Below are 242,299 nucleotides of genomic sequence, written 5' to 3'. Positions count from 1 at the left end.
ATGTGGTCTGGAAAACCCTTTCAGTTTTACTCCTTTTACTGTTGATGTTGTTCGTGAAGCTTTAACCAAGTTAGATCCTAAGAAACCGGCCGGCCCGGACAACGTGGAACCTTTCTTTTTAAAGATAGCTGCTGAGTTTATTGCTCCACCTCTCACTACTCTTTTTAACCTCTCCCTCAGCACAAACACAATTCCAAAACTGTGGAAGTCAGCGTATGTCCTGCCTTTGCTGAAAGGAGGGGAGGCAACTGTTTTAAATAATTATAGGCCAATCTCTAAATTATCAGTTCTGGCTAAGGTTCTTGAACGCCTAGTGAGTGAACAGGTAAAGGTGTTTTTATGTACAAATGACATCCTGTCTAAACATCAGTCAGGCTTCAGAAAGCAACATAGCACCATCACTGCCACAATGAAAGTGGTGAATGATGTGGCGAGTATTTTAGATAATAAGCAGAGCTGTGCAGCTCTATTTATTGACCTTTCCAAAGCGTTTGATACCGTCGATCATCGCATCTTAAAGCAGAGGCTACTCAGTATTGGCATATCCAGTCATGCAGTGGGGTGGTTTGTGAACTACCTCTCTGAAAGGTCCCAATGTGTTCATTTTGATGGGCTGTCTTCAGAGTGGTTAAACATTACTAATGGTGTTCCTCAAGGTTCTGTTTTAGGTCCACTTTTATTCTCCATCTACATCAATAGTTTAGGTGAAAATGTCAATGGAGCAACCTTACATTTTTATGCGGACGATACCGTTATGTACTGTGCATGTCCCTCCATTAAGGAGGCTGTTGTTGAATTGCAAGCTGCTTTTAACATTATTCAGACTCAGCTCTCTGAACTAAAGCTTCTTTTAAATGTTGATAAAACCAAGGTAATGCTCTTTTCAAAAGCCAAAAAGACACCAGAGCCTGTTTTAGATATTTTAACTACGCAAGGAATAAAACTTGAAGTGGTTGCCTGTTACAAATACCTTGGTATCTGGCTTGATGATTGTCTCACTTTTAAACGTCATGTCAATAACCTGCTAAAAAAACTGAGGGTTAGGCTAGGTTTCTTCTACAGGAACAAGTCCTGTTTCTCGCTCGAGGCCAGAAAAAGGCTAGTCTCTGTGACCTTTTTACCTGTGCTGGACTATGGTGATCTGATTTATATGAATGCACCTGCCAATTGCCTGGTCAAGTTAGATGCTGCGTATCACAGTGCACTGAGATTTGTGACAAACTGTAAAGCATTAACTCATCACTGTACCCTGTATGCAAGGGCTGGTCTGCCTTCACTAACTGTACGGAGGCTCAGCCACTGGTACATTTTTATATATAAAGCCATGTTAGGGAAACTTCCATCCTACATCTGCTCCCTGATCTCACGGCGAATTGTAAGTGGCTACTGCCTGAGATCGCATGCTGTGGTTTTATTAAATGTGCCAACTGCTAGGACTGTCTTAGGGAAAATAGCATTTAGATGCGCAGCTCCACTGTCCTGGAATAGTCTGCAATTAAAATGGAAACTGAGCAATCTGGTGCCACTAAATGTTTTTAAAGCTCGGTTGGATGCTACTGAATCGGAAGCTGTTGGTACCTGTGCATGTGGATAGTATGTAAATTGTAATCCCTGTAATGCTACTGTATGATGTCCTTCTGTTGTTCTGTTTATGTTTTTAATGTTTCATGTGGAACCTACTTGAGCAGGTCTCCCTTGAAAAAGAGATCAATGATCTCAATGGGATACAACCTGGATAAATAAAGGTGTGAAATGAAATGAAATTATTGGAGCAGGAACTCATGAGACAATCAATACAAAGAACACACAATAATCAGTTTGAGCAAATAGTTAGCCTACTTCATTGTTATCGATTTATTTTCAGAGGTCCTCGAGGGCTTTTCTGCAGCCACATGTATGACCTAAAATCGTGTCTTTGTGGTAAAGAGATTCATCAGAAGACCTGAAAACAATGTGTCCATCAAGCATTTTCTGAACATTTTTGTGTTGCTTAGTGAGAACAGAGAACATTGGTTCAGCTAAAGCAGCACTCTGACTTGTAGATTTGTAGCTACTGTCTTTTTTGGGAGCACCAGAGGGGAGTACATCACAATAATCTACTGCCTGTTGGTGATGACAGCGTCCATTAGTCTTTCACAGTTCTCTGGAGAGAGACATTACCTGACCTTGGTGTATTTCAAATGTGAGAGAAAGCAGTTTGGCAACGTCTGTATTGCTCTGACCTCAGATCAATAACCCAGTTTTTTACGATACCAAGCATCAGCAGATTTAAACTTCACTGTTGGACAAAGTAATACACCTTCTAGTAAGTAGGCTAGCTAATAACAATAATATTAATGATAATGATTACTTAAACAACACATATCAGGATGTGAAATGATGGAAGATGCTCTGTCAGGTGAAACCACAGGTAGTGCTGAAATGCTCCCTAACCGTGTAGACTTTTCATTGGGTGTAATTAGAGAGTTGTTGCACGCCACATTAGAGGCTTTGGTGACAAATGACTTAACGAGCTACACAGGGAGTCCTAATTATTCTCCAATTAGAAAAGTAATTGTGGGTTACTCCAATGGCTGGCTTGCTAGTTGGCTAGCAGTGCGAGGGTGCAGAGACAAAGTAAGCATCACAATTAGATGGCAGCTAATCTGTCACACATGGAGTTGCAAAGACCTCTGATCACAGCCTCACTTCTAGTTTAAGGGCCGGGCTGGATGGAGTTAAGGCTCTGAGTCTCTAATCCATCACTGTGTACCTAAAACAAATTACAACCAGTGTCCAGACTTCTGCTGTTCTTAAACACCAGATAGAGTTGTCCGGCAGGTAATGGTTTATAATTGTAATCCCCTCAGCCCCTTAAGAGAAATATACCTTATTAAGTTGCTGCACAAATGTACATTAGGCACTATAAGATCAGCTCATTGAGGTATAGAGAAGGTAAGAATGAGAGGATACCATGGCCTTTTATTTAACATCAAACCAATATTATCATGTAAGAGAAGTGAAGTCAGAGGGGGTGTTAATCTGTCCTGCAGCAACAGTTCCTTCAAAAGTCATTTATCAATATTGTTGCTGTTTGTAACCCTACAATAAACCTGTGGATTTTCCTTAAGACAGGACCCAAGTCAATATTTTCATCATTCATTTTGTGTGATTACCCGTAGATTAATTTCAGATTTGGCATGTTCCCCCGACTTACTGTGTACTGACTGAAAGAATCAATTAAATGCTCTCTTTTCATTTATTGGATTTAATGAGTTGGAAGTGTCATGTCTGAACTCTGTCTTTCTTTACCAATAAGATACAAATTACAATAATTTCCCTGACAATCCAGTACAGTACAGTATACAGCCTTAAAGTGGATGCAGTTAAACAAAAATGTTGTAACGTTAATTTATTACTCAATTGTGCCTTTTATTTTGTAAGTTTTGATATTTATAATTTTAAAACATCCTGCCTTTTCACTAGTGATGTTACTGATGATGTCAACATCAACGTTTTCAGAATCTTTGGGGAATACAAATCAAAGCCTGTAGTGTGGTTCCAATGCTTCTGTGTAGATCATTGTTGACCAGCTTTGAGTAAAATATATAAAAAACTTCAAATTATTAAACCACCCCTAGGTCCTCGACTGTTTTTGGACATACACTTTGGCTTTATCATATTTTCTAGTTTTAGGGTGAACATTTCAACAGATTTGGTCCAAACTATCCAGGTTATGGGTATGCTGTATGTGTGTGATGCAATATTGACCCCTGAGGCATGTAAATCATCGCTTCAGCCAGAGTTAGTGTAGGGTCAGCTTGATAGCACCATATTATTGGTATGTTTCTATATTTACAAAATATATTTGTTCTTAAAAAATAGTTTATATGCATATCAACACCTTGAACAGTTTTTATGATGAAGATCCCCCTGGTCTCACTTGAACATTTTACTGCCTCAGAAGAAAACAATCTACAAAATAATAAAGCCTTTTGTTTATGGGTCAGTGTGCGTAGGTGTGTGTGTGCCGTGCTTACAGACAGTGTAGGGCCCCATGCACTATAGTGCTATGTTTTAGTAATGAGGCTCTCGTGCCAGGGAGAGGGCGTAGTAACTATCCCCTCCCTGAGCTCGATATGACCCCCAGCCTACTCTGCCTTTAACCATTCATTTTGAATTTTAAAATTGGTATCCATATACTCACCAGAGTTTAGAAACACTCTGCATGCATGATATGACTCTCAAAAGGAGATTTGCAACAGATCTTTATATTTTCATGAGCCAGGTCGCAAGTTGAGGCATTAAACCATCAATATCTAAAATGAAGAGCTCTTGGCAATGTCTTCCCTTACCATCTTATTTAAGTTAATATTTGTAGGTGTAGGTGTGTGGCAGTATATAAGTATGTCAATGCATTTGTGTGAGTATATACTGTCCGCAAACCTTTAAAAATAGTTATATTTCCTAATGTGTTAGCAATTACAAAAAACGACATAAAAAAGAGAAGTAAAGCAACACAGCTGACATAAAAACAATTGGGACTCCAACACATTTGGGATCAGACTTTTAATTGGACTTAAATTCACATAAATAACATTGGTTCATATATATTTTGTATATTATACAACTTTATATAATATATATTTCCCCCTATGATTTACATTCCTCTCTGGCTAAAAGTATCTCTCATATCTACGGAAACAGACAGCTTTGCTTAAATGCAACGCTGCTCTTTTTGTGCTGTTTATCAAGGTCCAAGGGCCAAAAGGAGAGGAGCGTGTTTCTCATGAGTTGTAAAAAATAATTTCCCAAGTTACACAGACAAAAAGCAAAAAGGAGAATCTATTGTATTGTCTCTAGGGTATTACACTGCACTACAAGGAGTGGGTAGCTATTGAAAATCATTCACCGTATATATATTTTACTGTATTGACTTGTGACACAAAGAAAGAAAGAGCACTGCAAAATATCTGATATGCATGGTAATGAACATTTCGTTTTTGAGTGTTCTTGTTATGGTTTATTTTTTAACGTATGCTGTACGCAAGATAAGAAACCCCATCATGAAGATAAGGAAAGATTGATGAACCAGCAGCAAGGTCACATAATCATGCAGTGACCCAGCCAAACACGCTTGCACAGATGAGTTGAGCTTGTCTGGATCACAAATCAGCATTTGGCCGCTTCGAGTCTGTGACCGACATTATTCAACACAATGGGTGGATATTTGGAAGTCAGGTAACATCTACTAATCTCCTTGACAGAAAAAAAGAACTCTCTTTTCATACTGGAGCTCTTCCTGCCTTTGACCAGTGGATTATCTCTGTTGCCTGTAGCATCTTATAACATCAATACCTCCATCACACAGTAACCTTAAATGACCACTGCAGAATAAAAGCTGCACTGGCGGCTATGACATGTCAGATTTTCACTACTTTTCTATTGCTTTGAGTTTTACATCACTTGGTCTTTTGCTTGAACGTATCATATGGTAACTAGCATATGATTGAAATCAGTGTTTGCCTGTTTTTTCAAGTCGAGCAAATCATATTCTGTCAACACAAATGTTACATTACTTTAGACAGCATGTATGTAGTGATGCATAACAGAGTGGAAATGGCCAGTAGGTGTCAAATCTTTGAGACGCTGGTACAATATGTAAAACACCTGCTTTTTGTCAACCCAACCTCAATTGTCTCAATCCTGTTTCATGCTACACAATCACTTACATCTGCATTAACTGTGGTACACATTTGATTGTCTGAATCAAAGACACTACCTGAATGCCAAGCCAGAAAGAAACCACACTGTGCCTTTGAATCCAAATAAAAAGTAAGTTCCAACTTCAGCTGCTATCTGAAAAGTGAACAATAACCAAAAGAGGTCAAGTCTATTGTAAGCGACAAGTCATGACTGATGAAAAACAAGATTTAGTGGACTTTAAGCTCCTTAAGTTACCCAGTGAAGCGGTGTAGGATCCTACAATGTTTCATGCATTTATCACAATAAAGCCAACCTAAACGAAACATGATGTGTAGGTTTGTGTGTGTATGTGCGTGTGTGTGTGTTAACAAATCACAGAGGAAAACACAATCATGCCATGACATTGCGACAGACAGCAAGTTAAGTGTTAACCCCATCCTTCCCTGAATAGTCAAAAACAAAGTGAAGTTTTTTTTTTGAACAGTTATTAGTTTATCATTTCATCATGATAAAAAAGCATAAACATCACCATAATCATATCCCTTTTCTAAACAAGATAAAGTTAGTATATGCTATCCAAAAGAGCCATGGGGAGGGAAAGTCACGGGTTGTGTTTAAAGTGTTCAAAGCACAGTGAAAAAACATTTAAGGGGCTTCTGTTTAAGGACATCAAGGTTAATATAATATTTTGAAAAGTGCTTTATTAGAATACACTTATTTATGGGTAATATTCAATAACCATCAATAACTCTTGATCATAAATATATATATTTTTTAAATATGATATTAAATGAAAAAAATGGATGATGTTGATTTTTTCAGAGTGAACACAACCAGCAGATGTGAAAGTTGTTTCTTTCCCTCCCCATTACATCCCTGTCACGCAGCTCCATCTACTTTAACACTCATAGAGGGGAAATAGTGTCAATGAAAAAGTGCATCATTAATATGTTGAGATTAATTATAAAGTAAACCATATTTTTTTCATAAATAACACTTTTTTCCTCTAATATTCAATAAACCTCTTATTTTACAAGATGAGTAGTCACATGATGCAAATCTGCCCCCTACGATCATATCAATATCTGGGAACAAAGTTAATACTTCCTGAAACTTAGGAAGCTACAGCCGGCAACACAAACCAGACTGCGGTGTCAAATATAGGAGGAAGATCAAGGAAAAGACTTAAGCAATGACCACTTAAAGCTACTAAGGGTACAACACATAAACAGTGATGCGGTGCATCTCAAAACGTGCCCTGCTAGCTTGTAGTTGTGTTAGCATGATGGTAGCATGTACTTCACACAATAAAGCTGACTCAAAAAGGCACATCAACATCTAAAGGAAGAAATGTTTCAGAAAAATGCTTGTAAGCTTTCTTGTTGAAAGTTAGATAATACCACTCATGTTTCATTATGCTAAATATGAAGCTAAGGCCAACGAGCTGTTAGCTTAGCCTAGAACAAAGATGGAATAACATGTAGCTTAGCTCTGTCCAAAGGCAAAAACCCCCGTACTGCAGCACGTGCAAGGCTTGGGAATGAATATGTTCTATGACGTTTTTTTAACTTTTGTAAACTTTTCACTGTAGTTTTACACAAAGCTATGTGCTGGAATTACTAGACAGGAACAGCCTTTATGCTACGCTAAACTAAGAAAACTGCTAGGTCTAGCCTCATATTTAGTATACACAGATGAGTGGTTGTGATCTTTTAGATCTAACTCTTGAGCAAGAAAACTTCAAACGACTCCTAAAGCCACTCATTTGTTTAAAATTAAATATATCTGTTTGTCAAATTTAGTTCACATGACATGTCACATCGCCTTGTTAAGAAACAAAAATTGAAATTTTGGAATAAAGATTTAATATCTGTAGTCAGAGGAAGAATCACTAGATTTGTTTACCTCTGCATTGTTGAGCATCCTTTTTTGTAATTGAATGCATAGGAGACATTATTTCACTATTCACATGTTGTAACTTTAAACTCTAAATGGCTGATGTGAACCGTCCCTCCTTGATCATCTGCCTAGGGTCGCATCGGGAGGAAGATAGATCAAAAAGGGAGACCTTAAATGGTCATAAACCCAGATGTCCATCCCTGCCCTCACCTATTCCAGGGCATCTTGTGAATTGTAGTTCTACTGACATTTGTAGTCAAGAGACCTTGTTCCTATTCACTGATGGATTTGCAAAGCTTTGGATAGCCACAAACTAACAGGACTGACATTTTTCCAGACTGGTGTGCATATCTCCAACACTTTCTAAACTCATAAGAAAGTAACTGGTCCTCTCTTAATGCAGAGGATACAGCAGAACACTGTCAATGTCCCTAGGCCTGAGTGGACTCTCTGCTCGGCCATTCATGGGCTTTTCTCAGTGGCAGCTCTTCAGCCCAGTCAAGTATGGTGACTCTTGTCGGCACAGGCCCATCTGCTGCTGTTGCTGCTCTTGAAGATCGGAGGCCAAACCATCGACAAAGTCGGGGACGGGTAGCCCTGAGAGAATCATGACTGACTTGTTCCAGATCATGAAACTGGGAACAACGGGCAGGAGGAAGGAGACCTCAAAGGTGTGAATGTGCTGGGAGTTCATGGCATCATGGAAGGACAGTGAATTGTTGTCGTAGTCCAGCAGGACACCCAGCCGCCTCAGCTGCAGGCTTGCCTCCACCAGCATCTCCTTGCCATCGTGGCGCACCATAAAGTTGTTGTTGCAGCGCGAGAACACCCATGAGGATGAGTTCTTGCCGCTCCACTCGTTTTTCGGGGCTGATTTGTAAGCTACGCCGATGGCATACCTGCAGGGAAGGAACATTTTGGAATGCATTAGTGATCTGAAACTAGTGTCCTCCTTAATGACTCTACTTGCACAGTCAAGCTACCTCATGCTGAGGACACACAACATCGGCACAGGCCCTTTGGGTGTTTCCTGCATGAAGAGGTCTACTTCAGAGCCAATTAGTGAAAGAACACAAATAGGCTAAGAGTATACACTGTGTGTGGTGAGTGTGTCTGTTGAGAGTGGGTTTGCATAACAGCCTAGATTTAAACTCCCCTAAGAAAAATATTTCGGTTTATTGAGTTTCATTGCAGGCTTTTTTTCTTACCATGTGGACGCTCCAAGCAGCACCTCCCAGTAGTGGCACCCGCTGTCAATGAAGACATTACCAGCTGCCCCATAGGAGCCTGTGCTGCTGAAGCGCTCCGGGGTGTGGCTCTTCTTCAGCGAGCTCTCGTCCTTCTCCATGGTCAGACAGTCGTTGGACAGACGCAGCTTCTTGTGGGCAGTCTTTGGGTCCAACTTGAAGGGTTGACCTGTGAAAAGACAAGCATTTTGAGCTTTAAATTGTCTATTATTAGTGTGTGTGGGCGTTTAATGTCGCCTGTTATAATGATAGTGATCACATTAACATGATTACCTAAGATCCTAAATGTAATTATTTTTGGGCAAAATGGCAACCGACATCTAGAGTCAGAGTTCATGAACATGAACATACATGGAGACCAAAAGTGACAATCACTACATTAAGAATAATATATCAAAAGGAAATGAGTTACTTAGATCCAGGCTAATACAACTCCATGCCTTCGCTTAGACACAAGTAGTTTCCATTCTTTTGAATCGCGTAATGGGATATCCCAGTACAGAAGAAGTTAGCAACTGGCATTGTTATGCAAGTTTAAGTTTTAAGTTGCCTTGGCTCTAGACATATTTTTAGCTACAAAACTTTTAAAATTATTGATCAAAAACCCAATGCAAAAATGTGAAATCTAACATGATTAAAAGATGTTGTTCCCCGCCAATATCGTCAAGATACAACGAGATCAAAAGGTGAGCAGAAAGAAAGAATACAAATTAGAACAGCATATTAACTGAGAGAGACAGCAAAAGACCAAAATAAATAGAAAGTAGGAAAGTGCTTGCAGAGAACTCACAGAGAGAGAGACAGAAGAAGAGAATGTTTGAAATACAACGGCGAGAATCTAAACTTCAAAGCCTATTGCAGCCTTTGGTGAAAACATTTCATAACAGCAGAGGAAGCCACCCGGCATTCTCCTTTGTGCCTACCATCACACAGACTTGGAAATTAGCTGAAGGAAATAGCCTTCACTTCCACTGCAGTAAGGAGCCGTCGTGGCTACTCAGCGGAAATGCTGATAACTGGTTGCAACTATTCAATTTGCACTGACACCAGTAATTTGGGTGTAATGGGTGGAAAATTGAGAGGGCAAAAGTAGGTGAGTGGCAGAGGGAGAGAGAGGAGTTAGGGAGTGAGAAGGAGAGGAGAAGTTGAGGGGATAATATGAGGCCAAAGATTGGGCACAGGATCCCCTCTCCTCCTCTCCATGTCCGTAATCTGTGTGAGTGTGGGCTTCATGGAGGTCAGCCACGTCCCATCCAGGCCTGACATTTAACTGTGACACCTCTCATCTCATCTCTCAGCCCCCCCGAGCCTCCCACAGCTTAATGAGCGACACAATGAGGACCCCGACTCCTCCTCCCTTCCCTCTATCTGTCCTTCCCTTCATCTCTTCCCCCATTCTCTCATTTCATCCTCTCTATCCTCTCTCCTCTCTCACACACTCTCCTCCAATAATCTGTGTGGTGAGTGTGTGTTACCGCGTGTGGATATGAGGCGACGAGGCCAATGTGCTGCTGGCAGCCAATTACATTAATGCGCTCTCTTCTTTGAACTGCTTATCGCTGCCAGCGCAGCCATTTCCAAACACTGGGGCTCTGTCATGCCTTTCCAGGGGATGACTCCTGAGAGCCGGGGCCGGGCCCGAGGTTGGGGAAGGGGGGACACACGTGACGGTATAGAGGACAAGGAGACACACACACAGAGCATCAACTCCGACCTACACACAAGCAGAAATACAGTAAGAGTCCAAGTGGAAATGTTTTGAATGCCAACAGGAAGCTCGGATTTAAAATATTAATTTTCCGTATGACAGAATACATTTGTTGGTACGAGGCTGGTAGGGTGCTCAAAAAGGAAACTGAATTTGGAGGTTTGCACAGGGAAAATGGCAAGTGGACTGCTAAAAGAACTCTTGCACTCGGTTTAAATTGCCATAGTGTTGGAAAGATGGAAAATGACCTTTTTTCAAACTTTCTTACAACCTTGAATGCATAATTGTCTGCAACTGCACATATATACATGCTCAATCCCGTACTGTCAGATTGTAGACTACGGACAATAAAGACACAACAAGATAACAAAAGAATATATCCCACAGAATGGATTCCTTGGCAGTGACTGTCTTTAGTCTGTTCAGACTCTGCAATAAAGTAGCAATTAGATGTATCCAAATGTCTGCTGAGGTGATAAGTGCTCCCTGTTTAACTGCCTTGAAGCTGGGCATTGTCACCAAATGGGAAGTCTTTAATGGAAACTTGTAAAACACAAAAAAATAAAGAAAAGAAGAGGGGGGAAATAAAAGGAACTACTGTCTGGAGGACATTGATATAAAGCAATTTCATTCCAACTTCATTTCGCAGAGTCCTTGTTGGAATACTTGCAGTGGGATAGCATCTGGCTAATCGACTTTATTTCAATTCAGTCAATTTCACTGCTTTTCTTTTTTCCCTGGCTCACACATTTTAGCTGGGAGAGATTGAGCTGCCTCTGTAATGAGGGAGATAGAAAAAAGGGATCCCATTTGACTGCATAACTAAACAATTACTGCAGTAGAAGCAGCAGCATCAGGGACTTCTCTAAAGCTCTAACACAACCGTATAACTTTTCACAGGTCTCAACATCTCTGTTGAACTTACAGATCCTTCCCTGGCATTAAAATGCATGGCTGCACGTCACTTGGCTTCTAACTGACTGAACCATATGTAATGTGGTATTTAATCCTACAGTGCTGACTACTGTACAAAAAAACACAGATTTACACTGGTGAGATTACAAATGAATCCACCATGTAACATGGCTATAGCACAGCAGGCATTCATGACAGTGTGTTTTACTTGGTTTAACACAACCATAACAACTGAAATTGTCTTTGTGTAGTAAAGAGCAAAGACAAACAATCACTGATCTTCTCCGACTTCACCCTTTAATGAACTCGGCAGAGTCTTAAGAGACCAGTGCTAGAAAAAAAAAAAGTTCAGTAAGGCTTCTGGGTCTGCCAAGAAATTCACTCTGTGATTAAGGAGCCGTTTTTGGAAGGAAAGTTTATGTTATGGTTCGTTAGAGTAAAAGTATGTGAAAGATTTCCCCCCCCCCAGAGTGAGCGTCAGAGTATTAACGACTGTGTGTGTGTTAAGTGCAATCATCCACTAAAACTCTGCTTGTTTTTTAATGACACATGTCTTATGCACTCCTTTATCATTACACGTGTTCTTACTGTATTGCAGATAAAAAGGGCTTTAATGCATTATAAAATAATATCAAGGGTAGCTTGGTGAGGTGCACTGCACACAATCTGTCTTGGAGAAAAATGAACAAATGAAAAATATTGAATGAAAACAACAACAACCCGCCAACTGGCATTTCACCCCGCTCAGTAGATGAAGGAAGGCACTTTGGGCCATTGAACAAATCAGAAAATCCAAGAGTTCCTACATTATTGAGATTATGAAACCAAAAGGAGCTGTGCTAACTGTTTCTTTGTTAATTAGTACAGCAGGACCTATCTATGCTTGACTTCTCCACTCTTGCTCCTTTTGAAATACAGTTTGTCAACATCAATAGCCTCCATTTGACAGCAAACAAAGTCAGGAAACACAAGAAGACAGCAAAGGGAGTGACATGCCTTGTGATGACACAGTGTGCATCATATACCACTATTTCATGAGACACCCCTCTCCTCTTCCTTTCTTTCATCTACCTTCGTCTCGTCTCCACCTCCTAATATTTGCTTTAGGGCTGTGTGGCAGCTTGAGGACTGTCATCAGAGGTGCGTGCTGGGTAAATATTATTGCAGGTTCTTTAACAGGAAGTAAAGAGGTACACAAACCCCTGGGGCACCTTGACAAGTGATGTTCTCGGTCTGGATTTTAGCTGCCTACACAATGCAGGGACTCATTTTCACACACGCACAAACACACTCCAGGGTGTTTGCCGACTCCCTGTTTCGTACACACAATATGGACGCCCAGAATAGTTATCCAACAGGATGACGACCGTTATAAAGTCAACAGTCCAGTGTTTGACTGTCAGCATCGTACATTTTCAGATTAGCCTTTTGTTTTGACACTCACAATATGTTCACTCAAAATACTTCTCTTGTAAACAAAAGAGCTGCTAAAAAAAAAAGACACATTTAAGCCTGGATTTATGTGGTTGGTACTCCTACTTCACACCATCCTGCAGCTTTGTACAACAACATGACAAAACTAGATGTTGATGTTGGCAGGCTTTACACTGTGGGACAGGTGCTACGAGGAGGCAGCTGGTCCTAGTGAAAGCACACAATCATACCTCAGCCGAGCCCGATTTGGCCCCTTTTTTTAATGTATCATTCACATTTTAGGTAGATTAATCGAGGTTTTACCTTGCTGTTAAATGACATTTGAAAACCAAACAGCAGTGCATATAATCAACAAGTAAAAACAACCTTTCACAGGCTTTACAGCAACTCCAAAACATCTATAATAACAGTTGTTCCTGGCCTGGATACATGTGCTGAATTTATAATTAAGGAAAACACATCTTGAAGTTAAACTTCCACCTGTGCACGCAATCATTTCAGACACTATGAACAGTACAGACTGCTTCCTCTGACCAGACCTGTCACTGGCCTGCAGTCAGAATACTAAACACCAGAGGAGAGACACCACAGACGGACACCTCCTGCGTGCTAATACTGACAAACAACTGTAGCAGTCTAAAAGCTGCCGATATGACAACGTTTAAGTTTGAACCCTTTCCCCCGTCAAACTGCTTTTCTCTCCTACTGCATATTTGTTTCTTGATGGTATAAATGAATTACTGAGACAGACAGCCAATTAAAAAGCACAAACGGGGCACTGTCTAATAAGAGCCGTCTTTATTAACGTGGGTCTATTGTTCTGTCAGCCACCACTCTAATGAATTGTAACCAAACTCGGATGCAACCCTAATTCAATTTGATGCTTATGAAAGCCTAGAATAAGTTGCTTTGGACAAAAATATAATGATTATTATGCTATCAACCAGAAGATGCAGCATTCACTTTTTAATGTTAAATAACTGGATCCTTGGATTTGAATTAATTAGAAAGGCCTCATTCATTTTGTTTTCATAAAAAAAAATCATATATAGTTATGCAAGTTTTAAAAAGGGTAAATGAGAGAAAAACATTTAAAAACCTAAACTTTATGACCAAAATTAAATGTTTTTATCCGTGTTTTAATACCATCACGCTTTGACTGTTGACTTAAGGTACAGAAGCTGTTACTGGACTGGCATAGTGTTATTCTGCTGTGTGCATCACTAAAGCATGGACTGCATTAATGGGTAAAAAACAGTAGATTGAGGGCACTCATGTCTGCAGACACTCATATCTGCAAAGAGCTATTTGGTGTCTTCTATTCGCTGAACGCTCTCCTTCTCTCACTCTCAATCTGTCACTTTTACTCCACTTTTATACACTCAGTCTCTTTTTAGGTTTCTCCCTTCACTTTATAGGACAGGCGTGTAGAAACCTGGTCACAGTTCGCTCTGAGGTAAATGCAGAAGTATGGTCACACACAAGCGCACACACACTAATAGATACACACACCCACTCTTCTTAACTGCCATCTTTTTCATCATACTTAATTCATAGGTGTTTCAAGGAGCTGTGGGTTACTTCACACGTGAGAAACTACCGGCACGGTGAATACTACAGCATCAGTGCCACTGTTCGCTGGGAGCCACTCAGCGTTTGATGAACGGTTTCACTGGAGCGACGTTAGAGTGACCTTAAAAGCCTTTGGAAGCGTTAAGACTTCACAACATGATTTGAAATGTTGTCTCCATTAAGCCGAATGAATTGCATGAGACACAGCAAAAGGAGGAAGCCATTAAAAAAACACTCCTCAGTTTTATCATCCCACTCCTGTTACATTGCCGGAGTCGGAGTGGAGAGTTAAACAAAAGGATACAAAAAAAGCAGAGCCAAAGACATTTCCTTTTATTCCTTTTCTTTGTGCCGCTCTCTCTGAAGCCACAAAATAATTGTATAACTTTTTTCACACAGAAGTGCTCCACATGACTTGGAACAGACTTCCCCTGTTTGTGGCTGCCATGAGATATTCTACTTTGTTATCCTTTACCTTCATTTGTTCATGATTTCTTAAATCCACTTTATTTTGGACATCATTTAAAAGGCTTTTTAAAAATTGTTTAAAGGTCCAATGTTGGAAAAAGTTGGATGTTCATGTCTTTTTTTATATAGCTACAAGTAAAGATACTCCAGGTGTCTTCATAGTGATGCTGAGTTTGCTCTTCGGACACATTGTCTTGTTTCTCCTCTTCCTCTTCCTCTGTCTCTCTGCCTCTCCAACAGACACACACACACACATTTACATACCCACAAATCTGTACACAAACCCTGGGTTTGTGTGCGATTACAGGAAAGCATAATTGGCCTTTCCTCGCCATGAGACCAAAAGCTGGGACATCTTTGGATGAAAAGATTTACCTCTGGGACCAATTGACAGATGGCAAGATTGAAGAGAGGTCACCAGAAGAAGGGATCATATGCCATAGCCAGGGGTAAGGGAGGACAGAGTGCCAAGAGAGGGGTTGGACATGGAATGGGAACACAGAGAGTTTGAGGCCAAGGAAACTGAAACAACAGACTTTAACAAAGCCTCTTCAAAATCATCTCTTCTTAAGCATGGAGTGCTTTGATTATGTCCTCTGAGGTTAAAGTAGAACAAGTATTCTCTTGCAACATCTTTGATTACAGAGAAAAGAGTTCAGATTTCTACTGTTTACTTTAATTCGCATTATTCAGTTAAAACAATTCTGGCAGTTCACCCTTGTGCTTGCCTTCTGCGTACCATATTGGCACAGTTCGCTGCATTCAGATTTGTTTTACACACATACAGTGCAGCTTTAATGAGTGTACTGATGCACGACTTTCCAGTATCTGTGCAACTTGTCACTGCCTGCTTTGCTTAGCAAGCCTCTGCCTGAAATATATGATGAGCTTAGGCTAAAAGCCTCCAGAGCCTATCATCTTAAAATATGTGAAAGCTAAACCATCCAATCTAGGCACAGACAGAGAGAGAGACTTCAAGTGCCATGGAAAGAACTTGCGGTTCTCAGTTCAAAAGCTCGCTACTCCAACTCGTTCACCAACAGACTCGAGAGACAAACCTAATTAGCCTGTCAAACGGAGATATTTGTGATCAGTTTCATTGTGACCCATTTTTTTTATCCAAAAAACACTGCTCGGCTTCACCAGAACAGATGAGTGAGGCACTTTCATCTGAATACCAATTCCTCTGTGAGTAGAGAGTGGGAGAAAAGAGAAAGAAATGAACAGACTGAAGCTAAAACACATGATGCAGGTGACACGATGAACACCACAAAACCTCAATAATGAGTACTAATATTGAATGTTTTGTTTGCTATTTTGATGGCTTGTCAAAGTCATTATAGCAAAGAGAAATGCCGGGTGCCAATCGCAGCTCGAAATCTAAAACCAAACTTCAGTGGGTGGACAAGTTTCCCCCGATACATGCGGATGTCAGAGAAGAAGATGACAGACAGTGGGAGTCTCAGAGGAGGGGGGGGGGGGGGGGGGGGGGCTATTTAATAGCAGTGTATAGCACTAAAACTTAACTACTAAACTTAACTGCACTAAAGAAAACGTCATGTTGCTGCTGTTAAATAGATTCCTACAGAATACATTTATGTATATTGCTAACAGGCAGAGAGATGTTGGGTCAAACTGGTGCTTAATTTTTCATGGTTTCAATGATATTCAACCTCTAACAAACTCAACTTCATGGTCTCTGTGCTTTGTACAAATATGATACAGATTTTGTTTTGTGTGATGTGAAAATCAAATATACTTGGAGCTTCTGACATGAATTTAATGAGAGCTAAGAAAGAAAAAATATTTCTTTGTCCACTTTTCATAATTACTTTTTATTCAACCCTTAATATAACCCTAATTGTTTCAGCCCTGCAATCAATTTGTTCTTTCTCTATATGCTTTGGAAACACACATTCTATTGTCTTGCTAATAAAGCCAATTATAATTGAAAAGTGTAAAAAAAGGAGAGCAAGATAATATCTAATTTCAATTTCCAAAAGAAGAGATTATTCAGATTCTCTTTGGTGGAACTTTAACGTGGCATAACTCTCACAGTGTTCATTGTGTGTCACTTTATATCACTGAAGTGAGAGACACATAACAGATGTGATATTAACAATGGAAAAAAACATCTATACGCGCTCATCGCTTATCTGTGTCAAGGGAGCACATGATATATTGAAATGCTTCTTAGTGTTATTTATATCGTGCCCAGTAAGAGCCATGAGCCTCGGTGACAGCGAGCTCCAGATACCCTGCACTTCACCTCTAAACCCTCTCAGGGTACACGTCGTGCCCACATCACACGGAGGCAGTAATCCACTTTAATGCCATAAGAAAAGAGTTACAGTTCTGACACGCTCCATGTCCCGCAGGCAGGGTGTGTCTGGAAGATTCTGACTTGGGGGGGGGGCAGAGATTCAGATGGGAGGGCTTGGGTTTATTTGATGGACCGCTGCAGTGGGACGAGGCCATGTGGAGCATTTGCTTGTTGGAAACAGAGCGATTGGAGTTCACTTTAAAGTGCCAGATGGCAGTATCAAATACAGGACAGGTGTAGTGGTGGAGCTCTCATTAGAGGACCCTTATCGCTCCTAACTATAAAGTATTTTTAATTGGGAATATGAACGTAAAAAGGGTAGACAATTAAAAGTGTTCCGATGTGTCCTATTAGCCTGGAACCAACTTCTGCCTTAAGTTATACGAAGAGAGAACATTCCCACAATAATGGTCCTTTTTATAAGGGCAGCATACAATAAAGTAAGTATAGTTTATTTCTGGAGCACATTTAAACACAGCTTGAGCTTATCAGAGTGCTGTATGAATGAACATTAAAGTAAAAAGTGGAAAAAACAAAGAGAACATACCAAGTACAATATAAAAAGCTACATATAAGAAAACTGTAGAAATGACAATAGACTGAAGGATGGCCATAAATGTGTTTTAGCCTAGATCTCAAATCTCTGGAAGTTACCATTTGGACACACACAACATGTTTGTGATCAGCTGATTGATTCACATCCTTCACCTTTATATTTTTTGGATCTCAGAACCACTGAAAGACATGTCTGGCTCTTTAGCTGCTGATGGTTCCACTTTGTTCACCGACTACTGTCACTTTCTGTGTCTGTCTGCCCTCTGATCCTGAGCAGGTTATGTACATTGGGTTCAAAGAGCTTTTTAACCAATAAGCAGCTGCCTGTCGAGGCCAAAAATGACCCTTTGAGAGCGGTAAGAGGGAACAGTAAAGTTGCGATATGGAGAGCCAATTAGCTGAAGCTGCCTATAAAGCTTTATGAAGCTAAGAGGAGCTGCGGATTCAGGCACATGGCAGTTTTCCCAAAACATATATGTAGCTGAGACATTACCAAAGTATGGTTTCTCTTATCTCTTTAATCAAAAAAGGCACCATTTTTTAAGGTAATGTCAAGCAAAATAAACTCTGATTTCTTTTTGTCTGTTCTTAGTCATTAGTGTTGACGCTGGCAGGTTGGATTATTTGTGACCTCTGGACTGATTAGAGGGCAAGAGTGAGTAACAGCAAAGTGTGAGAGAGAGAGAGTTGGTGTTTGTGTCGGTGGCTGAGAGAGAGAGAGAGAGAGAGAGAGAGAGAGAGAGAGAGAGAGAGAGGGATCATCCTCTGACTACTGCAGTTTCTCACACACCTATGTTACCCACACAGTGAATCCAGATTACAGTTAATCCTAAATGCCACAGCCAGACTCCTGACAGCTGGCATATCAACTCCTCTTTACAGTAGCTTCACTGCAGTTCCAATTTAGGACTGAAGTTAACATTTCATTTCATTTCACACCTTTATTTATCCAGGTTGTATCCCATTGAGATTATTGATCTCTTTTTCAAGGGAGACCTGCTCAAGTAGGTTCCACATGAAACATTTCATTGAGCTCCCTTGAGGCAAATCCTAAATGAGCTTTTTGCTGAGGTTTTAACCTTTTATATGCTTCAGTTGAGCCGGAGATTGGGGTGTGGAATATTTAGTAAGTAATGTGACTTCACTTGAGATCTGTTGGTTATGCTTTACTAAGCACTTTTTAGAATATGTGCTTAGTGTACTAGCTTTAATAATTTATTGCATATTTTCATTTTATTTACTGACAATTTGGTAACGTTTGCTTAAAGGTAGGGTAGCTAAGAATGGAGAAACCAGCTCGAGTGCGCTAGAATTTGAAAGTACGCAGCCGAAAAAAATCTGCCCCTTCCTTCAGACTTCCTTACAGAGCCCCTCCTCCAACACACACGAACGCGCACATGACCAATGAGGGCACGAGATAAGTTTGTGCACAGATGGAAGGCTGACAGGCAGGTCCAGTTATTTTAGCCGGGCCGGCTCAGATGATTGGTCGTGCTTTTTACAGCGCCACGGCTTCCACAGATGAAATGTTTTTATGTATTTATTGTCAAAGCATTTAATGTATTGATTGCTATCGGGATGTTAAGAGCATTCCATGGAATACAACAAAAAGTGTTTCTGAAGTGAATTACCTACCCTACCTTTAATTGTCTTTCTTATTTATATTCATCTACTGTGTACTGTTAAGGGAAAGGAAAATTCAATAAGAGGGAGTTCAAGTGCAGGACAAGTTTCCACAGCAGAGAATAAACAAAACAAAAAGAGACAGAAACAGCAATGTGCAAGAGACAAGGAGTGTACGACTGAGAGGCAGAGAAGGTGTCAAAAACACAAGTTAAGAAACTCTCTGCTAAACATGAAACTGAGAAACGTCCCTGAGAGACAGAGAGAGAGATAGTTGTATAGTCCCCCAAAAAACAAACTGAAAAATGAAAGTAGTATATAAAGGGGTATATATTGCTAGCTTTTAACTTTCTCCACTTGTTCATACTTGAAAATGTGAGTCTGGTGAGTATAATATAAGCATTTGAACAACTACAAGTCGACAGGATTTTAGGAGAGATGATAAAAAAAGAAGCACTTAAAAGCTCCGTTTTTTTAACTCTCCTATAAAAACATAATGAATGCATCCAAAATTAAAGCACTAACACATTTTCATTATGTGTGATCTATGCCAAACCCAAAGACATGTTGATGACTTTTATGTAAGATGGAACTCCTTTGCTAAGAAAATGTCTGAACTCAAACCCCCTCTTAATATAGAAGCAAAAGGTGTGTTTTCATGCAGGTTGTCTCATTTTGGGCACATCACACATTGGGCAATGAGACATTACTTTCATGACTAAAAATAAGTGTTTCATATATATCCTGTTACATTCAGGCTGAAAACCAAAAGCAAGCCATACATATTGATACAAATCGAATCTAAGTTAGGTCTGATTCTGCTACTTGTTTTTTCATCATTTATAAGTAAAAGAAAAACCTTGATTAGGGACAGTCTGTATGTTATGTTTCACAAATGATGCAGACGGTAAAAAGTGTGTACTAAATATCAAAAAAACAAATTAACAAGGCTTGTAAATATTCAGAGGCAGAGCAGCCTTCACTTACTGTTGGTTTTCAGGCGGGCTGGCTCACTGTTGCGGCTTCCTGCCTGGTTGATAGCCTTGACAAAGAAGATGTAACGGGTGCCACTCTGCAGGCCGTGCACCGTGTAGTGGTTCTGCTTGATGTTAGGTACGATCATCCAGCTGTCTGCAGAGTTGTACAAACCTGGCAGAAACACACACAACAACACACACAGAGCATGAGTAACCATGTTCTGCTTATGTCTTTAGGGGTAAGCACCGTCCTACTGAAAACGATACGTTGATGTTCAAAAGAGAAAAACACTATTCTCTACATCCAACCAAATGTTATCTTTTCTCCAAACACATAGTGAGCCATCACACAGTAGGAAGCTCAGAGACCATACAATCTGCAATGTTATGCAACATTTATGTGAACATACTGATCCACCCCATTACCTTTCCATCACGATTACCTTGGCTTTCTCCCCTGAGGCCATATTGTGTGTTCACTAAGCTGAATCCCCATTGAGAACAAGGTACTTCCATGACAGACTATGTGTAGTAAGCGCCTTAGGGCAAACGACTGCGATACCTTTAATGTTCAAATGTAAGGAAATGTGAGTCAAACCTACATGACCCCAGTAGATGGGCTCTTTGATTTAGAGCAGCTTGCAGTTGAGGCTTAGCAATGGCTGAGTTAGCTCTGCAGTCACCTGCTTTAAAACAAAGTCTTTACAGTCTGTCAGCTGCAGCCGACTGTGAAGGATACAGCAGATTCTCAGCTCAGGTGAGGAAACCCGCGTCTACAAAAGAGAGCTTTTTCTGTCCTTTAGTGTTTCATAACGTTGAGTAATTTACACTTACAGTGACTGAATCACACCCCTTCCCTAACCCACAACATATGATTTCATAAAGTAGTGTTTGTCTGATTTTAAATATGAACCTTCAATGTGAGAGGTGTGCATTTAATATGGTAGTAGTTGCAGAGGGCAGATGTTGTTGGCATCATATTTAACACTTTTGGAATGAGTGACAGTTGCTACTTTACTACTGAAATACAATTATTTGTTTTATTAATTTCAGTGCTATTAAAAGTGTTTAGCTTCAGCAACAATTTGACAAAAAATTCCTTCATGAACAGACAAGGCTCCTGGACCTGATGGCATCCCTGGCCGTGTTCTCAGGGTGTGTGCCGTTCAGCTGGCAGAGGTGTTCACAGACATCTTCAACAGGTCCCTGTTGCAGTCTGTAGTCCCCACATGCTTCAAACACTCCACTATCGTTCCTGTCCCGAAAAAGACAATAATCACCTGCCCCAACGACTACCGCCCAGTAGCACTCACCTTCATCATAATGAAGTGCTTTGAGCGGTTAGTCAAATCATTCATCACCTCCTCCCTCCCTGACCCCCTGCAGTTTGCCTACAGAGCAAACAGGTCCACAGACGACGCCATAGCCCACACCATCCACACTGCCCTCTCACACCTGGACCCGAAGAACAGGAACACATATGTGAGAATGCTGTTCATTGACTACAGTTCAGCATTCAATACCATTGTGCCCTCCAAGCTGGCCATCAAGCTCAGAGACCTCGGGCTCAACAGCGCCCTCTGTGACTGGATCCTGAACTTCTTGACGGGCAGACCCCAGGCAGTGCGGGTGGGAAACATCACATCCTCCACCCTGATCCTCAACACCGGAGCCCCTCAAGGCTGCGTGCTCAGCCCTCTCCTCTACTCCCTGTTCACTCACGATTGTGTGGCCACACACAGCTCCAACACCATCGTGAAGTTTGCTGATGACACGACCGTCATCGGCCAGATCATAGACGATGACGAGACGGCGTACAGAGAGGAGTTCGAAAACCTGACATCTTGGTGCCAGGATAACAACCTCCATCTCAACATCAGCAAAACTAAGGAGCTGATTGTGGACTACAGGAAGCAGCAGAGAGAGGGACACGCCCCCATCGCCATCAATGGGACTACGGTGGAGAGAGTCAAAAGCTTCAGGTTCCTTGGGGTCCACATCACTGAGGACCTGACATGGTCTCTTCACACCACCACCATCACCAAGAAAGCTCGACAGCGGCTCTTCTTCCTCCACAGGCTGAGGAGGTTCAACATGGACTCCAGGATACTCTGCAACTTCTACAGGTGCACGATAGAGAGTATCCTGACTGGCAGCATGACGGCCTGGTACGGCAGCTGCACCGACCTCGATCGTAAGGCTTTACAGAGGGTGTTGAAAACTGCACAGCACATCACCAGGACGGAGCTGCCATCCATGGAGGACCTTTACTCCCAGCGGCTCAGGAAGAAATCACTACGGATTATCAAAGACCCCCATCACCCCAGCCACAAACTGTTCTTTCTGTTGCCGTCTGGCAGACGTTACCGCAGCATCCTGGCAAGGACAAGAAGATTCGGAGACAGTTGCTTCCCGCGGGCAGTGAGACTGTTAAACAATTGAACTGCTGAAACAACTGCAAAACATTCATCTGCTACTCAGTAATATGTATCTAATATCTAATATATATCATTCCAATAACTTGTATATAGACTCGTACTGCACTATTCCACATGCTCACTTTATTTTATAACTTTCTTTCTTTCTTTCTTTTACCTTTATTTATCCAGGTTGTATCCCATTGAGATCATTGATCTCTTTTTCAAGGGAGACCTGCAACTATTTTTCTTTTTGTATTGCTCTTGCTATCTGTATTGTTATTATGTTGCATTGTTGGAGAAGCCTGTGACATAAGATTTTCAACAACATAATTACTCTGTAACTATGTCAGTTTGACAATAAAGAACCTTGAACCTTGAACACACAATATATACCTTATAAGCAAACTGTAAGAGCTAGGGTTAACATTTCTTTCAGCCATCAAATATATCAAATATACGAATGCATTCAATTAATAATAATAACTAGCGCAGCATCTAGTTTAGAGGCACTACAGCTGCAGTTAATATTTCAGAGTTGAAGGTAGAATAACAATCCTTCTCTTTGTCTTATCTTTCCTCGCCCCTGCAGATTTGCAGGGAAATAAAAATCCTGAAAGGGAGAGAGCTCTCAGGGCCATGCATGCCTTGTCCCTTCTAGTGAGGCTTGTGAATTATTGAACAAGATGGCAACAGCATGCATAAGTAATAGCCAAGAGTCTGCTTGTAAATATAAATACTTCACAGGACGCAAATAAGGCCTTTAAAAGTGAGGAGGCTTTACGAATAAATGAGAGGAGGGGACTGTTAGAGTGAAGGCTGCATCTTTACACATCTGCCGACTTCCACCAGATTCTCTCTGACAAAGAAATCACTGCAGAGGACTTTGATCTTCCTTTAAAAGGAGGGAGTAGAACAAGTGACACCTTGCACGTACACCATCCATTTGGTATCTCGGGATTGGCAGTAATATCTGCATTTCTTTCAGCTTGCTCTCACCAATATACACCTGTCAATAAGATCCCTGCAAAAAGCAATTATGTTGTTCTACTAGGACAGCTGTCCCTACTGCGAAATGATCCCACCTGTCAGTTTAGCCGTTCCTGTCGGAATTAGGTAGGCTCCAATGTTATGTGAGCTGCCGAAAAGAGATACAGGGGAGAGACGAGCGAGAACGACTTCATGCTGCTTTCCATTTTTAAAGCTTTTGATCTCCGTAGCACCTCTCCCTTTTTGCAAAATCAAATTAGGTCAGTACACAGCAATACTGCTATTTCTACTTTTACCACTGAAAAGAGGCTTTCTGATACTAGCAGAGTGCTGCTGCCTTTGGAGAGCATTGTGACTTCAAAGTGTGGGGGGCAGTAACTGAATGCGCCATTGTAAAAAGAGACTGAAACGAAACAGGGGGATATAGATCGACTTGTGTCTCGCATTCAGACATCAAGTGTGTGTGTGTGTGTGTGTGTGTGTGTGTGTGTGTGTGTGTGTACAGTATGTGCAGCATATGTGTGTGTCTGTTTGTGTCGGAGGAAATATGAGGAGTAAACAGACTGCAGCTGTTTTTGTCTTTGATGATGCAATATAAGGTTGATGGAGACTGTGTGTGTGTGTGTGTGTGTGTGTGTGTGTGTGTGTGTGTGTGTGTGTGTGTTTCTGTGAGTAGCTGTGCATCAATAAAAGCAATAAAATGCCTCACCTGCATCTATCTCTTGGTGCCTCCACATAACTTTAACACGCATACCCTCACTAGTTTCCTGCAGTCTGAACCCTCATCAACATTTCATCACACTCTGCCACACAGATGGATCCTGCTGATACTCTGAAAGATGCCCTGTTGAGATACAAAGGGTTTAACCAAACTCTGAGCTCTCCTAACGCCCACTGTGACACAGCTTTTTACCTGTGATAACCATATTAATACATCACCACAGGTTGGTGCTTATGAATACACATGAAAGCTGATCAAACCAGCAGGTACAGGTATTGCTGGTTTCGTTAACATGCAGGCTTCCCAGGAAAGTGTACACATTAGCAGAAACTGGGAAAAAGTCATGCGGCGGTGGGAACAGAGGTATCGACTTCTATCAGCTACAGTAAAATCAACTAATGGGCTTATTCTTTGACAGCTGTAGGTATCACTTAATTGTGTTTGCATCACTGTACGACATAAAGGAACAACATCAAGTAAGTAAATCAACACTATGGCTCAAAGGGAATTAGTTTCACTCTTGTTCTCTTAAACCCTGACATCTTCATGGATTTTCATTGTAGGAATTAACATAATTCTCATCGCTGATGCACATTATTAGTGGATAATTGGCGATGTCAGTTGGCATGTAAACGACTGAGACTGACAATGTAAAACTTGCAAAGGGCCGGAGGATGCAGCTACACTATGACAGTGCAGACATCTTTACTTGCAGTCATGTTTGGCTTTCTGACACTGCTTACTTTTCTCCATGGTATTTGATTTCAGTTGCTGATTCTATTTTCTGCTGCTGTGCTTGGATGATCCTGCAGAGGCAGGGTTCACAAGACCCTGCTCCTCATGGGAGGGCCAAGGCTGAGGATGAGGCCAGGAGAAAACGAGAGGGGAAAGGATGGCACTCAAGTGGGAGCATTTAACCACTAGGAAAGTTTGAGCAAACTGCTATGGTAAAAATTCAAGTGGCAGGCTAAATGGATTTCTCTCTTTCTCCATTTCTCCTGTGAATCTCTGAGGACTCTGTGGCAGCACACTGCTGAATATCTGAGCCACTCGCTCTTTCACAGCTGAAATGTATCCTGAGTCTCAAATGGCAGGGGCACTTGAGTTGTCTGGTTGGACGGGGAGATGTCAGGTTACACAGAGAGGACGAGAGAAGATGAGACGGTGAAAGAATCAAAGAGGGGAGAGAAAGTGGAGCTGCAAAGATGTGTGTGTGCACATGCACTGTTATGTACAATAATCCTACTCATATCAGCAAGTGGTAATTTCCACCTCCCCTATGTAACCATTATCCACTCACCTGTTCTCCTGCTGTCCTCCTCCACCGTGCTCTTTCTTTCCCTTCAATTATTGTGATAGACATTCACAAACTAATGGGGGCTGTCCAGGATTATAAGGACTTCGTATAGGGATTTCAAGAGAGTAAGACTCACAACTACTTTGTAAAGCTATGATATGCTATAAAAGCACACATTGTACATGGCATATTCTGTTCTGACAAGTCAAATATGGGAAGGATGGAATAACATTTTCAAGGGGTGAAAAAAGGTCCAAAAGGCAACAATCTAAGTAGGCACAACTATTTGTGACCATTGTGGTGGATTCAACTATACTTTAACAAATGAATTAAGGACATGCTCCTAGTGTCATGATTTGGAATTATGAGTTTAACATTAAGGGCTTCATAGAGACCACCATAGGGGGGAAACTGGATGAAAAAACAAATGACTTGCTCTTGATAACTACATTATGATTGCAGCTCTACATGATGAAACTTTCCTAATTACACTGGTAACAAGATAAGCACTGATTAAAATAACTTTGCAATGGCCAAAAAAGAGACGGTGTAGTGAGGGAAATTATACAATGTAAGGAAACATTTGAGAGACTTAAACTCTGCTGCCGAAATGCTTGCATAATATCCCAAATATAAATCATGAAATTTTACAAGCCTGAATCAAAAATAAGCTTCTGTATAGGGAGAAATGTGAGAGGACAAAAGAGGGCAGCAGGGGTTCTGCATTCTCATCTTTTTTTCCCACACACAGCTTAAACCAAAACCAGATACTAAATAGTGAATCTATTTGAAGCATCCCCTTGTGATATGTACTGCACGTCCTGTTTTTATAACAAAAATACTTGATAATTCAGCTCTATATCCCTATTAAAACGAGCATGGAGGACAACAAAGAGTAAAGTTGGACCGAAAAACTAGGTTATGCAACACAGTTGGTAGAAAATATTGAACATATGAAAATAAGACTGAGCAATGCTGAAAGTATTGTGGTGCTCCAGTTTATTTATCTTTGTAGCAGCAGAGAGGTCAGTGTGAACTGTGGGTTTCCTTTGGGCTTGTGCATGAGTGTGGGTGTAGATACGTATCCTATGCGTCTTATAAATGTGTTTGTGCTTAAACTGTATTTGTATAGGATACTGTAAACTGAAACACAAATAAGGAAAAGGAAGTCAGATAAATTAACCCAGCAATGTCCGTTATAAAGCAACACCTTACTCAAATTAGCTTACCTTAGTCAGTTAAACTGAAGCAGTAAGAAAAGTGTTTACAGGGAAAATGTAGTATTATCTATTTTAAGAGGAATATTTGTGTTATTTCTTCTTTCAAAAGTTAAATTGTCTTACTTAAAAAGCTCTTTCAATTTGAAAGCATTCGATAAAAATGATTAAAACTCGATTGATGCACTATCGGAGAGTCCATTGATCTTTATATCGAGGAACCATGCAGTCATTCTGCTCTTATCATATACAAGGAGCCTCCATGTTAGCAGAGTGCACTCACTTGAAATGTTTTGGCTCTATGAAACCTGATGTACTTATATGATTCTGTTTTCTTCAAGTTTGTATCTTCTTGGTCGAATGCACTTATTGTAAGTCGCTTTGGAGAAAAGCGTCAGCTAAATGCAATGTCATGTAACGTAATGAGTGCATTTTGAATCATGTATTTCCAACCATTTTTAGGCAACTTAAGGGCGGCTCTTTCTTCAAAAGCTCTAAATAGCCAGTTTGATATTTAAAGGAACTTCTTACTTTGAAAACGACATGAAAAGAAAATCTAATATTTCAGTTTCCCATTTCCCTGACAAATTAAATTGGTATGGTATTTAAACACAGGTCAACAAAGTATCTGATCCCTCTTGGCCAAACCTTGATTAAAACAATCCCAGAGTAATCCCCTGGCTGTTCCTGAAACCCAATTAAACATGAAATTCCTTACATGCTCAGATAATGAGTGCATGTGATCTGCAGTACTGATTAAATGTTCTGTGTGTCTGAGTGTGCAAAGACTCACTGATGAAATTTGTCTGGCCGGTGTAAATGGTGTACTGCAGCTCGTAGGAGGTGACGCTGAACTCGTCCTCGGACGTCCAGTGAACAGTGATGGTGTCGTGAGAGGCGGTGCACAGCTCGTCTCTGATGGATGGAGGGGTGGGAGCTAGGCATGGAAACAACAACATGATTTATAGTAAAAACAAGTTAAAATGGTGTCAATAAACTGGTTTAAATGATAGGGTTAGGGTTAGTAGTATTCACTAGGAGAGAAATGGGTCCTGTGTCAAGATAAGCATACAGTAAAGTCCACATTTAAATGCACTGGAGAATCAACAACTGACAACATATAGTTATATAAAAAGTAAAAGGAACAGTGTTGCAAGTTTGGATGAAAACTGAATATTTAGTTTGACTCTTCAAGATAACAAACCCTACATTTTGTAATTAAATCTAATAAAATGAAATGTTTTGACCACTGCAACTGTATTTTTGGTGTCTTTTAAAACCTATAATGGTTGGGCCTGAGATGAAATATATAAATAAATCATTTGTTTAAAAACGTTTTAAACTAAGTGATGGAAAGGCTGCTTACTGTAAACACACAGCTCCTACCTGTTAGGTAATCCAGCCCTTCCAGGATCTTCTTCTCTCGGGAAAAGTCCAGGGCAAAGTTGTCAAACGCCTCGTTCAGGTTGACGTCAGGGATGAGTACCTGGGAGGAGGCCGTCGCCATGGCAACCCTATAGAGCGGGACATGGGAGCGAGGCAATAGAAATGTCAGGGGAGAGTTAGAGCGAAGAGGGAGGGGGGGGGAGGGGGGAGGAGGGCCGAGACGTCAGTTGAGGTGAAGAGAGTGGGGTAGTCAAATATGAAAGGTGATGAAGAAGTGGACAAATGTAAGGAGAGAGGGGGAGGAAGTGTTGTGATAAAAGGAAGAGAGGAGGAAGATAGTGAGAAAATTATAAGGGAGAGAGAGAGAAGGCGGAACGGAAATTTAAAGCAATAAAATATATAATAAAAAAACAAGTCTGCAACATGCCCTATAAACAATCACTACCTCAGAGTTTTGTGTTAACCAAGAGAGCCATCAAAACTCAAACGGAGACACACACTGACTACACAGTCTGTGCTGCTCTGACGAGACTTGTGCCTACTTCTGCTCTGAGCCTCAGTCTGAGGCAGGAGCCAGTCTGAGGCTCGGAGCTGGCAGGGTTACAGAGCGGGCCGGAGACTCTGCTTTCTCTCCCCCTGAGGAACAAGGCGCTCAATAAAGCACCCAGCCAGGTAATGGGAAAAAGCAGAGTGTAGGCCAAATAAAAAGATGCTATGCTAGCAGCAGATTTTGCAGAGACCTTTGTCTGTGAGAGAAAGCTGTGGTGGTAGGAAGATATTAGAGAAGTACGCAGGTGGAAAGTGAAACCGCAGAGCTCGGCACTTAGAGGCGTTTTTTACCACAGGCCTGGTATTGACTGGAGGAGTTAAAGAAATTTTATATAATGCATATTTCATTACTTTTTTTCCAAGATCATATTTCCAGAAGAGAGGAAAATTGCAGGATAGGGTTTTTAATATCTATCTGTCTTACCACATGTTGTGCATTTAACCACGGGTCGGGTATTTTGTGTCTTTTTTCTTCTGAATAGCCTATTGATGTGCTGCTGATGTCTCTCACCACTGATGTACATTGTCAAATATTACAAAAAAACTACAATATCACCTCCAAACAAACACTGATAACAGCAAAGTTTAATCACACACCTTTCTGCTACATTGCGAGCGGTCTGGAGGAAGCGGGCATGGTCGTTCTCCTTCAGGCTCTGTTCGGCTTGTGTGATCAGGGAGCTGGAGCGCTCCAGACACTGGCGACAGTTTGCAATCTGCTGGGCCAATTTACGCAGTTTCATCACCTGGAACAAACACAAATACAGACGTGTGGTTATGCTGTGAAACGCTTATATTTTTCCATTAGCTCAGAAAAAGCCTTATGAAATACATCAGTTTTGCTCCTGGTCCCTCAGTATGAGACATTCATCATTGTGACAGTCGCTAATCCAAACATATGTTGAACACTTAGAAAATATAATTAAGCTTTGCTGCCAAACTGCTAAATACTGATAGACAGCATTCCTATCACACCATGTGTTTGAAGCCAATAAGTTGTCATATTGCAGACTTTCAATATAGCTGAAGTTTTATTACAATACTAATACAAAAAAACCCTCGATGGGAACACTATCTTGCCAGAGGAATCTTTACATAAAATGTAATTTGTTTAACTTGTTAAAGCAGTGAGTACAGGGCATTATTGAAAGCTTATGTGTAGAGCTGATGAACGAAAGAAAACAGTCAGCATTAGGAGGCCATTCTACACTATAACCCATCCCAAAAACTTAAAAAATCCCTTTATTCTACAAAATGTTCACGGATGGCTGTCATACACTACCAAAAACCCTCTATATTCCACATAAGCATGCTTATAGACGCAGTGATGTGGACATATGAAACAAGAATGGAGGAGAAAGGACAGAGCCCTGGTTATGAGTTGAGAGTTGAAGCGAGGCCATTGGCTCTTCATGCTCACATCGACCTCATTAACATGTTTGCAGGTCACAGCTGAAATTGTGATATAATAACATTAAGAAAACCCTACAGGATTATAATTTGTATGTGTCCTTGTTTGTCTATAAACTACCAAAGTCCTTGCAAAATTGACAGGAACATTTTTAAACTATAGGGGCGTTCACACCAAGTTCTTTTCCCACAATAGTTCATGAGAACTCTTTTAGTTCTGATGAACTAAAGCAGATCGCGTTCACACCGCAATGAGTTCCTGGGGAAGGATTAGGCAAATTAAGCCGCTGACGTCACTTCTTCTTCTTCTGCTTTGGGTTTACTGGCAGGCCGCAAACCACTTCACGGCGTATACTGCCACCCGGAGTCCCCGGCTGGAAGTCCCCGGAGTTGGGGACTGGCTTCAGTAGAAGCTGCTGGGACTCCCAGCAGCTTCTACTGAAGCCTTCCGAGTAAATCGCCAGAACGCCGACACCTCCTCATCTCCACCGCTCCCATGTTTTATTTTGTGTTGCCATAAGTTAGTCTCTCTGCGTTGGTGCGCTGGGCTAATGCTAATAATGCTAATGCGAGGATAATAAAATGGCGGCTTCACAAAACTTTTTGGGAGTTTTACGGGGCGTGTGAACGCGCCATATTAGTACTCTTGTACTCAAGTACAGTACCACTTGTACATGGACTCCCTCTTGTACATGTTGTGCATGTTAAAAATGTTCCAGCACAGGCAGCTGCAGGAAATGTCATGCTCTGAAAACCAGACAACAAATGGGGATTTCGGCCCACAGATGCTCATATTGACTTGCTTCATCTTCACCATAAACAAGCAAGCTGCGCACATCAAGAGACAGGTCATCAGTCAGGTCTGGGGTCAGACGTTAGACCAACACACAAACAGGCTCCTGCCATTCATTCTGTTTATACTGTAATGTTCAGTGGCTGTACTGTAACTCAATTTCCGACTCAGCATAAGGAAACCATTCTATGGTTATTTCACATTAATGTAATCCATTTATCTTCATCTCGGGTCATATCCCAATTCCTCAAATGAACTTAGTTTGATGTAACTCTCCACAGGAAACAACAGTGGCTGCTAGTGAGCCCAGAGAAAGTCAACAAAAACTGAGCTGTAGAAATAAATACCAGCTTCAGTATGTGGAGCCTGTCTGCAATGATGATTAAATGAAACCTCTGTGAACTTTAAATGCCAGTTGGTCATTAAAGTTGCTTTATTGTCTGAAAAAAGCATATTTTCAGTAACAGCTAACAACTTGAATCCATAAACACAAAAGAAATAAACAAAAACATTTAAAATGATGAGTACCCTGAAAGGCTTTGTCATTTATATTTTCAGCAGCAAATGCTTTGCTTGAAGGGCTTGAATTATGCAAACAACAACTCAGAAAAATGACTGGGTGGCATTTGGTTAAAAGCTTGTCATCAAAAGCTCTTAAAGAATCAAAACAGTATCTAATGTGCACTCGCTTTCTACCGCTGGAGCTGGTGTGCTCAGAAGCCTCTCTACGTTGGTGTCTTAATGCATATGATGTTTGAGCTGCTCTTCAAACAAGTCCACTGTTATCTGTTGTCACTATAAAACACATTTGAGCAGAATGATGTCTGAACAAAGAGAGGCGAGACAGGTTTAATGGACGCGTTATTATTTGGTAACATGTGCTGCAACAAACAATTTTAGAGATGATTACTCCCTCTCTCTAAGAATAATGGCCAATATGACATGGTGTTTGTGTGTGTGTGTGTGTGTGTGTGTGTGTGTGTGTGTGTGTGTGAGCGTTTCATGTTGTATAAAGACAATCTTGTCTGAAGCTGAAATATAAATAATCATAACTAATATGTTCAGGATAATGGGACATTTTGAGCACATATATTTTTAATATATTTTATAAGTACATCAATTACATTTTGTACAATGTAATTATTGTTGCACAAAAAACAAGTTATTTTGAGCAAACAAAGATCTGTTCTGTGCTCAATATTTATTTGCATCTCATTTTGGACAGATAAGCAGTAACTTATTAAGCTAGTTGGTTAACTTGGTTAGCCGTGCTTTCTATCTCTCTCTCTTTCCACTCTTTCTAAACTCTATGCTTATTTGATGTGATGCAAATCCAACCAGCTGCTAGCTCCAGCTATAATGTATATTGTATTGTATAGACAGTGAGAGTGGTATCTTCTCATCCTAGAGCAGTGCTTTAGAGCGCTGATCATCAGATCGGGGGACCGGGGAAGAACAGGTTCAATCCCACCTTCCCCACCACTGCAGTCAACATGCCGTTGTGTCCTTGGGCAAGACACTTCACCCTAAATTGCTCCTGTGTGTATTGTATCTCTAATATATGTAATCTAAAGCACTCTGAGCCCTTGGAAAAGCGCTAAAATAAATACCATAAATTATTATTATACTTCTGACTGGAAAGAAAACAATTGCCCTTCCCAAATTGTCTATTATATTAACTATTCATTTTTGCCATTTTCTTGAAAGATACTTATAAGTAGAAACCAACTTGGGCTGTGCGCAGGAAGCTGGATGCGAACAGAAGTCACATGCTTTGTACACCAAACAATCCAGTGTGACCTTCACATTAAGAGGATTTCGGTGCTGAGACAATACACACTACTTCTGCATTTTTCTTTTGAGACACAGCAGTCACAATTGGCATGGCAATGAGAGATTATTGTTAGGTAAATGTAATCAGACAGGTTTTTACTTAAAGGGGACCTATCATGCAAAATGCACTTTTGTACGTCTTTTATACATGAATATGTGTCCCCGGTGTTCCAGGGAACTCACCAAGTGTCAGAAAACACAACCCTCTCTATTTTCCTCCATACCCAAATCTCTAAAAAAGGGGCTGCAACGGATCTGATAAAAACTGATCCTGATTTGAACACTTTACTGACGTCAGGACAGTGGCGCTACGGCTATTGGGCCAACTCCACCAATCAGGAGGAGACAGCCACGGCCATTGCCGTTCGAAAGCGCTGGAGACGCTGTAGTACATATGCCAGGCCTGTAGGTGGTGCTGTTCTCACTGAATCTGCCCAGAGCTAGAAATTGTCAAATTGAGCAAAATGAGGCATGGCTAAAATGCATGATCTGTTTGGTATTTTGAAAAAAAAAAAGTATAAATATGCCTTATATAGGTATGGTCCTACACTATATTATTCAAATATAGCATGATAGGTCCACTTTAAATAAACGTATAATGCTGTTGTTTTTTACATCTACTAGCCATAAACCTGTAAACTGAAGGTTAAAACGACTCTGCCAATAACGGCTGTTTTTAGAAATCAAGTGATTTGTCTAAACACCCTAAACAGATTTGAGTTGTTAATCCTCAAGGCTCCAGAAGAGTTAAATAGTTAACAGAGAGAAGCCAAGCACAGTCACATGATAAATACGCTCTTACTGTACACACACCAGAAGTTGGGAAAAGTGTGTGTTTTGTTTGGGCAGGGAGAGATTAGGCATGTCTGCTGAGTCTCCTTAGGGAGAAAATAGGAGCAGCGTGCTCAGCTAGCCATCATCACACCTTCATAATCCTGTTATCCTGCTGCGTCTCACCTCTCAACATTTCCTTTGCAACACTTTGAGCTAAAATGCCTTAAACAACCTTCCCTTACGTGACCTGCTGTAGTGTTCTACTTTTTTCTCCTCTCCTCTCAAATATCTATTTCAACACACTTCTGATTAATTGAAATACTCACGGTGCATTTCATTCATCTTTCCTGACCCTTAAAAAGACTCAAATAGTACCCTGCAGGCTGGCATCAATCAAGCGCTCCTCTGGTGTTTCCTGTGCACTTCCTTCCTTCCTGTGACTCCTGCATCTCCCTCCTCTACCAGACAGCCTTTTTACAGAGCAAGACTCTCAGGAGAACAAGCCTCGCTCCTTTTGTCTGCAATCACTGCGGACACACTCTGACACACTTGTTCTCTCTCTCACCCGTACACACACTCACACACCTACTGCGGTCCTTGGGTTCAGTGTTTGGAAATCTTTCATCTCTCGACAAAGCTCTTTTGCTGCCTCAGAGGATCTTCCACAAGCACTTAAAACTTCACCTCTGGGAGGGTGAGATTTAGAGTTTGCCTCTGTCTTGAAGCCCTTAAACGTCAACGAACCACTCATAAAGTGTATGTCCACACACACACACACACGTACTGTAAATGTCTGGACAGTATTTCCTGCAGCAACTTCAAAACAGTCTTTGCTGCCATCATCTGCCATGAAGGCTTTTACAGACATTCAGATGGTCTGTTTACATAGAAGAGGTCGTTACGGCTCTCTTTTTCCTCGCCTGCATGTGATGTTTGTTTGGGATAACAAGTGGAGAACTACAGAGACAGCCAACAAATAACAGATATTATAATGAATATATTCTGCCCACAGTGCTGCTGCTGTCATATTTATTGTCTGGTACAAAAACACTGATTCTGCACAAGTGGAGGATGACCTCGAGTTGAGTTCCTTAAATATGTACTGGCCAATTTGGCTGCTTCAACTGTCAGTGTGACGTAATTGTTGGAATAGCTATACTTATAAAACGATAGGAATTTAATAAAAACAGTCTGTAATATAACTCAAATGTACATACTATGAGCTGAAAACTGAAAAGGGTCTGAAGGCTTCCTGGTTAGACTTTACCTTGGATTCTTTGATCTTCACGGCAATGACCTGTTTCCTCTGGCGGATGATCTCCACCAGCTCATCACACTCCTCCACCAGCTTGGCCTCATGCATGGCTGTGTTCACCTGGAAACAGAAGCAAGTACACATGTGAACATGAGGTTTATTTGCTTACACGCATGCTAAATCCCAATAAACTGCCATTTTGTTCCTGTTTTTAAATCAAGAAATAAGATTTGCCACTTTTTCTTCCTCTCTGTTTGCAGGGAGTTTAACAAGATTTCTAGATTGGCAGACACGACGAGTCATATCGTTACTTACATGCAGAGCACATCATTTGTTTTTCCATTTCATTATACACACAAAGAAAAACGGCAGGATGTGCTCCTGGATTAGAATCGACTTGTAATGAAATGAGAAACAATTTAATTGTCACTGGGAAGACAAGAGCATCCATTGATCCAGGAATCCTTGTAATGCATACAGTGGATACAGATCGGTACAAATTAATGCCGGCATTGAACATGACATGAAATAACATTTTACGTTCTCTAAAATGTTCTGTTTCTTGCTGTAGGAAACTCCCAACTCCTAAAAAAGACTACATTAGTGCTGGATTCAAAGCACAACTTGTTCTTATACGTAACACTAGCATCTTGTTAAATTATCTCATTACGTACAAGAACATATTTTAAGGATTGTTAAAATATTCCACTCTACATAAAAAAAGCTCCCGAATAAAAGTGTCTGTGTAGACCCTCATTAAGTCACTGACAAAATGTGCTTACTTAAAAAAAGTAATTTAACAAAGTTTTGTGCATTCCCTAACTCCTACAGTATAAAGCTAATGTCATCCACTCAGTGATCTATCTCCTTTTGATTAGTTCCCCGTCTTTACGTTGGACAGGGTTGTGACTTTATGTCGTGCTGCAGCCTATCGAACGACTTACTCAACAACAAAGTTCCACTCATCACTTCACAAAGCTCATTACAAGCGCAAATCCACTTAAGCCTCATTATTCACAAATACATACACATACACACTCAAACACAATTAATTCTGCAAAGAGCAATCTTATGACTGGAGCTTAGTAATTAAGCAGGATGAATGCAGTCCAGGATCACTTTGAATGAACAACTGAGCTACTTGGCAGAGACAGGGTTACGGAAACAATCATCATCTCTGTCCTCCTCCTCTTTCACCTCACTCTCAACTTCCACCTCCTCTTCCTCTGCCAGCTCATGACCTTATCTACTCCCTGATACACAAACTCTGTCACCGACTGGGCTTATCCTCTTCATAATGCAGGGTCCTCTGAAATCGTAATGCCCACTCCACGGTAGGGTATAGCTCTATAATTGGAATAGGTGAAGAACAAACAAAGCAAGTCTTTCCAGCTGCCCCTGCTAGCAAAAAGGTTGTGAAAATCTGTGAAAACACTTCCGAGTGGGACTGAAGGCTAAAAACAGACTGTGTGCTTATTTGAAATCGTTTTACAAAAGTAAAATATAGTGAGCTTATTCTTTGAGAATGTTTATTATATTTTTGCAAACTAATGGTGATTACCTTTAAATTTATGGTATTACTGTACTTTATTTAAAGGTGGGGTAGGTAAGTTTGAGAAACCGGCTCGAGATACACTTTTTGTTATATTCCATGGAATGCTCTTAACATCCCGATAGCAATGAATATCTTAAGTGCTTTGACAAAAAATCCATAAAAAAATGTCATCTGTGGAAGCCGTAGTACTGTAAAAAGCACGACCAATCATTTTAGCCGGCCCGGCTAAAATAACTGGATGGCCTACCTGCCTGTCAGCCTTCCATCTGTGCACAAACTTATCTCGTGCCCTCATTGGCCATGTGCGCATTCGTGTGTGTTGGAGGAGGGGCTCTGTAAGGAAGTGGCAGATTTTTTCCGGCTGTGTATTTTCAAATTCTAGCGCACTCGAGCTGGTTTCTCCTAAATTACCTACCCCACCTTTAAGCACACAAGATTTTTAATATGTAGTTATTCATCCTTTTATTCACAAATATCCACATTTCGCTGCTCATTGCAGCTGAAATGTAAAATTCAGTGCCATCCATCTATTATCACATAAGGCCAAACTAATTTAATGGAGTAAATACAAAAATATCACAGTAAGTATCTGCAGCTATAATTAATCTATACAAGGAGACACAGACATAATCAGCAACATATTAATATTAAATATACCCATGCAGATCATTATGATCCCCAAGTAGCTCACAGAGTGCAATCTGAAGAATCATTAAATGAAAAGAGTTGTCTATTAAAACCTACATTGGGAAGAATAACTTCACCACAGGAGGGTTACATTGAGAACATATGCTGCCATACATCATTAGGTTGAGCTGCCACCACATTATGTCAAGATTACATTTATCATCCATATTTTTACACTGTGGAAATGAGTCATGTATTACTTACTATTCAGCAACACTTTCTGTTCTGGCTTGTGACAGCCATTATTTAACACCCACTAAGTGTTGTTTCAGCAAATAATGCCATGACTGATGTGTTTCGGCCAAGCAGGCATTCAGCTGCTGTCAATCACACTGAGGTGGCAGCAATCTAAATGACGAGGCAAGTCTTAAACTCCCGATATTGTGATTTAACATCGCAAGCTTTCACTACTTAGTTTGAGAAAATCTGTTGACTCTAGACAAATGAACTGAATTGTAAATGTGAGTTTTACTGATTTTGCAATTCTCATTCAGTCTTGAGAAGGCTTTGTTTATTTCTCACAGCTGCAACACCATAATAACATCACAAACCCTGGCAAACAATGCTTACCAACCCACCCACCCTGACAAGACAAATCCCTTTTCAGAAACTGTGAATCAATTTACAAACTCATTCCATGTTTACAAGTGTTGTTTAAACTCTCACAACTTTATTTTGTGGAAATCCCAACGTTTCTTAAGTTTTCTAAATGTGTAAAACTATTTACAAGAAACCGTCATGACATATACATCTGCAAGCAAGAACTTAAACATCGACTTTGAATATTTACATTAAGTGTTTACGTAATGAAGGTGCAAGACCATGTTGGAATAGGAAGGAACCAAAATACAGTTTGTAATATTTTGATACATTTTCTAAAATGAAGGAATTTTAAGCGAGGTTGGCCCCTTAACCTCGAGACTACCAGAGTGCCCAAGGTACAGTAGAGAACTTTATTAACTAGCAATCCATGATGGAGCTGGGTCTAGGAGATAACTCCAGTTAACTGTAGCAGTTACTGGCTAGTGAAAGTGTGTCATTATGACATACCATATAGTGTTTTACCAAAGATTGTTATACTGGCCAATTTATGATTATAAGCAAACTGTTAAGCTTTTAATGCACTAAACATAATTTATTCAAATGGGATTTTGCATATAAAATATATTCCCCTGCCTTACAAGACATCCAGGGTTATCTATTAGCAAAAAGCACTAACAACTGAACAATATATGGCTGCCAGAATAACCTTTTCAAGCCACCAGGTTTGGAGCAGCTGTTAGCCTCTTGCTGACACCAAAACCTTCACATCTTGAATCAATGCTGTGCTCTTTCCCCTCCTATCATCCTCAACTGCTTCCCATCCCACTTCACTTGTTTCCACGTCTTCCTATAATGCTTCTGGCCACCATTCTGTCTGCTCCTCAATGACATTACATTATTACATTACATGTCACTTGTTAGACGCTTTTATCCAAAGCGACTTACATACTCAATGCTGTGGGCAATCCCCACAGGAGCAATTTGGGGTCAAGTGTCTTGCCCAGGGACACAACGACATGCTGACTGCAGTGGGGTTTGAACCTGTTTGGACCCCCTGATTCGAACATTAACGCACAACCCACTGCACCACACGCCTCCCTGACAACTTCAATATCTCTCTTAGTCCCCCTCCCTACCTCTGTCTCAAGAAGATATTCTCAAATAGATTCAAGGATTTAGTCTGACAGCTTTATCTCTGAGGCTGTCCACAGATTCTGGGACAGTTCCCCGAGATGTATGACACCAGAGTGGCACCTAGCCCTAGAACAGGAAAGAGTGGCTATATACTATTTAATAACTGTAGGACATATATCGTGCATATTAGATCAGAAAGAGATCATTAGAAAATGCACCACTGGCAATGAATCTGAAGTACGAGTTTTTAAACCCACACAGTGTTCATGTGAACTTTTATGTGTTAACCACATTCACTTGGATTTATGATTCATTATGATTGATATTCCAATAGATGATACAATATATGTGTTTGTAGATAAGCCCAGGCAGTTCTGGGAAATTGATTCTGTTTCAATCTTGGTTGCCACTCTATCTGATGGCAATGCATGTCTGCAGTCGGTCAATCCACCTCTTTCGTCCAGACTGAAATATCACAATCATGTTAGCATGCTGACGTTAGCATCAGCCTTGAAGAACTGCTGCCTTTTCAATACATTGAAAGGACTGGATGGATAGACGAATGAACACTGACATAAATCCTTTACACAAAATCTGAGAAAATGTATAGATTTACAATCGAGTACACTGTGTGGTCATCTGTTAAAAGCACCAACATGCAATAACAGCTCTATTAAGGCGAACACCTTATTCCATTATATTTGATGTCCTCATACTTTGCTGCAAGTGGAACCACAAATGGCTTTAGAAACATACAAAAGACAAACAACAGCATCAAACTTTATCGATCTTACTGATGCTCTGCTCTGAGACTAAGACGGGCGAGACGAGACCTGATACAAAGGATTAGGGAGCATTACAGTCATCTCAACCCAGCTGATTCATATTCTGCACACAGTGGCATCAGCTTCAGTGTACATAAACCTAGACAGGTCTGGCTTATTACCTACAGCTCAATGTTTAATCAGTACACATACATGTCTGGGCATTATAACCCACTGGGCTTCTGTTTGATCCAATGATTTCCTTTTTCCATCAGTCCTAATACGCACACACTTACAACCTTATCAAGGAGCTCATTTAGCTTCGTCCCAGCTGGCTAAACAATTTCAGGGGTTGGAAAAAATGGCTGCTGCTTTGACTGCTTCCTCAAACATTGCTTACTCCACATTAGTTCCCTACCATTAGATACAGCATGAGTATGGCACTGTGCGCTTATTAGGGACAGCCCTCATTAAAAAGCTGCCAAAGAACACGCTGCGTCACAATACATTCTGTGTTTCAGGAGGATGTGCTGAACAACTAACACAGGGCATAAGAGTAAGAACAAGTGGGACAGACTAGAACATGCTGCAGTACAGATGTGGATAAATAAACGTTTAACTGCTGCTCGAAAATGCTCGAAAAGCGGACTTGCTAACTGCTGGGCTTACCCTTTGCACTTTAGCAGCTGGCAGGTAGGAATAAACAAAGCTTGTGTTGTAGCTTTTATTCATTGAGAAAGAAGCTGTACACGCACTGCATTGATACGTTCACAGTGCTGCTAAACTTATATTGTTACTCAACAACAACACTCACGGCAGGCCACCAGGCTAGCAATACATGGCAGAAACTCTGACTGAGTATGCCAGGCAGACAACTGAATACCTCGCAGCTTAACAAATTACTGCTTCTGTTCTGGATGTGTCCACAACAATGCACATTCAATTGTGGCTCCCAGCTCTCCTGGACAGGTTAACTGGAGTCTCAGTGTCCTGTTTTGCAAATAAACTGCATTGGGGTAAATGATGGATTTAAGCATCAGGTTAGCCTTTCAGCTAGGGGCCATTTTAGCTACTTCTACAACAGAACCTCGTCGGTCAACTTGGGTTGGCTATCAGACAGAAAAAACATATCTAAATCAGCATCCCAATGCAATAAGAATTCATTGGAGAAATATGATTAGGCACTTCACAACACTATCAAAGTTTCATGTATAAAGTTTGCCAGTCTCTAAGGAGGTATAATGTAAGTATAAAAGAGTAGGAAAATTAAAATCTGCTCTAAAAGTGTACAATGGAAACACACAAAAAGTGCATCTTTCCAGATGTCCATTGGAACAAGAAGGGGAAAATAAAATCAACTTTAAAACTAATTTAAACTTACAGTAGCTATGTTACTGCTTACAAAGTGGTAACATACTTTTAAAAATAAAAGCAGTGAGGCAATGAACACAAGGCAACAGATGCACACAAAAAAAGGATAGCTGAGCAGACATATTTTGGCCTATTAAAACAGCTTAAAACAAATGTTTTGTAAAGTAAAACCATGTGCAGGTAACATGCCATACATTTGCATGACTGTGAGAATCATCTCAGCTTTTGCATTGCTTTGACTCTAAACTTAGAAACAGTGGCCATTGCAACAACATGTATTCATTAACAAAGTGGTTTTGGGGGGAAATGCTCCGTGCCAAACAGCCTCACTGAGTGTCTCTTCCCTGCTGCCTATTAATATCCAGCCAGCTATCTGGTATTGAATAGATAAGAGTCAGTTTTAGTTGAATACACAGTCTTAGAAAATACTCAAGAATCATGCAATTCTCTCAATGTTTTCAAGAATGTGGAACATTATTATGGATGTCATTAAGCACAGTTACAGATTTAACCACACCACACCAAATATTGCGACAAGGGGAGATGCCTCCTACACATCATCAAGTCATCTTTCCTGAGACTGAAGGGAAGATAACTCCCCGAAGACAGCCCCAGGAGAGCAGGGCTGCATCGCTTCTGTGTGCACTGAAACTCTGAAAGCTGACTCACACTGTGTTTGATCATATCTTTGGCACCAACACAATATGATGCAAACATGGAGGAGACGAAACCAGGTCATGTTCAAAGCCCTTCAGAGATGTCTTACTTGGTGCACACACTCCCCTCACTCCACCAAATCTCCTCTTTTTCCGCTGTAAATTCCCTGTCTTTGTTGTATTGCATTATTGCCGAGCGTTTTTTCTTCCAAGCAGTGCCTGTAACTGTTTTGGTCAAAGAGATCATTTGATGTCATGCTAACACTCCTCGTTCCCACTTCCCCTGCCTGCACTGCAGTTTTCTTCCTTTTTTCTCCGTCTACCATTTCCCTCTTCTCTACTTTCTCAACATTTCTCCATCTTCTTTCCTCATTTGTCCTCTTTTCCCCTCTCTTCTCCTCTTCTCTAAAGAGCCACATTAATGTGAACTCACCTGAAAAAATTACTTCCCCTTCATTCCTCACGTCCTTAATTAAACTAGCCTCATGACATTGACATGACACAGGAGAATAGCTCGGTACGGGTACAAACAGGGCGTGAAAACACATAGTTCCTTTTCATAATTTGATTAAGAGTCATTGGAGCATGTTTCCCCCCCATGCTTTTGCTTTTCATTTCTTTGTTGATGAATAAGTGATGAGACGCTGCTGTTGTTATTGGCCTTGCCGCAGCATTTGTATGCAGACTGAGACAATATGTAGACCAACTTTTTGCGTTGCTGATGAACAGTTCGTCTGCACTTAATAAATCACGCAGTGATCATTTCATTTTGATTGGGTGAGCGGCTGCATGAGTTGTTGCTTATGGGCCTCGGAGTGACTTCGAGAAAATTGAGTCAGGCCCGGCTAATAAGAAATGAACCACATGCAGACTGATGGCGGCACCAAAGTGCATTTGTCCTCTGTGGCCATTAATGTCAATTCTCACAGAGAAATTATGGCATTTATTAAGAGTGAGTGTGTTAAGACGGAAAGTATGCTCTTGAGTGTGTGTGTGTGTGTGTGTGTGTGTGTGTGTGTGTGTGTGTGTGTGTCCATGCATGTGGAAGCACTGCAGTGCAGACAACACTCAGTAGCTAGGCATTAGTAATCTCCGGCTGGATTTACATTCCACCTCGTTTAAAACACAGCACAAATGGAAGAGGTCAGCAGTGATCAGACTGGCTGAGGAATAATATTTCTGCAGCAGGTATGGGTTCACACCAGGACTTGAGAGGGACACATTCTCCAATGTTGTCACCAAATTGAAGCGTGATACACTTTAAAACATTTCAAGCATGTGACAAGTCAAAGAGAGTTTTATTCTTGGAAGACATATGCTATTTGAGAGATAATCTTATCTGATTTTAAATGGAGAGTTTACATTTCCTGTATGAGTGGCTCCAGCTGGACTGTTCATGAGTGTTCATAAAAAAAATCATATTCAGCACAGTAAGATGTAAGAGAACCAGACCCTATAGCAGGGGTAGCCAACACGGTGCCCGCGGGCACTTAGTCGCCCGCAGGGGCAACGTGAGTCGCCCGCGGGGCATGTTCTAAATAATAGCTCGCCATGCAAATCCAAAATGTAAAAAATACACAAAACAAAAAAGGAAATGTAATTAAAAGAATCTACCCTATGCATAAACGAAACCTCAATCATAGCGAACTCTATCTACTTAATACAACTCTATATCTATCTAACACCCCTCCTCCCCCCGCCCCACAATGAATATCGACCAATCACGTTCTTGCTTGATTTGCGGGACCAGCGTTGCAGTCGGGAAGAAAAGCAATGTGGAGCGGCAGCCCTCCGCTTCATAAGGACCGTGATTTTCCTTCTGGCAGAATCTACAACACATCAGCCCCATTGAACAGCTAGTCGTGCCAGCCTATACAGCACATGAGGGCCAGAGTTTTACTGTGTGTGTGTTGCAACTTGCATATATATTTATTGCACTTGGCGCACACACACGCATGGCGTAATTTCCACTGGGGACAGGGGGGGCATGTCCCCCCCACTTTTCTAAATCTCGTTTGTGTCCCCCCACTTTACAAATATGTTTATTATTATTTTTTAACGCAAGCCGTCATCGCCACGGAGGAGCACACAGCCTCTGTGAGCGAGCGAGACAGAGAGCTACAGTAGGGAGAGCACACCTTTATCTATTTAATATAGATAAAGTAAGACATCATTCCAATGTGTACTATAGGACAGTAAAAACTAAAAACAGTTTAAAAGGGGAGTGATTAGTAAAATATGCATAAATAGAAAGAAAGAATACTAACTAGGTAACATAAGACAAGTTTAAATGATTTGTTATTGGTTGTGATCATATTCTAAAGATGTTTGGATTATTGAAAAGTATACAGCTCCCTTTCATATGAGTGTTGAGAGCTGTATCCATCAATTCATGTTGTGCTCAAAGTGCACCAGATTGATGCATTTCACTTCAACATTTAAAAAAAAATCTTCCCGGGGTTGTATGCCCCCGGACCCCCCTAGAGGAGGTGAGGTCCACCCCCAAATAAAGCAGGTTAAAATAATTAAATTGCATACATTTTATTTTAGTAAACACTGAAAACAGGTCCCACAGACCCAAACAGCACACAGAGGTTAAAGGTGGGGTAGGTAAGTTTGAGAAACCGGCTCGAGATACACTTTTTGTTATATTCCATGGAATGCTCTTAACATCCCGATAGCAATGAATATCTTAAGTGCTTTGACAAAAAATACATAAAAAAATGTCATCTGTGGAAGCTGTAGTACTGTAAAAAGCACGACCAATCATTTTAGCCGGCCCGGCTAAAATAACTGGATGGCCTACCTGCCTGTCAGCCTTCCATCTGTGCACAAACTTATCTCGTGCCCTCATTGGTCATGTGCGCGTTCCTGTGTGTTGGAGGAGGGGCTCTGTAAGGAAGTGGCAGATTTTCTCCGGGTTGTGTATTTTCAAATTCTAGCGATCTCGAGCCGGTTTCTCAAACTTACCTACCCTACCTTTAAAGGTCAGCATAGAATAATGTTAAAATGTGCTAAATATATACACTGCAAAAAACAAAGAAAAGAGGAGTAAAAGTAGCCCCTGACTTGTTTTATTTTTTTAAAGTAGCTCTCATCCTAAAAAAGGTTGGTGACCCCTGCCCTATAGCAATAGATAACAACATTGAAAGTATGACCTTGAAGAGACACACACATTAAAAGCATTACATTAGGTTATTGGCATTTTGAAAGTAGAGAATATTGCTTTCGGTAGTATCTTTGACCACAATGAAGTGGTGATTCACGTGCTGGAAGTTGTCTGAATTATATAACAGCCCCTGTCAACAGCTTGAGGGTGGATGTTTGCTGAGAGCTACTCCAGCTCATCCTTTGTTCTTGAGTCACGGTTTGAGTCAAGTTGTTGGGAGAGCTACCATTGGCAAAGTACAGAAGGTCACAGAGAGTGTGACTGGTGTTCATTTGTAATGACAAAAAACATAGGTAAAATATTAAAGAGTTCAAATGACATTTAGGTCATTACTCTGCTATGTTTCTTGGGTAGTTTTCTCTAGTCCATGGCTTCCAATTTTTCACTATAATCACTTTTAAAACAGTGTTGCAATGCTGACCTTATATGACACCATGAAAGAGAACTGAAATGCACTCTAAGTCTTGACACAAATCAATATCTGATCAGAAGCAAGCTAGTGGAGGGAACTGAAGAATAGGGCACTGATTGTATTGCCAGCACAACCACTACCACGATCGAGGAGGAGGAGGGATAGAAAAGAAAGTCCCATTTCCACCCCTGTACTTCTTCAATCAGAAACGTTCCAGAGTAATAGACAAAGTGTAAAGAGCGTGGCAAGAGAGCAGTCACCAATAGCAAAGGCTGTAAACTGTATATAATCAATAACAGTGACAGGCTTGGGGGTGTTTATGGTTGGTCTGTTCAAAAGAGAGGGAAGAAGGTTAAAGCCTCAATCCTCAAAACTTTTTGGCACGGGTCAGCTACCATAAAACTGAAACCCTGGCTTGTGTTGTGATTGTTTTTGAAGCTTGACACATTGAAAAGTGCTGGATGAAGGCTTTAGGACAGAAAGTCTGACAACGTGCACATCAAATGCAGGGTAGCTCTTGTGGGGTTGCAGGGAGCCAAGTGATTCCAAGTGACCCACTTACATTTAAAACTAAGATTTTAGTATTGCTCAAATATCCATCCAACTACCCCCTAAAAAATCTCGCTATGGTTTAAATTACTGTCACAATAACTAAGCGTACTACTAACTTCCACACACAAACATATAGATGTTTGCATACCTCAACCTGTTGACAGATCTGGATGAGCTTTGCCATTTGGTTCTCCAGCTCGCTGTTCCTCTTCACCAGGTTGGTCAGGTTGTTCTCCAGGGTTTGCTGTTGGGAGGGAGGAGGAGGAGGAGGAAGCAGGGACAGGGAGATAAAGCCACACATTAACACATGTACAGGGTGCAGAAGGTGCATCCACAGGACAACACAGGTTGTTGAAGCCAAAACGTGATTGTGTTTTATTATTCAGTTAAAAACCTGATATTATTATAATTTCTAAAATGATATATATGTGTGATCTTTTCATTAAAAACCAAAACTAAAGACGACTAAATTGTTCTCTATTATAAATATATATCTTGCTGCAGAATGCCCCAGTATGTGATGTTTGATTATTTCTATTGAAAATCAAAAGGCATTTGTTTAAGTCCTGCACTGTTAGGTTGTGCTTAAGCCTATGTGTTACTTTAATACTGCACTAATATGATCTGACAGATATAGAGCAATTGAAGGCTATCAATACACACATATCTTGGAGTTGGCCCCAACACAGTGATTATGTAAAATACAGTGATACTAAATACATTGTTAATATAAAGACATGCTTTCGGTGACAACGGGAAATATTTCTGTACTAATTTTGCCTTATGTTGTTCAGTTATTTTGTTTTTGATTATGGCATGAGGGTTGCTTAATAACATATGAAATCCATGCAAATACAGAGAAGGGAGCTATACATTAAAATGAATTCTAAAGCTGAGACATATCAGGTTACACTGACAGGTTAATACCTACAAATGTAAAGCAAAATAAACTATACATTTCTGCAAACGTAGATGACAACATATACAATCCCATAATTGCTTTTTAACAGCTACAAATGCTCATATTAGCTAACATATGGCCTGTAATGTAATAGTTTAACTGCCTGCTCTTGTCATACTTTACTTAAAAGCCAGAAAAAAACCCATTTGATCCCAAAAGAATAAAAACAAACAGAAACAAACACCTCCACTAGTGATCTAAATGATCAAACACTCAATTACTATCCCTTTACTGTGTCTGTTTATCAAATGCAAAACAAAAGACACACACACACATAAATAAACGCACTCAAACACATATACAGTACAAAAGATGAAAATGGAAACGAGCAGATAGTAAGTCAGAAATAGAACTGCCGTTGAAAAGGAAGCAAATCCTCGATGGCGGTGACGACGGTGAACATCAACACAACAAAAACAACAACCACAGCTGCAAAGAGAACAGGCGAACAAAGCAGCAGACAAGCGGCGGGTGTTTGAAGTAGCTCTATGCATGCAAGTGAAGGGGGGGGAGGGTGTGGGGGGGGGGGGGGGCTGGGCAAGCACCTGGATTGTCTGACTGTCTGACTGTCCGTCTGTCTGTCTTGTTTGTCAGGCAGCTTCCCTGCTTCCCAATATCTTCTTTGCCTGATTTACTCTGCCTGGATGTTGTGTATTTGACTTTGCACCCACTTAAGTATTCATCTCTCTGCTGCTTATCTTCTTCCCTGCCTCCACTCTTTATCCATCTACCTGTGTGTCTCTATGGAGGGATAGGGGAGGATGGGGAGGGTTTGAAAAAGGCAACCAGGGAACTCACCGCAGCGCTTGTCTTTGAAGCCTCCATTACCGCATCTGACACTCTGCCCGGGCTCACCTGATAAGCCTACGAACACACACACACACACCCACATAAGTGCACACATAAACACACACGCAGGCAAACCCAAACGCACAATGTCTGCCATCTAAACACCACTGAAGAAGAGAACAACTCCCTGGTAAATTTGCCACAAACACTCTTCTTTTGGTCTTCTACATGAAAGCAGATGAGAGAGAGTGGCTCACAGTGTCTGGGAATATTTCCCTGTAACTGGAGCTGGAGTTTCATCACTGGAACTTGCATTCAGTTGTTGTGTTGCAGCCCTGCGAGTGTGTGTTTGTGTATGAGGGAGTTTGAAGTGGAACATCAGTGAGAGGGGACAGATGGGTCATTAATTAGCAAGCTGGAGACGAAGATGATTAATACATCAGAACACAGCTGCCGCCCTCGAGACAGAATTGAAACAAACTCCTCTGTCCTCTACATACATGCATGTGTGTGTGTGTGTGTGTGTGTGTGTGTGTGTGTGTGTGTGTGTGTTTCTGCCTGTCTTTATGTGTGTGTGGATCAGTAGACATATCTGCATTTGTACAGTTACATCACATGATTGTGTGGCTGTGTATGCGTATGACATCTGCTTGTACCTGTTATTGAAAAAAAGCACTACACTTTGTCTGTGTTCATCTGCTCTATAAATGGCCACAAAAAAGCGACTTTTTTGAGTGTGTGTGTGTAGATAGGTTTGTGCTTGACTTGTGTTAGCACTCCTGTGGCTTCAGCCCAGCAGGCAGGATGAGTGGCAGAGAGAGAGAGAGAGAGGGAGGCACAGCAACCGTCAACAACAAACTCATTAAAACACACAACAGACATCAAAGACGGCTAGAACCACTCCGATAGCGAGAGAGGGAGTGGAGGAAAACATGGATTGAGAGAGGAATGGGGGCACAGAAGGGTGTGATGGGTGGCAAAAGGTGCCTGCCAGAGTTGGATAGATGGCGACATGAAGGCGGTGGCAAAATTAAACGTCAAGCCAAACAAGGAATTTTTTTAATAAATTGCTATGACGGCTTATTCTGTCAAAAATGTTTTAGAACAGCTATGTCAACAGTTAGGAACTTGAAAATATATACAGATTAGTTTGCACCAGCTAGATGTATAACTTGTAGCACCTTGGGATTGCTGTTAGCAATGAAAGGTGCTTTATAAATTTAATTTATTAACTTACTTTGTTAGCTAGTCTCAAACCAGTGATTTTCTGAATCAGGCTGGGTCGTTAAAACTGATTGTGAAAGTGTTTTAGAAAAGAATCGTAAAAAAAACACCAACAGTAATGTGTAAACAGAAAGTCATTGTGGCAAAATAAACATAACTTCCAAAAAGAACATGTTTAGGAAATGATAACACCTCCACCTTCACAACACTAATTGAAGTGTTTTTGGCTACTGTTGTTCAACCTACACAGATAAATACAAAAGCGGCACACAACGACAGAGAAAGAGAAAGTTTGAATGCAAGAACGTAAGGTCGAGGAAGACACGAATGGAGGGAGGAGGAAAATAAAAGCCACGCAGAATTTAGTGACAAATTGCATTTCAGTTGCTTGAGGCACATGATGAGGCATGGTGGGGTAGGCCGGCCCATAGCGTAAGGTAATATCATTCATTCACTGACTCAGCTTTGGACATGGCATGTCATGAGAGGGAACAGAGAGTGTGACAGAGATGGAGGGGGATGATGGGATGGAAATAGGCATGAGTCCCGTGCTGAGACGGGCAGCTTGGCAGAGTCTGGCCAGCCCTCTAATTCAGTCTTGTGTTGCTCTTTCCCCTCGTTATCTGTCACTCTCTACCTTTCTCTCTCTCTATATATAGAAGGTCTTCTCTTGCCCTAACCTAGCTTTCTGTCTCCCCCCTCCCCCTCTACGTGTCTCCCTTCTTCAGTCCTTATTCTGTCCGTCTTGGCACAGTTACAACCGCAGCTGCTGACAGCTCATCATCTTGGGTTAGATCACCACCCCCTCATATGACTTCATTGTGTTGAGGGGCTCTGGGGTCTCATGCCTTTATAGATGATCCCATTTCTCTTTGAAACAAATAAAGGACATAACCCTATTTGTAATACAGTAGCTAAGGAGACTGGAGAAATGGATTGTGGGGGAAAAAATGATCATATGTATGATAAAGGGTTTACTGAACACACGTTTCAATCAAGTTTGAGACAGCCGTCACAGTTTAATCTCCAGCCATCACTGTTCACAGTCTGTATATCAATTCACATTTCTAAACCATGACATTACACAGAATTACATCATGGAGTAACAGAATAAAAAAATTCAATTATTTTTCTCTATCAGGCAACTATTTTTTCTGTGAAATTAACCAGCCGGAGACTCTCACTCGATTCTCACTGTAACTCTCTGCTACAGATTATTAAAAGGACGTTTATCTGAGATCAAATTCAAAGGTAGAAAAACTAAGAAGGAGTATAAAAAAGTAAGAGATGTTCGACATATCAGGAAAATACTGCCTTCTAAATATTTAGAAGTGCTTGGTTATAGGAAGAAAATAAAAAACACAGGATTTGTATGCATCACTGCATTGCTTCGCTCACAAAATGACAAATGACCTTCGGTGGAACCACGGGGCCATCAACGTAACAACACCAATTCACACATTCGTGCTCTGAGGCTAAGTATCCAACTTCAAAGTCTTTTGATTTTAATTAATTCAAGATCCTTCCCTATGAACATTGAGAAAGTAAGAGTAACAGAAATGAAAGTGGGAGAGTAGAAACTCCAGAAAGAGCAATATAATAGAACAAGCTCACTTTACAGCTGTTGTTAACAAGAGGCTTTTCAAAGTCTGGATGTGTAAGTAACACAATCCTTCTGGGAAGCAGGCTTTTTGTCTGAGGATAATATTCCATAGGGCAGAGCTCCTGGGACCAACCAATTGTAGCAGGGTATAACAAACTGAGAGTCATGCTTGTCTCATAACCTGCTGGCTGAAGCCCAATTAATGAGGCCTATAGGGATGCTTAAAACTAAAATGTTAACACTTTTTTGTTTGTATCTCACTGCCAAAATCTGTTCATTTGTGTGTTTTTGCTTTGCCTGTTTTGCAAGGTAAAATAGTTCACCTACCAATTGAATAAATAGCTATAAATCATACATGTCAAGTTTAATAGTGGTTGTACGGTATTTGCTCTCAAAGTGTTAGCTCAATAAACTGCTACACATGAACTCCTGTGACCTTCAAGCTATAAGCGACCGCTCAAATCTTCAAGGGATCCAGACACAGTGGGGGTGCAGCGTTAAATGGGAGCAGACAGCTACAAGATGCTTACTTTCATTTATAAGGCTGGTGGGGGAATTTAAAACAAGTTGCAGGAAAAGGAAGCAGGGAAGGGTACGGAAGGACACTTCTGTACTGCTATAGTTAACTTATTTCAGTGCTCAGCAATATGAATCCCAATAGCTTTTACCCCTTAAGGCTTATTATGAGAAAAAGCCATCTTAAATGGACACAAATCCAATAGTAATTTAGGTTTTTAGCCACACGAGGGGATTAGGATCAAAACATTTCTCTGTAGGTTTCAAAGCAAATAATGAATCGTCATGACTACCAAATAGCAGCAAGGAGTTCAGGCACAAGTTGGCATTTGATTTTGTTTATAAGACTGTCGGATATCCCAAAGGCCCCAGTGTGCTTTTGGCTTCCCAATTATTTGTTTGGGTGAGGAACAGGCTGACCCAGGACTACTACAAGTAGAAGAAAGCTAGAGATAGTAAGATTAACAAACTAAAACACAGGAAGGGATGCTACATGAGGAAAAACCTTATCCTTATGTCTATTTCAATTACATGGTTGAATGGGCTTAAAATATATTAATGTATCGTTAAAATAAACCTACACTGTTTGAAATTCCTCAAAGATTTATGTTTTTTTATGTCCAGGTTTTTTACTGTTTGACACACATGGTTGATGTAACTAATGACCCCCATAGCGCGCGTGCAGTGCAAAACTCAATGACCCAGTGTTTTATTACGGTTTAAGAGGACGTTCAAATGGTCTCAGGAATGTTTTGGACGACCAGGGTAACAGAATAAAAAAAAAGATGACTGAGGGAATTTATTTGGCTCTGAAATGTTCTAAAAATATTAAGCAGATGGAAAGCACTGAGGCCATTTGAACACCTGACTGGGAAATGACCTATTTTGTGATTTAGTGTAGAAAAGCACCACTATTTTACCAATGGTCCCCAAGATGACATAATATATTTAAGTATATTTACAGGTCGTTAACAAAATGGAATTAGAAGCTTGTCAGACATTTACAAAGAATATGTCCAAGTCTAAAGTGCAGTCTTCCTGATGTAAAGTATACTGAATCTTTCTGAAGCTGTTGCTACTCTTATTTAAGCTCAGCGTCAGTATACAGTCCTAATATGTTCATTGATTTGTGCATCACTTGCATCCCACAGACACCAGAGCGTACAGTATTATAAGCAGGCATGAGTGGATCTTTAAGTAGTTTCATCATCTGAGTTGTACGCTGTGCAGCTCATAACACATCCTTGTTATCCACGTCCAGCCTTATCCATAGTAGATGATATCATAGTGCTGCTGCTAGCTGTTTGCTGCATAAGGAATATTACTGTCCTCTCTAACAACCCACTGTGACTCCTGACCAAAGACATTACTATCAATGGGGCTCGGTTTGGCTGCTTTGTGAAGACAAAGGAGAATAAAGCAGAGGTCATATAGAGTGGTAACTGGCTTCTGGATAAAACATCATTTTTAAAAAAAAGTAATTTATAGTGTGTACAAGCTTATATTCAATATTGGTAGTAAAGTCCAGAGAAACAGCGAGTACAGCTTTGTAGCCAACTGATCAGATACGGCAAGGTCATGTTCATCTGTAACTGACATCTAAAGTGCATAGCCTGTAGCCCTGAAAAAGGCCTAGATTTCAAGATACAAGTCAAATGAAAACACCTGCTCAGGACGTGCCATGCATATACAGATATGATTTGCTGCTTGGTATGCCTTAACCACAGATAACCATCCAAACAATGTTAAACCATATCAAGATACTTAGGAGGGTCACAACATCTGTATACACACCCACAGACCAAAGCTCTGTAGCTAAAACGGCAAATTTGTTTAGTTAAATACATTTTTTTAACATTTTGAGAATCATTTTACGGAAGAAAAAGGGCTACAACAGTGATTCACATCTTAGGCTTTAATAGGCCACTTTTATAGCAACCATTTTGACATGTAACCTCAGGGTAAACACAGGTAAAATTGAAACAATTTATGATTTTCTATGATATTTTCTTTTTCTATTTAGTGAGCCATTCCAGTGAGCCAGCAGGCACAGTACCAGGGCCCTGGCCCACCTCAATGGTACAGGACCATAATGAATGTTATCAATTACACCTGTGTTTCCCTGTAATGACATGTCAAAATGGCTCCTGGGAAAAAGGCATATTGGAGAGCGTCCTGATCAGCAGGGAGGCTGCCCTCCAATCAAATAATCCAGGTTAAATCACTGGACTCAATGAGCGTCTCCGCTGAAGTGTCCTTCAGCAATGCAATGAATTCCTGCTGATTCCAAGAACACGGTGCTCTAGCTGATTTGAACCTCTTACATCTCTGTGACACAGAAAGAGAGATGGTCCTTTGGTGGTTCTTTGTGTTTTTCTTACTTTCTTTCATTCTTTCTTTCTTAAAAAACAACAAGACAAATCAACAGTCTGGCACCATGTGCACAGTTCTGCTCCCAGAGCATCTACACAAGTCTGGCTTGTTATTTTTTCGACTGTCCAATTGCCAAATTGGTTCTATGATATACAACAGGACATTGTTGTGTCTAATTTAACCCACACATTTCTGATATTTAATCAGCAGACTTTCCTTTTTTTAGGATTTAAGAGGATATAGAAACAAGCCAATGGGAATATTTTTATAACTGTAATTGTTGTTCTACTAATGTGCACAGTCATTATAAAATAAACCAATAAATATAGTGGCCATAAACTGTAGATATTTTGGTGTATGGACTTTAAAAAGATGCAATCCTTGTGTGGCAGTCAGGACAGGACCCATTTCATTATGTAGTATTTCCATGGCTTATTACTAACCGCCTGTCCTCTACGTTCACCTCCCTCAGCACCAGCTCTAAGTGGCAGGGTGCAGCATGACGGGCCTCACTGTCCTCTGCTCCTACCAATTGGTTGTCATTGCAAATAGATTTGATATACACAAACACATTTAGTGAAAGCGCGTTTATTCATTTTGCCTTATTTTCTAAAATGAGCCAAATGGGAGAGAGTAGTGTCCTGGGTCTGAGTCATCCTGGCTGATGGGACTCCAGAGGCCGTTGTTTGGCTCTGTGTCATTAAAACCTTGTGACTCACTGCTACACAGAAAAACAAAATACCAATGTCTTTTTGAAAATAACTGCTATGAAATCCTAAAATGATGTCCACAGAAGAGCGAAAAGAATGGCTTCATATGTTCACTTAGTTAAGTCCAAGGTCTGTGTAGACAATTTGTATAAAGCGTTCCTTTGTCACATATGTTCAACTGTGCACACACGGTACTAAGAAGAAATTAGAATATATAGTACCAATCAGCAAAATGGTGCGTGGAAGCAAGACTACATTTGACTGGGACATTAATCAAGGTTTGATGGTTAAAAAGTGAAAATGGTTATATTTCAGTGGAGGCGCAGAGCTGCAGTCAGTCAACAGGAGGTCACAGAAACGTGCCGTTTACACCCTCACAAATATAACAGCGTAATGAGGACCACCGCTGACACACATCAACACGACGGTGCTGCAGAAGATGTTTTCCAAGAGAAAAAACAAGCAACCTGATTGGCTAGCTGGGTGCAGAGAGTGCAGAAAATCCCAAGATGAGGTGGGGTAGCTTTGTATGTTTTGTATTAGTAAATAATATGGATGCGTGCACAAGCATAAAACTATCTCATGTTGTCTTTCGCTCACTGGAGCCGGAGGTTTTAGAGGCAATTTCCTATCAGCTATGCAATTCTACACACTGCATGAATCTCATACAGACATATTTCACTTTAATAACTACATGGATGTGGATGTGCTTCTGATTAAGTACCATAATCCCATGTGATTTCTACCGCACCCAGCGTTGTGCAAAAGTTTTCACAGAAGTGAGATAAGCACAGCTGTCTGTGGCGCCTGGTTAGCTGAAGAATGCTTGTTGAAACCAAGGTGTTGTTCTCAGTTAATCTCCCCTTAAGCCTTTAAGCACCAAGACATCCACACAAAGTAAGGGGGAAAGTAAAGGTTGTACAGACGTCAGGGAAGTCACATATATTTTGAGGTGACAAATGGCGACGTTAGGCTCTATTTGTATACTGTACGTACAATGCTGATATTAATCTGTGGCAAATGTTGAAAACAGTGACCTTATAGAGGCATCGTGATGATATGTACACTCTTAACACAAAATGTGTTGTATTGTGTTTAACTATGAACTATTTCATTATCACCCTTTCAGTTGTTAATATAACAAAGGATAGTACTTGATGTCATAAAAACTAGTTGAGACATTTCCAGATTTTGGGTTATCAGAACTTAAATACTTTCCATTAAAACTGTAATATACCAAGTGGAACCTTTTATTAGGTCTTAATATATGCCTTGTCACCTCCACATTATGCGTGCTGTCTCTCATTACATTTAATTACTAAAAGCCATTGGTAAAGACTGACAGAGAACAGTTGGTGTTGTATTCCCTAAAGAAGCTGCGTTCAGAGCTGTATGCCTGCGACAACGCAATGACTAACTGAGATGACAGTTGTGAAGTTTTCATCACGGCCCCACAGCTTTCAGAGTCCTTGAAGGTGTTTTACTTTACCACTCGTGGCAAAATGACACACCAGATGATCCCTCTTCCAACACATAGACCACAGCACATTTGCGCTTGTGGAAAATGAATGTGCACTTCACAGACCCGTGATAAGCAGAGCTTTCCGGTTGAGCTAGTGCATACACCTCAAACCCATTTTCCCATTTGGAGAAGAAGGCTGCCTGGAAAAGGCAACTGCTTCAGGCAGATGAAGTGATTTTCTAGGAAAGATATCACTATCATCATCTTCTATTGCATCATTCTAATCTCTATCTCTGTGCACCTGGATTCATGCATCAACATGTACACCTTGACTGCCAGCTCCCCTCTCTGTTTCCCTTCTCCTCAAATATAATGCTATTTAGTTAGAGAACTTTACTTATAGCTCTTTTGAGACTCATAACACTTGGCTATATCCCATAATCCTGTAAAACATTTGATGGGGACAAGAACTTAATGCCTGTCATCCCAGTAAGATATTTTTTGCTAATTTGGGATAAAAAGAGTGACAATTACATTACAAAACTGGGTATTGGAAATAAAAAAAATGTATTCCATAAAACAGCTTATTCCACTTCTGCAGACATTTTGCTGTTTATAGCAATAGTGTCACATTCAGGGGGAATATTCTTATTTACTTTCTCGAGGAGAGTCAGTAAAGAGGATCAATACCTACATATAGAGATGTCCCGATCCGATCACGTGATTTTCAAAAGATCGGAACCGGGAGAAAAAGATCGGGGATCGGGAATTCTTTTTTTAAATTAATTTTTTATAAAATATTTGTATTATTTTATTTAATGTTACAAAACAAAAATTACCATGTTCACGTCGCAAAGTCATCCTGAGGCCTTAGTTTGTTTAAAATTCCACAACATCATGTATGTGTTGCTTCTTTTGGGCTTGTTTTCATAGACCTGGTTGCTTATTTCTCTCAAATCTGTGAACTTGTGAAGCTAGTCAAGCTACCTCTTTCCAGTAGAGTTATTTTTGTTTTGTTACTGCACTATCTGCACTCAATTTGTTTACATGGTTATTTTGTGGTGGACCACTGATAAGCTTTATTTTGTTTTGATCCAATGCTGCACAACTGAACTGATCAAATGCTGCTGTGAAAAAAAGAAGCTATATCCATGTTGGATAGAATGGGTAGTTGGGTACTGTCATTTAAATAAAAAAAATAACCTTAAGGGACAACTTGAATGCTTTTTTCCTTTTTTTTCTCTTAATGCATTGCATAAAGATCGTATCGGGAAAAACCGGTATCAGCAGATTGTCAAAATCAAATGATCGGAATCGGATCGGGAGCAAAAAAAGGTGATCGGGACATCCCTACCTACATATATATATGTAGCTGTAGCCGGCAACAGATGAGCTTAGCTCAGCATTTATAGAAGCAGGAGGAAACTAGCCTGGCTCTGAATAAGAAGAAATACATTCACCAAACCGCAACTCTTACACTCATTAATTAACACAATTAATCTCAATATTTAATACATGCATAAAACTGCAGCGTAAAAACGATCATACACCTTTTTATGGGGCGTTCACCAGACTATTTATTGGCCATTAGTATCTTTCAGTTTTTGAATGGATACACAAACATAAAAACAATGGTATTTGTGAACTTTCGAGGTACTTCTGACCGGCTGCTGGCTCCACAGACGTGAGAGTGCTATTGATTTTTTCTCATCTAGTTCTCAGCGAAAAAGAGAATGAGCATATTTCCCTTAAATGTCAGACTATTACTTTAACTAGAAATTCTTAACATTTGTTAGTTCAGTTGTTTACTATTACCTGTTAAATGTTTGTCAACAGCTAAAGCCTTACTTGTATGTTTGCTGGAGGCAGGTTGTGGAAGTGAGGGCTTGTCATTTCAAACTTGAGCGATGAGTGAAACACACTAAACGTCAAACATCATGGACCCCCTGCAGCTCCTCTCTCCCGCCCCACTATTTGCTCCTGCTTCCCTGACACTTCTGATGTTTCATCTTCGCTCTTCTAGATGTCATCCTGATACCTGACCTTCCTCTTCATTCTGTCTTTTTTAACTGGCAAACTAAAAAACGTTGGCAATAAGAGTCCTCTCTCTAAGATTGGGTGCTGTCCCTGCATCTTGGTTTAATATATACGTGTTTTATCGGCCCAGTTGTCTGAAGATACAGAGCAGACATAACAGTAAAACTTTGCCTACCATTGCAAGTAGCAACCCAACTGGAACAGACACGTTTTTATCTGATCTTAAATAATTGAAGTTCTACAATTGAATCTACTCTCCCTCTCTGGACTCTTTTTGTCCTCACTGCCTGACGCTGCTGTACCCGTCCTCTTTTAACCGTTCAGCCACATAACAGGAACAGAAATCTGGTGTGAATGACACTTCCCAAGCTAAAAGCTTTACACTTGTCAGCTTCAAGTAAAACCTCCAAAAGAGTTCATCTGAGCTCATGGACTACAAAAACGGGGGCTGGTTCTGCGAGAGTGTGATAAGGTTTTCAGCAACACATTTAGTTAATTTCTTTTGAGGTGACGGGGTTCAGAGGCAGTTCACGCTTCGTTTCTGAATATAGCACTAATGCAACCAACAGGAGGGTTGACACACTCATTTAACACACAGAGGAGCACATGTCATGATACGTGTTGGAATTTAACCTGATGTTGTGCTGCCTGCTCAAGGGCATCTTCATGCAAAATATAGTATCATAACAAACACAGTCAAAAAGGAAGCACAGAAAGATCTGAAGTAAAGCAACAGTGTTTTCAAGCCTCTTTCACTGCAGACTCAATTTTAGCTTCCAAAAAAAATAAAGCATCTCCAAGACTTTTGCTTATCCAGACAGATCTCCGCACGGATTTAACTCAATATGCCACAAATATACTTCTCCATTTCCCTGCCTCTTGGATTAGAAACCCTATATTTTGCACAAATCAGATTTCTTTCAGCAGTTTTTGGCCATGTGACTAATAAATGGCCTCCCTGAGCACTCCAGGGACATATTTCTTAAATGTACTTGGAGTACATGAGGGCAAAGGCAAAAAAACAGCAACATTGGATTTATAAAGGAACTGTTTTCTTTTATGTTTGCTGCTGTTTCAGGGGCATATTATGGGATGGTAGATAATGCCAACCAGAGACTAGTTTGAGAAAAACGGTGAGATTTCCATTGTGAAACGTTTTTATCTTGCCCACGTGACCCACGACAGAGCCCTGCAGGCACTCGGATGTAGAACAGAAAAAGAAAACAGACTTTCATCTTCCTGGGCTGCAGCGGGCAACATGCACACACAAATCAGACAAATGTAAAAACACAATAACAAGAACTTCACACACTCCCCCCCCCCCCCCCCCCCCCCCCCCCCCCCTCCTGTTCTCACATAGTAGCAGTGGTCAGTGACAAGACAGAGCGACTCTATTAGTATCAAAGCGGATCTGTCAACCTAACAGATGGGTTTGCTTCCACCAAGGTGGGCGAGGTGATTTACTCTATGTCTAGTCTACTTTGCCTTATTTAATTGGAGCGGCCGTGACTTGGAAGCAGGACAGTAAATCATGTCACTATCATGTATTTATAGAGGGGTCATGTAACTCTAGTGCTGATGGCGGCTACATAATATACATTTAGGACACCTGTTACCATTTCAACTGCTGGCAGGATGCCTAAAAAATGACACTAACACTAGAAAAGCATTTGCAGAAAGCAAGCATATTTGACAAGGCAGATAAAAGAATGGCAGGAAGACATAATCGGATGACCATCTCACATATAAATATGACATCCTCAGACAAATTGCTTCGACTCTGACTTACAGAGCAGCATTGATTCACATGCTGAGAATCCCATCTCTACTTAAGGAAATGAAACATCTTAAGGAAAGACAGCTCAAGTGCAGAATCGCCCAACCCAATGCTGTGCATCCCTGATGTGGCCATTCTGTTGTTTTGCGGGGAAGGGTTAGGGTCTGCGATGGTAACGGGGTGAACCGCAGAGCGGGAAGACACATTCTCTGCGTTCCTGCGAGTCAGCGTGGTGGGCTCTCTGGCGTCGAGATCTTGAACAGACATTCCTCTCTGTACGACTCCCTGGGGAGCTGGACTTCCTGTACGTAACCCGAGCTAAACAGAAACTTCCAGGGATGTTCCTGCACATCACTGACATCGGATTTTGAAGGATGAAGATCAGTATCTGATGTTGTTTTTTTAAATATAAAATAATGTTCAACTGTGTTATCAATCTATCAGTTCCCCCTGTCATCCTAGTGAAGAGAACCTGTTGGTTTGGATCTACAAATAAACTATAATTCAATGCCATCAAAAGTTTGACTGAATTCAGATTTGTTTTTTCAACTGAGTCAGTCACGTGCAGAATTAAAGTGATAAAACAACACATATGTTTTCTCTCTGATATCTTCTCACTGAGGTTGGGTTACAACAAGTGAAGGACTACATATTTAAGAAAAATACATTAGTTTGATGGCTTTATCGAGCAATGTTACCTATACTATTTGAAAGGAGACATTTATTTCTGTTCTGAGTTGCAGCCAGTACCATCATGTGATTGTGTGACTACAGTTTACTGCATTTTTATCTATTTAATGCCATTTCTACAAATAGAAAAATACATTGTGTTCGTGACTATATCATGCATGTTTCAAATCCTATTTTTGCCATAGCTTTTATACTGTATGATGATGGTGTTTCCATGTTTGTACCATATGCATGACCTCAGATGTACACAAGGCTTTGTGTTTCTCTGTGGAGCTTTAGCAGACAGGGTGCTGGCTGCTGCTGTCACCACCATGCGGACCAGAGGGGATATGTAATGTGTCCCTTTTTAGAAGCCATAAAAGAAGCCCTGCATGCTATTAAACATGCATGCCCCCTTTGGCTTTAAGAGGGGGACGTCAGAGCAAAGTGCAGTTAACCTGTGTTCTCCATCCGTCTAATGCAGGAAATGAACAAGCTCCCAGGTAACTCAAGTTTTCTAAAGTCAATTCTCGGTAATTTTGTCCTGCTGTGTCTCTCCTTTGGCTCCTGAGGCAGAATCCGGTCCTGTAAACCCAAATAACTTGCACATATTGGACTGACACTATTAGATGTCTGATGCCACTCGCCAGAGACTCAGGTTCACTTGTGGCCATAATGTGGAGAAATACAGCCCTGAACTGCTGTATACAGGGAAACAAGGAGACTCTTTTTTAAATGTATAATCACAAAGCCATTGTATATTTTATACTATAAACAATGGTTGTGTTTTTGGGACAGATTGACCTTTTTTTCTGGTTCAGCTCTGTTTTGGAACATAATATTCATGGTAGATGAGTAATTAGAAAAGGAAATGAACTTTCCAACTTTTTTCCAGTTTCTTAAATTACTACTTAGAAGCAATACAAATGGAAATGTTCCATTAAGACTGAATCTACAGTGACAATATGTTGCACTGATTACCCGTTTGACTTCTTTTGAATTTGATAAACGGCTCTTCCTACACTATGTGTGCGACTCTGTTAGATAACAGAGTTCACGGTTGAATGTCTGTTTGTTTCAAAAGTGAAAGTGCATGTTTCAGGAAGCAAGAGATTCATGGGAATGGAATGAAGGAAATGTCTGTCCAAGGCAGCTGTTTCTGAGGGGAGGGGAGATGCTTGAGAACAGTGTGGGAGACTGAAACCCTCCCCAACCAGCCAAAACAACACATGCTTAGAAATCCATTCATAAAGGTTTGCTCCAAAAAAAGTAAGGATGGGGAATGAATAACTTTATGTGAGACACATACTGTATGTTACATGACTGTATCATCAAAATGTCAAACAATCGCTTATGTCTCCCCATTTCTTTCCATTTTACAGTCCTACAGCCAGTTCTAGATATTAGATCTAAATAGGGAAACTAAAGCAGTAAAGTAAGTTAATCCAATGTCATTGTAATGACTGTCCATAGAGAGACACATTTTACAAACAGTTTAACATATTTCAAGAGCATTCATCAGTTGAATGCCAATAATAGTTGTTATCACTCTTTTTTTCATGCCATATTCAACCTATCTCTCTCTTAACTTCTCTTAAAGGTCCCCTATTATACTGTTTTTCATCAGTATATTATAGGTCTCAGATATATACAAAACATGTCTCTGAAGTGTTTGGCTCCACATACCAAACAGATCATGCATTGTAGCATCCCATAAACCCCTCTGTTTCAGCCCTGTTTCAAAAGTGCTGATTCTCTGTCTGTGACTTTAGATGAAAATAAGGAGCCCCTCCCCACGCCCCTCAGAGATATTTGGTTAAAAAGAACACAATGGTACTCCAAGAGGAGATTCAGGTGATAAGGTGGGGGGGGGGGGGTTACTTTGGTTGGTGATTGGCGAATGGTTACACAAGCCAAAAAAATCGTTATGACATCATAAAGTGGCCAAAATCTGATCAGCTCATTTTCAGACAGGTTTTTATATAAATGGATCAGGACAAAAAGTGAGCACATTTTCCCCCCTGAAACGTTTAGAATCTCTTTACACAGAGGGGACACATGTTTATGTATAAAATACATGAAAAAGTGGATTTTGCATAATCGGTGACCTTTAAATGATGCTGCTTCAATTACATGAAAGCCAAAAATAAACCCTCAATTGACAAACTGCTTACTGCTAGCAGATTGGCACTATTGTGTTTTTTCTTAAGGGTTGAGTAGCCATGCTTTTATGGCCTATATCCATTTTTGGTCCTTTGCTGCTCTTAACACTCAGTGTCATTGAGTTCTTCATCAGTCTTGGAGCCAAAACTGAAGCAAACAGGGTTTGTTTTGCTACCAGTTATCAGCTGCAGTCTACATAGTTGAATTAAATGCAATGGGTGCTTTCATGTTCCAATTTAACAGGCCCCGTCACACTTGATTCAGTGAAACAGGTTCTCACAGCTTTAGTTATTAATGTAGAGTCAACTAGCTTCTAGTGCTACCATATTCTGGTGTGTCTAAATCTTTAAACCTGCATTATTGAAGCTAAGAAACACAGAACTGATATATAACCACCTTATAAAGTGTTGATGTCTGCAAACATATGCTCATTAATGCATTTAGTAGTAAACAATATACATTTTAAATGCTCGGTTTTGGTCGCAACCAACTCCTGAGAGACATACATCCATCTTATTAGCTGCCAAAACAAATTGGGGGCCATACAATCCAAAACAAATGAGCTGGAAAATACTCAATAAGAGCCAATGTAATGTGTTCGGTTAGTTGATCATTTTCCGTAATTTTGTTTATTGCTACTTAAATATTTATAAAGCAGCTTAAAAAATACACTTAAAAAATCAAGAAGTGAATATTCAATAAAGCACAATATTACAAGAATACATGATTGTGTCATTAAACTCAATGGTTATTGGCCCAATATCAAGTAAACTAATTGAAATGTACTCTTTAATATTAAGAGAATATAAATTATTCAATGCAGAAAATGATTATTAGCCTATGATTTCTGTTCCCTGAGTTCAGGTCACAAAACACTAACCACCAGGCTATTATGAGTTTGGGGATGAATCAGAGGTCCCCGGTGTCCTCAGGCCGCTGAAGACGTGCTGTTCGCCTCACACTGGTGTCATTAGTTCAAACTAAGTGTCTTACGAGGCGCGACACACTGCCTGCCAGCCTCTCAACAGGACAGAGGACTCATCACACACACTGAGAGGAAGTGTGTGCGCAGACAACCAAACTCAACGTGTCTTCAGCCTTAACACAAACACACGTCTGCATGGGATGAAGTAAATCAGAAGATGAATGCTCACTGACATTCCAGATTGAGTCTAAATATTCCTGTTATGCTTCATTGTCTCATCCACTGTCCCCGAGTCACAAATCAAAACAGCTTTTGAAAGACTCAGGCACCTCTGATTTATCCTTTTGACTGAAAAATCCCTATTATGAATAATATTAGTAGATTTCATCAAGCCTTTACATGTTTTACACATTTCCCAGAGACACTGAAATGTAGCTTCTAATTCAGGTTCATAGAGTGCATGCGTCATCAGTTTCATCAAACAGAGCACCTCCCTTCCCCTCATATAAATGTGATCTGTGCCAGGGAACGTTACAGATTAATATTAGAGAGTGCTTACTCATCAGATATTACACCCTATAATGTGGCAGTATATGAAGGGATGGAAAGGAAATGCTTGGAAGCCAGGAACAAAAACATGAGCATACTGTAGCAAGATGAGTTTGCAGTGTTGATTAATGTGTAAATCCTCTATCTGAATAAAATACATAAATAGTCATGAGTTTATGATCTGGTATCAATTATGGCAAACCATGTAATGTAAAACAAATAAGCTGTATCACATATTTTAAGAACAGATATGACATACACCTCATTCTGGCATTGCTATATGCATGGTCGTTTTACATACAGTATAATGTTTGCAAGAAAGACACCACATATATCCAAAAGTTGCATTTTTCAGCTGCTTAGTTAAACGATTTTCTTTGAGTGTCAAAAGAGTCAGAGGCTCCGCTAAGCTTTGCTATGTTTTCAGCTTCTTACAGCTTTACGCTAAAATACACACAGCAGAAGCCTTCAAGTGCCTGAGTTTTAAGCCTTTAAAAAGAAGTGGCAAAAAGGAGATGAAAAAGAAAGACATCAAGGAAGATCGAGCGGGGTTCAATAATATGGATTTAGAGGGCATATATATTGGGATACAGGCTGAGGATGATGATGGTCCTAAATATAATGTGCTGATATTCAGTGTTTTAGAAGTTGACTTTTACATGTCAGGAATGTTATCCCTGGGAGCGTGAAAAAAGACTTTAAAGTTATAAGGACATTCTTTAAGGCTTGCAGACCAACCACACATATTTCATATTATTAAAAGACTGGGATACATTGGACTTATAAATTAACAATTTATTCAAAATGAATGTTATTGAGTGAGTAAAATATTAAGTATAAGTTTCAGAGAAAATTCTACGTTTGTACTGAGACAAGTTCTTCAGTTGTGAAGATGAAGAACAACACTGATTTGGTGTTATATGTCTTTAGAATGTTCTATGACTTAATCTATAATACATCACATGGACCATCGTACAGCAGTGCATCAGTAACACTGAATAACTGCATGGACTGAATAACAAGAATTCAGCTACTCAAGGGAACCCTGCTATCATTTTATAGGAGAAAAGTGAGGGGAGGCATGATTGGATAATGGATAAATGTGTATGAATAAAGTCATGCATCACCCTCACACAAACACACCAAACTCACAGATGAGTAATGTTGATTATATCTCTCTTTCTGCATGCCATTGCATCACTGCTGAGACCAAAGCTCCTAAAAGCTTTCCACTTTCTTTACTGCATAAATTGTGCATATGGATGATACAGTGCCTGGAGTGATTTGATAACCTTTTCTATTTTCATGACCTACTACATTTCAGGATGGGCTGGGGTGACATATTTTCACAACACATGCATGATGCATTGAGAGTAGTGAAGTATAGGTACTCGCTTGTGCACACACACAAATCCATGCACACACACAAATCCATGCACACACACAAATCCATGCACACCGGAGCACACAGACACTAAAAGCTTTCTACTACATCCTTGGTGGTGCCGTCAGCATGACTAAGTGTGCGCCATCTCACTGTTCTCCAGATAGAGCCATGATTTCCCTTGGCTTCACACACTCGGCTCCCAATCACTCCACACATGTCAGTGCTAATAGCATCTGCTTTGACGCACATGCACATGCAGACACACACACACCTGTAGATGCTTCAAACAGGCACACATATTTGGAGGCAATCATATACCTTCCTACACACAAACACACTGGAGGGCTGTGATTCTCCCTTACACCAGCAATATGCTGCTGTGGCAGCGCATGTGGGTTTGTGGGCGACTGCGAGAGGAGAGGAGTGGTGTTACCTAAAACAAGGCAGACTGGCCAGGGGCCAAATGAGGGAGAGGGAGGCAAGGGAGAAACAGTGACAGAAAGCAGGTGGGAAGGATGATGTTTATGTGGCTGCATGCAAAACATAGAAATTGTGTGAAAAAAAAAAGTGACAGAAGGGGAGGACAGCAGCGGGGGGGGAGTATTTGCATGTAGAAAAAAACTGAAATTTACGAGAGTATATAAAAGAAAGGGTTGGTGGGCATTTCAAATTAAGCTTGGCTGAGTGCTTGACATTGCTTTAAAACGTTGCTGTCAGTGTTTCGCATACAGTCAGAATATGTGAGCTGAACTATTTGTTGACTATTTGCCTGTCTCTGTGTGTGTGAAAACTCTGAAGTTCAAATGAGTTTGTGGGTGTGGATGTGATTTAATGCATTTGTGTGTGTGCATGCACACATGCAGAAGCTCGCCTCTGGATTTAGCAAAGCAATTTGGTGTAAATACAGCAGGAGTGGAGTCAGCAGCAGGGGCAGGGGTGATACACACATCGCACAGGAAAAGAGTTAGACAGTGCCTTAAGGAGCTTAGATGGGGGAAAGTAAAATACATGAGGGGTGGGGGGGTGAAGGAAGAAACGGTGGGGATAAAGGGAGAGAAGCTGAGCTGGAGGGACTGAAGGAAATGGAGAGAGGGTAGAGAGCAAACGGGAGGAGAGGAGAAGAGAGGGGTTGTCAGTATGGTATGACTTGCCTCTTCAAAAACAGGAATTAATCCAATAATCGCTTGGAAAATGCTTTGCATATTTCTTCATTTTTTTCTCATGTACATAACCGACTATCATCTGGTACAAGTATGCTTGAGACCTGTCAAGACCTTGGAGTCACACACACACAGAACAACAAATCCCATGGCTGTAGGGTTATTGCACATGAGATGGCAACCAGAGTTGAAGAACCAGAGTCTTAAGTTTATCTGCTGCTTATTTTAAGTGCTGCTCAGTGTCACAAATGTCAGTCCCCTTGCTATAGGCTTTCCTGCTCAGCACTCAATGCTAAAGAACACACACTTCAAACCTTTAAGAGCCTGAGTCAGTAAATGAACTGCCAGTTATGGAGAACAGAGGAGAAAGACTTCTTATCTCAGAGAAGTGATCCATTTATCATCGTTTTTCCAAATTTCCTTCAGCCTATGAACAGTTTTTCCTCATCTTGCCACCTGTCTCATTATCTTAAGGTTTCTGCCTTAACACTTTTATTTATTCAGGTGTCTTTTTTTAATCAAACAATGTGTGCTCTTCGGGTTCTTGGGAGAAAGTGAGTGAAACATAGACACAAACGGTAGCAGGCTGCAAAGTCTCATGGTACTCCCCAAAGGCCCTTTAACACAGATGGAAAGATAAATAAAAACAAAAGGAAATCTTGAATCTAAAAAGGGACAAAAATAGATTTCATCTGATGGCAACATCTAATCAACTAACTATTCTCACCTCTGGTTGCTGCTACACCTTCATGTATCAAAGCATGACAATTTACCTATACAGTACCATGTTCATTACTTCTTCAAAACCCGTCTTTGCAAATGAATCTGAATGTATTTTGAACTCATGAACCATCAGCATTTGGTGTGAACACTTCCACCTTCCAGCCTTCCAGCATCGCTTAAAACTAAAAAGCCTGTGCCAAGAGCACAAATAACACTTCAGCTTTTTACACCCAGCCTCTGATAGGGCATGCCGCTACAAAAATAAGACTCTAATGAGCCATAGACACTTTCAAAAGCGGCAGGTGATGAAACATTCACCGCTACAACTAAATGTATCTTAGCAGGAAAAGGTTTCCGTGATTCTAATTGTGTGAAAACAAACACGAATCTAAAGTGTGGCGCAATTAACCTGCAGTCTTTTAAGAGTATCAAAGTAAAACACTATACCCAAGGTCTGACAATTACAAGACAAAAATGTCTTTACTGAAGAGCAGCGAGCTCTTTCCAGCCGCTACCTGCAGAATTAGCTCTCTTCCCTGCGGTTTTAGTTGAGGTACATTCTGTCTTTAACACGGCTGGTTACTTGTTGGCCTTTTCTCTCCTGAAATATCTACCTTCCTAGCCCAAGGGGAAACTTACCTTTCCCTTAATGTGTGAGGAATCATTTTGTGACAGAGTTGCTCCCAGCGTACACAGCAGACAGAGGAAATAATGGGAAGGGTAATCCAAAGGTCAAAGTTCACATGGAGTGAGGCAGGGGTCAAGCAGAGGCAACTGATTCCAATTATTTAGCGAAGCGTCCAATTGAGAATGGCATTGGTTAAAAACAGTGTTAATACAAAGACAGAGAAACAGAGAATTGGAAGACAAACCCTTTTTTTGACATCTTCCATGATAGGATATGCATAAATTGGGCTTCCTCTCCTCCTCTTGCCATGAGTGAGAAGAAGATTATAAGTTAGCTGCCACTGCGGCTGGTGAGCAGAGCTGGAGTCTGGACCGGATTGATCTCCTCCCAGATTTGGGGTAGATTGGGGATTTCAAAGTCAAGCAAGTTCAAAGGCTTGGCTGGGGAACGTTCAAAAGAACCACAGCCGGCCATGAAGTGGAGAAGAAAGGAGGGGGAGAGCTAGCTATAGCTACTTACAGTAAACTCTCCCACAGTCTGAGGAGAATGCACTGCCAGACAGCGGTGTAAAGAGAGTAAATGCTAGTGAAAATAAACACCTCGCTCCAGTGGGTTCAGTCTGTGCGAGGTGGTGAGAAGGTGGAATATTGCTAACATGTTGGTGCAAAACTGAAAGTGTGTACCAAAGTTTTGGTAGCATAAAACATTCATTATACAGAATGTGAGATGACATTTTCACTGAATCACAACATCAGATGGGATTTTGCTGTACTTTCAATGTTAACAATGTCATGTTTCTCACATCACACACACAAACAAGCCTGAATGTGAGACCATTACATCTACTTCTGCTTTGAAAAGGAACATCAACCTTTAAACACGCATCTAAAAGGACTTAAAGTGCTATGGTAGTGCTTTCTCTACTTTTGTCTGTGTGCTACACAATACCATTCATTGACGCCATAGCAATCAAACCAATACCCTTGCAGTCTGGGACAGAACATATCCCTGGAATTTACACAAACTAGATGACTTTGCAGATTCACAGTATCAAAGGATCATGTCTTTGACTAGGATATTTCCTTTTTAAAAATTTAAAAAGTCCATCAAATGATCCACAACATCAAGCGGCATATGTGATGTTATATTATATTTTCAGTTAACTGTTAAGCAATTTCCCCAAAACACCGGAAAAATACCATAGCCTGGAAGCCAATTTCAATTCATGTGTATTTGCCGTTTGTGAAAAAAACACTATAAAAAAACAAAGAGAATCAAGAAGTGTTTGCTGTTATCACTGATATGTAGTATTATCCCCCAGAATACCAGTTCGCATTATTCTGTTGATTGGTTAATTGTAGCAATAGGGATGCTAATTTGCAAAGTGATCATCATAAGGCCAAACCAAATCAGAGAGTACAATTGGGTTCCCAGATTCACATCCTGAACGAGTCTGTGAGAGTGGAATATTACTCACAGAACCATTACAGAAATTGTACTTATGCTATTGTAAAATGTGTTGCGCCGCAAACACTGTGAACATGTTTTTATTTTTGAAATAGGGTGCATAAAGATGTATGTAAATAGCCTAAAGACAGACACAATTGAGGTAAAGTTTTTTGGCCAGCTGACGCTTTAGGTCTTTAGTGGGGGAATTAGCTCCAGCTAGTGCCCCTCTCTGTTGTTTTTCAGCCTGATTCAGCAGTCCTGGACTCTACGCAGAGCCTCTGAAAGCTCAGTGGCCACGGGGAATGCCAGCTCATCGACTATTATAATGACGGCCTCCCTATTGCTCTCCGTCTCTCTCTGCCCTTCTCACCAGCGCACCATCCCAATTGTCTCTGTCACTCTTTCTGTTTGCCATCTGTCTTTCTGTCCTTCTTGCTGAACAAAGGCTGGTGTGAGTGTGTATGATGCAATTGTGGCAGTGCTGAAAGTTCACAGTCAACAGAAATGCACTGAATGAACATCCCCATGGTAGGAATGGACTAAAGACTTTGCTCTTGGCAAACTGTAAACATAGATATCATACTGAATGCTGCAGGCTATGAAGGAGAATAAGCTCCAAGCTCAACTGTGTCTCAACTCTTTTTCTATCAAACGTTGTGCCAGATGGTGACTTACCTTGCTTCAGTCACAATAAAGTCAAACAACATCAAATAGGAGCAGTACACAGAAATGCTTGCCGATTTGACATTATCGCACGCTTTGTAAACTGGAAACGGCACAGAGGACTAACCTTGAGCTTATCGAAGCGCTCGGTGAGCGAGGACACCTGGTGCTCTCGGTGGCGCCCCACCAGCTTGCAGAGGGCACAAATGAGCTGGTCGTCCACCAAGCAGTACATGTTGACCTTCTCGTTCTCGTGCTCCAGGCAGGTCAGGCCGCGGAGGTGTGTGTCCAGCACCGGCTCCACCAGGCGATGGCTGGTGAACGGCTTCTTGTTGGGGTGCGTTGCGCGAAGGCAGCGGTCGCAGTACGACACCTCACACGTGACACACGTCTTCACGGCCTCCCGCGGCGGATCCTGCTCACAGAACTGGCAGCTGATGCGTGGATCCATTTTCGCAACGACAGCCGGGCTGTGGTTTGCGTTGGTGTGGTTGGCGTGATTAGCGTGGTTGGTGTGGTTGGCGTGCGGGTGGGAGTGGCTGGAAGTGGCCGGGCTGCTGCGGGCGCTGCTTCCACTCGTTCCACCACCCCCGCCGCCAATCGTTCCAGCTATCGTCCCGCTAATGGTGGCGGTGTAGGGACGCTGCGGCGGCTGCAGGCGCCGGCTCTCAGTGGGAGAATTAGGGCTGCTGATGGAGGCCTTTTGAAAGCGGTCAATGATGTTCTGCAGCGTCACATTGCGCTTAAGGCCCTCCAGGCCGCGGTGATTCAGCGTGATGACGTAACGACAGGTGGGGCACTGAAAGGCCGATATGGACTCGAGGGGCTTGCTGGTGGAGCAGTGAGACACCAGGATGCGGTGGGCGCAGTTAAAACACAGGCTGTGGGCGCAGGGCAAGAGAAGGGGGTCTTCAAACAACTCAAGGCAGATCGGGCAGGTCAGCTCAGACTCCAGTGTTTCCATTTTCAGTGAAACCAATCTAGAGGTGACATCAAAACCCACGAAAGCTGGCGAATTACCTGCATAAAGGAAAGAAACATGTATCAGTTTATAAAGTTACACACTTGACAGATCTCTTATTGCAGTAACAAAACTGTACTTTTGTTCATGGACTATTTGTTATTAAATAGAACAGCAGGAAGTATACACGACACAATTTGTCCATTCACCCCTTTCTGAATTTAACTCAACCAGTCAAGAGATACCTATGCAGATTAAGCAAAAACCTTACTTACACATTATACAATTTAACAATTATATATCAGCCACTCAGCTTGCAAAACTGAGGACTGAAAATCCAGGGACTCACGAACAGGGAGGAAAAACATAAAGGTACGTTGAAAAGTAGGGAAGAAGTAAAAATCATTCTCCAGCTCAACACTGACTTTGTTTATTTTATGTGGCCTCTATAGCTTGGCTTTTCACGCACTCAACACTTAACTCCAAGGGCATTTCAACTTTTAAAGCATGATCCCAACAACAATTTCAACTGGGGCAGTGAAAAAAGGGCCTGAGCTAAACAAGAAGATTGATTTCACCTCCAACACCTCTTTCCCCAAGCCCTCCCAATCTCATCACCTTGTATGCTGCATATCAAGCTGTCTCCCCTGGGTGGCCTTAAAACCACTGACATGAGAAATCACCAATAACCCCTCTGCCCCACCCGACCCACACACTCTCTGATTCAGTGGCATAGCAGCGCAGCTTGCATTGGCCCTCTATCCTTTAAAGAAACAAAGCAGGCACCGTGAAACGACGGTATTAAAGTGGGCAGCCCCAGATAGCTGACACTGACAATTTCATTAGTTGAGGGTGTTCCTGAAATACTGACCTTGTCTGTCTCTGAGCCAGTCATGCAGGATTTACTGATGACTGGGTGTTACAGGTTGTGAGTAATCAAAAAGTGATTTTCACCTTTAGGACAGGGTTTCAACTTCTGTCAGTAAACTCTTAATATGAGGTCATTGTGTAGATAAAAATGATATTAAACTTGCAGCGGTAAGTTAAAAACGTGTAGTCAAGTAAAGTGAAGCAAATACAAGGACACAAGTACAATTTCAAAGTGTGGAAGTGCTGAGGCTGACATTTGTTAGCTTGAGTGTCAACAAGCTGATGTATTCATTAACTGTTTTTAAATGACAAAAAAAAGCCTTACATTTCAGTAGCTGAATTATGATATATATGTTTTTCCCTTGAAAAATAACAAAAGACTTAAGTTGATCCAAAATATCGGCCGAATGGAAATGTGTTTAGACTGTGACCTAAGATTTTCAACGTCATAACTACACTGTAGCTATGCACGTATGACTAATAAAAGCCTTGAACCATAAAAGCCTTGAACCTATGAGTTGGTCCTCTTGAATGCACTGTATGTAACTACTCATATCATTTAGCTCTGCAATTCCCATCCAATTTCTAACGACTACATTTTCGTGACCTTATGCTCCACTTGTTAGTGTGGATTTAGGTGCATTGATAACTTCCCATGATCTCTATGAGCATTGAAATACAAGCTGTAGACAGAACTATATGAAGACAGAAACAGAGCTCAAAGGCTCAAACTCATTTGCACAAACCAAAGTCTCCTCCCTTCTGCCGCACCACAAACAGGGCCTCAACACCGAGCTGCGTTCAAAGCAAACATGATTTGTACAGCAGCTAAGTGCTTGGAAAGGCAGCCAACTGAAGAAAGAATTACATGCATGCAGTGGCTCCTTTACAAGATTCATTATCTGAAAAAGAAACAAATAACTTCTCACAGCCTATCATGAAGATTTTAACCTGATAAAACGCAATGGGCATTGTGTTTGTGTGTGGCTCTATACAAGTATACATTTGTAGGTGTTTGTCGATGAAAGAGCTGGGTTTTGTCTGCACATAATTTCCTCCACTACTAATTACATTGGCTGCTATTTATCAGATGCTTTATGTTGTTGTCGCACAGCCTGGCTGTGTCAGGGATAAAGAGAGATACAGAGTCAGAGGCGAGCCACCACAGAGCGAACAAGCATGAGGTTCTGCTTCATCACGCCAACAATAGGTCTTATTTATCTCCACCGTATCAGATAGTTGATAACGAGGAGCTGACGAATGGAAATAACCAGAGAAACAGGATGTGGGGGAGGTGATAAGGGGCGCAAGGACAACCTTAATGACCTTTTGATGACAAGCAAGGCCACGCGCCGCTGAGGTTTAGCACCTTAGATATATGACATATATTTCACATAAACCTCTAGCCCTTACACTTTATTTAAGGTTTTCATTTCATTCAATCTGCAGCCCGTTTCACAATGGATACTTTTCAATAGCCACAAAGACTACTAACACAGATTTCTGTAGCTTCTACTACTATTTAAAAACATCTGTAAGATTAAACAAGTAAATTATGTTGAACATTTTAAAGACAGTACATTTTTTCCCAAAAGATTAATTCCCTGTCAAAGATCAGCTTTAGGTTAGCGCCATATGAATGTGGGGTCAGTGGGAAAAAAATTTCAACAAAAGGAAACATGACACACTCAGGATACACATTGATAAAAGATCATCAGGTCATTTACAAGAATGTGAACTCTAGCCTGGAATCACGTAAAGCCTATAAACAAAAAAATGATGTTTGTCACAGTAGCATGAAAGACAAGGAATACAATTCAAGTCAATCAAAACGTACTTATTGCACTTCAGAAATACTTTTTCTACCAATCCTTCGTCTTTGTTTATCAGTATTTGACACATACAACAAGGAAAGTATATATGCATATATATATGCTGTGGGATTATACATCCATCAAGAGAGCAGAATAATAATAAGTAAACAAATAGACACCTCAACAGAATTACACCCTTCAATATTAAGCCTATCATATTAGTAGAGATGAGTTCATGACCCTTATCCCTGATTTGTTCAAACTGAATCAGCTGTCTCACTTTACTCCCCGGGACAGAGCTCAACAGTTCGGCTTCTGCTGATGTTAATGTGACTGTGTGTAATGGAGCGTGGTGTTATAATTAACACCACGCTTTAACACACCATCAGCTGGCCCATTAAGCTTTAGCTATGTCACTCTGGGGAGACAACGGCGGCTGAGCCACTTGGGGTGTAAAACGCTAGCTTCAATGTGAAGGAGTTTCTTCTGCAGACAGGCTGGAACAGACACACACACACACTCAGACATTCACAACAAAATAATACACACACAGCCAGAGCTGCACATGTACAAGCAAAAACTCTCTGTCTCTTTTTATCATTCTTGCTAAGGTGAAATGTCCCATCTGGAAGGAGAACAGATTAGGCGGTTGCTCGAGGAACACACACACAGTCACACACAAACCCAAGCAGAGAAACACATGGACACACACACATAAGACTGCTCGGCACTCACTCTGATCTTTTGTTGTGCTGATTAATGTAGAAACATTTGTAGGTCTCACTCAGAGCTTTTTTTTGCCGAACCAATGAAAAGAAAAACAGGGACATCAGTGATGAATCATAAGTGTGTCTGAGGTGCACACACACATACACACTTTTAGTCTGACATCCTTTTAACAGGTACAAATCCACATTCATAGACAGAAAGCCATTTCAGCCAATGGCTTTGATGACAGTAATACATTCAAATGTAGCACACTGATGAAGTGGTTTGTCTCACCCGGTAGGCTCCTTTATTTGAAAAGTAAATAATCCCTTTTCTTCTTTTGAAGATACCCGAGCTTAAGGGCTGTCAGTATATTCAAAATGTGAAAATATGTGAGAATTGTAAAAGAAAAAGCAGACATATTTGTTTGGGACCCTGCTATTTCCAGGATCTAAAAGTGTTCATTCCAAAAGTTACATCGCTGATGCTTGAAATGTTTGTTTGTGAGTTTGCTATATATATATTCAAGACTTAAATGTGCCGTGGAGAGCAATGAGCAGTGACACTAAGTAACTCAGATCCTTAGCAATACATCCACCAAATGTGAAGTTGATCTGATTAATCATTGTTAGATTAGATAAGTGCGGCAGCAGTAATGAATTCCTCTACCAGTGTATGATACATGACCCTGGGGAAAGGCCCAAAATAGAAAACACTAATGTCACAGTTTGTGCCATTTCATAATCTTGCAAACATGGAGACAATAAAAGAGGCAGTCCCCTGGGTTTATTCTTGCATGTGTGTGACTTCACTTTGTTGACGCAAGCATTAGTAAAAGAAAAGGCATTTATGGAACAAAGATGATTATCCTTGTATAAACAGTCCACTTGTTAAAACCAAATGAATCCCCCCCTGAATTATAATCGCACAGCTGCAGAGTCAAAACAGGAGTTTAATGGACATTTGATGATGGTGGGATAAACAAATAACCCTACCTCAACTCTCAACCAAGGACACAAGTGCACTCGCATTGCAGCAGTTACATTTAAATGTACAGGAGCCTTGTCAAGAGCACAAAAGTTCAATTTTGTTATGTTTCTGTTCAGTAATGACGCTGACTGTATGTGCCCTTTGTACAATCTGAAATCAGTATTTAATGTACCTTTTCATGTGTTAAAGAGCTCAACATCTTTATTAAAAAATCCCATTTCCAATACATGTGGTTTATATACAGAACAGTATGTCCTGATCAATTGTATTATGACTCACTACCAAAAAGGCTCTATTCCTATAGGATCATGAACATCAAATGTAATCTAATATAAACTAATCTAATCCAATACACACAACAACAAAAAACACTCAGAAAAATATTTTCCTTTTAACCCTTAAACTGAAAATGTGAAACATGTTATGTGCTGATAGTGACTGGACACAAGCAATAAATTCTACTTTCTTTTCTCAAAACATTTCACTTCAAAGATACGAAGGACATGCTGAGGTGCAACCAGAGCCAGATGTTAGGCATCTATCAAAGAGACGTGTTCCCTGGGTGGAAAGTAGAATAAGCGATTACTTCCAGGAATGGTTATGCTTCAGTCAGTGCAAGGTGGATTATATGGGTATTAACAAAGCACATGCCTGCCTCCACAGCCATATGTGAGACCTTAAAGACACACACACACACACACACACACACACACACACACACACACACACACACACACACACACACACACACACACACACACACACACACACACACACACACACACACACACACACACACACACACACACACACACACACACACACACACACACACACACACACACACACACACACACACACACACACACCACACACACACACACACACACACACACACACACACACACACACACACACACACACACACACACACACACACACACACACACACACACACACACACACACACACACACACACACTAAAGGTAGTGTTCATGAGTGGCAAATGACTCGATATAGCACACTGTGAGAATCTGCAGTAAATCACCGGTTTTTATTGTCAGATTGACAGTGTATCCGTCATCCGTCATCCCTCATCCCTCATCCCCCTCAAGACCTCCATCTAATCCCTCCATCTGCACTACCAATACTCGTGTTTAGGGTTAGCTGGAAACCATCAATCCATAACACTGGAGGATGTCAATCAGATACTGTAGTCAAGGATTAAAGTCTCAAGAGAGAAAGGCGACAGTAAACAACAGCAGCGGGGGGTCAGCGGTCTTCACTTTGCAAGGGCTTTAGAAACCAGGCTCTGTGAAAGGATGTTAGAGGGGGAAAAAACATTTGTGTTGTAGTTATATGAAAAGGCTATCACGTGTCATGTGCGTAGTAGAAAAAATAATTGAGAATTACTTAAAATTACAATTATTTTGGAACAAATAAAGCAAACTATTGGCAGTGAGGCAATTCTTTCTTATATACTGTGGGTAAACTATGAGGGAAAAACCCAAATGAATGCAACACTGAAGAATAGACCATTTGTTCAATACTTATATTTATCAAAAGCTGAAAAAATTGTTTTGCCTTTTAGCTGAGCGTATATGTCACAAACATTTCATTGATATTTGTCGAACACCAATAGATATAAGCTTTGAGGGGCTGTAAGGTAAATGTAGTTATCTTCTGGTAGAGATAGGCTAGCTGTTTTCATGTCTTCAATCTTTATGCTAAGCTAAACAACTGTAAGCTGCATGTTAACATCTACAGAACAACCAAGAGTGGTATCAATCTTTTTATCCAACTCCCAGCAAGAGAGCTGTGCATTTTCCTGAAAATGTTGTAACTATTCCTTTAACGGTCCCATGTCATGGCCATTTCAACTGATCATAATTCCATTGTTGAGGTCTACTAGAATAGATTTATATTGTGCAATTTTCCAAACTCACATTGGTTTCTCATACAGCATCTCTGTATAGTATGTGTATTCACTCTCTGTCCTACACGGCTTGTTGGAGCTCCTGCCCCCCCCCTCCCTGTGAGCCTACTGTGCTCTGATGAGTCCACCACCGTTACAGCGGAACATCAGTGATTATGTGTTACAATGGCGTTAGCAACCAGAAAATGACACCAGTTAGGACAAACAGATGAGAATGCTGCGTGGGGTCTGGGTGCCGTGTTGGCGGGACATTGCGCGGCTCGCTGCTGCGAGGAGCACCCTGCACCCCCAAACGCGGTGCACCTACAGTGTAAGTGCACCACAGTTTCGACGCTGCGAGGCTCCACTAGCACCCCCCCCTAGCGCGTCACAGTTTCTACGCTGAGAGAGAGTGTGTGTGTGTGTGTGAGGAGCTCCACGGATTGGTCCATTTGTACCCACGTCACTGTACCCAGGAAGAAAAAGAGAAATCTCCAACGAGGCGTTCTGGGGCAGCATAGACAGGTCTTTTCTGTGTTAGAGTTTTACTCGCTACAGGGTGTACTTTGAGGGTTTGTGACTTTGCAGACCGTTTACATGCATAAAAACCTTCATAACACACAAGGGGACGGGTAATAACCGGAAAAGCATGACATGGGACCTTTAAATCAATAATAAAAGGAAACCGGAATACAAGCAGGGCTAGTTTAAATCCACTCGTGTTGTAACTGACATGAGGGCAATTCAGGGTTAACAGGGTTAAGGATAATTATAAAGATTGTAATGCTGACTGTCATATTGCTTATGGGAAACAGTTAACCATTACTAATTGAAAAGCTGCCTGGATGTAAACAAAACCATTAAGCATTAAATGTTTATGGAGCAGGATATTTGTTCAAATGTGGCATGACAAGATGGCGGCTTAATTTCTCTCTTTGCCTAATGCTTCGTCTTTCTAAAACAAGGAGCTTTCAGTCATTACTTTACGAGGTAACAAAATACCATACCTGGAGCTAACACACATCTTTCCAAGGTGCATGACTGGCCTGTTTGTGCAAAGTTGGTCTATCAAAGACCTTCACAGATTTTGACGAGGGAAAGGTACTAATCATGGGTGCAAACATTAAGATGACTAATAAAAACACCCCAAAGAAGCAGTTCTGTTTAAATACTTAAATCAGTGACTGTTTGCAAACATAACCCGTGAAGCTCTGGGCCTTAACATGGCATTTACCCTAATCACCTCAGCTGAGCATTTAAACCGAAAATAAATGGGACATTGTTTGAGAGGATTGAATGGCATCCAGTCACATTGGGGGATTGAAATGCTGGCTTTTTTTTTTTTTTTTTAATGGCGATTCATTTCAGCAATTGGGGTTAAAAATACCCACAAGCATAAGAAGCATGTCAGGAGCTTGCACAGCTGAGTTTTGCCAGACACCAAGTTACAGTTAATTCACTGCTATGGTTTTGGAAAAAGGAAATGAGGCAGCCCTGGAAATGACCAGAACTCACCAAACTGTACATTAGATTATATAAGAGGGATCAAGCTGCACATTAAACTTGCTGTGTTACATTTCCGCGCAGACTTTGACAGGAGCCATGTGTTTATGGGATAAAAAGGAATACTTTAGCATATGATAAACTGGTCAGATTTATTTTGGTCAGCCCCTTGATTCTCGCTGTCTCCCTTCATATTTTCATTTCTTTTTCCTCTCCTCTCACTCTTCTTCCTGCCTCCACTTGCCCAATCTTTCCTCTCACTCTCTTTTCCTTCCTCTCTCTCTGCAGCAGCCTTCAGCAGCGGGCTGGTTTCATCAAACATGTGATTCCTATTCATAGAATGTAAACAGTAATGCAGCCAAGCCGGTGTTTCCATTTCACATTCAGTGCAGTTGTGCAGGCTGGCTTAAGTTTAACTCTCTCCCTGCTACACTGGCGATAGCTCCTATTTCAAAACCAATTTCAAAATAAATTTAGAATGATGGGTTGCATTTTGACACATCTCAAGGTATGACGTTGCTTAAATCCTATTATTAATTCAGGGTTGGTGTTTTAGGGACCCACCAACACTACGCTGCATTAGATTCACAGTTTAGTCTAAAGTTGCCTGCAAGAGTCCTTATAAGACTTTCAATAAAAGCCACTTTTTTTAACGCATAGCAAACATCTGACAGGATTCAAGGTCACCCTGCTCTCTTCCACCACATCAGTAGAGTATGAGAAAGGCAGAACGCAGAGCTGTGAGTCACTTTACCACTTTTCCATTCCCTGGTTACCAATGTGAACTCTTGATGGGGAAAACATGGGCTTGGACTCTGGGGACGAGTTATCTCAGTTCACCTCACCGTGCCTCAGCAAATCTCACGGAAACTCACATTATTATGCAACACACAACGGCGCGAGAAAATTGTTCATGAATGATATTGGCACAGTGTGGAACTGGTGGCTATCCGCTAATGTACTAACGTATAGAATGTTAGGAAGTATTGAAATATAACCATATAGAGAAGACGTATTGATATATCTTTTTAAACATTAACACAGCACATGGCTTTAGATCAGATTCAACCCTTGTGTAAAATGTGTTCTTGTTACTTAACTATGAAAGAGAGGAAAGCGTGGTTGTGTGCGCCTTGCTATAGAATCCTGTTTGTTTTTAGAGATGCATATTCTGCCGCCTACCGTATATTTAAATTGGATTTTGAGTGATGCCACTATGCCCTGATTTAATTTTAAATGTGCTTTTGCATTTGTAATTATAGTAAGTGTCAGAGTGCGTGTGTGAGTCTGTGTGTTCATGTGTGTGTTTTGTCTTTGACCAGGGTTGGTCTTGTTTCCATGCAGATGTGTGTCACAGTAGGACTCTCCAGGCTTGTCATTATCAGTGTTGCTGGGTGTGTAGTTGCATCACACACTGTGTATAATTTATATATGGGTACAAAACGCCCCCTCGTCGTATTTGTGTCTTTTATTCTTTTCACAGCCTGTCAGTAGTGCTGATGAGGGCTCTATTGTGTGAAGGGCATTTGCTGATGCAAGACACTGCAAATAAAATAAACAATCAATTCTTGTCAAGTGCAAGGCCAAGCCAGACTTGCTAATTGGTTTAATACATGAAAGCAGAATGAAATGAGATTTTCACAGGGTTGTGACAGTGAGTAGAACACACCTTCTCTTTCACCCTCCACTTAACGCTTCTGCCTGTTACAGCTTGGCAGCCTGTGGGTAATAAAGTTAATACTGTCAGACGGCGTCTCATTTGCTCTCTGAGGCTCTTTTGCTGCAGTGGGGAGCGTTATCAGGCTTCAACACAACACTGAGAAGCAACCTTGCCCCTGCCTTACTTCATGCTGATTCCATTATTCATGTGCATTTGCCCAGGTGAGAACAAACCCGGGATCAGAAGTTGGCAGAACAGCTTATTAGATATTTAGACGCAGCTGAGCGTGCTGGAGGGAGGGAAAATGAAGAGCGAGGGAGAACAGAGTTACCGCTCACTGTCAACAAAAGGCAGAAGTGTAATCGGTAAGCAGGATTAAGCTCACGGCCACTGACTGGTGTTAATACAGTGAACTGTTGACCCAGGAAATATGTTTTGTAGATGGATTGTGTTCAAATATCAAGTTGTTCCTCTCTTCAAATATTTTACTTGGAGGACTATTTTACACTACTAATTTAGAAATGACAAGGGCAAGAAGAAATGGATCCAGAATCATATGTATATTCTTGAATGTATGAATTTACATTTGTTTCAATCTCTACATCTTGTCTAGTCTCAGTCTACATTGCTTTGCTGCCTGCAGTTTAAAACTTTGAGATGTAGTTGATTATTTTCCCTCAAATTGGTCTGCCTGAGTTTGCTCTCCCACACAAAGTATATTGAATAACATTCTCAAAGCCAGTTCACCTTGAATATTGTCCAAGAACTACAACATTGATTCTGTTTTCAATGACTAAGCTCTACAGAAATCCTCAACAACTAGCATTCTGAAGCAAAACCAGTTCACTACAAGTATTGATGAAACTAAAACATCAAACGTGATGAGTGAAAAAGCACACACTGCAGAAAACCAACTTGCTTGTATTTACAGTTGACTCCAATTCAGCTTCAATTATTCCATATTTTCATCTGTGGGCATGTGTTCAGTATAACAGCATGGGGCCAAGTTAATGGCTTACCTTTTACTGGTATTTTCTATATATATGCAAATGTACTCCATATCGTGTGAAAAAGCAATCTACGCACCACATAAACGGCGCTTTAAGCTCCCGAAAAGAGGTTATTTTCAGTGGGAAATTACATCCTGTATGCCTATATTAGACTGAAAAGACTGTCAAGAAAACAATAGCCCCCTGTATGAAGATTGACGATATATTCCTGAAAAGTTTCCCATTGGGAAATAGGCTGACGTCTTTAAATGCATCGTTTTTGTTCTCTTAAGGAGCTAACTGATCCGTTGGGCCCTAGCCACTTTATCAGTAGCTTGCCAAACTGTATTGGCACATGATGTTGTCCAAGCTGGTGTTATTGATTCTAGAGGTATCCAGGTCAATAATGATGTCTCAAAATCACCAACAATGCTGTTTGCGCATATGATAACTGTTCTTATTTAAAAATAAACATTGCCTGCTGCATTTCCACATTGGATTGGAGTTGGGACATTTTCCTTCCTCACTGCAGTAAGATCAAATCAAAAACTGTTCCAGGAAGAGAAGAGCCTCCACTGGTGCAGCTACAGATTCTGTAGTGTTTGTGGTGATAAGATTGAGATAAAGGAAGACAAAGAGTCAAAGACAGAATGCCTCAGTGGCAAATGTGTGTGCGTACCGTTTCCTTATTCTGCCAACTCAGACAGCAGGGGCTCAATCTTCCAAACTTCCAGCACTGCCTGCCAGCCGACAGAAATACTTGTATACGCCTGACACAAAACACAGTACAGATGAAAGACTTGTTGGGGTTGTCTCTGCAGAATCTTCCTCAACATTATTACACACAGTAGGAACAACTAACCTCTTTTTGAGGACAACTCTGTCTCACTCCCTACCTTTCTCAAAAGAAGCACCGGGGGAAAGAAAACAAGTATGAAATGAAAAAAGGAATTCAATAAACCCTAGATGGATTTTCCATTCAAGTCTTGATGCCCTCAGTGTGAAAAACCTCCCAGACGCAGCCCGTTCTGCACGTTGTAGGACCATGTGTTCCATTTATCCAGAAGGAAATATCTCAAAACCCTAAGATTAAACTGAACTGCACTGAGCTGTCAGTTGTGAGAAGAGGCTGCTTGACCAAAAGCCATAACACACAGCATTCACCTTGGATCAAAGTGCGTACACTCTGCCTCAAACATAATACATCCAGGGGGGCCCTTTGCCACTTCTACTGTAGATGTAGATGGTGCCATTAATAAAGCAAGAGGTGTTTGTCAAGTGTTACTAGGCTGTTCAGTTATTCATCATAACCCGGTGTAAAGGAAAAGAGAGAGAATGAAGAAAAATACAGTAAAGTAAATGGAAGGAGATGAAAAACAACCAAAGGGTGGTCAAGAGAAATCCGTTTAAAAATAGATCACACACCCAGAGTGAGAAAAACAAAAAGAGCAATAAATTAAAAGAGAGTAGAGTGGTGGGAGACTTTGCCATCGGTGTGACCCATGGGAGGGGGTTCCTGTCCTCTATCTCGCGCTCTCACTCTACAAAGTCAGAGCCTTCTATTTATACAGCACAGTAATGTTTGGCATTTCCTTTGAAGGGGGAGAGTATGAGCCATTGTTTTCCTTGGCTGCTGTTCGATTAGCTCAGCAGGCTCCATGCATCCAAATGTCACAGGCTTGTAGCTCTATTTGTTCGATTATTTTTATTCATCACGGATAAACATTCATTTGTTCCTTCTCGAGACGGGAAATCGCGTTGATCCGAGCTCAGACAGCCATTTGATGGATTGTCTTTTTCTCTTTCTGGCCTTTGTGAAATATTGATATGAGACAAGTTGTAGTTTGCCCGTGTGTACATTCTGGGAGAGGCAGCCGCATCAGAACAGACCGAAGGTGTTGCAATGGAATGCAACACATAATCGCTGGAATTGGTGGTGAGCAGTCATTCCACACTTAAGGTGCTGACAACCTCACTGACAATATAATATCACAGAAATATGTAAATATATGCAGCCAAAAGTCTAAAGCGAAGGGCTGGATGGAATGCGTTCCTTCAAATGCTCTAAAACTGTTTAAATAATTGGTTTGTGAAAAACACACTCCCCTCTGTATAGCTCTTGAACTGAAGCCGACACAAATCAATAGATTGTTAGTTAAACAATAGCTGCACAACATAGCCGGCATTTTTTAAAATAGCCATTCCCCAGGGCACTGCAAAACCGAAGAGAATAATTGTGAAGGTTAACAATGCCTACTGCTATATGAAAATTGAACTGAACCGATGGCCTGGAGACTTAATATTAGAGCTCAGTCTAAGGGTTTTTGCTGGAGGCAGGTTCACCACATCTCCCACTCATTGCAATGACGAGTCCGGATAAAATGGACAACTTCAATGGAGTAATTTTATGAATTAAGAAACTAATAGGGTTACAACTTCCTTAAGGCACCGACATATGATCTATGTTTAGCAGAGAGTCTTTCGAGAGTGAAATACATTACTTAAGATTGCTTCAACTGTATTCAACCAGTAATAAATGAAAAGAGCTGCTTTTAGAGAGAAGGTGTTCCTAAAAGATGCCTGCTGGGGGGATCAGTGTGATGGAAGGAGATGCAAGCAGTAGGTTGAGGAAAAATAAATGTTTCCTTCCTCCAGCCAGGATTTTTGTCTTTGCTTTGCTCTGGTTAGCTATTAACCCTTTACGAAATCCTACAAAAGTCCTTGAAGCTCAAAATCTTCTTTCACACCTCCGCCTGTTTACACCTACCCTCTCAAACTGTCTCTTTATAGTTATTTATCTCTCACTGCCGCCGTTTCCAGAGCCCTAGCCCACTGCTTTTATCACAACTGCCTCCAGTGCTGACATTGGTATAGAGTTGTTCATTACAGCTCTGTTAAATGGCCCCGAAATAAAGAGAGTGAGAGTTAGTAACAAGTTTCCGCTATAGTAACACATTTTAATGAGAACTAGACCTATCTTTATTGCAATGAAGTGTTAAGGGAGCTTGAAATAATATCCTCTGACAAAAAACAAACAGATTTACCTCAACAACATGCTCGATTGTCATTGTGGAGTACACATGTACAGTATTTACCCCTGTGCAGAGGTGGGAAGTATCCGAGTACAAATACTTGGTTATACTTTTCTGGTATCAGTACTTTACTCCACTACTTATTTTTCTGACGACTTTTTACTTCTTACATTTTTAACACAAATACCTGTACTTTTACTTCTTACATTTTCAAAACAGGTTCGTTACTTTAGTTTTAATCTGCGTTTGGTGGCCTGATCATTATTATTTAGAGTCATTGCGTGCCTATTGATTTTAACATGATTCGTGTATCCATCATTTCCTGGTCTTCTCTAAAGAAGAGGGACCAATGAAAACGTTGTCATGTTGCCGTTGTTCAGCATCGAAACATTCATTAACTAACAATGACATTATTGTTCTATTAATATAAAGCAAGGTCAGTTACTCTATAAAACAGATGGTAGCTATGGCAGGGTTCCTGCAGGTTTCGCCAACTCAAATTTAAGACTTTCTAAGACCTTTTTAAGACCACTTTGAATAGAATTTAAGACCTATTTCACGGCAAGAAAGTATGAAGGAAAATTGCTATGAAAGAAGAAATACGTCCCATAATTACTTGCAAAGTAAATGTATTCATGTTCAACATAAGAACAATGACTGAACATAACAGCATAACAGTACAGAACTGTGTTAGACAAAAAGAGAGAGAGCGAGAGCGAGAGCGAGAGAGAGAAAAACAAGAGCTATATTCAGAGCTCTGCTGCCTTGGCTACAATCTTTCATCGTTGCTGTTGTATGATTGGTGTTTAACTACGGTATTTAGCGTCTACAGCACCTCCGCTTTTAGGGTTGACGTAGACCCAAACGTTGCCCAGAGGTCCCCCGGTGTTGTTGCGGGAGCTTCTGCACTAGCTAACGCTGCACTAGCTAACGCTACATTAGCCAAACAAACACTAATTTATTTTGCAAAAGGTGCAGCAGGCTTCAAAGACGTTCCCCTCCCCTGGTTTCAACAAAGCACTAAATTCGATGTTTTCCAACCAAATACGGTTGAACTTACACTTCCCCATATTTATTTGTAAGTAGATTCTAAGATACATTAGTTTCTGACTGCCGTTAGCTGAAGCTTGGTTGCTAGGTTACTAGCTGGGTGTTCTCCGATAAGGGGCCGGGGGAAACAAAGTTAGTGTATACTGGTTCCATGTTGATTTATTTCAATACAAATGGTTGGGGGGAACTGAAAGGCTCTTACCGTACTGGTTACTTTGCAGCCCGGACATTTCCCCCAAAACACATTTAGACGCTATCGCAACAGAGAAGTACCTTTCAAATCCGATCATTTTTAAGACCTTCTAAATCATATTTAAGACCTTTCTTATTTTTTTGGTCATATTTAAGACCTTTTTAAGGCCTTAAATTCAGATTATCAAATGTAAAACTTGTTAAGGCTTTTTAAGACCCCGCGGGAACCCTGTATGGGTACATTTTACTTAAGTACATTTCAAAGCCCATACTTCTTTACTTTTATTGAGTAAAGAAGTTTAGTCAGTACTTCTACTTTTACCAGAGTATTTTTAAACACGAGTATCTGTACTTCTACTTGAGTAAAGGATGCGTTTACTTTTGCCATCTCTGCCCCTGTGTTACATCACCATACCCCGGTAAGTACTCCCCACCCCCCCCCACCCCCACCTCCACAGCTCCTGGATCCCAGAGAGAGAGGAGGTGTACTACACTCTACCCACAGAGAGACACCTAGGTTGGGCAGCATGAGGGCAGAGCTGGACTTGATCCAATGCTCCCGTGCCAGCAGGTGAGATCATGGGAAACGTGTGTGTCGCTGTAGGAGTGTACACAGGCAGCTGGCTGTTAACTAGCGTAGTGGGAGGGTGGGCGTCTCCTCAGATCAGCTGCTGCTGTTGGGGTGGAAAAGACCACTACTTCCTCCTGTCTGGGTGGATTCCTAGGATTAAGACCCTAGAGTTTTGCGATTTTTTTCATGAGCTTTGCACACTTCATAGCAACAGGACATGCTTAGGCCATGCTCGCACCAGTTTTTCCAGTCATACCACAACCCAAATATAGCTTGGACTACATTTTTGTTCTTGATTGTTAAGGTTCAAGCTGCCAAATAACTAGTGAAAAATGTTTTGCAACCAAAGAGACTGTAAAGTTGCTAGATCGTATTGCAAGGTTATTGAAAATGAATCTTGAGCTACAGTAAAATCTCTACATTAAGATGAGATTTTATTGAAGCTCAACAAGGATGATTTATTTCTTCATGCTTGCACATTTTAATATTCTCCAGGAGAAATTCAATTGCTTTTCTTCCCCCCTCTGTCAAACTTCTATCTAATTTCCATGCTTTCAAAGCTCCTCTCAATTACACATTTAATCTATCAGTAAATAAGAGTATCTAACCAAACAACTGAATGAAGCGGCTATGTGTTAATAGAGTGAAACTCATTTTCAATTGGTTCATTTGAGGTTGATCTCCCCTTGAACTAATCATCTGCACTCTTTTACAAAGTCTACCCTCCTGCTATCTGAATGAGACTCACATTTTGACTCATCTCAGTACATTCATTCAATGTCATCCGAGCTCAAATAAAAAAAGTCTAGTCTTCAAAACCAAACTGATACATTAGAGGAAATGCCTAAGAAAATTCACATGTTCTTTGTGTGAATGCAGATTTAAAATAAGAGATCGTTATTCTTGCCAATGCTTCTATCCAAGGTGCAATAAAGTGAGCTTCCTGGCTGATTAAGTTTCAAATTGTACCAATCTTAAACCGGTGGTCTTAATCTGCAGCAGGAGCAATGGCAGGCAATTACATTTTAGTCTCATGGGATTCCATGCACACTGATACTGCGTAATGCTATCCAAACTCTGTGGATATGCAGCCTCTACCCCGGGGGAACACAGCCAGTATATCTTTACCTAATGAAGTAACTCAACTTACTGAGACAGATCTTTGGAGTGAAGCTTGTGCTCTGTCCAACACATGCTCCCCGAGATAATTCATTGAATACAGTTGGAACTGTGTATGTAATCTATTATCCATGTGCACACCATTTGTGTTTATCACACTGTCATTATTTTTCACTTGAAAGGTTTTGCACTTGTGTTAGGTGATACTGTAACATAGGGAGATGGAAAAAGGAAAACAAGCATGGACAGTATCAGGACAGGAGAAATATTTGTGGTATTTGTCCTACATCATCAATTAGCATACAGTATATCAGTCTTTGTCTACTTCAGATTAATAGTTTTCAAACTTCTTTTTTCCAGGTCAGTGGGATGTGGAATCTGGACTCAGTGCAGCCTGTAGCCCTGAGAGGAAGCCTGGGCCTCTGCATGCTGCTTATTGGCTTTCACCGATCTTCCTTCAGAGACTGGACCATGACATGTTCTCTGCCTCTGCCAGTTTGTCATCTGAGCTACCCCAGCCTCCACACATGTACAGTAATAACCTAATAAGCAATGGTTCCTATCATGTGGTCCATTCCTGGCACTCCATGTTACAGAGGACATCATACAGAATTTGGCCGAAAGTATGTTTTTGCATTAGTAGCACCCCGAGGTCCACATTATCCTGTAAGTGGTCAAAGTGGTAGCGCAGTTGGACTGTTTCTAAATTGACCCATTATCGGTTGTTGTCACATATATATTAGATGCACTTCAAAACAAAATGTAAAATCATGAAACCTCAGTTTTTGCTGCGAGATATTTTTCTGGAAAGCATCCACTAACAAGCCATAGAGAAACAGCTGAGATACAGCTGGAGGCCAGACCAATCAGCAAGCTATGGGATGTGGAGTAGATGATGACAGGAATGATCACCACATTTGGTTAGCAGCTCTTCCTTGCCAGACAACAGTTAGCAAAGTGAACCTAATAGGCCAACTTTAGGAGGGAGATAGTAGACAAGCCATTACATTTGAGGACGCATATTAGAAATTGTAAAGCATACAGCTATGCTTTGTTTTAAGAGCAAAGCGCATACACTTTTGTGCAGCACATCTCTCAAATGTATTCAGTTTTCCCTATTATATGCAGGGGTGCACATAACTTTCTCAGTGAGGTACTCAGAGTCAGTGTTTGGTACTCCAACCAGGAGTCAGTGTTTGGTACTCCAACTTCTGGACCCACGCAAAGTTATGGGAGGAAGCCCTCCGTGTTGTGAACGACGACGTCGACGGGTGTTGGCACTTCTCCAGGGTGTGCGCGGGCCACAGAATGTGCACAGGGGAGTCTCCCTCCGCAGCCGGTTGGCGTAATTTTGGCACAATTCCGTTGTACAGACCGACGTTAACAGCAGCCCCATCTGTGCAAACGGAGACCGACTCTGTCGTCCAGTGGTCTAAGTGCCTTCTGGAAATGCTTCACAAGTACGTCGGTACACAAAGGCGCTTAGTGCGCATGCGTACCTTATGTGCACCCCTGATTATATGTATGGTTTGACTGCTCAGATAGCGTTGCATGCTAGTTGATTCAACTGCTCAGTCCCAGTCTGAACTGTTCAATTCAAACAGCAGTGAGGTAGACCTGTTACACTAAGACCCCGTCCACACGGAGACGAAACGGGTTGTATCCGCTACAGTTCTCTATCGTATAGACGGTTCGTCCACACGAGGCCGACACGGAAACGCGGATAATGATAACGGCTCCCAAGGTGGGTAGATCTGCGGACGAAACGCTCTGGGGGGCCAAACGGCTCCGTGTGTACGCCCTATACGATCATTTCCTGATAACGATGACGCCATAGCCCCGCCTCTCCCCACCTCTGCTGCTCACCCCCGCGTCATTGCTGATGTGTTTCGCCAACAACAACAATGGCGGATCACAGGGTTGCTTTCGTGCTCCAGACGCTACTGACCATGCTACAGATGTTAGTGCAAAATCTACAGCTCCTCTACCACAACCATCAGCAACAAGTGGAAATGGAGAACTACATGTTGCTAAATCCACCACGGAGAATAAACAGAACGGCAACCAGGCAACCATGGCAACCATGCTCGGGGGGTCTTATTCAATGCTTTTGGTGTATTTTGTGGCGGAAGTACAGCGCCACTTACAGGCCCGGCATATGTACTACAGCGTTTCCAGCGGGTCGAGCGGTCTCGTGTGGACGGAAACGTTTCTTGAGCCGATTCCGTGTGGACGGAAGACTTTTTTGATATCGAATTCGGTTCGATTTCGTCTCTGTGTGGACGGGGTCTAAAAACCAGCATCTCCCAAAAAGTATTAGTATTGTTGTTGGACAAAGGAAAGAGTTAAGCAGTATGGTGCCATGACTACTTATAGCAGATCTACGTGCAGTGTGAAATGTATCTGGGGGACAGGCTCTGCCAGCACTGCAATAAGGAGATCAAAGGAGTCTAGAAACAAAAACAAGAGGAAATCTGTCACACCATACATCCATCCATGCTGTTTGCTTCAACTCTCACATCTATTTTTTTCATGCATTCTGTATCACATAGAAACTATGTCTTCTGCTAATGAATGCTCCCTGTTTCGAGATTTTTTTTTTTGTTGAATTCAGTGTTTGTACATTCCATAACCAATCATCACAGCATACACATTTTACACAATTTTACCTCCATCACACTTCACTCATAACTGTGGCTGTAAAAGTGAGAATTGTGTGCATTGGATTGATATGAATTACATAAAAGCCTTTCTTTATCCCCACCGCTGTTTGCAATTCAGGTTGGTATTGCCAATTTGTGAAACACAATCTATTAGAGAAAGTTAGTATTATCTTAGATTAGAGATTATTTTGTATCCTATTGGATTGCTCTGCCACCTGGTTTGACAAATCCCAGTTAATACTGCTAGAGGCAGGCTTTCTTCTTTGCTGTGCCAACTCTTGTGATTAATATGAAGCCTTTTACACCTTTGGTTTGGTTGCAGTGACATATGCAGATATGTTTTAAAAAAAGAGAATTCTGCAGAATACGTGCATTAATGCTGTTTTATAAAACACAAAACAATGTGAAGAGCGTTCAATGTTGTGATTTTTCTGACTTCAGTGCTCCAAAAATTTCTTTTTTTGTACCGAATATGTCCTCTTGGGTATTGCGACCATTAAAGACAATTGACTACAAATCCTAAAAAAGCCAAATTACTAAAATTGGTTTTAAACGTTTTTTTCCTACAGAATAATACAAACAAAGTAAAAGGCTTTTTAAATAAATGCCACAGTTATGACTATTTCAAAGTTTCATCAAGGTGAATGGTAGACTTTCAAGAGCTTTTAAAGCCACTTGGAATTAGATGTCAGACGTATGTCACTTCCAAAATGAAGATGAAAAAAGTTCTGCCTAACTGGGCTTATTTCTAAGCTGCTGGGCTTCCATTTAAAAGTATTCAAGGACTTTTGAGGACTTGAGTAAAGGTGAGGAACACAATATAATTTATGATTTGATAAGTATCTGCAGACACCTTGATAGAGCAGCTGAATGTCACAAGTTGGTGTATGTAAAAATGTGCAGAGGGCAATCAGTGGTGATTCAGATATTTTAATCAGCTTGAAAGAATAAAGACTTATTTTTGTACTCACTGCACAAAGTGTAAAATGACTCAAAGTTATAATTATTATCAGGGTTATTTTCACAGTTCATTTTCGCAGTTTTTGCATTAAAAAGGAAAGGTTCTAGGAGCAACATATTTTCCCTAACCTGCGTTTTTACAATCCAAACCATGCCTGCATACAAAGCATTCAGCATTAAGGCTTTGTCTAAATGAACACTGTTCAGTGTATCTCCATTAGGCGCTTTCACACGGGAGTACTTTTCCCCATACTTTTCCTTTTTAGTTCGGATAGTTCCTGGGATTTTGCGTTCACACCAAAAAGAGAACTTAGTTCATGAGAACTTTTCTCCCCGTTTCAGTCCCTGCTAGAGAGCAGGTACTTTCCTGGGGAGAAAAGTTCCAATTTCTGATTGGCTGGGCGAATTGCAAACCACGCCCCGTAAAACTCGGAAAAGTTTTGTGAAGCCACCATTGTATTTGCTGGCATTAGCATTATTAGCATTAGCATTAGCCCAGCGCACCAACGGAGAGAGACTAACTTATGGCAACACAAAATAAAACATGGGAGCGGTGGAGATGAGGAGGTGTCGGCGTTCTGGCGATTTACTCGGAAGGCTTCTGAAGCCAGTCCCCAACTCCGGGGACTTCCGGCCGGGGACTTCGGGTGGCAGTATACGCCATGAAGTTGTTTGCGGCCTGCCAGTAAACCCAAAGCAGAAAAAGAAGAAGTGACATCAGCGGCTTCATTTGCGTAATCTTCCCTCAGGGACTGCTCTTTAGTTCCATGGGGGAGCTAAGTGCCGGGAACTAAGTATGGAAAAGTACTTGGTGTGAAAGCGGCTATTGATCCTTTACAATCGGCCCAATATCTTATTTTATTGGGCCACAATGTTAAATTACCACCTTCTCTTCATGTTCTGAATTTCATCAGTAAATCAACAGAACTTTACGTACAAAAGGCCAAACTAAATAAGTTAATGGCAGGTAAAGCATACATAAAAGCACTGACAGGGAACAACACCCATCATTCCTGAAAGTGACAGAAGAGAGACTCCGGGAGTTGGTTTAAAGGAGAAGGGAAGGAGACAGATGATTGATGCATGGAAATACTAAAAGACAGAAAAATAAGAGACACTTAAATGAAAGGGAGGGATAAGAGACAGAGAGAGAGACCACAGCAAAACAACCCTAAAGATAGACAGTCAGGAAAGAGGATGTGTGGCTTTTGAAGGTATAAGTGGCAGCCTAGATCATCGACTGTTTTTATATGAGCTAGAAGCAAACATGAGTGTGTAATCGGCCTGATGAGACATGTAGTGTAATGGTGCGAGACGGGGCAGCTCTGAAGCTTCATGGCAAAAAAAACAACGGAGCTGGGAAAACTACAACAACAGTGCACTTGTAGAACATCTACAGTGTTGATTAGGTTTTTGTTCTCAGTCCACCTTATCATGGTTTTGCTTTGCTCAGACATTTGACACAGAGACATAGAGAGAGCGGTGGAGTATCAATCTAAAAACAGGATAAGCTCAGTAAGAGTCAGCAAAGAGCCGCTGATTTAAGTAAAGGTTAGAGCCAAATAAAAAGCAGCTTACTACTCAAGAAGTACTTCGTTCATCTTGTAATAAGAGCGGTGACCTTCCCTGTTGATGCTACCCTAATACTTCAGCACTCAAAGCAGCCTAACAACACGCACATTCGCTCATACTGTCAGCCGAACTCAGCAGGATCATCCAAACATAGTTCAGCACTACACAAGCTGAATTATGTGCCGCAACACTTCAACACTCTCCTGACAACTTTGGGGATTTCATCAAAATTTGACAGGCTATTAATTCTGGTGCGCAGCTTACTGCAACGCTACCCGGTGTCAGATCTGTTTTGGATTTTAAAGTCAGTGTTCATTACTTCAGAGCAGCTGAAATCAGAAGGGAGAGACTTTGGCTTCATATGTAAATATAACATATGGAATTGTAATTTTTCATTTGGATTGACATCTCCTCTTCATCCCAAATCCTAAAGTATAATTAACATTCAATTAACGCTAGAAAAAGGGGTTTCAGAACAACCAAATCTAAACTCTGAATGAGAGTATAACAGGAATATTGCAGTGCTGCTTTAGAAGAAAATGTAAAAGGGACAATCACAAGTGTACTATAGAGTAAAACGCACACTACATATTGTACAATAATGTTACAAAACATTTTTAGGTGACTGAGAATGAGGACTGTTATGTAATCCCAAACAAAAAACACATACAAATAACCAGTGGGGCGTCATATCCCTAAATTAGCCGAAAACCCCTAAACATAAGCATTGGCTCGAAGTTCTTGTTAGAACGGTTTTACATGCTTTTGTTTGACAGACAGCTACGCATGAATTTCACTGCTGAATCATTCTAACAGTCTGTGATGCTCTGCGCAGCAGGGATAACTAACAGGTCTGGGATGCCTTTTGGTATTGTATGGGAGTTAAAGGGACTAGAATTTAAAAGTAAAAAATTGGGAATGATCCCATTGAGAAAAACATGTTAGTTGTATGCGTCACTCTCAGCCTTAACTACACATGTGTTGTCCAATTACAACACATCTGTCCATGTATGGAAAAACATCACAAAGGAACCCTGTCAACAAAGTGTCTAACTTTGAGCATTATACCAGCAGTCTACTTTTGCCATCGTTTGAATATATTCCTTTCAAAATAAATCATAACGACAACAAATCAAGACGATCCCAGTGGATGGTGGGAAACAAAATAACCCCCGCTTCCCGTTCCTGTCACCCCGGCGTGAGTAAGCGCTGCCCCGCACCTGAAGCCCACACAGCCCCCACAGACCCAGACAGACAGACACCTCTCTGCCCGGAGGGAGGGGTTTCAGACACCTACCAGCTTTACATGCCGAACTCTCATTTCTTCTGTCATCTTGGAAAAGTAGCCCGGAATGAAGTCAGAAGAAACACCAAAGAGGTGGACAGACAGGATAGTGTGTAGACGACAGCCTATCTCCCAAAAAGTCTGCTCCACGCTCCGCAAACAGCAGCCCGGTGCTCTGCTCCGCTGGCGACAGCACACAGGCGAGCGGAATATTCAACTTCGGGAAAATGATAGAGGGAGAGAGACACGCTGAGAGCGAGGCAGGGAGAGAGAGAGAGAGGGAGAGAGAGCAGCCAGACAATCACAGGAAAGCGGCTCCTCCTACCCATACAATACAAAAAGCCAAAGCCAGCAGTCAGCAGATAGAGAAGCTCCAGTGCTCCACACGGCCGGGCAGGGTGCTCCAAACTGTTCCGCGCTGTCACTGTAGCCCCTTTACTCATTTATTGTGAAGCAGCGGACAACACGTCACACTGATACACACAGTTTATTGGATTATTACATTGTAATTTAAGGACAAATTGGGTGACAACAACTATCGACTTTGTGAAGTTACCTCGTGGCAAACAGCTGCTGCCCGGTACAATGGTCACATGGTTCACAGGCAGTAGCCGGGATGACGAATGAATTAATGGCCGTAATCGCTCTTAATTTTCCTATCCTGGAAAATGATGCAAGCCCGGGTAATAAAGCAGACGTCAGATATTAAAAGTCCTGCGTTGTTCAGAACTATCAATAAGTAAAACAGGGAGGTAATATGTTCAATTGCAAGAAAAAAAGGCCCAACGGCGGCAATTACAATATTCATAGATTTCCATTGGGCAAAAGCGGTTTAATAATGGTGATATCACACTTTAATTTCCTGAATTAATTACAAGATACTGTGTGGGAGCTTAGTACTGCCTGTTTGTTTTACTGTGTGTATACTACTTCTACATGACACCGGATGTCTGTCATGTGTCATTTTTACAGAATATCACACACACACTCGAGACATACCGTACTACGAAAATACAACAGAGAATCACAATACCTTGATCAACTGTGTACTGTAAGGTAGCTTCTAGCTTCATGTCGAACAGTAAGTCAACATTTCCCAGAGAGCTTTCTTTGAAATCACCTGGTAACGCTAAAAAACATTACATTTAGATTGTATGACAAAGTGTTTATTTAATATCTCTGGCTAGCTATAGCTACTTGCTAATGGTTTAGCTTCGCCCCGCGATTCAAAGTAACGTCAACAACGTAGCTGTAATTTATGCTTTGCTTACATGTTCGCATAACTTGGAAGTTTACTGACATTTACATACCTTGTTTACCTGGCTCAAGTGCTGGCTCTGGGGTTGTTGTGTGAGCCACCAATTGAGAATTGTCGTCTTTTTTAAGAAAATTGTTTCTTATGTCCATCTTCAAAAACTCTGAGTCCGACTGGCAGTTTATTTTAAACATTGTCACAGCTCACAGGATAGGTACCTGTCAGCCAATAAGACAGATGTTTATTTCCATTCAACTCTCTGGTTGGTCTGGTGTCTTGCCTCTGTTGCATTCACTGAACACGGGAAATTACAATCCTGCCGTCCTCTCTAGTGTCATGATGAGGTTCAGGTAAAGCACGGTTAATGTATTATATTATTGACTCAATAATATAATACATGACTTTGAGAGTAGGCAATCTAGGCATATTAACAAAATTAATTAAACATACTTATCACGGCGACGGTGTACTTTGATTATGATTTTTATTTCTTTTTTTTTCATTCTTTTGCTAGGGGGCCCTGTGGCTGCAGGGCCCTAAGCGGCCGCTTATGTCGTTTAATGGGTCAGGCCGGGTGTGTGTGTGTGTGTGTGTGTGTGTGTGTGTGTGTGTGTGTGTGTGTGTGTGTGTGTGTGTGTGTGTTTAGCAGCACCTGTTTTCACAGTGTTGTTGTCACACTGCCTCCAAAAGTGTCTCAATACTGCTCACGTCAAATGCAAATAATTGTTCCTCTATTATTAAAGGGGGGGGGGGCCTTCACTTGAGTCATTTTTGGGGCATCATTGATATTCTAATTTAGAGATCAAGCACATGAAAACATAATCGTCCATTTAACAATAAAAGTTTAAAAAAGTAAAACTATTTATATTGTATCAAAAGCACTGTGAATCTTCAGAGATACAATTTTCTGCATTTTAAAAGGTCTACAATAAAAATACTACATACAGTTCAAACATATTATCACTGATGATTCTAAAAGATAAAACGTTGGCAATAAATGTACCAGTGAGGCAAATGAGCCTACAGGGCCGAGAGAATCGGTGGCATGAAGGTGTAACGCAGTAGGCTGCTGCAGTAAACAGTGCTAGACAAGGTGTGGCCGGACAGGCAGGTGTGTTCTAGGACTGTCAACACGAGCCACCACAAAGCATCTGAGAGCCTGTCTGCCCCTTTGAGCTTACTGTTTACTGTATTTACCAGTCTGTCTATATTCAATATATCTATTAACACAGATGTCATGCCTTGTCTTGTCTAAATAACTGTTTGTGGAGATCATTTCTGCTGAACCTCGTCATCCTGTCTGGAGCAATGTCGGCCTCCCAGAGTGCAAATCATTCTGATGATTTGTTTTGTGTTGCATACGGTGGTGTCTGGCTATCTGCTGCTCTTGTTTTTCCACCAAGATAGTGGAAAATCTTGTTACTGTGACGCCAAGGTGGTGTTACCAGACAAACAGGTATAATTGTACTTGTTTTTTAACCTCCTTTACACTCACTACAGGGACCTCTTATACATAGAGTTTATTAAGTCTTTCACGCTTCGACGGTTGACAGACTGCACAGATGTAGCCTTTAGCCCAGGCATCCATCAGTGCTGTCTTCACTCACTGACCACGTGGATGTTGGATTTTTATGACTGGCAGTATTCTGGTTTAAAGGCAGATCCGGTGTCCCGCACTCTGAATGAACTCAGTAATTTGCAGTGCTGGACAGTGCTGACCTATGTTTACTTAGTTTGCGCTGAGCAACCACTTGGTGCTGAGCTGTGATTGGCTAGAGGGATTATACTGATCATTTTGATAGGGGATAGGTTATTTTTTATTCAGTCTCTCACTAGCTTGAGCCTCTAAGATTCAACTGCTAATACATTACTTGCTGACCATAATATTCCAATGTGTTCAAAGACAAATATACAACTGAATACAGTACCAGCTTTTTATTTAATAAAAGCAAAGCGTATTGCATATTGCAACATATTTATGTGAAACTCATGTAACTGTACTATAAAATATATTGTAAAATATTTTCAATTTCAAAAAGGTTGAATAACAAAATAAAAGGTTTATAACAAAAAAAAAAAAAAAAAAAGATATGATGGAAAAGTGTGATGAATTTCTATAAAGACAAAGAGCCGGTGACAGAATGAGGACAGGCTGGACGACTGATGCTGCTGTCAACAGTAAACAAACTGGCCACTGGAGACTTGGTTCAAGTTCAAGGTTCAAGGTTCTTTATTGTCAATCTGACATAGCTACAGAGTAATTATGCAGTTGAAAATCTTATGTCACAGGCTTCTCCAACAATGCAACATAATAACATAACATAATAACAATAAGAGCAAGAGCAATACAAAAATAATAATAGTTATAAAAATGAAATAAAGTTATGATGTGGAATAGTGCAGTATGAGTCTATATACAAGTTATTGGAATGATATATATATATATATTAGGTATTAGATACATACTACTGAGTAGCAGTTGAATGTTTGAAGTTGTTTCAACAGTTCAATTTTTTAACAGTCTCACTGCCCGCGGGAAGAAACTGTCTCCGAATCTTCTTGTCCTTGCCAGGATGCTGCGGTAACGTCTGCCAGACGGCAACAGAAAGAACAGTTTGTGGCTGGGGTGATGGGGGTCTTTGATAATCCGTAGTGATTTCTTCCTGAGCCGCTGGGAGTACAGGTCCTCCATGGATGGCAGCTCCGTCCTGGTGATGTGCTGTGCAGTTTTCACCACCCTCTGTAAAGCCTTACGATCGAGGTCGGTGCAGCTGCCGTACCAGGCCGTCATGCTGCCAGTGAGGATACTCTCTATCGTGCACCTGTAGGAGTTGCAGAGTATCCTGGAATCCATTTTGAACCTCCTCAACCTGCGGAGGAAGAAGAGCCGCTGTCGAGCTTTCTTAGTGATGGTGGTGGTGTGAAGAGACCATGTCAGGTCCTCAGTGATGTGGACCCCAAGGAACCTGAAGCTGCTGACTCTCTCCACCGTAGTCCCATTGATGGCGATGGGGGCGTGTCCCTCTCCCTGCTGCTTCCTGTAGTCCACAATCAGCTCCTTTGTTTTGCTGATGTTGAGATGGAGGTTGTTCTCCTGGCACCAAGATGTCAGGTTTTCGACCTCCTCTCTGTATGCCGTCTCGTCATCGTCTGTGATCTGGCCGATGACGGTCGTGTCATCAGCAAACTTCACGATGGTGTTGGAGCTGTGTGTGGCCACGCAGTCGTGGGTGAACAGGGAGTAGAGGAGAGGGCTGAGCACGCAGCCTTGAGGGGCACCGGTGTTGAGAATCAGGGTGGAGGATGTGATATTTCCCACCCGCACTGCCTGGGGTCTGCCCGTCAGGAAGTTCAGGATCCAGTCGCAGAGGGCGCTGTTGAGTCCGAGGTCTCTGAGCTTGATGGCCAGCTTGGAGGGCACAATGGTGTTGAATGCTGAACTGTAGTCAATGAACAGCATTCTCACATATGTGTTCCTCTTCTTCGGGTCCAGGTGTGAGAGGGCAGTGTGGAGGGTGAGGGCTATGGCGTCGTCTGTGGACCTGTTTGCTCTGTAGGCAAACTGCAGGGGGTCCAGAGATTCAGGGAGGGAGGAGGTGATGAATAATTTGACTAACCGCTCAAAGCACTTCATTATGATGGAGGTGAGTGCTACTGGGCGGTAGTCGTTGGGGCAGGTGATGATTGTCTTTTTGGGGACAGGAATGATGGTGGAGTGTTTAAGACATGTGGGGACTACAGACTGCAGCAGGGACCTGTTGAAGATGTCTGTGAACACCTCTGCCAGCTGAACTGCACACACCCTGAGAACACGGCCAGGGATGCCATCAGGTCCAGGAGCCTTGTGTGGGTTAACCCTTTTAAAGGATTTACACACATCTGCCCTATTTAAAACAAAAGGGCAGTGTAGCTCCTGGTCCCTCTGTACCTCCACAGCCTGGCTGCTCTCAAAGCGTGCAAAAAAACTGTTTAGCTCATCTGGGAGAGATGCGCACGCAGACACTCCCGCAGCACCCCCCGCTGCTCCTTTGTAGTCAGTCATTGTCCTTAGTCCCGCCCACATATTCCTAGTGTTACAGCCTTTGAAGTCAGATTCCACCTTCTCTTTGTACTGTCTCTTTGCATTTTTTATTGCTCTCCGGAGATCATACCTAGACTTCCTGTACTCCTCCAAATCTCCCGCTGTGTGCGCGAGAGTGCGCGCTTTCAGTTTGCCGCGCACCTCACCGTTTACCCAGGGCTTTTGATTTGGGAATGTCCGTACAGAAACCTTCGGTACCACGTCATCGATGCATTTCCCAATGTAGCAGATGACAGTGTCCGTGTGTGTGTTGATGTTATTGTCCTCAAACACACTCCAATCCGTAGATGCAAAGCAATCCTGCAGTGCTGAATCTGACTCCTCGCTCCATCGTTGTACTGTCCTTGTTATCGGTCTGTCCCTTTTAAGTTTCTGCTTGTAAGCAGGCAACAACAGTAGTGAGATATGGTCTGATTTGCCGAAGGGAGGGCGAGGGAGAGCCTTATATCCATTCCGGAAAGGGGAATAAACATGGTCCAGTATGTTTCCCCCGCGCGTCGGGAAGTTGATGTGTTGGTAATATTTTGGCAAAACCTTCTTCATGTTGGCGGTGTTGAAATCTCCGGCCACAACGAACGCCGCATCTGGCCGTGAAGTCTCGGTTTTATCAATAAACCCAAACAGCTGATCGAGTGCCGTGTTGTTGTCGGCGAGTGGCTGCGGCGGGATATACACTGCTGTTATCACAACAGATGTGAATTCCCTCGGCAGATGGAAGGCCCGACATGAGATCATGAGGTGCTCTAGCTGTGCGGAACAGTCCGATGAAATAATCTTCACATCTGAGCACCAGTTGTTGTTAGTCATTACACACACACCGCCTCCCTTACTTTTCCCCGAGTTTGCAGTCCGGTCCTGACGAAAAATAGAGAATCCGTCAGGGACAATAGCGGAGTCCGGGATAGCGGGGTTGAGCCAAGTCTCAGTGAGAATTAACACGTTACAGTTCTTAATGTCCCGTTGAAAAGCAATCCGGCTTCTGAGTTCATCTAGCTTATTTTCAATGGATTGAACATTAGCCAGAAGAATACTCGGAAGAGGGGGCCGATTCTCACGTTTTCTCAGTTTGACCAGCAACCCGGCCCGGCATCCCCGCTTTGTCTTCTTCTTGCGTCTCTCAGGTAGAACAGCAACAGGTAGCCATGGTGAATCTCCATTGTCTGTCGGAGGGTTAATATTGTCCACGAAGTTTCGCAATTGGAAAAGTTCCTCTCTGCTATATTGTATGGCAGAGTAGGTGCGGTCGGCTAGCATGTTGCGAACCATGTTAAAAGTAAAACGGCAAAAGTAAAAGAAATATGTACAAAATACGAAAATGGGCAAAGTTGGAGAGGAGCACAAAGACGATGCGGCCATCTTCACCGGCGCATCACATCAATGGCCTCACTATTGTGCTACTGTGGCCAAAGGATGGGGCATATTACATATCAAATTACCATCAGTGTACTTAATGTTGGTGTGTGTGCAATAAGAAGTGCATGACAAATCACCAACACCACCACACAGTGTGTGTCCAGAGGAAATGCATCAGCTCCTCTCTTCCTCTTTCCTCTCCCAGCCCACAGATCATCTGGGACTTATTGTACAGCATCAGGCTGTCTGTGTACTGCCACAACATGAAGTGATAGGAAACACATTCACAGCAGAGCCAGAGACATGACAACAATTTGTTCTGTTATAAATATAGACATTTGAGAAATCTCAAGAAAGTGATCTGGTTTTCTCTGCCTGCACACATTTCTTAATATTATAGTGCCATATTATATACACTGCTCAGAAGCAATTGTGTTTAATTTGATTTCACTCCAAATGTTATTTGGAGTTGTTAAATGTTGTTATACATTATATCTCTATTACAATTAATTATTCTTAACGTTGTAAAATAGCAAGAACATTTTTGAGCCGTCTCACCATCTTGTAACTCAAACGACTTATTTGTTCCTTCATCATTTTAGTGTGATAAAATGCCATAGGTTAGTAGTAACACCTTTAATGTCGATAAAGATGACATCCTCTAGTCCATCCTTTTCTTTATTCCAAATTCATGCAGTCGTAAACAGATCAATAAAATACTCAGAGGGGATAAACAAACAAGTTGCTTGGTGTGGCATCGCTCCATCAAATTTCCATTAGTGTCGCCACCTCAAATTTGACATTTTTCAGCAATAGAGTCAGATGGCAGATATTCTGCTCTCACTGCCACCTACACGAAAAACACATTTTTCTATGTGGCACAGCTAGAAAAGGTTCTATCTGTTTGTTTTTGTTGTGAATTTTCTAAAAGTGGACGATGGAAGGATTGTTAGAGTTTGGCATTTTGACTTTTAAAGAAAGAGAGGATGTACTTTACTTTCCGAAGTCCTAATGTCAAACTTTCTGCACATCAAACTGGACACGTATACATTATCTACTGTAGCTACAGTGCAAGTGCTGAATCTGTCATCTCTGCTATTGTAGTCAACTACCTTTAGTATAATCTATACATGACTGCTTCCTCCAGGACCTAGTAAGAGTAGTTAGACACACATTGAAGCAATTCCTTACAGTGGAGTGGTGCATATATTTAGACAGGGAAAGGGCCAGATCGATGTCACATTGGTGACAGGATCAGATCTAAAGCTGGGTATGAGAAAACTAGATTGGAGCTGGCAGTGTAAACCAAGCTGAAGACATGGTGACCCTGTCTGATGGAATAACACTGTATCCTTTGAATGGCAAATGTGTGTGTTTGGTGTGTGTGTATTTGCTCGTGTGTGCGTGTTCGCAGTGGAGGGAATGCCCAGGTTTCTTATCATAGCCACATTGCCTTCTTCACCCTCTGGCCCAACACCAAGACAGCCTGGAGCCGAACACAGACAGAGCCAAATCTAAAGGGTGACTACAACTGTGTTTGTTTGTACTGTACTGACAGCGAGAGGGAATACAATCAAACACAAAATGACTAACAGAAAATGTACAATTTCCAGCCATTCACATATATTTAAAAAAACACGTTTTGAAATAAGACAGACACTACTTTACTTTACACTGCCATGCAACACAAGCAATGGAAATATTTTATTATTCTACAATTAAGACTTAATATATTTAATTTATCCTTTTAACGGTTTGACCTTTGCAGTTGAGCTGTAAGTCTGGACTTGGTAAAACACATGGATAAGATATGTTATAGCCTCTTAGTCAGTGATGTTTCTGCACCATTATTTATATTACATAATATATATGGGAATTATACAACTCTGATTAATTAAGGCCACCTCATTATGAATTGAAGTAAAACATGCAAAACCAATATGTCGAAAATAGTTGTATGTCCAAAAATCTTGAACCTAAAGTCAATCTGTACCTTTTGAGTGCAACTTACCATAGAGAACATGTATTTTATGGTAAACTGTTGAGATATGCTATAATATGTCACTGATACAACCTAGAAACACGAGTTATCACATCTACCTTGCCTTTCAGGAAATACACTTTGATATTTGTGTGCAAGTTATTATTATGACCACAGTTCAAATAAAAAGATCAATAAAAAGGGAACATGCAAAAATTAGATGAAAAGGTTATCAATCATAAATCCACAACAGCCACCATATAGCAGCACGTAACAGAAACACTATCAACAACAAGCATTCTCTTTGTCAGCCAAACTATTGTTAGATGACAACACTGTAACACTCATGTAACTTCATCCGATAGCATTTTATATTAGCATGTCTGTCAGAAACCCTTAAAAAGAATCTGGAGTCAGAGTTTCCATAATGTCACATTTGTGTTTTCTGCTTGAGTAGCTGCCCCGCTTGGGAACAAATAGCTTGTTGTCAGCTGTCAGAATCTTTAGGATCATGGCAGCTGCTTTTTTCTCTAATGATGCAACAAGTTGGATTTTGTTTTACGATAACACTGGGAGTCGTAGCATAAGACTGTATCACAGTTAGCAGCGTTCTCTGTTTCCAGGGGCAACATGATGACTTGTTTATGTGTGTGTGCGAGTGTGTGTGTTGCAGTTGACTTTAAATACAGCCCAACTGAGACACATAGGCATTAGCTGTTAAGAGTTAGTGGGTCCCCACACTGCTACTACATTACTGGTGTCTGTCACAGAGCCATTAATATGATGTATTGTACTTCATAATGAACAGCAGGGGCGGATTTAAAATGGCCGACAGAAACAGTTGTGTAATGCAAAAATGTACAGAAAACAACCCATTTGTGTTGTCAGACTTTACAGATAAGGTAGAAGGCAGGACGTGGGAGTTTACAGTAGGTCTGCAGGCCAAAAACTCTGCCATATTGTTACTTCATTATAGTCATGCGCTATTGAAAAATCAAACCAGATCACAAGATTTATTTGGTGAACATGCACATACCTGTTGTTTACAAGACATTTAAATTGTTAAAAAAACAAACAGAAGATTTAAGTACAAATAGTTAATGTACTACTCCAGTAAATAATATTCAACTGTATAATTTCATTGATACATCATAGCCTTTATCATATCAATTACACATATTTTCAATTGAAGAGTTTTACATTGATAGAAAAATCTACATTTTAGTCTAGAAATATAACTTTAAAATCACAGGTTGATTGAGAAGAAATGTAAAAGTCCAGTCTGTATGAAAGTGATGGCAGGTGTCAGTGTTTTGATGTGTGGCACTCATGATTATACTGTATATGGATCAGAGATCAGGCCTTAAAAAATACATTTCAAATTAGAGCTGCTTAGTATTGGACAATTATGCAGATATGGTCAATTGTGTAAAATGAGTATCCAAAATCCCCTGGGTACCACGGAAGTCGTTAAGGATTACAGACATGAAGATGTGGCTCACTCACCTTATCTCTGTCACAGTGGATCAATAGGACCCTCCAGCTAAGCACTTCAAATGTAATTTCCCCAATTGCAAAGACCCTATGCTTCCCTTCGATGCTTGGCTACTAAAACCTGAGACCAGGAAATGTAGCCTCAATAACTTTTTCTCTTCACTGTGTAAAAATTGAGTGGTTCTCGAGTTACATGATAGGCTACACTGAGGACAGTTTCGATGAAAGATGACTGGAGTAGAAGGGCTCAACACGATAAGTCACTGTATATAGACCATGTGCACGCACACACACAAGTACAATTACACACACCCTTCTAAAGGCAGTGGCTCCACAATAAAAAGTCATCCAGTGATTTGTATGAAATAAGCCACAACACAACTGCCACCGAATGCAAAACAATAAAAAGAAATACAGTTAGATACGTTATAAGACTGTCAACTGAACTGAAATCACCTAAAATGACACTGCTGTGTACGGACAAAACCTCACTGGTAACATAACGGGTTATTTGTGAACAAAGCCTGAGTGTGCTACTGTAGCGGGAGAGGGGAAGATTTGAAGCCTGTGAGGAAGATTGGAGACATAAAAACAAGCACACGGAGGAGACAGATAGAGAAAATATGGGTCAGACAGAGAAAGACAGGCAGAGCTCAATGTAAATCAGAGTGTGTAAACATGTACAGGCCTAATCTCATTATCCCTCGTCCTCCTGGGCCTGTGATCAGACGCTTGATTAAAGCAGGAGATGAAAGAAAAGAGTTAGAGGACAAACACGGAGGTAGGAGGGAGGAAGGTGATTGAGTATCCTATAGAGAAGTAATAAAAAGAGATTAAGGGTAGTATGGAGAAGCCAACATGTGCATTAAAGACTCTAGTGTATTGTAAAAAGTACATGTGCACTATATGAATGCGAGTATGGTTAATGACATGCAAGATTGTACCATTAACAATATGTAACAACTGTTGGAAATCAATTGAAGTAAACCATAACAAACAGTTTTGTAATGGTCTCTCATATACAAGCATATGTCAAGCATACTATGGTTGCATCCAAATCAGAGTAGGCTCTGCGCTTCATCTACCCCTCTCACTCCAGCTTTTCATTTCTTCTATAGGGACTATGTGGTTAGTGATGATCAACATTACACATTTATAGTTTCAAAAGGAAGCTTTTCAGCACACTTATTTCTGTAAGAAGAGAACTGCCAAAAATAAGTAGTAGTAGTAGCAGTAGTAGCAAAGGGAGGATTTATGCATACTTTAGACCTAAGGGATAAGCAACTGAAACTCCCCACAATCTTTTCCGTAATATATAATTTATATTCAACACTGATTGCATGTCCTACTCACTTTCTTTAAACTGCTTAATTCTTGGTTGAGCAGCAAATTACCTCATTATTTTGGCAACTCTGTGTTTGAGGCACATTCTCTTGACGTGCACATGTGCTGTGCCGTGATGCGTGATCTGTGAAAACACTGATCCCGTTTGACCTGAACAACCCCTTTGGCTGCACCTACCGGGCTGGGCTGTGGTCCCACCAAATTACTTCTAGTTAGGGGACTTTGAAAGGAGGGCGTTCTGAGGTGACTGGAGGCTCCTTTGACAATATCGTGTGTGAATAAAGACTGTCAGAATCAATAATTCTGCAAATTAACTGTGAGTTCGAGTGCCTGGGAAAGCATTGGAGCTAACTCTGACGAACGCAGAAGTGAAACTTTAATGTTGTTTCAGGACATTGTTCCAGCCCGCAGACCTAGCAAAACGTGTTTGTTCATATGTTGTTTGGCGGCCTTGCTATGAATACTTGTGCTGACATTGATTCACTGGATAAGTACTCTTTTTGCTCTGTAAACATGTTTTCCCATTTGCCACAGGTTTGTTGCCTGTCGCGACAACTCTCTCCTCTCTATTTGCCGCAGTTTCATTTCATTTCATTGTAATACAGAAAAAGGAAGTCTTCCCACACGGATACAAGCCGAACAATGAATTCTGTATATTAAAAAGATTCTCAATCTCCCGAGATACATTGCAACAAAGGATATTAGCATCAGCAAGGATGTGTTCTGTATTGTGCTACCGACACTCAGACAAACATGAGAAAGAGAGTGCAAAAACAGAAGTGTGCTACCAGTTATTGAGCTTTATTTCAGGCATAAGCCATACAGTTGAAATGTTGAGCAGACCAAGCTGAATGTGCAGTATGATACAAATAATGTCTTTGATTCAAGTTATTTCTAAAGTTCACTACAAACTGTGTGAAATTAATCTTATTGGACTCTTGTAGACCTTTAAAAGTTCATTTACAACCCTCAGTAGAAAATTCCAATTGATCTTTAGAGTAGAACATTGAAAAAAACAAAACAACAAATAAATAAATAAATAATGTGCTGTTATTAAGTGTGGGCCAATAATGCAGTGGCATTTCACACTTGATATATTTTCTCATATAGTTAGAGCAGACACCATGAAATAGCCTATAAAGGTGTTGTCAGAACACACTCCGGCCTGCACGCACTGCTGTTAAAGTGCTGTTACGGTAACTGTAGCCTTGTTCTCCCGGCCTGTCTTTTATCTTTTCTTCTTTTTTTTTGCTTCATCTCCTTTTGCCCTCTACTCTTTTAAATGCTGACCTTTTCCCATTTCACCCACATATCTGCTCATTAACATATACAGTACCTCAACCTTTTTCCTCCTTCCCTGATTCAGTGGTTCATTATTGTCTTCACACCACCTCCATGCCTCTTTCTTATGCTCAAACTCAACCTAATTCCCTCATTGCTCTAGCCCCTTCCATTCCCCTCTCCTCCTCTCCATCACTCAGAGGAACAGCCGAGCTCTTCATCAAGCAGACGTCAGGCATCCGTCAGAGTCCAGGCCAGTCTCGGTGTGATTGATTTTTGGCCCACCTGCGTCTTTCGTAATGACCAACTGTCAGTTGTTTTACTGCCCGCATGCCTCCCCTCAATATCTCCTGTCACCGCAGCATCCAGAGGCTAAATCTCTCAGCTCGGACCTACAGTGCATTATCTAGCTTGTCTTCAGAGAAGATTTATGTAGGTAAACCATAGAGTCCGCTTGTTCTCCATCCAATCACCAAGCAGAATGCAATCACGGACCAGATGGTTATCTTAAGAACCAAATAGATTATATTGTGACAATATCTCTTTTTGGACTTAATGTTTTTAATGTTCTAAAGGCAATGACTTTTCTGACAGAAGCTTTGAAATGTGTTTGAACTTGCAAGCATGAAGCTGCTTTGGTTTAATCTAACAAATTGTAAAACTGTTAAAAATGGAGGCAGCTGACTTTTTCAATTGGATAAGGATTCTATTTATTTGTTCGAGAAGAAATAATTTATCACAAAACAAGATGTTAAACAAGTGAATTTCCAGACCTTGATTTTCACAAGATCAAACTTCTTTCACAGAGACATATATGTTTGTAGTTCGGCTCTTTGATAAATATATTTGAACGTGAGGGAGCAACCCGCTTACATTGTTGCAAAACCAAATCCAGAGTAGATATAAAAAGGACATCAAGATCCAGACTGAAGCCAAACAAGCCATTACATTTCACCTTAAAGAGTGCACAGGATTTTGTTATGGGCACAAGATGTTTCTTCTTCAACTGAACCCAGACCTCAGTGTGACTCTAAGACATCAGATGATAAAAACATGTCAGGATCAGGAACACTTTCAAAATCTCTACATGTCCCGTGGCGACCTCCAAACTGCTGATGTGTAAAAGGAGCTCTAAACTTGACTCAGAGTGAAAGCAAGGGCACATCACTTCCTCTCGCTGCACTAACCTGGATGCCAAGCCTTTTGATCATCTACAGAAGTCAGGTGCATCAGCTTCTGGATCTGGAGTAAGGCAACATTTCAAGACCTCACTCTCTCTTTTTCTTTATTCTGCTGCGGTTTGTCTCCAATATCTTTCCTTCAATCTTAAACCCTTCCTTCCTTCCTTCCTTCCCTTTCCTTACCCTCTTTCTCTTCATCTGCCTGGCAGGGACAAGCGCCCATGGAGAGCACGGATGCAACAGAAGGCCTCTTTGAAAGAGATCTCTGGCTGCAAACCTTTCATCTAGTGCTCTACCTGGCCAAGGCAGGGTACCTCAGCTGTCAGAAGGCATAGACCAGAGGAGAAAGGAAGGATGAGAAAAGCGTAGAGGAGGAGAAATGGTATGCATGAGTGGGAAAGAGAAAAGGGCAAACTATTTATATATATAGTGTAAAAATAATCTATTTATGACTTAGATTAAAAATGAGTGAGAAACAGAACCAAGGATGAGAGTAGGCAGGAAGGGGACCGATCTGTCCAGTGCAGCAGAATTATAATATTTGCATTTACACCTGCACCACATGTGATCGAATCACAAATGGCACATATTAATAGCAGGTATGAACAGGGCCAGAGGGGCCCTTGTGGCTCATATAGGAAACAGCCAATTTACAAGCTGCTGCTAATACAGCTATCCTGTAATGATGCTGTATGACAGGGCTATTCAATTAGTTTGGAATGGGGGCCGGTTGATGAAAATGATCCAAAGCAAGGGGCCGGGAAAAAGATGGCTTGAAATATGAGCAATCATATTTAAGAGCTTCAGATACAGTAAATACTACAACAGCATAGTGGAGTGCATATATTGTGTTTAATTCAATCAAACAACATAGCCCCAAGGCCTTTATAGATCTAAATGGCAAGTTCAGAACTCAGTAGGCCTACATGTTTCATTTGATTTCATTTAGGTGAAATGATCTAATCATTCACGCAGAGATGCAATCAATGACAGGAGTTGTCACTACAGTATAGTAGGTGGGTTCGAAACCCGAGCCCGTCGAAGTTTTCAGGCATTGTCTACCCCTCTATCTCTCAATGTAACACCCTCTCTGGAATAAAGGCACTATGGCACAAAAAAAATAAATAAAAAAAATCTTAAAAAAAAAAAATCTTAAAAAAAAAGAATTGATGACTTTTTAACATTATACTCAAAGGGCCAGTAAATATCACCCCGGGGCCGGATTTGGCCCGCGGGCCGCCAATTGAATAGCCCTGCTGTATGATGTCCTTTTTGTTGTTCTGTTTATGTTTTTATGTTTCATGTGGAACCTACTTGAGCAGGTCTCCCTTGAAAAAGAGATCAATGATCTCAATGGGATACACCTGGATAAATAAAGGTTTGAAATGAAATGAAACTCATGCTTTCACCAGAAATACGTCCAAGATAGAATGAGTCAATCATCTAAAGTCTGCTTATAAGTGTCAGTCCTACAGTATTGAGCTATACGCATAGAGAAACAACACAGGAAAAAAAAGGGGGTTGACATGATACAAACATACCACACTGTGTTTTTATGGGCATGGGTATACATTATTTGCTTTAACTAAGCACTATGTGAGTGCACTGAAATGATTGCTGCTCATTCAAAGCCGTGCAGCATGCAACATCACAACTTTGGCAGCGTTATTGTGTGCATTATCTCAGCATGCCACTTTGAGAGGCAACAACTGAGTACTTGGAGAGGGAGAGATGTGCTACGACAGGAGGCAGGCACACAGATAATGTGCGGGTGTATTTGAGTGCCTGCGTGTGTAAAAATCCTTCAAATACCTACAAAAAAACTGGCTGCATGATTCTTTTGGTAAGGCACATAATAACTCAAAAGCCTCCCATTGACACCGGCTGTCTATAGGCATGAAGGACAGCGAGTTTGACGAATGGATTTTCCTGTAGCCGTCTACCTGTGCAGGTTACGCATGGGGAAATCAGGGAGGAATGATGCAAGGCAGGTCTATCCTTAGTCCTAGGTTCCACTTCTGGGAACACAGACGAGGATCATTACCGAGTCAGAACGCGTTGCAGAGGCGGACAAAATGTTGTTTACCCCAGACACGGCCAGCCCTTTCAATTGTCTGTACCGCATAACAGAAAATGGAAATTCATCATTTAAGTCAGCAGTTATTTAAACTGTAATCTGTTCTTGAGAGGCCATCATTAAAATCAAACAATGTTTGCCGATGGGCAAAAGCCTGGCTTCAATTACTTTTAAATGAGCCTCAATCTAGCCTTTTCTTCTCACTATCCCTCCTTCCTTTTGTATCAAAGACAACCTTGATCAAGTTCATATTAAATGTAAATGGTTCACATCAAAGACGAACAGTGTAACCATGGGAACAAAAACCCTATTCATAAGAAAAAGTTATTGTTATTTTGTCTGTAGTACTCCAATAAGCCTTACAAGCCCAAGGGTGACAACAGCAAAGTAGAAAGTATATCAGTGAGAATCAATGTTGCATGAATTTATCTAGTTACATTATATTTATTATGGGATGTCCTCCGATAGGATAAGTTGAGTCACAAGCAACGGTATCTTCTGGCAGCCTGGTATTTAACTGCATGACAAAACTGCCTTGTCGGATAGTTTCGAGGGCCGCCTGTTTCTTAAATGATGTAACACATTTATTTAATGCCCAAGTATTCTATTTTTTAACTTAAAGACGTTTTTTTCAGGTTTACAACGTTTAAAGCATAAATTAAACAGCAACAGTAATACGGTCAAAATGACATTTCAGTAATTGAGAATGCATTGTGTTGATGAAGTTGATCCTGTTCAATCCATTTCAACCTATTCTTTATCATCACAGTAAATAACTTCAACAATTGTTTACGTGAGAAAACTGCACACCCACTCAACCAGTATATAATAAAGTCAACATGGTTTCCCCACAGAAACAAAGAGCACTTCACGCGCGTGCTACTCATCCACTGGAGGAGGTTATGTGCTGTAAGCTCTTGTCAGGAGGATACGCATTGGGAAAAGCCAGTAGAGCGGTCTTGAAAGACAAGAGGCTAAAAGGAGGGAGCTGACGAGGCCCAGGATTCCAGCTATACAGTCCAACAAGAGCATTATGTTTCCTCCCAGCAGGGGGGCGGAGATGGCTGCCAGGCTCCATGCGAGGCTAGGTAGCAGCTTAACAAAACAAACCACTTGAGACATGAATGAACATATCCACTGCTTATCCAGTTATTTAAATCAGTGTGGCTCTCAGCAGGTTTCAATGCACTACATGTGCTTTAGATGGGGCTGTGTCCTAATCATAACCATGGTTATATCATCAGAAGGGGTAAAAGAAAGACTTTATATGTGTTTTCTAGCCAATACACTTAATGTATATCTTATAATATGATGTAAAAGAATATAAATCCTCAGCTAAAGAGCAAAAGAGGATCTAATTGAAATAGAATATGCCATCTCTAATAGATGGTAAAATATGGTTGAAGCAGCGATTTTATGATTAAAAAATAAGAGCAGGGATGGTCATAAATTAATAAACGTGTATTGGGCCACAGATTCCTACCCCCTTGGATGGGAGGGTATCGAGGAGTTGACAGAGATGTGAGTTGGGTTGAGAGAGAAAAGAATCATGGGGAAGGATCCTGCTGAGTGGAGTTAAAAATAGAGCATGAAGTGGAGGGGGGAGGAGGGGAGCCGACGTACCTGTGGGCTTGGAGGCAGCCTAGTTAGCGATGAACAGCTCCACTGTGGACAACGCTGGGCTGGAGAACGAAACAGAGAGAGAGATATGGTGTTAGAGAGAGAGGGAGGGATGGAGACAAATTAGATACAAAGGATAAGGATAAAGTGAGGTGAAAACCAGACGACAGATAATGAGCGAAAATGGAGAGAAGGGGAAGGGTTGCAGGGAGGATAATGACAAAACAAGGCAGATCAGCATGAAACCCCATGTTTGAGTCTAACACAGACAATTATTTCACAGTAGGCTGCGGATGGCAATGACTGGCAATAGTCCGCAACAGATGCACATCCTAAACGTACAAATGTTTCACAAACAGACACACAGACACTTACACACAAACACTGGGTGTTATATTTTAGGTGCTAGAGCCAGGGAATCCATAATTAATTATTCCACCTAAGCCCAAATAGACACAACACAGTTAAATGTAGTAACACATCATGCTACTGTAGTTCATGTTGCCAACTATAAACAAGTCGTTTATAAATAAGGCAGCCAACCTACTTTTTAGTGTTGCACCAAATTGATCTGTGATCCTGAAAAGTGTACTGTCATGGTCTATTCCTTCCTCGTCTATAGATTATTCTCACTTGAAGTGTTTGCATATTTTTAACACCATGATGCTTATTTTTGGTAGTCTACTTTGAACAGGAAAACAGGCTCTGGCCATACTGACTCTGCAGTTACTGTTGGGAAAATACTGAATGCACTCTTCTAATATCAGAGTAGCACATGATAACAAAGGCCCTACGTAGCTGCGTACGTAACAGGTGATTACCTAGAACAGCGCCAGGACACACTGTTTTAGGCATATGATAGCTATGTGACAACGATTATGATTCAGCCTCTATGGAGATAGAAATATGACTGTCATGTTTATTGCTTACGCAGGCCTTAGCTAATCATTGAATACTGCTTTGAACCGGTATTCTGCATCTTGTGACTGAAACACCCTCTCTGTATACAAGCATGTCAAGGACACTGTTCTGGGAACTATTTGTCCCACGCAGCCCTGCGTGTGATGACTGCTTCCATTCTTGCAAGAATAATAAATACATGTATCCTGATATTGAAGACCAATAGACATGATACCCATATCCACTTCCAACATCCCAACTCTAAACCATACACTACACATCTGGATTAAAAACGAATCTACAGATTTGATCACCACTTCAGGTGCCTTATCATAGATATCATTCCTCAGATTTAATATTGGGAACAACAAAAATGTAGGTGAGATCTGGCCTCAAAAAGGCTACTGTAAAATATTGTCACCAGTATGCAGCCAAGCAGAGGCAACAGGAGGCAGTCAACAGAAGACGTGCCAAGTTGCCAACATAGACAATCAGTGCATTGTTTACTCAAGGGCCAGCCAGGGGTGGTGCTACTTTTTTTTGTTTGAAATAATCGGAGAAAACAGAACACATGGCCATCATTTGGATCCTAATAGGCTATTGTTCCAACCGGTTCAGGAGGGATTCCAGTGAATTATCCAAGGCCGACAGAGAGAGGGAGAGGAAGACTTGGCAGGAGAGACTGTCCCGAGCAGCTGTGTTGTAAATACCTCCAGATTCTTCAGCTTCCTACCTCAATACTGTGGGATTTTGTATTATTCAGAAAAAAAAGAAAACGTTTCCTATATGCTTGACCTATTATTTTGACTTTTTGGAATATAAGTTTTACTCTTATTTATGACCCACCATGATTTCAATGTTATGCTTATATTTAACTTGCTTTCAAAGTCACTGTGGCACTAAAATGTTGCAAGGTATTTTAACAATAAACCAAATACATTGTGTGATCACTCAATTCCCATTTTTCAATTAGATCTATTGGCTGCACTTTGAATAATGGATTATGCTTATAAATCATCCTGAAAGGATCCATTAATTTTCCAATACAGCTCATCATTTAGCATATCAACTAATTTAAATGAGTTGTGCTAACAACGCCATGGTTAATTATGAACAATGTGATTGCATGCTGCCAATCTCTCCTCTTGTCTTCCACCATTACTGTCTCTTAATTATTGATGCGCATAGATGTGCTACAATTTAGCATACTGATTGCATAATAAGGAGACAATAAGAGGAGAACAGGCCTGTCAATGAATGACAAAGTGGTGCAACAAGTTTCCTTCTTCTCTGAATGCCAAGTAAGTTAGTATTCTCTTTATCACGTACAACAGAGGAATAAGGAAGACAGGCTAAAGCATTTCATTTGAAAAAAACAATGAAATAAACAGTATACAGCAAATAAAAACATGTGTTTTCAAAAAGGGGTTCTAACTGATCCGGAGTTAAATACTTTCTTTCATTGTGTTATTTCAATTGCTTTGTTTACAACGTTCTGCATTTCAATACTCATCAGTTTTTGCATGCTGTGGATGTAGTGGCAGTTGATATCTAACATCTAAATGTAAAAATATGATAATGGTCTATACCCGGACATAACGCTCTATTTGAGGTACCATATAAATTAGCAGTTACATACAGAAAAAGTTATCATCCAGAAATGCTCAAATAGTTTTACAGCCACAATAAAACAATATGTTTTTATATCTTTCAAACAACCCTTATACAGTACTTGTTGACAGCATATAGTATATTATTGTCTCTCTCAAGTTATGACTGATGTGCTTTTGTTTTTAGATGACAACGATATCAGTTTTACCACAGTTTATCATACATTTTAAAAAAACATGAGGGATCTGATGTCATAATTAAACCCTGAATTCAAGTGACCAAAAAGAAACAAACAACAGACCCTCAACAATTGAAGAGAAATATAAAGTTACGAGTCATTTTCAGAGCAGCCAAATGTGCACCTATTCCTATTTGAGTAAACTACGTCATTAACGCTCATCAGACCAAATCACGAAACATGACTTCATAGGGTGAACGCCTATGATAATTTGCAAGCAAAAGTCTTCAATGATGCGGTATATGTGGCTAATAAGCTTTATTTAGATCCGTCAACATGTTCAGACATGTTATAAGTTCACAGACATTTCTCTAGAAGATGTGGACTGACATTAAGAACAATCTAACTAAAACAGACTTAAGAAAGTTGACCAGAAGTGAGTTACATAAAAAAAATATATCAGCATGATTTCCCTAAAATGTACCAATTTGATCAAATATTTCCATCACTGGCTTGTCATAACTGGACCCAGGTTAAACGGGTTGACTGACAGGATACAAATATTTACAAGGAAATCCTCTCTACTCTACAATCTATATGGTAATTTATATCATCACAAAGTAACCCCAGGAATGTATAACCGATTGATGACTTTCATCCATCAATTTATTTGACGGTGTTTATCTGAGGTCGGGTCGCTATGGCAGCAGGCTAAGCAAGGTAGTCCAGGCGCTCTCCAACAACATTTTCCAGCTCCTCAAGCCAGATGAGAAGAATAACCACCTTGGGGTCTTCAATCAGTTGAACAGGAAACCCACCAAAGGGCGCATGGGAGACATTCTAATCAGAGGAACAAACGACCTCAACCTCCGACTGCACCAGAGCTTGAGGTCACGGTCAGTATGTTTCTTAAGGTCCCCAACGGGACACCTCCCTCACCCTGCCTCGATATATATATATATTTTTTTAAAAGGTCACACCCTTGGTGAAGCTCAGTGCAAACAGGTTTGATATATTGCCAGTCTGTCCGAGTCCTTGAATGGTTGTGAAACTGAAGCACACATTTACCTAAATGACAGTTGTTACATACTCTTATTATAATACTCATAATATAAACCTACTGCAAATCAACATAGGGCTAAACGGGCCGTCTATCATTTGGCATTTTCCATTCCAATCTCAATCTAAATCTCAATGTTTATTTATTTATTTATATAGCACATTTAAAACAACCTCAGTTGACCAAAGTGCTGTACAGGGAACAAATTCAATATAGAATAACACAATAGGAGTCAACTAATAAAACAATAATTTAAAACAACATACAGATAATAATCCATTGTTTCAGTAGTACATTTTTCCGCTACTGGCAGTCAAATCAGGCTCGTTAGATCAGATAGGCAAATATTCCACTAATCAAGGTCACCCAAAGGAGGGAGTAGTGACATCTAGTTAAACAATGTAAAGAGTGGATGCATCCTTTAATTTTGGAACATTAGGATCCTCAGAAGAGAAACAGGTGTGGCAGTGAAATCCAGAGGTCAGCACGTCATACATTAACAGAGCTGGTGATGTCAAAGAGGTTGCTCTGACTTAATAGGAAAATACTGCGTGTAACCTGGAAACAGCATTGTCATCAACCCTGTGAACAGCATAACAACCAGGCTTTCTGACTCAAACGCCTCTCCCTTCTTACACATGCGTTTATTCAACTATTTCATCTTGGTTTTGGTTATTTGCCCACAGGTTACACATGAAATTCTCCAACATCATTCACAGTCTTGCAGAGGCACTGCTTCAAAAGTAAAACTCTAAATGTGTGTCATAATTTGATGCTTTTATCACTCAAGTAGGTTATTATTGAGAGAAAATAAAGCTAACCTTGTGCAGCAACAAGCCTTTGATGTGGATAAAATGTCTTTCTGACAACTGGGTTTTGCAAATTGAAAATACTTTACCATCACATTTCAAGATTGTGTTTTGCAAATGAGATATCTCTGACCCTGATACTGTGTGTATGTCCACTTTTTTATTTATGAAGTCCAAAGTGAAAGTATGTCTCATAGGACCAAGTACACAGACCATCGTAACTCCTTTTAGAGAGACTATTTTACATACAATTTATAACCCTGATGTTCTGATACATATTCATTTATATCTTAACTTATTAAAGACAAGTCAGCTGAGTATTCTTGTTTCTCCCCAGTACTCACAGTTCTCTACTCTCCTTGGTAAATCAGCAGCGGCACAAATTGCAAAAATGCACCTTGACATTAGCTGTCCTTCACTTCTTCCAAACCGCTGTAAACTGCTGTAGGGGCTGGACTTTGTGGTCACGACCTAACTTAGTACTTGACAAATGCCATTAAATATTCCACCAACACACTATTAGTCTTGATCAAATTAAAATGGCTCCATTTTCTAGGCCATCACAAATCAACTATTAATATGCCAAAAGGGAGTATCACGCATAGATAAATGGCAGTGGTGCAATGTACACCGGCTAATGAGTTTTGAACACCGCTGACATAGTTTGGCTCAAATGCAACACAAGGGGACAAGAGCGATGACTTCACTACATTCAATTATCCGGACTGAACAGAGGCTGTTGCTGTGCTCAGTGAACTCAACCTTCAGTGGGGCATCTTATATTTTTCAGGGAGAGTGGATTAACTGTCAAGGCTTTGATGGAAAAGAACAGACCAAAAGCCTCAAAGAGAGTACATATTTGTCAGGTTAAACACTTTAGAGACTGTGTTTTAATGTACACCTTTAACATATGATACCAGATAGTAATGGTGGTATCACACAAATTACAAGAAACCAATTCCACATGTATCTTTTGGGTGCCAAAGTCAGAAGATTGTAGCTAGAAAAAGTTCTGCAAGTAACTTTTTGGGTAACAAAGGGCTCTCTAAGTCTTGGGGCGGAAACTTTATGAGAAAGGGCGTTGGTTGCCTCTTCCAGAATTAGCTCAGCACACACACATCCATTCTCATTATCAGCTTAACCACAACACACAGGAGCCACTTGTATCACCAGGGAAACTCACACATCCGAGCCGCGTTTCCTGGGATGACCTCACTCACAGCAGAATACAAACATTGTACGTCAAGCCTCAGCATTTTTTCCCAGCATGAGAAATGCAGTAACTGGTCTTTTTTTTAAAGCACTAAACTGTTTTTGTGTCCAATCCGTGCTTGTAAGACAAGGTCAAAATGAATTGTGTTCGAAAGACATTACCAAAACCTTTATGGACTTTTATGTTTTCAATAATTTATAGGGGACAACTTAACTGCTGTTTTTTTATTGAATGCACTTCCTTACAGTATATAACACATTCTGAAATTACGGAATACATGTTACAAATAGCATATTGTTCTTTTCTTTCATTTTATTGCTTGCATGAGTATATTATTGTACCGAAATTAAGTAGGCCCCAATATTCAGAAATGTACGTTTATTTGGACAGAAAATACCAAAATGGAAGTTTAAGACATTCTATTCTTGTCTTGCCTTGACACTTAAAATGCTCTCATACATATACATATGAGCAATAGGGACTGAAATGAACAACTATTGAGGAGGATGTAGAACATTGAAGACATGTTGGGATTTCTTGTCCCAGCCTCAGGGTAGCTAGGGGCCATGCTCTAGCTGTTGTTAAAAACAGAACTACCTTGTTCTCTATGCTTGTGTTGTAAACAAGCTATGCTTTAAAAAGTAAAATAGGCATCCCAAAATACGGAATACAGGAATACAGGGAACATAATTTACAGTCGAATGAATATCTGACTTATTGCTGTAGTAACACCCACTGCTGATGGTCAGCGTATTTTCCTGGGCATTTTTTAAAATGTGGTGCCGTATATTAGTGAGCACACTTCAGTTTGACATTTGCACTAAATTCAATGTAAAGTTTAGCATTGTGAAATTAATGAGAAGGACTCCCTGATTTAATGAACTTGGACCGTGATGTGCACTTGTGGCTCATAACCAAGCTTGTTCTAATTGGGTGCCAGCTACAGCCGGGTCTTAGTCCCAATGTAGACGGTTCAATAAGGCTGAACCTCTCACCTTAATGACTGTCAACTTTTCTTCTCAGTCGGATGCACTTTTAATTATCAGCTCCAAGGCTCTCTATAGCATCTGTACTCAGAGGACAGGGCTTGCCTTTTAACTAAGAACCTCCACGTTTACAGAGTTGGCTCAAAGTCAGACTCAAAATCCGTTAGCATTTCTGAATTTAGCCACAGAGCAGCAGAACTGCAGTAACCCCTTCATAGAAGTGCCGTCTTTATCCTGGCTGCTACACTAATATCCAGAGCTATAGTTTAGCTGGTCATTCTGAGCGGCAACGTGCCATGACAAAGCTAACAAATATGTAATTTGACAACTACTGACAGCCATTATCTAAATTAATGGAGAATTATGCCCATTTTAGGTTTAAGTCCACACAATTTTAATACCAATACATATTTGTTATTCCGTGTTAGAGCTGTATGACCTTGAGGAGTCAGTTGGGAGAGCAGCTTTAATGCTACATTTGCTCTAAAAATCATGAATCATTTCAGCATCAGCCTCCCTACATCACACTATATCATATATTCTCTCACTGCACATGTCTTACTAGACCTTTCCACAATGAGATAATGATGCGACAGACCTCATCAGAATCGGATGTGTCAGTCATGTGAAGAGGGCCTTGGAACAAACAGAAGCCTAATCAGGCTGCACAAACTTGTTGTTTTTTACCCACCGCAAAATGTGCATATTCTGCTTCCTTCTGCGGTTCAACCAAACAGACAGCAACAATGGCTCTCCACCAAGCAGCTGTTTCTCTCTCCCTGATGAAACTCTCACAGGGGCACTATTATTGCAAAGCACATTCTCTTCCATCAGCTTTTGAATTAATCATCACTGCTTCTCCTATGAGTCTTATTTCAACAGTCATACTCCTCGATGCACAAAACATAAATACTTCCGTAAACAATGAAAAATTCATAGAATTAAAAATTATCATCAATTGTGATATTTTCTCTTTTATGCAAAAACTGTACAGTAGATCATTTATGTGGCAAAAGACAGTACACGCTGCTAAAAATGACTTGCGATTGTACCTGCTGTGGTCGGTTATTTTGAGTATTGCTTTCTAAATTATTAATTTATTGGACTATCTTTACTACCCTGGCTCTTGATTTGATGAAAAACTTTTACTACTTCATCTCAACTGTCTTCTTCTGTGGTTTGATCTTTCTAGCCTGTCAATGTCAATAATGATACTGTGGGAGGTTGGGAAGGAAACAAAATCCAAAAGCGATTGCACTCTAAATGTTTTTATTGTGTTTGAAAAAGTGAACCTAATCTGAAACTAATCTACACTCCCACTAACCAAACTACACTTCAATAATTGGGTCAGTTTCATTCAGAAAAAACAGATACGCTTAACCATCACGGTGTGTAGTGTGGCAGGACAACAAGTTTTAGCGAATAATCTTGCTGGATAAGCCAATGTTTTATTTAGCAGGTAACACAGCTGGATTAACATTTTAGAGCCACAGGCTTTTTTTCTTCTTCTGCTGTGTTGGATAATCAGACAAGAGTTAAAGATGGAGCCGAGCAACGGCCTTGTTAGCTGCTGGGCTGCCAAAACAGCATGTTTTATCTTGTAACGTTCAAATAGAAATGTTCTCAAAAGAAAGGCCACGGGCTCATCTTCCAACTGCTGGTTCATCTTTTAAAATAAACACAATGTACTCAAAGCTATTGTTTCTCTTCGAGTGAAGTTCAGGTCGATAAGATGCAACACAAAAATAATCTCACTGTCTGATTTTTACAGAACTCTTCATGTCACCATCTGGACCGACACAGATATCATTCGGGGTGATATTAATTTCATGTAAATGTTGTGTGAAATGATTCATTGTTTATTTCCTCAGTAAGGGAGCAAACAGCTTCAGTGAACAGTATCTCATCACAGATGAAAGCATAGCCTGAATACAACATGCTAACACTGGCTCAGTTCTGTTCCATTATTAATAAGTTTCTTATTTGTTAAGAACATCTAATAGCCTTAGTTTTTTGAAGTGCAAACCAGACTTTGTGCCGAAAAAATAAATCACCAGTTTCTCATCTTCTGAAAAACTTCAATGTTTAATTGTGATATTTAAAAAATAGCACAGGACTTAAAAAGGACAAGAGAGAGAGAACACATGGATAAGTCAGACATCTTCACACTGAGTCATATTCAGGCCAAGTGAGATGGATGGATGTCTAACATTAGTGAAGAAGATCAAGGGACATTTGAGAAAAGCGAGTAGGAACCCATTTAAACTGCATATATGGGCCAACATCAAACACACCACCAAGAGGAGAAGGTTGCTGAGTGGGAGTCATCCCGCTCCTTTGCAGTGTTTCCTGCAGCTCCTGTTCTTGCTCTACTGTCTTCCTCTGCGCCATCTAAATATTTTATATGTAGCCTGATGTTATGTTGGGGATGTGTCCCACTCTTTGATCAGACAGACTGTCATTGATTTGTTGCTGGAGCAGAGTAGGGCATTGACTGTTTCATCACATAGGAAGAGGAGATGAAGACAGGCTCACTGAACAAAAGCAAATCAATAAATAATGCATCACCAGCCTGTCTTCAGCTGTTTTATCAATCATTAAAAGCCCAATACTTAAGTTGTGCTGCTGTAAATAGCTCCTTGTATTTTTCTTGTAAGACGTGTACTCTTAAGTAGTGAAAAAAAGTTTAAAATACTACATTGAGCATCTTGACAGTGCTCTTTGAAAATGCTATAGCCAATGCAGCAGTAATTACAGAAGGATAGTTTTCTGAGTCAGGCAGGATAAGCTGAATACTACAAAATCATATCAGCTCTTGTTGTATTAGCAAGCCAAAACCCACTGTCGCTCTGGCTTTGATGTTCAAACTGCGGTCCTGCACAGCTAGGAAAAAAGTGTTCTAAAAACGGGCCTTGAATCTGAGAGTGAGAGGAAATGTTGCTGCTGCCATAATCCTATGGGTAATCGTTTACATTTGATCACCACGCATGAATATGAATGCTGTTCTGCGTGTCCTTGAAAAATCCCTCCAATTTTCAGTCTCTCGCTGGGGCAGGGGGACTGATGTGAACATTTTCTGCACTTCTCCCGGAACATGACAGCCATTCAAAGGGCTTACTCCAACCTCCAGCAAAACGACTGGTGTGAAACACAGTCATAAGTGGCACACTTTTAAATGTATTCAGTGTGGTGTTACGAAAACAGCACAAGGGAGACAAAAAAAGAGAGAGGAAAAAAGGAGCGGGTGCTCGGGTTCCGAACAATGCCAAGTAGAAGATTACAGATGGCTGGCTTTGTGAGAGGTGCTTGAGCATGTTTTCAGGCTCATTTCAGTGTAATTTTCTCTCTTTATCCATGGGCACGCAGCCTGTGAAGGGTCACAATGAGGCATGGAGCCGTGTGGTGGATTGAAAAAGGAAGGCCGAACAGGGCAGACGTATAGGAAGAAAGAAAACTTGATGGGGTTCGGGAAAGGTTACTGTTAGTCTCTGGCACAACGAAAGACAGTAACATCATGTTTGCATGCACACAGAAAATTATGCACGTCACAATGCTTTAGACATCCAAATTGTGCCCACAATATGAACATTAATAAGTATTGTACTTTTAAATTAGTTGTAATGAGTTGTGGTTTTAAATTCAGAACAAGCTAAATTCGTATGCAAAGATATACTTTTAAAAATGGACAAAAGAGGGGTTGGGGGGTTTAGAAAATAGGAAATGTAAAAGTTGTTGTGTAATGTTGCCTTTAAAAGAGGGCATAATTAATAGGGACAAGTAATTTTTTTACAAGTTTCCCCATTTCCTTTAATGTGTTAGCAGTTCAGTTGATATTGCCCAGTAGAGTTGGGATCCCAGCAGGGTATTATTACGTTAGATAGGTCTTTTAAGTTAAAATCCTCCCTCTAAACAGATTGAATATTTTCACTGAAATTTCAGGTTCAGGTTTTTTTTTTTTTGTAAAGTCCCCCTGAGGATAAGCCTAGAGTTGATCTGTTAATAGATAGAGACAGATTTTTAAGGCAATGGGGTAGAACCAAGGATCATTCCCCAGGATATAAATTGGGTTTATGCTTCTATGCCAAGGAACCAAGATGCCTCCAGGATAGATATTGATTTATTGTTCACTGTAGGATTCCACCCATTGATTGTCATCACACCAAAGTATACAGTATGATGTGAATTATCAAGCCTGTAAAAACACAAAAGAATTACAACTATATGTGCTATTTTTAACTACCCGATGTAGAAGAATGATAGTTAGCCCTGTTTAGCTACTGAAATGAATGCAGGGTATTCAATAACAGCACAAGTAATATTGTTTACATTATTTTACTCGCTGTGTGATAGCATCGATTAAAGCTATAGCTTAAAGTGGACCTATCATGCTATTTTTAGGCAATAGCATAGGTCTCAGATATATACAAATATATAAAAAACATGTCTATGAAGTGTTTTGCTCAAAATACCAAACAGATCACCCATTCTTGCCATGCCTCATATCCCTCTATTTCACTTCCTGTTTCAAAAGTGCTGATTTGGGGTATAAAGCTTTAAAAAAATAATAAAATGATAAAAGAAAAAGGAGGGGGCCGAGCTCATGCGGGAGATTCTACCGGCATATTCTGCGGTGATGAAACGCCATATCATGGATTATCAAGGATTATTTCTGAAACAGTATGGAGCTCAAAGGCTTTCTCTCTTGCCGGTTGTACCACAAGGCGAGTTCCTTTTTATTTCCTGCTTCTTCACACACATGCTCTCCAGTACAGGTTAGCTCTGAGTGTTAGCGACGCTAATGTACACATGCACCGATCATATTACGTCCAAAACAGTCGGGCATTGTTTCTGATAGCAACGTTTCTGATAGGGACGTGGGTGTAAAGCCAGCCTACATTTCCGATATTACGTCACATCAGACGCAAATCTGGATCAGCTCCGTTGTAGCCCCATTTTTAGAGATTTGGGTATGGAGGAAAAGAGAGAGGGTTTTATTTTCTGACGCGGCGTGAGTTCCCCGACACACCGGGGACACATTTATGTATAAAAGACATCAAAACTTGCATTTTGCATGATAGGTCCCCTTTAAGCAGTCGATAAAGGCTTTGTTTCCTCACAATCCAATATGAGTACTCCTTTCTTCTGTTGCAATTTGCTTTAAGTTATCTCCTAACCCAAAAAAGAAGAAGAATTTGAATCCGGCCAACTTAATAGCTGCTATGCATCCCACGCAAGAAGATTAGTCTACTCATCTTTTAGTTATCGAACAGATAATTAAACGGAAAACATTTTGACAATAGGATAATTGTCACGTAGAAATGACACAAACTCATTGGTTGCACTCATATCAACATTTGCCTTTTTTCTTTGTTTTTTGTATAGCAAGTTAATTTCTTTCGGGTTTTGGATTGTTTAGCAAAAACAAATATGCTACATGAAGGCAACCTGACATTTCTGACATCCTTGTTCCAATAAATATAAAAGAATAAAAAACTGAGAAATGGGCATGCCATTTCTGCGGGGCGCTCTGAGAACAGACATGACAGCACATATTTAATATTTATATAAATACAAACTCCTGTATTGAGATGTTAGTATTCTTAGGACTGCTTCAACACTCAAAGACGTAGTGGTTCAACAAATGCTTTAAAGTGCCCTAGGAGAATGTGAGAGTATTTACTGAGTGGGAAGACATTGACTAGAGTTTCAGCTGTGTCAGGTGTCAGGACCGAGGTTCAAGAAATCTCCCCTCTGAGACATGCTCAGAGACTGAAGCAAAAAATGACCTGCAATGACTTCATATATATACTGTGGGATTTAACACTATAATACGACTGAAACCAGAAACATGAGACCCACAAAAAAACCACAGTACCTGGTTCCCATGAGTCAAACCAAGGACAAAAAGCCCCAAGAGAATCTGTCACAATGCAAGCCATGTCCCACCCAGTCACATTTTTGATGTATAAGCTTCTAAAGAGCCGAGCATGAAACGGGCTCTTTGTGCAGAACAACGTTTTACAGAGAACAGTGGCATAATATCTGGTGGGTTTTCCCCTTGAGTCAGGGGAGGCCATATATGCACATGACAGAAGCACATATGTGTGATTGTGTGTCAGAGAAAAGACACTTACACACAAGGCCCATTCAACTAGATACATGCATGAGTTTCTCAACACTTCAAGTTCAATGTCCTCTCACTCACACACTTGCAGACACACATTTGGCTCCCCTCTCCACTCTCTTGTGACAGAATATGCCCTTTGTTAATGTTCTTTGAGGGAGCGCTGGGGAGCCAGGCTGCTGGGACTCTGGGAACGGACATGAATAAATGGACTGTCCTTCAATGCAGCATAAGAGAGAAGCCAAACACCCCAAGCCCATCTTACATCCATTATCAAAGGGCCTTTTGAAACAGGCTTCAGCTACAACTCTGCCACGTTTGAAGTGGTACTTACTCACACACATATCCAAAACCCCATGTATTTGCATGAGCATTTGGTGTATGCACGCACAGCAAATGCAAAGTCCTGTATTATACAAACAGACAGAGAAATTCCTGTGTGTCGGATCCAACAAAAAAGTCCCTTCTGTCCGTCTAAATGACAGGAAACTAGATAGGCACTAACAAGGACCTTAGCTATGAAGAGATATTGGAAAGGTGCCTTTTAGAACAGGAAATTAATATTTGATTCAAACACTGTCGCTTTTTAGAAAGTGCCGTCTTGTATGCCTAGAAAGGAAGATATCACGAGAACCATCTTGCCACTTTGACTTAAATGCATGAAATGTGAGAGACTAAATTGTGTATAGGCTATGGATGAAAGAATATATAAGAACATGTTCTCATTCATTTCCCCCGAAGGACTGTTTCCAAAGCAGTCTCTTTGCCAAAACGTCTGACATGCATGTTGGAAAAGTTACTCTCCATTAGTAGTAATGTGTCTCTGCTTCAAAGAGCTTACTAGGCGTCCACATCACGCAATGGGACAGTCAGACCGCTCTACAGGTGCAATGGTTTAGGATTACTTTGGCCCTTTCACTAGAGGAAGATTGTCTATGAAACAGTGCCAGTAAGGACTGGAGCCATAAACTATGATTACATTACTGTCACTGAACTGTACATACACCCTGTTCCATAGATACAAACAAAGCCACACCTTGTAACTGTTACCTGAGTATATAAAGTATACTTAAATCAGATGCTGACAAACAAAATAATATCAACTTTGTAAACACATCAATAAACAATGTATAGTTGCTATGAATATAGAGATTAATAGTTACCTGAGATCCAGTGTAATTCAAATACCTATCTTCTACAAGGAATGAATTAATGTTTGTGTTCATAAATAATTCCATCTCAAAAACAGAATGATTGGATCACAGATCTCAGTTCTCTATAGTCTGGATATGTGGGAGATTTGCTCATGATCACAACTATTGATCGGACCACCTTAGACCGTCAGAGGTACAACGTGAATACAACGCATTTGCAGTAAACATTTTAAATCTGTGAAATATTATCATTGAATTCATCTAACTTTCTGGAGTGGGTGAATATGATCTTAATTTATTCCATCTGATCAATGTATTTTCTGCAAGGGAGGAATTCATTTCAAAGGTTGCATTAGCAAATCCTGCTTAGTAAAGCTTTTTGTGCTGTTTCCGTTTATTGTTGGAAAGAGAAATGTGCAGTGTTTTTCTTCAAGGCCTTTCCTCAATATTCTCCTCTTTAAAATATTGCTGGACTGGCAACTTAAATCCAAGAAACTTTGAAGAGTGCACGTCTTCCAATGGCAATATGTACAGTGTGAGACTAACTATAACCTTAATAACTTAACCAACTGTGGCAAATCTGAGAATAAGGTTAATTATTTTGATCAAAATTGATTAAAATCTATTATTAGAGTTCCTTCTTTCTGCATCGGGTGGATAAGCTGCCCCTCTGTTGTTGAGTCAGTTCTAGTGGCCTTGTTGTGGGCTCAACAAGCATCATCAGTCTACACACGCTGACACAAACACAAACACTGACAGACAACTCTCTTGAATATGAAGTGCTCCAATTAGTGTGGATAAACATTGGAGTTGATAACTATGTGCTTGTTTAAAGCTAATAGAGGTTCCTCTCTCATTGATCTGTTAACTCTGTTTGAGAAAAAAGGTCACTGAGTCAAAACCAGACCCGAGTATGTAAGTTTGTTGTACAGTAAGTTACAGACAATTCTGCCGAACTATTTGTTAGCGTAAGCTCTCATCAATAGCACACTGCAGTGCATACTACTACTTGGCACACTATTACTGATCACTGACAGAATCGACTGACTAGAGTGAACAGATGTTGCCCAGCCGTTTCCTCATGGTTTGGCAGCTAGTAGCGAGGCTTGAGATTTCAATTAAAAGTTCAAACACTACATTTTCAACCACGGAAAGAGGGTTTGTCATCCATGATTTCTCTTCTTTTTTTCTCTGTTATCAGTTTTGTTTTATTGCTGTCTGAAGGATATTTCTCTCGCTTCTTCAATGGTTCCAACAATGCTGATTCTTCCTAAACATCATGCATGTTCTTGAACACGTTTATAATATTTGTTCTACATTATGTTGTTTGTCTACCCAATTTTTGGTGTTGAAGGATCGAATGCACCAGAACCGCAGTTTTGCTTGATCACTCATAAGAAATACAGCCGCCCAGTGAGATCATGTCAACCGGCACCGGGTGAGGTTACTCTAATAATTTTACATAACATTTAAATGTATATTTTAGTAAAAAGTTCAAATTGAATATATTTGTATCTAATATAATAATGATTCCATAGTTTTAGGTAGACGAATGCAGAACTGACTATCAGACTGGCACATCGCAATGATCTCTTGGGGTGCAAAACAAAAAAATCCAAACAAAACAACGTTTTTGAGGTTGTCGTAGACTACCAAGAACCCATGCCATGCCATGGATCTTCTTGTGTAAATGCAGTCCGCACACACATAACAGGATCAGCAATAGAATAGAAATTGGATATTTGGTAAAAGCACACCATTGGCAGGTGGGTTTCAGAGGGGCAATTTTAATGCTAGAGAGCTGAGTAAATGCTTCTTGTATCTGCAAAAATATTCCATGATAAATATATTCCTACCAAAATGCACCGTTTGATCATATTCCAGCACAATTTGTCATCTGATAAGTCTTTCAGTGCATTTGACAATTCTTTTTTTCCCACACGCTGGAGCTCAGAATGCTTACAGCTGCATCACAGCAGAGCCTGCTAGATTGCATTGATTATTACTGAGGGTAACCATATGGGAGAGAGAAGAGGAGGGGAAAAAGAGAAAATGGGGCCGATGAATGAGAGCAGCAATAGGGATGAAAGTGAGATTTATGTGTAACAGCAGAGAAGACGACACAGGAGAGGGGGAAAGAAGATACGTGGAGAGTTAGATGAGATGTGGAGGGGAGAGGAGAGAGCATCCTCTCTGTGGATGGGAGGGCTAATCCCAAACATGGAGCAGATTAGGTTCATGACACAAAATGCATTTTTAAGAGACGGCCACTAGCTGAGAAGCAACTGACACAAAGTGTTTGAGAGAAGACACAAACTCACACAGATTTGATGACAGGAACACCTAGCATGCAATCACACAACCTCACATTTGGTTACATCATACCAAAGTAAAACAATTAGATAAGGTTGTTTCTTCAGCAAATATAATTTGATACATGACGGCAATAGCAAAACAAAAAACGTTTGTTCATTGCATTAGAGAGCAAATAAAAAAAAGAGCAAAAACGTGCACACATCACTCAAAAAGATGGGTAACAATTCTAATTTCCATTTATAAAACATATGAAAATGCTTTCCAAATCACACTCTTTACATGACACAACAAAATCATGATTTTCATTATGTGCGAGTAAGAGAGGAGGAGGCGGAGAACGGCACTAAGATTTCAGAGGGATTATACATCGATAGTGCCATCTAGTGTCTCCTTGAAAAACACACACAAACACACATGAGATTGCAGCTGTGATTACGCTAAATAAAGTAGACTTTTATGATATAAAGGTTTTTCATGCAACATATTACAGGAGTTAAAATGAAGTAAAGCCATTTATATAGTAGACATTTCCTTTAAAAGTCTTAATTTTCCACAAGAACGCTGAGGCTTTAAGAGTGCTGACATGATATCATATATGTAACGTGTAAGGTAAATTAGACAGGATTGAGGTTCAAATCAAAGGAGCAGAAAAGCAATGAAGAATAGATATGGAGATCTGCTGAAGTTCTCAGAGGAGATTAACTCTGTATTAATAAAAATGTATTAGTGCAATTATTCATAATTTATTTAATTATGAATCAAATCCTACATTCACTAATTATTTTCAGGAGTTATGTCTTGTTATTTGATCTGTGTGTGGTAATTATAATTAAACTGATTTATTTTAATTAGTTATGGGCAATGTTCAAATATTTGAGTCTGCCTTAAACAGAAAATTAGACAAACGGGATATGAGACACGTGTTAGTTGATAATTGAGTATGCAATCACATTAAGTCAAAGGTTTAATAAGAGATGTATAAATGTATTTGATGTTTGATGATCAAATCAACCAGTTAGACAGCAGGCAAATGCACTAATGTGTGACAGGTTTAGAGCATTATGTCTAGTATAAAACTATCAACAAAAAAACATTTTAAACTATTAAAGCACCTTAATAGTAACAGGAAAAGTACAGATAAATAAAACGTCATTAGACTGAGGATAGATTAAGTGGCTGCACTTAACTACATGAAAAATTCAGTTCTAATTATAATCAGACATGGTACCGTCAGATATCCTTAATCCTTGAAATATTTTTGTCACCGTGACTAAAATGTTCCCGTCAACCAAAATTTCCGAAGCATGCATCAAAATAGAGCATTTCCTCTGATGCTGCAATCCCACATAAACACACACAGGTTGCAAATTAAAGTGTGCATTCACCAGAAGAGAAACATAAACATGTAATCTGTTGAAGTAAAATAAAAAGCATAGTCCTGACAGAACAGAGACATTGATAACACAGCCATGTTCTGCTCAGATGCACAGCAGCAGTGAATAGCATGATATAGGAGCCGTTTCTGCTGCTGCTACTGATATTTAATATATTCCGGGTGGCAGGAGCCATGTTCTGCAAAATCCATTATGAAAAATGGATCTACTTAGGTGAGCAAAAGCCACAGCTCTGCGAGTGTGCGAGTGTGAATACAGTGTAAATGCTGCCGAGGATATTGAGCCTATGGGGGCACACACTGTGTACCAAACTGTCCCTCACCCCCCTCTCTGTCTTCCTATCAGTGTCCTCCCTGCCCCTCTGCTTCTTCCTCCCTCCGTTTCATCTCTCCGCTGTCCTCCAGGCTGCATCACTCTCCCATGTCTACTCCGCTCCGCCTCATCAGTCCCTCCAGAATTTAAATGACTTCAATGGCTGGATGGTTTCAGCTAAATTAAATGTTATTTTGCACACAATGTCTTTGAGTATCGTGAGATTTCAGGGACCTCTGATCCTTTCTGTTATAAAACCTCTCACTTCTTTAAAGACTTGTTTTTCATCACTGTAGTATTTGACCTTGAGGTAGGGCTGATTTAGAAGGATTTGAAAAATTAGAATTGGAAAAGTAATTATTCTTATGACATTGGGGAATGATTATTTTTGCATCCTTTTTCTAGTTTTTTTTATTTATAAAGATATATTGAAATGATTTGGGCGTGTTTTGGAATTAATTTTTAGGCTCAGCAGGAGCACAACAAGTTCATTCAGAGAGATTTTGACACTTATTGGCCTTACAAATATATCCATGTCTTGCATATTGCAGTAGTCCATATTAGACTTTAAAAAAAAACCTAAATAATTTTTCAGCGCTCACTTAAATTGTTTATAAGATAAGTAAATATGTCAAGTAATATGATTCACCTGTTTCCATCAATGGGCATCTAATGACAACACTTTCATGCAGAAATACTGATATCAGCTATAACATTTGATCATAATTTGTTTTATTCTCACTAACTGTTCCCCTAACATCTTTCATGGATTCTTTGTAACACTAGGTCCTTCTTTAAATTGTTGTCTCAATCATTAGCTGGAACGGAAATGGGTCACCAAGATATTTCCAGTGGATCTACAATCTCTGGCTGATTTCTATCTTTCGATAAGCTCCAAACCATGTTGTGTTCTTCCTTTTTTTCCCACTTGTGCAGTTTCCTAGAGAATCTTAAAAGACATTTCAAAACTGTCATTAATTATTAGCATCTCTCTCGTCAGGAGAGCGCTCTGAGGGATAGAGGAAAGGTTTATATCTCTAATGGGTTTGCAGTGATTGGCAAACAGTAAAACCCTACCCTGAACTCATCAGCCCAGTGGATACTTCAAACTGTCTAAAGAAAGCTATTTGGGGGAAAACAAATGATGGAAAAGTCTGTTTTGATCCATTAAGGTTGATTCTCTTTGATGAGTATTGAAACTTCAAACTCCGTCATGATAACATGACTATTTTGTTCCCAGGAAATGCATGCTATATTTATAAAGGAAGATTTATTGAGCAATTCTAGTTGGAGGAATAAATCCAGTAGTTGTATTCCTAATGTTAAGCTAGCTAAGGCTGTTGGATGGCTGCCTAGAAAAGCAATGAACTCTCCATTGACCCTTTGAGGTCCAGTTCTCTTAGATGTGAGCAGTTTCTGTTAATTATGTTAATTATTTTATTTAGGCAAATGTGGAGGTAGACATGGACACCAATATGGCACCCTCTTCAGTTAATGATTGGTTTAACATTAAGATTTAAACCCAGGAAAGTCTCATTTACTAAGAAGAAACTTGATTTAATATAGATGGTCAATATTCCTAAAGGAATAATTAACAGTTTCTTTATAGGCTTATTCACTTTGGTGTTGAGTGTAAAGCCTCTTACACACCAAACTGACACCAAACTGACACCAAAGAACACCAAAGAACACCAAAGAACATGTCCCGACGGAACGTCTCCTGCGTCTTGGCCATGTTTCGCACTGGAACACACCGCAAAGACTTCAGCCGACGGCCAAGTTGCACGTACGAACTGCGCATGCGTGAGTGGCAATAACTCTCCTTACCAGCAGGCGGCGGTAGTGTGTATTCGTCATTCAAAAGAGGCAACAACCGGAAGACAGACTGCGTGATACACAGAGAGAAGAAGAACAGACTGCGTGATATTAAACAAACAACAAATAGTGTGTGCGTTCCATTTTCACTCTACAACGAGAAGCTCATGGGGCTTTCCCGAACCTGTGTCGAGAGCTGGAGTTAAATGAAATCTCAGATTTGCCTTATTAATAGTTAGTTTGGGTCCCTCACTTCCGTTTCGCTTCTCATGCACTGATTCGCTAAGCTGAACAGCCAATCAGAGTGATTTATTTGGCCGACGGCAGCGGAGGAAGGTGTCGGCACGGCCGAAAAGACACGACGGTGCAGTACACACCAATATGAGTAGGGCGACACGACGCTCATCGACGGCCCGACATCTATCGACATCTATCGACATCTATCGACGCTGAACATCGGCTTGGTGTGTAAGGAGCTTAAGATGAAAAGACTGCCAGATTAGCTAAGCATACAGAATGAATAAGAGGGAGACACAGCAAGCATGGCCATATCCAAACATAACAAAATCCACCTGCACCTCAGAAGCTTGAAAGAAATTACTGCTCCCAGCCAAGAAACATAAACCTGCAACTTGCTCTTTTTACAGGTACCTTGTTGTATGGAACAAACAAGAGTTAACTAATAAATTGAGCTTCAGAGCTGGAACATCAGTAAACAATTGATAAAGCCATGCTATCAGTTTCCCCATTTTCAGTCTTTATGCTAAGCTAACCATTTGCCAAAAATAGCTTAATATTTACGATAGAAATGCAGTATCTTTCCTCTCAACTAATTTGGCAAGAGAGAGATACATGACCAGTGGTGAGGGACAGGAACAAGCCTTTGAAGACAAAGGCTCACAGTGAAGCCTCATCATTGTGTGAGAAATATACCAGCAGAACTCAACGAAGGGACAGAGAGACCAAGCCTCTGGGCTGCAGTATAATGCAAAGCAGTGAGGATCCAATTACAAAGCAGAGGCAGGCCAGATACTGTATGCCAGGCTCCATTTGAAGGGAGCAGATCAAGGATCCCTTGGGAACGACAAGAGAAACTCCGGCTCGATATGCTGTCCACATCTCTTTCAAACGTTGTCATTCTGAAGAGACTCCCTGTCCAGCAGAATTGATGGCTTGTTATGCTTATAGATAAAACACTCTTAATAATAGGGGTGTTGAAAATAATCGTTTCTACGATGCATTGCGATGCGGACGTGGACGATTCGGTATCGATGCAGTGACGGAAGATAACCGATTATAGCGTAGTAACGTTGCTTCCTGATTCTCCGGCCGCGGCTTTACTATAATGTTTTTTTTTCTGTCACTTTAATATCATATCGGTCGGTGACGCAGAGATCAGGGAACAGACAGCGGCACAGCAACACCAAACACGGAGCAGTCTGCTTTATCCACCAACACAAGAACACCAGTCCAGAACCAACAGCAGAAGGACCCGCTCTGAATCACTCCGTGTCGCTGCAGCTCAGAGACACAAGGATTTATGTTTTTCAAAAATAATCGCGTTACAATCATGTCAGGTTTTTGGTGGATTTAATTAAGTCTTGGATTGCAGAGTATGAATGTCCTCTAGCAATTTTCAGACGATATTATTATATACGTGTGTAAAGTTTGTGAAGGCAGAAGGAAAAAAGCTTCCGCGATCACCGTCTCCTCTCCGTTCCTCCAAACCCCGCCCCATCCCTGAAAATAATGAGTGACAGGCTGATAGTGACCCGATAGAAACTTTATTATTCACTTAATCACTGATTGAGATATAATGAAGCTAACTTAATCTCATACATTCATGAAATGTATGTAACAGTAAGACAGAGAATGTAAGTGTGCACCCACATGCAGTATTTTTGTTTGTATATGCTATTGTAAATACTCCTGTTGTCTGCTGTGTTCAGACTCAAGTCCTGTGTGTGATGCCACATTCAGGACATTCAGTGTCCTTTTTTTAACAGAAGACCGTTGCTAGAAGCTGCAGCTAGACTGCAGAAGCATTAGTTTTTTGTTTTTGAGGATGGAACAACTTCACACACAGATATAGGGAGGCTAGACCTATACAATTAATTTATTTTGGTTTATAAATTAATGTCAAGACATTTATGTTATTGATTTCTGAAGCACTTTCTAAATAATAAAAAGAGAGTTCATATGTATTTACTGCATGTATGCATTGATGAAAAATAAGCCATGTGCAGTAATATAGAAAATTGAGGATGCAACGCATTGGTATGAATCGTGATGCATCGTGATGCATCGGGATATCGAATTGAATCGAATCGTTGACAGGATAATCGTAATCGAATCGAATGGTGAGACCAGTGAAGATGCACAGCCCTACTTAATAACAGAAAAAACAAATACAAAATTCAGATTGGGTTTCTCACAGATGAAACTGGAAAATGGCTCGGCATGAATCTAAACAGAAAATATCTAAATAAACCAGTACAGTAAGTATCTCCTTTTAGGATTTGTTAAAGAAATGTATGCCACAAACAGCTGCACTTCATACAGGGAAACGTTCAAGTATTGTGCGCTGCAGCTGTCCATTTGTCAATCTCACAAAAGGTCTAATGCACAGTATAATAGGTTATGTGGTCAGGTACACTTAGTGGTTAGTTGGATGATGAAACAAATTTGATAATGGCATTATCATTAACTCATTCATCAAGACAAATGGCCAAAAGTACCTGGCCATTTTGCTACACAAAAGTTGGGTTTTGCTGCTTTTGTACGATTGTACGTAAAATTTACGACATTACTATACAAGGAATCAATTTCAGATTCAGGGATTCAATTAGTCTGGCTATAAATGTATAGATTAATCAATAATGAAAATAATCATTTATTGCAGATCTATTCTTAAACTTTATTTTAGTGCAACTTACAAATAATTGCATCAGGCTTGGTATGTTTGAAAGCAAAGTTAGCAAAAAGCAACCAAGTAAGTAGATTTAATTTAGCTGACACTTTTATCCAACGCGACTTAAAATAAGTGCAATAAACATAGACTGTATATATAAATGGAAGTAGTGTCCGTGACGTCACCCATAGGATTCTGCAGAGTTGCCGAGAAGCCCTTAGTAGGCGGAGTCGGCCACTAACGTCTCAACAGTGACGTCAGAGTCTAACTCCCGCCTGCTCCAGCCTGATCCAAATAAGGGCAAAGAGGCGGAGGCGGGACCTGCTGTCACCGAGCTGGAAGTAACAGAGCTAGCTCAAGCTAAGAAGCTAAGCTAACATGAAATACATGCATACCAAGTTACTGCGTGGCACTTTGGTTTTGATAAAACAGTGTAGTTCCACTATATAAACGCTACATTCATAATCAAACGAGACAATCTGCAAGAGAATTAGCAATTTGTTGTTATTCTTAATGCTTGTCATTCACACGTTAATAAAATAAGTACCGATACATAGCAGAACAATTGTGGCGTGTTCAGCTTAATAAGCCTTGTTCAACATCATTTATTTAGCTAATACTACAGCGGGCTGCAGGCGAACCAAGTAAGCGTTTCGCTGCATTCCTTGATCTCCAGTTATAACGCCAGACTCCGCCGCCGGGACGCTAACGGAGCGGCAGGGGGCTAGCTCCGTCCGCCGGGACGCCGGCTGGAGCTAGCCCCCTGCGGCTCCGTTAGCTCCGGCGGCCACCACTGGGATAATTGGGTCCCCTTTTAACATTTGCTCCCGTTTAGCATTATGGGCGTCATAGCCATAGACTATAAAAGTCTTACCCAAGGCTGAATCATAAACTAAACTGTATATGAGTATATGGGAGGCGTGTGGTGCAGTGGGTTGTGCGTTGGTGTTCGGATCAGGGGAGCACAGGTTCAAACCCCACTGCAGTCAGCATGTCGTTGTGTCCCTGGGCAAGACACTTCACCCCAAATTGCTCCTGTGGGGATTGCCAACAGTATTGAGTATGTAAGTCGCTTTGGATAAAAGCGTCTAACAAGTGACATGTAATGTAATATATATATATATATATATACACACACACACACGTATAAAGGGTTACGTCCTTAGCTGGCTAATAAGCTATATAACAAGCTAAGCTAACAAGCACACAAACACCTGCTAACGGGGTTAACATGTATAATTTAGACTTCTTGGAAGTTCTGTTAGTACATTCAACCGCACAGCACAACATTTTAATTGTCTGGTATTTGTAACAACATTCCCTAAAAGGCACAATCACCACGAACACGGCTAAAGGGTCAAGTAATAGCTAACGTTGTTGTAGCCTAGCAGAGTGGACAAGTTGCTGTTAGCTGACAGTGAGGCACGTACCTGTCCATCAAAGTGACCACGCCCTAATCTATGCAAAAACCTTAAGACCTAAAATAAATAAAAGGGTCGGGTTATAAAACAATTCACTCAACAATTAATAATCATTAAGGTGGAATCTAACTATATCCCGAATAATTTGTATTGCATCCAGGGGTAGAAACATGTTTATTTCTGCTGTAAAGTTGGGCATTTTAACATGGGGGTCTATGGAAATGCATTCTTTCTGCAGTCATCGCCTATCGGCCAATAGATGAACTGCAGTTTGTGGCACTTCCTTATTGGCCTCCCGGCTCTGCCCTAGAGTTTGCCGCTTGGCAATAAACCATAAAGATACAAACTTAAATAAGTGAATGACTAATCCGTTTTTTCATTTTCTTACCATTTAAATTGATATTATCAGAAACTAAGGACGCAACCAAGATAAGCATCACAGACTAGAATCATGCGGCAATCTGATAAGCCCAGATGTGTCAGATGCTGACGCAATCTGTCATCAAAACTTTCCACGGATAAACATTTTCTTGATCCAGTTACAAAAACTCAGTTCCAACATGTTTTAGAGAAATGATAAGGAGCTTTTGTATCTCCGGGCCTCCAGGAAATTAGAAGAACAGGAATGTGTAAAATCTATATGAATATGAAAGAGTATCAAAAGGAAAATAGCCTTTAACCAATTCACTTGGGTCTTTCAACTCAGATGTGAATTTGTAAATGGTGAGATTAATGTATGTACTCACACAGGCCGCAGTGCTTGGAGGGGGGTTGTAGATATGAGGTTTTGGGCTGCATACATTTTCCCAGGATGCCTAGGCTGGGTGGATTATGCAAGTTTGCTTTTGTTAGGGATTTCTGAGGATAAGTTTCCTCTATCATCGGTCGAGGAATTTTACCATGGGATCTGAAAATGATGCAACAGAACGACTCTTTATATTGTGCATAAAAAAACCAGTGTGGAGGAGGGTCAGAAAGCTGGAGCTTGTCCTAAGAGTAGGAGTGCTAAAAGCCTGTATGATCACAGCTGACCGGAGCGGTTTTATGGGATGGCCTGTGAGTTCACTAGATTCTCCAGAGACTCTTTTAGAAAGTGCTGTCATCTTTGATTTATAACATTCAATTAAAGTTTAAACACAGATCAAGGTTTTTCAATTCAACTTTGTAAAATAAACTTTTTTTTTTATCCAATCTACACTTATAACTGCCTTACTGTAAATGAAGGAGGTCAACCCTTTCATTTACAGGTTCAGTGGATTCTTAAAATAAAAGTGATAATCTCACTACTACAGCCCCAGTCTTATTGAGTTTTATGGAGTTACTGTATCTGACCTGATCATATGATCCTAGAGCTCAGCATTAAAGCTTTCAGCAGTCTCAGGTTTAGCCTGGCAATTACTGTTAAAAGATGTCACATCAGGTTTAGGGAGGGAGTTTCTCATGCCCTCTATTTTTAAAGTAAAAGTTCTATTTTTGTCGGCACAAGTCACGCCATGCAAAATTGCTACCCATTCAAAGTCTATTAGTGGTAATATTCCACTGAACACCAATAATTAGGCACACAATGACTTGTAGTTGGTCCTGCAAATCATTCTTCAGTCTAAATATGCAACAATTTAGGAGCTACAATTTATGATGTTGAAGACACAAATGTACTAAACAAGCATCTTCACATCTCAAAATGACGAGGGAAATAGCAAAGCGGTGAACAAGGAATTTGAAATTAGAGTCCCTCCAAATATATTTATGCTACGATAATCATGCAAGCATAATGATTATGTGGAATGCAGACTATACAGAGGTTCAGATTGCATATGGCAAGTATATGGCACACAACAGCCCAGTTTATCACCTTACTTATGGCTACGTTATCCTGTAAAGACTGAGTGCCGAGGCCATTATTCATTTATGTAAATTTACAAGACACGTTGATTAGAGCTGCCTCCGTGGACTCAAAGTGTCAGTTAAACGGAGATGTTTGGTCGGTCAGCTGTTCCGGCAGTTGAATTGGCTGACTATGAGGTTAAGCAATTAGCGCGGGGTCACTCGAAAAAAGACGACTTGACCTTCTAATTCAGCACCGTATGCTAGAGAGAGACATATTGTTTCTTCTCTCAATAAGCCCAATAATTAACATTCCTTTCAACAGAGCAGAGAACATGTAACAGATAATCTGGATGCAAACTGCCAGCATTGCGTGGAGAATGGATAGGGCCTGCAAGAGAGATGATTCCAAAACTACAAATGAAAGATTGAGATCATGTTCGTGGGCGGGGTGTGTGTGTTTATGTGTGTCAAATTAATCAGAATAAGAATGAGAGGTAGACTGGGAAAGGCAGGGGGGAGGGGAGGGAGAAAGAGAGAGGAGCAGGAAAGGGGATGTCTGTATGCTCGTGCATGACTGCATGTATGTGGAAATCCTTACATTGCAGTTTGGCAGCAGAGGTCAATAAGACAGTGAGAGGTTAGGGGTAATTTATCACAGTGGATTAGGGAAAGGAGATTTCACTGTTGAACTGTCTCCTCCCCTGCTGTGATAATAAGTAGAACAAGTGGTAACAGAGGACAACCCGAGGTCGCTGTCATCTTCCATTTAGCTCTCGCTCAAACTACTGTAGCGGCTACACTCTGTACAGAAATGTGATCATCAGGTGCCATCATAGCAGCACAAGAAAGGACTGCTCTGATCAAGCATAATGAAGAAATAGCTTTTCTTCTACAGGTGCAGGGTGAAATAACAGGCTTACCGTTACAAATACATTTTATTACATCATGCCATATAGGTAATGATTTAAACAAATAGCTAAAGAAGAGTACTGTACTGTAGGTGGAAAAATTGGATAGCTCTTAATCCAGGCTATGTTAGAGATTTGTTCCAGTTCTGTGCGTTGTAAGAAAAACAACAACTCACTATGGATCATTTAAATCTAAAGGTATGAAAGGCCATTTGCCTAGAAAACCCTGTCATTAGGTAAAGCAATCATCAGGTGCAGGTTTATATTTACATATATCCAAAAGCAAAAGGGTATTTATATTAGCTGTTCTGACAACGAAACATAATTAAGATAGATTAGAAATATTTTAAGCAGGTCCCCGCTGAAGATCACAGCATCACTCATCAGCACATTAGCGCCTGTGTCATACAGAGCTTCAGCCTCCCTGCTCTTAATGCAGGAAATGTCAACTAGGTCAATGCAATCTGCCTCTGGGGAGATGGGCGATAATATCATGGGTCTTTTTTTTGTGTCCTTTAGCTGGCTCTGTGAATACATAGACCAGGGGTCGGCAACAGGCGGACCGCGGACCGGATCCGGACCCAGACGCCGACCTATAAATCAATACATTAATAGGGGATTTCAATTTTGACGGGGCGATTCTATTTTAACCGAAAGAGACGAGTGAGCGATACAGGGAGATAAACACAGAAGAAGAGACGAGAGAGCGGCAGATAGAAGCGGAGAGGAAAGTGAGTGAAGAGAATAATTAGCGATACAGGGAGAGAAGCGGAGAGGAGAGTGAACAGGCGTGTTAGCGGCAGACAGGGAGAGACAAATAATTACACATGGCGCTCTCCAAGAAGAGGAAAGTGGACAGTGAAAACAGAGCTTCGCGTCGGGCCGAACCACGCCCCTTAGCTGTGATATAATGAGCATATACCACGGCCTGTCGTGAGCTATTGCTTAAATATATCACACTAATTCATAAAGCAACTTAGACATTTTGATGTTCCGGACCTTTGCATGGGGAGATTTTCTCTAACTGGACCTCGTTGAATTTTAGTTGAATACCCCTGGCATAGACAATAAGAACGGTGCCAATATGACATTTCACATTCTTGCCAACAGTATACTACTTTTTATAAATTGCATTATAAATGCTGAATAAATTAAATTTCATCTAAAATATTCCAATACAGATTAGAGATATCCTATAAAATGCTTCGATCTACAAATATGGAAGTATATTTTAATGGCATAGGAGCAGAACAACAATGGATGTATTTGAATGATTAGTTGATTGCATGAAGAGACAGCCCTACAGTACAATGATCCGTATTCTAGACATACTTTTAATATGAATACAGCAAAAAATTGTTATTGATAAAATTGAGCTTTAATGTATCTAATGTAGCAGGCAGTTGGCACATTGGCTAGTGCAACACACAGCCAACAGCAGTTTAGAATCAGTGACCCATAAACATTGGAAAGCCAACCGATTGTCAGTTTTTTTGCTGTCAGTCTTTAGAGGACGGGTCAGGATATCTGACTGTGTGTATGTGTGAGTCTGTGTGTGTTTTCGAAGATAAATGCAGGCAAGGGCACGGTGGAGACAGCAGTCTCCCGAAGGAGGAATTTATTTGAAAAGAGTCTCCCATGACCTGGGTTGATCTTGCCCCATTCTTCGGTGGGGGTTGTGCGTGCACGTGTGTGTGCGTGTGCACGCGCGTGTGTGTGTGTGTGTGTGTGCGCGGCTGTGTACATGCTTGGGGATTTGCAAATCTGTCTAACGGCTGTGCCCCCCGAGGACAGGACTGCGCTCCCAGCAAAGGCTCATAGCGCTAATCTGAACGACAGCTTGGACCAGCATTCAGCCGGGAAACAGCCCACCAGCAAGGTCCAAATACCTGACTGCAGGATATCTTATCTGCCATGAGAGGACAGAGGAGAGGCAGACACTGGCCCCAAGTGATGCCTATCTCACTCTCAGCTTCTCTTTATTTTTACGTGTTATTGTCAGCACTACACTGTAAGACCTACACTTCTCTGGACACAGCTGCATGTGACAGTTTGACAGACTGTCACAGCATCAAACTAAAAGGCAGTGGGATGACACTGTCACTGTATCCTTCTGCAGGCATTTGAAAACAAAACAACTTTAACCTTCACCCCTGATACTTCATTTTGTATAAAGCCTAGACATACATGCATTGAAGTTTTATGCATTTTACTTGAAAGGGAAAAACAAGAAAAATAAGGTATATTATTTCAGAAAAATAATGTGCATATACATGATATTTAAAAAAGAAATGCACTTAAGAGTTTGATCTGACTAAATACTGATTCATGTTTGTAATGCTGTTGTTTCTACTACTTATAAGGCAACACTACAAGAAACTCTTGCCACGTCAGTGAAACACCCCCACAAGCCATCTGCCTTGTTTCTTCAGGAGAAAACTGTGAGCCTATAGAGCTAAGATGCTGACTCATCAATCAGCGGGGCTGTTTCCCAGGCAATCCAACGCAGCTTGAACTAGATGACCCTTATAATTGAATATTAAACCCCCGATGAGTGGCAAGGCAAACCGCTGTGATGCCAACTAGAGCCTGTGATGTGTTGCTAGCAGAGATGCATGTAAAAGACAGTGTCAGTGGCATCCTACGAACCCCGAGGTTATTCTGTCACACCGTCATAATTTTTGAGATAAGAAACATCATCAACATGTCCACAGACGCACACCCACACTCACACCGGGTCCCCAGATGCAAGTAGGCTGAATGTACATTGCACGCATGGTGCTGTTGAAGGAAGCCTGAAGACATTGCCTTTTGTTCAGTTAAATCAAGAAATAAATGTGGCTTTTGGTGGGTTTTTTGGTCCCTGTTCAATGCAGCAGGCTGAATAACAAGCAGGGTATTTGTAAACTGCAACAGATTTAACGAGACATTAATCAGCGACCTGTGGCTCTTGCAAACAAATGTAATGTCTCATAGACCAAAGCAAAAAAAATAGTAAGAGCTGTAAGAAGGTAAGTAACTGGTATTTCAAAGAGAATTTGTTATTGCCTACAAAATCTCGTCTGAAATGGATGTTGAGTTGGATTATGATGTGGGAAGGTACTCTTGAAAAGTTCAAAAGGATACTTTGTGTAACGTTTCAAATCAGTTCTTCAAAAGAATGACAATTTTTTGCAACAGAGATACAACCTTAATGTTTATAGGGGAGAACATTGTTTTCTTTACACCTGAGCATATTCACAGGGTGACAGGTAAAATGTGGGTGAGAAGTACGATGATTTTTGAATGGTTTCCTTTATGATTTAAAGTTAAAGTCAACTTTTGGAGTTACCATGAACTTACTAAACATCGTGTATGCAGTGCCGTTGGTACTTGTGGCAATCATGAAAATATGTAAACAAAGCAAAGCAAAGCAGACCACATCAAACACATTTCACAGGAAGCTGGAGTGTTATCCTTCCACCAACTTTAGCAAAGCTGAAACAACATGTCGAGCCCCCTGCTGTTTCAAGAGGCTCTCCATGGAAGCAGAGCCAAGAGGCTGGTTCTTAGAGAAATGCCTCTTTCAGACTCAAACTGGCATCAGATTTTGACAGACAGCCCAGAATAAAAACATCCCTGTGACGGGTGTCCTTTCAGGCTAACTGATCTGTGAGTATAATGTGATTAAAATGTACAGAGAACATCCCTAAGAAAACAAAGAACGTGACCAATATATTTTAAAGATTAACTGCTCTGACAGGCAGCACAACAAAACCGAGATTAAAATATATTTTACTTCAAGTAAAAGTGCACTACAACGTTAGGATCTCTTACTCAGTGTTTAATAGAGTCAATCTAAAAAAGGACGGATAGGAATACTTTCATTTTATTACCAAGCTAACATATTTTAATCAAAAGAGCACTTATTATGCATGGCTTCACTATATGTGGGTCAGTTACATCTGTGACATTTTAATATTTCATGGTGGCTTTGATATGGCGTAGTGGGATCCACAATTTAAGCTCAAATTGTTAATGCTTATAATTATGTATAGTAAATATCTAAATATAAATACATTTAAAACACAGTTCACTATTGACATAAGTCCTCAGTTTCTTCTTTAAATAATTTGGTGGCCCTCTTTTGGGGCTTTTTTTTTTGCTTGAGGCAGCACTTCACCAATCTGCTAGCAGAGACGTAAATGTGCTTCAAGCTGCAGAGAGTCCACCAGGAACGCCACTGTGCAGTAGGTGTTTGCATTTATTCTTGGATATCTTTGCACCTGCAGCATCAACACGGAACGCCAACTCTCCGTCACCGCTATAATCATCCGAGCAGGTGGCTGATGCCCTGGCTTTCCCTTCGAAAAAGGCACTGCTCTTGTCATTTTTATAATGTCTTAATAATTATCATCTGAGGGTGTAAGTGGGGGGTGAGAGATATAGACAGAGAGAGTAGGCAGCACCCTGTAGATGCATGATGAATGAGGGTGTCAGCTGTCTTCACCCAACTAGCAGCACAGTCTCTGAGAGGGTTTGACCGCATGCTCTGAGACCTGTCTCATTAAACACAGTGATCATGCATTAACAAGAGAACAAGAGAAAGGGATAGAGTGGAGACATAAATCATTTTCTTTAATATGTGAACTACCAGAAGTGTAATAGCCGTTTCAATGCATTAAACATGCTGCTCATTCTATATAATCTAACACTTTAGAGGGCAACATATGTGTGTCATGATCATCTGGACTAAATTAGTTTATTTTGGTAATAATTACTATTTATTTTAACACGTAATTTGTTATTTAGTAGTGTTGAATAGCAAATTTAGAGAAAGGGACAGGCAGGGCACAACACTGGAGTCCACTTTCTTGCTCTCGTTGTTTAGGCAACCTGCATTATTGATGTGGAGCTGACACTTTACACTCTGCTTTCTGGACACACAGTGCCTGTCACCTGAAGCTCTGTCTCGACAATAACCATGCGGACATACTGCCAGTGCTCCAAAATCATGCAATATGGCTATGGGGACTTTTCAGGGACACTATTGGATTGCATTTGTGAGTTCGTGGTGATGTGCTTCACTCTATTGTATCTCGCTCAGTATACCTATACACTGTAGCAGTGATATTCTGTTTCTCACACGAAGAATGAAAAACAAAAACACATTCATAACTTTGAAGGCCAATTTCCTATAATGGCTGTTTCCATTTTTTTTCACCTAGAATACTATCTACTATACTGTGCCTGACTCTGGCTGGCATCAGGGGCGTGGTTGGGAGAAGTTCAGGTCAGTCCCTATATGATCTTTCAGTACTACTACACTAAGTTTGGACTTATGGTTGCTGGAAACATAAACATACTTTCAGCAAGCTTCAAACTTATAGAGCACAGTTTAACAAAATAGATATCACACAAGAAAGCAACCTTAAAGCAACATTATCCAGATACAACAATTAAATATGCCTAGAGTAGTTTTGGGGCTCTTCAGTTTTCACCAAGCATGTGTGTGCCATTTTGAAATACTAATGAATGAATATTAAGTTCATGATGTAATGCTGACTTATTACACACGAGAATTGCAGACCACCTTTGCTCTCTCACTTGTTTTCCAAATTCCCAGTCCACACTTATTGTTTTCATTTTTGCCTCTTTCTGCACGTGCAAGCTTCTCGTTCAAGCTGATATGATTGATAATCATTTTGCAAATCCCGTATCCATTCAACAGCCTTGCACATTAAGCAACTAACAGTGTTTTTATTTAAACAGTTTGCACGTTACTCTGCCTGTTCCCTAAAAACCCAAAAGGAAAGAAGCTCAGCCTACCTCGGTTCACCGTGACAGCTCCGTACGTCGACTTGTAGCAGTGGCGGGCAACAATGTGCCGCGGATCACAGTTGGAAAGCGCAGAAGTTTTTGAGGAGTCAGAGACAGATCGATCACACACACGTTGTGTCTGTGCTGTGCTGTTTCACACACCACCGTGGAGTGATTAGGACTACGCCCCTAAACAAAACTGATCTGCTTGATTCGCCGCCGGACCATTAACGCGTGTTTAAGATGTTGCTGTCCAACTCGGATGTGCGCAACGGTGCGCTTCCTCCTTCTCCGAACGTGGTGCCAAATCTAAACGCTCCCCAAGGACACGTGACCAACCCAAGGGGGACTGGAATAGCTCTAATTCCCCCCACGGCAGCAGCTGGGATCGGTTACCGCTGCTCCACTGCCCGTGCAACAAACTCTAGCTGTGCGCACCCACACTCCTCCTCCATCTCTCCCATCCCCAGTGGCCTCACGGTGTCGCTGTCATTTTCATCTTCAGATGGACAGAAGGCCAGATTGCTATGTGGAAATGCACCTGTCTCATAGAGTCAATATATTAAGATGTAACACAGCTACATTTAGTAGTTGTGATAAAACTGTATAGACCCTAACATTAAATACATTTATTAGGCTAGAAGGTGTTATTTGGTGTAGATTTACTCTGATTACTAGATTACCTTGTTCTTAAGCAGTGCTCCAAGCTATCTCTTTCTTCTTCTGTCTTTCTTATTTTTAACTCTAAACAAAGCCACTTTAAAATCAAACAACAAAATAATCAAGAGATTCACAATTTGTATTGTTTGATGTAAATGTTTTCTTTCAACAAACTTTAACTTTGATAGTTGCTTATTTAGCTGCGAGTATTTCATGTTATAGTTCATACAGTATAACTACATACAAAGCGTTTAGAGTTTTAAAAAGAACGACACGTTAGTATAATTGTAGAATACATTCATGGCTGATTCCTGGTAGATGACTGTCTGTGTGTTAGGTAATGTTAGTTAGCTATAATGCAATATATATATTTTCCTTTTAGTCAGTCAGTCTCACATTCACAGAATTGGACAGTTTTGGTAGCTAAAAGGAGGTTTGCTCTTACCTTTAACATCATTAGCTTGTGTTTTGGTGATCCACCCATATGGCACCTTATCTTTGGCCGCTTGATGATTGATAACCATGTAGCATCCTTGGCTGAGGAGGACTAACATCTCTCCAACTGAAAAGCCTTTGGATAATACTCCAAAATCATGCCGTGAACCCAACGGAAGGGCTTAAAAGAAGGAAAACAAATATAAACACTTCTTTCTTGACAATAAACTTCATTGTAGCATTTCTTCAGACCACGTAGCAAAACCAAGGAGGGCTAGCATGAAATTAGGCAACGTTACATTAAGCCAACATGGCATCCTTGCTAGCTCTGCCACGCTCCCCCAAATAAGCCAAACTCCCAAAATAGATAGCCACATTGATCACCATATGTAACGAAATATCAGTAAACCTTGTGACTTTATCGGCCTGGAGCTAAACAACACAAAACAAAACTTTATATTGAAAGGCACACCTGCCGTTTTTTACCGGCATTACTCTTTCAAAATAAAAGCACACTCTTTATGCTAGCTAACACAATAAAAGTAACATAGCCTTCAGAAAACACCACCAAAAGAGCACACATGAAAAACAACCGATTATCCTATTTTACCTTACCCAACATTTCATTATATAATGAGATTTGCCTTTACCTCCTTTTTTACTTGAGCCAATTCCCTTAGGACAGATCTGGGATTATCTGACATATCTGGGACTCCTGCCTGATTTATGTTTGAGGCATCAGTGAGGGATTCATCGAAGTCAGTCTGAGGCTATGAGAAAACCTAATACTAAAATGCATTCCACTCCCCTTTGATGTTTTTTGACATACAGTAGCACGTGACCATTGTCAGATGGTTTAATATCTCACATGAAGTGCAGGAGTTTTTTTTTTTAACTGTCAGTGCAAAAGTTTCAAAGTGCAGAATCCAGACATGTACAATTATTCAAAGATGTAGGCTACTGTAGGCAATGTAAACAACTCTGAGAAAGGGATGCAAAGTTTAGGTTTTCCATTCAGCAGTGCATGTTATATTAATAAACCCCATTTGGTCTCTGCATAAAACAAATGTTTATTGGTTTGGACTTTGGACCATGGAGGAATACTAGAAGTGCTACAAACAGGCAAACACTACAGAAAATGTCCCTGGTGTACAGTTTGCATTTGCAACAGGATTTAGTTGTGAGCCTGGTTAACTTCTGGCCATTGGGAAATTACATATTTAAAATGAAGTGAATGTAACAGTAATGTCTCAAACAGATGACGTTAATGTCAAGCTCAACTGTGTAACTCTATGACAAGCTAAAGTAAATCTGCTCAGCATTTGTAGTTTAATATAAATTATGTGTAAACAGTTCTTTCTCAGAATCAGAAAAGCAGCATAACATTTTGTAATGTTTAACCTTCTTATTTTTGTATATTTGGGATTTTAGTCTGTGTTTCTCAGATGTCAGTTAATGCAGTTAAAGTAGGGCAACAATTGAGACCTTTGAGGCTAAACCCACCTCTTCAGCTACTTGTGGTCAGATTTTGAAGGTGGGCGGATGGAAACAGCATTGCTTGTGTGCTCATTAGCCGGCTGTGCACACGCAGGCAGGGTAATGCCACATCATTACTGCTGTCAGTCTGCTCTCCGTGCACAATGGAAACAACTTGCTTCAGAAATGGAAACCTTGGCCCAGTGGTATAACAAGATAATTATTGTCAGGTCCAACAAATATTGAAGGTGAAAAGCCTGAAAAGATGAAAGATCCATACTAGTAATATTTAGCTTTTCTTTTCATAAAAACTGCATGATGTCTTCATGGGGATAAAGTAATTGCCTTTTCAGGCGGCCCTGATGAAAACAAGGGGGCGGATAAATGTGTGGATCTTTTACTGTACATACATTTTAAGATTTGAGTCACTTGACTGCAGAAGCACTGTGGAAATGAGGTTATGGTCCTGAAATGAAGATGAGAAGAACTGTTTTTTCAAAGCCTGTAGGTAAGCTAACGTGGGCGTGCTGCTGAGAAACAGGGATTTGTCTGCTGAATTACTGCCTTCAAACTGAATTACTGAATTACCTCTCTGAAATGCAAATGGGACAGCAGTGAAACAGAAGCAGAGCTGTACAGTAGTGCAAGTTGGCATCTTAATTAGTTCCTCTGTGACAAGGTGCTCATTCAGTGTTGACAAGAAGGACAAGTTAATGCTGGAGGGGAAACTGACAGGTGGTCTTTGTCTCTTTTTCTGTCTGTCTCTCTTTCCCACACGTTGCCAGTTACAATTACCGTTTTACAGATCCTTATTGATTGGATTTTGTACACTGAATGTGCCATGTTCAACACACAACACATTGTTTTCCAACGTGCCTTTTACTTTGGCATTTTCAAAATCTATCTCCATCTCCACATGGATATATAGAAATATTCATAAAAAGGAAGTCCCCAGTTCTCGGATGCACACAGGGAAACGGCATTTCAAAGGGGCTTAATGAAACCCAGCAACCTTCTTCTCAGCATGCTAGATTATGAATATTTGCATAACAATTTGTGAAATGGGACCACTCTGAGGTGTGGTGAGGCAGATGATGAGGGCATAGGAGTTTTTCCACTATTTATGTTTATGCAGAAATTTGATAAACAGTATCCCCAGGGTTCAGTGCGTCCAAAAGGCTAAATATCAAAGGTGGCAGATTAATTGTTGTACTGGTGTGTGATGACTGCAAAACTAGGAAGTTCCCTCAAGGACATGTTTTGCTAGCTAGGCAGGTTACATCTCTGTCAAGGTCAATTCAGGACACAATGACAGATGCAGAAGTCACCCCTGACCTGATTTTTACTGCTTTCAAGAAGTAACACTTGGCGCGTTCACACCGGAGTACTTTTCCCACAATAGTTAATCAGAACTCAGATATATTTGCGTTCACACCAAAAAGCCCCCTGAACTAAATTAGTTAATCAGAACCATTTTTACCCCCTTTTCAGTCCCTGCTAGAGAGCAGGGACTTTCGTGGGAGAAAAAGGTTCCTATGTCTGATTGGCTGGGCGGAATGCAAACCACGCCCCGTAAAACTCCCAAAATGTTTTGTGAAGCCGCCATTTTATTATCCTCGCATTAGCATTATTAGCATTAGCATTAGCCCAGCACACAAACGCAGAGAGACTAACTTATGGCAACACAAAATAAAACATGGGAGCGGTGGAGATGAGTGTCGGCGTTCTGGCGATTTACTCGGAAGGCTTCAGTAGAAGCTGCTGGGAGTCCCAGCAGCTTCTACTGAAGCCAGTCCCCAACTCCGGGGACTTCCGGCCGGGGACTTCGAGTGGCAGTATACACCGTGAAGTTGTTTGCGGCCTGCCATTAAACTCAAAGCAGAAGAAGAAGAAGTGACGTCAGCGGCTTCATTTGCCTAATCCACCCCCAGGAACTCATTGCGGTGTGAACGCGATCTGCTTTAGTTCATCAGAACTAAAAGAGTTCTCATGAACTATTGTGGGAAAAGAACTTGGTGTGAATGCCCCAATTGACTTACAATGTCTCCCTACTCTTTTTCCATATGTATTAGCTGCATTATGTTTCAATGACACATTTTCTAAATTGAAAAGACCTTCAAAGTATTCATCCTTTCAAAGAGCATACAATAGGATGTCTTTGTCCTTCTTTATCTTGCTTGTGTGAAGGTGTGAATGGAAAGCATTTCTGTGGCCCTTTTATAATACATTTCCTCTGTTTCAAACAACAATTTATACATAAAGAAGAAGTTTTAAGGTACACCGTGGACACTTTTAACACTATAGATTTGGCTCAATGTATTTGTGAGTGGTTCTCTGTATTGTTATATAAAATATAATGCACAGGTTAGTTAACAAGCATGAGCATCCCAGCGCTGGGATCCACTTCCTGCCGCCTTTGCCATCTATTCTGCTGATAGACAGTTGGTGTTGCTAATGTACAAAGGAGCATAGCAACAAGCCCTCAATAGGGCTCTTACAAAAGTCCCTTAATCTACAGAGAGATTAGACCAAAACATATTGTTAATAATTACAGGGCTTATGAATAGTTAATTTGAGAGGGATAACTGAGGCAGGGGAAAAGTAATCATTAATGAGGCCGATGGGACAGTGGGAGGATACTTAATTATATTTCAGCACTAAGAAAGTCCCCTTTTTGAAGTTGTTTGAAATATGACTATGTTTAAAGCAACCCGGTATCACGGCAAGATGTGAACATGTGACGATTTACCATGCTGGGAGACGTGAAGATGTCACGATTTCGTCCCTTCAAACGTGACAGTTACACAGTATTGTTAACATGGCCCAACCAGTAGAGAAATACCCGGAAATGCCAAGCAAATGCTCTGTTGTTATTGTCAATATTAATATAATAATGATTTATTTTTTAATAGTCACACTCAATTTCGCCGATTTTCTTGTTGCTCCAGCTGGTCGACACCTCTTTTAGCAGAAACAAAGGCTACATTAATGTATTAAATCGATGTTAATCCATGTGTGTGGAATTAACGGACGTGACGTTGTGCGATTGCGTTGCCAGGCAACAGTTTGGGTTCATGTTAATTTACAAACTCTTCAACTAGAACCGTAGTTATATTTAAAAACATTTTAGAAGGCCTCACGAAATACTTCAATGTAAATTAAAATTTAAATGTGAAGGAATGTGTGTATAAAAAAATACATCCGTCATAAACAATACCGGAAACAGACGTAGGCAAGATCCTCAGCTCGTGAATGGATGGTTTAGCCGCAATGCACGTTGGGATATGGTGTTTATGTGAGGGTAGTCAATCCCTTGTTTGGCAAGACAGTAGTGACGGCCATCTTGGTGACGTGTGATGTTGTGCGAGATCAGAGATGTACTTCATTGAGCGGTTTCACACAAAAAAAGTGTTACTTCACAGTTTTACGGCAAAGCATTTATTTTTTTACTTGCAAAATTATCTTTTAAATTGACAAACATCATATGTGTAATTCGTGGCACAATTCAAACGGGATCGAAAGATTACTTTTCTCTCGCCATTGACTTCAATACATAATATTTCCGAAATAAGGTCCCATGGAGGTCCACCGGAAAGGGAGGGACTTCACCTCTCTATTGGAGGAAAAACACGGAAGAGGAAGACAGCTGACGATCTTCAGTCATAATTCAATCAGTTAACTCTTTTTAGGGTGCAGCTATATGTTTTATTTATTTCAAAGTGGGCCCATTTTAATTATATTCATTTTCTTCAAATGTGCAGAGGACTCCCCAAGTGCTGTGTTGATTTATTTTAAAGTTGGCCTGTGTATTTTTTTTAAATTCTCCTTATAAGAGTTCTTTGTTTATTATTAGAGGTAAACATTTTTCAATCATGTAATAAATAATAAATGCAAAAAAACTGTAGTTTTTGTCTATGATGTAACAATATGTACAACTTTATAAGCTATCAAGCTATCAAATATGTTTTGCGGCTCTAGACAAAAAAAATTGGTGGAAAAGGGGGCAAAATGGCTCTTTTGGTCAAAAAGGTTGCAGACCCCTGGACTAGGGTGACCAGATGTCCCACTTTGTGCGGGACAGCACAGCATTTTCACGACTTTTGGTGCGTCCCGCGAATCGAGACGATGTCCAGCATATTTCATTTTGATTGACAGTTCACGCGTCAACATTGCATTTACATGTCCCACATGTCCCACACAAACATACTCTCTGTCCCACTTGTGGCTTTCTGGCACCTGGTCACCCTACGAAGGACTGTTCCAATGTCCAGGATGCTTGGAATTCTACCGAGGCTGGCGTCCTTCGTTGCGGGAAATTTCGAGGCTGGAAAAGTGTTATCTTTTCTTTCTGTACACATTTACTATTCCACTGCGTGCCGATAAGACACAGGCGGGATTGTTGATATGTCTGACAATTTAGAAAGATATGAAGTGAGTAAGATAAAGGTTTAGCTGGCGGCACAGAGCTCTAACACCTTGGCATAGTTAGCATAGCTCAGAGGGGAAAATCTGTTCACTCACTATTGAAGAATGAAGATAAAAAAAAAAAATTATCTGTGATAGCATTTCAGCACAATCTGAAGTATTTTTGTTTGAAATATTTGTCCTTGATTATTAGATTTGTAAGTTTCTCTGAGTTTTGAGTGCTTCATTCCAGAAGCACTTGTTTGTTTTAGCCGCAGCAGCGGTATTGGGATTTTAACCTTGTGAAAATGATGGATGTATTTCAAGGTATACAGGAGCTAAGGTAGATATGTACTGTGTTGATAATATAATACAACTGTATTTTCTTCTTTTCATTTAACATACACACATCTAGAAAATGTTTGTCTGCACATTTTGTTTACATATTTGGTGGAAATTGATGTAAGTATGTCATTGAATGTCTGCATGATTTACAAATCTTTAATCTTGTCCTATCCCTGTTTCATTTTAAAACACACATGTTGTAACTGCAGCAGGTGATCCCATGTAGGTTGCTGTTTATTTCAGGAATGCAGGGAGCTAAACATTGTGTACCAAACTCCAAAAGTAAGCCATGAGTGTTTTGTTTTCATCTGAAAAATGAAAGGCACCTGGGTGTAGCAGGAGGTAGAGGCAAACATGTTCCCATTTAATTCTCAAGCTGATGAAATGTCCCAGTCCAGTGCCTATCGGCAGCCTAGTTTGGGCAGGATAAAAACTTTTCCCAGCTGCAGTGGGCCTGAGGGTGGTCTCATGTCACTGCAGAGTTGAACAGACTATCCGAGCATCTGCTCCTGCCTGCCCAGGAAAGCATCGCCAGATTAGGAAACCTGGAGGGCTTTGTGATTATCGTGGGGCCGTCTACGACAAGAGTCCTTGTTGGCAGTGGCACACAAGGCAGTGTCGCCATCCTGAAATTGAATTGGGAAGGATTTAATGGGTTTAAAGGCTTGGCTCTCAGTGTGATGGAATCAGATAGAGGGGGAAACGCCAGGAAGTTGTGACAGGCATGCAAGGCTAGGCAGCGGAGCACAAAGTGAGAGAGACAGGGAGATAAAGACGTAGAATTGAACACAGTTAAGACCAAATGATGGGAACAAGGTTATTTTAGGTTAGTGTCTCTGTGGCGTTAATTCTGTAAACAAAGATTCCATTCGTGAAACATCTAAACTGATAATAAAACATCTGCCATACTGTTGATGGAGCATGGTGTTTCACAGCAGACAATAGAGCCTGAAGCTATTCATGCTGTTTCCATTATACTGACAATGAGACAGTAAGAAGCTTCAGTAACTCCAAACAGCTTATTTCTATCCTGTCCTTCTATTACAGAGTATGAAATTCAGGTTTTAAAGCCTACTTTACAACCTGAAGGCCAACTTATATTAAAACAATTTGTTTTAATACATTCACATTTCAGGATGTTCTTCAAGGAATTTAATCAACATGAATAATTTCCATCACTGAATAACTGTTTTTGTCGACCTTAAGTGTGCCAAACTTTGACTAAATGAAAAACCTGCAGCCCTATAGGCTGAATAAAAAATTAGTGATTGCAAATTTACGAAGTTATGGTGGTGCTTATGTAAAAAAAGAACTTAAAGGAAAAGATTGACAAAGTATTGTCTTGAATAAGAGAAAAAAGTATAATCTCAGCCTCAGAAACTGAATGCATGCGGTCTTGTGGGAAAGCAGTAACCCTGTAGCAGAATAAGAGAGATGTCATATAAACTCCCTTTTGACTTCAAATTCTGTCTGCATTTTAGATGGCCTTTTCATAGAACCTAATGTGAAAGGAAAAGCATGTGTAGCATTATTGTGCTGCTTGATTCATGATCAACTTTGACATCCATTGTACAGTATCTGCCTCTTTGATTTTCTTCTCTGTTCCCAAACAAACCCCATTCCCTCTTCAAAAACACTATATTTGTCTGAGAAAAAAAAAAAAATACAATATAGCTTTTGATTCAGGGCAAAGAACATCAATTTCATACACATGTCAGGTTTCTGTGCGCATGGAAGCTCTGTGGGCATTGTACATTAAAGTTGCCATCAATGGAGAGATACAAACTTTGCCAGAGTGTCATCTGTGCTTTTGTGCCTCATGCTATGAAGCAAAATGTGGGGGAGGAAATGGAAGAGGGAAAATGTACTCAATAGTGCTGCACACTAATTTCTAGTGAAACATCAAGCTTATATATCCAGATTGTGCTGTGATAAAGGGCTTTTGAAAAGGAGCACTGTGTGTGTGTGTGGACCAAAACAGTCACTACTGCAGTAGGACGTTGCTTAGTGCTGGAGCCCCGGCTGTTAGCGGTTTGGTTGTGGGACCCCAGAGAGGAAGGTACAAAGTGACAGCCCATTAACTTCAACTCCCCCGCGCCTTGCCTACTCTGCTCTGGACTGTCCCTCTTCTTTGCTACACCATTCCCACTTTGCGGACCCAAAGCTCTTAATGAGGAGAGGAGTCTGGCTCTCACTGCCCAAACCTGAGGGTCAGGACCTCTCGTTGTCATGGCTACCAAACAATCTCCTAAACTGTCAGTCCCCCGGTAGGAACTGCCTGCATTCAGCTGGCCACAGATCAGCTGTCCTGGGGAATAAGAAAAAGGGAAGGAAGCAAGAGGAAACACAAGTACCAAATCAAATACTTTTCTCAGGGCCCAGATAAGATAGAAGACATTACAAACATACATTTCATAGAAAAGCACAAACAGGAATAATGGTTTATAAACTACTATGGGTAGCGTAAAGTACAAACCTCATTGCATCCACCTTCTGCAAACAAATGTATACATACTGTAAGATTCCTTAGGACATTTTTTTTTAGTATTGATTTCTGTGGCCACATATCACTTTCACAACAGCGGTGGTTCCCAACCATTGAACCGTGGATTCCCAGGGGTCTCTGAGGTCTGGGGGGAAAAGGGGAGGAGTTTATTTTCACTATTTAATTCACAATTGAAGTGAGCCTAAAGGCCCCTACACAGTGGCGGCGCCAGAGCATTTTTGTTGGGTAATCTATGGTAGGGCTAACCCATACAGTGGTGGTGCTCAAGTCAGTATTTGCAATGTAATTACATACACGCTATATTACCCCCCTTGACAGTGAAACGCCACGCGTGAGGTTTAGATTATTTCCCTGTCTCAATCAAAATGGAACTGTATGAAATAAAACGGCACATTTGTCTTGTAGTAAATAAAAAGGGATCACTGTGAACGTGACGTATGATAGTACACGTTGAAGATCCAATGGGGATACTGAATGGCGGTTTCGATTGATCTCAATCAATAAGGCATGACGCAGATCCAACGTTTCGTTGCTCTGATTGGCTGTAGGTCTATTCAAATTGCATTCGGAGGCATTTTGATCTGACTGCGGCCGCGCTGATATTATAACGCCAGAGAATTTCCACACCTTTAGTGTATAAAACTCCCCCACTACTTAGACTATTCCTTGCACCCCTCTTATAGCATAAGCCCGAATGGTCTCAACCATATTGCATCAGTAAGGTGCACTTGTTGTTACAGCAGGATCAGTTTGTGTGCTGTGGACACGACCCGTATATTTTCGCAATCCGTGTTCTCAACATTTAGCATTTCGCTTATTATTTAATTGAATTTGCATCACTTTTCATGGTGGGGCTATGGTGGGGCTAAGCCATTTCTTGGTATGGCTGTAGCCTACCCCAGCCATACCCTGGCGCCGCCACTGCCCCTACACACCAGGCCGATATCGGCCGTTTTGCGTTGTTTGGCGACAACGGGTTCCTTGTCGCCCAAAGTCAATTTGGTGTGTCCCGAACCCTCGGCCGTGACACGCCTTATTTGGCCTTTCATGGTCGACACCCGGCCACAAGCTATCGGGCCAAGAAACCACTCTGATCAGCTGTTCAGCTAGCAAATGAGAAGCGAAACGGAAGTGAGGGACGTAAACAAACGATTAAAAAAGGCACAGGACAGCAGCTAAACCCCAGCAGATGATACTTAAAATACATCAAACATAGCCCTTAAATGTCCTCTCTTACCTCCCACACATAGCAGGGACATCTCTGATATCGGCGGGAGGGTCCCCGGCTGTCCTCTGCTGAGAGCTCCGTGATTTGTTTGGTCAAGTCCGGTTTTTCATCTCATCGTAAATTTAGCAAGAAGTGGCCATTATTACATTGCTGACTCAATAAACTACACACCCGCCAGAACACTGCGATCATCAGATGCAGGTCTATTAACTGTGATTTTATAGTATGTCTGCACTTTATGTGCTCATTTCATTATTCATGTATTTTTATATTCTAAAACATGTTTTCGATGGACGAGAGTGAAAATGGAACGCACACGCTATTTGTTTGTTTATATCAGTCTGTTCTTCTTCTCTGTCTTCCGGATGTTGCCTATTTTGAATGACGAATACACACTACCGCCGCCTGCTGGTAAGGAGAGTTATTGCCACTCACGCATGCGCAGTTCGTACGTGCTCGGCTGAAGTCTTTGCGGTGATTTCCAGTGCGACACACGGCCAAGACGCAGGAGAACTCGTCGATGGAACTGTCGGTGTCGGGTGTCGGCGAGTTCTCTGGTGACTGCCTGGTGTGTCAGGGCCTTAATGTGAGTAAGAGTAATAAAAGGGACTTTTGTGATTAGGGCCTTACTACTACCTTAAATTCCTAATCATATCTAACAACCAACATTTTTATTGGCAGATGCTATTTGCACCTGGGTGTCTGTAGCTAACAATGCTATTTACACCCGGGTGCAAATAGACACTCCGTTATTTTATTTTATTTGAAGTCCTAAAGCAAAATTATATCAAATGGGGGTCTCTGACCCAACTATAATAGGAATTACTGCGTTACACCAGTTTAAGAAATATTGTCATGGGAACAATTTGGTTTATCACATGTGAGCAAATGATACTATGCACAATCCTGCACTAGATATAATGCAAATGTTTTCATGAGATTTGCATCAATTGATCAACATTTCCTCAAACCTTTTCAAAGAATGCTTGGCTAAAAAAACATTTTCCAAAAAAACATCATCTTTTGTGGTTTTGCCATCAATTTACAAGAAATGAGGTGTGACACAATTTCAAAATGTCATTGAGCTGGTGGAAGAGACAACGAAACAAAGAGAGTAGAAATTCATAGCGAGCATGAATGTTGTTTGCCACCACACCACCAGAAAGCAAACAGCACACAGAAGAAGATCCTGCTGTGTTGTTGGACAGACATCAAAGGCAAAGGCCTCAAATAGTTTCTCCCTCACACTGAGTGACCCAGCGGCACATCGCTTCCTCCATATGTACACAAACAAGCACATATTCACAAAACCGAGGCATGTACTCATACTCATACTCACTCGGATACAAATAACACGAATGCACTAATCATTCAGCACCTTATCTCTATTATATCATCCTGCTTGCTGAGAGGTGACATTTTATTTACTTCCACAGTCATGTAAGGCAGCACCAAGACACAGTATCACAGTTGGGAATCTGTCACAGTTGTCTTGACCTTTGACCTCAGAGTCATACTATCCCACCGACATCTGCAACCCCATACAGCCCCCTCCCAGTGCGGCATTTGAGGAAATACCCACCGGTCTGTTTCATTACTTAAGTTAGCGGGATAGAGGTCGAGCCACACAGGGAGAGGAGAGAGGTGAAGATGTTTTCACATTTTTAGAGGCTTGGCATTTTTTTGCTTTGTCTTTTCAAAGGGTTTTCAGGTCCTTTAAGAAAGTGTAACAATTTTAACTCAAAGCACTTGAGGGATAAAATACAAACTGAATACATGGTTATCTTTAAATAGCCTACTCATACATGAACATGCCAGTTGTCTCTGTGTCAACTTACAAGAAAAATACAACACAAAGTATCCAGTGCATCTCAATTCAAACCTCATCCCAAGTGTATACTTTGTTTCTGACACCTATTAGGACACACTCCCTACAGTATGTGTGTTGTATGACTGAGCACTAGTTCTAATGCACAACAACATAAATCAAAGTGTGTTTATTGCACCTGAGACAGTAAATCCAATAGCCACCATACAAACTAAATCCCCCAAGAGTGCACGAGAGAGACTGGTCTTCCCTCTCATAACATTTCTTCTCCAAATTCACTTACTGAATTACAAATTGAAGTAAATCATCCGAGGCAGGATTTGATTAGAGTAACCAATCATTTTGGCAAACAGACTCAAGGGAGACCCAAGGATAGAGGAGTCTTTAAAGTACAAGTTAAAAAGCAAATTACCTAAATGTTGTCTTCCCAACACCGTTTAAAATGCAGGGAAATTACACAAAAGATTGTCTCTATTAAAAACAGCCCCAGGCAGGCTGCTTCTTTTCCGATGACCTGAGAATTCATTAAAGACAAAGCACATGATAAAAAAATAAAATTCACTGGGAGGACTCTCTTTGAAAAAGCAGTTTTAGAGTGCAAGTGGATGGCCATCTTCTGTTGCCTGTGTGCTTGGTCTAATAGTGTTTGTCCAAAAAAGACAAGAACCTCTCCAAGGAACAACCAATGGGATTTAATTAACAGTGAGTGACAGAGCACGGTAGCTGCGGCGCTCTGTTCTCCCAGCATTTTTTCTTAATCCTGTCACGCAGGATCCAACTCTGCTGCACAGTGCAGAAGGTTTCATCTGAGTTGTGGGCTTGTGGGATTTATTACAGAAGCAAAATCTTTCTATAAGAATGGAAACAGCCTAGTTTTAATTGCTCAAGTTGGACTATGTCAGAGAATTTGGCAAAGTAGACATAGCTGCTAACCCTAGTACTTCCACTGTGAGGGGCTTAGTCAGTTGCACTCCAGTACTCCATGACTTAATTAGGCTACTCTCAAATGTAGCTGTGTCACCATTTTAATGACCTAAAAAGTAAGCGTGGACTTTATTTCGACTGGACTCTTGCGTATTTCACCCTCACCCTACCACTGAGGACACACATCCTCTCTGACTGACCAAACAAATGCTGAGTGCTACAAACTGCCTCAGGGACAAACAGAAAACATTCATCAGCGGTGTCAATCAGTCACTAAAGTGTCACCGCACCACAGCTTTCAGGAGCCACAGATTGTTTTTTAAATCTATTTTTACCTACATATCCCTCATCACTCACATAGAAAACTGAACAAATTGCAAAGTTGTAAATAAACATATCCATTGTTCTACTATAGGGAGGGATATGCAGTCGTCAACCAAGAGGAGGAGGACTTTAAAAGCCAGAGAAGGCCAATCAATGCTGATCCACATGGAGGACAGTGTGCAGGGGGGAGGGGGGCTCTTATTTTTAACACAAGCCACTGAGACTGGTCAATCAGGGAGAGTTCCGCTGGCATTTCCATTTTAAATGCACTCATATACAAATTAATGGGAGTGGATTTGTCCTAAACTCTGGTGTCCAATTTCCATTTTCTATCTCATTACAGATATTGTCTTCTTCGTGTGGTTGTTTTTCTGTGACCATCTAAGACACTAATGTATGCTACTGTCACATGGTCCATTTTATAGGGAAGAAAATATAAAACAAGTATACATAATGTATGACCACACACAACATGTATTTCAGAGCATGCTTTGAATTTGAATGTTTTTGTCTGTGAATGTGTTGCGTGTTGATGCATGTGAAAGCAGCAGACGATGAAGAAGATTAGATTTGAGGTCTGAAATATCTGACCCTTGGTTTAGAGTTGAACTATCTTAACTGTGTGAGATTAGACACGTTTTGAATGTGGAAGATCGTTTGTCGCATGGTTTTAGCTGCGGCTGTTTCATTTATTTTGCCTCCATTAAAGATAATCAATACTCCATTGATTGCTATTGATTGCTCCACTTTGTGCTATGTTTCTGCAGATTCACAGCTGAGTGATATTGTGCTCATGTCGATGTGCTTTTACATTAATCAACACCTCCCATTTTTATTTCAGAAATGCCTAAAGCCTTAGTAAAAGTTTGTGTTACGGTTATTATAGACTGGGGATGAGGTGAGTAGTCTGGAAGTATGACTTTAAAAAGCTCTACTGGCACCAAAGTATAAATTCAGTGTCAGAAAAAATATGAGTTCTTCTTTAATTACTTTCTTCCCACATATGTTGCTATGTTAGGGATATTTTAAAGCCTTTTTATAGTTTTCAAACTAAAATAATCTATCAAAAAACATGACCAATTACCATTACGTGGGCTGCAACCCAAATATCTAGTTTTGGAAGATATCAATTTTCAATAACGCTGCTGTTGAAAGTACATCACCACCACACATGTGTTTGAACTTCAAATAAGCTGGAGACAAACATTAAGGAGAGATCAAGCAGAGAAATCAAAGCAGCAGCACTTCAAACACTGGCTGCAGAGACAAGTTAATCACGAGTGGAAACACTTCAATATCTCCGTGTCTTGTTTTTGTTCCAGAGTAGAGATAATGTTCTGTACAGTTTTGGCTTTTCAAATAAAAACATTTAAGCTAAACTAAATGGATGCTTTGGTCTGAATAAAATACACTCCACAAAATTATTGATTTATGTAGATTTTGATCCATTTAGTGCAATCAATCAGTTTCAATGCATAACTCCTGCACACATTTCCAAAGGCTATATATAACCTGAGCTCAAAATCGACCCCCACTTCTGACTGAGAGGAGCAAAAAGGCTTTCCCTGAATTGAAATATGAAAAAGCGTTGTCTAAGGATGTGCAGTAGGACTTTAATCACTTGAAGTCTTAACTTGGTGCAGCAGCAGATAACGCTCAATGTCCCGTGGATAAATATATGAGTGACAGATCAGTGTCTTTAATGTTAGGGGGTTTGACCACTAAGAGCAAATGTGAGACGTGATCATTTAAGTCAGGGTTCTGATAAAAAGCAAGATAAAAACAAATCTTAGTCTAATAAGTGGTAGGTACTTGCACTGAATAAACACAGGTTTTCACAGCAGGAAAACAGACCGAAAGAGACCGAGCAGAGGACATGTTAAAGGAAGAGAGTGAAAGCATGGAATTAAAGTTGAATAGCGAGAGAGATAGTATGGTGGTGTGTGAGACCGAGCCTTGACAGTTGCAGGGAAGAGAGGCCGCGGTTTCCTGACAACGGTAATTACTTCCCTGGGTTTAACTCATGGCCTGAATCTCCTCGGGTTCTGCGCTGTATGTTCCTGTGATGAGAGATTGCCTGTAAAGAGTGCTTTACTTTTACACAATCCAAGCCTAACCAGTGGGGCACACTTCTTAAAGATGACTGGACAGCAAATTTAATCCTGAGAGGGGTGAGAGAAGATTAGGATTATGTGCCGTATCTCACCAGCCAATTGGAGGAATTGAGCCTGTTGAGCCTGGCCCCAATGTCTTGGCCAATCACAGCCTCAGGTAGAGGATCAAATGCACATGGGGAAAAGCAGCAGTGAAGAAATTATGCAATATGATAGCCTGGATGTAAAGGAGCGGCTTAACACTGATATGCAGAACACAACATTACCTGAGGAAAAATCTATTTTCACCATCACCATCATCATCATCATCATCATCATCAATTTCATGTTGTTGTTGAGGATTTTTACACCACAGACTCTTGTCAGTTTTAAAGCTGCTGATAGGATTGTTTGATCAAATATTTATATCATATTGAGAACATTTTGTGCTCACTTGGATTCACTTCCTCAGCATGACAGCGTCTGTCAAATCAATGTTGGGCATCAAAGCATAATGGCTTTCATCTGTTAGGCTTGTTGAAAGACAAGTGTGAATAAATAAAAAGAAAAAAATGAAATACTCTATTAACTAACAGGTTTTCCTTTTCTTCCTTCCTCCCATTCTGCTTTGCATCATCATTATTTGCAAACCATGTGTCTACATTGCTCTAATTGGCATTGTAGTTCACCAAAATAAGATGTCAGCAAAATGGGACGCCAAGTAAAAAAACAATATAGGTTCAACTTGCAGAACCCCAAACCAAACCTACACCAACACCTACAAAAACAACAAAACCAACAGTGTCAAGATCAAATTAGGACGCAGACTGGCCTCTAATGAAGCTACAAGCACTGAGTTGTAGGTCTCTTCTGTTTGCCATCACTGCACTCTAGTGGCAGTACTTTGGCATTACTTAAAGGTCCCATGTCATGCTTTTCCGGTTATTACCCGTCCCCTTGTGTGTTATGTAGCTTTGTATGCATGTAAACGGTCTGCAAAGTCACAAACCCTCAAAGTACACCCTGTAGCGAGTAAAACTCTAACACTTAAAAGACCTGTCTATGCTGCCCCAGAACGTGTCGTTGGAGATTTCTCTTTTTCTTCCTGTGTACAGTGACGTGCCCATACCCAAATGGACCCATTGGTCCAAATGGACCAATCCGTGGAGCCGTTACGTTACGAATTGATAAAGGTAATGACATTGGTTTATTTTGTATGCCTCTGATAAGATAACACTACTACAAATCAAAGTTCATTTTATGGGTAGTTTCTTGATACTCTGTTCCCTACACTAGAGACAGGTTGACTAATAACTTGGCCACATTTCTGATTTCCAGGAGGGATACCTTTAAAAATATATATAATTTTTCTTTTTTGCAGTTGCAGAAAGATCTTTCTTTATAGTACACTTGTTTTGGAATATTGTCGATTAACTTACATTGTGGACAGACAAAAAAAACACATCTTAAATTAAGCTCAAAGATAATGTTCTGGGAATATATTCCGGAAAAAGCAACTCCATTAAAGGTCCCCTATTATACTGTTTTTCATTCATATATTATAGTTCTCAGATAAAAAACATGTCTCTGAAGTGTTTGGCTCGAAATACCAAACAGATCCTTGTAGCATCCCATAAACCCCTCTGTTTCAGCCCTGTTTCAAAAGTGCTGAGTCTGTTACTTTAGATGAAATTAAGGAGTCACTCCCCACGCCCCTCTGCGAGATATTTGGTTAAAAAGAACACAATGGCGCTCTAGGAGGAGATTCAGGTGATAAGGTGGGGGGGGGGGGGGGGGGGGGGATTACCTTGGTTGGTGATTGGCTAATGGTTACACAAACCAAAAGATCGTTATGACATCATAAAGTGGTCAAAATCTGATCAGCTAATTTTGAGACAGGTTTTTATATAAATGGATCAGGACAAAAAGTGAGAGAATCCTTTTTCCTGAAATTTTCAGAATCTCTTAATGCAGAGGGGACACATGTTTATATAAAAGTCATGAAAAAGTGGATTTTGCACAATAGGTGACCTTTAAAACATTTAATGTTTATTCTCTGAGGACAACCCAGTCCAGGATATGGTCGATATTAGGGTTATTAAGATAAACTCTGAGGGAGCATTAGAGGCAGATGACCCGGGTAGCATCAGGAGATCCCCACCTGTTCCTCTCACACAACACGTTTATGCACAGTATGCGTATTCAAAAAAGTCTTCCGTTCACATGCATTCGTTTCATTTAACGTGTCTGTTCAAACGAGACCGCTGGAAACGCTGTAGTACATATGCCGGGACTGTAAGTGGCGCTGTAACTTCCGCCAAAATACACCAAAAGCAGCGAAGAAGAGCAGCCCCGCAGCAATGTTGCCATGGCTACCCTTCTGTTTATGCCCCGCGGTGTATTTAGCAACATGTAGTTCATGTAATTCTCCATGTCCAGTTGTTGCTGATGGTTGTGGTAGAGGAGCTGTAGATTTTGCACTAATATCTGTAGCATGGTCAGTAGCAGTAGCACTAGCAGTAGCTACTGACAGGAGGAAGTGTGTGTGGCGATTGCTGGTATTCAGCGGGATATAGTCATTTCCTCAGCATATGGATAAATGCAACGGGGAAGTTAACTGAAAGAAACCGAATCTGTGGATATTGCATCGACCGACCAAGAAGCACGTCTCCGTGGAGAGGACGCGCTCAGAAAGAGAGATATTCTCTACAAACACCGGGTGAGATCGCTCCTCTGGGACACGCCGGTCCTCTGCCTACAAACATTTCTCTTTTTGCCGCCGACGGGCGCAGGAGCAATGAACAATAATGGCCTGGATTAGGCAGTAAAGACAAGTTTGGTGTATCGCAGAGCGGACTGTTTAATTTTGTTTGTGTTGTTTGGCTGGAAAATTGTCAATATAATGGATCAATGCATGAAATCTGACTCTGTTTATTTTGTTTAAGGAGTATATTGGGCGTTAACAATTCTGGTTTGCCTTTTATAATATTATTTCATTCAAGAACCCCTTGTGCGTTTAATTAACACAGCTATTTTTGATAGTTGCTACAGCAGTGAGCAGGAGAGGCGGGGCTATCGTTATTTTTTCAGGAAATATTCGTATAGAGGTGATTACACGGACTCGGTTGACCCCCCAGAGCGTTTCGTTTGCAAATCTATCCACCTTGGGACCCGTTATCGTTTGTGGGGTCAGTTTCTATCGGCCTCGTGTAAATAATAGGGCTATACGCACGCGAAACTATGCAGATAAAAGCAGTTTTCTCCTCGTGTCAATCAACCATCCGTTCAGCAACAGATAGATGGTTCACACAGCCATGTTGAGGGTTAGCCTCACAACAATGTGTGCATTTCAGTCCCCACAACGAACAAAGAGCTGTTTGCTGCTGAACTTGATAACCTTTGGCCTTTCATATTACATAAAGGAGCTGGATTCTCTGACTATGTCATAATAGGCCATGATTATGGCAAGATTATCTACAGTAATATTGTCTTTGCAAATCTCAGGAAATAATAGGCATCCAGGATATAAAAAGTATATTAATATAATAAATATATTTAACAAAGAATGTTACTTGCATGCACTGAAACTTCTATTATCCCTGATTTGGTTGGAAATGAGAATGTTATATTTGTTTTGTAATGAATAAAAGACAGCAGGTCTGAAAATGTTGCATTAAACAAAAGTCTGTATTATTGCCAATACAACTACTAATGTTACAGCACCTGCAGGAACACATGCAGAACAATTGCTTATTAAAGCAAAGAGGAATCAATTTTTGTTTTATATTCAGCTAAAGTTGTACGGATGGATCAGAGTTATCCAAATCACCCTGAGGCCAAACTTAAAACAATTTTAAGCAGACAATAATTCCACTTCTCATAAGTAACTGGGAAATGGGCACTGGGAAATGACCCAAATCCAACTCTGTGCCATTGCTGCAGACTGAAATGTGAGTTTACCTGGATTACGTTTGTGCCAACACATACAAGCTGAAGTTGTTCCTCTCAAATGAAGCCCTCTGGCAGGGCTCAGTTAGGTTCCTCCTACTCCAGGCAGAGGAAACAACATCCCGATGTTTTGGCATGGCAGTGTGAAATTAATTTAACACAAAATATAATCAGACAAACAGTAAATACTGGAAAAGGTCATTTTTGGTGGAGTCAAAAACAACTAACAGTATATGAGTGTTTCAAAGACCAAATAGCTGTTGAAACAAAAAGCTGTTGCTTTTCTACAGAGTGCTGTTGTTAATTATAGCCTTGGGATTGAATGTCATTTTAATATTGCTAAATGTTTTACATGAGAAAGTAAAAATTATAAAGGTTTATTTGAAATATAAAGGTAAATGTGGACAAAATTATTATATCCTGATTAATTGATTATTAGGAATATTGTTAATGTTCAGAAATTCAAAGCTTAGGCTCTCTAGTGCAGGGGTGTCAAACTCAAGGCCCGGGGGCCAAATCTGGCCCGTGACTTCATTTTATGTGGCCCCACAAGAGCTTGCAAAGAATATAATATGTTTATTATACGGTTACATGCCGATTTACAGAAGCACGTTGCCCATAAACTACATGTCGCACAATGCATCTCAAATGTGACTTTTTTCTCAGAATTTGCCTTTTTCTCGGAATCTGACTTTTCTTTCAAAATGTCACTTTTTTTTTTTTTTAAATGTCACTTATTTTTGGGGATTTTGGCTTTTAAAAAAATAAATCATTTTGTGACATTCTCACTGAAGAGACTTGCAATTATTGGCCCTAGACTTCTGCTTTCAGACGTAGTTAATTATGAAGTTATTACCCTATCCGATAATCATTCAATGCAGAGGCAATAATGTAATATAATACATTATTTTATATATATTAAATATTTATATATGTATTTTTATATAGTCTTATGGCGCAGTTCCACTGCAGCGCGGAGCTCGCTTTAAGCGTGCCGTGTCGTGCCGTCCCCTTTTTTGGTTGTGCTTCCACTAGGCCTAGTTCCGACGCGGCACGGCGCGGGGCCACTTTTTCACCTCTTTTCTGGCCCTAGAAAATTGTGGTTCTATCGGGGCCAACAAACAGGGCTGAGTCGGGCTGAGTATGCTAAACTAGAGAGAGGAGCGCTGGCAAGAGGGCTAGAACTACAACAAGATGGACATATTTGACCGTGATTTAATTGTAATACACGTTTCAAAATGATGCCGAAGTAACAACATACTGATACCGGTTAGTAAAAACCATGAATTAATGCTTTGTCAAGTCTGCAGACAGACGGCAGGCGAAAAACCTTTTAAAATGCGTGTTTTTCTAGATGGAGATTGGCTAAGCTAACGCAGTATATGCTCTGACCGTCCACACTCACAACAACGGCCTATACAGACATAAATAAAGCAGCGACTGTATTCACCATGACACAGGCAGTCTGTGGTGTGTACTTGTTTAACTTTTGTCGAGTTTCTGAACATATATAAGGAGCTGTGAGCTCTGAGTGCTAACAGCTAACGGCTGTGTTGTGTTTCTGGACTTCTCATTGAAGATGACGTCACGGCTCCGCCTACACTGCGTTACTATAGTAACTACCCCAGTTCCTAAACTGTAATGGAAGCGCAGCATGAAGTGAGTCGGCCCTGTTAAGGCCCAACGCGGCCAAGCCGTACCGAGCCGTACCGAGTGTGGCCGAGGCCGACCGTGTAGTGGAAATGCGCCATTATATATAAAACTGGCCCTTTGAGTGCAACCATGATGCTAATGTGGCCCGAGATGAAATTGAGTTTGACACCCCTGCTCTAGTGTCTATATGTTCATTAAACTACATTGTGCTTTAGTTAAGCTCAGTAAGAATCTATAAGTGATTGCATTCACATTATTGGAAACAAGAAATTGCAATTACATTGATAAAACATTATTAATATATTTTTGGATTTGAATGATCAGCTATGAATACATTATTATTATAACAAAATCAGCATCCATAGCCTTTAATCACTTGTTTGCATACGAGAGATAAATGTGGTCATGAGTCTCGTGGCCTGACTAGACCGATTTATTATGACAGATTTTAGGAATGTGCTAGCAATGAGCTTCCTCTATCCTAGTTTCACTGACCTAGTTTAGACAGCTGTGGGAGTCGGTCTGCTTAAGGCAATTCTCCTCAAGTTAATAATTTATACAGATTGTCCACATGATTTAGCTCAGTCTGTATTTCTGGAACTGAATTAATCCCTTCATATTAATATATTGAAAACATTGCTGACAATAAGATTGAATCTGAAAACGTATCAATGAAATCCATATTGTACTTTTTAAAATGAAAATGTAAAACCTGTGTCAATATATATTTTTTTATGCCTGCACATTTCTTGCATTATTTCAAAACATTATTTCCTTTCTTGTCTTAAGCATATCTTATGATGCCTTGTTGAAGGAGCCTGGGACTTAACGTTATCATCGTTGTGTAGGACATGTAACTATAGTTGACGCAACACACATGTACCAATATTGTATTCATTTTGATTAAGCTGACACTTTTATTTGATGTAATTTATGATTTGTGTATTTGCAATGAGGGAGTAGCAGGCCTATTGGTCGATGGGGAGCAAAGACAGTGGGCAGGAGAGTATGGTTTAACAATGTTCTGGGAATAGGAAGGGCCTGATCCATTAACAACACAGTAGGCCAGTATATGTCTTGTAGCGTCTTCATGCAGCTACTGCTAGCTAGTGAATAAAGTGTAGGAGCTCCCAAAATCGGTAATGTTAAAGCAGGGGGACGTTTCAGCCGAGACGAACACAGCAAAATGTGTATTAAAAACTACAATTTGTAACTTTGTTTCCTTCAAGTAACAGCAACAAATGCATATCTTTTGTAAAATGTACATCCACCAAAACGAGACACAATGCCCAGTGCACAGTTTGGAGGAAAGGTGTTGTTTGCACACCGTTTTCAGATTGAAAGAGCCCCAGCCAAGTGTTTTCCATCATATTTCAAAACATCTGTTGGGACATCACTGACTGGGCCTGGCCAAAATGCAACAGACAGCTCATATAGAGGGCAGTACAAGTTGCATATTTCTTCGAAAAATACCCACAAAGAGCTATTTTTTTCACCATCAAGGTAGATTTGGCCTTCATTACTATGTGCCAAAATAGCACATTACTCACAGGTTTAAAAACATGGCCACTGCCACTGTAAAACCCCCCAGCCATGAGAGAGGGTTTGATTTAATTCCACATTTTACAATACTTATTTTGCAGACAAATTGAATTAAGAAGTTTAAAGATTTTCTTATTGCTTCCGTTATTCAAATTGCACTCTGAGATATACCACAGTTTTGCACCCACACACTATTTCTTGCATGAGCAGTGACCTTTGGTTTCATCATAAAACAATGAGTGGCGCCCTGATAATATATTTAAATTGGGAATGTATGTACAGTCTGTGTGATAAGCTGTCTCTCTCCAATAGACTATGACCTAGAAATGTCCTCAGATCTCTCAGCAGCTGCCGGGACTGTCCTGCCACCGGCACCTGGTTTCAGTTAAGTATTTTGTTGCTACTAGCAACCAATACTTCAACTGTGCCATAGCAGTTGCCATTTAACATGGTCCCACCTAGTTTTAATCTTTTATTTGATATTTTGTCATGATTGTTGATTTGAGATTTTTGCAAATACGATGTAGTCTACTTTTAGTCTGTTTTGTTTCTGTTTGCTTAAACATCATCATTTAAAAAAATGCAAAAAATAAAAAAGATCATTAGTGGGGTCATGTTCAGCATGCAGCTCAATTGTTCCTCATCCACACCTGACATTTTTTTTTAACCACAGATAAAGAAAACCCAAATGGGCTCAGTTTATTTACTTTAAAAGATGTAAATCAGTATAATTGAATCCAACAGTTTGAGTTAAAGTTTGTAGAATGTTTTAAAGTGTGGTGTATCAGGAGGAGGAATAGTTGTATATGTTACTTTCTTATAGTAGTGTTTGCATTATGATGCCAACAGAATGGAGTTCAACTTGACTTCTAAATGACTATACTAACAAACCCACACTAGAGGGCAGCCTCTACCCGAATCAGGCCTCAGTCCCGTCCTTCCACCATAAAACTGTAGCAACCTCGTTGCCCGAGGACATCATTACACACTCAATAAAGCAATAGTCAGTCATTTTCTCTGCTTAATTGATCCCACTGCTACCCAACAACGTGTGGTGTGAAATGTTTTACTGCAGCAGGAACAGCAGCATGCCTCAGAGTAAGACATGCTATTTGTAATTATCTTGTTGTTCTGTTCTTGCATGACTGGCCATCTGTAGACAGCATGCAATACACTTGTTGGTCAGCGGCCGAGTTCAGGGGCTGAGCAGTGCATTCCTCTCAGAGCTGTCTGAAGGGCTGTAATGACCTGGTATTTACCAGGGCTTGTGAAACACTCGTCTGGAGGACAATGGCAGAGCACGCTCTTGGCCAATCAAAAACCTTTTGGGAACAGATATGGAAATGGACAAAGTCGTAAACAAACACAGTGTAAGCCTGATAAGATTTGAAGGTTTGTGTTTGCATGCAAGTTGAGAGCAAACAGTTGGTCTGTCTCTCACTAAACACGTGCACTTCACAATGAAAACAACGTGACTCAATGCATTAGGAATGAAGTATTTATTACATTATATTATTTATGATTGTTACTGTTTCTGTAATGATTGCCAACGATTATCTGTTTATCTAAACCTGTGCAGGATGAAGAGGACTGGAGCTCCTCCTCACACACATTGGGAGAGGCTGGAAGGACAGGTCAACAAGTCCATCAGAGGGCTAACACATAACATCCATTACATTTAGAGTTGAACTCATCAGAGCACCCAAAGGAAACCCAAGCTGACAAAGGGAGACCATTAAGGCACCTGCCAGTTGTTGGGTGGTCCGACCGATGACCTCCTTGCTGTAAGGTGGCAGGGCCATTCAATGCAAGGTGTCACCTGCTCAGGGAAACTAACAATTAGGGGTTAAGTATCTTAGAATACATTAACATCCAATTGGTAGATGACCACTCTACCGATAAGCGCTGTGATTCTTCTGAGCAATTCACTGTCTATTGCTGAGTAAAGACATCTTTAACTGTATTTAATTGCATTATCTAAAAGCCTGAGTTTCCAAAATATAAAACTCAATCAATAGGAGCATGTAAAATGGATTAAAGTACACAAGCTAGCCAGACATCCATGCCATGCTGGCAACTCCAATCACACATTTTCACAAATTAGCAAGTCAGACATGTTATCGAGTGTTTGTGTGTGTTCCTGAATCCTCACACACTGCTTGAGCTGTCAGCATGGCAGGGTGGAGCTAACGGAGCTGCACATGTTTCCAGCATGCTCTGACGCTCCCCTCCCTGTGTTATTTCGTGCACGGCTAAGCTGAAAAATAAAAGAGGAGGGCCCAGTTTGTGTAACCAGCAATGCTAGTTTACCAATCACAGGGGTTTCCCCACCCTCTCTGTCTCCCTCCCTTTTTCACTCCCTCCCTTTTTCACTCCCTCCTCTGTAGGCACACCAACCAAAGAAAAAAAAAAGTGCAGGGAAAAAAAGTGATAAGCAGCTTCTGGGTTTTGCTTTCAAGCGCACTCCTGCTGAATTGGCGTGAGGGAGTGTGTGTTTGGGGCGTTTACTTTTTCTCCTGCCACAGTAGCAACACACTGCAGTAGCACCGGCCCCGAACAAAAGGCTAAGCACAGCAGAGCCACAGGAGGAGAAACTCAGGGATAAAAGAAGGCAGAGCAGCCCAGCGTGACTGCATTTCTCAGGGAGGAACTGAACCTGCCATTTAGCCCTTCTGGTCCCGGAGTGAAGACAGGACGCTAGACTACAGATAGACCAGCCTGTCTGTCACTGAGCTGTTTCCTCTTTCACTTCATTCATACACCTCAGTCTGTCATCCTTTACTGAGATTCCTGCACCTTCCCTTGTTCACCTGGGCGTCTTTCCATTCCTCTACCTGTCATTCGAGATGTCAGAATATGACTGCCTGTCGCCCATCGGCCTGGACTGTTGCAGTTGCTGCTTGGACCTGGCCAATGGCTGTGATGAGTCAATGGCTCAGGGCCTCGGTTCTACAGGAGGCTTACCAGGAAGCCCCACCAGCCCGAGTGTCAGTCACTTTCGCCAGCTACGCAACCAGCTGATGTACCAGAACCTGAACACAGACAAGCTGAACAACATCATGAGGCAGGACTCCCTGGAATCTGTGGTGAGGGACCCCTGCTTCCTGTTCAATGAGGGGATCTGCAACAGCAACATTGACCAGACCATGCTGTCCATCCTGCTCTTCTTTCACAGGTATGTCTGTTATTTGCTGACAGGTTCATGCTTATCTGATAAGGGTACGATTGAATAGAAAGGCTTATGTCATAGGACATGAAACTAGAACTGAAAGTTTTTTTTTCAGGTACAAAGTCCACATTTTTCCGTCTGGGACTCCATGTATCAAATCACAAAAAGAGTGCGTCTTAAGGATCTTGTTTTGCTTAAATGAAACAGATGGCGAACGGTGGCTAATCACGTTTTGTTGGATCAGCACTTCTTATAATAAGGCTGACATCAGCGTTTATAGTCATGGATTAAGTTGAGGATAGTATGAGGGCATACATATTGATTGTGTTCCAGAAATTAGTTTCAGATGAGACTCTGTTAGAACATATTATAACTTACTTCACAACTAAATGCAGAGCGAAATATTAAAAATAAAATGTAGATTATCAGGTTATAACTGCTCTCTGTCAAAAGCACTACAGTACTGTATGTGTTTTTCTTACTTCCAATTGAAAGCAAATTAATTATGGATTCAAAACATTCAACAATGTCCAAATATGTATGCAGCTCACAGTGTCTATTCACACATCCATGACATAAGTGCAGCATATTTGATATGTTACAGTATGTGACACTGACAATGATGTGTGCTTGAGTAGTACAGTTAAACATTACAATGTGAGTTTATCACTTCAAAACAACTACACTTTAAACATAATCCAGAGAACTGAAGAAAACAAAATTGAATCTTAAAATAACGGCTAACAAAAACACAAGTTCATTCTACCAGATTGAAGTCACATTGATTCAATTAAAATTATCTTTTATATCTAGGGGTCAAATAAACTGGCTTGATTCTTTTTCTGATGAGCTGCCAAACACTGTTTATAAAGCAGTGTTTGGCGGCTCATCCCACACTGTTTGTATGGAAGAGAATGTACTCAAAAGTTGCTGCCAGTTTGTTTAGTTTGCAGCTCCTACTCAATAAATTCAGCCTCAAATTAAGAGTTGCCATCTTCCAAGTTGGCTGCAGTTTTGACCGATGCTGAACTCCTGAACCCGAGCCAGAAGTTACTTTGCAGTGTTTACTAAGAAAGCTGTAATTACATATGGTCTGTCTGTAAAGATCTACTGGGAAATAGCAGCAAATACTACTGTACACAAACCTGTTATCAGTGTAAGAGCCACCTTTGAATGTTATATACTCTGAGGTTGTCGTCATTTGAGTCAGTAAAACAGAGATATATGTCAAAGGATCATGACATATAGTTAGACACGTATGTTATATGATAACATTTATCCGAAAATGTAGCAATAAAGAGGGCTTTTCCTTTTTGTTTATGATGGTGAACAGCAGGTATCTTGATATCAAATTTGACCTTTGCCCCTCTCTTACCACGTTTGTCATAGGGCTGTCACTATATTTACAAAAACACTACAGACAGACTTTGAAACCCTACAGACTCTTGATGATGCAAACCCATCTCCCTTTCATTAAACTAAAAAACAAAGTTACTGTTCCATTAAGATTTTATGGGAAACATTTCATATTTGCTTTGGTTTTAGAATCAGATCCAAGTCCTCTACTTTTTATAACATTTTTAACATAAGTTGCCCTTTTGGAATAAACATCCTTTACTAAAACATTTCTTATATTGAGTGCCATTAATCAGCCCTAATCAGTTGGAAACAAATGTTTTTCCCATTTTTGTAAGATAAAATATCTGTGGAAATCTTTATGCTGATAAGATGTACCTGACATGAACATGGCACTGGTATTTATCATCATTGATTCAGTTATTTGCAGATGTTATCATATCAGCAATGTTCTCCGCCAATAACCATTATCAGTACTTTATCAAGTTTCTCCAGAAGCTACACTGGCTGGGAATATCCAAAAAGTTAAATTTTAACCTGGCTTAACTTTTTTATATGCTACAGACCATTCTTATCTTCTATGGTGATGATTAATAACGCATGTGTATGGACCGTACAATAGAGGTAAACACATTTACTGTGCACGGCAACTGATGACATTAGTGATAAGACTTTAACTGGGTTTAACTTGATTTTGTAGCTTTTGGCTGTAAAAACATATCAGTGCCTTCTCTCAGACAGACGGAAAATATGAAATGTTGACACATTACAGTTTAAAAAAGGGGTTACCTCTAGCTGAATAACACATCACATCAGTTCTAGACTATAACCTCCACACACTAACTTCACTAAGCAATACTTTTCATACCAATAAGTTTGAGTTCTACTCAGTTGAGTGACTGGTTACTGCATTCAGTGTTTACAGTACCAGCTTGAATAATGCCGGGCTTTGTTTAAAGTGTTACACAATAGTTTTTTTCTTTGCTGCTACGCAGTCATAATGACACAGCTAATTTCTAAACTAACCAAGGACTTACCCTTTCATTGTTGTATAGTTGAATATTCATAGAAACAAAAGAAAGTTATGCCATGTGAAAATGAAGCAATATTGTGAAAATGAAGCAATATTGATATCTTGATCTCCCTATGTCTTCATGTGAAAAAAGTATGTGTAGTTCAGATGAGAATGTATACACCGAACTGGCATCTCGTTTAAAAAAAAGAAAAGTTAATAAATAAATAAACTGGTTATAAGTGCCAATATTTTCAGGTCCAGAGGAAAAGTCTTTACTTGCGCTAATGGCCAGTGTGACGGGGCATCGGTCTGGGCCAGCTCAACTGTTTGCCTGACAAACAGCCTTTAGCTACGACACTTTGTTCCTGGACCTTTCCTTCTCAGGAGGGAATCACAGACACAGATCATGTGGCTTTGGTGGCTTGGCTTTCTCACAGGATTAACCATTGATTTCAAATGTGTACCCTTTACAGTATTAAAACACAAACGCACTCATTCATTCACACATGTACTCACAGTCTATCCCGTGAGATGAAACAAGAAAGCTGCCTTGCTAAGCTGTGGTTTGCAGAAGCTCATACATTTTTTTAAGTACTCACTTCGGGAGGGCCCGGCTTCTGATGAAAGCGTTGCTGAGGTTTATACTGTGACCTCACCCTGGGTGGTCAATCTTCCGAGCAGCCATCATTCTCCTTTGCCACTTGTTAACTAAATGAAATGTTCAGCATAGCCTGAGGAAGCATGCCAGAACATGTTTTGGACTTGTTGAGTATCAGTAAGAGGCAGTGGCCATTAAACTTGTTATGTAAATGATTTGAGGGTCAGAGAAATGTGCTGAGTGGAACATTTGAACTCTTAAGTCATTTTGGTGTTTGAGGCAGAGCCAGGGAGCCCTGAGTGTGTGTGGGTGGGACTTGATTGGTGATTTTCACAGAATAAAACCAGAAGAAAGTGTGCTGATTTACTTTAAGGCTTAGATAGCCAAACTTTGACTGAAATGGGAGAGGCCTGGCTGCACACCTTCACCCCGGGCATTGAGTCAGTACTTAGCAGCCACTAAACACCATACATGGCAGGGTGAAGAGGGGTGAAGAGCCTGGAGTGAGGTGACACATGTTTATCACAGTGCTGTGACCAGTCAGTCAGCCAGGAAGTCAAAGTAGAAAGGATAAAGAACTTGGCAGCACAAAAGATTTCACAAAGTGTCAAAGACCTCATGAAAGAGGTTTTCTCTGCAGCAGCCACTAATGTAAGCACATGACAGCCCACAGAGGTCCCCTCCAGGTTTATAGACATCATAACAATGATCTATCCTTTAAATCTTTAACGATAGAACAAGTTGTTTTAAATAATACGTTTTTGCAGACTTCCATGTCCCAGTCTGGAGCCCATAGCTGCAAAAAGGATAACACTTTGAAAACCAGGTAAGAAAGTTAGTCCGTTAAGTGTTTCAAATGACATGAAACCCGCGAGAAAAGAGAAGGCAAGAAGTTGCATGGCATGTGTAAAGATGAAATGACTTTCCGTATAGGAGGTGATGTTCCCGGACTCGAAGGTTGTGCTTTGAATGATAAATGTAAAAGAAAAGAAAGGAAGTCAAAGTATTTTGACAGAGAAGTTACAACCTCTGGCTGGATCTGATTTTCTGCTCCTACACAGCTATTTGACCTATTAGCACTTTGTTTTCTTACTAGCCAAGTCCTACAGTGGTATAAGTTCATTACTTTGGCCTCAGACGATCACAGGCCTTTGGCTTCGTTTCATTTTACGACTGACCATCACAACCACTCTCAAAATGGAGAGCAGACAGCATCCAGCTGTATCAGAGATCCGACTGCGCTTTAGAGACTGATCAAAAATATAAACCACAAAATAACTTTGCAAGAAGTGCAAAACATACATTTAGTAATCTGCTGTTGAGATTATGGAAAGCGACTTTGTCATGCGAAACACATGTCTGTGAAACAAAAAGCATTTTTACTCAAATAAATAATTCCATCTTAGTCTGCATCTTTGTGTGATAAGACAGTTTCATATTTTACTTTATTTACATAGCAGTGGATCAATTCTTTACAATACGTTAGTAAATACCTTCTATATCTCGTATATGACTGGACAGTGACATGTTGCATTCATTTCCATGCCGGTCAAACTGAATTATCTTTTAAAAGAGAGCTGAACATGGGCCCAAAAGTTGGGGATGTCACAGAAATAATAGTGCATCCAGTTTTCTTAACGTGTAAGGTGGGGAGAGGAGAACCTGGAAACTGGAACACATTCACCTTATGATATTTTAAATAAACAACATCTGCTTAGGTATTTAGACTTCCGCAGATAACATTGTGGCCGCATGGAAGCACACAAATCCATATGAAATGAAAAGATGTAAGGAAACACTGCTTCCTCTGATTTCTCTGCTACTATAAAAGTGGCAAACAAACGCTATATAAGGAAAAACATCTCCAGAGCAAAGGGGACACTAAAAACAAACATACAGCACAATTACAGCCCCACTGCTTATGAATTATCATGTAAGATGCTATATAGCGTATATATACAACAATAAAGGATGAGGTAGGCAAAATAGTTTGAAACAAATCTTCCCATTGGTTATGTTGGTCCCAGTCTTTTACCACATAGAAGGTACACATGTCATATCCTTGCTGACAACATAATCTTTATTCAAATATATTTGTTGTATTCAAGTTCCTTTTTGAAACACAATTAAACAGTGCAACTTGGTGGCTCTGGTATTATGGAAAAACGACGTGTCCTTCAGAACTTCGAAGAGCGTTACACAACGTCATGGGTTGCAGGAGGCATGGATGTAAACAGAAAACAGGGATTAGTGGCGAGTAGACAAAGGGAAGGATGTCGCGTTGGCAAAACAGATTCATGGCCTCCTGGAAGTCTTGGGAGCCAATACCTGACAAACAAAGGCCACGGAGGGGAGGTTTGAGCAATGTCTGGGGAAAGAGAGGGAGAGCTACAGGGAGAGATAGCTAGAGAGAGAGTCAGGGGTAGACAAACAGCCCAACAGGAGGCCGGGCAAAGACAACACACAGACAGGACTTGTTAAAAATAGTGTGCTGTTGACGTTAGGTGGAACTCTAATATGTAGGTAGACTGCAGATGTCTGTGTGAAAGTCTCAACCTTTTTCTATAGCTTAAAGTGGACCTATCATGCTATATTTGAAACATATATTGTAGGGCCATACCTATATAAAACATGTCTGTGAAGTTTTTTTTCAAAATACCAAACAGATCATGCATTTTAGCCATGCCTCATTTCGCTCTATTTGCTCTTTTCCAGCCCTGTTTTTTCCCTGATTCTGCTTTTGTGGCAGACTACAGCGCCACTTACAGGCCTGGCATATGTACTACAGCGTCTCCAGCGCTTTCGAGCGGTCTCTCATTCCCCTGATAGGTGGAGAGTTGCCCATATAGGCGGAGCACCCCTTTTCTGACGTCAGAACAATTCAATAATAATCAGCTCCGTTGCAGCCCCGTTTTTAGAGATTTAGGTATGGAGGAAAAGAGAGAGGGTTGTGTTTTCTGACACTTGGTGAGTTCCCTGACACACCGGGGACACATATTCATGTATAAAAGACGTACAAAAGTGAATTTTGCATAATAGGTCCCCTTTAAGGAAGTAATTCTTTACTGTTTACAGGAAGTGTTTGTTTTACAGTTGTTTTTTTTATGGGTTTCCTCAAACACAGGTTTTGACTTATGTTGAGTGACTAGTCATCGTGACTATGTTAAAAAGAGACACTCAGGGAGCAAGAGATTGATCCACAATATTGGAAACTACTGGAAAACAAACACATTTGGTGTGTGGTATGTATTTGGTGTTTTTGCCCAACAAATTAGCCCTGTGTGTGATTTTATCACCAAAGGAGCAATTTAAGGAGGGATGTACAATAATGGCTTTTAAATGGACCTCTTGAGTTACTGACTTGTTGTGTTGCGACTGTGTGAAAAGGCTGCCCTTGGTGTGGTGCCAGTAGATGCCTGGAACCACTGTTCAATCGTTTGTGTACAAGTTTATGTTCTTTTCTGTATATGTGTCTGCTTGTGTGTATATGTAGACAGTACTTCATTACTGGACTAGACACTATCTTCTGTCTATAAAGTGGTGATAAGCTGTTGGTGAATGCACACAGTTTCCAGAAAGTGCAATACATTTACCTCCCGAATGCAACCTTCAGACATCAGTGTGTGTCAACTCAGAATCCTCCGCCACACCCTGCAGCTGCCAGAAGCTGATGCAACGTCCTGCGCTCAGCCCTGTCTTTACCAACACGCTGTGGTTCCATGTTTAGTTGCCCCGAGCAACACAATAAACATAACATGCTAATCAGATTGCAGTTACAGTATCTCTTACCATGCTTTATTCTTTATGCACTTGTTTTGATCGCTTCAAAAGTTGATTTCCATCTAAATCACTTTCTAGAAAATGACAAGTTGAACTAATTTTAAGTTTTGCAATGGTTGACATGTTCCTTCATCACAATAACCTTGGGCATGGTGGTTAATTTTGAAATGATAACACACACCATCCGAATGCTGTAAATAGTGGCTAGCAGGAATGAAAATAGACCTCAAAACACACTTTTTGTTTGTTTGCTAGAAACAACTATTCCTACTTGTTTTAAGAAATCATTAAAAAATCCAACTGTATGTTCACAACCGTTTTCTTTTTTGTGCTTTTAAAGTCAGAACAAATTAGTATTATGTTCACACAGGCAGTTTGGTGAAGTCTAAACACATTGAAAACTGCACAAAAGTAATAACAAATACAGTCTGCCATATTATTTAAGGATTGGCTGGGAAGTCTTGATGAAGAGCATGAAAGCAAATACCTCTTTTAATAAATAAACCCTTTAATCTTATAATGAACCTATGTCTTAAATGACAGCTGCAAGGCTCAGGAATGACTCATCTATATGTCTGTCTGGAAAAAACAAGACACACTCCTTGGCAACACAAACACAAGCACATCAATATGAACACACTAACAGTATACAATACATGCAGGTGATCCACAATGCTATGCTGTTGATGATACGTCACCAGCATAGAATCCAGCTAAGCTCCTTTTTCATGTGTGACAGAGAGTGGAGTCAAGTATGTAGCAGAGAGGTTAAGACATATATAAGTACAACTGTATTAAGCTTGCTATCCAAGTTGTCAACATAAGATCTGGAAAACTCTTTGAGAAGGGATTCACCCAAATTAGAAGAAAAGAGTAAGACATTTTTGTGGACAAAAGTCATAATTCATGCATGAAAAAGAGACCTAACAGGTTTCATAAAGGTGCTTTCAACAATAATTAACTTATTTTAATGTTACTACTAACTATGCTTTCAGAAAATACAGTAAATAGACCTTCACTTACCCTTACCCTAAACCAACTTAATGTGGCAGTTGAACTTTAAACCAAACAATTTAATGATATTGAAATTCAAGTGTAATTTATGATTGCTTTATGTCTATTTTAAGATTGTTTTTATGCTGTGGTTCTTAATCATATATATGCAACCTCCAAGTGTTATACAGTATACTGGGTTCTTTGTGTTGTGGTCATTAAGCAAAATGTGTCCAAAATAATGTTGTGGGTGATGTTGAAAGCTCTCTGTACAGAAGCCAATACATGCAGCCTTGCCACATAAACATGACTTAAAATTGTGGCAAAGATTTCCAGGGAAAAAGTCAATGTAGTATGGAGACATAATAAAAACGACATCTCCACCCTGCAGGGAAAGCTGAGTGCAGATACCTTTGGAAAGTTCAAATCAGGCCACATTTCTGGACAACAAAAAGAAGGAAGCATTACAAAACGGATCCCAAAAATACTTCAAAAGAGAGAAGCAGTTCCACCCATCGAATCAGACCCTTTCTTCTTTAATGCTTTATGTTTGTGCAACACTTTTTGCCCTTCCCTCTTTTATTTGCCACATCTTTTGCCCTCTTCTCCTTCTTTCTTTTCTAAATCCCTCCATCTCGGTTCTTCTAGTTGGCAACCGTTAAACTTATGTAAGTTGGAGGGAGCAGGGCGGATTGGAGTGACCATGGCTTGTGCCAGCAGCCTTATCTGTTTGGACCATGGCTATGGCGCCTACTTAGATAATAAGACAGCCTGTCAACACTTGCCATCACACACACTCCCACACGCAAAACAGCCCTGTATTTGGGAGTGAGTAATAGTGTTAAACAGTCAATCTGTTATAATCACACTCATTAGATAGGCATTAGACAGTACCACAGCTTGCATACTACTTGCTTTTAGGGGTTAGTATTTGTCTGGTTTGTCTTTTCAGCAGACTGCAGCTTGCACACAACAACCTGCACCATTAGTCAGGCAATGGAAAATATTTGTTGTGTCTCCATACTTTATGCAGGGAGCTGAAATTATGTTTTCATAAATGCACTCTCCATACAACCACTAAGGGTTATAAGCTGCTGGTTGGAGGGCAGTAACATAATCACTCTGTGTTATTTTTGTTGGGGAAGGCTTGGGATTCCCACTTCGATTTCTAACAAACTCAAACTGCACGAGAAGTAAGAATGTGGTAAAGCACATTGTTACTAAGAGCCAAGTTAAAGGTTGGCTGAGGTGAGGAACAGTAGATCTGGAGTGGAAACAAATGTTTTTTTATGAGCGTACTGTGTCCTTTTCATAATCCACGATGAATAAAAGATTCAGCCGGCTGAATATCCAAAAGCTTTACTGACTTTTAAATATGTATCCAAAGTGAAAGAGTAGGGATAGAAACTCAACAATGCATTTTTGGAGCATGCCTTAAAAGGACTGGCTGACCCAGACTTTATTTCAGATTCATACCGATGCTTATCATCAATTTCTCTGTGGATGCCTGTTTCAGAGTCCAAAGTGCATTCGTCCCACACTGAGTACATTTCTTTCTCACCACAATAGTCTGCAACACAATGCAGCCAGACAGTGATTTTGTTAAGTGGGTCTGAGCCAGGCCTTTCATTAGCCTATCTTATTCTCCCCTGGCACTATTCACACGCAGGTTGGGTACATGATGTTCCCTGGGTGCACACACACACACACACACACACACACACACACACACACACACACACACACACACACACACACACACACACACACACACACACACACACACACACACACACACACACACACACACACACACACACACACACACACACACACACACACACACAAAGTGACACGCATGCACAGTGAAGAGAAAAGGTCAAAAGTGGAGGAAATGTATAATGCGCATCAAAAAATATCTTCTCTGCTCAGAGCACACATACGTGTAAAGCCTTATCAATTATCCACGAGTACACACATAAACTTACAGAAACCATCTCAAAATGCACTTTCCCCTGCAAGGAGAGCTAGAGATATACTATACTGTAGCAACGGAGTTACCGCAGCCCATTACTGAGAAATGCTCCTAGAGTGTTTGGGAAAGAAAACAATTACATCTCGAGGCTTCTGCAGGTCATGATGACATGACAAACACAGGGAAGGTTACACACTGCGAACAATCACATATTCTATTTTTGAATGTACTGGAAATCTGCAGTGGCAACATGCTGGGTTTTTTAAATAGCTGTGTGTCTGTGTTCATTAAACAATTTGAAGGTCTGGGGGTGGATGTGTAATTTAGAGAGAGTAAGAGTTATTTATGTTTCCATACTCTCTTGTCATGTAATGGCCGTAATGAGTTTGGTATTAAAAAAAGACAGGGAGCACGTCACGCTCAGTTAAGCGGCATTATGCTGTTTTGGCCCAATTAAACATTACAGTAATGTAATGTGTAATTGGATTCATACCGGAGTCTCTGACATCTGTTTACCATCAAACAATCATAATCCTTAATTTAATCTACATTACCTGAGTGTTGTTTTAACATTTAGTTCAATTAAAGCTTTCTGAAGTGTTTACCTCATTTTGTAAGACGTGTCACCTCTACACCCCCGCACTGTCCCATTTCTGAAAACCCCTGTGCTGTCAGCCGTAATTGCATCATTAAATGTTGCTTTTGCGCAACATTAAAAATGTAAGAAAAATAAACAAGCGAAAGACTTCACACAGCTGTCTATCTGGGAAACTGAGTGGAGAACATCTTAGGCAACCTGCTTTCGTCTTGGTGCAATGAGTCTGTTTCATCAGATGAATCCAAGTATGCAATAAACTTGCTAAATCAAGAAAACATTTTATTTTTTATTCTGTGGGCAGAGGCAGACCTTGGCAGAACTTAAATGTAATATAACTGCCACTATGAATTACAGTTTGCAGTATACATGATCCAGAAAAGGCCAGATGACTGGCAAATCCCCATGAACCATAATCAAACTCTGACTTTAGTGAAATGAATAGGGTTTCCTGTTTGTTACTATTGCGTTCAAATTTCCAAACTCTCACTGGCTTCAACTGTGCCTGTAGAACTGAAGACGGACTGTAAACGAAAGAAAAAAAAGAAAGAAACTGCAGAAAAAGTCCAAAACAACCCAAAAAAGGAAAAGATAAAAACAAAAAACTTCCAGATGAACCAATTTTCTAGGATGACAATGCAGTTATCACGGTGAGTCACAGAGTTGGTCAAGTCAGCAGTTTATTGCGGACAACCTCTCAAAATAAATTCAGTTCTCCTCCATAAAACTTTAAGAGAAAAAGGAGAGGCGGACTGAGGACTGGTTTGGTCCCAGTGGCAAACTTAATAGGTGGAGCTCTTGTACCAAGCTCTTCCTCTCTCTGTGGATTTCTGGCAGACAAGTGCCTGCGAGACAGAAATGAGAAAAGGGAGCCAGAGAGAGTGACTTTGAGTGAAAATAACAAGATGCTTCCTGTCCAAGAGCTCACTTCTTTGTGTCACTGGGTTTAAAATAGGCAGTCGTACCATGGAGCAGCCCGGGCCAGTTCAAGTATCTGATGGGGCTTTATGCCTCAATCCCCTGCCATATAACTGTGCCATCAGAAGGAGCAATTAGCACCAGTGACATTAAAGGACCTCTTTCTGCATTCCTTCCAGTATGGTGTCATCGGGATGAATGAGGCACAGATCATCATTATGTTTGCATGCTGGGGTGTTTACACAGTCTGGGATTAGGCTAAACAGCGGCCCTCGGAAAGCCTGAAAGCATTTAGATGCTTCTGCTGTAAAGTAACAGATGCTGGGCTTAGGAAGCAGCGAAGAGTTGGACTTTGGGAGGATTGTTGATGAATGTTGAAACTCTCTTTTCCTCCCTTTTCTTCATTCCTCCCATCGGTCTCACCCTCATGGGCATCTACTCCAGCATACCACTCACATATAAACACACACACACACAGAGATCCAGGCTGCCTTCGACTATCCTGTCATCAGTCTTTCAGGGACCTGTAGCACACAAAGGCCTATTTATTTCTAGCCTGCATAGAAGGTGTCATGTAAGGGAAGTGGAGCCTGCCTCGCTCTTGCAGAGAGAGAGAGAAGACGGGAGTTTATGTAACAGACGGGGTAACAACCTTTCAGTACATGTGAGCCGACTGTGTGGAAGTTAGCTGAGGTCAAGACATTTTCTTGCTTCAGTAGGGGCGTCTATAACTGTAGAAAAGTTTGACTAGAGCAGAACATATGATAGATTTCTTCACTTAAAAAGTTACAGCTCAGTGCTCAGGTCCCCCTAAAGTAGTCAAGAGAATAGTATCTAGTCGAGAGATTTTAGAGCAGGTTAAAGTGTTTCAAAAGAAGAAAGATCCACCTTTAAACTTGTAATTACTAATGCTCATAGCAGCCGTTCACATGTTCATAATTCTCCATGCTGCCAAAGTAGTAGCTCATATCTGCAGGAATTCAACAGGAAATCATAATCATCTGCAAGGTGCATGACTCTTTTAGCTCCTTCTCCTAAATATTTCCATCTGTCTTTTCCACACGCTCTGCCTGGCCTTAATGTTCAAACTGATGCATCACCCTCAGGATTGTTTAGCATAATTTAAACATTTATTTTTCATATGATGTGTGGGAGATAAAAAGTTCACATACAGAATATAACTGTTTCTCAACTTTGCTTTTCCTGTTGCATGTTGGGTTTTTCTAAGGATTGAGGGGCTAAAATGATAAAAATTAAAACAACTGCTGTTGCATATTTGCCATAAGGTGGATTTAAGTTTCATTATGTGTTCTGATAGAACTGCACGCAAGTAAAGCACATTTACAGCAAATGAAGGGATGCTTGAGGGCTCTGTTTTCAGTAAAAACAAACACAGCTAAGACACTGTTATAAAAGTACATGGCACGTAATGTATGGATCAGGATTCCCAACACGTCTCTCACGTACTGTAAGTGCCTGAGGGTAAATCCAGCTAACATATGGGTGATGAGCGGCGTCTCTGTGTAGTAGCGGTCGATAGGTTAATGTTCTGACACTCCAACCATGACTAATCTATGTCTACTGTAAAGGCTAGAGCTCCTCCTGAGTCCAAGACCATGTCCTGTTCTCACCAAAGGTTACATAACAAACAGACAGACACAACAGTGTTGAAATGTTGGCGCAACACAGGCAATCCTTCCATGCTTTTTTCCAGGATTTTATCAGCAGAATCATCAGTTTGAATCGTAACGAATGCCTTATCTGATCCATTTAGTGGTTCGAGTGAGAGGTTTGCTGTATTTCTGTCTCTTTTTGTTCATGGGCCCATGCACTTCCGTCTAGAGGGAAAGGATGCTATTGTAGCTCCTATCAGTGGGATATTCAGAGAAACACCCTGATAAAAAAACAAAGTCCCCTGCTGCTATTCTATGACAGCCGACAAGAGGGGATATAAAAAAATAAAAAAATAAACTGAAAGACTAGCAGGATACTTCCTCCCATTCATATTCAAATATACTTTCTTGAAGGGGATATCAGATTCAGACGAGACAGCGCTTGTCCCCATGAGTGCAGTAATATCTAGGCCATTGATAACAGCTCGCTAAGCGGGTCTCCTGGGGCCCGTCTTTGTAGGTAAGGCTCTCATTTACCCTCTCATGTTAGCGTTTATACTGGCATTGTGTTGAGGCGGATGGAAACAAACGCCATAGTTCAACTTGAATGGGAACACATAACAAGCATTTTGTGAATGATCTTTCAGGAAATCCACATTATGAGATGTGTGATGTTAAAAAGAGCAATACTAAACTACATATGCAAATATCTTGAATGTAGTTTAAAGGTTTCTACCGGGGCCATAATGGTAACAACATTAATACAAAGTAATTGTAAAAACCTTTGCCCAGCAGTTATAGTCCAAACAGTCATTGGCATCGCTGTCACTATCACAATGAGACGTGCAGTGGGACGGATTAAAGATTTAGCTTATCATCTCGACACCACGATAAGAGGCTAGCACATTTTGCAAATGGCTGCACTGTTTCTCCTGCACAAAATCCCTCAAACAAGCTTTAAAATGTGTCGTCTAATAAACACAGGTGCGGATTTGATCTTGCACACCAGACTATTATTTTTTTCTACGGTTATATTACAATGTAATGTTTATTTTCATAACCTGCCAGAAGAACGGGTCGAATACAGTGTTAGGTACAACTTTGTGCTGATTGTGTAAACCCCAAGCCAAAAGTGAATCATTTATAATTTCAATTTTGTGTCTTAGCCAAATCAAGACTTGATCACTCTTTCTCTTTTGCCAATACACCAGCGCCCCACCCCCCCCCTCCCCCCAAGCTCATTACTCAAGGTAACCATGTTTTTTGACAGTTTACCTAAAGAACTGGGAGTACAGCCAAAGGCTCGTATCAGAGGAAACACTGCCTAACAGCAGCTGTGAAAGCCCTCCCCTCCCTCCTCCCTCCTCCCTCCCCCCTCCCCCCTCCTCTCCTTTTCTCTTCCTCATTTTTGCATTTTCCTGTTTTGGTGTTTGGTAGCTCTCTGCTCAGTCTTTGATACAAAGAGAGGGGCTGTCCTCAGGCACACAGTATCTGGTGAACTGAGGAAAGGCAACACCTTAGATCCTTGTTATTGTGATTCTTGTTATTGCACTAATATGTCTGACTGTGGTTTGACTTTTCACATTGTCAGACAGATTTGTTATAAGAGCTGAGAGAAAATAGAAAAAACATTATCGTTAGTATTCTGCAGTAATACAATTAAACCTACAATCGGTTAACCTTCGAATCTGTCAACGGGCATGTAGTGTACATTATCAGATAAGAAATTGAACACCCATTGGGAGTATCACGTTTTTCCTAGAATGCTTTAAGTTCTGAGGATGTTTGCTTTACTGTGACTTCAGCAAAATGGAGGAAATATTGCCTGAATATGTGGTTCACTGTATCTTCAAGTTAAAGGAAAATGCATTTCTTGCAGTACTTCCTAAACTGGCATGGGCGTGTCCAGAAGTCTTTAATCAGTTTGAACACAGGTCATAAATGTGCTGTACATGACTTATGGAACAGGCTCATAAACACGCATATGCAGTATAGTATTTGTATATGTTCTTACACAATGGCTTGTCACACAAAATGTCACATAAGTTCGTGTGTGTGTGTGTGTGTGTGTGTGTGTGTGTGTGTGTGTGTGTGTGTGTGTGTGTGTGTGTGTGTGTGTGTGTGTGTGTGTGTGTGTGTGTGTGTGTGTGTGTGTGTGTGTCTGTTTGTGTGCTGCCTATTATCTGCTCAACAGAAAGAAGAAGATCCGCTCCTAAATGTTTTATTTTCATTTTCTTTCACAATAGGGTAAGGGCATGTTAGGACAGCACTCTTTACTTGTAGAGTAAACACAGGAATCTAAATTCATCTTGCATAAGGGCGCTGTTGTTTAACAGTCACCTCTCCAACCTGGCATCCAGATTCAGTTCTCAGTAACATACTGGCTCTGTACAGCAACACCTGGACCAAATATATGCAGGCGTGTACGAGACAACAACTTTATGATGAGGCAGGTCAGAGACAGGATAACTATCTCGTGCCAGGTTGGGCTGTCCTGAACAACGCCAGTCAAATAGGATTTACTGCGCAGAGACTATGTGAAAGACAGGAATAACAATCTCTGTAAGAGGAGGAGGCGTGCAACGCAGACAGAGAAGAAGAACAGGGGGAGTGAGAGAACCAAAACAAACGAGACAGATGACACGGATAGCAGGACAAATGACTGTGCACAAGGTGGCAGGCAAGACACAAAAGTGACACGGCTAAAACCCCCTCATTGGCAAGATACATTCAGATATTATCAACTCCAATATTTAAGGGACATAATGTTCCCAATTTGAGGTTTTAAGCGATGTCTTGGTTGGCAGGTACCTTGCAGGGGCCACACCGTGCTACTTCCTCTGCGGTTGGGATATAATTATAGTCTCACCAAGAAAGCACACCACAGTCATTAAACTGGTGTGAAGAAAACAATCAGTCTCATGGAAAAACAAAGATAATAACCGTGTGCATGAACCTGGTGTGTGTGCAGGTCAGGAGTTGTGTGTAGGAGACTTTGAAATACCTGATTTTTGTGTTTCAGTTCTGCAAATCCTTAAATAGTTCCTCAAAATAGCGAACAAAGAAGGCCAGATGCTAAAAGTGTTTTTTTTTTTAAATGCAGTTATCTTTATGAGAATTTGTAAAGATAATGATAAATCTCACATTGTGACATTTAAACGACCTGGATCACCAGAAATGTGGCAATATAAAATTAATTGGCCAAAATACTTTGACTTTTGTTACAACACAGTTGGAATGACAGAATGATCGACAGTTTGATTGCAGGCAGATCATTTATTAAGATTTAGCAACTCTAAAACAAACTCACTGACACCTGCTGCTGTTGTGTGCAATAAGTCTGAAACAACAAAGCTAAGCTGGGAATACTGCTCCAGTTTTAAATGCACTGCAGCGTGCTCTTGTGTTATTGCAGGCTGGAAGCCAAAAACAAACGCAGATCTGTATGCTGCTCCGGAGTGCACTGACTGAGTTCTTGACCTCATTGACCTCCATCTGCCGCTTCCTCTTTCTAATATATTCTCTTGATAGTTTAAATTGCTTTCCAAAGGAACACATTTGAATAGTTTGTACTCCCTCACCTTGCTGTGCCAATACAAACTGAATCTGTAACCAAGCTGGTGGGAACCTTGTCCTTCGATGAACTCTGTGATTCGGGTATCAAGATAAGATGACATCTCACTGGTTCCAAAACAATACTTACGTGAGCAAATCTGTCCATCTGCAAAATAATAAAGAGCTCTTACGCACGTCTCATTGTCAAAATACCAGATCTGATTAGAGATTTGAAGTCACCCTCAGCTTCCATTAGAAAAATCACAAGCATAACCATCACCTTGTTAATTTACCATGCAGATGCTAAAGGGCTGTTTTGATTGATGCCAGAGAACAACTTTTTTCTGATTAGATTGCCATTTTCCCTTCACGTCAGCTCCTAGCAGTGCTAATTCTTAAATCTCCAATAACTTTTCATTCTAAATTGTATTTAATCCATTGTAAAAAGAGATCATTCCTACTAAAGGTGTCAAGCTGATAAAGAATCTCTCTGTTTCACTGTCTGAAGAATGTGAGTGGCTGCCAAATGCTGTAAAACTACACGTCCGGACAGACAAAAACACAGAGCACACAAAGTACTAGTATGTGTGTGTGTGTGTGCTTCACCTGCTTACGTCAATGAACGCAAATTAGTGTGAATATCATATGCAAATCCGTTTCTGTTTCTGTATCCACATATTTTTGTGCAAGTTTGTCCTTTTTGCAAGCACTTATGGGTATGAATCTCTCTGTAATCCACGCTTGAATTCACGTCTTTACTTGCATGGGAGAACGGCTGTGTACCTGAGTGTTGAGTGCGTGCAGAACAGATACGCGAGTATACTGTGGTTTTATAAGTGAACTTTGGACCTCTTAGGTACACGTTGGAGGGAGGCCAATTTTGCCTACATTGTTTACCCGAGCCTTTATACAATAACTGGGATGGCAGGTCGTCATTACTCACTCTTCTGTGCAGCTTGGAAACCAGGAAAATGACATCTAAAAAAGACAATTTGTCCCGTGTACTCTGAGTAACTCCAAGTTCAAGAGTCACTTCAAGTGGAAGTATTTCCTGTTTGTTTCTCAGAAGGGATCTTGAACCTTATCTTTGCGTTCAGCTATTCGTCTTCTGAAGAAACTTCAAGTTTAAAGAGAATATTTTATTCATGGGAATCAAATTCAGGTGAAAATTAATACTGGCTTTAATCCCTCACAGTAACTCATGTTTGTATTTAACAAGCAGTAGATAACATTTTCCTATGAGACTTGTTGCAACCTCACAACAAATGTGCAATTATTCAAAACCACTTTGTTTATGCAAATTGCAACAAAAGTGACACCATTAGTGTCATTATTCAGCAGCTACAGCATTACCCACCTGCTCAGTTCAAACATTTGCATTTATTACAAAGCGGCATTCTCAATTTGCAGATGCTGGGAAGTGTTTTCAAGAAAAATGCCTTTATAAAAAGTTGAGCTTTACTCATTTGTTTCTTTCACAGTCACTCTCAAAGTAGCCAAAAACTTACACTGATGGGAGTGGCATCTCTAACTCCAGTAAATGCAATGTTTTGTGATAATGCTTATATGTTTATTTTATTCACATGATTTCTTAGGGTTAGTCAAAGAAATTGTAAAAATTCAATGTGAGACAGAACCTCACATTGAATTTTTACGATTTCTTTGACTAACCCAAACATCCTGAAGAAAAGTTCCTATTTGTTTCCTTCTCCCCAACCCTAATGCACGTCCGCAAATGGAGTGTGACCAAAAAACGGACAGAAAACACTAACATGACCAATCAGTGGAGCTTATGAGACCTGCGTCTTTGTGTGAGGGGAAGGCGTTCGGGCCTTTTGAAGGCAGGATAGGCTGGGTTCCTGTCCACTCCCAAACAACCTCTCAGCGCAGCACTTGACGGTGCTGGATATCACCATGTTCCCAGTTTATTTGGATCACGCAACAGCTTTTGATCCTGATCCTTCCCCTGGCTGACTCACATCCTGAAATAGTGCTCTTGTGTTGCACGATACGGCCTGCGGAACTGATGCCATTCATAAGCAATAGCAAGAGCTGGATACTTGAGGTCTGGAGAATCTTTAATGATGATCAGGGATACATGGCTACAGCCTCATACACTAAATCAATTAGAATATGTGTATATATTTAGTACATTCCACATAACTTAATTATAATACACTTTGTACAGTTCTACAGCACATCAGGGAGTCAATCTTAGTTAATGAAAAGCCATGTGGGAATCTCTACTGTTGGATCCAACTTACATAAACTGTCTATGCAGTGACAAATGTACTGTAGCATACCGCTGGTAGGGGGCCCTACAGTTTGTTATACAACTTCATATCATGAATTACAGATGGTCTTTCAGGCACGCATAAAGTAGCCTACACACTATTGATACAAGGCAGATGTAGGAATACACTATTACTGTAGGTATTAAGTGTGAGAAATGAAAAAAAAACACATTGATGAAGCTTAATTAAACTGATATCAACGTATAATTCAAGACAAACAAGAAGATTTACTTATTTGACTTGATATTATAATAAAAAAAACATCTTTCTGGCAGGAAAACATAAATCTACTCTATTCATATTTTCATAACTATATATGCCTGTTGATATAATATGATATAGTGTGAAGTAAAGATAATACAGTATTCAACAGTTTAATGTTGAAATGCTTGATTATGACTTTATCACATTACTTTATCATGGTTGTAACAAAATAAGTGCGTTTACAGCCTGGACATATTTTGTTTACAGTCTTCACAGGGGTGGCCGACATCTGGATATACATTTAAGTTTTTCTCCTTAAAAAGATGTGGCTTCCTTAATTGCACTTTCTCATTAATGTTTTCTTGAAGCATTCTTCTATTAAATGCCAACATATTTCCTTTTAAGACTCAGTGGAATGGGGCCCGCACATCTGGCCCCGTCCTCAGTCTGTCTCCGTCCGTCCCCTGACAGTAGGGGATCTTCAGTGAGGAAACACTGCGTACACCGTGTTCTCTCCGTCTCCAGCCCTCCTTTGCATGAGAACCAAACTGTACCTCTGTGGGACGGCACAGGCTTATCCCCCTGTGGGTTTTCAGACTCCAACTTGAATGGTTTTAATTTGTGATGCTATTTGGAAGGGAGAATTATTGGAGGTGCTGAATATACATGAGCCCCCTGATGTAACCCTTCACAGAGTTATATCAGGTTCCTCTTTGAGAGAAAGTAAAAAGTGGCCTGTGAATGGTTTTATTACGACATAGCTTGGCTAAATTTATGTGCATATTTACATATGAAGGCAGCGACGCTTGATGTCCGACCACACAGATACTGTGTCTGTAGCAATCAATCTAAGTTTTCAATAGTCGCCCCAAGTTTAAACACATAAACCAGGGGGAGGATCCCTGGAGTGGATGTTAGATCTGGAGAGTACATTCAGAACCGCGGTCAAAAGTCTACTTTTTTATTAACTTTTCTATTCTGTCTCTAAACACAGTGTTACATGTCCTCTGTGTGTGCCTATAGATAGTGTAAAGTCTATATTGCAAGGTATTACAAAAAATGATATCCTTTAACATTTTGCTTCCATTTGAGGGCGCTAAATAGTTTCACCTGCCACGAATACTACAGAGTGGTTTTATATATGCAGTGGGCATACAGACCCCCTGTAGATCAATTGTTATTCCTTCATTACAGTTTAGATTCACAGCTCTCTTGCTTGAGACAGAGCATGCTGTGTGGAAATAGGAAAGCTGATTGAATTATGATCTGAGTCATTCCTGTGGTCTTGTTGAAGGAGAATAATACAATTTACTTGGCTTGTAGAGATCAGTGGAAGCTGATGAAATTTCCTCAGGCTAAAATGAGCAACTTTGTTGAAACGCAGGCCACTACTATCTCTGACTTTGAGGCTTTAGACACACATATGTTGAATATATACGATTCTGAAGGTGACTTTGCAAGAAATTAGTGATATATTTGAAGTTTTCCTTTTGAACGGATTAAAAAAGAGTCATTTTTAGTAGATGACAATATTTCATGAGCATGATTCATTATATTAGATGAATGAAAACGATTAACACATAGCACAAAATGCAAATTAGTTACAAAATGTATTAGGAAATGCTTGACAAAATAGTCCATATTTAGTTATTGTATTTATTATTTTTGCATGTATTATTTGAACTTTTACTATCATTTAGTTAAAATATCTTAAGTTTGGTCATATTGTAATATTTAACACTCATTATTCCAGTCATTTAAGCTGTTAAGGAACTTTCCTTCAACAATGACCGTCAATGACTTGTCTTAAATGGTCCGTGGGAAATTAGTTGTTGTTCCATCGTCACCTCAGAGGTGACTTTGGATTCGCTTCAGCGCTCAGCGGAGGAGCCTGCAGGAGTCTGTGGGAACGATTCTGTGTTTGGATGACACTGACAGCGATAGTTAGCAGGGTGCCTGTCATCCAGTTAAATCCACATCGTGCTGACGAGGCTAGGCGTGCATGAGATGCGAGTGTGTGGAGAACCGCACGCATCGACGTACACACGGGCAAACAAAAACACAAGCAAGCACACAAACACACATCAGGGGACGTCTGACTGAGGGCCCAGCTCCCTCCAGTGTTGTCCCAGTTGCCGGTGACTTGGGTCACACAGCTGCAAGCTCAGCCAGGCACACGGCTGCACAAAGACGAGGAGGGTGGGGATATGGAAACAGGGAGAGGTTGACAGGGGAGAAATACATTTTCTTTAGAGAAGAAGAGAAATGTGAGAGAATACAGAAAACAGAAAGAGGTGATATTAATAATAAACAACGAGATAATCATCCTGATTCTTTCATATTTCAAAGACTGCGCAAGGGGATTTTATTAGTAGTTCCCAAAATAAATGAAGCAATAAAATAGCTTATTATTTGTTTTGATTCATCCATCACGCTGTTATTTTGCTCTAAAATATATTCTCAAAGTTATTTTTCATCGTGGATTGTCTTTGTCATTTGCTTAAAAGAAGCACAGCCTTCATTTAGAAACTTCATTTACTTATAGCACAGACACTGCCATATAAACAGCTTTTGCTTTGCATTGATATTAATGTACAGCTCAGACACTGCCAACTTCTTAGTGACGTCCTTTTTTGCTTAAAATGAACATTATGTGCCAAAACCATTTTTGTTATGACTTTGAAAATTGTAGCATATTAAAGGTCATCAGATGCCACCGCTTGCAGTTTCCACCCCACTGCTTTGCCAATTTGGTGTAGAAGACAACTTTACAGCACATACAGTAGATTTTTCATTTTTCTCTGCAATGACAGTCTTATGATGGATTTCAGGGCAGTATGTGCCCTGGTGGGATGTCAGCATTCCACAGCTGAGTGACTCAGATTGGACATAGAGATACACATAGAGGATCAGCACCAACTACGACAGCTGAGCAGTCCACAGTTCACTAAAGTAACACAGGCACGCGGACATGGACAGATGGCACTGAACTCTGTAACCTTTTGTCCTGGGACATGATCCAGCCGACAGTGTATTTATCACAGGTGTCATGCAAAGTGGCAGACATGTGTGTTTTGGATAGTCGTTTGAGTATCACTAAAGATACTTTGTATGTAAGTAAACACATCATGCTTTACCCTGTTTTACTTTAGGTGATGTGTATTTACAGTATTAAACCAGACCAAAAATTATGAGCAGTCAAACAGCTTTCCCTTAAAAGATTGTGGTTAACTAGGTGACCCGTATAGTCAGCGCTTTGACACAGCTAATAAACAGTCCACAGCTTTTTAACACTGCATGGCCAATTGCGTCCACCTTTGACCTTTTGAAGAGCATCCACAGAGCCATTAGTGAGACAACTTAAATACATCCTGAGAGTATAATCCCTTAACAGCCATAGCAGAGAAACTCCTACTGTATGTGAACACATGTTTGCACTGAAACACAGATGGGAATCATATGAGGTAGAACATACTGTTATTTCTTCTTAGGTGGGTGTGGGGTTGAGGGATGAATTCAGCATGACAGGGGTTCACCACACTGAGATATTCCCCTAACACACTCCTCTGGGTCTCTGCTCTACAGTATTTTCACAGTAAATTTAACCAGGACATTCTCCCTGTTATAGGACAAGGTAAATCTTTACATTATGGCCTGAAGCTGGTAGACTTCTGCTGAATTACAGCCTGGTGCCAGATGCTCCCCAAGCTTGTTAAATGCAATTCACTGCACACTGCACCATTAGCTACAGGACTGCTTGTCCTGCTGTAAACTGCTATTAAGTGCAGTGAAGGCTACTGTAAGTGAACTCGTATCACTTTGTATCAACTGAAATTAATTTGAAATTAAGCATTAAAGTGGTCCTTTGTGTTAGCTCAAGAAAAGAAATCAAGGCAAGTGAGGAGAAGATCCAGTCTTATTTTCGCAATGAAAACATTTTAGCAAGTCACACAGGAAGATACTAAAACCTAGCAAAGGAGATCCTCTATCAAGGGACTAATTAAACGTCTTACTTAAGGGTACAGTACAGGGGAAGAGATGTTTATGTTTCCTGCAATGCAAATCATCATTAAAACCTTTGTGGAGCTGAGTACAACCTATTTAAAGGTGCTTTGGCGCCTGTAAACAATACACATCAAAACTGTATATCGCAGAAGCTCAGAATTAACAGTAATGCTGAGTTCATGACATAATGTTTTAGCTTATCAAGCCTTAAGTTATTATATAATTGGCTGGAAATCTGGTTTTGAACGACATCTCTGCCAACATTTAATGGTATGACATTTTTCTCTCTACCCTTCATTCATGTGCTTCTTTTCTTCAGATTTAGGGAAAACAACTGCAGTAACTAAACAACACACCACATAATAACACCATGAATGGCCTTGTCACTTACACTTGCAGTTCTCCTGGATGTGTGTTATGTGACTTCCCTTGTTTGTTCAGACAGTGTTGGTAATATGTGTGAGAACATAAGTACTGTAGGAGCCATGACACGTGTATAGCAATGCGTTTTATTTTAATATAAGATATTTGTTTGATCACTATTGATTGGTTGGCTTGGGTCACATGGATATGGGCGGCATTCATTATAATCCTGTTCACCTGCGTGAGGTGTGTGTGTGTGGAAGAGAGGGTGACACAGGGCCGTTGTACTTTTTGTTGACCGCAAGTTTAATGATTGCTTTGATTATTATAACCATGTCTAAGGATAATAAGTTGATCATCCCAGTTTTCATTAAACTACATTATTTCAACAGAGTTTTGATCTCAGCAAGTATTTTTTGTAACGTGTCACACAATATCAAACAGGCCCGGGCCTCAGCCTCTCAGCGACTTTGTTTGTTTCCTGCTGTCGCTATAAGTACTACTTGTGTGGCAGAAAAGAAACTCCCTTTGGTTAGCAGTATCTGTAAATAGACATACAGTATCTATGATGTCAACCATTTAGATATCTAAAGACAAGTATTAATAGAATATTGGCCATGAATGTTTTTCCCAAGTTAAACTTCACTCAATTTGAGAAGAAGAGAAAATAAAAAAGGGAAAAATAAATGTTTAAATGACCAACCTGAAAAAAAAGGATTGTTTGGTATACATTTTTAATGAAGTGCTCCTGACATGATGGGTGTTAACAGGCCCAGTGAAAGCAATTCTGTGCAAGATTACTCACATGACGCTGAACTGATCCAAAACATAACCCTGCTTTATGATTGTGATCAGTAATTGTTAGAATCTGAACTGAGTGCACCCTCAATTCCACAGCTACAAGATAAGATAGATTACAGTGTGTTGACTTCGAGGGTGTCTGCTTACATAAACCCAACACAATTGTATATACATGTAAAATCTATATTGCTATGAATCTAATATTTTTCTATAAATATTCGTATTCTTCTAGAGGTAAAATTAGAATCTCCTTTTAAAGGCTTCTTATGGTTTTTAGTTGACATACTGTAGACATTTAGTTTTTCCTCTGAATGTATAACTTAATGGCACAAAATATTACATCAAATCATTTGTATTGATAAGTGCCAATAAGCAAAGGTTACACCGCAAAGGATAGATCTTTGAAAAAAACACAGGTTTTCCATAAAGCCCCTGTCACACTGTCCCGAAATTGACACCAGATGGACACACGAATATGGAATTGTGAATTTCGCACGAAGATGGCCCCGAACTTGGTCAACAGCTAAGCAACAGCCGAAGCAAGTACGATGCCTACAGAAGGCCACACGATGGCACCCGAACCACACACGAAAATTGCATTTAAAATAACATTTCCAAAGAAAAATAAATCATTCGAATCTGCCTATTCAGTTTCTGTTAAAGGGTTAAATGAAAGAAGCTCGTCTCTGCGAGTTACTGTGAAGATAGGAGTTTATTGGTGGTCCTGCTATAAATTCACAGAGGGCCCGCTATAGTAACTGAACGAGAGAGTAATGTCAAATGACAGTACAATTGACCAATCATATCTTCCCTCTAAATGGGTGGGTTTTATTATCGCGGACTTTATGACAAGTTCCGCCCGCTGTGAAGCTTTTCTTGTTTCCATAGCAACAACAACTTCCTGTCAACAGCGTAAACTCGCCTTAAAAATAAAAGCATGCCAAATTACACTTAAGACATACAACTGCAACGAGAGTAACAAACACAATGCAATATCCTTTTCAATTTCAAAGAACACAAATTGGGTTATTTACAGGTGTTGTTTTGTGTGGTAGAGGGTCGCTGTCATTGATGCGTTTTGCACCCCGGGCCGCTGTTTTGATATTCCGCTGAAGTATACGCTTTTTCGAGGGAAGGGTTGGGGGTCAGAGGGACTAGGTATAAAAGTCACGGCTCGCCACTGCATCTGTGTAACACAATCCGTAAACTCAATAACCCAAAATATCACTTGCCAAAAAGATGGATTAAATGCAGACAGAGAAGCTACAAATTAAGGCAGAGCTGTCAACCTTGATAGCAGTTTGAAATGAATCAGGGTGTGGGCGGCTTACTTTTGCTGTTACACCTTAACCAGCAGCAAAAGCTCTCTAAACATTACTAGATTAATTACAACCCTCATGACAAAGCAGGCTGAAACTGACAAACCTACTTAATCACAGTTTAAAAGTGTTTAGGGATTGTGAACACTACTCACGCTATTTGAATTGTTGCATACAATACCACTAAACTAAATCATCTGTCACGGCATGATTTTACAAACAAGTTCTAAGTAGTGGTGAAATAATTTATTTGCTGTAAGGAGCTCTAAAACCATTAAGTGAGCAAAAACTCAGTTTCCTATTATTTTGCTGCCTCTAATGAACTGGAAAATCTATTGCCGAATAAGGTCATACTATGGAGAACAAGTTGCTTAGCATCAGGAACAATGGCCCAATTATGTTTTATGTTTATTATTACACATATTACCACAGAATGAGCTATGGAGAGAGGCATGCTGATTTTCAGGTACACTTTGAGAAAGATATGTTGCTCTATCTGCTTGAAACAGACAATTCAACAGAGTTGAGATGAAACAATTGGAGCCTTTACAGGAAACTGTCATTTTCATTGTGCCTCTTGGACATTGTGTTCCACTGAATTGGACACACATCATACGAGTGCCAGTCAGAGCATAGCACCCACAGTTATGACTGCATATCCAGAGGTATTGCCAGTGCTCAATCGTCTCTTTGTGCTTTGAGAGCACAGTAACTGAGAACAAACAACAGCAGAACAGTGAGGAAACAGTCAAAGGGCTCTGTGCTGTTCAGTCCCCTTCATTTGTTAGTCAAGATGGGACACTCTCAGTCGCGTCCCAGTGCATTTGTGCCCATCGGGGCTTTGCCACCATCTCCCAGGACGGTGTGCGCCCTCCGCCTGGCCGAACCGCCCCATAGATTCTGCTGCCACTACCAGCACTTCAGCTATCCTGAGAGAGCTATGAGCTACTCGCCACCTTACTCACCGGGTCTGTTCAAGAAGCCAGATCGGCGGTAAGTGGGGGATAGTCAGAGTTTATCTTGTGTGCGAGAAGACATCTGCCATGACAGTGATGAGTGTCAGTGACAAATGTGCACATTAAAGACAGTTCAGGAGAAGATGGATGTTAAACGGCAATGTGTCAGCGTCTAAATGATGTAGAGTGGTGGGTGGAGTATTTGTCACGAAATGGCTGGATTACAATTCATGCATGGCAGCGGTGAAACTGTTTTCCATCATGTTCAATCTTGCCAAATAGAGAACAAAACAGGACAGGAAATGAAGCTGTAACATCTCTGCTTCTGTGTTTAACAAGCTGCTATGTCACTGTATATCATATTTTCTCTCAAATAACCTTGATGATCATGTTGTTGAAAGACAACTTTTGCATTTCTTATGATTGCTAGCTGCAGGATTGAAAGCAGGCTGCCCTTGAATAACAATGCCAGTCCTGTCAACATCCTCTGCATGCACTGAATGTTTGATACACCTATCACATGAGGTTATACATGCAATCCAAGGGCAGGAATAGACAGCCTGTTAAATGTATTGAAAAACCTCAGGAGCAAGACCAAGGCCATGTGCCTCGATTCACTCAGGAGACTTATAGGTGATGTGATAATAATGAGTGCCTCTGGGTGTCCTCGTGTGTGTATAGTGTTCAGTATTCATTGGTTGTTACCGCTCCTGTTGCCCTCACCGACAGCTTCCTCTGAGACGGCCTCTGGCTGCAGGTTATGGCAGGGCTGCGTGTTCTCAGGGCACACTCTCATACACGCCATGCATTCCTAATTCTGAGAGTGCATGTGGGACACTTGCAGTAAAAAGAAAGGGAAACCATCATCACAATTTGATGACCAGTGTCTTTGTTATTGAGCTATAATGTTTTCATGTTGAATTTGGTGTGTCAAAACCCTCAACATCTGCTCACAACAAAAGCTGAGACATTGGCTGCATGTCTTTGCTTCGTTTCTCTTCAGCCAATGGTGCAGATGAATCACAGTATTATAAAGGCTCCTGGGATATAAATTGTGGCCCATCGCCTAGCCTTGCAGTGACTCACAGGATTGGGCACGTCAGAATGAGTTTCTCAGAAATTGAAAGGGCTTTATTTCCTGAAAAGACGGCGTAGGTCACAGTGTGGCACTGGCCAAGCTACTTAGAGATACAGATACTAATTGCTTATGTTCTGTGAAAATGTCCGACACTTGCTAAGATTTTTGTTGGAGCAATATTTAAACTGTAAATAGAGCAGGCAGAAAGATTGTGCACATTCTAGTTTACACTGTCTTCTTACAACATGTGGCTTATTAGGTATGTTTTACTTGTACCGTGCATGAAGGCTCCCCACTGTCTGTAGTTTCTTTCTGTGCATCTCAGCAGAGCCAAAGGCAATCGGTGTGACTCCCCCTTCCTAAGTGGGACTATCACAGCAGGGTAAGGTAATTCACCAGCCTCTCATCGCCAGAGCAGAGCTTGATATTAAACCTGGCAGCTGTACTGTCACAGCACGAAATCTGAGACGACAGGCACTATGGGGCCTAATGCACAGTCAATGTGCTTTCTGCTTAGGCTTGTTAGGCCTACAAAAAGTCAGCCTTTCCACTCTAATTATTTTGTTACACAACGGAACACTCCAAAAATGTGGTACAACATAGTTTACTCGACAAAGAGTCAGAAAGATGCAGGCTTTTGGTCATTTGATGTGCGTGTTTAATGTTTCTGTGTGGTGTGACCTTTAGGAAATTGGCAAAACATTTATTTGTGTTATGAAATCCATAATTCAATATATCCAATAATTGTATATTTAGAGTCTATGGGTTATGCAATTAACCACATTTAATTTCTCTGCGGACCCACTCAGCAGGTAATTTCCATAAACGTTCATTTGAGCAGCGGGTAATATTCTACATGTTGTTGGTGCTTTGGAAGAAAACAATGTTGTGCAACAGAGGCTCTCTAATAGACATTTAATTGGATTATTATCAGTATTGGATCAGATAATCGTAAAAGCAAAACGGACCGTAATATGACAGCTGAGAGGCGCCGAGCAATTATATTAAAGCTAATAAAACCTGCATGAACGCCTCACTGAAAACAACATCTATTGCTCAATAGAGCTGCCAATACTCAGTGGGAATTCCTGTGAAAAGAGAGATAACAGCAGTTGTGTGTTTTCCCAGAGGTCGGTTTCTATTACAAATGGTTGATAACAGTCTGCAGAATGCTCATTAATGTTGCCTCACATGTTGCATGGTACAAGTTCAATAGACTATGTGAATATGAAGATGTCATACAAAAAGAGAACAGTGCTTTATGTTTGGAGTATGTCTTGTATGCCCTCCAAATCAATGGATATTGAAACTGTATACTATACGTGGTGGTACAATCTGTGTTACCCAGAAATGTCCTAAATTGCTTTGTTGCTATTCCACACAAACTAAACTAAAAAAACAAGCCTTATGCTAAAAAACATGTGAAAAGTGTTAATGAATAAATAAAAGAATGAGTCTAGATTGCCCATTGAGAATTTTCCATTATTGTCCAAGCCATAAAAACAACCTGGAATTTTTTTTTATGTCTGAAGGCAGGAAAAGGTGGCGGAAAATTCCGTCGTTAACACTGTGTCCAGGAACAGCCTTTGTTATTAATATGGCCCCCAACGGGCCGGTGTATTCTGCATGTCTACCAGTAGAGACCGATAGAGGTCAGACATAGACTGAGGGGAAATGTACCGGGAGAGCGTGGAAAAGTACATTTGCAGAGTACCGTGTGCAGCATACAGACAGTAACACTAACAACAGTAAAGTGATGGGAACACATTTATTTGCTTGCCACAACAACAGTGTAAGTAATAAGCATAGTTTGCAAACGTTTTCTGAGTTGTGAAACTGTACACCAGGCAAATACAAAACTATTAAACTAATCCTTTTAGATTGCACACAATCGCTTCTATGACAAGTTAATTGATTCCCGTGAACATCAGATGATACAAATTATTGCAGCATGCGTCATCTCGGTTGACATTATTGACTTCTGTATGAATAGGCAATATACCAGTGACCTATTCATGCAGACCATGTAATTACATTTGTATCGGAGGTTGTTATGATGTTGTTTGTTGCATGGAATATGTTTTTCGGTTTGAGGGTTAACCGTTAACTGCAGAAACCAATGTGGCAGAGGAAAAGTTCAGAAGCAGGGCATAAGTGATGGTGCGTTCAAATGCTCCCCTTCGACTCGTTCATTCTAGCGTCGATGTTGTTTACTAATAGTATATTTTATGCAACTTCATGGTATCATTGACATGGCCTGAACAAAAATGGAAAGATACTTAGAGATGACTGTTAACACTTTATATTATTATATGTTTTGTAATTATGATTAATAATTCTTTATTTTGTTTTCTTGATTAGTTGTTGATCAATCCTTGGCTGTCAATCAAACCCTTATATCTAGAAATAGATAAATATAATACTTTTAAGTAATCTCATTTTAGAAATATCCCTTTTTATATGTATAATCTGTAGTATTTGTTAACACAGTGCTGGAAACTCTATTTTGAATAAGCTTTTAATTAATGACAAAAATAGTTCTGAATTAAAGTTTAAATTAAAGTAAAAGCATAAAGCTCAAGTAATGGCAGTACTCTTGTAGCATCTGAGTTGTGTGTCAACAACATATATGGTAAAATCAAACGCCCACACTATTAGTCACTCTTCAAACAAAGCAGTTCTCTTAAAATGAATGCATTAAATTAGTTGTAGGTTGTATACTCTATTGCATCAAATGTTATGGTTTTACATGTGTTAGGCCTACATGTAATCTGTTTTCTGCATTATATCATAAGCACAATAGAAAAATCACCTCTAGTAGCCTACACAGAGTAAAAGTAAAATAAAGTAAAAGTCTCCAAATAACCAAACGTTTCTAGAATCAGCCTTTTGAATACTAGAGGAACAGAAATAAACTAATCTTAATTTGTGTTAATCTCCCCATGGATTTGTGTGAGAAGTTGATGTGGCATGTTTTTATAAAGGTCCGGGTCCTGAATGTAGTTTTTCCTACGGCACTCAAAGGCACCTTACTATCGGACCCGCCAACCCTGACTAAAATATGCACGCGTCAGACGACGTCAGATGGCAAGTCATACAAATAGCAGCCGGTGGCAGAAATAGCATCAGACAGTCGCTTGTTTTCACCGGCGAAGCTCAAACACGACACAGCACAGCACTGCGCCTAAACAGCAGCAGCAAGTTAGTGCATCGATACTATAGACGAAACTATTCCGGATATCACTTAGGTGACCAACCAGTCGCAAACCTGGCGAGAAGCGTAATCCAAACGAGTCTGGTACTCAACATGAGCACGGAGATGTTCGGTAAAACCGACATGGAGGTGGCCGTGTATCAGCTGCACAACTTCTCCATCTCCTTCTTCTCCTCGTTTGTGGGAGGAGATGTTGTATCGGTCAAACTTGACAACAGGTAAATATCTGACACAGCCGCAATAACTTAGAAAATACATTATTTATAATGAATGCGTTAGATTAGTTATACATCGGATAATTAACTTACTCGAACTTTACTGCAGGCCTCCAACTAACGTTACTGTATTTTCATAAAGCGGATCAAAACACATCGTGTGCAATGTGCGATGAAGTTTTTATTTACAAAATGCCTTAATGCCGTGTGCCCAAATATATTTCTCTCTGCTGCTGTTTGTTTGGACTTTGAACATATTTTGCCAAACTACTGTCTCACTGAGACACCTAACAATATGTGTGCTCGTTATCACCTAAAAAGCTATTTTACCCTCAAAGCAATACACTTGCAGTTTATATTAAAAAAAATATATAATAATACATACAAATGAATTTCATGGAAGCAGGTTGAACAGTTTTCCTTTCTGTTTTGCACACTTTCTGTTTTACTCCCAGAGGCCTGCTATCTGGGTGAAGCAGCAACATTAGTTTGTTTTCTTAAAAGTTTTGTGTTGAGTGTTTTCAATGAGTTAAAGGCAGTTGTGGCTTTGAACTTTTCATTTATGGCTCTTTTTTTTCTCTCTCTGCAGTGCCTCTGGTGCTAGCGTTGTGGCCATCGACAACAAGATTGAACAGGCGATGGTAAGCCCAGATAACAAACACAAACACCAGACAAACACTTGAGAATGGGTTGCAATATACTATACAATATATGTATATATTTTGTGTTCAAATCCTAGTTCATAGATTGGATTTTGTCCTGAAAGAAGCTGTTATGTTTATCACCATATACAGTATAGAGCAGTTGTAATGCATGCTGTACATTCTGCACAAAAGCAGTACTTGTTGAATGCTCTAGGAAGTCCCTCTTATGTGAAGGCACTGAGAATACTGTTTATTATATTAAAATGACAACACAGAAAACAAGTGCAGAAAATGACAGCAATAAGTAAAAAAACAACAACCGATTGATAACATTGTTGCAGCACAGAATAATTAAAAACACTCTTGATTCACAAAAGAGATGTATGCCAGTAAATGAAAACATATGATATACAGAAATCCTCTGACAGCAAACGCCATATATTTTTTAGCATGGATTACCTGCAAAGCCAAGCACATCAGCCTCAACATTTCCCCATGTTTTTATATAAAAACTGATCCAACTATTTTTCTCTATCATGACAGGATCTTGTCAAGAACCACCTCATGTATGCGGTGCGAGAGGAGGTAGAGGTCCTCAAAGAGCAGATCAAAGAGCTGGCGGAGAAGAACAACCAGCTGGAGCGGGAGAACTACCTTCTGAAGAACCTGGCCAGTCCAGAGCAGATGGAGAAGTTCCAGTCCCGCATCCCCACAGACGTGCTGCTACCGCTGGACAACCTGAGCGCCCAGCTGACCCCAGACCAGCATCTGCCCTGTACTCACATCACTGGCTCTGCTGTATAAGTGGCTCTGCTTTGGGGCGGGCAGAGCCACCGTCTCTTTACAATAATGGACCTCCATTTGAACCTAATCGTTACGAAATTGCTGCCACCGACAACCCTTCGTGAAAATGAAGGGCGAAGCACCGGGGCTGTAAACGATCGATGGGACACAAAAGGACACTGATAAGCACAACACAGAACTTGAGATGCTCTGTCCGGTGTGCCAGTCAGGCCCGCTCTCTGATACCGTCAAACTCTTTGTCGTAGTCTCTCTGTGTAGACAAAAGCGCTAAGAATAGAGAGGGCTGACGCTTGCTTTCAGACGGCAGGGGGGCTTTCCCTGCCTAGCCGAAACCCTTCCAACAAACACCCTTTGCTCTAGCAATTGGGAGTGAAGAGGTGTGGATTGGGCTAGCCCTGCAGGTGCTAACTTGAAAAGGTGTTGGGGAAGAGACCCAATCTGAGACGGTCCTCCATGTGTCAACAAGAAGAGCCACATCAGGTGGATTCAGATCTCAAAACACAAGTTTGAAGGACTCCCAACCGCACATTTCAGCCCCATAACAGGGACCTTTCCTGTGCCTAAAATGTATTGCTCATGTATTCGTGTACATCTAAGCATAACAAGAATAATCAACAGGATAAGCTAAGAGGTGGAGGTTAATGCAGTATAGCCTGTTAGAGCTGGTGGACCGCTGCAGTACACTGAATATACTGTAATAATTCATGAAATGTAATCTTGTATTGCCTGCAGTTGGGGCTTGCTGCTTATGGGGGAAATTAATTCCGCAATATCTTCTGTTTTTGTTTGTGATTCCGAACAAAAATCAGTGGTTTCTAAAAAGGCACTGTACAGATTTATTTTGTAATACTGGGGGGACAGGAATGTCTGCCCACCATGTACGCCTAGCTCTTCACAGCGAAAGATAAATGTAACTGCAATGTACCTAAAGTTGAAACGTCCAGGAGGAAGAGTAGTGGAGATGGTGAGCAACCAGAAGAGCCAGCATCGCTGCAGATGCACTCCAGATTTTAGCAGCGTCGTCCAGTATCTGGTCTGTTTCTCGCTCCGATGCCAACTTGAAAACAATGGCATGACAACAGTGCCTGTTCGTAGTAAGAGAGGAACACATTTCCACAAAGAGCTCTGTTATTGTTGTTTTCTAGCGACCAAAGACTTTTTGCCTTCTTTTTTTTTTGTCTTGCAACAACAGAAGCCAAGCAACCAGGACCATGTGTACAACGTCACAGGGAGAAGTGTTGTTTGTACCTAATGCTAAAGTTTATATGTGTTTTGTAAAGATAACGGTATTGTTGCTGTAAAGTATCCTTAAAAAGTTGTTCACTATGGTGTTTGGATACAACTGCACATTTGCAATAAACCTTGTTTTTACATAATACAATACGTTGATGCACTCTTTTTGTTCCTCAACTGTGCCCACATAGTGTGTGTGTGGTCCAAAGAAATGAAAGCTTTATGATGTTGTATATAGTATGTATGTTACAACATTACAAACTGCAGGAAAGACCTTCTAATGTTTTAATTTTACCTTATTATAAATACACAGTAACTACCTATTAACTAAAGAGCCCGCTGTTTAAAATGGAGATTTAATGAATGCTAGGACAGATTTTTGCAGAAGCTTTATTAGGGGAAAATCACTGACTCCAGACCTTATTTTTTTTCCTTTTCCCTTATGGTGGTATTTTTGAGGTTAGATATTGTGTCTGCAATAGACCAATGTATTCACTGGAAATCCAGTCAGGGAAGACAGACGAGACTGCAATAACAACCAGGATGATTCGATTTTCTGGTGCTGAAAATTGAACTATTGCAAAATACCCCTTTCTTTAATTTCAGACTCAACATCACATTGTCTGTGCAAAACTCAACTCTTGAAAGTTATCTTAGACATGATGTCAAAGGTCAGGTCAGACTCCCATGCAGTATTTGGATTTGTAAAATGTATCGCATGTTGTAGATAGGCACGAGGCTCTTCAGGTTAAAAGATAATTTAAACATAGAAAATATATTTTGTTGACTTCTACGAAAAACACACACACAAAAGTAAACAAACTTGTTTCCATAGTCAAAAAAGCATGCGACCACTAATGACAGTGAAGTAATAATAGCTGGTTGCCAGATGATTGGAATGAGAGTGAGAAAACAGTTTGTCCCAGTTTGGTTTCCCTTCAGACGGACTGGCAGCCAGTCAGTTCTGCCTGAGTGTAACTGGATATGCTGTGGCTTCCCTGGTGGAGCAGGCTCTCATCCATCCATCGCTGAGAGCAGAGTCTCAGCCAGGGCTTAAAACCACCACCACATATCAAAAAGCATCATAGTAAACATGGTGTCTTCCCCTGTTGCTCACTTTTACTGCTCCCTCCTGGTGTTTTGTCTCAAAACAACTGATTGCATGTGATCAATAAGGCTGCTATAAAATGCTTGCTGCATTGAATTAGAGGCAGGCAGGATGTTCAGCGTATTGACTTAGAAAGACATTTGTTTAATGTTGCGAAGAGGAGAGGGACAGGCGTTTATTGGCTCTTTTGCACAAGATAATTTTATCCAGACACCTGAACACCTTGTGCATGCCAAGAAAAAGAGGCTGCCGGGTCTGATAAACAGGAAGTGGTACTGCAGCTTTATTATGCTTGTGCTAATAGCTAATGCAGCTTCAAAGACAGTGGAAACAAATGATCTGGGTTGCACAGCTAGCATGTACATGCTACAGAATAGAGGCTCACCAACAATCTGAAGACAATTAGGGCTTCGGTGGACTTTGTGTTTTGCTTTAACACGTGTCCTGTCATTCTATATTTGGAGAGGTTAAGGAAGAGTGTGTTCATGAGTGACTGAGTGCATGTGGCTTTTTATTTAAAACTGTCATGTTGGAGCCCCATCAGGAAAATGGGACGTAGTTGGCAACGCCTTGTCCCCTTCAGTTAACTCTGAAATTAAAGTTGTTTTTGAGGTCATAGTCTTATATCTTATATAGGTGCACACTATTTCGGTAGTACTATTCTTTCCACACTATAACATTTAAATATATAAAAATTACTTTAAGCAACACAACACTTCAAACCATATTTTCTTAATTATATAAGCCAATTTTCAACATGTTTTGCTTAGTATCCTCTATCAAACATTGATCTCAACCTTAGTTAAAAGCTCACTACAGTAGCTAATGTACAGGATGTGTTCACATTCATTCATTTGTTAACGTCTGAACACGTGCACCCATTTCTGACTACTGCCGGATTTCCTCAAAAGCAAAATAACAGAAGATCTGACTTCACATTAAGTAAAGTTAAATATTAAACGTGTGGGAAGAGCCCTAGGTGTGGAAATAAACTCTAGATTGGAGCTTACTTGAAACCAGGCAGCCGAGAGAGGAGTTTTTGTTGGATTACTAGTGTTATGCAATGAAAAAAAATAGAACATCTGTGTCGGATGGAAATTCAGGGGTTGTGCTGGGATAAGCCAGCCCTGCCTTAATGTGGTTGGGATCGCATGCAGGGGAATAATTTGGTCTGACTGCTTTTCATGGAGACATACACAACTTGTGTGTCCTTTTGAATGTCAGTGTATTTACCATGTCAACATTAAAGCAAGAGCTGAGTGAAACAAATGTCAGACTTGAGCCATTGACTATACTCTAATGCAATGTCGTGCATTGCACATTTCCTCTAATGTTAACAAGTTGCTCGGCTTTTTCCAAATAACCCTGTCAATAGAATTGTTTATGACACATGGTTTTATAACATAAAAAAGGGGCCATGATTACTCGCTCACATAAGTAAACTTATAGCTTCAGGGTCACAGCATGTTACATAACTTAAAAACAAGACTTAATTGATTCTTTAACACTACTTATTTGATCTGCTGACAGGGCAATGTGACCTCTTTAAAGTCATAGACCTCTTAAGAAGAGAGGGTTAACGAACAAAACACAATGCACAAGTTCATGCAAGGGTTAGTTTCAGCACAGCCAGATTTATTAATTTATTGCTGCCTGTTGATGACTTCTTCACCCATTTGATGTTTAGCGGTCACAATTCTTGCCTCTGTAACCTCCTCAGACAAACAAAGCTGCACAGACACGTTGTTGCACCACAGAACGAAGATGGATATGCCTTGAATCTTTCATAATCAAACGTATCCTTGGCTAAGCCTTCGTGTATCTGATGTGGCTGTGTATCTTACATGTTTTATTCTATTTTCCCACATGATAGGCCTAACAGGATCCTCGAAGTTGTCAACATTAGAAATGTGGTCAGAAGGTTTGTTTGTGTGTGTGGTTTTGGTGGTAAGATTGACATATAAAAGTGCTTATTATGCCATGTTTTTACCAAATGTACCCAAGTGTGAACGCAACAATAGTAGTTGGTTCCCTCATAGTTTGTTGACAAGATATTTGAATAATTCAACTTCACAAATGATCCCTAATTTGAGACATCTCACATGTTAAATGAGTGGCATTGATAATGCTTTTAGGAAGATGAACCGGATGAACCAGAACTACACGTAAGGGAGTATGTGGGTCAAGTGTCTGGAGTTTGTCACTCTTCTGGAAAAAACACGTGAAACCAAAATGTTTATTAAACCCGAGGATGAGGGAAGAGCGTGACCTTAATCCAAGCTGTCGGTTTGATTTATTATGCTGACTAAAAATAGCCCAAAACAAACCAAAACATGAACAAGACATAAATTATGCATTTGTTCTGGACAGTTATTCTGTGACAAATTGTTGAATTTCCAACATTTTTGAGTGAAGAAATTTAATTCAAAATGTATGATGTGGTGTCTTTTTTCCATGATCATACTAAAATGCATATTCAATATGATTTGGTTGTTTTTCAGAATAATTGGACATAAGAGAGGAAAATGAAACAGCACTGCTGGAATCATAGCGGTTAGGGTGAAGGCTCCCTTGGGAACATCTTGTTTTTCTTCTGGATGGTGGAAGCTGTGTTTGTATCCCAACGGATCAAAGCCTCTGTAGGAATGCAGCCTACCCAGGACATCTTATTCATAAGGACAAAAGGTCAGGGGCCACTGGTTTCGGATTTACGGTGATACCCCGGTTCATGGCACCGCTGCACAGCAAGAGCCTGCACATAATTTAAAGCCCCGCTGGGTGACCTCCACACAAGCATGTGACACCAAAGGGTCAAGAGGGAGATGGTTCAATACCTTGTGTAATAATGAAAGTGTACATGTGGCTCAATTGTACTCATTCATTAATGGTAACTATGTAATGCAGATGTTTCAAGACTTGCAAAAAGAACCCTGGAGAGGCAGTCACTTCATTTATATTTAACATATTTATATGCAATAAAATATGCAATAAGAATGCAAGTAAAAATAGCAACAAATGAAAATGTTGCAGTGTTTTTTTGTAGCGATACTTTGGTTAAGACTGAGTTTATTGAACAGTTTACTGCGACATGTTTATGGTTACTACTTACTACCACGACAGCTATTTGAGTTTTTCAGGAGTTATGCAACCCTCCCTCCTCTATTGTGGTCTATTTGTGTGACTGTGCCCTTTGTGTGGTAAACATCCCTCATCCTCTGTTCTCGTTGTTGCTTGAAGAGAACTTTCAGTGGGCTGCAGGAAGTTTAAGATGTAAACAAGGCAGGAAAGGAACTCCAGACAACCTTGGGAATATATTTGGGTTTGCGTTATCTGATAGGGGGTTTCCCTTAAAGCCAACACAGACTAAAAACTGATTAGTTAATTGCATGTTTTATGTGAAAAGCTTTGAACATTAACTGTTACATATGAAAAGGCCATTATAGGTAATCATCTGTCATGATCCTTGAGGTAGACAGGCTTTTAGATGATCAAATTTGACAGCATCAATTGACACGTTTGTTACATTTTAATGTGCGGCTTAAGAGGTATTGCTTCCCTCTTGTACAGCATGAGCTGCTATAGCTTCTTGACATCAAAACAATGTTCCCAAATCCAGGTTTAGCCTCTTTGAGCTGTTGGGTGGAGTTGGAAGGGAGTTGGCTATAGATGGCCTTAGAAGCAAGTCATGGCAGGACAAGGCACGCATATCAAAACAAAAACAGATGACGATAAAACCAGCATACTGTGACTGTTTCTTTTAGGATTTGCATATTATTCCTTCCTTAGTTGTGATACATACGGTACGGGAAAACACAAACAAGCAAAAATGAATACAGACAATGTCATGCAAAGCCAGCAGAGTAAATGCACAGCACTGTGGTAATGTGCACTTTGAACATTTGCTCTTCAACAATGTTAATTTGCCCGAGAAATACTTAGAAGTAGTTATCATGCTTCTCTGTAAGTGTTATCTCAACGTTATTTTTCCATCACACTTTGTCAAGTACATTTTTGATGTGTGTCCGTCATTGTTACCTCAGCCAATGAGGTTATTTTGAAATGCAATAGGCATTTTTCATGGAAAACAATTAGACATGTCATTAAGCACCGGTGTTACAGATAACATGAACAATGGCCCTGTTTTTTGTTTCCCAGTAAGTCATGGCAGTGTGACAGCATGTCTTATACAGGGGCTCACAAACAGAACTAATGAAGTGGTATGTATACATTGTAGTCGTATAACTGTGCTTTATAACTACTTTATCAAATCTAAATGGTATCCATTAAAACTGGCTCACAATGAAGTCGTTAGAGATGTGATTAATTACACCTGTGTTTTTCCTGGCATGACACGTCTGCCATGAAAAGGGCGTAAAGTCTGACAGTGGAGCATGTTTGAGAGCTCAAAATGGCAGCCACTTATTAAAAAAAATACATTAGCAAAAATATAAACAAACTAATCTTGGATTCTTGCAGAGGTAACAGTTATTGATAAGATTTCTATTTTATTTTTTTATTGTTTACAACATGTATCTGTATTTAAAAATAAACACAATAAACCATTGTTCTGTTTCAGACAGTACAGAGAAGTGTATTTTTGTCTTCACTTCATCAGACACAAATTGTCCATAGGTTATACAAATATATGTTGAAATCAGTTAGACATGGAGTGAGGAAAACATATTTACTTTATATAATAGCTCAGCGTGTCATGTGATCTCATGCTCTTATTGAGTTTGAAAGTGTGTGCTCAGAGGGTGGATGGTCTTGTGAGCAGGCAACAGTTTCCACATTGGTTTCTTGGAAATTCACAAGGGAAATATTTTGAAAGGGGAAAAAAAACAGGCGGACTCAGCATAAGCATAAGCAAAAGCATTTTTTTCAGAGCTTTTACATTTCTCAACTCATCTTACGCAAATATGTCTCAAAAAGTACAAATGCAATATGTTCGACCTTTCATTTGTTACATGAACACAAAGGGCCGATAACAGACAAGTGAGGAACAAAATTTCTCTTAACAGTTACTTATCGTGTCTGACGGGTTGACGTCCCAAAAGTGAACGTGAGGAAACATGCAAGTCAAACAGGTGATGTCAAAACATTGCCCAACCTTCAGTCTCCTCTTCAGAAACATTAGACACAAACAAGTTCACAAAATAATCTAGAAACAGACACAACGGCACACGTCTGATAACAGAATTACATATTATCTTTATCATTGCTGTGATTGTGACTATTATTAATATACAAAAAAGTGGAACTCGCTATCAAAAGAAAATGGCTTTATTGAATGTTTTAAAATAATATCTACACTACACACATTACCTCACATTTAATCTAATCTAATTGCATTGTGTTTCCAAAATTGGCTCATTACCACACAGTGTGATATTCAAGAGGAAGAATAACAAATCCCTGTTTGTGTACACCCTGCTCCACAGTTTGCTTTGAATCATAACATTGGGTCTATAAATGAACAGATGTAATGAAATCATATAATTGCACACTTGGTAGCTGAGGGAACAGAGTGAGTCTGAGCATTCGTCAAAGTTCACACCTGTCCCGTCCTGCTCTGAGCTACTTTTGGACGGCAGAACAGCGTGTTCTCTGATGCTTTATTGCCTTCCTGTGGTTTTCCAGGGTTGTGAACTTTATGAGGGGTTGCTTTACAGCCATTTAACCTGTCCCCAGCTGTGTGCAGCTATTGTGGATCAGGAACGATTGTTTGCTAGTGGGCCAAATCTTTATGTTCCCATATTGGCAGCTACACGATTATGTTTCTTTTTTTCTGAATTACTAATCAGGCCACCCCCTGTTTCGTTAGCTGGCTTTATACTGCTGTTGTTATTCCCCACAGGTGAATGTAATGATCCAAACTAAAGTTGTTCTTGCTTTTCAGGATTAGGCAGGTAATCATCCTTTCTTTTATTTTGCAATCACAATTCAGAATTAAATTTGCGGGAAAATAAACATGTGTAGAGTAACTTAATTAATATATGAATGCACATTTGCACATTACATTTACAAATAAAGATAAACAAAAAACAATTGCAGCTCCAATATACAGAATATGCCTTATCTGTTCTTTTTTTTACGAATGAAATCAAATCAAAAAAGTATTGCAGAGAATAATGTCATAAGTAAGATTGTTATTGTATTTTAATTCGTATAATTATTGTTGATAATCAATCATGGAGGCAGAACATTTTGACAGCTGTCTGTGTCTCCCTTTTATTGTTTTGCCTTTGAGCTACTATTCTTACCCTGAGCAGAGACATGTACTCTTCACTTCTGAATGCAATTTTAAGCATTTGGTCTCATGGGAACCGTTCCTTTCTGACGGTGAGAAGTGACAAAGACTGAACTAAACTTCTGACAGTGATACAAATGAGATGGATGAATGGATGGCCCTTCTGTGTATTTGTTAGAAGTTCAGACTGCATATAAAATAAGATTAATTATAGAATAATGTGTGTTTTGTTAGAAATGTATCAGTGGGAAAATAATAACTTTCAATGAATGTCCTTCCTGGAATACTTAACTTCATGATTTATGAGTTTTAAGCTTTAAGTTTGAATCTGGAAGCAGCATGGACAATAAAAGAATATGTGTTGTTCTTTATTGCTCTGAGCATTGCTATCTGTTCCCAAGTTGTTGTACCTCCTTTGCAGAGGTAAACATGTGCAGTTTATACATGAAACATAATATTGTTTAAAAAAAAAATTCAACCATGCAATGCATGAAACTAATTGGAATACATAAAGGTGAAGCGAATGTGTTCCCGCTCAGCCGTTCACACTTTGCATTTATAAGTTACATAACACCTTTTATTGCAAGCCACACAAATGAACACATCTCCAAAGTGCAAAAGAACATGTCAACACACATTAAACAGTTTGAATATATGTATCACTTAATACTCCAGAGCAATTACACTGGCATTTAACTGCCAAACACATCACCACCTGAATGCTTGCAGGCAAATATGAATGTTGCTTGATAAGCTGCGAACCTCTGCTTTCGAATGTTAGAGAATGTAACAATATCTAAGATAGATAGGTTAGCATTTCTTTTTATCATCCTCATATTCATGATGCATTGCAAACAACGTTATCATTCAATAACTCACAAGTTATTTATAAAACGTCTTCAGAGCTTTGAGTCAAATGCGTATTATGCTAATGCTATCAGTGTCATTTATCACTCATAATCGTGCATGTCTACAGCATCTTTAAATCTTTATTCATTTGTCATCAAGTGGTGTTGGTGATCTTTGAAGCTCTGAGGTGTCGATTTCCAGAGGCATATCGCTAAACAACATTCCCAGCTGCTCGGTTCCAAGTGACAGCTCGATAGAAAGAGAGATAACAAACCGTTAGAGGAGCGTGAGGCGCTCATAGAACAGATATGATGGGTTAGACAGGTTTACATGGAGCAAACGTTCGTCCCGAAGCAAGCAGCACATATTGTACATACTCTTCTTAGAGACATCAGAAGGATAACAAAAGTTCACTTAAGCTTGAGTGCAATGCGTCATTTGTAGAAGGAAACAATCTTTGCAGAAGACAACGTGAACATTGGAGAAATGTACAAGTACAACCAGTACAGTACCAGTACAAATATTTCTAGCATGACGTCATTAATCTTGCCTAATTTAGCGTCATTGCCTTTTTAGGCAGTGTTGTGGTCATCCCATTCCCTCGCAAACTGCTTTTGAAGAAAGCTGAACATTGAAATCTAACTCTCGGCGTCAGGGAAGCCACAATTGCGGCCGAAAAGGTTAAAAGTAACTTGGCCTGGATAAGAGTGCTGCCCCGCTGTGCTGGAGGCGCACCATTGCTATGGTATGGAATAAGGGGAGTGCGCTCACACGCAAATGCACACAATAAAAATGAACTTCAGGTTTTCTTCTACACATGCATTCAACTCAAACACAAAATGTCCCAGCACATGCAAAGTCAACACATGCACGCAAACAAACACACAAACACAACTCTGCTTATGCATTCACGCTGAGGCTTATGCAAGGGTTGTTTATGCAGAAAGGTCACAAACATGCAGCTCTTTTCTATATGCTATCAAGAGTCGACCTTTGACGCCTGTTTTGATCATGAGAAAGAAACTCTTTCAACCAACAAACACATTCCCCTGGACTGAGGAGATCTAAAGGTGCAAAGGCTTCGTCTTTTTGAGAAATTAGCTCGACCTGCTCAGTTCAAAACAGAAAATGTGTCATTGGTAAGCTCAGCTGCAAAGAATATTCAAAAATATTTGACCAACAATTAGCTGGCTGTTGCAGAATAAGTGATACCTCTTATGAAACGTTGACTAGAGTCTGCAAAAAACCCTGAAAAAAACTATCTGTTTACAACGCATGACACGCACACTATGGAGGCTGTAGGCTTTGTGAAAGGGTTACATAAATGTGTAGGATTCTGCCCGACAGCACATTCTTCACACGTTACAGTAGATCACAAAATATGTTCTTTTCCTTGACAAGTTAATTTACAGCAGCGCGTGTCAGGACGTCTGTCTGTCACAACAGGTCTCCCTTCAGGACAACCTGTTCCAAGTCATTTCAAGTAATTGTTACCCATATTGTGTAACGAAAGCTAATAGTAAGAGTTAACTTCTGTGCAACAACAGGCCCTTAAAAACTGCTGCCATTTGGCATTGTGCTTTCAAGTGATGGTATGAGATTTAGTCTGGGTTTCGTGTTTCTCTTAATCCTTGTTTACTGGGTCAAAGGACAGTTTCAACGTGTTTACTTATTTTATTGAAATCTATTGTTTGTAAATAAGTTTGAGATGTGGGGTTTTTCGCTTGTTGTAAAAGTCATAACATGTTTTCCTTTCGCTCAATAAATTGTTTTAATTTAATTGTTGAAGTATAATGACTATTTATTAAGATTCATGGGCTACTGAATTAAGAAATACATGTGCTTTTCTCGGTAAGGACCTTATACGTAGGGTCGTTTTACCACAAGAAAAGTAATTCTGGCTAAACAACACTTAGTGGATATTGGTAACAAAACCAAAACTCCAAGTTCTTATAGTTAGATAACTATAAATTAAGTCTTTCTTACCCATATGTTCCTCATACTAAAATGGTTTGTGTTTTTTTCTAAAAAAATCCAATCAAAATATAAGAACAAAAATAGATTTTCATTTGCAAAGCCTTTAATAGTGAATCATGATTCCTTGCACATACAGTCCCTGCAATGTTGCCCATACTAACATTTGACACATGGCTGACCTTAACTCACCGTCTGTTTGTTGCGTCAGTCCTAATGCAAAGCACATTGGCAGGTCAGACCTCCCTCTCTATATTTAGGCTGTATATTCCCAAGGGAAAGAAAGGGGCTATTCTCATCAAACAATACTCATAATGCACACACACAACTAGTACTGCACAAACATGAGCTGGTGAATCAACACACGCTGCACCTAGAGTGAAGCTGTCAGATTATAAAATCTAAAAATAAAATAAAACTGCACACACAGAGGTACATACATATATTACAACTTTCCTGACCCCTATATATGTTTTATTTCACTCTTCCTTGCTTCATGTTGAAGTGTTGTGCATGGTAAAGTGAACATGTTGTGAAGTATAATGAATTTGTCTTTTCACATCATAAATAAACCCTTAAACCTCAGGCCAGACTAATGAATAGTACCATTGTAGCCAGGGGGCCTTACAGTGACAGGTGAGTATGACATAGCATTTGCGTCCCAGAACTTGCTGTACTGAACTAAATAGATGTCTCCTTGTGTAAGGTAAGAACGCATGTTTCCTTTTTCTTTTTTTTCACAATTACTTAAACCAGAACTCTTATTTAACTCTTCATGTCTGCCAACATGCCTCTCAAGCAGGTTTACAAAATAAAATGTAATGCATAGTTGCATCGTGCAAAAATCCAGGCCTTATTTTTGTTGAACATTTAAAAACTCCAACAGGAAACAAATCTGTAAATCATTAAAATGTTCTTGCTTCAGTGTTTTGAACAAATCATTTCAGTTGGTCAGGTACCTGCATTTAAGTGTATTACTGCCCATTAAAAGAAAAACAGACTACTGTGCAATGTAGATTAAAACATTAATATGCATTATATCTATGTTGCTAATAATAACACAAATCTGTCGTTGAAGAAACTTTAACCCCAAAAAATATGGCTTTCGATTTGTGACACAATGTATGTCCGACATTTAAGGCAGACTTATCAAGTTAGAAGAAAATAGATTAGAATTAATTGGAAGACCCCATTGATCCTTATCAAAAACCAATATATGATGTACTTTTAGAACTGTTGTTAGAATACAGCCCAGCTGGCAAAGACAATCAGTACAGGGGAGGATGCCAGGCAGGTCGCTGCTCTCCAGATCATCAGCTGCACTTGGCATCAAGTAGGTTTGTTTTAGTGGTGTTTCAACTTTGGACGAGAGAAAAACTGATTAATTGTGCTACTTTTTCGATGCAGGGCAAGGCCATGCAGTTGAACGGCATGGATAGAAACTGACAGGTTGAACATCAGGAGGACAAAAGGTCAGATGGGATGGCAGGAGAAGTGCTACGGGGTCACATCTGTCCTTGCTTCTTAGGCCTGTCAGCAGAACTGATTTGTGTGTTTTTGTGGTAATATGTCACTAAGAGAGGACATAGACGGAAGTGCAATGTGAGGTAATCCAGCAGTCGCTTTTTGCTTATGCAGCACCTGTGGTTTCGATAATTGGGTTGAGAGAGCATATAATCACCATGCAACAGTACAAGCAAGCTCAAAATACTTCTACACACTGCATGGGGTAACATGTTTCAGAGCATTTTGAGAAACGATGTTTTTTTCCCCCAGTTAAAGGACACCATCTATTTCTTACCCTGCATAATACAAATATAATTTGTCGTAAAGATGAAATGTAATATTTTATGGAGGACAACTGATTTGTAAAGAATATTAAAAGCCTCCCAGGATAAATTCCACGGATTCTGAGAGCCATGTCTGCATAAAAAAAAAACATTTTTCCAAGAGTGTTATCTTTAATGCAGCGTTTTGAAAGAAAATGCCCCATGAAGGAGTCAGTTGGATCTTTTCATCTCTGGTGGTCCTTGTTGTTTATAAGCTGTAACAGATCTTTTTTTTCATCGTGGAGGACTTTGCTGAGGGTAAGGGCTTAGCTTTGGTCAACCTATATTTGGTCTTGGATGGGGGTCAATATCTTCCCGAAGCATGCATAACAGGCATAACTGGAATTCATGGTCTTATGTAAGACAACTTTTTCATTTTGGACTTTTCACGCTTTGGATTTGCAGTACGCTCATATATTTGATTTTACTACTAAAGCAAGAACCCAGAGGAGGTTAGATCTGTTGATTTAGCTGTCCAGGTGACTCAGTTTACTTCCCTGCACAACAAGTCAAGACGAGTTTTTTGGTAGCCCGGTAGCCAAAAAAAATAAGAAAAAGCATAACTTTAGAAAGATGTTTTTTTCACTGCAGGCATTCATTCAAAGCAGCCCTACTCAGTCAGCTGAACTTCAGACAGAAAAGCGTTTTGGGGGAAGGGAATTCAAATCAATGAGATCCCTGCAGCCAATGAGAAGCTAGCGTGTGGTGTGGCCAGGCCTGTGTTGCATAACTTTGAGGCAGACAGAAACTGTCTGGCCTGCAGACTCAACAAGCTTCACACGCAACACTCCCCAAGTGCAGGGTTTGTGTGTACATACAACGCGTGTGTGTGTGTGTGTGTGTGTGTGTGTGTGTGTGTGTGTGTGTGTGTGTGTGTGTGTGTGTGTGTGTGTGTGTGTGTGTGTGTGTGTGTGTGTGTGTGTGTGTGTGTGTGTGTGTGTGTGTGTGTGTGCTTAGGTGTGTATGTTTAAGTTTTGCTTATTTTGCTTTATTTACTTGAATCCCCGACTGATGGTAACACAAAGTATAGCTTAGACAATGTCTTTAAAATGGAAACCATTGTGGCTCTTACTTCATATGTCTATGTTATTATTTTCTTTTAGGCATTCATTAACAGAATGTTCTGGCATCCTTTATGTTACATTAACATTATCTCAATAAGTTCTGCTGAAAAGTATTTTTAGTGAGGGGGAAATAGGAACACTGCAACAGCAAAAGATCGGCAGATAGGAAATAAGAAACCACATTTACATTTTTATTTTCAGTTGAGGTTTCATTCTTAACATTTAATCAGATATAAAATATATATAATTAATAAAATGCAAAAAGAGCTACATTCTGAATATAACTTCTGATATGATCTGCTTTTATGAATTGCACTTTTATTCTGTTCTTTTGTCTGTGTTTTTATTTGACAGTTGCAGTGTTCTTTTTAATCTTTGGTCAACTTTTATTTAAAAATGTGCTCTATCGATTAACATTACTTGGTTAACTTATAGGACACAGTTCTACTAATAGATCCTGTTAATCATGCAGACTGTATGTCTGACTGATTCTCTCAGCTTTCTACGAAAGATAGATAAAACATAAGCAACACATAGCCAAGGGAATCAATCACACATACTGCAGATAGGGTCATGACTCATTAGATTCTGAGTAACAGTTATTCATTATTTCTACAAAAAACACAGAACAATCAGTACAGTGCAGGCTTGGACAGGATCCAGCTGCCTGTGACGGAAAATAATAATCACACATGAAGACACAAATCAAATGAACATACAGGACATGCTACATTTTGTAACACTAAAATATAAGTTGTAAAACTAAGGTTGGCAATACTTGATTATTGGTCCTAGCTAAAGAACTAACTGTGACAAACAAATAACTTTTGCAGTAACCTGATCCAAGCGACGTTCAAATCATGAAGTTGTTTCCATATTTTCCAACCAATGTCCTGTTCTCAGTGTGGCGGTGTCACTCTCTCTGTGGCCGGGTTCACTGGCATCATAATGTATTATTTGAATATCTGTTTTTCTTTTTAGCTTTTACTATTTGAATTGAATATATGTTACATTTTGAATATTTTTTGTCAGCCTTAACACACACTGAATCAACACTTAAACTAATACCACAAAGGTAAGGAAAAGTACACATTCATTCAGTGACTAGTGATGACATTTCATTGGAAAAGCCAGTGTGTGGGATCTTTTCTTTATCATACTTGAGGTGTCGGTGTAAGTGAAAACACTGGAATCCAGGCTACAGTAAGCAGCATCGTATGGCAAAACTCCAGTTTTTTCTACTCTCTGTGGAGCTGAGGGTTTAAAATTGAATCAGGAGGAGCAGAGGAAGTGAGGGCTGTGCAATGAAAACAACATATGGCAAAATACAAAGGCTGGTAAAGTCCCAGAGGAACATATTATATTTTCTGTGTCAAACAAGGTCAAGGAAATGTTAATGGTTCCACTTTCCTGTCTTGGTGGCCCACACCTGTCTGGGGATTTCTGTTTTCATGGTTTTCATATCGGTGGTTACAAATAGTAGCAATCATATACGTTTTTATGTGCATGTAATAATCAATTGATTTAGGAGGTGCATGAGCTCAGCCCCAAAATAAACCCATGTACCTTAAATAAGGAGCAGTTTAGTGTAACTGTATGTGTTGTGGTCAAAATAAAGGACACATTTTAACTGGGACACTTTCTAGCAAATATTAAGCCCATTAGACTTCAGTGCCAGATTATGTTTCAATTTGCTTGATATTCCTGCTATTTCCTGTCCTATCAACAATAGGTTCTCACAGTGTTGCTGAGATGAAAATAAACTGAGGAAAGATTTGAAATCCTCCTGGCTTTTCCTGGTGCTGTCTCAGCTGTGGCGTGGGACTCACAAAGCACTATTCAGGTCTGACTGTGCGTTTTCAAGGAGTTTCCTGAGGGAAAGCTATTCTGGCAGGTGGACAAGACAAACATGCTCTCTCCCTCTCTTCTGTAGCCGCAGGGACTTGTGGGCCTGTTACTTGCACAGGAAGGATCGCCGGTCTACTTCATAATAATTTCCTCTCAGCTGTCAAAGCACCGGTTGGCCAGTGAAGAGTGGGTCGGTTCACTTATAACACAGAGCAGAGCAGTGTGAACTCAGGGCCGGCTGTTTCCTGTATCTGTTCAAGACGTAGCCTCTGCATCTGAGTGCCACACAATCTCTCCTAAGAGATACTGGATGACTTTGTAAGGAGTGCATTACGCTGCTAACTGCATTTAAAAACACAAAAATGTGTGGTTTTCAATTGTATGTAGCCTACAATAACGTCCAAAACCAAATACATAGCATTTCTATAAATGTCATTATAGGTTTGGACGGATTCATCTACAGTTTGAAACACTGTGAAGTTAACTATTTTATTTTATTAAAGGTGGGGTAGGTAAGTTTGAGAAACCGGCTCGAGATCGCTAGAATTTGAAAATACACAACCGGAAAAAATCTGCCACTTCCTTACAGAGCCCCTCCTCCAACACACACGAACGCGCACATGACCAATGAGGGCACGAGATAAGTTTGTGCACAGATGGAAGGCTGACAGGCAGGTAGGCCATCCAGTTATTTTAGCCGGGCCGGCTAAGATGATTGGTCGTGCTTTTTACAGTATTACGGCTTCCACAGATGACATTCTTTTATGGATTTTTTGTCAAAGCACTTAAGATATTCATTGCTATCGGGATGTTAAGAGCATTCCATGGAATATAACAAAAAGTGTATCTCGAGCCGGTTTCTCAAACTTACCTACCCCACCTTTAAAGGTCCCCTATTATACTGTTTTTCATCAGTATATTATAGGTCTCAGATATATACTAAACATGTCTCTGAAGTGTTTGGCTCAAAATACCAATCACCCATTGTAGCATCCCATAATCCCCTCTGTTTCAGCCCTGTTTCAAAAGTGCTGATTCTCTGTCTGTTACTTTAGATGAAAATAAGGAGCCCCTCCCCACGCCCCTCTGAGAGATATTTGGTTAAAAAGAACACAATGGTGCTCTAGGAGGAGATTCAGGTGATGAGGTGGGGGGGTGTCACCTTGGTTGGTTATTGGCTAATGGTTACACAACCAAAAAATCGTTATGACATCATAAAGTAGCCAAAATCTGATCAGCTCATTTTCAGACAGTTTTTTTATATAAATGGATCAGGACTAAAAAGTGAGCGAATCTTTTTCCTGAAACTTTCAGAATCTCTTTACACAGAGGGGACACATTTTTATGTATAAAAGACATGGCCATGTGGATTTTGCATAATAAGTGACCTTTAATGTTATGCACAATGGGATGTTGCGTAACACGGCCTTCTGAGAGTTAGATGAGAAGATTCATACTTTCACTTTGGAAGCAGGGGCAAACAGCTGGCTCTGCCCATACTGTAGTAGGGTATAGTTCATAGAAGGTTCTCCCTCGTTTGTTAAATCGGTAATAAAAAAAAGCAAGGTGTTTAAATGACAACTTGTGGCCATGTGCCTATTACTTGGCTGCAAGCAGGGACTTCCAGGAGTTGAGACATTAAGAACATGATACACGTGAGCTACATACATGTGTAAACTTGTTAATTCTGGAAAGCATGCATCCCAGGAAAAACTCCTACCCTTCCCCTTACAGTAAAGTTATGGCATGTGACATTCTGTAGTATTGGACATACTGACCTGCATTTATTCACATGTTAACCTCAGACTGAGTTCTGGCTCAGTTGGTTTGTTTTTAGGTCATGTGGATCACAGATTAGAGAACATTCCTGCCGACCATTGGTAAATTCAATGCGTATGAAGGACTCAGGGTGGACTGGGTGAGTGTATTTCTTCTGTTTAGCACAAAACAATAGACGGATTAGGATCATGTTTTAATAACTTGCCTTTTGTGTCCCCCTCTATTTGTCCCTGCATTAGTTCTTCACCAAATTGCTCTCATCTAAAGGCCGCTACACACCAACCTGAGACCAAAGAACGCGTACCGAAGGTGCCCCGACTTTTACGTCCGCAACGTCGCCTGCGTCGGCTACGTCGCCCGGCTACGTCGCCCGGCTACGTCGCCCGGCTACGTCGCCCCGGCTACGTCGCCCGGCTACGAACACACCGCAAAGACTTCAGTCGACGAGTGGCAATAACTGTCCTTACCAGCAGGCAGCGGTAGTGTGTATTCGTCATTCAAAAGAGGCAACAACCGGAAGACAGACTATACACAGAGAGAAGAAGAACAGACTGCGTGATATAAACAAACAACAAATAGCGTCTGGGTTCCATTTTCACTCTCTCTCGTCGATCAAAAACATGTAAACATAAAAATGAAACTCTTGCGTCCGGGTGAGATGAAAATGAAAAAGATTAGCCGTCCTTCGTAATCGTTTGTTTTGGTCCCTCACTTCCGCTTCGCTTCTCATGCACTGATTCGCTAAGCTGAACAGCCAATCAGAGTGATTTCTTTGGCCGACTTTCTTTGGCCGACTGTCAACATGTTGAATCGGCCGCGGGAGGTGTGAAAATGTGCCGTAAAGAGACGACGGTGCGGGACACACCAACCTGAGTAGGGCGCCGCGAATGCCCGACTGCCTCTGACGGCCTCTGACTCCCAAAATCGGGTTGGTGTGTCAGGGGCTTAACTTTCTTTAGTTATAAAAGTGTTCATTTACCAGAGCAGAAGTATGCACATTTATGAAAACAAGTACTTCTGGGCAGCTTTTTCCTTTTTGACTCTTAACTAATGATGTAAAAAATATCATGTCTAGGTATCACCAACTAACTGGGGGTTCCATACTTTCTACCCATTCATCTACTCACGACACACGTTTTCTGTTGATGAAATACACACATGCGGGGTATATATTCTGAATGTTATTGCTACATATTATGTTGTTTGTGCACTTTCATTGATTGAGATCAAACTAAATCTAAAAAGATGTTTGACTATTTATAATGTCGTATAGATTTGAGCTTCACTGCTGGTTGGGTCCAAATACACGCTGGCACGGAGATGTTCCTTCCCAATAATCTTTGCTTCTGTGCATAATCTGATCCCAAACTTTAAAACGGATCAGAGCAAAGTTTCTAAGACCCTGTGTAAGGCGCTCAAACGTGCTTATCACGGCAAATACGTTTATTTATAAAAAACTGTGACCCTTTCCCATGGAGCTTAAGAGTCCTGTGCAGCACTTGATTTTACTCAAACACCAACCTTACGCGCATGTAAACACACACGTGCATATGCAGCATAACTGGTGCACAGAAATACTGATGATATTATAGCTCTACACTCATCTGTATTCTGTTTGGTTCAGTTTTTAAACAAACACATTGATGCTAGTACATATTTCCCAATAAAAACATGTCCTGAAGACTCTTTCAGTTAATTGACTCTGTTTATTATGCATAACGAATGTCACTCTGAATGGGGGAAACATTTTGCTTTAATTTGGCATAGAATGCATGGGGCGTTTTATACCTCCATTTAAATGATTTTGTAGGTTGAGAAGAGAAACACAACAGACGTTAAAAGATGACGCCATGCCTTTTGGATTTAACTCAAACAACTTCAAAAGTTTCAAAGCCCGCAACACATTGACATGCATTGCATTTATATACCTATAAAGCTAGTCAATGAAAACAGCTGCTGAACTGGCAGAAAGCATTTTAATGGATCTTGGATTCAACACGTGCACAGTAAAGGGTTTTGTGTATAAGTCTGAGCTGTGGTGAAAGTGTAATGTCTCATCAACTTTACAGCGCTTTTACTATCCACAATATAACTAATTGCCAAAAATAATTGAGATGCAGAATCCAACTCTGCTGTGGTGAGGAAAAATCCTCATGAAAACTGCTCTACTGTGACCTACATCGAAGTTGCTGATGGGATTTGATGCAAAGTTGTCACGCTACAGACCAAATGTGTTCGTAGTGCAGACAGATAATGTCATCCTTGTTGAAAATGGCCTCTATACGATGTAGGAGTTCCCTTATAATACAACAGTGGATGCTCTTGTTCATACTGGTTACGACTGCATCATTGTGAGGCTCTGACAGATAATGTCCCATTGCGTCAGACACAATGAGTCACCGGCTAACAATGCGCAAAAGGTGACTTGTCTTAGCAAACAAAATAATAAACTAGGCAAAAAGGCAACAAATACAATAAGTAAAGCCAGCTTTGGGCACGTTACAAAATTAAAGGAATTTTATGGGCATTTAAAAAGGTCAGAAATAGCTGGAATGAAGCATTTAAGTGCCTCATTTTCTTTTATTGCTATTCACTGGAAGTATAGACGGAACTGGTGGAACAAAATGCTATGGTGGAAATCCTTATAATTACAGCAATACAGCATTTTTATATTGGCTGTCATACTACTGATAAGTTGCTTCCAGTAAAGTGTTTTGTACAAACGGCATACGCTATTTAGTAGTGTTTGTATGCCTCCAAGCCATTACTCAATAATTCATAAGCTAATTATGACAACTTTACACACATTTCCAATAAGATACAATGATAAAGTGTTGACATTTTTGAACAGACATGGGTATTATGTGAAACTTGACTGGCTTGCAGAGAAATACTACCACAAGATGCTAACGCTAGTTTAAAAATAAAATTGCCTATCATATCTAGACTATTTACTTATTCAAATATATATTTAATGCAAACAAGCTAATTTGACTGCACAGAATAAGTAAGACTGATAAAGTCTTAAATTCTCCAATATACAATTGAGAATTTATTGTAAGTTTAACTTATAATTTGTTCTTCTTTCTAAATAAATAACTGTTCACTGTTCAGTCTTATCATGGATGCCTTATTTTGAAATGTGAGAGAAAAACCTCCTTGGTTTGGTTATACAATTGCTTCTACTTTTTCTCCCCCCGAAGCTGTGAGGATTAGACCCCACACGCAAACGCAAATGCAAACAAAACGCAAACGAACCGAATACGATTTCAAAAAAGTCTTCCGTTCACACGAGACCGCTCGAAAGCGCTGGAGACGCTGTAGTACATATGCCGGGCCTGTAAGTGGCGCTGTACTTCCGGACGAGACCGCTCGGAAGCGCTGGAGACGCTGTAGTACATATGCCGGGCCTGTGAGTGGCACTGTACTTCCACCACAAAATACACCAAAAGCAGCGAAGAAGACCCCCAAGCATGGTTGCCATGGTTGCCCTTCTGTTTAGGCCCCGCGGTGGATTTAGCAACATGTAGTTCATGTCATTCTCCATGTCCACTTGTTGCTGATGGTTGTGGTAGAGGAGCTGTAGATTTTGCACTAACATCTGCAGCATGGTCAGTAGCAGTAGCACTAGCAGTAGCTACTGACAGTAGCTACTGACCATGCTACAGCAGTGAGCAGCAGAGGTGGGGAGAGGTGGGGCTATGGCTTCATCGTTATCAGGAAATGATCGTATAGGGCGTACACACTGAGCCGTTTGGCCCCCCAGAGCGTTCCATTTGCAGATCTATCCACCTTGGGACCCGTTATCGTTTGCGGGGTCTGTTTCCGCGTTTACGTTACGGCCTCGTGTGAACGAACGGGCAATACGAAAGAGAAAAGTCTTATGAAAAAAACAAATATTGTGCTTTGTGCCTTCGTTCCCCAACGAGAGATCAGTCGACACATGTCTGCCATTCGTAGCATGTGGCCTGGCACTGAGGGAAATCCCATAAGTCTCTGCAGAGAGAGCACCCTGTGCTTCCTCCAGGGCTTTAGTGTTGATCTAGTGGGGATAAATGTTCCCTTTAAGAAAGGCAATGATCTGTAATTTAGAAAAAGCTATAGGTTCATTGTAAACCTCACTAGTGTTTTGTATGTTGGTGGGCCAAAACAACTGTGACAGCTTAATTGTTTGAAATTAAGCCCACACAATCATATACTGTGACACCAGGTTAGTTAATTGCACACTGCACATTCATGTTTTACAATCTTCCAGTCTCTCATCTTTTCATAAACTACAACATGGCCATGTAACGCTGCACCATTCAGCTTTGTTAAATTGCCTTTTCTTGAGTTTTGATTTCTTGCTTTTTGCAGGGATTGGAGTATCCAAACCCAACACAACAGTTTTGTATAAACAAATGTGGCAGAGTGGCATTTTAATTACTGTTTTCAGTTACAGCTTACAGTAAAAAGTGTTAAAAGGGGAAGTTTGTGTTAAACAAAAATTAATCTCACTAATGCACCCATTGCCTTTAATGTCAGTACACATATCCAAAATCATGTGGATTAACAACAGTGTAAATACAAAAACAGTCTGTAAATAGTTATTTGTGTATTTTTTGGTTACTGAAAAGGAGATTCCATGTAAGCTTGTACAAGGAAATGTTGTGTTACACTCACAGTACTGTGTAGTGTTACATCTCTTTTTCCCATGCACACTGCTGCTTTGTAGATTCCCCTGCAGTGGCACACAGAGGGAACTCGCCTCATGCTTCAAGACCTCAGCGGCTATTTAGACAGCTGCACACATCAGCCTGATCTAAACTGTACTCCAGGGTTACAGCAGATTAAATAAATCCACTGCATTTGCATATCTTATTGCATAACAGACACCTGATCATGGGCACAGTTGGAGCCATGTTTTATTTATCATAGGTCTATTGTAGTCATGAAGATAATCCATCTGTTTGTTTCAATGAGCCTAAGTGGAATTACTGACCAGCACAGGCCTTACCAACACACCACCAGGCACTGAGTGAGTATCAACTTTGTCCAGCTTTTCTACTGAAAGAAGCCGTGCCAGGACTCCCGGTGACACACATCTGTGCTGAGTTGGATTTCCAGAACTGACCAGGGCGTGACCCACTTCCAACTCTTTTTATTACTCCCTATGTACGCCATGGAAAAAGTGTTAGACTGAATCATGTCACGGTTAAATTCGAGACCTCAACTATGTGCATCAATACAGTAGAGAAGCAAAAAACTAACTTTGAGGGCCTCAATAAAGTCTATTCTGGGATACTGCCTTTTTGCCGGGTTTCCCTCTACCACTGTTACCATGGAGATGAAAGCAAGCTGAGACACACAAACACAGTTGGCGACAGAGAGGTGAGGAATGAAAGGAAATAAAGACTCATCCATTTAGAGAAGTCTTAAATTAGCCCAATCAATGATGAGTCGTTTGCACACACAGAAACTAGGTGTGGGTAAAGGAAAGAACCAAACACTTGTTTATGTTCATCCCCGGAGATTCTTCCTGCGGCCTGGGTCTGTTTCATCAACTGTTTCATGGGCTCTAATTCAGTTCACCCCTTCTCCTTGTAAGTGCAGACAGACATGCATAGTGGAGTGAACCACATATCCACTTCAAGTGCTCTCCTGGGATGATCTACTCTACAGATAGCAGGGTGGCTTCCTATTACCAAACAGGAAGAGCAATGAGCTCATTCCTAAATGTAAACCAAGAGCTTGTGTCATATATAGTGTTGGCTTAGTGGGTGTTCCTATGCTCAGTAGACCCAGTCAAAACATCACAAATATCCTCATACAGTACGCTCATACAGTAGAGACATGTAAAGAGACATGAGCTCTGAATGGCATTTCATAAGTAGTTATGTAACATGACATTTATTGGTCCATGTCAAGCAATGGTGTCTTTTATGAATTACATGAAATAAGAAGATCCTCAGCATTCCAACGTCCTCAGTACACATTATGTTTTTTAAGAGTCAATATTTGGCCCATAGTCAGTTTAATGGAGCACATATTCTGCCTTATGTAACTCACAAACATACTAACAATTTTTGGGATTACAAAAATCATGTGGCTCTCTTCCACTTCCTTATACATGCATGTGTGTGAATTGATTCGCACACATGTACATATGCACACACACACACACAAGTTTCCAAGCTCGCACATCTTGTGATGCCGCAAGCATTCAGTGTCGGGGCTTGAATCAATCTGCTAGTTTTAATAAGCGCCACATTATGACTATGCATCATTTTTCAGTTCACTGAATTAATCATGCTCTAGTAACATCATCTTTATACAAAATGGTTCATCAGCTACCAAAGTAGGACAGTGATAAAGAAAAGAGGAACTGCTGTAATCATAACGATGACTGACTTTCTTCAGACAGTTCATGCTGCTGTTTGTTGATTCTGCATAGTTACTGTCAGCACCTAAACAATGTATGGGATTTCCCCACACGCCTTGTAACATATTAGTACCATGACACTTCAGACAACCCAGCTTACAGAGTAGCTTCAAGTGGCTTCAAAGTTACTCAGACACCAAAACATCATTGACCAATATTCCAGGCATGCATTCAAACTGTATGTGTGAACTCCCCTAGAGAACAAGGAAAAAAGGGCAGTTAAAAAAAAAGAAGAAAAATGTATTTTATATAACAAACCTCTCAAAGGCCAGAAACTAATCATGTTATAAAAAATGAGATATAGATTATATCTCCCTTTTATCAGTTGCTGTTACGTACCAGTGTGTATTTGTCTGCTGCTGATAAGGATGAGTCAACCATTTTGCACAAATGTATACTCAACTCGCGTGTATCAGCTTTTGCATGTTTTCACTTTAGCAGAAAGTGAACAAAAACATTAAATGATGCAGAAAGTAGTTTTGTAACCAAACAAAATGCCCCTGCTTCAGTAAGATGAGCATGAATACAAGTCGCTGCTGCTTGGCATACCATTACTTATGCAACAGACACACCTGTCAAAGTGCATGGCCTTGAGCAGGTCTTTGCCTGTGTGTCTGACTGCAAACAGATAGGAATGTAAACACACAATGGTAATGTCTAGCACTAAACACACAACAGGATTACTGTGGCTGGCTTGAGAAAAATATAGGGTTTGTGGAAGAGCAGGGTCACTTTATTGTTGAAGGAATGGATGGCCTCTGTGACTGGATCCTGAACTTCCTGACGGGCAGACCCCAGACAGTGCGGGTGGGAAACATCACATCCTCCACCCTGATCCTCAACACCGGAGCCCCTCAAGGCTGCGTGCTCAGCCCTCTCCTATGTTCACACACGACTGCGTGGCCACACACAGCTCCAACACCATCGTGAAGTTTGCTGACGACACGACCGTCATCGGCCAGATCACCGACGGCGACGAAACGGCATACAGAGAGGAGGTCAAAATCCTGACATCTTGGTGCCAGGATAACAACCTCCATCTCAACGTCAGCAAAACAAAGGAGCTGATTGTGGATTACAGGAAGCAGCAGAGAGAGGGACATGCCCCATCGCCATAAATGGGACTTCGGTGGAGAGAGTCAGTAGCTTCAGGTTCCTCGGTGTCCACATCACTGAGGACCTGACATGGACTCTTCACACCACCACCATCACCAAAAAAGCTCGACAGCGGCTCTTCTTCCTCCACAGGCTGAGGAGGTTCAACATGGACTCCAGGATACTCTGCAACTTCTACAGGTGCACCATAGAGAGTATCCTGACTGGCTGCATCACGGCCCATACTTGCCAACCCTCCCGATTTTCGCGGGAGACTCCCGATTTCACTGCCCTCTCCCGGTTTCCTCCCGGGGTCATATTTCTCCCGCATTTCTCCCGATTTCTGACAAAATCAGATTTACTCACGACTGTTTCCACTGAGGACTTTAATACAGCTACACCATTGTTTGGTTTCCATGGTAGCGCATCTCTTTAGTAGCGCGCGCAACTGAAAGTCTGAGAGGGTGTTCAGCATGGTGAGGAAGATAGTCACAGAACAAGAATGGACAACTTTACCCTCTGCTCACTCCTTTCCTGGTCCTCATCAAGGATGGTGCTACAGGCAGCAAGGCATTGCACTTACAACTACTTACAACTACAAAAGTCAGTTTCCCCGCTGCGAGGCTCCGGTGCTATCAGTTCTAACAGCTCCGGCGATCCACTAGCAACCCCCCCCCCCCCCCCCCCCGCGCGGTGGTTTTTAATTTCTCCCGATTTCTGAGGTCTCAAGGTTGGCAAGTATCTCACGGCCTGGTACGGCAGCTGCACCGACCTCAATCGTAAGGCTTTACAGGTGGTGGTGAAAACTGCACAGAACATCACCAGGACGGAGCTGCCATCCATGGAGGATCTTTACTCTCAGCGGCTCAGGAAGAAAGCCCTCAGGATTATAAAAGACCCCCATCACCCCAGCCACAGACTGTTCTGTCTGCTGCCGTCTGGCAGGCGTTACCGCAGCATCCGGACTAAAACCACCAGACTCAGGGACAGTTTCATCCCACAGGCAATAAGACTGATAAACACCTGAACTTTGAAACAACATCCACAACATTCATCTGCTACTTAGAAATTATTTATCTAATAGACTCTTATTGCAATATTTTCCATACAGTATTTCACTTTTTTTTTAAACTATTTTTCTTTTTGTATTTACTATTTACTTGCACTATATTTTTCTGTTCATCTGTTTTATTGTGTTGCACTGTTGGAGTGAGCCTGTGACCTAAGATTTTCATTGTCATAACTATACTGTAGATATGTTCGTATGACAAATAAAAAACATTTAAACTTGAATACTTGATTAGGTAATGACAACCGCACAAGCAGAGCAGCAGCTTCACATTCATGTGTACTTGCAGGATCAACCGAGAGGAAACTTTCTCGTTCACACTCAAGCAACATAACTTCATTGCTCATCTTACTTAAACTGGCCATATACAACTTGTATTTTCTTTGATATACAGTGCTTGCAATGAGGCAACTGCAGAGGACTGAAGTCAGTATTGCCAAGTATATCAAATGTTCTGTGGTTAATGCAAATATACATGCTGTCACAAAGTTGTGCAAAGCTTAGGTAATACTGGAGGGAAATCGCAGAAATGGTTTTCTTCTGAAAGACAAAGGGACACATTTCTTGCAATTTGCAGTTTACTATGCTACGTAAACACTGTCTTTCACTATACAGCAACTAATGTAAGCTAGCTCATTGTCCCCTACATGTGTCTGAGTTGAGCAGACTGCAGGGGACACTGTAACAGATAGCGTTGACACCCTTTAGTACACCGTGAGGCTGTGATTGCCCCGGTGTCAGGTGCCACTACGCAGCATATGGCCTTCACCTCTGCCTGATGCAAGGTGGCACTCCAACAACTCCTCAGTAAACAAGGTTAGGCCTGACTCATTGAGGAAGGTAGACACCAGCAGGGCTAAACAGCAGGTGTTTAAGTCGTGTGGATGCAGCCTCGCAGCAGTCATAATACAATGTGACAAGGTGACCAATGTGTTTAAGATTCTGTTTCCTGGTCCCGTCTAATTTAGTTTCAAGTGTTCTCAGAGCCGGTTGCTGCCGGTAGCAAGTTGTCAGTACCATCTGGAACTGTTCTCTGTACATTAGTGGATGACATAAATACGTGTTATGTTGGTTGGTACGGAGCCCTGGAGGGTTCATAGAGAGAAAAATAAATAAAACGAGGCTACGTTTTATGAATTCGTGCGCACAAGATGTAATTCGTGGCCTCAATTTATATATTGACGATATACTTTCTCGTTCGCACAAGATACTTTGTTATGGAAACACATCGAACTGCCCGATTATTACGCCATATTATAAATTTTATGAAGAATATGTCCGGTCGCCAGGGCGTGTGTGTGTGTGTGTGTATGTGTGTGAGTGTGTGTGTGTGTGTGTGTGTGTGTGTGTGTGTGTGTGTGTGTGTGTGTGTGTGGGCATTTGTTTATAATAGTGTCGTTCGTTCCGGTGCACTCCGGCAGGACTATAGCACTACATCGAGATTAAGATTAAACAAATTTCTTTCACTTGGGAATACATATATAACTATGGAGAACCAAATGTGTGTAAATTACTGTTCATGGTAATTTGAAAACAAATGCCGGACACACACAAACACACCGAACACACACACACAGAGCGGAGCTGAGCACAAACACACACACATAATGCGCCCTGGTGACCGGACATCTCCTTCATAAAACGAGTAGTAGGGGGAATAATCGGGCAGTTCGATGTGTGTAGAGGTGTGTGTGGTTAAACGTAGCAGCCTCAATCTCTATTCAGCTGTTCTAATGAAGGGAAACACAGTGAAGTAAACAGTAAAAGGCACAGCTCTTTGCAGCTGGTGCTGCTCTTCTCAGATTCTGCTGAGTTACACGTTACTGCCTCCAGTGTCCTGTACGACGAAGCCAGTTCAACAGACCCTGGATATGTTTGAGTTACCCGGCTTAACTAACCCTAACAAACGCGATCTCGCTAAGCGGTCCTACGAAGCTGGTTATCAACTCAGTAAGGCCCCGGCTCCACGAGGACGGAAACTGGTTGAATCCGCATATTTCTCATGCGTATAGCCCTCTAAGCTCCACGACGCCGTAAGGGAAACGTAGAAACAGACCCCGCAAACGACAACGGGTCCAAAGGTGGATAGATCTGGGAACTGAGCGCTCTGGGGGGTCCAACGGGGCCGTGGAGTCGCCTATACGGTCATTCGTTTTCATAGCCCCGCCTCTCCCTGCCTCTCCCCCGCGGGGTTGCTATCGTGCTCCAGTCGCTACTGACCATGCTACAGTTCTTTGTGCAACATCTACAGGAGCTCCTCCTTGAATTCAGATTATTTATCTTTATCTCGATATGGACATAAACGCGAGTGAAGTCTAATCTGACAGGACGGAGACACGCAGCTCCTCCCGCTGTGATGCAGCGGGAGCAAAACACACACTTCAAGTCAGATCATCACCCTTAGCTATTTTAATTACCTCTCAAACTACCTAAACTAGTTATAAATATGTTCATTTTTACTGTCGGGTCACTCATTACAGGATCAGCTGCTGCATGAGACAGACACTGACGCTGTCAGAAGAGAGGAAAAAGAGATGTATTTGATGATTATATATCATTATATCGTCGTTATTCATTTGTTTTAAAGCTCAATAAATAACAATGAAGACCTTTGACCGGCACTTTTATAATTTTGTCCGGAAGATTTAAACTTTAACACACGCTGACCGGCGAAAAACTCTGCCCGGTTCTGTCGGCCCCCACCGCGGAGAATACACAGAAGTGCAGCCATGACAACCATTCTTCTTCGCTGCTTTTGTGGAGGAAGTTGCTGCTTTTGTGGAGGAAGTTACAGCGCCACGTACAGGTTCGGCATATGTACTGCAGCTTTTCCAGCGTTTGGATGTAAACGGAGCCGTCTCGTGGAGCTTGACACAATTCGGTGTATATTGCGTGGGGACGGAAGGTTTTTTGCGGTTGCATTTGCGTTACTCCGATGCGTTTTGCCGTATTTGTCCTCGTGGAGCCGGGGCCTAAATCAACCAGGGTTCCTCTGTCCGGCTGAGAGCGCGTTCACGTGAAAGGGACGGCGTTATCAACATTTGACCAATCACAAACATGGAGAAGCGTGCTGACAGCCGACTATTCATTCACTATAGTCAATAGCAAATCCTGCTTCGTAGTACAGGCCACTGGTGCCGCAGAGATTTCATAAAGTGAAGGAGGTTTTCCTTCTATAAAACAGCTGTGGGCAGCAGAGACTGTAATGGCGCATTTCCACTACACGGTCGGCCTCGGCCACACTCGGTACGGCTTTGTACGGCTTGGCCGCGTTGGGCCTTAACAGGGCCGACTCACTTCATGCTGCGCTTCCATTACAGTTTAGGAACTGGGGTAGTTACTATAGTAACGCAGTGTAGGCGGAGCCGTAACGTCATCTTCAATGAGAAGTCCAGAAACACAACACAGCCGTTAGCTGTGAGCACTCGGAGCTCACAGCTCCTTATATATGTTCAGAAACTCGACAAAAGTTAAACAAGTACACACCACAGACTGCCTGTGTCATGGTGAATACAGTCGCTGCTTTATTTATGTCTGTATAGGCCGTTGTTGTGAGTGTGGACGGTCGGGGCATATACTGCGTTAGCTTAGCCAATCTCCATCTAGAAAAACACGAATTTTAAAAGGTTTTTCGCCTGCCGTCTGTCTGCAGACTTGACAAAGCATTAATTCATGGTTTTTACTAACCGGTATCAGTATGTTGTTACTTCGGCATCATTTTGAAACGTGTATTACAATTAAATCACGGTCAAATATGTCCATCTTGTTGTAGTTCTAGCCCTCTTGCCAGCGCTCCTCTCTCTAGTTTAGCATACTCAGCCCGACTCAGCCCTGTTTGTTGGCCCCGATAGAACCACAATTTTCTAGGGCCAGAAAAGAGGGGAAAAAGTGGCCCCGCGACGTGCCGCGCCGGAACGAGGCCTAGTGGAAGCACAACCAAAAAAGGGGACGGCACGAAACGGCACGCTTAAAGCGAGCTACGCGCTGCAATGGAAATGCGCCATAAGAGTCACGGACATGAATTCATAGATCAAAGCAGACTGGTTTACAGACTCTTCTGTTTTGCGAATCCGGTGCTTAAACAAATAGCTCTAAACCCCTGGCCAAAATGTCCCTAAATGAAGTCCGAGTTTGAAATATATCTCAAATAATGTATGCACTGCCATTTCTCCACATAAACATAACAGTCTGCAATGAAACGGTTGTCTCCTGTGCTCCACTTCCTACTTGGCGCACCGGTAACTTTCTCGTCCGAACGAGAAACTAACAAAATACTTTCTCGTTCGCACGAAATACTATCTCGTGCGCACAAAATAGTATTTCGTGCGAACGAGAAAGTATATTGTGCGCACGAGATACTTTTTTTTTTCTCCATGAACCTTTAGGGGCTCCGTAGGTTGGTATTCCATAAGCATCTATTCTTGTGTTATTGTAAAGTTTGATAAAATATATTTGAATGATGATTACAGTCAGGTACATTGAAGTGTTCAAACTTGTTGAATTGTTGCCAATAATTTCCTTTTAGGGTTATCACAGTCACACCTGTCTGATAATTAGTTAATAAACAAATTAGTTATTTGCTTTCTTTATTATTTGCTGGGGATTTTGGCGTTGGCCCCCACAGACAGTTGTTTTATCTCTTTGTTTCTCCAATGATTTTGTTGCCGTCTTCCTGTAAATTAACCTTTGTCTTCAGCTTCATTTATGTGTATCCTTTAGTTTTTATTCTAGCCACGATAGACATTTTGAAAGGGGATTAAGTAAGTCATAAGGCGTCACACATTAAAGATACCGCATCATTTCCTTAAAAGCCCAAGAAGTATTTCCAGTTTGTCACTATGGTAACCATAGCTAGATATCATTACAGAAATGATGATAGTAATATAGAGAAACGTTCGTAATGTCATCATCTCTACTGTCTATTGAGTCTGTGGGCAGGGAAGAACAGGCGAGCCACTCTCTGTATGAGTCAACAGTCATGCATGTGTTGTACTCTCTCTTTAGGCCTGGTTACTAATATCAACAAAACAGCATGCTGCTCCATGGCAACTGTGTGTCCAGGGTGGTGTGAGTTTACATTGCAAATGTATGGTTACCATTGTCTCTGAGAAATAATAGGAGATGCACAACCACTGAGAAATCAGCTCTGTCACTGCAACTGGAGCTCTCTCTTATCATATCTGTCCTGCATCCTGAGACTACATTCTCAGGGCTCTTATTCCTAAGCTTATCTCGCTCCCACAACTCAACACTCCGCCCTCTATTTCCAACCCACTTGTCCTGTTTACTTTTCTAGAATGTTCTTGAATGCCCCACTACTCTTTGAAGCATCCTTCTGGAAGATGCCTGAAAGCTACAGTACCTTCATCAGCTGTCGGAGATGCTGTCATTGTTTCCCCCCCCTGTGTGAGAAGGTCAAATACTCTGTGGCTTTTCAATTTATTACAACAGATTAGGACCTTCTTTCATCATTTCCTTAGCACACCATGCTACATTGAGGCAACAGATTAAAGATAATTAAGAGGAATCAAGGGATTTCCCAGGGGCTCTTGTTCACCTAGATATCTGGGATGCCTGGCAATATTCATTACACGGACACGTGCGTCTGGTTTAACAGAGACGCGTTGAGAAAAATGTCCCTAGAGAGGTTATGACTTGTCATGCAGAGACCCTTATTGTCCCAAGGTCCTTCTCATTTAATCCGTTATTAGTTTATGTTAGCCTTCATTACATTTTTATCAGGTTACCTCAGCTAAGGAGGATATGTTTTAGGCTTTTATTGCTTTTCTGTTGGTTTGTTTGTCTATCAGCAGGATTACAATAACACTACTGAATTGATTTTTAGGAAACTCTGGGGATTATAAAAAGGGCACCACAAATCTCATTTTTGAGTAGATTTAAATCACAGGGCAGCTTCACAAATGATCTTGCCCTTTTGGTCATTTGTGACATTGGGCTTTTTTCTTTTCCTGCATTCATGTGTAAATTAAAACAACATTCTGCATTGTCTCCTGTGCCATAACATGTAAGAACACATCTTTCTGACTGTATGATGCAAATTGTTCTCCAAAGATAAGCACAGAAAGAGAAAGAAAGAGAACGAAAGAGAAACGGAGGCTCAGTCATTGGTACACGTTTATTTATAAAGCTTTGTTGGGTAAACTCCCGTATTATATCTGCTCTCTGATAACACAGAGAGTTGCAAGCAGCTATTGTCTGAGATCGCATGATGTAGTATTGTTACATGTGCCAAGAGCAAGGACTGTCTTAGGTAAGACAGCTTTTATGTGCGCAGCTCCACTTGCTTGGAACAATCTTCAGCAAGAATTGAAACTGAGCAATCTCATTCCTCTGCATGTTTTTAAAGCTAGGCTAAATGAAATGCTCTTTGATACTATGGGCACTTGTAAATGTCGATAACTATGTAAATGTAACCTGTAAATATAATGTATGATGTCCTTTATTGTTTTATGTTTCATGTGGAACCTATTTGCTGCAGGTCTCCCTTGAAAAAGAGATCTATGATCTCAATGGGACCAATCTGGTTAAATAAAGGTTTGAAATGAAATGAAATGAGAAACAAGAATATCATTATGTGTTGAAAATAACAATTTCTGCTGAGTCAGACAGTTTTTTTCTAAAACAAGTTTCCTCCTTTCTCAAGACTGCTGGAACAGACACAACATATCCAAACCCTTAAACTTCAGGAAGGAGTTGATGATGTCAACTACAGGCTCAGCAGCATTTTATCTGCTTCCTGTTTACCTTCATCTGCGTCTGTCAGCAGGAGGGTTTGGAAACACCTACCGCTCAGGGCGATTGTCAACAGCAGGACCCATTGTCCGCAGACCCTTGCCAGGCCATATAAGGACAGACCCCTGTTGGCTCCTACCTCTGAGGGAAAGCAGAGGGAAGAGACACAGCAGTGGCCTGGAGAGGTACAAATAGAAACAGATGAAGGAATAGTTAAAGAATGACAGACAAAAGTAACATTAACATAAAGGGGGGAAAAAACAACAACATGGACTGTAGACTGGGGAACCCCCCCTGGTCTGAGTCACCGTCAGGAAGAGAGCCAGACCCAGACAGCCTTTCTACCTCAAATTCCCTCAGTCCCCCTCCCCTCGACTCTTAAAACAGCTAGGCCTGTCTGGTCTATAAAAAGTGAAGTAGAAACTGACCCTTGTTTCCTGAAGAGACACAAACAAGCGAGTAAGAAGCTACTTTGAACCTCAGTTGCATGTGTTCGATTTGAGATGAGTTGTTTCACTTTCTATGTGAACAGTTGGAGTGTGTGGATATTCTCCCCTATTGCATTATGTGTTTCTCTTTTAGTTTCCTTGGTAGTTGTTGTTTTTGTTGTTAAGTGGTCTCTATGGTGATAGTTCATGGTCACAAACAACACCCTGAAAAGAGGAAGTGACGCAGCACTTTGGTAACACAGTGTGACTTTCTGGTTACCGCAATGAAGGGCATTTTTTTATTTCTTTACTTAGTATGCAGGAAATGTAGTATGTTACTAAGGCAACAAGGTTCCTCCTTTAACCATTGACTGCGTTGGTTAAAACTTCTGAAATAGTACACAGTAGCAAAATGATATCATCTTTACAGCACTTCCCTTCTTCAACGCATTGGCCATATTGGGTAGAGAAAGAAGAATACGTAATAGACCGTGATTGGCTGCCGAAGATGTCATGCCAGCCTGCCGTCACAGTGCTCACACATCAGTTTCTAAAGTGGGTCCATTATGTCGCATACCGCTTCTATATTTGGTGTTAACATAAACACCCCTGGTTGTCAATGATTCTCTTGATGCAGAGGTGGCGGGACAAGAGTTTCATTCATCTACTCGCCCCTGCACTCCACCCTCAGGACTAAAATTAACTATTTCATCGTCACAGCCGGTGCAAGGGTTCAAGGGAGTCAGTCAGCCCAAAACCAGCTGAGTGGATTTTAGTTAATAAACTGTTGCTTCAATTTTGCTGCATTGCCCCTGAGGGAAATTCACCTCCATGTTTGTATTTGGTCTCTGAAGAAATAAGTGTTTCCAGCTAAAGCAAGATAACTACAAAATTTTATTTTACCGACGTGTTTATTCATTCTTAAAAGGTTATGTGACATGTTATGTAGTACAAGGCTCTTTTAGCAGAGGGATGTTTATAATAATAAAACAAAAACGTTTCAAACTTTGATAATAGTACATATTTAAGAGAGGTTAACCACTGCCACTGTAGGCCCAAGCCATATGGGCATATGAAGTATTTTGTTTTCTCATTACGATGTTTCTCATCTAAAGCCTTGTTAATGTATGTTTTCCTTGAGGGAGGCACCCCTTATTAGTGTACGAAGTGGCTTGGGGGGCTCCCATAATTTATTTTCCAGTGATGACCTCACCCCGACTCTTTCCTGGCCTCAACCTCAACTTTTCCCCACGAACTGAGTCAGCCAGCTCTCAGATTCACGTGCTTCTATTTTAAGGATCCAGTTTCCATCATTGGACCATGTAGGCAGACCAAAATATGTTTTATACATGGAAAAGGAAATGACTAAATGCATAGCACCATGGTTTTGGTGCTCTAGTTGGACTAAAAGCAGAATCAGCCTTAAGAGGTCTGATGCTATAGGATTAACTGCTATAAGACGTTATAAGTTACACCAGGTCGGCCAGCTGTAGTGTGCTATTGTGTGTTTAAGAGACATGATGACTGAGAATTGTGGGTCAATCCTGAAAATGGATAAAAGGATTAATTCAACACACAAAAGCACACACGCACAAAGTTAGGAACTACTTTAGAATATAATAATTATAGTTCAAGGTATGGTGTGGATGCATATTATTTGCATTATACATTTGAGTCAGTGATTACTTATTTTCAACATGATTTAAAAAAACAAAGATAAAAGTGAAATGTATTCAGGATGGGTCTGGTTGACTTATTGACTACTGTCAGGCAGTCAAACATTACCAAGTGCTTTAATCTACAAATGCTCCAATTTCTCGCTTTTGGCTTTAATTAAAAAGATGACCAGTGTCTTTCTCTATGAAGCCAGTCCAGAGTTCGTGCTGACATGAAAAGCTGGCAGGTGAAGTGTGGCCCGTGGCAGATGGTTACTAGCAGCCTAAACAAATGCTGGTGCACTCCCAATCCCATTAACAAAGTCATGAATGGAAGCGTTACTATTTAAACGTGCTGTTTTTTTCCAGTGCAGGTGGGGACCTTTTAAATCATGATCATGCATGTTAACTAACATCCTTTGCGAGGGGTGACTCCCTTATTTTGGAGGATGGGGACGCAAACACTCATGAAGGGACAGACCTGCACTGAGGAAAAGTTGTATATCACGTGAGCAAAATCAGAGCGTGAGTGCTAAAATTGTCTCAAGCAGGAACTCCTGTATGTACTAGTTGGAAAACATGTTGTTTAAATGATTTGACCTTTAACCAACTGTGTGTTGAAGTAAGCCTCATAAGTCTGTGTTGTTTTAAACGTGTTCACATATCGGCCAGAGTTCACTTCAAAGCATTACTTTTTGTTTTTGAACTTGAACTAAGCAAATGTCAGTTTGGTAAGGTCAGAAAAAAAAAACTGAATTGAATCAGCTGATTGTTCAGAAATGTGTGCTGGTAATCAGCTGATTAAGTGAAACATAACATATCATTTACCTTCATGTTATGCTTACTTATACACTGCATAACTTACATAAAGAAGCAGCCATGCAGTGCTCTTTCTTTTTGCTTTGATAAAGCTGTCAACATGTTGCTAAATGCACTAAATGGATTCCCTAGTATTAATGTCACTTACTGGTCTTTAACAACCACACTGTGAAATGTTCAGTATGTAACATGCATATAGTTATAACCTACATACTGATTGTACAGACATAAAGTTTATAATAAATGTTCAACAGCTACAAATGCACACATACTGTATATGACACAACATTCATATACAATGAATGAATTGCAGATTGATGGAATATACCTGATCAATATTTAGATTACCACATTGTTCCCCATTTTCTTCAGGGAAACCAATTTGTTATCATTATTTTTCGTGAACAAAAGCCTTGTGCTTAGCTTTAAGTCTGTAGCGTAGACTCTAAAAAATGAAATGAATAGCTGGCATTTTAAATCTTGTTGATTGGAGAAACCACCGACACGCTGTGGCTCTTTTCAATAGCTAAAAGACACAAAATGCCTACAATAACTTTGAACAGTTTGAACAGGTTAGTCCGAAATCACATTTATCTGAGCAGTTTGTGGGTTATGTTTCCTGTCACTGAGGAAGGATGCAAATTAATTTAAGTAATTTAAGTGATTCCATTTTTAAATAAAAGAGTGTATGATTGGCCAGAAAGTGAGCCTTAAAGATTTAAAACAAAGAAGAAAAAAATATCAAAGCAATCCAGCACTTCTATCCTTCATCACTTGGATCAAAAGGGCTTTGATCCACTGGCCGGATCTCAATTATTTCAGCATAGCCTGCCTTTGATTAGTTCAACAGAAATCCTATAACGTCTAAGAATAACAATCTTTGGTAAAGAATGTGCATTACACTTCTTCCTATAATGGACAATACAGCTGTATATGGCCGCAACCCCTCCCCTGTGTCTGACTCTGCAGGATTTAGAGCACAAAACAGGCATTGAGCAACATGTGAGGGGGAAGAAAGAGGAAATCTGTAGTGCATTACATTACTATGTTATTTAGGGGTAGACAATCAAAAGCTGTATTTAGAACAAGGCACAGCAGGAGAACCAACAACAACAACCACATTTTACAAAACAAAAACAGGTATAGAGATGACGTAATGCCTTTTAAAGTATTTTGAAGGCTTCCGTTCCTTTGTTAGCAATTACTTTCTGCTTTATAGTCTTCCTGTTTGAACTCCAAGGGTTTATGTTTATACCTCCCAACACATAAAGAGGAGAAGAAGGGAAGAAGGAGAACAAGAAGGGGGAGAGAGAACATCCAAACATTTCCAACATCAACATTGTATACACAGGCCACCCTGTCGGCAGAAAATCACATCTCTTTGGAAATATAAGGGTTCTTCCAAAAGCTAAGTATCTAGGGAATAAATGAGTCACTTCTGCAAAAGAAAAAACACAACATGTATGTTTTTTAGAGAAGTTCAAAGGAAATTCAGATATGTATAGTTTGACTTATTAGTGTCTGGTACGGGCATCAGTTAAACTATAGGAAATTAGGTCAAGGGAACAAAATGGCATTACAGCTCTGTGGGTCTGAAAAGAAAAAGGAGAAAGGCGGTGTCTTTTTTTCGCCAGTTAGTTTTAGTAGAGAAAGCCCGATGACGTGGGAAGAGGAAGAGAGGGAGGCAGGGAGGGAGAGCAGGGTGAGGCGTGTGAGACAGACAGAAACAAACAGAGCATGATAAAGAGGGAAAGAGAGAGAGAACAGTGAGGAGAGAGAGATACAGAAAGAGAGAGAGGAAGGCTGGGTCTTTGCTTCTTCCCGCTAGCCATCTATCTTTGGCTGTGCTCACGCCCCAGCTGCTGCTGGTTCAAAGTACGGTCACTGGCAGGGAACCAGTGGCAGCGCTGCGAAAGACACCCACGCAGCCACTTCAAATACAGAGGGAAGCAAAAAGAAACAGAATGTCTTTGGAAGAAACCAAAGCCTCAGACTGAAGCCCAGTGTCACATAACTTCTGTGGGAGAAAAGTTTTCAAAAGTGAATGTTTACCCCGCCAGTTAAACAGAACACTTATACATGCCAGAAATCTTTGATAATATAGTTAATACAAAATGTTCAGTTCTGCAGTGAGGTATTTGTTTAGGGAAACGTTCCAACATCATAAATCAAACATTTTAACAGTGCAAAGAATGTAATGCAACACAAATTGAGCTGCATGAAACAACGATGGAATATAAGATTATAGTACACACAAACCTACACACACATGTGAGAGACCCACAGTGTGGGCTTAAGTAAGGTGAATCTAGTGGGAAGCCTTGAGTTCTGCAGCCCTCAGCGGTCATGTTTAAGTAAATATACTTTGGTTAATTCAGTTAGCTGATGATGAGCTGCAGCATGGAGTGCACTTGACAAGGTTTACATAATCTATGCTTTACCAAATGCGATACGACATGTATTAAATAAAATACAGCTTTAAATTGAAAAGAATATCCATGCATGTTGACATTTTTAGTAGTTTGGCTAATCCCAGAATCATAATACAATTACGCTTGATCCTCTCGTCTCCTGCACCCTGATCCTGTGCCAAAGTATCTAGGCCAAGGTCTGGCTGTCAACATTAAGGGGCTGGAGAGCCAGAGGTGTGTAGGTGAGTGTGTGGATTTGAGTGTGCATTTCTTCAAAATACTGCAGGAGATTGTACTGCATATGTTCCATTCTGTGTGGATAAAATGCATGTGCAAATGTTCTTGGGCCTTACAATGTATCTGCATTTGTGTGTGTGTGTATGTGTGTGTGTATGTGTGTGTCTACAGTATGTATTTGCGTGTTCCAACATGCACGTGTCCCTACACAGCCACTGCAGGTGAGCAGACAGCCATGTTTAGCAACCATCCGGAACCTTGTAATGACAGGACGTCGTAATATTTCCTTGTAAGGAGACTTGTGAGTGTAAACGTGAGCGTGCCAGTGTTGCTGCTGCTATTGTTTGTACTCGCCTGACGTGTCGAGGTCATCGCTGATACAGTGTTCTGTTTTGTTGTTCCTTGACAAAACGAGGTGCAGAACCTGAAAATCATCAGATCAAGACTAATGAGAATCATTTCAGCCAAAAAGAGGGATAATTATTGGAGCACTACCAAGGAGGTGAGGCCTGTTTCCAGTGGCAACAATTTCTGGTTTGATCAATGGCTGTGCCAGCTAATTGTATTCAACCGAAACAGGGTGGTGATGTGCTGGTTTTCCCTCTGTGATCTTATGTTTGGCCTTGTTCTAGAGGACAGGCTACACATGAGGAAATACAGCCTGAGGAAACAAACGTTTTAGCTATTATAATTCAAAAAGTATAACCTTTAAAAAGTAAATATTTACA

The 242,299-nt window shown here is 40.6% G+C and overlaps 2 protein-coding genes across 7 annotated transcripts; one reads left to right on the top strand and one right to left on the bottom strand.

Annotated features, from left to right (window-relative positions):
• Positions 1-4,540: 4,540 nt before the first annotated feature.
• mid2 (midline 2) lies at positions 4,541-144,270 on the bottom strand. Of its 5 annotated transcripts, XM_034137659.1 has the most exons (12): positions 143,929-144,270; positions 111,185-111,243; positions 69,787-70,679; positions 47,651-47,716; positions 46,040-46,135; positions 35,061-35,168; positions 29,581-29,729; positions 28,435-28,562; positions 27,842-27,985; positions 20,417-20,578; positions 8,793-9,000; positions 4,541-8,483 (listed from the first exon to the last, which is right to left on the bottom strand). In XM_034137659.1, exons 3-12 carry the CDS (start codon positions 70,621-70,623, stop codon positions 8,060-8,062), a joined length of 2,322 nt encoding a protein of 773 aa, XP_033993550.1. In that variant the 5' UTR covers positions 70,624-70,679; positions 111,185-111,243; positions 143,929-144,270; the 3' UTR covers positions 4,541-8,059. The 5 variants fall into 5 exon arrangements, with proteins under 5 accessions (XP_033993550.1, XP_033993559.1, XP_033993543.1 ...); XM_034137668.1 differs by lacking the exons at positions 111,185-111,243; positions 143,929-144,270 and adding an exon at positions 94,825-94,847; XM_034137652.1 differs by lacking the exons at positions 111,185-111,243; positions 143,929-144,270 and adding an exon at positions 93,527-93,757.
• A 25,446-nt stretch (positions 144,271-169,716) lies between these two features.
• Positions 169,717-204,130, top strand: tsc22d3 (TSC22 domain family, member 3). Of its 2 annotated transcripts, none has more exons than XM_034136833.1 (3): positions 169,717-170,460; positions 201,891-201,942; positions 202,489-204,130. In XM_034136833.1, exons 1-3 carry the CDS (start codon positions 170,132-170,134, stop codon positions 202,747-202,749), a joined length of 642 nt encoding a protein of 213 aa, XP_033992724.1. In that variant the 5' UTR covers positions 169,717-170,131; the 3' UTR covers positions 202,750-204,130. The 2 variants fall into 2 exon arrangements, with proteins under 2 accessions (XP_033992724.1, XP_033992715.1); XM_034136824.1 differs by lacking the exon at positions 169,717-170,460 and adding an exon at positions 200,979-201,304.
• The last annotated feature ends 38,169 nt before the right edge of the window (positions 204,131-242,299 follow it).

This window comes from Trematomus bernacchii, unplaced genomic scaffold, assembly GCF_902827165.1.
Source record: "Trematomus bernacchii unplaced genomic scaffold, fTreBer1.1, whole genome shotgun sequence".
Classification (NCBI taxonomy): Eukaryota; Metazoa; Chordata; class Actinopteri; order Perciformes; family Nototheniidae; genus Trematomus; species Trematomus bernacchii.
This window is presented reverse-complemented; position numbering and strand designations above follow the sequence as displayed.

What these genes read in the sequence shown, in the direction of transcription:
- mid2 (XM_034137659.1), bottom strand. Translation starts at nt 70,623, where the DNA reads ATGGAAACACTGGAGTCTGAGCTGACCTGCCCGATCTGCCTTGAGTTG. An exon ending in AGATCTGTCAACAGGTTGAG is followed by an intron (nt 35,169 to 46,039) that starts GTATGCAAACAT and finishes TTCTGTTTCCAG; the next exon opens with GTGAACACAGCCATGCATGA. An exon ending in AGGGCTGGATTACCTAACAG is followed by an intron (nt 27,986 to 28,434) that starts GTAGGAGCTGTG and finishes TTCCATGCCTAG; the next exon opens with CTCCCACCCCTCCATCCATC.
- tsc22d3 (XM_034136833.1), top strand. Translation starts at nt 170,132, where the DNA reads ATGTCAGAATATGACTGCCTGTCGCCCATCGGCCTGGACTGTTGCAGT. An exon ending in ATCCTGCTCTTCTTTCACAG is followed by an intron (nt 170,461 to 201,890) that starts GTATGTCTGTTA and finishes CTCTCTCTGCAG; the next exon opens with TGCCTCTGGTGCTAGCGTTG. An exon ending in ACAAGATTGAACAGGCGATG is followed by an intron (nt 201,943 to 202,488) that starts GTAAGCCCAGAT and finishes CTATCATGACAG; the next exon opens with GATCTTGTCAAGAACCACCT.